This window comes from Heterodontus francisci, chromosome 35, assembly GCF_036365525.1.
Source record: "Heterodontus francisci isolate sHetFra1 chromosome 35, sHetFra1.hap1, whole genome shotgun sequence".
NCBI classification, from domain to species: domain Eukaryota; kingdom Metazoa; phylum Chordata; class Chondrichthyes; order Heterodontiformes; family Heterodontidae; genus Heterodontus; species Heterodontus francisci.
In genome coordinates this window covers 39,820,585-40,096,975 of record NC_090405.1, presented here as the reverse complement: position 1 = coordinate 40,096,975, position 276,391 = coordinate 39,820,585, and the positions used below count along the sequence as shown (strand labels likewise).

The window sequence follows — 276,391 nt, the reverse complement described above, 5'->3', positions numbered from 1 at the left end:
CATTTTACGCTCCATTTTACAGGTGAAGTGTAAAAACAGGCGTTCCGACACGAACCCGCTTCCTTCTCTGGGCGGGTCTGGTTAACATCCGCACTTGAGTCTGTCAAAGGTACAATAGACTAACAGGATTTCAGCATCTGGCTGAACGTTTAAAACCAAGGAAGTATTACAGTCCTCAGTCAATAAAACAAGTTCCACCCACAAGGGGCCATCGGTCTCATCATGAAATAGGTCATCAAGTTAATATTTTGATGATTTTCTCCGCAAGCATTACACCACACTTGGCAACGACGGAAACATCTGTGATTTATTTTAAAACAATGTACGCTACAGACATATGTTTCTTTATAAAACAATCGCATAAATCTCTCAGCATAAAATACATCATCCGAGAGCACGCTGACTATAATTTAACAACTGTATCTCTCCGCACTTCCCAAAATATTGACAAGCAGCTTGCCAAGATCCAAAGATTTTAAAATGTGCAAAGATCTAACATTTAAATGCTACACCAATATGAACACTCTAGTTCAGTGTCAAAGCATTTGAGCTCCTCGGGCTGTTGTATAATTAAACTATCATTTTGTTTGTTCACTTGACTGTTATATAGGGTCGCCCTTCCTGCCAATGATTTGGTGAAGTTCCTTAGAACGAAGAGTTTTTGCATCACGTTCATAAATGACCGGTTAACCTGTTTTGGTTGGGATTGGTTGAGGGATAAATGTTGCATGAACGTTGGGAGATCTCAGGGTTGCAGCATCATACAGCACAGAGTCCATTAGGTTCATTGTACCTGTTCCAGCTCTTTGAATGAGCCACCAATTAGTCCCAACTTTCCCCATAGCCCTGCAAATGCTCCCTTTTCAACTCTATATCTAATTCGCTTTTGAAAGTTACTATTGAATCTGCTTCCATCATCCTTTCAGGCAGTTCAATTCAAATCAGAACAACTTGTTGCATAAAAAAAAAATCTCCTTTTCTCCCGGCTCGTTCTCTTGCTAATTATCTTCTCTGTGTTCTCTCGTTAACAAGATTCCTGCCAGTGAAAATTTTTTCTCCTTGTTCCTATATCAAAACCCCTCAATTTTGAATACCTCAATCAAATCTACCCTTAAGCTTCAATATTATATGATGAAGGGTCACTGACCTGAAACGTTAACTCTGCTTCTCTCTCCACAGATGCTGCCAGACCTGCTGAGTGTTTCCAGCATTTCTTGTTTTTATTTCAGATTTCCAACATCTGCAGTATTTTGCTTTTATCTACCCTTAAGCATCTTTGCTCCATGGAGGGCGATCCCAGTTTCTCCAGTCTCGACACAGAACTGAAGTCCCTCATCCCTGGTACCATTCTAGTCAATCTCCTCCGCACCCTCTCCAAGGCCTTGACATCCATCTTAAAGTGGGGTGCCCAGAACTGGTCCCAATACTCCAGTTGAGGCCTAGCCAGTGATTTCTCCTGTACTTGTTCAAATAGTGCCGTCTGAACAGGTAGATGGGAGCTCAGTTTCACATCTTATCTGAAGATATCTCCCATAGCAGGACGTTGGACTGTCCTGGCCTGGAATAAGCACACAAGCCCTGAAATGGGGCTTGGACTCAACATCTTCTCAGAGGCATGAGTCCCAACTGTCAGTGCAAGCTGACACAATGGGAAAAAGCGAGATAGTGGAGTTAAAAGATTACACCATACTAATACTGCAATGAAAAATGTCCACATTGACTGTGTTCACAGTGATACGACCAGGAGAAACATCTTACTGACTGCGCAGTGTTGGAAATATTAAACACTAAACGAAACTGCTGATGACTGGGCCCGAACCATCTTTTAATTGCTTCAAATATCTGAAAAGATGCTCAATCCTTGCCAGTCTAATAATGTGAATGACGGCATAAACTATCGGGGTTTGAATTAAAATAAGAAAATAAGAAATAGGAGCAGGAGTAGGCCATTCGGCCCATCGAGGCTGCTCTGCCATTCAATAAGATCATGACTGAACTTCTACCTCAGCTCCACTTTCCCGCCCGATACCATATCCCTTAATGTCATTAGTTTATTGATCTCCACCTTGAATATGCTCAATAACTGAGCATCCATGGTCGTCTGGGGTAGAAAATTCCAAAGATTCACAACCTTGGAAGCTTATATTTATTGTTGCTTCTTTAGAGGGCCTGATTTGAAACCACAGGGAAAGAGTCTGAGATAAGTTTGTAACATTATAGCCCCGATTCTCGTACAGGCGATCGCAGTGCGCACATCTCCCCACTGGGAGTACAGAACCATCCCTGTATCTGATGCCAATGTATTGCTTGCCTTAGTTACTGGGAGATGCAACTCAACTTTGTTTCATAAAATGGGTGAAGCTCAGTGATTTGGCACAGTCACCTCATAGATTACATTAAAAAAAAGACTTGCATTTATATAGCACCTTTCACAGCCACAGGATGTCCCAAGGCACGTCACAGCCAATGAAGGACTTTTGAAGTAGTCACTGTTGTACTGCAGAAAACGCAGCAGCTAATTTGCATACAGCAAAGCTTCCACAAACAGCAATGTAATAATGACCAGTTAATCTGCTTTACTGATGTTGACTGAGGGATAAATATTGGTCAGGACACTGGGAAGAGCTCCCCTGCTCTTCTTCGAAATAGTGCCATGGGAACTAAACTTAACTAAACTAAACTTTTACGCCCATCTGAGAAGGGAGACGGGGCTTCGGTTTAACGTCTCATCCAAAAGACAGCACCTCCAATGGTGCAGCACTCCCACAGCGCTGCACTGGAGTGTCAACTTTTATTTTTGTGGTCAAATCCTGAAGTGGGACCTGAACCCACAGCCTTTTAATCTCAGAGAGGAGAGTGCTACCAACCACGCCACAGCTGAAACCTGAGTTTAAAGAATTTACAGAAAAGAAACAGGCCATTCGGCCCAGCTGGTCTGTGCTGGTGTTCATGCTCCACACGAGCCTCCTCCCACCCTACTTCAGCTTAACCCCATCAGCATATCCTTCTTTTCCTTCCTCCCTGAGGCACTTATCCAGCTTCCCCTTAAATGCATTTCTGCTATTTGACTCAACTACTCCTTATGGTAGCAAGTTCCTCATTCTAATGAAACTTGCTACTATGGGAACAGGACTGTGAAAATGGATTAATAAACACACCCGGGACTCCTTCCTGCAATGTACATGTTGGGCAGAGCTTGCTGTCCATAAATACATTTATGCTTCTGGTGCGAGAGAATTGACTTGAAACTGTAAACCTGACACCCAATGTCGACAGTTCGGATCAGGACACGTTTGAGGTCATTTTCACTTTCCTCTGACTGTTACTGAGCACGATCTGCATGGTTGAATCGGTCTCTTTGCTCCCACTCAGGAGCACATAATGTAAGCTGACACTTCAGCGAAGTACTCAGGGAGTGCTGCTCTGGTGGAGGTGCAGTCTTTCAAATGAGATGTTAAACCTGGGCTCCATCTGCCCTTCCAGGAGGATGTAAAAGATCCCATGGTACTTCTCTCCTGGCCCTTACTGCCTCCAGCATGACCTCCAGGGAAGTATCCGAGGCAGGGGGTTTCAGTCTTCCCACATCTTCCTTTCCTTCTGAATGATTCACCAGCAAGAATGCCTGCGGCCATTAGCCATTCAGCCCCTGCTGGCAATCCCTCTGTTCCAATGAGATTGGCAGGGGACTCAGATATATCTTGTGATCAGGAGAATGGGTGTGGGAATGGGAGCATTTTCAGCTCAGATTTCTGGGGCATGGCCACACAGGGAAATCAAGGCCTTAGTTAACTTAGGGCGGCACAGTGGCGCAGTGGTTAGCACCGCAGCCTCATAGCTCCAGGGACCCGGGTTCGATTCCGGGTACTGCCTGTGTGGAGTTTGCAAGTTCTCCCTGTGTCTGCGTGGGTTTTCTCCGGGTGCTCCGGTTTCCTCCCACAAGCCAAAAGACTTGCAGGTTGATAGGTAAATTGGCCATTATAAATTGTCACTAGTATAGGTAGGTGGTAGGGAAATATAGGGACAGGTGGGGATGTTTGGTAGGAATATGGGATTAGTGTAGGATTAGTATAAATGGGTGGTTGATGTTCGGCACAGACTCGGTGGGCCGAAGGGCCTGTTTCAGTGCTGTATCTCTAATCTAAACCCGCACTGCAGTTCCTGACAAACAAGTCCCGGACAGAAATTCGCTCTTTCCAGACTAGAATGGAATAACCTTTAGCTATCAGGTTACTTGCCTCTACCCTTTGCAATTTCTAATTTCGTTCAGGAATTATTATATTTCTCATTCAATTGCCTTTGTCTTTCAAACCTTCATTTGGCAGTTTACCGGCAGGTTTTTCCAATAGCATAAGAATATAAGAAACTGGAGCAGGAGTAGGCCATTCAGCCCCTCGTGCCTGCCCCACTATTCCATAAGATCATGGCTGAACTTTTACATCAGCTCCTTTTTCCCACCCTATCCTCATATCCTTTGCCCCTCTTAGTGACCAAAAGTCTTATCAATCTCAGTCTTGAATATACTCAATGACTGAGCATCTACAATCTACCCCATCTACAAACATTCACTCCCTCCACCACCGATGCACAGTGGCAGCAGTGTGTACCATCTACAAGATGCACTGCAGCAACGCACCAAGGCTCCTTAGACAGCACCTTCCAAACCTGCGACCTCTACCAACTAGAAGGACAAGGGCAGCAGATGCATGGGAACACCAGCACCTGCAAGTTCCCCTCCAAGTCACACACCATCCTGACTTGGAACTGTATCGCCGTTCCTTCACTGTCACTGGGTCAAAATCCTGGAACTCCCTTCCTAACAGCACTGTGAGTGTACCTACCTCACATGGACTGCAGCGTTTCAAGAAGGCAGCTCACCACCACCTTCTCAGGGGCAATTAGGGATGGGCAATAAATGCTGGCCTGGGTCAGCGACACCCACATCTCATGAATGAATTTTTAAAAAATCCTATGGGGTAGAGAATTCCAAAGATTCACAACTCTCTGAGTGAAGACATTTCTCCTCATCTCAGTCCTAAATGTCTGACTCCTTATTCTAACACTATGGTCCTTGGTTCAAGACTCTCCAGCCAGGGGGAACCAGCCTCTCAGCTTCTATCCTGTCAAGACCTATCAGAACTTTATACATTTCAATGAGATCACCTGTCATTCTTCTAAACTCCAGAGAATATCGGCCCATTCTACTCAATCTTTCCTCATACGTAGGGCCCGACCAAATTCACAGCCGTGAAAAATGTGTCACAGACCGTGAAATCTCGGGTCCTCCGTAAGATCAGCCATTTTGCAGACTTTGTGCATTTTATTCATTGACACAAGGCTCAGCTCGTTGATTGGTAGATGAGGGAGGGATTCCGACACAGTTTTGAGAGAAGCAGTTTCAAGTGTTAGCAAACACGTGAGAATGTCAGAATGAGCAAAGTAAAAATGGCCATAACCATTACTGCAATACAGAGTGAAAGAATTTGGAAGCCAAATTCTGCGTGATGGTGGAATACTGTTTTGTACAAGCTGCAATGTTTTGTAGGATCACACATGGACAACAGTTCAGCGTCACTTAGCATCTGAAAGCCATCACAGCAGAGAGAGAGCATCTGACACCGCCCTGCTGGATAACAAACATGCAATAAACAAGCAACGATTTTATCTCTTTTTAAGTCGTCGAAAGAGAGCTCAGAAAATAGTCAGCTGGTTACAAATGGAACTTGTGGATGCTTTTGCAAGTGTCGACATAACCAGTGGGAAAACGTGGATCACCCAAAGCTGCGGGTATTCATTCAACGTAATGTGCAAAATTCTGGTCGCTTGCCAAGTGCAAATAAACGACGAGAGAGCTACCTACTGAAGGTTTTTGCTTTACATTGTGAGGAGCTGAAGTCTCAGGTTAACTCGTGTGAGTCTCCATGCTCACATTCAACCACTAACTTCAGTGAGTAAAGAACGTGACCTGTTTATAGTCAACTTTTTACTTTAGCTTTTGAGTCTACAATAAATGCCATTTGAAACCGGAAACCTCCTTTGTCCTTTTTTTTTTGTTTTCAAAAGATAATTTTCATGGTTTGTTGCGACACTGTGAAATTTGCAATTTAAATACATGAGATCGTGATAGTCACGATTCTTAAAATGCCGTGACTGTGAAACTTGTAAAGTTTGACTATGAATTTGATAGGACAATCCTCTCATCTCAAATATCAATCTAGTGAATCTTCATTGCACCCACTCTAAGGCAACTCTAACCTTCCTTAGATAAGGGGAACAAAACTGTACACAGTACTCTAGCTGTGGTCTTACCAAAGCTCTATATAATTGCAGCAAAACCTCCTTAGTTTTCTACTGCAGCCCCTTTGCAATAAAGACTCACATACTATTTGCTTTCCTAATTGCTTGCTGTATCGACATATTAACCTGCGATGATTTGTGTACAAGAACATGCAAATTCCTTTGAATCCCAATATTTATTAGTCTCTCACCTTTTAAAATATATTCTGCTTTTCCATTCTTAACAAAGTGGATAATTTCACATTACCTCACATTTTACTTCATCTGCCATTTTCTTGCCTATTCACTTAACTGGTCCACACCTCTTTGCAGCCTCCTTATGTCCTCCTGACAGCTTGCTTTCCCACCGAGCTTCGTATCATCAACAAACATGGATATGTTACATTTGGTCACTTCATCTAAGTCATTGATATGGATGGTAAATAGCTGAGGCCCAAGCATTAATCCTTGTGGCACTCCACTAGTTGCAATGTGCCATCCTGAAAATGTCCTACTCTCTGTTTTCTGTCTGTGAACCAATTCTCAATATATGATAATATATTAACCCAATCCCATGAGCCCTAATTTTGTGTAACAACCTCATGTGTGGTACCTTCTGAAAATCCAAATATACTACATCCACCACTTCCCCCTTATCTAACCTGCTAGTTACACCATCAAAAAACTCTAATTGCTTTGCGAACATGATTTCATTTTCATAACACCATGTTGACTCTGCCTAATCATATTGTGATTTTCCAAATGCTGTGTTACCATGTCCCCAATAATAGATTCTAGCATTTTTCCTACAACTGATATCAGGGTAACTGGCTTATAGTTCCCTGTTTTCTCTCTCCCTTCGTTCTTAAACAGCAGGGTTACATTTTCTACCTTCCTATCCAGGGGGACCATTTTAGAATCTAGGAAATTCTGGAAGATCAAAACCAATGCATCTCTTATCTCTGCAATCACCTCTTTTGAAACCTTAGGGGGTAGGTTTGTTGGCTATTAGTCCCATTAATTTCTCCTGTAATTTCTTTACATTCCTCACTCTCATTAGATCCCCACAACCCCGGTATGTTCTTTGTGTTTTCTACTGTGACACAAAACATTTGTTTAATGTCTCTGCCATTTCCTTATTCCCCATTATAATTTCTCCTGTCTATCCTCTCAGAGACCCATGATTACTTTTGCTAATCTCTTCCTTTTTACATATTTGTAAAAGCTTTTACAATCTGTTTTTATATTTCTTGCTAGCTTACGCTCTTGTTCTATTTTGTCCCTCTGTAACACTTCCTTGGTCATTCTTTGCAGATTTTTTAAAACCCTCGTGATCCTCAAGCTTGCTACTTTTTCCCTAGATTTATAAGTTAGCATTTCACTTGCCCCGTAGTTTCTCAAAGGACATTACACGGATCACCTTCCAAACCCACGACCTCTACCAACTAGAAGGACAAGGGCAGAAAATGCATGGGAACACCACCACCTGCAAGTTCTCCTCCAAGTCACACACCATCCTGACTTGGAACTATATCGCTGTTCCTTCACTGATGCTGGGTCAAAATCCTGGAACTCCCTTCCTAACAGCACTGTGGGTGTACCTACCCCACATGGACTGCAGCGGTTCAAGAAGGCAGCTCACCACCACCTTCTCAAGGGCAATTAGGGATGGGCAATAAATGCTGGCCTAGCCAGCGACGCCCCAAATTTTTTTAAAAATTGGGTGTCTTTCTCTTTTTTAAAGTCAATTCCTCTTCAAAAACAAGCAGCAACAGAACTCAACCTCTCATTCAACAATGATTCTTTAATGTAGTGTTTCAGAGCCTCGATATCCTGTACTTTCCTTTATTAACTTTTCTTGCTGCAGTCACTTCTTCATCATGACTAATATCCTTTCCGTATAATGGAAATAAGTCAGGACTGCACCATCAGTCTTGGTGATCCTCGGTTTCTTTCCCATGCAGCTGGTCTTTATCTTGCCACAGAGCATCAACATATTCCCCCCTCTAATTTTCTCTTCCTCTTTCAAAGGCATTGGCCCTTGATGGTTCCAAGGCCACCAGCCAACTTTCTGTTAACTCAGCCAAATTGCCATTCTTTGTGTATGAGCTCAGTCAGTCAATGATGGCAGATTACTCCCATTCAAGGCTTCACACCCAAAACTAAGCCTGTTCTGAACCAGTGTCTATTCTCATGCGACTCCGATCAGAGTTTTCCTGATACTAGGAGCAGGAACGCTGACTGAGTGTTACTGTTATGACTGAGGCGGGAGGAGTGCACTGTTTATTCTAGTCCCACTTCTCCACAGGTCACAACATATAGTTAAATATTCCCACTTACCGATACAGTAAACCATAGACTCTATTTTTACCCCAGAATAAACACACCAATCAGGTTTCTTTAATAAACAACAAAATTATTATAAACCAAGTCTTAACCAATAATGAAGTAAAACATATATGCAAATTGAGATATTAAAGACCCTTATTTATCCTAGCTCTCTCACACACCGGTTAACCAGGGGGAGAAAAGGGATTTTTGTTTACAGCTGTTACAAAGAAATAGAAGGAATAATAAAAAAAACCCCACTTAGGCTGAAAAGAAGGTATGGAAAGATGTCCTTTGATTTAGTTTGGTGTCTCAATACATACACATGTCAATGGGATCTTCTTAGAACAGTTCTTTCTAGGTGATGTTGATGATCAGTTTGGGTAGGCTTTCCAAGAGAAGCAGCTACAGAGGCTCCAAATAGGTCTTACAGCAGGAAATGCAGCAACAAGGTTTCTGTTCCACACATTCGATACAAGATTTCGTCAAACAGGCAGGTTTCTTCAAATAAAGGAGGAAATTGGAATCTGACACATTGGAAATACAGGGTTTCCTTTCAAGACAGAGAGATGAGCTGTCCTCCCCTGGCAGGCAAGAAGCAACTGGCTCTTTATTCGTTCAAACTGAAACTAAAACTTTCCAGAAAGCAAGCCTCCTGACACCCATAAATCTTAGCTTGTCACTTCTTTCTAAACATCTCCCCAAGTCAAAAAAAACCCCTACTGGGTTATTTGAAAACAGGTGCCTTCCAGTAACTGTTTACAGTTCAAATTCAGTCCAAACCTTCTGGTGACCTCCTTTAAAAAAAAACACCCAAAGATCCAGCATTTATGGACTCCTTTTCAGTTTTAAAACACAAATTCTCAAAATATGACAAAAAAATGGAAACGCTCGTAACATTACCTACCTCTTCCAGGGGGAACTAATACCAATCTTACCATAACAACTGCTTATCCAGCTCTCCAGGGCGCAATGCCAATTGCTATTTGCCCATTAAGTCATTAAGGAATTTGCAACAACTTTTATGGTATGAGGAACATATGCTGGAGAACTTTCAAGCAAGTACATTGCATACAGAATACTAATGATATCTTTCCATCTCTGCGGGCATTATTTAGAACTGAAATACAACAGTATAGACTTTAATTTCCAGCATCCTAATTAAAATAATTGGCAAAAGAACCAGAGGGAAGGTGAGGAGAGACATTTCTTATGCAGTGAGTTGTTATAATTTGGAACATGCTACTTGAAAGGGTGGTGGAGGCAGATTCAATCCCAGCTTTCAAAAAGGAATTGGAGATATAATTTAAAAGGAAAGATTTGCGGGGCTATGGGGAAAGGACCAGGAGAGTGGGACTAATTGAATAGCTCTTTCAAAGAGCCAGCACAGCCATGGCAGGCTGAATGGCCTCCTTCAGTGCTGTAGGATGGTATGATTGATTCTGTGGTTGAGCTCTGACTGCATTTATTGTGCGTTGCTCCTGAATTCCATTCATTTAAGCGAACGGATGGAAAATAATGGTCGGCGTGCACCTCATTTTCCAGTGGGCATTCTGAGCAGGCAAATCTTTCCACTGGGACTCCAAAGGCAAAAGTCATCATCAGTTATGATGTCTCCATTTACTGGATACTTGAATTCCTGATGCAGTGAACCTGCTAAACAACTTAGTAAACTGAAATTTTAACATTCAGATGAATACCCTTATGATTCTTCTCCCTTAGTTTTTCAGCAGCATCCTGGAGATTAATCTGCAATTCCTGGAGACTCCAAATTACACTGGAATTCCCTCCAAGCAATGAAACAACCAACTAGCCTCTCAAATAAAATACTTGCCTTTGTTAATCACTTGGGGAGGAAAAATTCCATCAAAACAGGTGCATTGGTTCCACTTCACCACAAGTTCAATCCTCCATTACACTGCAAAGTGTTTAAAACCACAAACCAGGGCCGCTTTCACCTAACAATGCTCCCCACCTTGCTTGTACACATTCGATGAATGGTTTATTAATCATACTGACTAATTAATTTGTTCTCCGTTCTTGATCACTATTGATACCCTGGGTATTCCCTGTACCGACTGCATTACTAGAGGTCTCTCCTCAGTAAAGGTTATCTGTAATTCTTTAGCTATCCATTTATTTTGTCTCAATTCCTCTGGTCATCTAGCCACAAAGCTGTGTGTCATGTGAGTTTGATAATATTGTTCGAAATCTCCTTCACTATTATTCATTAACAGTACAAACAATACTTGGAACTGACACCTGGGAACTCTATTAATCTTTGGTTCCCACCACCGTTTATCATCCATTTTGCAGTATTCATAGCCCTTATTCCTTATTAATTTTTGGCGGATAATTATTCTCTCTACACTTTCTTTCTGTGATGGAGACCAACCATGCAGCTGCCTGTGCTGTTACCTTCAACTTTTCTCTCCTGTTCCATCTGACCTTCTCCTCAGTCACCCACATATCCGAGCTCAAATCCTGCTGCTCTGCAGTTTCCCTCCCATTTCTCCTCTCCCCTCGCTAAGCTCCATGATTTCTATCTCCTTCTCTATTGACCTTCTTTGAAGGCAACTCCTGACCCCTCAACTAACCCTTCTGGCTCTCATGCTTTCTGCCATTATAAGTGACTCCCTTTGCTCAGCTATCATCCCTCTACCTTTCAAATCGTCATCATCTCCTAGCTCCTCACAAAGCCTACCCTCAATCCATTTGTTCCTTGAAATTACTGCTGCATTTCTAATCTTTCCCTCACCGCTAACGTTCTCAAATGTGTCATCACCTCTCAGCTCCGTGCCCATTGCTCTCAAAAACTTGCTCTTCAGCAAAGTCCACATCCCAGAGACTGACAAAAAAAAAAAGAACTGGACAAAGTACTCAAGATGAAAGTCTGCAGGGCACTGCACAGTTTAATCACAGCTTCCTCTTATTGTTCTGGTATTGTTGTTCTACATTGCTGTTCTATATTGGCTGGCAATGTTGAGTCTACCAAGACACCTAGATCTCTCAACATTGTCCGCTATTTCAACACCATTCATGTAGCATGTATGCTGCCCCCTTTTTCTTCCTAGGTGCAATGCTTTGCAATGATCATTCATTAAGACCGCCCCCAGGCAATGTCATGAACGACATCCTCTGTGGCTGTAGACATAAGGCATTATCTTGCCTTGTCCCCTTTAACATCTCTATAACATTCAATATGGTTAATGTATCATCCATCAACTCTCTCCATTTTCCAGCTTTGTGGGACTGCTCTTGTATGGTTCCATACAAACTGAATGAAGCTAATACATCTCCAGCGATCTTTCTGCTGGATGTCATCCCCAATCTCTCTAAACTCCGAGTTGTTCAAGTATGTTGGTCCCTGTTGTCCAATGAAATAAAATTGAAAACTTTATCTCTGTCTTTAAAGCACAGACACACCTCACCCGACCTCTGCACCCTCTTCCAGCCTTCCATCACTTACCCCAACCTTCAATCGCCCGACTCTCCCTTTTTATGCATCTATTGCCCTCACTCCACCTCCGGTGGCAGAGCCTTCAGCCTCCTCAGCGCTGCTCTTGGAAATCCCTCCCTTGACACCCTTCACTCTCCCTCTACCCTCTCCTCCTTCAAAAGACCTTTTCAATACCCAAATTTTCAGCCAAACGTTTACTCACCAATTCCTACCATAGTTCATTGTCTATTTTATTTATGTCCTTCTGGGGACATTATGTACGCTAAAGGTGTCACATAAATGTAAGATGTTGTTGCAGATGTTGTTATGCGTGATTAAATGAGACACCTATTCCTTATAAATAGGCTTATGATTTTATTACACATGGTGCAAAGATAAAATCTTTCGAAGCTTTAACTTGTGATTGTTCAGGTATAGAATCATACAATGGTTACAGCACAGAAGGAGACCATTCGGCCCGTCTTGTCTGTGCCGGCTCTCTGCAAGAGCAACTCACGCAGTCCTACTCCCCCACCTCCTCCCTGCAGCCCTGAAAATTTTTTCTCTTCACATAACTATTCAGTTCTAAACCAAAACTCAACTTTCACAGCCACATCTCCTTCCTCAGCAACTGTCTCCACCTCCGACTTGTTCCACGTGGATTCCAAATAAAATTCCACCTTCGTGTTTCGGATCCACGATTATAGATATCTCCAAGATGATCCTGAGACACACACTTATGTCGTGCACCAGCATATACACTCTCTCTCTCTTCAGCAGCACCGACTCATTCTATCTCAAAGCTGTCCTGGTCCGCAGTTTTGTTTCATCCTTCGTCTCATCTGCCGTGTTAGGCAGAAAAATAATTTTTTGTTTTCAGGTGTGAAGGATCGCAAGCTTCAACCAGTTCTGATGAAACATCTTCGACCTGAAACGTTAACTCCGTTTCTCTCTCCACAGATGCTGCCTGATCTGCTGAGTATTTCTAGCATTTTCTGTTTTTAATTTGAAATCTTTCCATCTTGTGTGTTACAATACTTTCCTTAAGTCTTCTTAAGGTATTGTTAAATCTCCTTAGGCAATCTTGCACTTTTTTGCTATTTCTTACAATCATATTACTTATTTGGGGAGCGTCATCTCGTTTGCTGCCACCGTAGACAAGGAAGTGGACAATAGGCTCTCAAAAGCAAACAGTAGATTCAGCAGACTCTACAAATGTGTGTGGAGCAACTACCACCTCAGAGCACTGACTAAACTCAAAGCGTACAAAGCCATAGTCCTCACCACCTTTCTGTATGGCGCCGAGTCATGGGTCCTAAACCGTGGTCATGTATGCCTTCTAGAGCGCTTCCATCAGTGCTGCCTCCGCAGAATCCTGAAGATCCGCTAGCAGGACCACAACTCTAACATTGAAGTCCTGGAAACAACCAACATCACCAGCATTGAGGCCAGCCGGCTGCAAAGCCAACTGCGTTGGGCGGGTCACGTTGCCCAGATGGACGACAGTCGCCTGCCCAAGACCGTGTTGTATGGAGAGCTGACCATGGGTAAAAGGAACAGAGAAGCCCCATGCAAACGTTTCAAGGATTCCCTGAAGAAGTCCCTCTCTGTGTGCCACATCGACCATCGCCAGAGGGAAGCGCAGGCTAAAGATCGTGATGCCTGGAGATGCTACATCAGCAGGGATACAGACACCTTTGAGGCTGAGTGAAGAACCAGCATGAAGAGAAAAGGAGGAGAATGATAGATCCAATTGGCCCCAGCAGTGACTACACCTTCACTTGTACCCGCTGTGGGAGAATCTGCCGGTCACGGATAGGCCTGACTAGCCACCAGCGGGCCTGCAAGCGATGAGTACAACTTTCCCAAAATCTTCATCGGTGAAGAAATGCCAAGAAGACTACTATATTGTTCTGTCCCCACATTGCTTAAGATAATTTGGCCACGGTTAGTGTTAGCCTGGCTTTGTGGTAGCACTCTCGGGAGTTGGGAGGTGGTGGGCCCAAGCCTCACTCCAGGACTTGAGCACATAATCCAGACAGGCACTTCAATGTAGTATTGAGGGAGTGCTATATTGTCAGAGGAACTGTCTTTTTGGATGAAATATTAAGCTAAGGTCCCATCTGCTTGTTCAGCTGAACAATTTTATTGCACCATATGAACAGTAGGGAAAATTGCCTGGCCAACATTCGTCCCTAAAGCAACATCAATAAAAACGTTCCATTGACTGTCTGAGACTTTGCGTGCAAATTGACTCCTGCAGTTTCCTGCAAAACAACAGTTTCAAAAATAAACTATAATCAGTGAAGCACTTTGAACATCCTGAAGATGGGAAGGGAGATAGATAAATGCAATGTTACCACTAGAATTTTCAAGTACTCACTGCTTGCAAGTTAACTACTATTTCCAGTGTATACTTTAATAATCTAACACGACATCCACCCTAATATCCTACTTCAGATTTTTAAGAAGCAATTATATATATTATCAAAAACAACAGCTTGCAATTATATAGTGCCTTTAAGGTAGGGAAATATACTAAGGTGCTTCACAGGACTGTAATCAGACAAAGATTTGACACCAAGACAAAGAAGGAGATATTAGGACAGCTTGGTCAAAGAGGTAGGTTTTAAGGAGGGTCTTAAAGGAGGAAAAAGAGGTAGCGAGTGGGAGAAGTGTAGGGAGGGAATTCCAGAGCTTAGAGCCTAATAGGCCAGGCCGACAATAGTGGGACAAAGGAAATCAGGGATATGGAAGAGGCCAGAATTAGAGGATCGCAGGGATCAAAGTGGGTTGCAGGGCTGGAGGAGGTTACAGAGACATGAGGATGAGAATATTAAAATTGAGGCTTTACCAGACTGGGAGCCAATGGAGGTCAGAGAGTATATGTGTTATGGGTGAACGGAACTCGGTGCAGGTTAGAATACAGACAGCAGAATGTTTGATGAGCTCATGGAATATGTGAGGCCAGGAGGAGAGTTTTAGAATAGTTAAATAAAAGCAAAATACTGCGGATGCTGGAAATCTGAAATAAAAACAAGAAATGCTGGAATCACTCAGCAGGTCTGGCAGTATCTGTGAAAAGAGAAGCAGAGTTAACGTTTCGGGTCAGTGACCCTTCATCGGAAGGGTCACTGACCCGAAACGTTAACTCTGCTTCTCTTTCCACAGATGCTGCCAGACCTGCTGAGTGATTACCGCATTTCTTGTTTTTATTTTAGAATAGTTAAGTCTGGAGGTACCAAAAACGTGAATGAAGCTGAGGCAGAGGTAGAGATGGGTGATATTTAATGTATATGAAATTCTTTCCATCGTTCTTGAGGATTGTCCTTGACTGTCCATTGTAGTCAAAAGATATTGCGGTTCCTCCCTGTTTGTTTTCTTATTACAGCTTTCATTTACCTTAGCAATCCAATCATTTGCTTTGTGCAAGCAGTCTGTAGTCATGAACAATCTCAACCAAAATTCCCTCTATTGCCTTGCCTTTCATTGTTATTTCTACCCTTGCATTAAGTGCAGTGTCCTCCTTTACTAATAAATGCTGATCTCCTACATAACCGTTTCATTCTATCTCTTGCCCCTCGGCCTGTAGCCTGTTCTATATTAATTAACCATGCACACTTCTTTTTCAAAGAGTTTATTCCTATGGCTCCTGCATCACAAGAACTACTTCAAATCCTTTTTTGTCCTTATTTCAGTTATGACATTCTTTCCTCCTTGAAGTCTCATTTCCCCACATTACATAGGACGTACAGTGAATAACAGGTCATTCCATCCAATTGGTCAATGCTTGTGTTTATGCTCCACATGAATGTTTTGTTTACGCCGGGTTGCTGGATATAGTATGTATGTCTGATTTATCTCAGAGCAGTGCAGATATCACACATGTATTAAATCACCAACTGGTTTATTTACAGCACTTTAAACTGCATAATTTCTTACATGATCTCAGTACAATGTTCGATCATAGCAATGTGTTTTCTTTTTGCAGTAGAACCTTCTAGTTTCAGTTTTAGCTCTTAAGCTCCACCCATAGGCTTAAGCAATCAAACACAGTGAACACGGATAAGTGGACAGACTAATCTAATCAAACCCAGGTCAAACACTACAATGAGCCTCCTCCCACCCTTCTTAGTGTAACTCCATCAACATACCTTTCTATTCCTTTCTCCCTCATGTGCTTATCTAAATTCCACATTCTGACCATTTTCTGGGTAAAGGAGTTTCTCCTGAATTGCTCATTGGATTTATTAGCAACTATCTTATACTTATGACCTCCAGTTTTGAATCCCCCTACAAGTGGAAACATTTTCTCTATGTCTACCCTATCCAACAGCGCCATAATTTTAAAAAACTCTATCAGGGTCATCATGATGCATGTTAATTCAAAGTCACATCAAAGAGAGCTTACTGAATGGGATTATTCATCTCAACACAAGCAGGCAGATTGTAGGAAATCTGAAAATTAAAGTTTAGGATTTCAGGAACAACTTTGAAGGTCCATCAGTACTAAATTAGAAGATTTAAGATTTAATGCATATTGTGAAGACAATAAGTCTGAAATTAATAAATATTTAAATAAACAGACTTGTATAATAGACTTAATCTCGCTACATTTTAAATAACGGAACAGAAATATATTTAATAAATCAAGATGCTGCAAGTAATGATTTAATGAACTTTGAAGTGAAAAATTATTCCATTAATAAGAAATGATTTGCTAAATTATATCTAATGCAATATGGTCCAAAAATTAGCAGAGGAAGGAAGGTCTCAGATGGAGAGGGGGAACTGGAGAGCTTTAGAGGGAATTCCACAGCATGAGACCTATAGGAACGTAAGAACGGGAGGAGGCCATTCAGCCCCTCAAGCTTGTTCTGCCTTTCAATGAGATCATGACTGATACAAGACCTAACTCCATATACTCTGCCCCATATCCCTAAATACCTTTGGTTCACACAAATCTATCAATCTCAGATTTAAAATTAACAATTGATCTAGCATCAATTGCCATGTTTTTGCAGGAGAGCTCTAAACCTCTACCACCCTTTGTGTGAACAAGTATTTCCTAATTTCACTCCTAAAAGGTCTGCCTCTAATTTTTAGACTATCCACACCCCTGCCCCACCCCCCACCCCCCCAGTCCTAGACTCCCCATCCAGCAGAAATACTTTCTCCCACTTCTCCTGGAATGTTTTACTATGTTAAAGATGCTATATAAATGCAAGCTGTTTTTGTTATTATCCCGCTCATTGTAAATCAAGCCCCATCTCAGGTCCGATCTGACCATATTTACATTTTTCCGACTCAAACATATATCCTTCTATTCCTTGCTGAATTGGGAATTCACCCATTTACTTTCTGAATGAATCAATATACTAACTCTTCCGCAAGCCAACAGCTATTAGCGTGAAGGCCCTGGGATTAATTTTTGGTCAGTTGATAGTCTTAATGTTAAATGGAAAGTGAAATTCAAGTCTGCTTTGGACAGTCTCACCAATGATTCATTTTCTCACATATGCTTAACACAAAGATAAAGGTTTTCCACTGGCGAGTTTAAAGCAGTAACAGAAACATTACTATTGATGGATTAGTTTTAGCCATCTGCATTTTGTATAAACTGCACTCACAGGAATGGGGGCTATGTATCCACCTTGGTGACTATTGACTTTTCAGACGTGAAACAGGATAAAACAAGAGAGCGGAGGACTATCAGGAGAAGGCCGCATGTTTGGTCCACATTTTAAGCATGGTCTCGATTTTAAAATTCTGACCCTTGTTTCAAATCCCTCCATGGCCTCGCCCCCTCCAGCCTACAACGCCCCCCCCCCCCCCAACTCTCCGAGATATCTGCTCCCCTCCAATTCTGGCCTCTTGTGCATCCTCATATTTTAATCTCTCCACCATTGACAACTGTGCCTTCAGCTGCCTGGGCCCTAAACTCCCGAATTCGCTCCCTAAACGTCTCCCCCTCGCTTTCTTCCTTTAAGATGTTCCATAAAGCCTACTTCTTTGGAGTCACATTTTATTTTCTAATGCTCCTATGAAGCACCTTGTGATGTTTTATTACATTAAGAGCACCATATAAATGTAAATTATTGTTGTTGTTGTTACAGGGTCAAAGACTCCTAGTTGGATCTAACAGAGGAGCAATGCAGAAGGAAGTTCATACTGTCTAAGGAAGATTTTACAGAACTTAAGACTTATATTCCTATAGCTTCTTTTACGACCTCAGGATGTCTTAAAGCATCTTACAATCAATGACGCTGTTTTGAAGTATAGTTGCTGTTGTAATGTAGGAAATATAGCAGCCAATTTACACACAGCAAGATCCCATGAAGAGCAATGTTGATAATAACCAGATAATCTGTCTTAGTATTGTTGGTTGAGGGATAAATATTGCCCAGGACACTAGGCAGAACTGATAGGCTTGCCTTTGACATAGTGCCATGGGATCCTTTTACATCCACCTGAGAGGATAGAGGGGGCCTTGGTTTAACACCGCATCTGAAAAACACACTTCAGACAGTGCAGCACTCCCTCAGTACCGCACTGGATTGTCAGCTTAGATTTTGAACTCAAGATTCTGGGACTTTTGACTCAGGCAAGGGAGCAACCATCTAAGCCATGGCTGATACAAGTGACTGATGCAAGAATGTTCTCTAACTCCAGATGCTTGGGTTCTGGATGTGAAAGTCAATGTTTCTGAAGTTTTTCATTATAAGGCCATTTCAATCATCTAGTGTCAATACTCAGGTATTAGACACACACTGTAGCCTAGAAATTCCTCTTTGCAAAATTAGCATAATGAAGCTTAACACTTTCATATGACATTCCTCCATCTGTCTTTTAACAACAACTTGTATTTATATTGCATCCTTAATGTAATAAAACATCCCAAGGCGCTTTACAGGAGCATAATGCAACAAAGTATGACACCAAAGGCATAAAAGGCGATATTAGTCAGATGACCAAAAGCTTGATCAAATGATAGGTTTTAAGGAATGTCTTAAAGGAGGAACGCAAGGTGGAGAGGCAGAGAGATGTAGGGAGGGTATTCCAGAGCTTGGAGCCTAGGCAACTGAAGACATGGCCACCAATGATGGAGCAATTAAAATCAGGGATGCACAAGAATACAGAATTCGAGGAGTGCAGACCAGGCTGAAGGAGATTATAGAGACAGGGACTGGCAAGGCCATGGAGGGATTTGAAAACAAGGATGAGAATTTTAAAATCAAGGCTTTACTTGACTGGGAGCCAATGTAGGTCAGCGAGCACAGGGGTGATAGGGGAACGGGACTTGGTCTGAGTTAAGACATGGGCAGCAGTGTTTTGGATGAGTTCAAGTTTACAGAGTGGAATGTGGGAGACCGGCCAGGATGTCTTTGTTACCTCGAGGTTTGACTATTCCATTATTCTCGTAGCTGGCCTCCCATTTTGCACCCTCCATAAACTTGACGTAACCCAAACTTCTCCTACCCAATCCTAACTCGCACTAAGTACCATCTATCACCCCATACATGCTGACCTACACTGGCTCCCAGTCCACCTACGCCTCAATTTTTAAAAGTCTCATCCTTGTTTTCAAACTCCTCCATGACATCACCCCCTCACTATCTCCCTATCTCTAATCTCCTCCAGGCCCACAACCTTCCGAGATATCTGTGCCTCTTGAGTATCCATGATTTTCATCACTTCACCCTTGGTGACCATGTCTACAGCTGTCTAGGCCCTAAGCTCTGGAATCCGCTTCCTTATCCTCTCTATCTTTCTTACCTCTTCTCCCATAAGATGCTTCCTAAAACCTAACTCTTTGATCAAGCTTTTGGCCACCTACCCGACCATCTCCTTATGTGGCTCAGTGTCAAATATTGTCTGACAATTCTCCTGTGAGCACCTGGAGAGGTTTTACTATGTTAAAGGCACTATATAAATGCAAATCGTTGTTGTTGAGGATAATTATAAAGAGGTAATGCTAAACCAATTGAAATCATTGGCCAGAAATTTCCTCCGAGCTGCTCCCACTCTGGTGCCATAATTTTGCTGGATATGAGTCACTTACTGAGGCTTCCGCTAAAGGCCTGCTCGGGTCTGCAAATGATACCCGACCCGAGCCCGATAGAACCACATCCGCCCCGGCCCAAGTCCTTTCATTTTTTTCCCTCACCCGGCCACTGGAATAAAGTTGATTATATTAAAGAGGTTGTGCTCTACCTTGGATGGAATCACTCACTGCAGACTAGTGCGGAGTGTTTCCCGCCTTGACGTCCTGGCTGTTGCTGTGTCCGACCTGAGACCGAATGCCGGACCCAGAAAAGCAATCCGACCTGACCCGAACCCGACACATCGTTGGGTCCCGTTGGATTCGGGTCGGGTGGCTATGCTCTAGCTTCTGCCACATTTATGGTGAAGTTACAGTTGCCAGTGATTAAGCCGCAAATTAACCTGCAATAGATTTCCCCTTGCTGATCGAGGGTAATAAATTCAGAGGAGGTAATATATATATGTAGATTGGCAGATGGAGAGACAGACCTCTCTGTTTCTATTATAAAGGTATGAAGAGCAGCCTGAGGGAAAATATGCAAAGATGCCCAAATTTTCAGCATTGCAAATTTGCCCAACTTTAACGAGTGTTAACCAGAAAACAGAAAAGCAATGAACGCGGATAACAAATCACAGAGAAAAGCAGATCACAAAAGGCTCGAGTTCTAAATAGAGCTTCTTCTGAGACTCCAAACACTGTGGCTCTAACTTGCCTCCATTGCTCTCAAGACCAGCAACTCAAGTTACTTTCAGGTCTTTCTTTCACTATTTGGCTGCTCCCGAGTCTCAGCAGCAATTTCAGTTTCAGCCCCTGTTCCTCCTCTGCTCGATTTCCGCGATCACAAATCTCCTGCCCTAATCTGGGGTCACAGGCCCATTGGCGTCCTGGTTGTTGCTGATTCCCAACCTTGGGCTCCTGTTTGTCCTCTACTTAGTTGGTTTCTACTGCTATTGATCTGTTGATTCTAGACCTGTACCAGCTGTAAACCTCTTGGTGGGACAAATATCCCAGTCTCCAACAAACTTTGTGGGAGTCACCCTGCACTCCCACAGACCTCTGACTGCTGCTGGCTGTCTCATGGCTCTGGGAGCATCTGAACAGAGGACAACACAGAAACCCAATAATACCCTGGGAATAGCTCTCTGGAGTACAGAAAAAAATTACTCTCTCCCATCAGTTTTCTTTTCCTGGCTTCCTGAAGTCCACCTCTCCCCTTCTCTCTGAGCTGAATTCCACTGGCTTTTGACTCTTCCTTTCCACTGTTTAGAGTTTCCAGGCTGATGTCCACTGCCTGAGTTGATTATCATCTTACTGGCTCCTGGTCTTCACTCCACCTGGCTGCAGGTCGACTGGATTCCTAAACTTGCCTCTTGAATTGGGCTTCATTCCTGTGCTGACTTCTTTAACCTTCAACCAGCTCCTCCACTCTTTTTCTTCACATCATTCCCTGGCCCATGGATCAATTCTACTCCCCTTGCTGTACTGGGATGTGCTCCTTCTGCTAGCTCCTGGACTGCCCATTTTTTAGATGCCACTCAGTTCCTGCATGACACTCCGGGATTAACCTCTACTCTTCCACTGGCCTGTTGAACTCGCCTGCATGTCTCAACTTGATCAGTTTCCATCTCCGTGGATCAACTTCGGCATCAAGTTACATTTCTCTATTGGATTCACTTTACCACCACATCCTACATGAAGGTTCCTCACCGTAAACATATAGCTAAACAGGAGAGAGGAGAGAATGAGTGGGGAGGTGGGGGGGGGGGGAGTAAGAATGAATGGGGTAAAGAACCAATGAAAAAAAGAGGGGGAAGAGAAAATAAAGGAGCAACGGACATCCAAAAAAGGGAGGGAAAAGCAGGAAAAGAGACGAGAGAGAGAAAAAAAACATTGAGATAAGTAGAAGGGAAGCAGCAGAGAGTGGAAAAAGAGGAGCTAAGGAGAAATAAACAAACTTAAATAAAGGGAGAATGAAGATAGAGGGGAGAGAGAATCAAAAGTCAGAAACAGAAGATTGAAACAGATACACATGTGCGAGGCATAGGAGAGGGACAGAGGTGCATAAGGGAAGTCACAAAGAAAGACTTGCATTTATATAGCACCTTTCACAATCTCAGGATGTCCCAAAGCACTTTACAGCCAATGAAGTACTGTTGTAATGTAGGAAATGCGGCAGCCAATTTACACAGCAAGCTCCCACAAACAGTAATGGGATAATGACCAGATATTCTGTATTGGTGATGTTGCTTGAAGGATAAATATTGGTCTGGACATCAACGATAACACCACTGCTCTTCTATGAGATAGTGCCAAGGGATCTTTCACACCCACCTAAAAGGGCAGTTGGGGGCCTCAGTTTAGTGCCTCATCTAAAAGATGACACCTCCAACAACACTTCCTCAGTACTGCATTGGAACATCTGCCTTGATTCTTATACTCAGCTTCTGGAGTCGGAGTTGAATCCACAACCTTCATGGGCCAGAAACAAAAGTGTGACCCACTGAGGCACAGTGGACACCCCAGAGAGCAATGCAAGAGTGCTTTGTTATGAAACTGATTTTTTTTTTTTTAAAAGCAAAACAATTGGAAATAATGAATTGGATTATATTATCTCAAGTAAAGTGGACATCCAAAGACCAGAACGTTATGAAATGTGATTCTGGAGAAGGATGGAGCGAGGCTGTTGGAGAGAACACAAGAGCATTGAAGAAGTTCTCAGCATGGTGGAGGATAGATTGTTGGTGAATATCAAAAAAAAAAGGTTGGATTGGCCATCTTCTAAAGCATGAGAACTTGCTGAAGGAGGAAATCGAAGGAAGATTAGAGGGATATAGACCAAGAGAGAGAAAGAGAATGATGACGTTAGACAATTTGAAATTGAAAATGGGAGGCTCCTACGAGAAACTGGAGGAAAGCACGAGGCATGGAGAAACAAGCAGAGGACCCGCCCTTAGGCAGATCACGAAAAACATTACATTAGATTTATTGTTGATCAATCATGAAAATAGGAGATAAATTATTTTGCTCCAAAATTTCAAGACTTCGCTCCTGCCAATTAAATGTCCCCACCCACCTTGTAAATGTCAAAATTATCCATTCCCACCCCTGCAAATGTCCAAATTAAATGTTGCCACCTTTTCAGCTGTCCTGAATTTTTCCTGCTCAAAAGCATGAATGGAGGAAATTTGCATGCATTTGCAAAGGGGAAAATATGGTCCAGAGCAGTTGAGGAATTAGTGTTTAGCTGACCTTACATTGAATCAGTGAGCCTCTGTACCATAACTTGAGAGTTTAACACTTCCAGCATCCAGTCTCTATTATGACAGTCAGTGGCTATTAATTGTAAGATAAAATCATTCTTCTATTGTCAACAGCATCTTGTTGCTAATGTGTATTATCTGTTTGTAGCAGCTACAATTTACAACTTTAATATTTAAATTATTGGTAGCTCTTGCTGAAAAAAAAATAATTTTGGTTTCAAAGTCCGACTGCACAGTCAAAAATACAGTAAGTATCAAGATCAAGTGTTGAGAGGGTTGGGAGTTCCAAGACGAGAATCTTGAAAGGGCGGCCCAGTGGCGCAGTGGCTAGCACCGCAGCCTCACAGCTCCAGCGACCAGGGTTCAATTCTGGGTACTCCCTGTGACTGTGTGGGTTTTCGTCGGGTGCTCCGGTTTCCTCCCACAGCCAAAGACTTGCAGGTTGATAGGCAAATTGGCCATTATAAATTGCCCCTAGTGTAGGTAGGTGGTAGGGAAGTTGGGGATGTGGTAGGAATATGGGATTAATGTAGGATTAGTATAAATGTGTGGTTGATGGTCAGGACAGACTCAGTGGGCCGAAGGGCCTGTTTCAGTGCTGTATCTCTAAATAAATAAATATTCAAAGTCTGTCGATCTGGTGGGGAGGAGGGAGGATTAAAATTTTCAGGGCAGGGAAGTGGGGAAAACACTGTTTATTGGCTGTGGGGATGGCGGGAAGGGGCTGAAGGGCACCTGCGCGGTGGTGCTGGACACCATTGCCAGGGACAAGGCGGCCACCCTCTCTACGTCATCGGGGGCAGCCACTCTGCCCCCTTTATTTAAATCAGTCCCCCCGTGTAATAACAGAGCGCAGCCCACTAATAAAATCCAGCCCAAGACCTTCAGGCTTTGTATAATAGAAAGAAAAGCCCACAATGTAAAATGTGATCTCAAACATGGGCGGCAATCTTGGAACACCGTGTAATGAAACACAATGTAATTTTTTCTTTCATTAAGTAGTGAGCATAGGCAAACGTTTAAACGCTCTGAGGGCTTTGGTTAATGTTGGGGCAGTGTCAGGAGTTTTGAGTTGTTCATCAGCTTTTTTTAAAAATTCATTCATGGGATGTGGGGGATGCTGGCCAGGCCAACATTCATTACCCATCCCTAACTGCCCTTGACAAGGTGGTGGTGAGCTGCCTTCTTGAACCGCTGCAGTCCATTTGGGGTAGGTATACCCACAGTGCTGTTAGGAAGGGAGTTCCAGGATTTTGGCCCAGCGCCAGTGAAGGAATGGTGATATAGTTCCAAGTCAGGATGGTGAGAGACCTGGAGGGAACTTGCAGGTGGTGGTGTGCCCATGTATTTGCTGCCCTTGTCCTTCTAGTTGGTAGAGGTCGGGGGTTTGGAAGGTGCTGTTGAAGGAGCCTTGGTACATTGCTGCAGTGCATCTTGTAGATGGTACACACCGCTGCCACTGTGCGTCAGTGGTGGAGGGAGTGCTAATCAAGCAGGCTGCTTTGTCCTGGATGGTGTCAAGTTTCTTGAGTGTTGTTGGAGCAAGTGGAGAGTATTCCATCACACTCCTGACTTGTGCCTTGTAGATGGTGGGTTTTCTATACCAGCATGCAGGAGTAAAGCTTGTCCTATCAAAATATTTTAAGAATACACAGAGATTACTTGGACTAATATTCAGTAAGAAGCCTGCATCAGAGCTGGCTCAAAAATAGCATATGAATTTATTATTGCGAGACTCTTGGCCCTAGAAAAGATACCGAATTTTTGGGGTAAAGATATTTTTCAGAAACTTCAATTAATTAAACATCTCTTTGTAGAGCAGATTAAGAGCGAGGTCTATGGAAGGAAAACCATTACAAATACTTGGCAACGTACACAGCGATCAAACAACAGCAGCGGTAAAATACGGAGTTAGCTTAACACCATCATGACAAGTCCAAATTTAAACTGATTAGCCATAGTTAAAACAGGCTCTTAGGAAATGCCTGGGTCAAGTCTGGTCTAGATTTTGGTTCAAACATTGGCAAGTAGACATTTATTTGTCTTTAATCGCAGGGATCATTGAAAAGAGTAATGAATGGTGAAAAATAATGGAACTATATAAAAGTGAGTTTAGGAGTGATGGAACATTTCCAGTGATTTGACATTCTTTATGGAATTGTAGGCTAATCCAAAGCATGCCCTTCCTTTTTTTAAATAAATGTAACTTCAATATCATTTTTCCATAACATTGAAAATACATAATGGATAATTTCATTCTTTAGCACTAGACCAATTAAACTAGGTTCCATTTAGTCTTTGCTGAGTTAAATACATTAATGGAGTCAGAAGTGTATGAGTTCAAATCCCGCACCAGCACTTGAGCACACAAAATCAAGGCTGACACTCCAGTTGCAGTTCTGAGGGAGTGCTGCATTGTTGGAGGTGCTGTCATTCAGATGAGATGCTAAACCCAGGCCCCCAGCTGCCCTCTCTGGTGGACATAAAAGATCGCAGGGAATTCTTTTGAAGAACAGAGGAGTTATACCTGGTGTTCTAATCAATATTGCTGTCAGAGGGAGCTTGCTGTGTGCAAATTAGCTGCCAGGTTTGCTACATTACAACAGTGACTATCGTCATGAACACCCGCACCTGCCTAGAATGAGGCATATTAATTTCATGTGAACATTAATTTCAAACTGTTGCTGGAGTGAAGAAATGCCTTTTATTTTTAAATAGAGATCACCAGACATTTTGGCTGGAGGATATTTGCATACTAAGACAGTGTTTGGAGAGACAAAAGCAGCTACTCCCTGGTCCAATTAACCCAAATGGATTTTGATCACCAGACCTTGAAGGTGTAAGGAAGCTCACATTCCAGGGTCTAAGATGATAGAATCCACAAACGCAGGAGTGGTTAAACCAGCTAGTCACATGACTAAGCTGCTGGTCCAGGCTTTGAATGAGACAGGACTGTTTTGTCAGACTGCAGATTGTAACTGGACCTGGAACAAGACAGCCTCTGTCCTGGCTGCCGCTCTCACTTTCTCTCAAACCTCCGGCCCCACTGAAATCACTTAAACCTCGAGAGAAAAGACTCCTACATCGAAACAAATTGTAACGTGTACTGGGCCCCAATGAACAGCAAGACTTACCGGCAATCAAAGACTCCACATTGAACTTAAAAAGAACTGTAAATAACTACCAGATATTGCCTCAAAATTTTCCTTTATTCCTTCTACTTTTTCTGTCTATCTGCGTGTTTATCGCATATGCATGCTCGTGTAGTCGCGTGGCACACGCATAGTTGTTAACCAAATTAGAGTTTAAGATGAATAAACTTCCACCTTTCTTGTTTAAATCTAAGAAAACCTGTCTGATTTCTTTGCCTTACAATTGGAAAGCAGTGAACAAGAAGTCACTGAGGGGGGAGGGAGGGGGGAGCTAAAAACAGTTTTTAAAATTAAACCCTGTAACGGTTAGACCAGGCAAAGGCTGAGAGGGAACCCCTAAACCCCTTTCTCACCTGGTCATAATATACACTAGATAACGTGCCTCGTTGGCTGTTAAGCACTTTGGGACATTCGGAGGTGCTACATAAGAATTTAAACTTTTCTTTCTTTACGTGGCCTCCGTCAGTGAAGCAATTAGGAAGGTCATATCCCGGAGGGTTAAAAGAAGCCAACACTTAAAATCACTGAATGATGATTTGTAGTGCAAGCGTGTTGGGTGAGCAGAGGATTGATCTTTACAGTGTTGCCCCTCCAAATGAAACTGGTTCTACCAGTTCTGATGAAAGGTTACCAACCTAAAACATTAACTCTGCTTCTCTCGCCATTGCATTAGTGCAAGACAGCTGAAGTTCAGTGACATCCTTGGAATCATACCCCAGCAAGCATCAGCACTAGAAGAGGAAAACATATTATTGAAGAATTAAGGAGGCAGAATTGAAGAAAATGGAGGACTAGGAAGTATGCGGATCATTGTAAAAGAAGATTGAGGTCTGTGCACTTTGAGTGAAAAGATCTTAAAATTAAGAAGTGCTTTGGCTACAGGACAAATATTCTGAGGGCGTGAGTGCGACTCGAGCATCATTGAACAATGGTAAAAATTGGACAGGACTAGCACCAAATTAATTCACTGCCTGTATATAAAAAAGGGCAACAGACCTAACCTTAGGAAAGCCAGGCCTTTTTACTGAAGAACAGTGGATAATCTTAGATCTACATTGGTCCACAGTCCAGAAACACCCTCGGTTTTAAAATCCTCATTTTGTTTTAAAATCCCTTCATAGTCTCACTCTTACTCATCTCTTTAATCTCCTCCATCCCTACAAACTTCGGAGATCTCTGTGCTCGTCTAATTCTGGCCTCTTGAACATCCTGGATTTTTTTTTTTGTAAATCCCTGATGACCATACCTTCAGCTGCTGAGGCCCTAAGCTCTGGCATTCCTTCAATGAACCTGTCTGCCTTGCTATCTCTTTCATCCTTTAAAACATTCCTTCAAATCTAACTTTGACCAAGCTTTTGATCATCTGTCCCAGTATCTCATATGGACCAGAGTCACATTTTGTTTGATAAAATGTCCTAAGGCACTTCAGAAAAGCATTAATAGGTTAAAGGTGCATTATGAATACTTTTTGTTTTAAATGTAGATTTAGAAGATCCTGCCTGTCAAAATTCTTGTGGCTTCTAGGAGAAAGTTCCAAAGTCTCCATAATTTAAGATTTCAGAAAGCTTTCAACAAAAGCTCTACATTAAAAAGACTCCCAGTTTAGTTAAATGCAGCAGAAATCCACAGTAGAACATGGGACTGAATCAGAACAAAAAAAAAAATTATGGAGACAGAGAGGAGTATTCATGTGAGGTGGAAGGAGGATTCCAGAGGTCAGTTCGCAAAACATTTTGTTCAGTCTACAATTATGGGGGGTGGGGTGGGGGGGGGGGGGGGGTGGGCGGATATTGCAACTGGATGCAGTTGCGGTAAATATGTTGAACAACAGAGCAATACAAACAGAAAACAGAAGATTTACAATCAGGATTTAGATAGATCACCCAAGGGACAGAACAGTAAACTAAGGGCAAAAGCATGACACATTTTCCAAAAAATGCACAAAAAAAACAGTATTTAAAAGGAATGGTTCAGAATTAAAAGGGCAACTTAAAAATTTGAACGATAGATGACCGTTTTCAAAATATATAAGCATAAAAAAACAATTAAAGATAATTTGAATGCTGGGGTTGATAGAGCAGTACAGTATAACTCTCTAACCTGCATTGGGACTTTATGCTGATCAGACCATATCTGGATATATTTGCCAGAGATTTCCTCACGCTCAATTGCATATCTTTGGCAGAACCACTGTTCACATGTCTAACTAGAGTTCCTGCCAATCTTCTGAAGTTAGAGACCAGTCAGGAGAATGAGCCATTATCCACATGAAGTTTAAGATCATAGCTACAGCTAGGATAGAGAGAATTCTTAACAGAAGATACATACATTTTAATTCCTAGAATCAGAACACAGGAGGAGACGATAATATAATAAAAGCAAAATACTGCAGATGCTGGAAATCTGAAATAAAAACAAGAAATGCTGGAACCACTCAGCAGGTCTGGCAGCATCTGTGGAAAGAGAAGCAGAGTTAACATTTTGGGGCAGTGACCCTTCTTCGGCCCAGCGTACTTTTGCCAGCTCTTTAAATAAGCTAGCCAATTAGTCCCCATCCTTTCCCATAGCCCTACCATACCCACTTTCTCCCCTCTTTTGCCAACCCCCCTCGCCCTGCCCCTCAGTTGTTCCAGTGAATTTACAAACTCAAGCCATTAACACTGGGAGGTTACTCAAATAAGCTCAAGATTGCCATTTTAGTGGACATCGTGGAGTTAAACATTGGATATCTTGAGGTGGTAACAGTCAATAGTCAAACTTTCTTGTATAAGAAAAGGTTTCCCCAATATGAACAGATAACTGCAAGCTGCCAGGAGAAATCATTGCTTGTTTTCTGCTGTTGATGTCTGAGTATTATTGATGAGAAATGCTTGTGTGAAGAAATAAGGTGCAGTAATGACATTATCCAGGAGTGACTAAGATGCAACCAAACCAAGGTAATAAACATCAGGAGAGGGATCGATTAACTATATTGTAGAAATAGTCAACAAAGACCAAGCTTCAAAGGATTCAGGAATAGTTTAGTTGGTAAGGCTAGGAGAGAAGTATCTTTGAAGTAAACAATCATGTATGTTTACATTAGACTGTTCGAAGAATTCAGGAGCAGATACATTATGAGGTCTTATGTGGGACATGTACTTTTGACATAGGTAAACGGAGTACAAAGGAGAATTTACAAAAAAGTTCTTTGGAGAGCTTGAAAGATAAAGAAATGCTTTTAGTTTCTAGTCTTGTCTATGCTATAGTTTGATCACCTGTATTAGATATCAAAAATGGGTGCAGTAGCATAGGAAGATAGGAACAGGAGTAGGCCATTCAGCCCCTCGAGCCTGTCCCGCCATTCAATGAGATCATGGCTGATCTGCAGCCCAATTCCATATACCTGCCTTTTGGCCCATATCCCTTAATATATCTTTGCTCAACAAAAATCTATATCTAGCATAGTGGTTATGTTACTAGACTAGTAATCCAGACTGAGAGATGAGTTCAACATTAAATTTAAAAAATCTGGAATATAAATCTAGCATCAATGACATCTACCCATCAATGTGGAAAATTGCCCAGGTATGTCTTGTCCACAAAAAGTAGGACGAATCCAATCTGGCCAATTACCACCCCATTAGTCTACTCTCGATCATCAGCAAAGTGCTGGAAGGGGTCATTGACAGTGCCATCAAGCACCACTTAAAACAGCAACAACCTGCTCACTAATGCTCGGTTTGGGTTCTGCCAGGGTCACTCAGCTCCAGACTCATTACAGCCTTGGCCCAAACATGGACAAGAGAGCTGAACACAAGAGGTGAGGGCGATTGCCCTTGATATCAAGCAAATTGACAGAATGTGGCATTAAGGAGCCCTAAGCAAACTGAGGTCAATGGGAATCAGGGGGAAAACTCTAGTTGAAGTCATACCTAGAACAAAGGAAGGTTGTGGTTGTTGGAGGCCAATCACCTCTGCCCCAGAGTAGTGTCCTAGGCCCAACCATCTTCAGCTGCTTAATCAATAAACTTCCCTCTAAGTTCAGAAATGGGGATGTTTGTTGATGATTGTACAATGGTCAGTAGCATTTGCAACTCCTCAGATACTGAAGCAGTCAGTGTCCATATGCAGCAAGACCTGGACAACATTCAGGCTTGGGCTGGTAAATGGTGAATAATGTTCATGCAATACAAGGCAATGGCTCTCTCCAACAAGAGAGAATCCAACCATTTCCCCTTGATGTTCAATTGCATTACCATCTCTGAATTCCCCACTAATATTCTGGGGGTTACCATTGACCAGAAACTGAACTGGACCAGCCACATAAATACTGTACCTCCGCCATCGATGCGCAGTGTGCACCATATACAAGATGCACTGCAGCAATTCACTATACTTCCTACGACAGCACCTTCCAAACCAGTGACCTCTTCCACCTAGAAGAGGGCAGCAGATGCGTGGAAACACTATCTGCAAGTTCCCCTCCAAGCCACACACCATCCTGACTTGGAACTATAATCACCGTTCCTTCATTGTTGCTGGATCAAAATTCTGAAACTCCCTCCTGAACAGCACTAGGGTGGACCCGCACCAGATGGACTGCAAGGGTTCAAGAAGGCAGCTCACTATCACATTCAAGTGAATTAGGGATGGACAACAAATGCTGGCCTAGCCAGTGATGCTCACATCCCATTAAACTAAAAAAAAGTGTCCATGAAACTATTGGATTGTTGTAAAAACCCATTTAGATCACTAATATTTTTATGGAAGGAAATCAGACATCCTTACCTGGTCTGACCAGTTTGTGACTCTTAACTGCCCTCTGAAAAAGGCTAAGCAAGTCACACTGCTGTATTCAAGGCAGTGGCTCACTCCCACCTTCAAGGACAACTAGGGAAGGGTACTTAATGCTGTCCTTGCCACATCCTTTGAATAAATAAAATCTGTTCCATATACTTTATCAAGTGTCTACTCAAAGTAAGTAGTTTTTTTAAGCATAGCAAGGAGGAGTTTGACTAAACTGCGAAATCCCACTGTTATTAGTCGGTAAAAGTCCAAGTAAATTTTGGAATAATTCCATCATAGTCACATCTCCATTATCAAAATAGTATTTCATTTGATAAACTGCCTCTTCTATCACTTCTACTGAGAGATCTGGGTTATATATTGAGGGGATGACCACAAAAGGATCGGAATGACCTTGTTCTTGCAAACTACCTACATCAACAACTTATGGAAGGGCACTTAAGATTCTCAGCCCTTGTTATATTAATTTCAGATCAGTTGGCTTAAAGGCTGATTTACACCATTTGCCTGGGGAAAATCACCTGAGTCAAGGTTAAATGCAGGTTGGTAGATAAAGGATTGGGAACCCCAAGCACATTTTATTTTTATTTGTTCATGGGAACAGGGCATTGCTGGCAAGGCCAGCATTTGTTACCCAACCCTAATTGCCCAAGAAGGTGGTGGTGAGCTGCCTCCTTGAACCCCTGCAGTCCAGCTGGTGCAGGTACACACAGTGCTGTTCAGGAGGGAGTTCCAGGATTGTGACCCAGTGAGTGAAGAAATGGCGATACAGTTCCATCAGGAGACCTCTTGGTCAACAGAAGCGAGAGTCCCAGCCTGTTCAAGTCTTGCCTGCTATTTGCAGCCACTCAGTTCTGGCCACTTGCCAGCCCTTCTGCTTGTGCACCTTCAGTTGGATCAGGAAGCTGGGAAACCTAGTATGTCTTTAAAACAATGACAAGGAGCACATTTGCCTTGCAGTTGTGATGAGTGAACAGCACCACTGCACAGACATCTGGTTAACTAAACACATTTTTAGTTACTATCATCTCCTGCAGAAAAGGTAGAGGCTGCAACCAGAATTAAAATGAATAGCAACAAGGCTCAACCGTGGATACAAACAAACTAATTGGGTGAAGCAGGCCACTTGGCCCCTCAAGCCTGCTACACCATTCAAGATCATGGCTGATCGGTCACAAATTCCACACTCCCATCTACCCCCAATAACCATAGATTCCCTTGCCTGACAAGAATCTACCTACCCTTACCTTAAAATTATTCAACGACCCCGCCTCCACCATCTTCTGAGGCAGAGTGTGTTCCAAAGTTGCACAACCCTCAATTTCTCCTCATCTTGGTCCTAAAAGGGCAATCTTTAATTTTAAAGAGTGCCCCCTAGTTCTGGACTCCCCACAAGAGGAAACATCCTTTCCACATCCAACTTGTCAAGACTTTTCAGGATCTTGTATATTTCAAATCAAGTCTCCCTCACTCTCCTAAACTTGTGAAAACAAGCCCAGTTTGTCCAACCTTTCCTCATAAGACAACCTGCTCATTCTAGGTATCAATCTAGTAAACCTCCTCTGAACTGCCTCCAACACATGTACATCCTTCCTTGATTAAAGGGGCTAAAACCACACAGTATTTGAGATGTGATCTCACCAATGCCCCATATAACTGAAGCATAACATCCTTAACTTAAAATTTTCAATTCCTCTCAAATAGTATTCCATTAGCCTTCTTTATTACTTGCTATACCTGCATACTTTGACTCATGCACTACAACACCTAGATCCCAATACATCTTGGAATTCTGCAGTCACTCTGTTTAAGTAATACTTTGCTTTTTTGTTCTTCTTGCCAAAGTGAACAACTTCACATTTTCCCACATTGTACTTAATCTGCCAGATTTCTGTCCACTCACAACCTATCTATAAATTGGTCTGCAACCTCCTGATGTCCTCTTCACACCATACTTCCCTACCTATCATTCATCTGCAAATTTAGCTACCATGCCATTGCTCCTCAGTCAGATATAAATAAAAGGTTGAGGCCCCAACACAGATCCCGGTGGGATTCCACTTGCCACATCCTGCCAATCAGAAAAGGATCCATTTATGCGCACTTTACCAGCCAGCCAATCTTCTATCCATACTAAAAGTTGTTACCCCCTACACCATGAGCACCCCTACTACTTTGCACAATAACCTTGTGGCACCTTGTCAAATGCCTTTTGGAAATCCAAGTACAGTAAGTCACTGGGCTCACCTTTATCCACAGCATATGTTACTCCTTCAAAGAACTCCAATAAATTGGTTAAACAGAGTTAGAGATACAGCATCAAAACAGGCCCTTTGGCCCAACGAGTCTGCACCAACCATCAACCACCCATTTATACTAATCCTACATTAATCCCATTTTTTCCCCCTCATCCCCTTCCCCCAATTCTCCTACCACCTACCTACACTAGGGACAATTTAGTCACAATGGCCAATTTACCTATCCACCCGCAGGTCTTTGGCATGCGGGAGGAAACGCACGCAGTCACGGAGAACTTGCAAACTCCACATAGGCAGTACACAGACGCGAACCTGGGTCGCTGGAGCTGTGAGGCTGTGGTGCTAGCCACTGCGCTGCAGTGATTTCTTTTTCACAAAATGCTATTTCCAATTATGTGGAGTTTTTCCCCAAGTGTCCAGCTATAGCCTCCTTAATGATTGATTCCAGCACCTTCCCCATGACAGATGTCAAGCTAACTACCCTATAGTTACCCATTTTCTGCCTCTCACCCCGCCCCCCCCCCCTTCTTGAAGAGGGGCTTTATTTGCTAATTTCCAGTCTAATGGAACCTTTTCAGAATCTAGCAAATTTTGATAAATTAACACTAAAGCATCTACTACCTCATTAGCCACTTAAGACCCTAGGATTAAGTCAATCAGGACCTGGGGACTTGTCAGCTTGCAGCTCCATCAGTTTGGTCAGTACCACTTCCCTGGTGACTAATTTCACCAAGTTCCTCTCCCTTCCACCTAATTTATAGCTATTACTGGAATGTTTTGTATCCTCTATAGTGAAGACAGAAGCAAAATATTTGTTCATTTCCTTATCTGCTATTAGAACCCCATTCTCACTCTCTGGGAGGACCACTCACTTTTCTAAGTCTCCCTTTTTAAATACCTGTAGAAACTCTTGCTATCTGTTTAATTTCTTTATTAACCTTTTAGCCATTTTCTGCTGTTCTTTATATTCTGACCAATCTGACCTGCCACTCACCTTTGCGCAATTATATGCTTTTTCCTTAAGTTTGATGCTTTCCTCAACTTCAGTTAACCACAGATGGTGGGTCCTCCCCTTAGAACCTTTCTTTCTAGTAGGAATATACTTAGAGTATTCTGAAATATCCCCTTAAATGTCTGCCACTGCTTCTCTATTGATCCATCTCCTAGCCTAGTAACCCAGTTCACTTCAGCAAGCTCAGCTTTCATGCCCACATATTTGCCCTCACTTTACAAATCAGAATATTTGAAGCCTTGAAATCAATAGGATCTAGCCTCGGCCTCCTGTCAAGATGAGGGGAAAAAAAAGTTCTGAAAATAGATTGGAGTGTATGCCACATGGCGATGTAGCCAAAAGATGGCACTCAGACCTAGGCTTCTTGGTGGACTATGATTTGCTCTGCACATATTTAGCAAAGTCAATAGGATGTTCAACAACCTAAACAATGGAATAGTCAGGTGGTAATGATCAAACTGTCGTTCACATGGTCAGATCACAGATCTTTGTCATCTCTGGCTGCCAAGGAAAAGAGCTTTAACAATGAATATGAGGCCACTCCCCAGTCTCTCTAATAGGAGAGATGAAGGGCAATATTAATAAGGAATACAAAACCAAGGGTATGGGAAAGAAAAAAAATTAATGTTGCACAGGCATAAGCCAAATGACTTAATGACTAGTTTAAATTTGAAACTATATAGCCTGGAGTTTACATTTTCTCCCCCAGATTTGCCCAAAATCATCCAAACCAGAGCATTAAAAAAAGGAATTTTAAAGCAAAGAGATTGTTACTTTTGCACCAGTTTATAAAAACTGTGGAAAGTTGGCCCTGCTCACAAAACTGATCATGCCCCAGACTGAGTCAATTACCATGGCGATTTCTAATTGCACAGAATTAAGCTTTTGACAAAAGGCAATAGGCACCTTCTAAAAGCTTTATGAAAAAACCTAATATGCACAATTGTAACTAGTAAGTGGAGTATAATTTAAATTCATTTAAAAATCAGTTTACTCAGATGATTGAAAGTATTTATTCTTTTGATAAACATTTTTAGCTACACAAGATGAAACTGCACAAGTTTATTTATTAGATATAAATTTGCAGTGCTATATGGAAGAGGCAGGGGAGTGGAACTAGCCGAGTTGCCCTTGGGCAGCCAGCCTGGACATGACCAGCTGAATGGTTGCAACACAGAAGGATTCTAGATCAAGCTAGATTTAATGCAAAGTGTTCTAGAATGCTATCCAATTGCACACTCATGGAAGATTGTTTATGATGTATGCAAGTGTTTGAGCAGTAAATAGAAATTTTAAAAAAACACTTCTGGATAAAGTAGCACAATTTGTGCCCACATTACCATTTATACCCAAAGTGAAAACTCTACTAGTTTGAATATACAGGTGTTAAGGACAATTTTTTTTTTATTAGAGTGGATAAGGATTTTTTTCACATGTGAAAAAACCTTGAGACAAGAAGCAAGGTATTATTTAATTAGATGCTACAATAGGATAGCATTAGGGGTGAATATGGATCACTGAATTAAATGCAGACCAAATGGTCTCATCTATAATTAGCAGGTAATTCACAAGAACTGGTTTCCCCACTGAATGCAGATTGTTGGAGGTAAAATGTAGAATGCAACCAGTGCATATACACATGCTGTAAACTGCAGCCAAAAGGACTTGCACATTTCTGGCTTTGAAAGATTGCAACGCAACATTTACAAACATGGGCACTTTCATGAGTAATTTTCATTTGTCCCACGACAGATTATTGGACTCATCGGGCAGCATTCTGCTCCATTTAGAAAGCCAACAGTTTAATTCCCAGAAGCTGTTAACAGGAACAAAAGTACATTTAACTTCTGGAAATATTTCAATGACGACTTGACCTGGAAATTAAAAAGCTTGCAGGCAAATTTAATCAACTTTCAATAAACATCCAACAGTTGTATTAAATATTGCATCGGAAGGCATCAGCTTTCATGACTGGTTAGGCTTCGGTTTCAAGTTACTGCACATTTAACTGGTTTTAAAAAGAAACATTGATTATGCAGTCAGCGTGAAGCATTTTAAAATCTTTAAAATAGAAACTCATTATTCTTCCCATATCAGTTAAGTATACATCTCCAAGAATGTGTTGGAGTCTTGTGTAGAGCCTATAACTGAATGAGTGTGGGGCTGAGCAGCAGATTCATGGGAAACATTCTACAATCAGTAAACCATTGGAAACTTGCGTCAAGGGGAACAAAAGGTAATGAGAAAAATGTAACCCTAAACATGGTAGCCCCAAATTCTTTTTAGCATTACTTGTGACTTATGCATTTAGGTTATCATTTACAAAGGGGGGGGAAAAAAGTTACACTAGTGAACAGGTTACCAACTGACAATTAGAGGTTAACAAGTTTTAGCTTATGCTCTTCTACAATGCATCAATGGACATTGCCCATTCTACCACACCAAAAGTTACAGCAGCGTCGCTAGTCATACTTTTCTCTTATTCAAGTAGTTTATAAGCACCATTAGAATGAGTCAACCACGAATAGTGCAAGAAACCTGCACTTCCAGAGCACCTTTACCAAGAGAATCATACACGACTGCAAAAAGCTATTTAACACTCGGTCTTTTATAATCCCAGTTTCACATTCTAGAAGGATCAGCAATTTACATCTTAAATCTTGCAGTCCTTGTACAAGCATTACAACCACACTCCTAATACTTTAAGTACTTAACACCAAGCAAAAGTAAGCAAAAAAACAATACAATTGCACCTTTTCTTAAACTACCATATGGGCTATAATCAGCATTTCCAAAACACAACTGAACTAACATTTAAGTTATAATACAGATTACAATTTTAATTGCACAAAAATCCTTGATGCATAAATATTCTTCATTACACCAGTACAAAAATACTTGTACTCAATATTGTTCAAAATACTTTTAACAGGAACAGCTGATATTTGGCAAGACAGGTTTTCTCCAGAAGAGACGAGTTAACAAGCCAAGGGCACTAAACAAAAAAAAAAAGGCTGTGGCAACTTCAAAAGTATACTGGTGGACATGCTGAAATATCAGCTGAGAGATTCCTCCAATGGCAATCGAAACTGGTGATTAAAACTTCCTCTCAGAACAGCATCTCTAGTTAGTAATTGCTCAATTCTACTTTGTTGAACCATCTTCCTGAAATGGTCAATCCAGATCTATAGAAAAAAAAAAGGGGGAGTATGGGCAAAGGTCAAACACTAAGACCAGATGGATGCATTTACAAAAGGACAATACACTTGATGTAGCGTTCCATGCCAGTCATTCAACTTCACAGTTCCAATGTCAACCATTAATTTTGAAGTTTCACAGCAGGGGCGCCATTTTACTGTTGGTCCTTGCACCAGATTGATCAGACTGCCAGCTTACAGGTCCTCCCACATGAAAGTTCACCAGTAAAGTTCTTTAATCCACAGTCCTTAGTGACCACTCCCCACGTTTATTGGAAATGAGCCAGTTGTCCAAAATATCCTTCAACATGAACCTGAAAACAAAATCCAGTCTGTCCTTGCACATCCCTCCATGGAGAAACAATGCTTGGATAGGGGCAGTCTAGAAAAGAGAAAGCATTTTAAAAAAGATTAAACAAACCACATTACTCATATGCTCAGCTGCTGTTTGCAACACATTTTCAATGTGAAAAATAATTAGGAGTCCAAAGCAGAGCAAACAAATCAGGTGCATAGTCAAGCACTTGCTACTCTGCACTGGGCTGTTCTTCAAATTTGGGGTCACTACCTAACTTGCAACCTAAAAGGACAAAAAGTAGCAGGTCCATGGAACCAACACCTCCAAGTCACACATCCTGAGCTGGAACTATAATTGCTGTTCCTTCATTGTCACAGGGCCAAAATCCTGGAATTCCCCATCTAACTCTGGGAATGGGCAACTATCACATGGACTGCAGTGGCTTAAACAGGCAGCTGGTCACTGCCTTCAGAGCCAGATGAATAAATGCCAGCCTTGCCCACATCCTGCAAATGAAGTGAACTTTACTACAAATATAGGGAGAAATGAAGTTACTGGCAAGGCTCTAGTTGAGTATATTGTCCGGTTCTGGGCCTCCCGTAGACCCAAGGCCTTGACATCATTCCTATGAGAATGGTACCAGAGATGAGGAACTTCAGTTATCTATAGAGATTGGAGAAGCTAGGGCTGTTCTTAGAGCAGAGATTAGTAAGGTATTCAAAACCAGAGTAAAATGAGAAACAGTTTACAGTGGCAGAAAGGTCAGGAACCAGAGTTGACCGATTTAAAGTGATTGGCAAAAGAACCAAAAACAAGATCAGGATGTTTAAAAAATTTAAATTCAGCAAGTTATGATCTAGAATTCACTGTCAGGGTGGTGGAAGCAGATTAACTGTACAATTCCCTTTTTGAAATTTGAGAAAAAAATTGTAGGGCTATGGGGAAAATGGCAGGGGAGTACTAACAGTAGTTCTTTCAAAGAGATAGCAGAGAAATGACCATGAATGGCCTTCTATGCATTATTTTCATAGAATCAGGAGAATGATTAATGTCTAGACAGTTGACTAATTAGAACAAATTCCCAGCATTGTACTAACTACAAAACACTTAAGAAAACATTTGGACCAATTCCATGGGTGCTTAATTGAGAATTTTTGTATATACAGCTGCCTTTGCAACCTTGAAAGGAACAATCTTTTAGTTTCTATATGCTATATCATTGACAATTTTCCATGATCAGAGGCAAGACAATAAGTGAAGAGGCTTCCTATGGTGGACAAGGAATAGAAAGAAGTTGGCTTTGCATCAACAGTTCCAGCTACTGTAGGTGATCAAGAATTCAATGTCAAGTTTACGCTAGGATGGTCAAAGTTGACTAGGGAATTACTTACTTCAAATGGAGATCATATTCCTAACCTTCCTGCAACCACTGGAAGTAAACTTCAAGAAGGGAAAGAATAGGGTAAGCATGCCAACTGATTTACTTACTAAATACTTAACAAAACTGACGAGACTTCCACCCTTGTGGAGAAGCTTCAGATGGAGGATACCAGCGCATCTGAAACAAAAGAAGCTCAAATCATTGTACTTGCAAAACAAAAATTGATTTGGGGTACAAGGCAGCTCTGGTATCTAGGGTTTCCCCTTCAATTTACAAATTAAAATGTTCTCTACAATGAGACAGTCACTAATTGGTGGACATTTGGCACTCCATTGCATCATTCTCTACATCACCTGGCCTGCAGGTCATTTCAAAGTATATTCCAGATTTAGAGCAGCAGGTACCGGTTACCAAAAGCTGGTCCAAATCTGCTGCCCCTTCTGGTACCTGAAGATAGTTTCATTGAAGTAAGACATTTTACTCATCCCAGCTGGTTATCAAGTACCATTCTCTGCAAAACCAGCAATTTTTTTTTTTTTAAAAACAGTTTACACTCAGTTTGGGTGGCTGCACACATGACAACAACCTCCTGTGGCATTGCTCAAATAACGAGTCCACTGGTTACCAACCCTCAAGGCCATTGCTAAACCCATGTAATTATAGCTGCTTTGAATTCTTGAGGTATTGGTAAATTGATTAATTTCCAGAGTCATACACTACATCAAATTGGAAGTATCTGGCTTTCTCTGGGACTGAGCTGATTAGTGCATGCTGGATAAGAGTGTCTTGTAATAGTGTCTGTTGAAAAAGTTGACATTTTATCCATCCCCATTACATTTGATCCACATTCAAAATTAGTGATCTCTCAATTGATGCATAAATCATTAAGAATGTTTAGTTGCCATGGCCAACTCTGTTTTAAAACAAAGGGGCTGGGGGGAGAGAAATGTACAACATGCTTAATGCACAATTATACCCACAATAACTCTACTCTTGAATACAAGTCAAATTCAAACTGCTCATAAAACAGCCCATCTATACTACAAAGCTAAGACCTTATTCATAGTATTACCTTTGTTACACCCTACAACATTGTGAGTATGGCTTTCAAAGCAAAAAAAAGGTCAGTGATTTCCTGACCCAAGAAGAAGTTGAAATCAAGCATGGGTACATGAAGCTCCAGTTGTCATTTGAAGCCACTCATCCAGTCCAGCTCTCTGCTAGTACATGGGAAACCAGAGCCAGCATAGTCAGTTATTTTAATAACTGAATCTCCACAAAGAATGCAGATTAAGCAGTGAAGCCTTCACATTATAGGATGTTTGAACTTGTTATAGAATCAGACAATTCACAGCTTTGTATAAAAATTTAGAAGGGGAAAATCAGAAGACACCATGGAGGAGCTATCAAGTCACATCTTGCAGTGCCAATAGTGACAGCATGCTCAGCGCTCACCACTATTTAATGTTGAAGGCGCCTCAACTTCCAGGAGTACATACACAATCTAGTCCATGAATCTGAAAGTTGCAGTGAAGTCAACCAACAGTGCTCTTAAGGGTTCACAACATAAAAACGTCAATTATGGAACTGAGGCTAATTGCCCATTAATTCCACTTGTATATTTTACACCAGTTTTCATATGCAAGTGGCCTCCTCAATTAGTGAATACTTGATTGAGGGCGATACCATAGAGATATAATGGATTGATTTAGTATTCGTGAAACTTTTAAAATCCGAAATCTTAAAATAAAAGACTTTAAGCATGCTTTCAGACTTTTAAAATATCAAATGATTTGAACAAAATTGTACCCATTAAAAATGTTTAAATCTTTAAATTTTGTAAAATTGTCTACCAAGTGATTTTCCAATGCTCTTTTTATATATAAACTGCAGCAACTTTTTTTTCCTCCAGTTTGTGGTGCAGGGTCCATCCACCACAGCCACAACTGCCTGCTGTTTCACCCACATGATCCTGGCATTGCTGGGCCTCACTGCAACCCACACCAGGAAGGATTCACCCATCAAAGCAGCTGAAATTCTCACCAGGATCACAGCAGGTTCGTGCAGAGATTTATTCAATGGCAGCAGCAAGACCACAAAATCCAAATAGGAAATCCAGAACATTGGGACAGCGTACCAAGAGAGAGTACGATAGTGTAAAGAGGGAATTTTATGCTGTACTTGAGTAGGATGTACACTCAAATTCCAATATGAAGTCTTTATTCGTGCACTAGATGGGATGGGGAGGAACCAGACACCAACTTGTCGGAAGAAAAATTGGGAAAATTACCCTGGACTAACATTCCGCCTGACCAAGACAATGCTGTCAAAGTGCTCTTCTCGGGAAGCCCTCAGTACAAGATATTAATTTTCACCTCCACCACCACCCCCCCACCCCCAATCCACACCCAACAGCACACTGTGGCCAAAAGTGTAAAGAGTAAAATATTCTCGTAGCTAATGAGGAAAAATGTTCCAGGTCAACCAGGAAACTAATTAAGCACAAATTCACTCACTCAATCTAAATATTTAAAGTTCAGAGTAGCAACTGGTCATAGAAAGCCTTAGGTCAGAGGGCTCAAAAGGACACTAATCTTCTATGTTTGATTAAACAGCACTAATGAATAGGATCATTTGCACATGACCTACAAGACCAAAAGTAGTCTGCTGTAAAGGCTATGGGGAAGGGAATGCAACACATCTAATCGGATTTGTCCTGACGCCATCAGCCATGACTGGTCTGTACTTGCGACCTCAAAATGTCAGACGACACTGTTTGAGAAATGATTTCCAATGCACCAAAGTTGAGAGTTCAATTTCACTGTAGGTTGCAAAATGAAGTGCTATGATACAATGACAAAAATCTTACTACAGGTTTACTCTTCAAACTGAAAGCACCAGTTTTTTTTTTTTTAAATGCACATCTCCAGCTCCATTACTGGTTGAAAAGGTGCAAGAATTGGATTCCAAGTGGAGGCTTTAGTCAACATAAAACAAATCTTGGAAGACTGCAGATTTTCATTAAAAGTGGCAATAAGTGCAACAGATGTTATCCACATTTGGGCCATAAAATGTATTTTTCTTCTAAACTGGAAACCCCCATCCATTCCAGATTTGCATTTAACTTTAGACTACACTGTACTTTTCCTTTTGGGCCTCCTTATCTCGAGAGACAATGGATACGCGCCTGGAGGTGGTCAGTGGTTTGTGAAGCAGCGCCTGGAGTGGCTATAAAGGCCAATTCTGGAGTAACAGGCTCTTCCACAGGTGCTGCAGAGAAATTTGTTTGTTGGGGCTGTTGCACAGTTGGCTCTCCCCTTGCGCCTCTGTCTTTTTTCCTGCCAACTACTAAGTCTCTTCGACTCGCCACAATTTAGCCCTGTCTTTATGGCTGCCCGCCAGCTCTGGCGAATGCTGGCAACTGACTCCCACGACTTGTGATCAATGTCACAGGATTTCATGTCGCGTTTGCAGACGTCTTTATAACGGAGACATGGACGGCCGGTGGGTCTGATACCAGTGGCGAGCTCGCTGTACAATGTGTCTTTGGGGATCCTGCCATCTTCCATGCGGCTCACATGGCCAAGCCATCTCAAGCGCCGCTGACTCAGTAGTGTGTATAAGCTGGGGGTGTTGGCCGCTTCAAGGACTTCTGTGTTGGAGATATAGTCCTGCCACCTGATGCCAAGTATTCTCCGAAGGCAGCGAAGATGGAATGAATTGAGACGTCGCTCTTGGCTGGCATACGTTGTCCAGGCCTCGCTGCCGTAGAGCAAGGTACTGAGGACACAGGCCTGATACACTCGGACTTTTGTGTTCCGTGTCAGTGCGCCATTTTCCCACACTCTCTTGGCTAGTCTGAACATAGCAGTGGAAGCCTTACCCATGCGCTTGTTGATTTCTGCATCTAGAGACAGGTTACTGGTGATAGTTGAGCCTAGGTAGGTGAACTCTTGAACCACTTCCAGAGCGTGGTCGCCAATATTGATGGATGGAGCATTTCTGACATCCTGCCCCATGATGTTCGTTTTCTTGAGGCTGATGGTTAGGCCAAATTCATTGCAGGCAGACGCAAACCTGTCGATGAGACTCTGCAGGCATTCTTCAGTGTGAGATGTTAAAGCAGCATCGTCAGCAAAGAGGAGTTCTCTGATGAGGACTTTCCGTACTTTGGACTTCGCTCTTAGACGGGCAAGGTTGAACAACCTGCCCCCTGATCTTGTGTGGAGGAAAATTCCTTCTTCAGAGGATTTGAACGCATGTGAAAGCAGCAGGGAGAAGAAAATCCCAAAAAGTGTGGGTGCGAGAACACAGCCCTGTTTCACACCACTCAGGATAGGAAAGGGCTCTGATGAGGAGCCACCATGTTGAATTGTGCCTTTCATATTGTCATGGAATGAGGTGATGATACTTAGTAGCTTTGGTGGACATCCGATCTTTTCTAGTAGTCTGAAGAGACCACGTCTGCTGACGAGGTCAAAGGCTTTGGTGAGATCAATGAAAGCAATGTAGAGGGGCATCTGCTGTTCACGGCATTTCTCCTGTATCTGACGAAGGGAGAACAGCATGTCAATAGTCAATCTCTCTGCACGAAAGCCACACTGTGCCTCAGGGTAGACGCGCTCGGCCAGCTTCTGGAGCCTGTTCAGAGCGACTCGAGCAAAGACTTTCCCCACTATGCTGAGCAGGGAGATTCCACGGTAGTTGTTGCAGTCACCGCGGTCACCTTTGTTTTTATAGAGGGTGATGATGTTGGCATCGCGCATGTCCTGGGGTACTGCTCCCTCGTCCCAGCACAGGCATAGCAGTTCATGTAGTGCTGAGAGTATAGCAGGCTTGGCACTCTTGATTATTTCAGGGGTAATGCTGTCCTTCCCAGGGGCTTTTCCGCTGGCTAGGGAATCAATGGCATCACTGAGTTCCGATTTGGTTGGCTGTATGACCAGCTCATCCATGACTGGTAGAGGCTGGGCTGCATTGAGGGCAGTCTCAGTGACAGCATTCTCCCTGGAGTACAGTTCTAGGTAGTGCTCAACCCAGCGGTCCATCTGTTTGCGTTGGTCAGTGATTATGTCCCCCGATTTAGATTTGAGGGGGGTGATCTTCTTGATGGTTGGCCCAAGAGCTCTCTTCATGCCATCATACATTCCTCTGATGTTTCCGGTGTCTGAGGCCAGCTGAATATGACTGCATAGGTGTTGCCAGTAGTCGTTTGCGCAACGCCTAGCTGTTCTTTGTGCAGTACTTCTGGCTGCTTTAAGTGCTGCGGATGTTAAATCGCTGGGGGCTTTCTTGTAGTTCAAAAGTGCAATGCGCTTAGCGGCTATGACAGGTTCCAGCTCTTCATTATGAGATTGAAACCAGTCTGCATTTCTCTTCGCACTTTTGCCGTAGGTGGTCAAAGCTGACTCATAGATGGCGTCTCTGATGTGGGCCCACTTGGTCTCAGCATCCCCTGTGGGAGTGTTTTGTGTACTGGATCAAGTGATTCCCAGGCATGGGATCATCACCTTGCAATGATGTCGATTCCAAATTGGGCAGTGCTAGTTAATTAGCAACTCATTAGTAACCGGAGGACACAGATCAATAAATATAAATGGCAAAAGCATCAGAGGAGAGGTGGAAACGTACTGAGTTACAATCCTGAATGCATTGCCTGAAAAGGACAGTGGAAGCTGATCCAATAGTAACTTTCAAAAGGAAATTGGACGTATTCTTCAAAAGGTGACATTTGCAAGGAAGGAGTGGGGGAAAAGAGCCAGAAATGGGATTAGTGAGGAGCTCAGACAGCAGGAGCATGACGGGTCAAAGTCTCATTTTGTGCAGTATGACTCTACAAGTTTGGGAAGACTGCCTTCATTTAAATTTACTTAAATATGCAGTTGCATTCCAAGTTGAGCAGTTCAGTATCTGTAGCTTCCTACAGATGAAAATTCTCAAACTATTCAAACAACTGTCAAGTGATTTTTGGCTGAAGAGGAGAACAGCATGTTCTGAGAATTTGAAAAATTTTTTTTTTTTTTTTTAAAAAAGAGGTGTGGATAATGGAGAAAAATATTTAAGCCAGAGAACTTTTTTTTCAAATTAGTTCATGGGATGTGGGCATTGCTGGCTAGGCCAGCCTTTATTGCCCATCCCTAATAGCCCTTGGCAGAGTGACTTGCTAGGCCATTTCAGAGTCAACCACACTGCTGTGGATCTGGAGTCACATGTAGGCCAGACCAGATAAGGATGGCAGATTTCCTTCCCTAAAAAGGATATTAGTGAACCAGATGAGTTTTTACAACAATGGTTTTATAGTCACCAGACTAGCTTTTAATTCCAGATTTTTATTAATTGAATTCAAGTTTCACCATCTGCCATGGTGGGATTCAAATACATGCCCCCAGAGCATTAGTCTGGGCCTCTGGATTACTCATCCAGTGACATTACTGTGGCATTAAGATAAAACTGTGGCTTTGACCAATGCAAAAAGCAGGAACCAGATTTAACCTGTATCAGCAAAACTTGGAAACTACAGCATCCAAAATTTGGTTTTAGGAAATCTTCTACCAGACATTAACAGGCTAAAGTCACATTTACAAGTTTGCCAATGACAAAGATACACGGCATTGTAAGCAGTGCAGATGGAGGCAAAAAAATTGACAAATTTTTAAGAGAATGGTCAAAGCTATGGCAAATGGATTTCATTGTAGGCAAATGAGGTCATCCACTTTGGACCATAAAAGGATAAGTCAAGACACTTTCTACATGGTGAAAGCTAGAAACAGTGGCGAGGTCCAAAGAGACTTGGGGCCCCATGTACACAACTACATCAAAACGGCTAATGGAATACTGGCCTTTATGTCTAGCAGACTAGAATGCAACAGGGGAGAAGTCATGCTTCAACTATACAAAGCCCTGGTTAGACCATACCAAGCACTGAGCAGTTCTGGGTACCACATCTCAAATAGGATGTATAGAGTTGGGAGTGCAACATGGAATCCATGTATCATTGAGAAATCTAAGGGCAAAACTAAGAGGAGAGATCACTTGGGTTGTATTCCCTGGAATTTAAGATGCAATTTGATTGCAGTTTAAAAAAGGTGGTTAAAAGGAAACTGGATCGGGTAACTAGAAAGAAACTATTTCCACTAATTGGGGAGTCTGACTAGGGGCATAGCCTAAAAATTAGCAGGCCTTTCAGGAGTCAAGGAAGGAAACATTTCACACCCAAGACTTAAAATTTTGGAACTCCCTTCTGCAAATGGCAGTCGATGCTAGCTCAATGGTTAGATTTAAAATGGAGATCAATAGATATTTTTGGTAACCGAAGGTATGAAGCATGGGGCATAGGTAGCCACTGGAATTAAGTCACAAATCAGTCTAGAGAGACAGGCTTGAGGGGATAAATGCAAGCTATTTTACCTGCAGTCGAGTTGGCCAAATGGACACGAGTGTCAGTGACATGCAATAAAGTTTTCATGTCCAAATACAATGAAGCACACTAGAGCACAAAGTGGAGAAAGGAGATTAGAGGGGAACATCTGTACATTGTACTGGTCAATATCAGCTACAGTTTATATTGTTAACAGCACAGAAGTCAAATGTTCCATTGCTTTGTAATATTTGATCTGAGAACCAAGATGAAAAGCAAGACATGTTCTGACACAGCATCTGGCTCTGTACCTACACTCTAATCTCCATTTGGCTAGAGGCATTGCCTCAATTTCCACCCAAAAGAAGAGAGGTTCTTCAGTAGTGTCAGCTGTGGCTCACTCACCTCAGGTCACAAGCTCCAGATTTTAACTCCCACTCCAGGACTTGAGCACAGAAAAAAGGCCAACACTCAGTGGTGGTGTCTTTTGGATGAAATGTTAAATGGAGGCCCTGTCTGCACTCTCATGGCACCATTTCAAGTAAGAGCAAGGGAACTTATCACTCAAAAATCATCAGAAACAGATTATCTGATCATCACATTGCTGTTTGTAGGAGCTTGCTGTGCACAAATTGGCTGCGTTTCCTACATTGCAATAGTGATTATACTTCAAACAGTACTTCATTGACTGAAGTGTTGAGACATCTGGTGGTCATGAAGAGTACTATATAAATGCAAGTCTTTCTCCTCAACTTTACAAGTTGGCAGTGAGGTGCTGGAGTGAAGCAGCTTGATGAGACTAGAACAGATAGCACTAAAGCCAAGTGGACATTAGCTCCATGATATGGAGTTTTGAAAGACTCTTTCCAGCATTGGTGACAAGACGATTGCTTTCAAAAGGTTAGACTTGGGCAAAATAAAAAACAAGTCAAAGTTGGTCTTAGTCTCTCAAAAAGGCACCATGAAGGATTTGGAGTCAACTTTTAGAAGGAGGTCAACAGCCAAAGAGCAGATAACTGAAAAAGTTTGACAAAATGTCTGGGAGTAGGAAGACTAGAATACCAGGGATTACTGCAATCCGTTCTAGTCACCACACCTCAGGAAGGAGATACTGGCCTTGAAGGACTGCAGTGTAGATTTATACAAACGATACCTGGACTCCAAGTGTTAAATGATTACACCAACTAGGGCCGTATTTCCTGGAATCTGGAAGGGTAAGTGATGATTTGACTCAAGTTTAAGATCAAGGGAAACAGAAGGGTAGGACGATAGACTCCCCAACCAGCTGGAATAGTTTCGCTAAGACTAGGGGGCAGAGTGTAAAAATGAAAACCAGACTTTTCAGGAGTGAAATTAGGCAACATGGACATACAAGACTGGAGACATTTAGAACTCTGAAAATGGGTATGTGTCAACCAAAAAGGTATGAAGGGAAAAATGGAGCAAAGGCAAGTATATGGAGTTGGATCACAGATCAGTCATGATCTCACCGAGTAGCAAAACAAACTTCAAGGGCTAAATGGCCGCCTCCTGTTCAAGGCCCTAATGATTCACTGAGTGGGTGGCAGGGGAAGTTTCATTTGAATATGGAAACAATTGTACATCCGAGTTCAAATTTTGCTGCTACAACCTTTACGGATTTTCTCCACCTTGCCTTTGAATGTAGTTAAGTTTAGAAGCTATTAAAAAAAAGATAGGGATTCACCTACATGACCAACATTGACTGTAGTACCCATGAACGCTATTGGTGAAAGCTCTCCGCTGATTGAAATCCTAGAAGCCCAACAATATAGAACATGCTTCCAACAGTAACACAAGAACGAGAGCAAGTGGGGAGCAACAGATAGCTGAAGCCCAGGGGAGGCAAGTGGAGGTTCAAGATGAGTCTTAACAATTCTGCAGAAAATAAAAAAAATTGCAATCCATAGCACGTCAGAAAAAAAAAAAGTGACTCAAAGCCTATGGATATTGAGCTGGAGAATTCATCCCACGATTTTTGGCAAACATGCTCAATTCATCAGTTGGTTACTGGCCTGTCCCAGGTGGGATACATGTGAAACTGAGCTTTGGGTTGAAGGAAAATAGCTAGATGCTTCAAGAGCGAAGTTTCCTGGACTTATTGAAAGAGACTTGGAGGGACGAATGGGATCTGTATATAAAATTTTGGCCAAACTACTAAATATTTTTCTGGGCCAATTCTGAGAGAACGCTTCTTTGAACTGATTGTTTGCAAAGTGGGGGGGGGGGGGTGGAAGAGAAGGGGAGGGAAAAGAGTGGGTAAAGAGAAAAAAAAAAAAAGGATGAGGGGGGGGAAAAAGGCAGGCTGGACAGGTATGAAAGTATGATCTGCAAGATAAAAATGGAAGACCACTTGTATTGAGATAATGGGGCACTATTTGTACGGGTGAGTGTGTCTGTCAGTCACACAAAAAGTGTCAAAAACCCTATCCCAATCACATGAAATGGTTGCAGAATTGATGTTTATTTCTTTATTTAAAAAGTGGCAGCTGACCATTTTTTCCCCCCTCATCCTTCCATAGAAAAGCTACGTTAAACTCAAGCTTCCACAAGGACCAAACACGACTACTTTTGACAGGTGAAATTTCTCATTTGCTCTGATCAAAACTATTCACAATTTTGTACTGTGATCAAATCTCTTAACCTTCTCTAATCCAAAGAGCAACCTCAGCTTCTTCACATCACTGGTACTATTCTAGCAAAGCTCCTCGGCACCCTCCAAAGCCTACACATCCTTCCCAAAGTGTGGCACCTAAAGTTGAACACAATATTCCAGCAGAGACCAAGCTAGTGTTTTAAACATTTAGCATAACATCCTTGCTTTTGTATTCTTATGGGCTACAGGTTATTATAGCAACCTGGGTCCCGGCAGCATGCCAGAAGGCAGGGGAGACTCTGCTTCAGCTCTCCATCAGACCCCAAAGTCATTTGCCTTTAAGGAAGGCCCTGGCAACAAGGCAGGGGGTTTGGTGAAGATGAAGTGTCTTCCTGGGCTTGGGGAGCGGAGGGTGGGTAGCTGGATTACCCCCAAAAAAGTAGGGATCCTAATTTCAGTTAGGCCACTGCCAGGCTTTACAGTGGCAGGTCCCTTCACCTTCCCCAAAGTGGAGGAGGAAGTGGGAAGAGGCCCTTAAGTGGCCAATGGTCATTTGAGGGTCTCAATTGGCCTGGGGCAGGAAGGCCATCCTTGGCCTCACCAGTCCCTGACATCAGAAATAGTACCCCCTGCCAATTTGTTTGCAAACACCCCCCACCTACCTCCAAGGGCAGAATAAAAGTCAGCCTCATGTTTAAAAAAAAAAGCCAAGAACTTTAAGAAAGGCTTCTCAACTTCTTTTGCCAGCCAAGGTCAGCTTGCATACAGCTAGGTTTTGCTTCTGCATCCCTTTAAAAGTTAAATTGCCAAAATAGAACTAGGAAAGATGCCTCATACTTCTGCCAATAACAGTGAAACCTCTGAAAACAGTTTCAGCTTCAATAGACTTCAAACTAAAAATGAGGCAGAACTAGCTACCAGCTCAGAGGTTTGTCATGATGCTTGAAGCACCTTTATCTGCTAATCCGGTGCTTCTAATCGCTACGGCAACTAGTTTCAATTTGTTTTTGTTTAACTGACGTGCACCTTAATTTTTTTTTTGTTGAAGAGCTTAGGTGTTGCATCTTAGGACAATTAAAGAACTTGGGTCTTGTGAGACACCAAGATAGAGGTTTTAATGAAATTCTGAAAAACGTTGCCAATGAAGTCAGTAGACAAATAAGTTAGAGTCTGAAATTTTATTAGAGTGCAATTTGTTTATGCAAATTGTTCTACAGGATTTATAAGATAGTTCCTTTTGAACAAGAATTTTAAGATCAGTGCATTCCCCATGCACAAGTTAGACTTTGTAACCTTTAATGACATCAGCTTAATTCATGTGCTGCCCCCCACCACCCCCCAAAAAGAATCCCAGGGCCTAGCCAGCTAAAGACATGGCAGCCAGTGGAGGAGATTAAAATAGCAAACACACAAGCGACTAGACTCAGAAGGACTGCAGAGATCTCAGGAGTGTTGTAGGGCTGTTGCCATGGAGGGAGCTAAAAACAAGGATGAGAATTTTAAAATGGAAGGGTAGCTGACCAGGGAGCCAACATTAGGTCAAGAGCAGGGGTCATGGGTGAATGGGATTTAGTGTTACAAGGACAGCAGAGTTTTGAATGCGTTCAAAGTTTGAGGAGGGTGGGAGGATGAGAAGTCAGACAAGAGACCATTAGAATAGCCAAATCTAGAGTTAACAAAAAGGCATGTGGAAGGAAGGGGAAAAAGCGGTTTGAGTAGCAAATTACATTTGCATTCCATAACAGGATTGTTGAATAAATTCAGTTGGCAGGAGCAAGTCTCTTCAATAGGGGCATAGTTGTTCTAGACAAAAATCTTCTTTACCTAAAAGAAATCAATAGTTCAACTGAAGAGTTTCAGTATGCAACTTCTAATTAATGTCCATGTCACTTGAAGACAGACTAGAAAGCATCCATAAATGGGCTATGGTCACTTGACTGGGTTCTTGTAAATAATTTCTGAACACGTCAGTTAAATATCACCAGACGTGAAGCTGATTTATGTAAAACCTCAAAAAACAGCAAAGCATCAACTTGTAAACTGCTTTCACTGCCACCACCCATTCCAAAATACATCACATTTCCCTTTCTTTGACTGTTGCCAGAGTTTAGATTGTCCACCTTCGCAATATACAAAAGCACAATGGAAACAGCAAGATCCCATCTACAACCCACAACTTGTGTTTGTTGATTTCACATGGGCACTCAGATGAGATCTGGGGAGGGCCATGCCAAGTTGTGCAATGTAGTGCAATTTGCTCAGTTTAGCAATGTTCATACTTGATTTTTACAATTACTTAAATGTAAAAGGAATAGCTGCAACCAGAATGCACTATGCAAACAGCCTGGGCAAGACACTAGAATCCCATTTAAGCAAGGCTGAATTTTGGTTTAATGTCTCAAAACGTGAAAGTCAATATTTTCCTCGGAAACTTGGTGACCAATACATAAAAACTTACTTCTGTTCACCTCATGTCCAGATAATTGTCAATAAGCAGCATTTTCTTCACCCTGCAGCCACAGCCCCCACCTCTCTTCCACACTTCTCTTTTCTCCCCTCCCCTGCCCAAAACCAACCATCTGGAACCTAAAAATCAAGCTAATTAATATAACTGACCAACCCCCCCAAGCCAGCAAAATGACCAATATCTAGTGTTCAATGGGGAAAAGTAGCAACATCAACGTTTGGGTCTCTAGTTAGAGAGTACAGGAATTTCAACTAGCTCAAGTCAAGTTGTGGTTCCCTTGCAAATCTTCTTTGGCCTCCTTATCTCGAGAGACAATGGATAAGCGCCTGGAGGTGGTCAGTGGTTTGTGAAGCAGCGCCTGGAGTGGCTATAAAGGCCAATTCTAGAGTGACAGGCTCTTCCACAGATGCTGCAGAGAAATTTGTTTGTCGGGGCTGTTACGCAGTTGGCTCTCCCCTTGCGCCTGTCTTTTTTCCTGCCAACTACTAAGTCTCTTCGATTCGCCACACTTTAGCCCCGTCTTCATGGCTGCCCGCCAGCTCTGGTGAACGCTGGCAACTGACTCCCACGACTTGTGATCAATGTCACAGGATTTCATGTCGCGTTTGCAGACGTCTTTAAAGCGGAGATGTGGACAGCCGATGGGTCTGATACCAGTGTTGAGCTCGCTGTACAATGTGTCTTTGGGGATCCTGCTATCTTCCATGCGGCTCACATGGCCAAGCCATCTCAAGCGCCGCTGACTCAGTAGTGTGTATAAGCTGGGGATGTTGGCCGCCTCAAGGACTTGTGTTGGAGATACGGTCCTGCCACCCAATGCCAAGTATTCTCTGGAGGCAGCGCAGGTGGAATGAATTGAGACGTCGCTCTTGGCTGACATACGTTGTCCAGGCCTCGCTGCCATAGAGCAAGGTATTGACGACACAGGCCTGATACACTCGGACTTGTGTTCAGTGTCAGGGCGCCATTTTCCCACACTCTCTTGCCCAGTCTGTACATAGCAGTGGAAGCCTTTCCCATGCGTTTGTTGATTTCTGCATCTAGGGACAGTTTACTGGTGATAGTTGAGCCTAGGTAGGTGAACTCTTGAACCACTTCCAGAGCGTGGTCGCCAATATTGATGGATGGAGCATTTCTGACGTCCTGCCCCATGATGTTAGTTTTCTTGAGGCTGATGGTTAGGCCAAATGCATTGCAGGCAGCCGCAAACCTGTCGATGAGACTCTGCAGGCATTCTTCAGTGTGAGATGTTAAAGCAGCATCGTCAGCAAAGAAGAGTTCCCTGATGAGGACTTTCCGTACTTTGGACTTCGCTCTTAGACGGGCAAGGTTGAACAACCTGCCCCCTGATCTTGTGTGGAGGAAAATTCCTTCTTCAGAGGACTTGAACTCATGTGAAAGCACCAGTGCTTTAATCATCCAAATGAAGAAAACTAATCACTAAACCTGGCAGTCTTTATAAATGCTAACGATAAACAAACCACCATCTGAAATCAGATGAGGTTGGGCAGCAGAGTAAGGGGGAAGAAAGGAACTGCAGACCTTTAAGACTTACTTAAAAAAAAAACAGCAATTCTTGAGAGCAAGCCAAAGACCTTTAGGTTCGAGACGATTTACAGAGAATGTTTTATAAATTATGGAACTACAATTGGATCAGATACTTTTTTTTCCCCTTTGCAGCTAGACCATAGCCAGTGAACTTGGACGCGTGCAAGATGTAATTTTGTAGGACTCAAATCAAAGCAGACCTTAATTTTAAGCAAAATAAATTTTCCTCAAAAGCCAAGGGCTAATTGAGGGGAAATGAGTCAGTTCAGTCTCCAGGTTGTCCAGTTAATGCTTACAATCTAGAAATTTTAGAATGTTGCTGGTGGGGGTGTTGACAGGAAAGGAAAAAACATGGAGATCTAAAGTTCAGATCTGTAAAGACCAAGCAAATATTGAAACTTACAGGATTAGTGTACTGGATTTGTCCCTCATTTTTCTATTCAAGTCCAGAACACTATCCAAATACATTTACAGTCCATAACAAGCAGATGCTGTCAGAGGCAATGACAACTCTTCATTAGAGGGATTCAAGAGTTTGTTGGCAAATTTACAGACACTAAAGGAATCAAATGGTTGAACTGAAGTGCTTTTCTTTTTAAACTTATTGCCCACCTTCATCTCATGATCTACTACACACAGACTCTGCCACAACCTGAGCAGCAGGAACTTGCTGGAGCTTTTGATGTGAAGAGTTTCTCAAATTATTTAAAAAGCATCAAACAAGAAGCTGGATTGTGTACAAGCTCAAAACAGCCGTCTCTCCTCCCCACCCCTCCCAATTCCAACACAATAGTTGACATCTGCTTTGAAGGAGGATCTTCCAAATTGGATACCCAAATTATATACTGCTCAAAGCAAAGCTTAGGAAAAATGGCAGTGATTAAATGGAACAGAGCAGGTTGATACACAAATTTATAGGATTAACTAGCTCAATTCTTCCCACTTGCTTGCAACGTATCCAGATGTTAGCAAATATTTTTGAAGCAGGAAATTCCTTGCATTTTTAAAAAACATCTAAAGCTAAAAAAAAAAACAAACCTGGAACCAGGACCACCATATTAAGCTAGACTCAAATCATGGAAGTTATGCGAGCTTCAAAAGCAGTCAGATTGTGGAGTTTACTTCTGGATAAAAAGGGTACCATCTTCATGGCCACGTATTTACCAACTGAGGTGGGGAGGAGAAGCAGGGGAGGGGAGGAAAGCAGAAGGCATTGCCATGCATATGGAGTGAAGCCGTGCCCTGGTTATTGTGCTACGCATTTACAAGGACATTACCAGACAAGATTGTACCCTTCAATTCCTAGCCTGTGGACCTGGTTCTCGTTTTAATAGAAAGCATGAGCCATATGTAATCACGGAGAATATAGTTATACCTGATGTTCCTTGGAAAGCACATAAGATACTCACTATTATTCCTCTTTCAAGTGGAAGTTTGCACATTTAGGGATGTTAACCAAGCCATCTTGGTTTTTGCAGTGGTGCACAGACCAAAATCAGAACAGACAATAGAACGATTGGAAAAACATTGTACCAGATATATCTTCTTGCAGAGTTATGATCAGTAGAGCAGCTTTGGCGACCAAGAGACTAGTCAATTCATTACAATTTTGGCCATTTGCCCAAAATTTGCAGCACTAAAGCGTGCCAACATTTCTATTTAAAGGTTTATCTTCTCTCCAACCAGCTCCATTGTAACTTTACAAAGTAGAAATATAAAGTTGACTATTTTGCAACTCAAAAAAAAGGAGCCAAACTAGGCAATATAGTTTTGCTACTGCAAAGCAAGGTGGCTTGAGGGCTCAGCGTAACTTGGAAACACTTACTTCTGGGACACTAGAAAGAGGGAGTCTGAAGTGCAGTCCAACTCACCAGGGCATTTTGTCAGATTAATTTTTAAAAAAAGAAAGCACCTACCTTAGTTTCTGTGCATCCATGTAGAGCAATCTTTCCCTATGTAATAGGTGAAAGTATATGGGGATAAAGTATCCTTACTGTTTAGAGGTAGACTGTTGTGCTCAGGCACTATTCAGTGAAGTGTGCACCTTCATTGAGAATTCAGTGCATCAATCTGGGGCATTGAACATCTTAGGTTGAATTTTTGCCACATAGCAGCTCTCTAGTCTACTTTTCCAAATTGCTAATGCCCCTTTCTAATCAATGGTTGAGAATTAAAAAACAAAAGTCCAACAAAAGCAATGCACTATTGTGCACACCATATGCAAAACAATTAAATACAATGCAGTCACATTTAAAGAAAATCTAGATTTACTTACTGAATTCGTCTAATAATCCATTCTTGCTTGAAGTTATCCTGCACAACCACAAGCCTTTGACCCCTGAAAATAAGGCGTGTCTAGCTCATTCTAGACTAGTTACAGCACCATTTACTGCCCCCTAGATCCAAAATGAAAGTAGTGTGAACCATGCAAATCTGACTTAATGCAGTAAGGGTTGGCGATGCGGCAGTCGATTGGATAGGGCCTGTGTATTAGTAAGAAAACGGTGGTTGATCAGGTACAAAATAAAAAGTTGCTTCGTGAGCAAAATCGGACTCAAAGGAAGAAATCAGGACCTGTGCAGAGAGGTGTTGGAAGTGCTCGGTTGCCGACACAGCTACCATTAGTTACCTGAGCGTGAAGTGCAGCAGCTGCAGCAGCAGCAGCGGGGTAGGTGAACGCAGCATGTGGAATGGCAGGGGTCAATTCTGTTGTGTACAGTGGGTAGGGAGCCCAGGCCTCTGGAGATGCAGGGATCAGTGCTGTTCCTGCAAGATCATCTGAAATATGGAGAACAGATTTACAAGTTTAGCTACCCTCAAAAAAACAAAAAAAAAAGTTAGTAATGCAATATTCAAACACCAACAAAAATTGATTCAATTCCAGGCAACTTGACTTGCTTATATTTGGTCTTTTGTCCCATTGACGGGTGTGGAAAAAGTTTAAAAAAGAGCCACTTGCTGCACGGTCACCTCATCCTTAAATGAGAACAACTTGTCGTATACACATTTATGGAAACCTATATTCAAAAACTATCGATGTGGGTCTCTACTACATAACATGCACCAAAGAAAACGCTGGAGGTAACTAGTACAGGAACTCTTCATACCTAACATCTAATTTATAGTTACACAACATGCCCTCTCTCTCTCTCCACCACCACATTTATGGCCTACATAGTCAAAGTGAAGGCAATCTTTTCCATTATGGTTCAAGCAATAGATGAACATTTCCTTTCCTAGTCCCCAAACCAGTAGCAATTCAGACTGAGAATGCTGCCCAAAGCAGACATGACACATTTAATAGATCACCATAGTGGATTTTGCAGGTTAAGACATCAAGTAAACTGAAGCTTTCTTCAGCATTAAGCTAAAGTTAATTACAATCTTAGTACCAGTTGTCTCCATTATTACAGCAGGTGGTAGATTTTTCAATTCCCTATAAGATTTCCAAGAATTACTGCAAACGTAATGCATTATACATGTTGTGAATTTATACCTAACTTTATTAGTGAGAAAGTTTCAGCTTTAGAAAAAAATGAATTTTTGTTGAGTCAGGAGCATTTCTGGATTCCAACCCTGCAGCTGCAGCCTGATGGCCATGGTTTGTGAGGTGGGGTCTTAGTAGGAAGGAGCACAACCACCCACCCCCCACAAAATCCCACTGAATCCAAAACGGCCCGAAGGAGCGACCACGTGTGGAGACTGGAAGGTCAGCCAGTAGCAGAAAATAGTGGGCCAAGTTTGTGTCAGATTTCCTCCTCCTGCCACTTATTAAAAACCAGACCAATAGAGATAATACACTGAAGGAAATAATTTCAGTCAGGTGCAAGAACGAACATTGACAACTGGGCATTTGGAGACATTACAAAATTTCAATTGGAATCTAGTTTGGAGGAGAGTTTGCTCTTATTGCCCATACATGTGTGCAAAGTTCATCTTTGGGTTGATCAAGAATACAATGAGTTTTTCACTTTTTTGCGACTTAAATCTAATGAGCAATTATACCCTGATCTAAAATAAAAACGATCAGTTTCTGGAAGAACTCAAGATCATTCCAATTAGCAGCAACCCAAAGACCAGAAGTTTCTAGGTTCGAGTCCTGTTCTGCAGAGTTAGAGGCATCTTCCCTGTGGGGAGGGAAAGAAAGTAAAAGCAAAGTTCGAAGGTTCGTGTCCCATTGTTCTAGAAAGTCTTTTTGGAAGGGCACTTATCAACTGTGATACCCCACTATTAAAAATTGCCAACATTTGGATTAAATGATCAATGGCAGCTTAGCCAAGGTACATTGAATGTGGCTTGGGGGGTGGGGGGGGGGGGGGGCTGCCATCTGCTGACGACTTAAGTGTATACCACAGGAGTTAATGGCAGAGGCTGGAGAAAGAAAAATGTAAAAACAATTACTTTATGCTGATCACAGCATTAAGTTATTCCCACAATATAGATCACAAACTTGATGCTTCAGTTACAATATACAATCCAAGAAACAATTCCCAGTCAATGTATTGAGATTGCATTTATGTACCGTTAAGTTACAAGGAATAAACATGCTCGCAAATGAGGAGCGCAGTTACAAATTGTGGCGGCTTCCATTCAAGGACTGGCTGAGGTGGTCATCCGACCTCCGAACAGGTTTCACCACTTTGGCTATTCCGCTAGACGGTACACTGTGGTTGTGCAAAGTGTGCCATCTTGGGACAGGTGTGGGGACGAGAAGAAGTTTAAAAAAAAGAGCACCAGTCCACCACAACAGAAGCGCACCTCTCAGCCACATGTGGGGTGGTACTGACTGGCCTTGGAGAAATCCGTGATCAGCATCCCATCCTAACGGCTGGAGGAAGCATGGTGGTGGGAGGCAGCAGTGGGGACCTAAGGGTGGAAAAAAAGATGAATGCTCCTTAATTTCCTACTTTGATACCAATATTGATGTAATGCATTACTCAGCTTAATGTCACACAAGTTGCTCTCTGCAACTCCTTACAGGAATTGCTAAGGCAGTCATGGTATATGGCCTTTATTTATTGGATTGTGCGATACAAATATTTAAACACTGATCATGACATGAATATTAAACTCAGAAGTAGATACTTACAGGGGTCCCGTGCAATGAAGTGCGCTCCCAAGGCAGGGTGCATATTTGTGGGATTGGGTGTAGCCATCAGCTTGCTTTTGGCCATCTTTGTGTTTGCCTTTGCAAATTCCAACCGGAGAGTTTGAGGATTTTCGGGATCAAATCGAATTCCCTAAGGAGGGAGCAAGTACGCCATCTCAATGAACATCTTAATTCTTAAATGGCAAAATCAAGTCCAAAGAAAAATGTAGGCAGAGTTTAAATGCTGAGACTCAACTGGGAAAAGGGATTCTGACCAAGTTATAAGACTAGACGACATTTGCTTAAAAGGCACAAAGATTCAATTACAAGTAAACCTTACAATGAAACATTCTTTTCTCAAAGATGGAAATGTTAACTGCAGCATTTTAGGCAACATGTTCTAATGTTACTGAAGCAGGTTGGATGGACTACATGGATTATGGAGTAAAGTGGATTAGGGAAGATGCACATTTCACATTTAGATTTGGTGCAGTCTCAGATCAGCATCACAAGTTGGTGTGAAGCCCCAGCAACTGATGTGAAGTAGTCTTGCCATTTCTGGTTAGCGAGAGGTCCCACTCCATTTCTCCATCATGGCAGAGTTGTGAAGCAAAACTGCTTCATACCTATGCTGGTATTTCCAGTGGTTTTCATGAGGGTGCCAATTAGAAACATCCAAATGGATCTTTCCAACAACTTTTATCTAGATTCTGCTTCAAACTAAAGCTGGCAATCATAAAATTTATAGATGGACTTAGCAAAAATAAAAAGTCTGAAATTCAACCAAACCAAGCAATTATCTCCCCATTGAATGCTTGTGAGCATGGATTTTTTTTCCCTACCTAAAATATAGACATTGGAATTGTAGATGTACACAATAGGATGCATGCCAAGCTACTTGCTTGTAATAACTTCAAGTTGGGTCTGCTAGCCCTGGGGAAATGGTTTGGGCGGAGAAATGTCATTTATATGGAAACAGACACTAATCTGGTGCTTCTTATGAAGAAAGACACATTTGCAAGTATTCACTGACTGCTGCCACTCAATCTGAGTAGGGAGGGTATAAGAATACCACTCATCAGGTCTACAGGACCAGTGGGACAAGATTGAATTAAAGAGGCAACCCTATAGCAAAGTACGCAGGCAAACTTTATTCTACATTCTAAAAGGAAACCTACCATGAAAAGATAGTACAACTTGGCAGTATATTTCAGGCACCCTTTCAAGAGCTCTATTAGACTCAAGTTGCACTAAACCCTTCACAGAAAAAAAGTTAAGTGAACACATGGCTGCATTATACAAGCACCCAGTATTAGCCGGAACTCAATGAACATGTGCAAAAATCAGGTACAAGGCAGCTAGAACTTGAACTCTGAGCTGATTACAAGTTGATTCTGTAAAGATGCACATGATCCACCACTAACCTTTGGTTACCAAATTACTACTGAAGATCTCAGAATAATAAAAAAGCGTACAGGCAAAATTCAACAGATTGTCCAAAATTAAAACAGACGTTAGAATAAGAGCATGATGGGGTCAAGATACCAAGCAAAACTATGGATTGATGGCTCCACAGAATTCAGTTCACAGGGCAAGGCCTGGCATTTCCAGATGAGTATGTAAACACATGGCACAGGTAATGCCTCCAAAATGAAGCCAATAGATTATAAACACTGATCGGAAATTAGAAAGATTTTAAAATTAGTTGTGAGGCTTACAAATTTCTACTTTGCATAGAACTTGATGGCAGAGGCCCAACAAAAGCCAAATAATGGGCTAAGGACAGAAAGCCCCATTTTAAGACCAGACTCTGGATTCAGGTAACCTGGGACAGGGAATCTCCTGTTGGCAATAGAGTATGTTTGCCAAGGACTACCACAACCATTTACATAGCACTTTACACAGGAGTATTAATACATTTCACACCAAGCCACAAGTATATTTCACCAAGCATTTGGTCAGCTGGCCCAAGAGGTGAGTTTTAAAAGAGCATCTTGGAGGTAGAGTTGGAGAGGTTCAGGGATGGAATTCCAGAGCTCAAGGCCTTGGCAGATCATACAGCTGCCAATGGCGAGATAAAAGGAGCGTGTAGATATCTTGAAGGAGGTTACAGATGATACGAGGTGGGGTGGGAAGAGGGGCCATGGAAGAATTTTAAAATAATACATTGTTGAATAGCTGTACCAATCCTTCAAGGTATAGAATACACAATAGCATTTATTTGAATTTTCTACTTGACTATAACAGCTGGCAAGGTCAAGTACCAGTACTCCTTTGTTCAGAGGGAGTTGAGCTACTATATTTACTTGGTGTTCATATGCTTTGCACCTAGTTCCTTTAAAAGCCCCCAACTTTAACCAGAATACCAAGAACTTAAATACTAAACCCCTAGCACATGCATGAATTGCTTAAAAAAACCCCCAAGGACAGTCGCGATCTGTGTAACAGAACTAAAATGGTTGTGCATCATGAATCAAATGCCACAGGATATCCTACAGTAGGACTTGAAGATTGAGATTTATTTGGTCTAAATGGACATGGTGACAAGCAGTGCACACTTGTTCCATCCTTAGCAGAAAAGGCACCACACAATGCATTTGTGTTAGTGGTAATCCAATGTAAAAGGGAGGGTGGGGCGGTCACAATGCAAGTGTCAGCTATCATTCCCAAACTGGAATGCCTCAATCATCCAACATGGCTACTATACAGGGATTCGAACAATACTGGCAACAGATTAGCTTACATTCTTCCTCCAGACTTGCCAACATGTCTCCAGTTATGACAATCTCAGAAGTTGCTTACTGGAATTTGCAATGGCTATGAATTTGAAGATTAAGGTCAGGCCATCTGAAAGCAACACATTTTAATGATATCAAGAGAGTTCCATTCCAGGTAAATAGTCTCCATTAAGTGCTCATTTACTTGAGAAACTTTGTCTCTATTGAATGTGGGGCTGACTATATGGAGTGCCCTGCCATAAGGCAGGGTATTGAGACAGATGCACAAAATCTTAAGAGGCCTCCCAAAATATGATCCATTACACTTAGCAAAAAAAAAAACAAATCTTGAAAGCCAAGAAAAAAAGGTCTGTCTTATGGTGCTAGTTGGCATCAGCAGGGTAATGGAATACAGTACTAGATTCCAAGCCTACACAAGGCTTTCAAGTAACTACCGGTAGTACGTTCAAATTTATTCTGTCTTGCATTAGCAACAGCCACTTGGTGCCAAGGTTACAAGCCAGAGACCACGGATATTCAATGTCAACTACAATTAAGATATTCTAGAAACTAGGGTGCTTTGTGCTCCATGCTTTTCTGGTTTACTCCTTAGAATGTTTAAAGGGGAGAGATTTGATGTTTAAAATTATGAATTATGAAGGATTTTGATAGAGTAAATAAGGGAAAACAGTTTCCAGTGGCAGAACGGTTGGTACCAAGATATAGTTTCAAGGCAACTTGTAAAAGATCCAGAGACAACGAGAAATTATGCAGAGTTATGATCTGCAGTGCAGGGAAAAGGATGGGAAGTAGATTCAACTTTAAAAAAGGAAATTGGATAAATACTGAAACTGTGAAGACCAAACGCATATTGGCAACAGATTTGCGGAGTACTTCTATCCAATCCACAAGCGTGACAGAGTTTACAGTTGCCGGTCATTTTAATTCTCCACCTTGCTCTCAGGCTAATCTTTGCCCTCAGCCTCCTGCAGTGTTCCAATGAAGCTCAACACAAACTAGGAACAGCACCTCATCTTTCAATTAGACACTTTACAGCCTTCCGCACTCAAAGTTCATATCAAACAAACTCCTGCCCCCATTTTGTTTCCTTTTCCTTCCTCACAGGTTTCAGCTCAACTCTTGCATTCAGAAAGCAGTTCATCCTGCCATTCACACCTCCTCTAGACATATTTAGCTCCTTTACTTGTGCCATTACCACTTCCTTTGGCCTTGCACGACTATTAAATCTCTCCCATCCTATCACAAACCTTCTGTTCTTTTCCCACCCTCCTCCCTTTCACTGGCATAAAGCCCATTACATTCCTAACTTTTCCCCAGTTCTGATGAAATGTCATTGACTTGAAACATTAACTTTCTCTCCACTGATGCGGTCAGCCCGACTAAGTATTTCCAGCATCCACAGTATTTTGCTTTTGGATAAATACTTGCTGGGCTATAGGGAAAAAGCAGGGGAGTGGAACTAATTGGATAGCTATCAGTTGACACAGGCACAATGGCCAGATGACAATCTTCAGTGCTGTATCATTCTACGATTCGAAGGTCCTCGCAGTAGTTGGGCATTTCTGTAGCATGTTGAGAATTTTCACCATTTCAAAAAGGCAGCCATAATAACCTTGCATATCTTAGTGAATTCAGTTTATTGTAGGTAAATTCAGAAACAGTAAAGCAACAATCAGCACTGCAATCCATTAGTCACACTGGTCCTGGCAAGCAACAAAAGGGCTGGAAGGAAGTCATTTTTCAACTATCACTGCCAATGTCAGTATTACAGTCAATGAACAATGTAAAGCAGGAGTTTGAACGTGGTGATCCGTTCAATTTTTAAACACCTGCTGGATCCTCCGAGAGGCCTCACTACAGCTCAGGGTGATGTTAATTAAACTGGCACTGGACAATATGGGTTATAAACTCATTTAAAAGACATGGACAACAACTGATCTTATATTGCTTGCTTCCATTAGTATTGAGAATGCTCTTATAGGGGTTGTATAGTGATTATGCTTAAGGGGTGGGGAGCAGGCAGAGAAAGTGGAAAATATGGTGGGCACAGTTGATCATAGTTAAAGAATGCGTAACATGCAGATCACGATCCATTTCCTGCTAGACATTCAAAGGCTCACTCCAACCCAGTGAACTTTCCCACATTCTAGATGGGAATACTTTAGCTCTTAAAAAAAAAAGAGAAGTCTTGCCTCATGCATTAGAATGATAGTAGCTTCAAATAGACACCAAGGTGGTCTTCAAACGGGTGACGGAAAGTTGACAACAACCAGCCCCAAGCTTGCAAACTTTTATAAAGATCCCATCAGATATGGAGGCTGTATCAGACATTTAGTCTAACTGCACTCTCAAATGATTGATCGATAATGCCCATGCACCCATACAGAACAGCTAGGTGAACTGTCAGGCAGGCACAATAGCAAGTTATACACAGTTTATGCAAGTATTTCTTTTAACTAAAAGATTAGAGGCAGGTATGCTGAAATGTTTTGCTATATAGATATCAGTTGTTGGTGAGAGGGTAGGTAGAAAGGAGAAACAATAGGAAGGGTAAAAGAAAACTCAAGGCGTTACAGCAACATTCACTTTAGGGAGTGGAATGACACCCAGACAAGTTAATTTGGTTTCCAGCTATGAGGTATTCCAAAAATGGAAGGCAATAAGAATGCAGTGCCTTTCTGCTAGACTGTTCAATGGATTCAAAGATGCATCTTCGTACAAAGAAAATTAGTACTTACATTTAATGCATTCTTTGCTGCTTCTGCTCCAGCTCGACTGTCAAATGTAACAAAACCAACTGGCTGGAAAAGAAAAAGAAAAAAAGTGGTCAGGTAACTTAGTGCTAAAAATTTGAAGTGTTAATTATGTGCCCTAAAAAAGTATTAATGTGGTTTTCAACTTTCACAAATCTGAAATCACTATAGCCAACTGGCTTTATATTCTATAAAGAAAGCAAAATACTGCGGATGCTGGAAATCTGAAATAAAAACAAGAAATGCTGGAACCACTCAGCAGGTCTGGCAGCATGTGAAAAGAGAAGCAGAGTTGACGTTTCGGGTCAGTGACCCTTCATCGGAATGGCTTTATATTGTGTAGTATAATCTGGGCCTCATGTGGTCTGTTTTATAAAGGACTAATCAGCTTTCACCCTATAGTTACAATTAGAATGGTTCATAATGGAAGTCTGATTCCCTGCGTCTTTCAAAATCATGAGCTAGAGTTTTGCAATTTTAGGAAAAGAAATGTACAGTCCTCAATCCCCCTCTAACTGGTGTGCAAGCAGAAGGGAGTGCAGGGGAATTGACAGCACACAACTGAACAGCAAAATACTGTGGCAATCTGAAAGACAAAATTCTGGAGCTACTCAGCAGGTCTGGCAGCATCAGTGGAGAGAGAAGCAGAGTTAACATTTCAGGCCAATATGAAACTTCCGATGAATCAGACTTGAAAAGTTAACTCTTGTTTCTCTCTCTCTACAGATGCTACCATTATTCCAGCATTTTGTTCATTGCACAGTTGGGAGTTAGACTGGCAAGTAATTACATGAGAAGCTTGCACTAAGGATTATATCCAAGAATAGGATTTACCCAAGTTGTGGGCTAATTAGTGACCGAAAACCACAAATTGTATAGTACCCTCTATTCCAGTCAGGGTGGGGGCGTGGAGGGGGGGTGGGGGTGTCAAGAGTCTTCACTTTGTTTATCCTGAAAACTACACTGTAAACAGTTAGTGAATTATCTCCAGTTCATATCTTAAGGCCAAGGACTTCTAGATCATACCATTCTAAGAAGATCAATGTAAAAACAGTACATCCCATCTATAAAACTGGGCAGTCTGCCCATCCATATGGGTGTGTTGGAATATAGGTTGTATTTAGACAGTTAATATAATTAGTTCTTAGGGCTAAAGGGATCAAGGGATACAGGGAGAAAGCAGTAACAGGGTACGGAGTTTGGATGATCAACCATCATATTGAATGGCAGTGCAGGTTTGAAGGGCTGAATGGCCTACTCCTATCTTTCTATTATACCTTTGAGAATTAAAGATTGAATAAATGGTCAGTTTTCAAGACTCAGACATTTCCCTTAAGGAGGGAGTGTTAAAAAAAATCTCTTGCCTGGAGTTTGGAAGATAAACACACATTGAAAATATCCTGTGTGACATCAGTAAAAAGTAGCCATAAATTTAAATTAATGGTATCGGTAAATGAAGGCAGATTGACCCACAAAGAGGGTTCAACCTACCATAAAAACACAATTTATAGATAAAATAAACTGGACTTACAGGAAGGAGGTCAAGTAAAACCAATTATAAACATTTTGGCCAGATAAATGCTCATTACTTCAAGAGCAGGGAATTCCAGTAAAATATTAAGTGGAGATATTTGTTAACGATGCTTTCAAAATCCATATTTGGTAGTAAGAAAAACAAAGGCAACACCAATATGCTAAAAAAGGTTATATGGCACCTTAGAAATAGTATGAACATGAGGCTATCTGAAGTAAAAAAGATTTTTTTTAAGTACTGAATTCCTCAAATACTTCTCACCCCAGTTTACTTTGGGAATTTAAAGGTAAAAGTTTACTTGAAACTTTGGATATTTTGCTGCAACATTAGCAAGGTTAAACTTTTGGATTCTGTTAGAAAGATTATATGTTACATCTTAGTAATAAGATATTTATCCACTTAAGTATATTGCATGTTTTCTTTTATATAAAAGTTTCCAATAAATCATCTCGTAGTATTCCACATACAACTACAAGAACCCCCTCTCTCTGGCCAGAGAGAAACATATTGGAGAGTTTCCCAGACCCTTATATCTGCGATATTTATGACTTGCCATTATTAAAAATAGACTATCCAAAAGACAACATTCTGTTAGTTTTCTTTCTTTGAGGAAAAGAAAGTTTAATTCTTTGGACCCAAATAAGTGTCCAAGAATTTGTCTGATTTGAACTTGGAGATTCATAGGGATGTAGTCCTGATTTGTCCCAGAAGGGACTAAAGTCATAAAATCACTTCATTGGATGGGGAAAGTGAAAAAAAAAGTAAAAATGGATAAGCTAGTTGAATAACCTTGCATCTGTTTGGGATCTTTGAGCTTGATTGCATAATACCTTCCAAAGTAAAAAATCCACACAAAAGAAACTAAAATCAGACATTGGATCTTGTTTATGTTTAGAGATACAGCACTGAAATAGGCCCTTCAGCCCACCGAGTCAGTGCTGACCATCAACCACCCATTTATACTAATCCTACACTAATCCCATATTCCTACCACATCCCCACCTGTCCCTATATTTCCCTACTACCTACCTATACTAGGGGCAATTTATAATGGCCAATTTACCTACCAACCTGCAAGTCTTTTAGCTTGCGGGAGGAAACCGGAGCACCCGGAGGAAACCCACGCAGAACTTGCAAACTCCACACAGGTAGTACCCAGGATTGAACCCGGGTCGCTGGAGCTGTGAGGCTGCAGTGCTAACCACTGCGCCGCCCTCTGATGTGCATGGATCTTTCTAATGCCTCTGAAGTGAAACTAATGTTCTTCAAATACCAACTAGTATGTTCAGTGGTCATTTTACACCAATATTAGACAAGCTGAAGCACATCCATCTTGAAGTGAAGCAAGACTGGTCAAGGTAAAGGTTCCATCTCAAAGTAAAGTTTGACCATCTTGCTGCATTAAGCATCTTAGAGTAGCGAAAAAATTTTACACCGAGTATAGAACATAGAACAGTACAGCACAGGCCCTTCGGCCCACGATGTTGTGCCGAACCTTTAACCTACTCTAAGATCTAAGTAACTACCTACCCTTCATTCTACTATCATCCATGTACCTATTCAAGAGTCGCATACATGCTTTGCATGTATGATTTATAGACAGCCCATAGCTGAGAGAGAATCAAGGCCAAGATGAGTGAAGTGTAAACCTTGCATAAAAAATGTGTTGAATAATCCGAGATTCTGTGGGTCTACATTTAAGCTTTGCTCAAATTAGTGCTTTGTTTTCCTATATTCAGTGTTATGTTTTAGTGATTAAAAAAAGCACCCAAAACCATACTTTAAACATGGGGCTTTTATTTCACAGCAACATAATCCATTCATCGCATCCTTCTGTTTGCACCATTGGCAGCAACTCATTCTTCAGACAACATTTCAAGTTGAAAGCTCCAAGTTCAGTAGTTGCAAGCCAAACACATATTTTCAATATTTTGAACACTTTTGTAGTGTTAAGCTAAAATTTCAGCTTAACTATAGTTCCAGAACCAAGTCTTACTTTATAGACTAAGAACTTCAGTTGAATTTATTAAACTCCCCATCCCAACAATTCTGTTGGTAGCACTTCTCTAGTTCACAATGACCACAACTTACTGACTGGTTCTTGTAAACAAGGCCAATACTTCAGTGCAGTACAGAATAGTGCAGTCTCTTCAATGACAAAGGCTCCAACTGATTACAAAAGATTCATGACACTGTTTTGAAGAGCAGAGTTACCCTGGTAAATCATCTTCACCCGACTCAAATATATTCTTGATGTGTCAGCAAAAATGACAGCACAAGTGACTGCACTTGCATTTAAAGACACTAATTTGTGTTATGTTTTGCAATGGCCTGGGGTCATGCATTTAAGTAAAATGTTTGCACAAGAAGTGTCCTAGAAGAACTTGTATTTGAGCTGAAATCTAGTTTTGGACATGAACAGGGGTTGTACTGCTGTTAAACTGGTATGAAGGCCCACCATAACATGAAGTTCAGATGGAAGCCCATTTTGAATTAAAATCTACCAAGGTAGCAGATAAAGACCATGTACAGAACAGAGTGCTGGGCCTATGCAACTAAAAGCCAAGTAGGCAATGTGGAATGATTTGCACATCCCTGATTTCTAAAGGAACAAAATTGGAGTAAAAGGGCTCTGGACTATTTATAAGGCAGAGAATTTAAGAAAAAAAAAGTTAGGCTAGAGACTACAGGGATGATGGGTAACTAGGACTTGGTGCGAGTTAGGATTTGGGTAGTAGAGTTTGGGATGAGCATAAAGCACGATTGAGACCAGCCAGGAACATATTGGAATAGTCAAGACGAGAGGTAGCAAAGGCATGAACATTTTCAGCCAATAAGCGGAGGCAGAGACAGGTGACATTATGGAGGTGAAAGTAGGCAGTCTGATGGAAATGGAAAGTGGTCAGAAGCTCATCGCCAGGTATTTACTCAACTTGAAATTTGCCGATACAAAAAGCCCCACTGCCCCCTTCATCTGTGCAACACGTTTTAACAACTTTGTATCCTGTGCTTTGTCATCTTAAAGACTAGCATTAATTTGTGCCATTTCTTTTTGGTAATGTGCATCAGTAACCCCAAATCCTCCTGTTCCTCAACCCCATTTAGGCACATCTGCCAAAGATATGGTCACCCTATCCTAACAATAGAATTTTTAAAAACAAAAATCATTGAGTTGTGAACACCACTGGCAAGAACATTTATTGCCCATTTCCAGTTGCCCTAGTGTTAAATTGCCTTCTTGAACAGCTGCCACTGCAGTCTGTGGGGTGAAGGTATTCCACAGCAATTAGGGAGGGACTTTCAGGGTTTTGGCCTAGTGATGAAGAAACAGCAACATATAGTCACTTGGCAGCACAGAACTGGAGTATTGCTGAAAAAAAAAAGACACGCAAATATTTTTGCCTTGCACTCATCAGCACAGATGAAAGAATGCCAAATTTTAAAAGGGAGCAAAAATTTATACTGTTCGAGAAAATGGTATGGATTCACCATGGCAATGCCTTGACCAATGCACCAAAGAACTATAGTCCATGCTTTTTTGTTTAATTCAAAGCTGCAATTCCTGGACATGTTCCTTTTGCCTGTGGAGGACATGTCCCTATATATGACTATGTAGCTCTTCACAAGCACAGGTGAGCCACATCGCAAGCCCGACTGAAGTATTAAATTGATTGTTAGTGTAATTCTTAGCACATTCAGGATTGTTCAGCAAGTGCTGTCCATCATGGGATCACATTTAACATTAGTGTTGTTAGGAGTTTAGCAAGTATGGGCTGGTTAAATACTGCCAATACTCTCCCCCTATTGCAAACAGCCAAAGGGGCACGTGCTGTTTGATGCAATCTGCCAGTTGAGGGGTATGGCCTACGCCCCTGGAATCACACCAGCATTGGAATTCGTATTGTTACTCGTGTGGTAGGCAGATTGTCTTTTTGGCTTGACGGCATGTTAATGGGAAATACCACTTGTTGCTACTGCATAGTAGCAGCATGAAATGGCGAGCTTCACCTATTACTCAAATGTAGTACACTTTACTCTTCTAGGGTAATTTGAGGTATCTAGACACTTCAGGTCCAAAAGGTGGTAACTTTAAGCCCATTCATGGAGTATCAGTGCTACACAGTGAGCAAACTGATGGAGGTAGCTTTTATCCTGCATGATAGCTTTGATGCGTCCCACTTCAACATCAAGCCTGCATGGTGATCATATGGTTCAGGTCCCATTTGAAATTGCCGATAAAGGCCAATATTGTACTGCGCGGAGCTGTAGGAATCCTAAAGCCTATATTGGCTACAGTGAAGGTAGGCTTGTGATAGTTTGACATTTACACAGTATCATGGTAAATCAAGACTGCCATTTTCTGAATCTGCATTCATTGAACTTTCAAACTTAGCTAGCTTGAAATGACACCATATATGGCCAAAGGGATAGTATTGCTATGGGATTCGCTCCAGGCCCAGCTCTCTGATATTTCATCAGTTTCCAATGGAATGGCCCCTAACCTCCTGCCCCTTGCATATTTTATATGTACATGCTAATGTTTGCTATATTTGAATCTGCAGTTGCAGGTTAGAATTTCCTTACACACTTAAATGTGCTCTATCCCACACGCCAATTCACCTTTGAAATGGAGCAGTCTAATGAGCTCCCTTTCCTAGATGTGCTGGTGGAGAAATCTGCTAATGGGTTCTCCACTGTACCACAAGCTTACCTTCACTGTGGCCAATTTATGCATTGGGATTCCTACAGTTCCACATGCTATAAGATTGGCCTCATCAGCAATCTTGTAAATAGGGGCAGAGCCATTTGCTCACTGTGCAAGCTTGATGCTGAAATAGGGCACAAAGCTATCCTGTGGGGTAACAGCTACCCCAATCAGATCATTGCATGTTGTGCATCTCCCATACTCAAATGGGAGAAAGGCTGCCACTTTCAGACCTGAAAAGTGTCCCGTCTACCTCAAGTTACCCTGGAAGGTTAAAAGGTATCTGGAAAATTTGAGCAATAGGTCAAGCAAGCCATTTCACACAGCAACCATGCAGTAAGGAGAGGTATTTTTCACTAATGGAATGCCACCATTATGACAAAAAATGTTCTGCCTACCACACAAATGAATAATGTGGTATATGAATTTATGACAGTGCACTACCAAGTAGGCTGTATGTCCCAACTGGCAGATAGCATTAAACAGCATGTCCCTTCTGCAATTGGTACAGTATTCAACCAGCTCCTACTTGTAAAACAATGTCTAACAGATACAATTCCACGATTATTCAGTAAGGGATGTCGAATCCAGAGAATGTTCAGAATTACACTACCAATTTAAGATGGTCAGGTTTGCAACATGCCTCAACTTGCTAAACGCTACATGTATTCATATTCAGGGACCTGTCCTCCGCAGACAAAAAACATAACATGTCCAGGTGTTGCACCTTTTTGAATTGAAGAAAGCATGGGGGGGGGGGGGGGGGGAAAACTAGTTTCCTGATGCATTCTCCATGGCAGTGCCTAGGCCAGAGTTGACTCGCAAATCAGCATCCTTTTCTGATGGAGTATAAATTGTTGCTCCATTTGAAATTTGGCATTCTTGCATCTGCCCTGATGAGTGCAAGACAAAAAGCTTCGACAGCATGTCTTTTTTTCAGCAACGTATTTCAAAGTCAGGATTGTGTGCGACTTGCAGGTGGTGGTGGTGTTCCCATGTACCTGCTGCCCTTGGCCTTCAAACTTTTACAAACTATTGTGTTTGGAGGTTGTCAGAAGCAGTCTTGGCACATTGTTACAATGCATCTCGTACATAATATACTACAGCCACATTGTGCCAGTCAACTGGGTTTTGGCCTGAATGGGGTTAAGCTAGAGTTGTTGGAGCTGCACTCACCTAGGAAAATGGATTTTTCAATACACTCTTGACTTTTACTTTATAGATGGAAAGACCTGGGAGTCAGGTGGTGAGTCACTTGCCACAGAACATCCAGCTTCTGATCTGCTCTTGTAGCCACAGTATTTGTGGCTGCTCCAGTTAAGTTTCTGGCCATGGTGATTCCCCAGGATGTTAGTGGGAGATTTGGCAATTATAATGCCATTGAATGAGAAGGTGGTTATTAGCCAGATAGTTATTGCTTGGCACTTAAGTGGCAAGTAACATTCATGCCATACTTCATCCCAGTCTTGAATGTTATCCAATGCATGTGGGCAGACTACTTACTTAGTTGAGGAGTTGCAAATGAGACTCAGAACACTGCAATTAGCAAACATCCCCACTTCTGACCTTATGATGAAACAACTGAAGATGGTTGAGTCTAGGATACAGCCACGAGGAACTCCTGCAGTGATTTCTGGCAGCAGTGATGATTGGAGGCCAACCGTAACCATCTTCCTTTGTGGCAAGTACAGCTCCAACCAGTGAAGAGCTTCTTCCCAGCCAGTCACCGATTGCTACTGACTTCAAATTTTACAAATGCTTCTTCGCATTAGGGCAGCATCTGGCAAGAGTGCAGCAAGGGCCGTCACCACTTCTGGAATTCAATTCTTTCGTCCACGATTGAACTAAGGCTCTAATGAGGTTTGTAGCCAAATGGTCCTGGCAGAATTCAGAACATCAGCGATGAGGTTATTGGTAAGTGTTGCTGGATAGCATTGTCAACAACATCGTCCATCATTTCTGATGATAAAGTTTAGACTAATAGGGCAGTAGTTGGCTGGATTGGATTTGCCGTGTGGCCAAGCAATTGCTGGCTAATTTTCCACCGTCAGATACATGCCAGTGTTGTGTTGTAGCTGTACTGGAACAGCTTAGCTTGTAACACAGCTAGTTCTGGAACACAAGTTTTCAATATCTGATCTCAAGGCCCAGAACCTTTGCCATACCCAGTGTGCTCAACCATTTCTTGGTATCACGTACAGTGAATTGAATTGGCTAAAGACTAGCTTCTGTAAGGGTTGGAATCTCAGGAGGTGGCAGAGATAGATCATCCACTCAACACTTCTGGCTGAGGTTTACAAATGCTCCAGCCTCATCTTTTGCACTCATGCTGGGCTGGACCACCATTGAAGATGGAGACATTCATGGAGCCTCCTCCTGCCATTAGTTAACTATCCAACATTCATGACTGGATGTGACAGAACGAGAGCTTCAATCTGATCTGTTGGTTATGTACTTAATCTATGAAGTTTATTTACCCATTACATTCCCATTCTGCAAGTTTATTAATTCCTTCACGTTTTGACAAAAAAAAATCTGTTCATTGCAGTAGACACAAAATTGGGTGTAGTTATGATATTGTACTGCCAACTCTAGATTTCAACCATTTATGCAAATGAAGTGGTCATCACATCAATCCTTGTGGATTCATTTCCCAATCGGAGCAACTACTTTTTAAACTTGCTCTTTTATAGCCAGCTTGTTATCTGTTCTGCTACTTGTCCTGGTTTTAGTCAGGAGTCGGAGATACCTTAGAGAGATTACCTTTACTGTAACTTCAAAAGAATTCAGTTAGAATGTTCAAGCTTGACATGCTCTTTTGGATTCTAGGACGACTATATTTTCAGTTTGGATTTTTTCCATTACCTCTTGGATTAAGGAGATTATCTTTCCTACCACAAATGTTAAGCTAATTGGTCTATAGTCCCCTAGCTCCTTCTGTCTCCCTTTTATTTATACCAGATTACAGTCTTGCCAGTCCTCTGGCACTATTCCCTTTTCCAGAAACATGCTACCTATGCTAAGGTTTTCAACCTTATTGGCCAAAACTTTTACAAATCAAAAGCTTTACTGAAAACTTGAACATCTCCCTGTCCCTTTTGAAGCTCTTTGATGGCCAAATCCCAAAAGGATCCATCAGGCATGATTTCTTCCATAATGCCATGCCAATTCCTCGATGATCCAACATTTGGATCTACAGAACAATCCACCATCAATAGCAGGTTGATTAGTGCGTACTTCTGGTTATTGCTACTCCTATAGAGAGATAGACATCATACTCCTTTTCTCCAATCCTCAGGCAAATCCCATTTCCAAGGATTCTTTAAAAGATGCCTGCTAACATGTCTAATTTCAGCAAGTCATGTCGCATGCAATCCATCTGGACCTGGGGTCAAATTTCATTTGATTCAAATATTTAGGTTAAAGACTAAGTGTTGCAAGTTTAAAAAAAAAGTGACCAGACTCTCCCTCATCCCCTTTTTGAAGGGCACCCTGGTTGGAGTTATCAGCTTTTGACTGCAGTGGAAGTGTGGTGAATAGCACCATCCTCAATCTTAAAACAGAGTCAGCCTTTTAATAGTTCATTCAAACTAGGAACTTTGGGGGGGGGGGGGGGGCAGAAAAAAAAAAAAAAGAGCTTGAAACACATGAGAACACTCACATTTCAGAACAGACATGAGAGAGACAGCCTTGATCTAAATCAAAGTAAAAAGTCCCTTTTCTCTCCCAACTAGGTTATTGTCCAAACAGCTCCCTTCAACCTCCTGTTGGCTCAGTTATATCCCATCTAGCTAGAGATCACCATTGTAGGATACAAAAATGTAGAATGTTTTCTTCTACTAGTCAACACTTCTACTACCCCCTTCCTACCCACCCCCAAACTAAGATTTTAGCAACTACAATGCTTTCAATACCTTCTGTTGAAAGTATAAATGCAACAGTGGAAGTTAATCACCCATAGCTTGTAAAAGTGCAACGTGGTGTCACAAGCATCTTTTTAAATTAATCAGCAGGCAGCTTGAAGCATTCACTATAAAGTTAGTAAACTAATCTAAATCGATGTGTATAGATGTGTTTAGGTATTGCTGTTAGGATTGATATTTTGGAATTAATCTAGTTTGTGCACACTGTCAAAGTATGTATTAGAAAATGTATGCAAACTTGTATTACTCAGACAAAACTAGACTTTCCTCTAACCCGCTCTTGATCTGTTCATTGAAAACTGTCAGCGAGACATCAGCCATCGCAATTTCTCTGCCCCCCTCACGCACTCTAACTGGTCCCCTCTGAACTTGCCACACTCCGTTCTCAGGGCTAATGGAGATCAAACCTGTAGATAACGGTGATGCTGTTGTTATCTGGCATACCAGCCTCTCCCTTGCAGAGGCTCAGCACCAACTTTCATACACTTCTACCTCCCCCTGGACCATGACCCCACCACTGAACATCAAGCTACTGTCCACAAGACAGTCATGGACTTTATCTCCTCGACAGCTTCCAACCTCAGTCCCACAACCCCAGGAGGCTTCTACCTCCTTCCCAAAAATCCATAAACAGGACTGTCCCGGCAGACCCATCGCTTAAGTAGGGTAGGAACAAGCTGAACTTATTTATTCCTATCTTGAAGATCTTTTCTCCGCTGGCCCAGTCTCTCCCCACCTACACCCGGACTCTTCAGTCACCCTACGTCATTGACAATTTCCAGTTTCTGGGCCCCAGCCGCCTCTGTGCTCATGGACGTCCAATCTCTCTACACCTCCATTCCCCACCAGGACATTTTGAGAGCTCTCTGCTTCTTCCTTGAACAGAGGCCCAACCAGTCCCCATCCACCACCACCCTCCACCTGGTTGAACTTGTTCTCATTGAGCAACTTCTTCAACTTCATTCACTTCCTTCAAGAAAAAAAAAGTGTTTATATGGGCACCTGCATGGGCCCTAGTTATGCCTGTCTTTTTGCGAGATAAGTCAAACATACCTTGTTCCAATTCTACTCAGGCACATTGATGACTATTAGTTTTCCAATTCTGAGCAGGAAACGGCACCAATTTTTGCTTCTAATTTCCACCCTTCTCACCTATGTGGTCCACACTTCCCTTCCCTGACTTCTGTCTCCATGTCTGGGGATACTCATAAGCCCAACTCCCAGTTACTTCAACTACACGTCACACCCTGCCTCCTATAAAAAGGACTCCATTCCATTCTCCCAGTTTCTCCGTCTCCGATGCATCTGCTCTGATGCTACCTTCCACGACAGTGCTTTGATAAGTCTTCCTTTTTCCTCAACCAAGGATTCCCTCTTTCCTTCCCCCTACCTGTGGTTGACAGGGCCCTCAACTGTGTCTGGCCCATTTCCTGCACCTCTATCCTCACCTTTTCCCCTCCCAAAACTGACAGGGTTCCCCTGGTCCTCACTTTCCACCCCACCAGCCTCCACATCCAAAGGATCATCCTCTGCGATTTCCACCACCTCCAGCACAATGCCACTATCAAACACATCTTCTCCAGTCAGCATTCCAAAGGGATCATTCCCTCCATGACATCTTAGTCTACTCCATTACCCCCACCACCTCTTCCCCTGAAATCACAGGTGGTGTAATACCTGCCCATTTACCTGCTCTACTCACTATCCAAGGCCCTAAACACTCCTCTCAGGTGAAGCAGCAATTTACTTTTACTTTCAATTTAGTATACTGTATTCGCTGCTCACAATGTGGTGGTCTCTACATTGGGGAGGGGAAGCGCAGACTGGGCGACAGCTTTGCAGAACACCTCCGCTCAGTCTGAAAGCATGACCCCGAGCTTCCGGGTGCGGGCCATTTCAACACCTTCCCCCCCCCCCCTGCTCTCATGCAGACATCTCCATCCTGGAATTGCTGCAGTATTCCAGTGAACATCAACACAAGCTTGAGGAATAGCGCTCCATTTACCAATTAGATATGCTACAGCCTGCCAGACTGAACATTTGAGTTCAATAATTTCACAGCATGATAGGCCCCTTTTATTTTTAAATTTTTTTTTTTAAATTTTAGTTTATTTGGTTTGTTTCTACTGTGCCTACCCACTTTTCTCATGTTTGTGCTTGGAGCCAGGCTGTTCAGGTTTCTGTCCATTAACACCCTCTCTGTACTAACGCTGTCTTTCAGCACACCATTAACATACCATTTGCCTTTGCTGTGACCTTCTGGTCAGCTATTCTGTGACCTTGTCCTATCAATACCTTCTCGTTATCTCTTGCCCCAAACCTTTTACATTTCCAATTTGCCATTCTCACGAAGGGTCACTGACCTGAAATGTCAGTTCTGCTTCTCTCCCCAGACGCAGCCAGACCTGCTGAGTATTACCAGCATTTGTTTTTACTTTTCAGATTTCCAGCAACTGCAGTATTTTGTTTATTACTCATTACACGACCATTTTGTTCAGAGCACATGGTTCTGTACAATTATATATACACTCCACTGAGTCAAACCAAGCCAAGCCATTTACTTAATTTGTAAATGCTGGACTTCAGTTGCAATGTTGCTCAAGAAAGGATTGTTTGGGAATTCCCACTTGATTAGTTTTTGCTGATTTAAGTGTCAATTTACTCAATTGACAGTCATCTTAACTACATGAAGCCAAAAGGATCTTTATTCAGTTACTATTTCACTGATTCCATAGGAAAGCAAAGAGGCCATTTAGTCTGCACTACCACTTAGATTGTGATCTGCATCTCAACTTCCACCAACCTATCTTAGTTCTTTAACCCTCAATAGTCTTGCTGAAAAAAAAAGTGTTTGAAATATTCAATTGACCTAGTCTCAATAGCTTGAATGTTAGATTTCCACTACCAAATACTTCTTGGCATCACCCTGGATGCCTAATTTAAAACAAAGTCCTTTTGTTAATGGATGATTGAAATGGTTCAGTTAACAATTTCATATACATTAAGCAGCAATCTTGATTAGTTGGGATAATTTGAATTTTTCAACAACCCATTTACAATTAGCCACAATCTTCAAAATGCCCCTATTTGGAGCAGTTACTAACCCATAAATTTGAGAGTTTTGGTAGATTTCCAAAGGGCGGATCAACATAGAATTTGAAATGTTAATTTGTCACCTCGTCCATTCACTGAGTGCAAACAGAGTTCATAGCCAGTAAAGAGGTGCTTGGAAAGACCATGTCAATCTTGGCAAATGTTCATGGCAGACAGCAATTCAAAGATGTCTTGTCCATTTATGGACAGCTTTGATGACTGTACTGGGGATATTTGTCACTAATCCTACCAATAGGTAGGGCCTTTAGTGCCGTAGAGTTTTAATCCTCCTTCCTTCCCCTTGGACAGGAGGTGCTTCAATTCCCCTTTCGCTGCCCAGCTAGTAGGTAAAGGTAGGGTTGCCAAATTTAAGAAACCCATGCCAATGGCTTCTCTAACCACTCTACCTCACCATGCTCCAGTCATTGCCTGTCTGATGCAATCGTTGTGAAGCCCCCACTTTCCCCACACCAATTGGAAGGGATACAGACAAGTCAAGGATCATCCCATCACACCCACTTCCAATATATTTGTAACTTTAAAAACCATGACTTTTCTCCTGGGTTATTTTCAGCAGTGTCTGAGATTAATTTCTGTTGGGTTGCAACCCTGGGTAGGAAGTAGTATTGCAAGATAGCGAGGGATCCATACCACAAAAGCAAAATATTTGAGGTTGCAATAACAGAAAATGCTGGAAATACCCAGATCAGGCAGCATCTGCGGAGAGTTAATGGTTTGTTTTTGTCAGTGACCCTTCAAACAGTTCACCAACCTGAAACAAAATGCTGTCTAAAGTAACCATAGACCAGGTTGAAATGGGCAAGAGACTAAAAAGTTAGTGTAAGTCACAGGGTTGGGCAAGTAGAATCTTCCTGTCACCCCAGTGCCAGCATCACAGATGACAATGCAGAGAATTTCCTTCACACTGCCTCCAATATAGCTCAACTTCAACAAAAAAAAAAATCACAAGTACATGCAAAAAAACATCCCACATGCATGATGAGTCAGGAGTACCAAAACAAATTATGTTCATGCCAACAAGGGACCAAAAAAAAACTAAATGCAAAACCCTGAGGGGTAGAAGAGAAATTTTGGTTCAGTGCAGGCTGTATTTTCATCCAGTTGGCAGGAATGAGTCTCAAGTGTGCTCTAGCCAACACCAAAATCATATCTAGATTTACTGAAATACTGACTAGTCAAATAGAGTTACTATCACTATTACAAACTGAGAAGCCCACATGCAATCCAATGCAAATGCAGTTCCAATTCTAAAAAAAATGCCACTGCCAGAACAGCAACTACAGGTATGTGAAGTGGTTTAGTTTCCCCCAGAAAAAAAACCTCTGAAATGTGGCGTCAGCTTGTGTGGTGGTGTAGACTCCCTGCATGTCTTCAAGAGGGAGCTGGGCAAATTCTTGGCTAAAGGCAGATGTCACATAGGAGTAAATATACACATGTTCATAGTGATCTCCTGGACTGGAATGGATTGCCTAAAAAGGGTTGGAGATGAAAGGTTTTTGTTTTCCCTTATTGGTCAAGGTTCTCTCTTTCCCCCCCCCCCACCCCCCACATGGTTGGGGGCACTGAAAGAGGAGAGATTGGGGGAATATCTAGCTTGGGACATGACACCATGAGGGGACCAGTTGGTCTTTACCTGCCCATCATTTTCATATGTTCAGATTTCATTATCCTGGTTAGTTTTAGATATAGGCAAAGCAGAAACTGTATAAATATCTACTATCGTTAGAGATTAGCTAGGATCCAGTGTTCAAAGAACCACTGATGGACAATGAGGTATCAGGTTTTAAAAACCAGCTTTTCCAGTGAATTTAATTCCTTACCATTCAAAAAGGTCACTCATTTCAAAACTGGTAGATGGCACCCAAGCATGGCAGTAAGGTTTGTGAACTGAAACAAATTTTCACTATGGCAGGGCCTCAGAGTCAGAGATACAGCACTGAAACAGGCCCTTCCGCCCACCGAGTCTGTGCCGACCATCAACCACCCATTTATACTAATCCTACATTAATCCCATATTCCCCATCACATACCCACCTTCCCCCAATTCTCCTACCACCTACCTACCCTAGGGGCAATTTACAATGGCCAATTTACCCATCAACCTGCAAGTCTTTGGCTGTGGGAGGAAACCGGAGCACCTGGCAGAAACCCACGCAGTCACAGGGAGAACTTGCAAACTCCACACAGGTAGTACCCAGAACTGAACCCGGGTTGCTGGAGCGGTGAGGCTGCAGTGCGAACCACTGCGCCACCCTCTTACAGATTATTGAATTTTTCTTTTTTAAAAAAATAGGTACATTAGAGGAGATGGTTTGGGGTCAATTCACCTGAAAGCCAAAAGTCACCAGGTTGACTAGATTTCAGTTCTTCAACATGTCTCATCCTAGCTAGGATTGTTCCATTTATAGTAGAATTGCCATGGTTCAATTGATGTAAATGTTAGAAAAATGTGTTAAATTTAAGAAGCTGAGGTTTAGATAGAACAACTTCTGATAAAAGGAGAAAGATGAATACTACAATCTGGTTAAGATAATGGACCCTGGGAAAGGGTTATACAGCTGGGTGAAGGGATGGGGGAAAAAAAAAAAAAAGTGCAAATTTTTAAAAACCATTACCCTAAAATTGGCCCAAGGCCAGAATTCCTTGAGGAGCAATCTGAGTTTAGACTTTCCTAATTTCAATCCTTCCCAGATCACTGCTCTGCCAGTGGACCAGCATTGAGCCACAGCATGGATTTTCTACACTGCTGCCAAGTGTTTGGTGTCAGTAGTAGGGAAAATGTTAGAATCTATTATAGATTCTGTGATAACTAGACACTTAGAATATATGACTGGGCAGAGTCAACATGGACCTACGAAAGGGAAATGATGTTTGAAAAACCTGGAGTTTGAGGTTTCTTGCAGAATAGATTAAAAGAGAACTAGTGGATGTGGTGTATTTGGATTTTCAGAAGGCTATGGATAAAGGTCCCACACAGCAAGTTAGTAAACAAAATTAAAGCACATGGGATTGGGTGTAATATACTGGTATGGATTGAGAATTGATCAACAGACAGAAAAGCAAAGAGTAGGAATAAAATGGGTCATTCTAGGGATGGCAGGCTGTTGCTTGTGGAGGGCCATAAAGGATCAGTGCCAGAGCCACAGCTATTCACAATCTACATAGATGATTTGAATGTGGGAACCAAATGCAATATTTCCAAGTTTGCTGAGGACACAAAACTAGCTGGGAATGCAAGTTATGAGGGGAATGCAAGGAGGCTTCAAGGGGACTTGGACAGACCAAGTGAATGAGCAAGAAAATGGCAGATGGAATATGAGTAGGTGTGCAGTTATCCACTTTGGCAGAAAAAACAGAAAGGCAGAGTATTTCTTAAATGGAGGGGGGTTGGGAAGTGTTGCTATCCAAAAGGGACCTGGGTGTCCTTGTTCACCAGTCACTAAAAGCTAGCATGCAGGTGCAGCAAATGGTATGTTGGCCTTCGTCGCAAGGGGTTGAGTACCAGAGTAAAAGAAGTCTTGCTGCAATTGTATAGACCTTCAGTGACACATGGGAGTATGGTGTAGAGTTTTGGCCTCATCCAAGAGAAGATGTACTTGCAATAGAGGGAGTACAACAGAGGTTCACCTGACTAATCCCTGAAACTGTGGTATTGTCTTACGAGGAGAGATTGAGGAAACTGGGCCTGTGTGAGAGAGAGTTTCAAGAACAAGAGGTGATCTCATTGAAACTTACAAAATTCTTATAGGGTGGATGTAGATAGAATGTTTCCCCTGGCTGGTGAGTTTAGAACCAGGGGAGATAATCTCAACATAAGGGTTAAGCCATAAAAAAAAAAAAGAGGAATTGCTTCACTGAGGGTAGCGAATCTTTAGAATTTTCTACTCCAGAGGGCTGTGAATATGCTCAATGATTTCTGCCTTGAATATGATCAATAGAGATCTGAATACCAATGACAAAGGATAAAGGATAGTGTAGGAAAGTAGCATTCAGGTAAATGATCAGCCATGATCTAAAATGAATGGTGGAGCAAGATTGATGGGCTGAATAGCCTACTCCTACATTCCTAAGTTTCGGTGGGATATGGCAAGGTTGGAATGGGGCAGCGAACTTGAGTTGACGGCAAGTCCCATTACATTTAATAGTCACCATGGCTCAAGGTGATCTATCCTCTCTCCACAAAGCTAGACAGATTACAAGCAAACAATTGTTTAAACACAAGTTTCATTAGAAAAAGCTGCAGGACAAATAAACCCATCCAGAATAAAATGACTAGAATACAACAGTGCAACTTTATTGAAGTAGTGGATGATTGTACAGTGGGTAGAAAATACTTATGGTAGTCAATAGATAATGCAAGTGGACAACTTTGCTTTATGGACAACAGAAAGTTGATGGATTTTGGCTGCAGCTTTGCCCACATTTGCAAATCAGTCACTGTTCACTTGCCAACAGCCATCCAGCAAACCAGCCACTAGCTCAATTCAACAGCTCAAGCATGCAGCCTTGCAGCAACATTTTGTGCCAGGGGGTGCAGGGTTCATTTCAATCTTTATACAGTAGGAGGCACTTGGATCAATTCTGGTTTTGTCACTATGAAAAATGCTGCAATGACATCCATGTGCACACAATGGATTAAATGTATCAGGGCCTAAAGATCAAGTCCAGATCCAGAAGCGAATGGAGTCACCTTTGGCACAATGGTAGTGCGCTTGCCTAAGTTACAAGGGTGTGAGTTCAAATCCAAGAGTTTGGGGCAGAGAGTCCAGACTGACTGTGTGGCTCCAAGGGTGCTGTATAAATACCCTACTCGGAGATTAAAAAGGGTCACCAACAGCAGGAGTGAATTTCAGAGTTATAACATACATGGATTATAAAGAGCTCCATGCAAATGCTCAATCAAAATGTTTCTAAAACCAGACAGCAACAGGGCAGTGAGAAAAGTTCCACTCAATGGTTCAATAAATAATGTTTTTGTTAATTTTAACCCAGAGGCCAAGCACAGATACTTATACTGTGTGCCTAAAATCTGAAAAATCTCAAATCTCCACCAGTTGTTTGGATGAGATGTTAATATTCACTTCAGACTGGACAAGATTTCAAAATGCTATTTAAAGAGCAGGGGAGTTTTCCTTACAACACATCCCTCAACTAACAGATTATGTGGTCATTTATTGCTTTGTGCACAATGGCTGCTGTGTTTCTCCATAAGGATTATTCTTGTAGGTATACGACATACTTGGTAGTTTAATCAAGAACACAGCCAGTTGCTTTTTCAGCATTGAGCAATATTAAGAGACACTATTTCTGGACTAAAGCAGTTAGCTTACTTGTATTAGGGAAAGATAGGAGTAAGCGGTGTACATTTATATCTATAAATTTAACTTTTCTAAATTGCAGGATACAAGTTTATGCAAACTTTTCAATAAACAGCACCTTTAAAGTTAGGCTGCTGGCTCCAGATACTGAAGTTGCAAAAAAATTGTATTTAAAATCTTCAGCTCATTTGATCATCATGATAAATCAAGCCTAAACTCTATTGCCAAGACTGTGCAAAGGTCAAATAAAGCCAAGATTTTACATTTGCTATCTGGCACTCAGCTTGCTCACACTGGAGAAAAATATTTCCTCTTTCAGGAAGTGGTTGGCACAGTTACTGTGCCATCATTTGCATCATACCTTAGATCTTTCAGGCAAAAAAGGGCACATATCTAAATTGAAGAATTTGTACAGTATGAGGCAAGTAGATGGAAGAACCTCTTTCCACTGGCAGAAAAATTGGTAGCCAGTCATTATGCCATTGAGAAAATGCTAGAATTTATTCTAAAAGGATGTGATAAATGGGCACTTGGATAATGAGCTGATTGGGCATAGTCAACATGGATTTATGAATGGGAAATGATGTTTGACCAACCTGAAGTTTGAGGATGTTACGACCAATTGATAAAGGAGAGTTGGTGGACATGGTATACTTGAATTTTCAGAAGGCTTTAGATAAAGCCCCCCACAGGAGGTTGGTTAGCAAAATTAAAGTACATGATAGGAGGCAATGTACTGGCATGGATTAAGGATTGGTTAACAGGCAGAAAGCAGAGACTGGGAATAAACAGGTCATTCTCACATTGGTAGGATGTGACTAGTGGGGTACCACAGGAATCAGTGCTTGAGCCCCAACTGTTCACAATAGACATCAATGATTTGGACGTGGGGACCAAATGTAATATTTCCAAGTTTACAGATGACAAAACTAGGTGGGAGTGTGTTGAGGAAGATACAAAGTGGTTTCAAGGGGATTTGGACAGACTTGGGGAGTGGGCAAGAATGTGGCAGATGGAATAGAATGTTGAAAAATGTGAGGTCATCCAATTTGACAGGAGGAATAGATCTGCAGAGTATTTCTTAAACATTAAGAGATTAGAAAGTGTAAAAGTACAAAAGGGACCTGGGTGTCCTCGTCAGTAAGTCACTGAAAGCTACCATGCAGGTGCAGCAAGCAATTAAGGCGAGCAGTATGTTAGCCTTTAATCGCAAGAAGATTTGAGTACAGGAGTAGTGAAGTCTTGCTTCAATTGTATAGAAGCTTGGTTAGACTACACCTGGAGTACAGTGTGCAGTTTTGGTCCCCTTACCTTGAAGATATTATTGCCAGAGGGAGTGCAACGAATGTTCACCAGACTTGTTCCCACAATGGCGGAACTGTCCTATGGAGAGATTGGGGAAACTGGGCCTGTATTCTCTAGAGTTTTGAAGAATGAGCAGTGACCTCATAGAAACCTACAAAATAAAGGGATAGGCAGGGTAGATGCGGCTAAGACGTTTCTCCTGGTTGGGAAGTATAGAACCAGGGGACAATTTCAAAATAAGGGGGAAGCCACCTAGGACGGAGATGGAGAAATGTCTTTACTCAGAGGGTTGTGAATCTTTGGAATTCTCTATCCCAGAGGGTTGTGGAAGCTCAGTCATCAAGTATGTTTAAAAGCAGAGATTGACAGATTTCTAAATACCAATGACATAAGGAGATGAGAATAGTGTGGGGAAAGGCATTGAAATGGATGATGAGCCATGATTGTATTGAATGTGGGGCAGGCTGGATAGAAACAGGAGTAGGCCATTTAGCCTATGTTTCGAGGCTCCTAGCCAGAACACATTCAAAGCTAGTTGGCAAAAATAAATCCAGGGAGTTATGAATCAGAAATGTTTGACCAGGGTGGTGGAAGCAGATTCAATAGCAACTTTCAAAAGGGAATTGAATATACAGTATGATGGAAAAACGAATAGGGTTATGGGGAAGAGCAGTATCAATTGGATGGTGCTTTCAAAGAACCAACACCACATTATATGATGCTATGATTTCTGCTGCTAAAACAGATAGACCTCTCAGCTTGAGTTTGGCTATATGGGATGACGACTAATGTTAATTTGGGAATTTTAGAAATGGTTCAGAAGATCCCTTGGACAACCTGGGAACTAACTCTCCCTTGGCAGGTTTTAAATTGGTACTAAAATTGCAAATCGAGTGCAACTGGAGTGAGTTTGTCCACAGCTAAGTAGTTTTTAAAATATGCTTCAAAGTGGGAGGTTATTTATACCATTGCTAAAAAAGGTTGCTATAGTCTTGGGAGACATCCATGTCTGCTTTACTGGCTCTGCTCCTTAGAGAAGAGATTGATTGCAAGTAAGGTTGTTTTACCACAATGCTTCCTGCTTAACTATGAGTCACCCATCAGCTGACTGTGCCAGACAGCACCTTGGATGGTTCAGTAAATGGTGTGCTCACTTCACAAGCTGCAGAGAATAGCTCCACCCCCCCCCCCCCCCCCAAAAAGGCAGCTGCTTCTAGATCAAAGTGGAACCCTGGCCATGTGTTAAAGCTGCTAACTGACTCATTTCTAGTGTCTTGCCCCATTGGTAAAATGGAGTACGAAAATGAGACACTCTGGTTTGCAGAAGGGAAAGATTGCTAATTAAACTTCAGGCTCTGATTTCCAATAGTTTGCTGCACACTTCTGTAAATTCTATGCTTGTTGCCAATTAATCTTTGTAACAGACCAATCTTCTGAAGGAACGTAGTGCAATGCTACATAAATTCAACAGAAAAATTTAGAATAAAGAGTTCCTTTCAGAATAAAATCTGAAATGCAGACATGGTCATAGAACCCACATTTGCAGCAAATGAGGGCAATCCCAAATTGCAACCAGGAGCTCTGGGCAAAGATATTGCTAGCAGGCAGATGTTAGCTCTAATCAGCATAAGAGAGAGTCTGGAGCCAAAACCATTGTCCAGAAGTTAGTAGTTACAGCAAGATGACTTTCCCCATCAATTAAGAGGGGCAACAGCTAGGAAATTTCACTGCAGGAACACAGAATGCAACACGACAGTTCCTCAGCAAGAGATAATCAACTGTACCCAGAATTAAGCAATGTATCTAGAATTTTTACAAAAAATCCATTAGGTTTTGAAAGCAAATGCAGCAGCAATCTGCTCAGTACAAGTTTTGTTTCAAACAGATCCTGCAGTTTTGGTGCAAGTGTCACCCAAGTGTGATGCTGGGATCAGACACGAGAGCAAGGATGATGCTCAATTGTTGCAGGAAAAAAAAAATAATGTCAAGGATGAACTTTATTAATAGCTGATCCTGCTGGTCAAAAAGTAGAATTGGAACCAATATTCTGTCACATTAGAATATTTGCTTTAGAGGCAAAAGCAAATATTGCAGAAGTTGAAAGTTGGGAGAACAGAAAATGTTGGAAACTCAGGCAGCTGAGTTAGTGTTTCCAGCATTTTCTGCTTTAAAGATAAGTGTTGCAAAATAAATTCCCATTTGCTTCAGATCAAATCATTGCGGCCTTCATAAATGTGCAAGTAGTGACCAGTGTTACAGTTGAGATTTGAACTAGGACTTCCACATTCTCTTCAGAACAGTTGTACATGTTTCAAGGTGCTTTTCCTCCTTTGGTCAGGAGTCTGAAGTGCTAAGAGCAGTGCTCAGTGGCACTCAATGTAGTGGGTTGACATTGTCATCAAGAGATACTGATAAATTTTAGTTAATGCTACAGTCAGCAGTCAAAGATGGAGACAGAGGGACAGCTAGAAAGTCAGCCCTTAGCTGGTGAAATAGACCATAATTTGCTGCTTATATTCTTCAGGTGGTGTGGGCTAGGAGAAAGGGAGGAAAGAAGCAAAATCCAAAAACAGTTGATACTTGCAAACAAGGCTTAGTTTAGATTCCTTTTCATGAAAAAAGCATAGCATTATACCAAAATGTTGGACAATTCAATATTGCAGCTTGCTTTTAAAATACAAAAATTTTAAACTCCCTCAACAAATGGGAGACATCCAAGTATGATTAAAAACATTACAATATTTAGTTGCTATCAACACAAGGCAAGAATATCCATTTTGGGCATTAATTACACTAGTTTTCAGAAGAACTGTTTACTCAAGTTTCTGCTCACTCACTTGCATATTGCCAAATACATCTTTCATGAACCAGTGCAATTGGGCAATGTTAGAATGTAGTTTAAAAAGTTTTGCATTAAGAAATATTCCTCTATATTCAAGGGTGATAATGTGGTGCAGCTTACCATTGCAGAAAATAGTTGTGACCAGCATTTCTAAATCAGAGTGTCATTGAATATGATTAACCAATTTTAAATAACTGAATATAAAACTCACCACTATACACCAAAGTAAATCATGTGCCTTTTCATATCCTTGCACCACAAAACAGCTCAACTTGGAGGCTCCAAAATGGCCATAATTATAATGGCAATAATTCAATCTGGGGCCATAGCCAGTGTGGGTGGGGCCAGCTTCTAAGATTTAAACACAAAACCTCAAAGTTTTTGCCCTCAAAATCCCTCTACTTTTTGCCTGGGTTTGGCCAAATTGTGGCAGAAACCCCAGGCCGTGAACTCAACTAGGCCAATTACACAAGTTCTGTTCGTAAATGTTTCTGCACTGAAGGCTAGTACAGGTCCAATATGGAGTGTAAACTCCTGAGAAATCATTACCTGATTTAAAACTGGTGTAATTCTATTGCTCAACTGCCCTATTCTCCAGGATTGCAAATGAGGCAGACACCTCCAGCACATTTCTGGGATCAATGGAAGGTTACACACTCTAACTTAGTGCAATACACAGATGCACTAAACCATGTAAATTGGACGCAGGAGTCCAGGTACAGTCCAAATAAATGAGCAATTACTGCCAAGAGATGCTTTCAAAAAGTACTGGGTTGTTGTACATTTGATGAACCATGTTGGATACAAGTATTTGAATTCCATCCTGTGGTCCAGGACTACATGCTGAAGGATGCATTAAAGCTTTGCAGGGGCAGCTGCCACAATGGTCAATGGGGAAGGCCACTGTGCAAGGCAAGGCCCCCCTGCCATAGTATACCCGAGGGGCTGGAACTGGTGTAAATCCCCTCAGGCTGTACACAACAAAAACTTTTTTTTTTTTGGTAAGTAATGCAGATGTACATTGCATATAAAATGGAATGGCAAGAGTTGGGAGGCACCTCATGTTTGGCATTGAAGGAATCTGATCTCGATAACAGTTCAAATTTGACGTTTTGCAAAGTGTAATGTATTTTCAAATTGAGAATATTTTTGGGAAAAAAATTTAAATTCAATCTTGTGGCTAGTTGAATACATTGCCTTTTCACTGTTTGGAAGCAGAGTTGGTAGTTTGACTTGAGAACAAGGGGAGCTTTTAGTTTGGCCACTGGTGAAGTTTTAACTTGAAGCTGATTTTACAAGTGCAATTTATCCCGAACAAGTTTCGTAATAACTTTTTAAAAGCACGCTCAAACATTTATTTGCTTTTCAAATCTCTAAGCTGCAAATTTTAAGAAGTTTTACTCAGTGGACAAATGTTTGCCAAGTGAAATAGTAAACAGTAGAACCTTTTCAAAAATTCCTACATTTGCAAGATTGTCCTCCACTAAGCTACACTGACTTGCAGCCCACCCCATAAACTCACCAATATTATCCCACTTAACCCTCCCCAATTCATCTTTTGTGGAAATGTACACTGAGCTGAAAAATCCTTGGCCATAAACCTCTGCATAAACTTGCCTCACCCCATACCTGCCATCTCCATTAATACTCTGCTGGCAGTTTTAAAATTAGTTAACCCCCACAAATGCTGAAAGGCATCTAGGACCAGTGAAAATCTAAATCATAGGTTCAACTGCCCCTGCAATCTTCCACCACATTCCAAGTGGGGTTGGGGGGGGGAGAAAACTAGCGAGCAATACTGAATATACATTATCAAGTTTTTTTGCAACCAAGGTAGATATTGTTCCTTGTAAAATTTGATGAGGTCATTTAGTTTGGAATGACTGGCTTTACGAGCTATGCTACAATAAAACCCCTGCTTCAAATTGCACTACCTCCCCTAGGAATTTAATATACCTGAGTAGAGTAGCAGCTCAGGTTAGAACCTATAGTGTGATCAGAATACCCCATTTCATACAAAATTTCTCAACTGTCAAAATTGGAGATCTGTGGGCATGCAAAACAGTTCCATATCTGGGTTACTTACAGTAAAGAAAAAAAAAAGTTTACCTGTTTTGATGTTAGCTTGATCAGTGACCCTTCATATCCCTGTGTGATAAAGATAGATTTCAATTATGGAATTTATACAATTGAGATTTAGATTAACATGTTTAAAATTCATTGTGGGATGAGAGTCTCACTTATTGCCCATCCCTAATTGCACTTTAGCTAACTGACTTGCTAGGCTTTTTTTTTTTAAAAATGAAAAATGTCAACCACATTGCTGTGGATCTGGAGTCACATGTAGGCCAGACTAGGGAGGGATGGCAGATTTCCTTCCCTAAAAAAAAACATTAGTGAACCAGATGTTTTATTTTTAAACATCAAATTGAAAATGGTTCCATTAGACTAGCTTTTTAATTCCAGATTAATTGAATTCAAATTTCAGCATCTGCCATGGTGGGATTTGAACCTGTATCCCCAGAGCATTAGTCTGGATCTGATTTACTAGTCCAGTGACATCATGACACTACTGTAAAACTGGTTAAAATTTAACCAGTTCAGTGCCAGTTGAGATTAAATAGGCAGTTTCCAAAACATTGCAATACTAGACTTTCAAAATACAAAACTTTTCAATTTCTATAGCTGAAATTAGATTTGAAAGTGGAAGTATATGGTATGGAACAGATTCCAATCAGCTATCCTAAAATCTAAACAGCCAACTGTACACATTTTAAAACTGAAAACAAAGTTTGACAAGTGCAGACAAATTGCATTTATGGTCTCAAGCTTTTAAAATATTCAAATTTTTGGACAACTCCCTCCCATTGGGTACAACCCAAGACTAATGCAGAGACCCAAAGCAAGTGACATTTACTTCTTCAAGCACATAGTTGCACAGTTGGAGACTTAATGGACCAGTTGATTGCAATAGCTTAGGTTTTACAATAAAGCTCATATAATGTATTAAGGTTGTGCTTATAGGGGCCGTCCTAAACTTCTCTCGTTCTCCCCAATTTTGAGGGGATGGGCAAAGAGGGTTACCAACTGGTCAGCAAATCCTTTCACTAGGATTATTGAAATGGAAATCTGTGGCTCAGTGAGTAGCACTCACTACAACAGTTCAGAGACTGCCGCACAAAAGTCTTGGTGGACATACCAACATCATACTAAGGGAGTGCTGCGCTGTTGGAGGTTTTTTTAGTTGTTTTAGAGATACAGCACTGAAACAGGCCCTTCGGCCCACCGAGTCTGTGCCGACCATCAACCACCCACTTATACTAATCCTACCCTAATTCCATATTCCTACCACATCCCCACCTGTTCCTATATTTCCCTACCACCTAACTATACTAGGGGCAATTTATAATGGCCAATTAACCTATCACCCTGCAAGTCTTTGGCATGTGGGAGGAAACCGGAGCACCCGGAGGAAACCCACAGACACAGGGAGAACTTGCAAACTCCACACAGGCAGTACCCAGATTTGAACCCGGGTCGCTGGAGCTGTGAGGCTGCGGTGCTAACCACTGCGCCGCCCTTTTGAATGAGATATTAAACCAAAGACCTCTCAGGTGAATGTAAAAGATCCTATGACAATTTGAACAGCAAGGGAGAGTTCTGCCTGGTGCCTTGGTCAATGTATCTCAACCAATATAAACAGTATCTGATCACCACCACATTGCTGTTAGTGGGGCCTTGCATGCAAGCTGACTGCCACGTATCCCCAAGTCACATAGGCTATACTTCTAAAACACTTCAAATGGCTGAAGTGCTTTGGGATATCCTTAGGTTGTGAAAGGCACCAAGATCTTTCTTAAAAGAAAAACTTAGTACCACAGTCAAAGAGACCGATAAAAAGGTTCGGTAAGTTAAAGGCAAAATGCAATTTGAAAAGCGCCGATTAATTTAACTGGAACAGAGTTTAGGACACATTGATTATGCTTGCTCTAAAAGTTCATTTTGCTTGGAGAGCCCAGCTGTACATTAAACAATGGGAATTTCCAATCTTGAGCAAGAACATTCATCAAACTGCCCACAAAAGCTGCTTTATCAACCTATTTACACATGCATTGCTGTTGCAGTAATACATCAGACAGATTAATTCAAGGATACATCACAGGTCTTTTATATCAGTCTACCAAACAAGCTTGATGGCCCTGATATTGCAGTCAGTGGTAAAGCAAGAATGCTTGGCAGCAACCTCGAAGAAAGCTATGTTGAAATCTAGCGATGTGGTGAGAGCTCTAACTCTCCACATGCCACCAATTGTAGCATTGCTTAATGGGAATTCCCAGTGAACTGTAGTGATGTCAAGCTGTCCAAATGATCAATCACACAACACAAAAATAGAAGTAGACCATATGGCCCATTGAGCCTGCTCCGCCATTCAATACAATCATGCTGATCTTAGGCTTCAATTCCACTTTCCTACATCACACAAGAATCCTCAGGCAGCCAATCTGGAAATGAAGTGAATAGCTCTAAACAAACCACTTTTTTTTTATATAAAAAAAGAACCAATAAAAATTGGGATGTGCATCTGGGGTTGGTAGATGAAACAAGAGTATTAAAAATGTCACCAGTAATCAAGAATTTTAGCCATGTGAAAAGATTGGATAGGCTAGGGCTGTTTTCTTTGGAAGAGGAAATTGAGGGGAGATTTAATTGAGGGATAATATTGAGGGACCTGGATTGAGTGGATTGGAAGGATCAATTCCCTTTAGCCAAGTCACCAATAACCAGGGGATATAGGTTTTAAGTAATTGGTAGAAGGAAGAGGGTTAGTCGGAGAGTTTTTCACCGAGTAGTTGGGGGTCTGAAACTCACTGCTTGAAAAAGGGCATTAGAGGCAGAATCTCTCATTGCATTTAAACACTTGGATATGCACTGTAAGTGCTGTCACCTGCAGGGATATAACCATTGGCCACAAGCTAGAAAGATTAGGCTGGATTGCTTTTTTTGGCTGGCAGATATGGGCTGAATGGCCTCCTTCTGTTCTGTAAGTTTCCCATGTTATAATTAATCATAATGGAGACATTTAACATTCTGTAAACAAAAATTAGCTTTCAAGGGCCAGCTTGGTTGTTCAGTGGTTAATACATTACTCAGATTGCCATTAAAAATGGTTACAACTCTGAGCAGTTTAGTGTAATGGTGTTTAAGGTGATACATTAGAGCAGAAATTGCCAGATCAATTGATTTCACCGATGACCAGCTCACGGTGGGGGTCCACAACACAGCCGGTGGTGGGGTGGTGAATGAGACAGCCCAATTCAGGATGTGTATTAATCTACACTTGCACTAAATCCTGAAGCTGGGGTCAGATGCAGAGGGGAAAACAAATGGTGCATGCTGAGAGTTTGCAGAAAACCACCCTTACAAATTTTGGGCCATCCTTTTGAAAGGGGTGCACTTAATCCAACAACTGACCTTCAAGATGCCTTAAAATAAAAAGGGACTGAAGTGAGCCTACGCTCCAAGATTTTAAAACTTCAGTGCCAAATACCATAAACTCAAGCAGCGCCCAATTAGTACTCCAAATTATAAATGCGCTCGGAACACAAGCCAAAATATGGTGCAAGATTAACAGTTCATGGGAGGCCATTTGGCCCATCATGTCCAAATCCCACTTTCCAACTCAGTTTGTAGCCTTGTAGGTTTCAGTATTTCAAGTGCATATCAGAGTACACTTTTTTTTTTTTAAAAAGTAAAATGTTGAGGGTTTCTGCCTTTACCACCCTTTCAGGCAGTGAGTTGCTGATCCCCAACACTGAAAAGAATGTCCCCTCAAATCTTCTTGCCCTAAATCTAGGCCACCTGGTTATGGACCCCACACCCAAGGAGAATCAGACTTTCCTATACACTAAGTAGTGCAGTAACCAGAACTGCACAGTATGCCAGCTGTGGTATAACTAGAGTTTTATACAGTTGTTGCATAATCTCCCAGCTCTTGTATTCTATGCTTCATCTAATAAAAATCAAGTATCCCATATGCTTTCATGACCATTTTATCTACTTGGCCAAGCACTTTCAGGGATCTGTGGACATGCACACCAAGGTCCCTCTGTTTGTCTACATGTCTCAGAATTCTACCAGTTATTGTATATTCCCTTGCCTTGTTAGCCTTCCAAGTGCCTTCCCTCACTTCTGTACTGAAGTCCATTTGCCACTGTTCTGCCCACTTGACTAGTCCATACATCTTCCTACAATCTACAGGTTTCTTTACCATCAACCACACAACCAATTTTTGTATCATCTGCAAAACTTCCTACATTCAAGTTCAAGCCATTGATATACACCACAAAAAGCAAGGGACCAAGTACTGAGCCCTGTAGAACTCCACTGGAAACTGCCATCTAGTCACAAAAACACCCTACCATTACCCTTTGCTTCCTGCCACTGAGCCAATTTTAGATCCAAAAGGCTTTAATTTGCAACCAATCTGCCATGTGGGACCTTTTATCAAAAGCCTTGCTTAAATTCACAGACTGCATCAAATGTACTACCCTCATCAACCCAAAAACCTCAAAAACCAAATTCATGTTAGCCAGACACCATCTTCCCTCACTTGACTGTCTGATTAACCCGCATCCAAGATTTATCCCGTCCTTTTAAAATTCCCAATAATTTTTGGTTAGACTGACTGGCCTGTAATTGCTTGTGTATCTTTTTTTTTAAAAAAAGAGTGGTACATTAGCTGTCCTCCAGTCCTCTGGCACCACACTTGGAGCCAGAAGGGATTGAAACAAATGATGGTCTGAGCCTTCACCATTTCTTTTCTTGCTTCCCTTAACATAGGATATATTTCATCCAGGCCTGGGGATTTATCCCCTTTCAAAGATGTTAAACCCCTCAATACTTCCTGTCTCAATATTGTCCACTCTGCCAAGGAAGGCCAATTTCAACGGGTTAAGAATGGAGCTGGGGCAAATAAATTAGAGTCAAAAGCTGGCAGGAAAACTGTAGATTGACAATGGGCTACCTTTAAAGGAGAGTTCAGGCAGAGTCAAGGTATGTTCCTTCAAAGGGGAAAGTAGGGCAAACAAATCCAGAGCTTCCTGGATGACATAAGAGGTAGAGATTAAGATAAAGAAAAAGCATGCTTAGGACAGGTGCCAGAAGATACTATTGAGAACCTGGCTGAATATAGAAGGTCCACTGGGGGAAGTGAAAAAGCAAAGAACATGGAGACTGGCAGCTAACATTAAAAGGAAATCCCAAAGTTTTCTATAGGCAAATAGTAAAAGCCTAGTAAAAAGGAGCAGTGGGGCTGATTATGGACAAGAGAAGGGAACTACACATGGAGGCAGAAGGCATAGCTGAAGTAGTAAGTGAATAGTTTGCATCTGTCTTTATCAAATAAATGATACAACCCAGGCAATGTTGGCAGAGGAGACAAGTCAAGACACTAGACAGGTTTAAAATTGATAAAGAGGAAGTATTAGATATCTGCTTTAAGTACAGCCAGCCTAAGGCACCAGGACCAGATGAGATGCAGCCAAGGATACTGAGGGAAGGTGGTGGAAATCAGAGGCACTGGCCAGAATTTCAGTCTTCCTTAGACTCAGGGGTGGTGCCAGCAGACTGGAGAAATTCAAACGTTACACCCTTGTTCCAAGAAAAAAAAAGGGCGTAAAGGTAAACCCAGCAATTACAAGCCAGTTTAACTTCATGGTGGGAAAACTTCTAGAAAAAAAAAAGTAATTCAGAACAAAAACATTTTTTTTTTTTTTTAAAATCAAGTCACATGGATAAATGCAAGTTAAATTAAGGAAAGCCAGCATGGATTTCTTGAGGGAAAATCATGTTCAACTTGAAGTTTTTTTTTGTTGAGGAAACAGGGTTGATGAGGGCAATGCTGTTGTGGTGTACATGGACTTTCAAAAGACATTTGGCAGTGCAACAAACTTGAGCAAACTTGTAGCTCATGGAATAAAAGGGACGGTAGCAACATTGATACAAAATCGGCTGAGTGACAGGAAACAAGGTAGTGGTTAATGGATGTTCTGTTGTTCGGACTGGAGGAAGGCTTGTACTAAAGTTCCCCAGGGAACAGTGTTGGGACCTTTGCTTTTCCTGATATATTAATGACCTAGACCTTGGTGGACAGGGCACAATTTCAAAGTTTGTGGATGGTACAAAACCTGGAAGCATTGTGAACTGTGAGGAGGATAGTGTAGAACTTCAAAAAAAGGACAGACACGAGTGGTTCCAGGGATGAGGAATTTCAGTTATGAAGATAGATTGGAGAAGTTGGGACTGTTTTGCTTGGAGAAGGCAGAGGGGTGATTTGAAAGAGGCATTCAAAATCATGAGGGGTCTGGACAGAATAGATATAGAGAGAAACTGTTCCCATTCATGAAAGGAGAGAGAACAAGAGGGCACTGATTTAAAGTATGTGTTGAGAAGCAAAAAAAAAAGCGACACAAGGAAAAAGTTTCACGCAGTGAGCAGTTAAGGTCTGGAATGCATTGCCTGAGAAAGTGGTGGAGGCAGGTTCAATTGAAGCATTCAAAAAAAGGGAATTAGACAGTTTATGAAAAAGAATGTGCTGGGTTGGAGAGAAGGCAGGGGAATGGCACTTCGGGAATTGCTCTTTTCGGAGAGCTGGTGTGGACACAATGGGCTGAATAGCCTCCTTCTGCACTGTAACAATTGTGATTGAGGTTCTACCTCCCTGATTGTGCATCACCCCTCGTGTAAATAGACATTGCAGTCGCAAAGTATTCGTTAGCCACTGATCTTTGGGGACCACCACTAAAAACCTTCCTCCAGCCTGAACATCCATTAACCACTACCTTGTTTCCTGTCACTCAGCCAATTTCATATCCATGTTGCTACTGTCCTCTGCCTCCACAGGTTTCCCCTAGGGTGCCAATTAGGCCATACTCTTTAGGTATCCTCTTGCACGGTGTATTTGTTAAAAAATTTGGGTTTGTTGTGTTTTAACCTCAGGTGACTAGTCCACCTCAAGGTGGGATCAGTAACACGAACATGAGTTAATAAGGATGGTTCAGTATGCTAACACAGGTCTTCACTATAGAGTTTCTTCAGACTACCCTTACACCAGAAATCAGTATTACATCACAGCTCTTACACTGCTGTCCATTATAATAACTACACCTCTAACAGGTGTACCACACAGATTCCTCACTTGCCCAACCAATACTCCTTCCACCTACCCAGCTTCATTCTCTAAAATTACATCAAGAAACTACACCCTCTTGTTGGGTGTGCTATGTACTGGCTTAAAAAGTTCTCCTGAATGCATTAAATGCCTTTCACACTAATTCTACCCCAAATTAGGATTGTTGAAATCCCCACCATTTCTGCCCTATTGTTTTGTACTTCACAGCAATTTGCCAACATATTTGCTCGGCTATCTGACTGATTGGGGTCTACAGTACATGCCCAGTAGTGATGAGATTTTTTTTTGTTCTTCAGTTCAACCCATATGGCCTCTGAGGATTCTACCAGATCATCCCTCTTCATAGAGATCATGGTTTCTTTAATATCAATATTGACACCCCCAGCCCCCCCTCCATCTTGCCTGAAAAGCCTGTAACCAGAAATGTGGAGTTTCCTTCAGCCATGTCTCAGTAATAGCTATTTTATAATTCCAAGCATCTACCTGTGCCCTCAACTGATCTACCTTAGTCCCTGGGCTTCTTGCATTAAAGTACATACCACTTAACACTGCCAAACTCCCTTGTTTATTTTCTAGTTTGGAATTCTGAGGAAACAAAGACAAGCTTACCAATATTCTGCCTTCCATTTCCAACTTTTCTTCAGGTTCCCATCACCCTACCAATTAGTTTAAACCTTTCCCAACAGCACTAGCAAATATCCTGTGAGGATATTGGTCCCAGCTCTGGAGGAGCAACCTGTCTGGCTTGTTTAAGTCTCACTTCCTCCAGAAGCAGTCCCGATGCTTCAGGAATCTAAAGCCCTCCTTCCAGCCACATTCACTCTTATCTTCCTATTTCTGTACTCACTAGCATGTAGCAGCCAGAGTAACCTGGAGATTACCACCATGGAGGTAATGTTTTTCCAATCTCCAACTCACTAAACTCTGCCTTCAGGACCGCATCCCTCTTTCTGCCTATGTCATTGGGTGCTAATATGGACCACAACATCATGGTTATTCATCCTCCCCCTTCAATGTCCTGCAGCTGCTCAGTAGCCTTGACCAGGGTCAAGGTAGATGCAGCTGCAGAAGTGCTCATTTCCCCAACTATTGAATCTTACCGCTTGTTTTTCCACTCTCCTTTCCTCCAGTGCAGTAGAGCTACACGTGGTGCTATACACTTGGCTCTGTCTGCACTACCCCCCAGATGAGTTCTCACTAATATTCAGAATTGACCATGTGGGAGTGGGAGCCATGGGATCCCTGCCCTGCCAGGTGCTTGTTTCAGTCATCCATTCCCTCTGGCTGCACATTAAGCTGCACTGTGACCATCTCCAGAAAAATGCTATCTGCAAAGCTTTCAGTCTCAAATGCCCGATGACTTCAACCACTGCGCAAGCTTCAAAACCTTGAGCGACTTCCTGCACACAGGATTTCCCACATGGCACAGGATATGTATTTCATGGGGCTGAGGTTCCCTGCCATGCCTTTACTTTCTAGACTATATGGAAACACTTTACTACTCACTCAGCTCCTTTCCTGGTTGGGACATCACTATAGCTGTTTTGCAGATGTTGCTTTTTTTTTTTTGTTACAATGGCTACCAAATGCTATAGTTCAAGTTAACCAGCAGGATTTCAATATATTAAAAAAACCACCTCTGGCTCAAATTGTTAATTGCTATAATCAAACTGATTAAATTTCAGGTCAATTTAAAAACCTCACATGCTGATCAGCCAAGTGGACTGAAGTTTTACATACGAATTATGTCATTCCCTTGGCAGTGTAACAAGAAACCTTACATAAGCCAGCACCAGTCTTCAAGACCAAGCTCAAGTAGCATCCCATGGAGAAAAGGGAAACAAGTGTGACAGTCAAGTGAAAGGACAGACCACTTTCATTCACCTGGTCATTAAAAACTTTATTCATTCTAATTTTGCTTTGGTAAAGGAAACCATTCCCCTGGCAGGATTTTTAGCATGTAACTTGGTCTTGTCAGTTATCCAATTATTCATATTGCTATTCTGCAGGCTAATTGAATCCAGTTTACCATAATACAAAAATAGATTAGGACCAAAATATGTATGGTTATGTGGTTTAGCAATGCAATATATTAAGTGCAGTTCCATTCCAGTATAACTTATTGTACAGGAGCATACGGAATTCTCCCCTCACCTAAAAAGGAGTGCCAATTCTTGGGTGCAATTTGAAGAACTGGTGGCCAGAGATCCTAGAAAGATGTTAGCATGCAGTTCAACTAGTGAGTGAACAGTAGTACAGCCCATGTCAGATCTTAGACCACACAGGGTAGTGATCAGCCCAAAAACTAGCATGTTCCACCCTTAGCCCAGACAAGAGTAAAGAGTAAAATTAGGTAACTCCAGATGAAATGCCAAGTTCAACATAAGGTGATTAAGTTAGCCAGACTGGGGCAAGACAATTAATAAGTTTGATTTTTTTTTTTTAAATTGTATTTATAATTGTGCCTTTCACAACCACAGCACATCACAAAGTGCTTTACAGCCAGTAAAGTATTTGAATATGTAGTCACTTGTATTATAGGAAGCATGGCAGCCAATGCATGCACAGCAAGCTCCCAATAAACAGTAATGTGGACTCAGGGGTAAGTATTAGCTGGAACACCAGGAAGAACTCCCCTGCTCTTCAAAAATGATGCCATGGAATCTTGTGTCTGAGGGCAAACAGGGTCTCAGTTTATCACCTCCTCTGAAACAAGACACCCCTGACAGTGCAGCCCTCTTGTACTGGAGTGTCAAACCAGATTTTTGTGCTCAAGTCCTGGAGTGGGACTTCAATCCCCAAACTGCCGACTCAGGTGAGAGTGCTACCAACCTGAGCCATGGCTGACAGTTACATCAGCAATTGTTTCAAGCTACAGGACTGCTCTGCTCAAATGCAGAGCCTAGGGAGGCTACCTTTGGATTTCCTAAGCTGGACAGCAGCATGCAATTATGACAAGTCCTTACCTTAAATGGTCGAAAGAGAAGGTATAACTCTCGTGGTTTAATATCCATAGGAAGCCCACTGACAAAAAGTGTACGGACCTAAAGAAAAAAGCAAACCAGTTAAAAATGTTAGTTATAGCCATCATGCAAAGGATTAGGACAAGGTTAACCTCTACCATTTGAATCTAAGAAAACATTGGATTAAAGTGTCATATGCATCTGACCCGGATGTCTAGAGGTCAGAAGACTCATTAGCTAAATTTACTGTGTTCCCATAGCTGTGCACAGGATGTTGGAATCTGGTTCCAGAAAAAAAAAAGGTTAGATGGCTTAGACTGTCTAGGCCAGAAGGAACCCCTCCTTCTGTCTATTTAGGATATTAGAAAGTGGTGTTGGTTGTAATGCACTTTCAAGATGCAGTAACAGCAGAGCCAAAATTTGCCCAAAGTTTCCGCAAACAGGACCAAGAGTCAAGCAGGTATACAATGCAAGTATACCAACTTGAAGTCCTGGCCATCCCAGTCAGCCATATCCAGTAGAATTAAGCTGGTAAGACCAATCTCACTACTGCCTTTGATTTGAGAGTTGTTTAGCAGACTTCAACACGAGAATGGCAATACCAATAACAATCCTTGCAGCTAGCAGAGGATGAACAACTTTGACAGTGAAAGTTAGTTCCATGTGGATGGAGTTACAGTGTAAAGCAGGCCATAATGTACAGGAAGTAGTGGGCTGATGTGGTCTCAATACTGTATCTGGTTGCAACATACTTAGCTGAAAAAATGCTCAAGTCAGACATGTTGCTTAAAACATCCCACTCACTTCTAGGGCAAGTTTAACCTTGTATCATTTCAAGTGAGTGACAGCACATTGGACACCATTCTTCAATAGTACGGTTTCCAAAAGAATACACACTAAATTTGTCTTTTGTCTACACAATACAATTACAACTTGGATTTATTTCCATCCGCTCCTTTAAAAACAGATTATAAAAAAGGAAGCCATATCCAAACAACCTTTCCGATAAAGGCTCAATTCAATGCTCAGCTAAAGTCTGTTTCCTATTTTTACTGTTTTGGATTGCACAGAAACTCAGATTACTTGCCCATCTGTTCAATTGGAATGAATTATCACTAGGAATATTAAAAGCCATATCTTGTGACTACTTTGTCAGTAACATTTTGAGCAGGCTCATCACAGAAATAAGTACAACTGAATCTTTACAGGCAAATGAATGAATACGCAAGTAATTGAGGCATTAATTTAAATGCCAAAAAGGCCAAGTGCGCTCATATCCAGTAACTTACTAACATTGATGCATGCTTTCAAAAGCATGCTAGAAAAAAAATTAGCCAAGACCCAAAATACAAAAAGGTGCACATAGAGTTCCAGTATTAAAATTAATTCACCCTTGTTCAAGACTCAAGATTAACAGCACCAAGTTATAGCAATATTATGCTCTGAGAGAGCTTGGAGATTGCAAGTTTAATATTTGATAACAAGTTGCTGCATATTAAGAAGTTTGTCTGCAGCATTGTATTCATTGGAGATTTCAAATTTGATGTTGCAATCCCATTTGCCATTCAGGAAAAGCTTAGAAGTTTGCAACAATTTAAGGCCACAGTTGCCCCATTTAGAGTCATGCAATGATGCGAAACAAAATGGCCATGTTTGTTAACAATGCAACCACTAGGTGACACGTACCAATACGTGCAAATGCAGCCTCTTCCACGGAAACGTTCCTGTCTGCAACGTCCAGGCAGCTATCAAGATTAAAAGATGGCACTGCTCAATTTGTCACAGAAAAAACAACTTCAACCTGAAAATCTCCAAGGTTGCCATCGCCACCTCCATCCCACCCCCAACAGTCCCCTACTCCTTTCTGTCATTGCTTTATTTGCATCATTTCTTAGAGGTCTCCTGCTCAACTGTTTTGATTTTTTTTTTGGACAGACAGATGATCTCTGGTATGATATGGCCATTGAAACTTGGCATGTAAAAGCAACTTTCTCTGGGATGGCAAAGTCAACAATCCACACTGGCTACAGCCTTGCTGTTTCCACCCCACCCCCTCACTACAGACTTCACTACTGCTTTTCTCCCCCCCCCCCCTCTTCCCCTTCCCTCAACTGACTCGAGTTCCCTGCAGCAGGGAACTCAAACTTCAGTTGACTGACTTCAGGTTCTTTATTAACCAGCTTTGGGTAATTTTACATCCAAAAAAAAAAATCAGTGTTTAATTATATTGAAGGTTATGACTATTGTGCAAAGGCTGATTAGGAATTGGTCTAAATTGATTGCAATAATCACAATTCATTTCCATACTAGTAAGCCACTTGAAATGGCTGAGATGGTTTGAGAATGGTCACCGTTAGTCCTAAAGACTCAAATTGACTGACCAATAGTACTAACAGCAAGTGAACATTGTAGCTCAGGAACCAGCAACCTTTATGGCCAGAATGAACCCAAGGACCATGTTTTTCTAGAGAATGTCATCACCAATGTACCATTGCATGGTACACTATTTAACGGAGATGGAGCACAATAGTGGTGTTTGATCTTAATCAGACCCCATGGAATTGCACCAATTTATAACAGTTGTCTGTTTCTCAGTAGGATAAACAGCGAGCTATAATTACAATAATCAGACTTAAAACAAAAGTTAAAAAAAAAGTCAACCTGAAAGCTTGAATCCAAATGGCTATATGATTACAACACATCAGAAGCAGCAATTTAATCAGCAGTCTTGCCTGACAACAGGGAGGGAGAAAATGAAGGAATATCGAGTCGAGCCAGTCTAACCAAATTTCACCAAGTACTGAGAAAGGTGTATTCACTTGAACTATAGACGATGATTTTTCCAATGCAGCTACAGCTCAGATCCTTGCATATTGCCCCACCTTCCTGCAGAATTGGGAAAAGCTTGATGGCTAGAGTTACTATTTTTTTCCCCTCCTCAAAGCCAGGGAGGTTAAGAGCTGGATAACAATAGACAAAAAAAAAACTGGCTAATGTTTAACTGCACTGTGCAGCAATATTTGAGACCATACTTTTGGCAAAGGAATGAAGGGTGCTGGAAATAGTCTTAAAAACAGAAGCTTCACAAATGCATTGCAGAGTCTGCACATCTAAATGGCAGCGCAGTTTCACTTTACCTAGAAGTTATACTTGCAGGAAAAATGAAGTTTCCCCATCTGTAGTGTGACCGAAGAATTCTACAAGGGATTCAACATCCATGGGGTGAGTTGATGATAAAAGCATGAACTGCCACTTTGCAGAAGGACAAACATAAGTAGTTTATCCACAACATAATTTTGGATACCGATGTATGTATCTCAAATGCCCTTCAATTCCTTTTTTTATTAATCTTTTATGGGATGTGAGCATAGTAGTCAAGGCCAGCACTTGTTACCCATCCCTAATTGCCCTCAATAAAAAGGTGAGACTTGCACATCTCTTCCTGGAAATGTTTCTCACAATGCAATATGCATTTTGCTGCATTAACGTCAGTGCTGATACTTAGTTGGAACACATTTAATCAACATTGATATGATGTCCATTTTGGACAAGAGTTTTCTAGTTAAGCCATTGCAGTGGGTTTTACTTGAGTCAGGCTAAAGCAAGCAGTTTTCACAAGCTCAACTTTGACTGCCTTTGACCAGCACACTCACATTATGCTACAAAACAAATGTACCCTAGGTTCTTACAACAGTGTTTTAAAAAAAAAAGTCGGTCCAGAAGGCAAACATACAATTATAGCTAGCAAAGTGTTAAAGCTTTCCCCCCCCCCCCCCCGCCCCCAGAAAAATATTTGAGAAACAATTTGACTCGGCTCCTCAGGGGAGAAAAACCCTTTCCTTGATCTAGTTGCAACAGATATGTCAACCATGTTGTAATGGTTAAGCTGACTACCAGACAAATGAATCACAAAAGGCTTATTACAAGTATAATGGTGTTAAGCAGTTTACTGCAGTGATGTAAACTCAACTTGAAATCTGGTGTACAGCTCTGGCTTCATTTGGAGCAAGATTCACAACATAAATAGGGCTGTATGATCTACTGCTCCTTCGAGTCTGCTCTGCCATTCAACTTCACTATTCCCCCCACCCCACCCCAATTTCACTCGATATCCCGATTCCCTGAGACACCATAAATCAGTCCATCTCAGCATTAAATATATTCAACAATGGAGCATCCACAACATGGGATAGAGAATCAACCTTTTGCGTGAAGAAATTTCTCATCTCAGTCTTAAATGATCAACTCCTCACCTTGGGACTGTACCATGCTCTACATTACCCCAACAGGGGAAACAGCCTCTGTCCATCCAGTGAAGCCCCTTCAGTATCTTGTATGTTTCAGTGAGATCATCTCATTCTTAGAGAATAGGTCCAATTTGCTCAGCCCATTATAGGGAAACTCTCATCCTCATTGCTAATAGATTTCAAGACTTTCCCAATGACTGATGTCAGGCTGACTGACCTTCAATTCCTGGTTTTCTCTTCCTCACTCCCTTCTTGAATAGCTTCTTTACAAAAATTAATTCAAGTTGAGACAGTTAAACTCCAGTTTAAGAGTATAAAGCCACTTGGTACAGACATTAAACTAGTAGTGGGAACATATCCAGAGAACACAAAGCAACTAGAAATACACAAATATTGTTTGCGGCTGTACAGTTACAGCAGTGCCAATAACAATGTTCAGATTAAGCATCTGCAGGGGCCAAGAGACCATATAATGGGGGTGGGGGGTGCTGCTATTTAACCCAAGAGCTACAGTGATCACACCAAAGATGAACTATGCAGATGCTGCAACACAGTTTGTGTATTCCAAGCAGAGCAGATCAAGTTGGGACATGTAACAAAACAATTTCCAATGAGATAAGCATGTCACATCTTCCCCCCTCATGAAATCTTAAGTCATGTCAAGAAACATTTAGCTAGCTCCAGTTCAGAGCTACAAAAAAAAGTGTTCTAAAAAGATACACTGCAGGTTAACATTTTTAAAACAGTATTGGTACATTGTTGGAGTGAGCATTTCAGAATGCTGTACTTGAGCAGCTAGAGATTGAGCCAAGCCTTCAAGTTTTAATTCAGCTGCACTATAAAATAACAGCTCCTAGATCTGTTATTCCAGATGAAAGTAATGAAGCAATGAAGAAAGGCTGTTTACTTCACTAAAGTGCCAATATTTCTGCAGGAATGAAATTTAGCTTGCTCACATAGCATGCAGCTGTTAAGGGGTCTAGGCACAGCTAGAGATTTAGTCATGAAGACAGAGATATACCTTGGGACAGTAGTAGAATGGACAATGAAGACATGGCTGCAACCTTTAGCTACAACAGCAGGGTTTGTCTCCACCTGCTCTTCCTATTCAAATAGGCTAAAGTAGCATGAAGTCAACGGAATTTGCAACAGTGCTTTGGGAGAAAGGTAAGCACTTCCAAATCAGACAGGCTAACATTTAGCAGGGGACTTTACAACTGGCTACTATACCAGACATTTACCCAATGAGTTAGAGCCCAACACTAGTGTTACCAAAGTCCACTTTCCTTTTGCGAAATGTTTTAAAAGGACTTCTAGTTGAATTATGGACATTGATTCATTCATCTGGAATCTTGGAAATGCTAAACTTTTTTTTTTTCAAAACAAATAAGTCACCAGAAGGTTTCTGGATTTGGCTTGTAAACAAGTTGGAAGGCACTTGTCTGCAGATAATCACCCAGCAAGGGTTGTTTTTAACTTGAAGATGTTTACAAAGTAGTGGTGACAGGTCAGGATTGAGGTCAGGAGGCTTGACTTCTGGAATGTTTTTAAGTTTCAATTTGAATGGTTACAAAAGACAGTTGATTTTTGCCTACCAGCTCATCTCGAAAAAAAACCCTGTATATTTCAGTGTCAGATTTCTATTTCCTCCCTTTTAGAAGAAACTATTGAATGTGTGAAAACTAAAACCATTGTTGCTGCATTTCTGCTGTTAAGACCTATCTGAAGCCTCTGAATCTGCACTTCTTGGAAAGCCTACCCAAACTGATCAACATCACCTGGAAAGAACTGTTCTAGGAAGACCCCAGTGACAGCCATCTATACACATTTGGTATGCCAAACCAAAAGGACACATTTCCATACTTTGTTCCCCCTTCAAGTATAAGTATTCAGCCAGTGTTTCTTCCTGTTTTCTTTGTAATAGTGCTAAACAAAAAATAAAATCCTTTTATTTTTCTGGCTAGCCCGTGTGTATTTGTGTAAGGGGCTAAAAAGGTTAAAAAAAAGCTTTTAATATTTGTGTTTATGCTTTACTTCATTACTGGTTAAGACTTGGTTCATTATAAACCGATAATTTTGTTATTTAAAAGAAACCTGGTTGGTGTGTTTTATTCTGAAAAAAAGTTTATGATTAAATTTTTTCCCACATTGATATGGTCAAATATTGACCTGTGGAGAAGTGCAACTAGAACAGTGCACTCCTCCCACCTCAGTTGCAACATATAATTGGGAGCTCTTTCTGGGATAAACCCAACACTGGCAACATTCAACTGTAAGTGGGGTAATAGGAAAAAGGAAAAACAACCGGGTTTCTTGTGGAATAAAGTCTACATCATTGGAATGACTAACAGTTGTTGCAACTTTTCTGCAGGATGCATCAGAGTGGTTTAAGGTACTTAATCAAGGTTAAGCTAATAGCACTGGTAGCAAAATTGGGGTTAGAGTTAAAATTGGGAGATAAGAAAGCAGACATAATTGAAGTAATACAACATTTACAATAAGAAAGCAAACTAGAGGGTAGTGCACTTTAATTAGCTAAAATTCAGTTACAGATGAAGCAACTTGAGCAGGGAAAAAAAAAATTGACAAAACATTTCAGCTAGAATTGCAAAAGGAAAGGGAAGTTAAAAAGTTGGAACTAAGAGTAAAAGGATGGCAGAGACTTCAAGGAAAATTCTGGTGAGGAAAGATGACTCTAGCCCAAGACCCAGCAGAGAGCTGTTTAAAATTTATACAAGCCCTCCCAAAGTTTGAGGAAAAAAAGGCATTTTTCCTTTCTTTTGAAAAGATAGCCAAACAGATGAAAGTGGCCAAAGGAAAACTGAACACTGCTTATGTAAAGCAAATGGATGGAGAGCTCATGAAGTTTACGCATGTTTTGAGGCTTCTGCAGATTAGGAAATGGTGGGGGGGGTGGGGGGGGGGGGTGGATAAAAGGCTATTCTCATTGCAGGCGAGTCCCTGAAGCTTACTGACAGAAATTCAGAACCTCTGGGAGATTCTCTGGGAAGACAGAATTTGAGAGGGTAAAGCAAATAAATTTTGCTCATTGGATACAGGTGCTAAAAGATGGAAGCCACATATGGGAACCTTAGGGAATTAATTCTTCTAGAATTTAAAAATTCACTCCATCCATTAGTAAGAACCTATGTAGAGAACCAGAGGATTTCAACTGCCAGACAGGCAGTGGAAATTGATGATTGAGTTTGCGTATAAGCCCAAGTCCTTTGCTAATCACCCCCACAAACCAGAAGGATAAAAGGTGGGAGGGTGAAAGGAATTAGGAACAGCTGGGAATGCCTGGGATCTCCAACTCAGGCCAGCAAGGAAGATGCTGAGGGTGGCAGTGAAGTCCACAAGCTTAAGTGTTACCATTGCCAGAAGGTGGAAATCTTTGTGCAGAATGCTGGAAGTTGCAGGGTAAACCCACGGGACTTATTGGGGTATACAAAGCCAATGCAGAGGAAAAAAAAAGGGCCTCGACAATATAGCAGATCAGGCTGTAGCTTTGACTGGTTTATGTATTTCGCCTTACAACTGCAATGAGTGTACCGGGGTTGTGTATATACCCATACCTTGGTAACAGGTGCACCTAGAGTGACCCAACATCGGGAACGGTAACTATAGTTTACCATTAGACAGTTGACCTACTCTTTGGGAATGATTTGGCTGGAGCTAAAAAGTAGTAGCTTCTCTAGTAATCATGGAAAAACCAAGTTAAAAGGGACAAAAAAAAATAAACAGTTACAGGAAAAGGTTCCAGGAATTTTTTCCTTCATGTGTAGCGACCAGAGCAATGGCTAAACAAGCTCCATGGTTGGAGGTAGAATTGGCACCACAAAAGTAGTCGAATATCTGAAACATTGCAGATTTGGATAATCCACAAAGAAATGTTCAGTAAGTCTTCTCTGATCATGGCTCAGCAAGCCGATCCGGAGTTAAATAAAGTGGCACAATCAGCTCTCAAGTGGAGGTAAAGGGAGTTCCAGAAGGCTATTATATTAATGAAATTTTGATGAGAAAGTGGAGAGCTCCTCAGACCTGCCAAAGTATTGCTGGGAACAATTAAGGATAGCCCATGAAATTCCTATAGAGTGACATGTGGGGATCCGGAAGACCCAATCACGTATAGGTTGACATTCTTACTGATCAGGTCTTTCCAAGGAAATAGAAAGTTTAGTAAAATGAGCCAGATTGAGAGAAAACTGCAGCCTGCCATAAAACCGGCACCTCTAATCCCCATACCAGTTTTTGGGAAACTATTAATTAGGGTGTTGATAGACTGTGTAGGACCTTTACCAGAAAAAAAAAAGCAGGACACCAATATATACTCACGATCATGGATATTGCTACTCAGTTCCTAGAGGCCATTGGGAGAACAATTTCTGCTAAGGTAATGGTAGAGGGGTTACCCAGTTCTTCACTAGATATAGATTATCAATCAATTGAGATTCAGTCAGATCAAGGTTCCAATTTTATGTCTAAAATTTTTCAGTAAGTTAAGAGTATTTGGGTAGAACAGTCTTCAACTTAACATCCACAGACACGGAGCTTTAGAAAGGTACCATCAGACTCAAAACAATGATCAGGGCATAGAGTCATGAATATCCCTATGATTGGGATAAAGGGCTAGAATTTTTGTTTGCCAATAGGGATTCACCTAATGAGTTTACAGGTTTTAGTCCTTTGGAATTAGTTTATGGACGAGATAACCACTCCTCAAACTAATTAAAGACAGGTTTTTAAAAAAACAGGACAAATTTTCTGTACTAGATTGTGTATCCATGTTCTGGGAACAGCTCATGAGAGCTTGCAAAGTGGCTCATATCTTCATAAACAACCAAGAAATGGGAAACCAAGCTTGCTAAGACCTGAACATTTCAACCAGGGGATGAGGTGTTGGTATTACTACCTTTACAGGGTGAACTGTTGAAAGCACAGTTCAGGTGGTCTAATTAAGTGGTCAAGAGAATTGGTAAAGTCAGTTATTTGACTGACATCCCAGATCACAAGAATCAGCTGCATCAATATGTTAAAACAATTTTACTGGGAGAAGGATAAGCAAGCACAGGTCTGTCAGGTATCAGGGGGTGTGAAGGATAAAAGGGATGGAGAGGATGAGGCAGAAGGTGGCCTAGACAAGTCTCAATTTCAACTTCCTACTATCCGGTTAGCCAATACTGAATTGTTAGGGAGATTGGAGACTATGCTTTCATATTTAGGAGCGAGAGCGAGAGCCCTAACAAGGCTACTCAACATTTAAAAAGAAGTCTGTAGGGCTAAGCCAGTATGTACAACTTTGGCTATACATGTGGATGTAGGGGAACCCTTTCCAATAAAACAGCACCCTTACTGCTTAAGTCCAGAGAAACAGGTCCAGGTAAAAGCAGAAACCCAACAGATGCTGGACCACCTAACAGAACCCAGTCAAAGCAGCTGGAATTCCCTAGTATTAGTGCTGAAGCCTGACTGTTCAGTTAGACTTTGCATAGACTACAGAAAGGTTATTGCAGCAAAAGAAAGAGGCAGGCACCTACCCAATCCCTTGCTTGGAGGACTATTGACATGTTTCTTATAAAAGTAGATTTGTTAAAGGGATACTGACAAGTTCCATTAACACCTCAAGCTAAAGAAAGATCAGCTTTCATCACACGGGACAGTCTTTTCCAATGCAGAGTGATGGCATTCGGGCCCCAGCAACCTTTCAGACTAATGAACCAAGTGGTAGCCAGTGTTCCCAACTGTAGTTTACCTTGATGTGTTGGTATAGTGACACTTGGAAGGACCACTCGAAACTAAAAAGATGTTTAACAAAATCGGCTGATTTAGTAATAAACCTTGCCAAAAGTAAATTCGCAAGAGAGTGACTTACCTCAGGCACATAGTAGGGCAAGGACAAGTATTGCCAGGAACTGCAAAAGTACAAGCATTGATGGAGCTCCCTACCTCCAAGACTAAGTGAGAAATCATGAGGTTTTTGGGGGATGTGCAGTTTCTCGGATACAGATTTTTAATTAGTAATGAGTTGAAGGGTTATGGAGAATGGGCAGGAAAAGTAGAGATGGGCAGAGATGAGATCAGCCATGATCATATTGAATGGTGGGGCAGGCTTGAGGGGCTGAATTGCCTACTCTTGCTCCTAGTTCTTACGTTCTATCGCAAGTTTGTACCAAATTTCAGCATCATAGCTGCTCCACCGAAATTTGCTACAGAAAAAGAAAACCAAGATAGTGTGGTCAGGGGAGTGCCAAGCATCTAGAGAGGCTGAAAGCCATTTTGATTAATGAACCAGTGTTAGCTGCTCTAAATTTCACCAAGCCCTTCAAGGTAGCAATTGATGAGAGTGACCTGGGGGGTTAGTGCAGTCCTGTTAGACGATGAATCAGGCATAGAAAAGGCCAGTGGGATACTTCTCAAAAAATAGACACCAAAAAAAAAAGATATTCAACAGCAGAAAAAGAAACCCAAGGTCTATTATTGGCTCTTAAGCATTTTGAAGACTGCCTGCTATGACTACAGAGACACTGGTATATACTGACCATAACCCCCCGGCCTTTATGCAAAGATTTAAAAACCAGAATGACAGACTATTCCATTACAGCCCCATCACTTAAAGACGATCTACATTGTGGGCAAAAATAAACGTTACTGCAGATGCTTTGGGAATCTAACTTTGTTTTGAGTTATCTGAATGCAAAAGATGGTACAAAGCAAAATTTGTATTAACTGCAGATAAAGAGTGAATGGGGAGGAGTGTGAAAAGGTTTTAAAATGTTTTCATTATTTTTCACTTTGTAATGAAACATTTCACCAAGGGTGGAGGTGTTACGAGAATGCTTTTTTGTAAAATGCTTTAAAAAGGACTTCTAGTTGAAATATGGACATTGATTCATTCATCTGGAATCTTGGAGATGCTGAACTTAGATTTTCCTTTAAAAAAAAGTCACCAGGAGGTTCCTGGATTTGGTTTGTAACAGTCTTACTGGATGGCACCTGTCTGTGGATAGTCACCCAGCAAGGGTTGTTTTTGACTTGGGGAGGATGTTTAAGTAGTGACAGGTCAGAACTTTTTTTTTTAAATTAAAAGGAGGTGAGGAGGCTTGACTTCTGGAATGTTTGTAGTTTCAATTTGAACTGTTACAAAAGACAGTTGATTTTTACCTGCCATGAAAGATCCAGCTCAACTCTGAAAAGGAAACCCTGTATATTTCAGGGTCAGATTTCTATTTCCTCCCTTTTGCAAGAAACTATTGAATGTGTGGGAACTAAAACCCTTGTTGCTGCATTTCTGCAGTTAAGACCTCTGAAGCAGCTCGAACTGCATTTCTTGGAAAGCCAAACTGATTTTCACCTGGAAGAACAACTGTTCTAGGAAGATCCCAGTGACAGCTATCTATACACATTTGGGATGCCAAACCAAAATAAAGGTCAGCTTTCCATACTTTTTTCCTTCGACTATGAACAAGTATTCAGCCCAAGTGGAATTTTTTTTCCTTTTTTTGTAACAGCACTAAAAAAAAAAACAACTCACTTTTCAGGTTAATCGATTTTGTACGCGTGTGAGGGGCTCAGGTTGAAAAACCATCTTTAATATTAGTCTGTTTATGCTTGACTTAATTACTAGTTATGACTTGGTTTATAATAAACTGAATTTTGTTGTTGTTTAAATGAAGAAACCTGGTTGGTGTGTTTTATTCTGGGATAAAAAGAGTCCATCAGTAAATGGGGGGGGGGGGGGGGAAGTTTAAATATACATTGTGACCCATGCAGAAGTGGAACTAGAACAAAGTGCACTCCTCCCACCCTCGGTCGTAACACTAGAAGTATGGTCACTTTCGTCTTAAAGCAGGAGTCTCATTTTGATGAGATGACAGACTAGTTCGAGGCAAATCGGCTAGACACATTTAAGGGAGAAGGGAAGAGAGGAGGAAGCTAGAAAAGGGGCATAAATGCCAACATGGGTTGGTTGGACTTTATGGCCCATTTCTATCAAGAAATTATACTACTTTTTAAATAAAGCATTCTTTGATTTGATGTCGAGCCTTAAATGTTTGGCAACTCTAGCCTCTGGTGCCTTCCTTTGCCTCACCATTGGCAGCTACCCCTTCAACATCCAAGACCACACACACACACAAATACAATTAAAGACAAGATTGATGCATGAGGTCTAGGACATACTTGTCACACAAATTAGGTTTACAATACAATAAATCTGCCTAATCATCACTTTAATTGTTAAAGAGCTGAAGGGAAGGTTCAACTGTTACCATATCTAAACTCTTGCCTATAGTTCAAAGGCACACTATCCCAGCCAGAGCTAATTCAGAGACATTACAAACAACTTGACTTCGGTCGCAGGCCTCCTTCTCCAACCTTAACTCCCCACCTGACAACCTAGTTAGGAATACTCCTCTCCCTGTTTGAACTCACTTTCAATTATCATCCATACCATCCCAGACCCTTCTCCATGCATTTTGCCCTTTTCCTTCCTTCACATTCTCCCTTCCTCCATTAATCACTTTCTCACCCCTTGGCATTAATTTCCCTGCCAAGGCCAATTAATACATTGACTATACCCCACTGATTCAGACCAGCATTTTTTTTTTTTTTTTTTAAGTGGAGGTGGGCACTCCTGGTTTCAGTTCCCAACATAGAGCTATTGGGGTCATTAGCACCAACAGAATGGATTTGGCCACTAAACTTGGAAGGACCAAATGAGGGGTTAGTTATGCCAATTGGACCAGCTGACCATAAGCATGAAATGTTTCCAGTTGCTATGGCTAAATTTCTGAAACAAACATGCCAACTTTGCACACATTTCAGTAAACAAAGTTTGCATTTGTGGAATGTTTGAAAAAAAAAATGTGGCTCCAAGGGACATGAATATAGGATAAAAAGATAAAGATTTTACAGAAGCCAAGACTTAAAATTTTGAAGGAATGCTTTTACATCTAAAACATTTTCATTTCATTGGCATCTTCAATGCCCTGCAAGTTATGCATACATAATGCTCTCTGGAAAAGCTGCAATTAAAATGACTTTTTTAGTCATCAAGCAGTTGGGTGCAGAACTAAGCTTTGATGCTGCTGAAAGTAGAGACATGTTGAAGCTTCTCGTCTTGCACTCATCAGGACAATCCACAAGAATAACCAATGCAAGGGAAAACAACGTTATGCTGTATGAGAACACAGAGTGCTGATTAGTAGAGGCGTTTTTCTTTATTTGTTCATGGGATGTGGGCGTCACTAGCTATGCCAGCATTTATTGCCCATCCCCAATTGTCCTTGAGAAGGTGGTGGTGATCTGCCTTCTTGAACCGCTGCAGTCCATTTGGGGTAGGTAGACTCACAGTGCTGTTAGGAAGGGAATTCCAGGATTTTGACCCAGCGACAGTGAAGAAATGGCGATATAGTTCCAAGTCAGGGTGGTGTGACTTGGAGGGGAACTTGCAAGTGGTGGTGTTCCCATGCATTTTCTGCCCTTGTCCTTATAGTTGGTCGAGGTTGCAGGTTTGGAAGGTGCTGTCTAAGGAGCCTTGGTGCATTGCATCTTGTAGATGGTACACACTGCTGCTACTGTGCGTCGGTGGTGGAGGGAGTGAATGTTTGTAGATGGGGTGCCAATCAAGCAGGCTGCTTTGTCCTGGATGGTGTCGAACTTCTTGTGTTGTTGAAGCTGCACCCATCCAGGCAAGTGGAGTGTATTCCATCACACTCCTAACTTGTGTTTTGTAGATGGACAGGCTTTGGGAGTCAGGTGGTGAGTTACTCGCCTCAGGATTCCGAGCCTCTGACCTGCTCTTGTAGCCACTGTATTTATATGGCTACTCCAGTTCAGTTTCTGGTCAATGGTAGCCCCTAGGATGTTGATAGTGGGGGATTCAGCAGTGGTAATGCTGTTGCCATGGAGAATGCACCAGTTTACAGTGACTGACAATTAACTGCCAAACTTTGTTTGAAATTTAAACCAGGCAACTTGGCTCTGGTCAAGGCATTGCCCGGAGGAATGAACCAGAAAATGGCTGTCAAAGGCAATACCAATTGGACAGTTGACCTTAAGCATGAAATTCTTGGATTGGCTTGAGTGCAAGATAAAAAGCTTCGACAACATGTCTCCATTTTCAGCAATACTCAAGTTCTGTACTAAAATGACTAAGTTTTGATAAACACTTTACATATCTTCTGTACTTTGAGTCTTAGTACAGTACTTGCCAAACTGTCTCGAAACAGTGTCAGACCACTGAATGGCATTTAATTCTTTTCTCCCCTTTCCCTTCACAACCACCCCACTCCTTCCAACAAAAAAGGCACAGGAGCAAAATCAGCTCCTTCTTGTCCTCTTCCACAAAAGAGAAGAGCAAGGGGAATTGCTGTCACAATATCAGCTACATCATTTAAAAACCCCAAAGCCCATTCAGAAAAATTGCTTGCAGACAAGGCAAACAAGGCACCAGTCCATACAAGTTAGTCACACAACAGCCACTCAGTCCCTTGAGCCTGCTCCACCATTCAATAAGTTCATGGCTGACCTGATTACTCCACATTTCCACCAACCCCCAATAAGCAAGGGGCTGAAAAGGTAATCAAGAATCGGTCTACCTCAGCCTTAAATATATTGAAAGAAAGACTTCCTCAAAAGGCAGCGGAAGCAGAGAGTTCCAAAGACTCTTGACCCTCAAAAAAAATTTCTCATCTGTCTTAAATGGGCGACCCCTGGTTCTAGATTCTCCCACAAGGTGAAACATCCTTTCCACATCCACCCTGTTATCAAGACCCCTCGGGTTCTTATGTTTCAATCAAATCAGCTCTTATTTTAAATTCCAGCAGATACTTGTAACTAGAAGTGTCTTTTGCTCAGACGCCTGGTAAATTGTCTGAAGGATAACAGGAAATATTCATCTACACCATGTTCAGGTAGGCTGCTCAAAAGGCACTAACTGTGCCAAAAGTTTTTTGGAGCATCCATTAGTTCCATCAAACCACGTTAAATCTTTATATTCAAACCTTCACTTGTTAGCACCAACTCTAAGCCCATCTGCATGGTAGCGCCTTTTATTTCAGGCATTTTCACCTTTGCCTGCACTTTCCACAGAAGTAGAACAACTTACACGAGAATTTTTTTTTTTTTTTAAAGTATCAAAACGGAAAACAGCTCACTAAGACATTTGGAATGGCTGCACTACCAAAAACCATTTTCTCCTTGGTGCTAACTACACAACCTAAAATGCTATTGGATCTTAAGGCAGCTTCTGCATTTGAGTGATTAATCCCCTGATCATTACCCTTAAATGGACATCCCTGCATTCTATTAAAAAAAGGCTAGAGTTTTTCCAGCGCCTAATATATATTGCTATTTAAGGCAAACACAAAAGTATTACCATATCAGGCCCATTCTCCCAAGTTGTCTTCAACAGCCTGAAACTTTTAGTCCAAGTTACTCAATCCTGTTCACTTCTCACTGTCAGAACATTTAAGCCCTCACCTCAATCATTTAAAAAAAAAAGAGTTAGGGCCATATTGGAATGTGTAGTGGCATTTTAAAGCCACCAAGCAGAAGACATGCATCTTTAAAAACCAACTTTCACTCTATATAAGCAGTGATCTTAATATACATTATTAGATTTATACCTCACTTTTAAATCAAGTACTTAGATTACTTCCACATTTATTCAGAAGTATTCATTCTTGAAATCAGTTCAATACAATATTATTGAATGGAGTCAAATGAAAAGATGTTCATAGTTAAGAGGATATTAGTTAGTTCTCAATGCCTCTTTCAATGAAAAAGTGTAAGACACTCACTCAATAGCATTTTTCAAAACATAAATCAAGTTTGGAGAGCATTTTGCATTACTTGTATAATGTAAGTAGTTGAGTGCACTTATGGATTAAGTCCACATTCCTCCAGTAATCAGCTTGTGTAGCTGCTACATCATTGTCCCAGGCCTAACTCCCTGCTTTGTGTTGTACCAGAGGAAATATTACACTTTACAGGGATGATGAAAGGGGATTGAAATAATAAAACTCAGGATTGCTAACATGTGACTAGTCAACAGCCTCTGGTGGAAATTTATGGTAATCTGTCTTCAACTATGCAAGTGCCACTTGAATGACATACCTGAAGGGTTACTGACATGGAATTGCAAGAGGTGAGGAATGACTTAATACGGTAAGAGGGGAGGAAAAAGAAAAAGGCAATTTAAACTGGATACTAGAATTAGACCCTCTTCTAGGCTAAGAACCCAAATGGGACTGAACTATGTCCTATATTTAGAAAGGTTTTCTGAAACATTCCATCCAATAACTGAACAATTCATTTCCTGTTTTAGGTATTTGCCTCACTGACCAATTAACAAGCTCATTAAATAGAGCGTGACTATAGAGCCCATTTTAGATTTTAAGAACCTGTAAGTATTTTACTCAAGATTAAGAAACAGTTACCATTTAAGTCAAGATTTGCTACATTTTGTGGATTCCCAATTAAACTCTTCCAGTCAGATAATTGGGGGAGGGCAGCAGTGGTGAAACATTTCAGTTGTTGTCTTAACTATATAGGTGTTTTACTTACACTAACTCCTGTTGTAAACTAGGCCAACTTGTGTATCAAGTGCACAAAAATCAGTACATTAGGAACTCGAGGCTACTTTTAATCTTTGACAAGTTTGTCTATAGCTATTTACTCATGATTAGGTAAAAGCTTCTGAAGCTATAGGCTGAATCTTAAATAGTTTGACAAGCTAGTTACCATTAGGATTCAGCTCCCCAGAGTATTTTTATACAGCTTAAGCATCTCCTAATTGTGTAAAATTTACCCAGATACACAATAGTTCTGTTTCAGAAAGAGATCAAGTAATTGTTCAGAGAAATCAACTGAAAGAACAGCTTTGATAAAAGCTAACCATGTTAGCCAGAGTATAATTCATCCTTCAATATTATTGGATACTCTGTCTATCCAGTTACTGTACCATATGGTGCAGTTCAGAAATCGTAATAACAAAGTTTAGCGTGTTGTCAACCAACTCACCCAGGTCCTTACACAACGAATGTTTAGTAAGCTTTCCTGCCCCTCAAGTCAATATCAGTTCAGCAGGATGCATTAAGTATCTAAACAGAACTGTGGGAATCTCTGCACCAACACAAACTGGCAATTCTACAGGACCAAGAGTGAATAATGATATCCTTTTCAATTCCAAAATAACTACAACATATGACAATGCAGCCATTCTAGGAGTTGCTGCTAAATTGGCAGCAACTGAATGATCCAGACTAGGTGACAGTTTACAGACTGATCTGTCCTGCATTACAAAATGCTGTAGAATTACTCCAATCAGGTAGTCCAGATCTTTTAGTGAGATTCTATACCTCCTGTTTTATGTTCTAAATAAAAGGTTTAGACTAAAAATCTACAACTCTGTCCAGAGGCACCTTAAGGCATTCTCTTATTGGAATGGGAAAAGCTGCATTGTGATGGGCACAGCCAGATTCAGACTTTGCTGAATTTGAAACACTAGCTAAGGGAGTTGTCAATGAATGCAGAGGAGTTACCAGAAATGGAAATGTGAGGCAGTGGCGTAGTGGTATTGTCATTGGACTAGTAACCCAGAGTATTGATCTGGAGACATGGGTTCGAATCCCACCACAGCAGAAGGTGCAATTTGAATTTAATTAATAAATCTGGAATTAAAAGCTAGTCTAATGATGGCCATGAAACCATTGTCGATTGTTGTAAAAATCTAAATGGTTCACCAATGTCCTTTAGGGAAGGAAATCTGCTGTCCTTACCTAGTCTGGCCTACATGTGACTCCAGACCCACAGCAATGTGGTTAACTCTTACATGCCCTCTGAAATGGCCTAACAAGCCACTCAGTTGTACCTAATAGTTATGAAGTCAATAAAAAATGAGACAGACCCACCCGGCATCGACCTAGGCACTGGAAACGACAATGGCAAACCAAGCCTGGTGGACCCTGCAAAGTCCTCCTTACTAACATCTGGGGGTTTGTGGCAAAGTTGGGAGAGCTGTCCCACAGACTAGTCAAGCAACAGCCTGACAGTCATACCTTACAGACAAGGTCCCAGACACTGTAATCACTATCCCTGGGTATGTCCTGTCCCACTGGCAGGATGGTGGTCTACAGTAGGGAGGGAGTTGCCAACATTGACTCTGGACCCCATGAAGTCTCATGGCATCAGATCAAACATGGGCAAGGTAACTTCCTACTGATTACCACTTACCGCCCTCCCTCAGCTGATGAGTCAGTACTCCATGTTGAACACCATGGAGGAAGCACAGAGGGTGGCAAGGGCACAAAATGTACTCTGGGTGGGGGACTTCAATGTCCATCACCAGGAGTGGCTCAGTAGCACCACTACTGACCGAGCACTAAAGGACATAGCTGCTAGACTGGGTCTGTGGCAGGTGGGGGGGAACCAACATGAGGGCAAAACATACTTTACCTTACCGATCTGCCTGCCACAGATGCTTCTGTCCATGACTCTATTGGTAGGAGTGACCACCGCACAGTCCTTGTGGAGACGAAGTCCTGCCTTCACATTGAGGATACCCTCCATTGTGTTGTGTGGCACTACCACCATGCTAAATGGGATAGATTTCGAACAGATCTAGCAGTGCAAAACTGGGCATCCATGAAGCACTGTGGGCCAGCAGCAGAATTGTACTCAACCACAATCAGTAACCTCATGCCCAGCATATCCCCCACTCTACCATTACCATCAAGCCAGGGATCCAACCCTGATTCAAAGAGTGGAGGGCATGCCAGGAACAGCACCAGGCATACCTCAAAATGAGGAGTCAACCTGGTGAAGCTACAACCCAGTACTACTAGCATGCCAAGCTACATAAGCAGCATACAACAGACAGAGCTAAGCGATCCCATAACCAATGGATCAGATCTAAGCTCTGCAGTCCTGCCACATCCAGTCGTGAATGGTGATGGACAATTAAACAACTAACAGGAGGAGGTGGCTCCACAAATATCCCCATCCTCAATGATGGGGGAGCCCAGCACAGTGCTAAAGATAAGGCTGAAGCATTTGCAACAATCTTCAGACAGAAGTGCCACGTTGATCCATCTCGGCCCCCTCCTGAAGTCCACAGCAATACAGATGCCAGACTTCAGCCAATTCGATTCACTCCGCGTGATATCAAGAAATGACCGAAGGCACTGGATGCTGCAAAGGCTATGGGTCTTGACAATATTCTAGCAATAGTACTGAAGGCCTGTGCTCCAGGACTTGCCGCACCCCTAGCCAAGCTGTTCCAGTATAGCTACAACACTGACATCTACCAAGCAAAGTGGAAAATTGCCCAGGTCTGTCCTGTACACAAAAAGCAGGACTAGTCCAACCCAGCCAATTACCACCCCATCAGTCTACACTCGATCAGTAAAGTGATGGAAGGTGTCAACAGTGCCATCAAGCAGCTCTTGCTTAGCAACAAGCTGCTCAGTGACGCTCAGTTTGGGTCCCACCAGGGCCACTCAGCTCCTGACCTCATTACAGCCTTGGTTCAAACATGGACAAAAGAGCTGAACTCAAGGGTGAGGAGAGAGTGACTGCCCTGGACATCAAGGCAGCATCGGACAGAGTATGGCATGAAGGAGCCCTAGCAAAACTGGAGTCAATGGGAATCAGGATGGTGTGGCTTGGACGGGAACTTGTCCTCCTAGATGGTAGGGGGTCAAGTTTGGAAGGTGCTGTCTAAAGGAGCCTTGGTGCATTGCATCTTGTAGATGGTACACATTGCTACCATTGTATTGGCAGTGGAGAGTGAGTGCTTGTGGATAGGGTGCCAATCAAGCAGGCTGCTTTGGCCCAGATGGTGTCAAGCTTCCTGTGCTGTTGCAGCCGCACCCATCCAGGCAAGTGGAGTATTCCATTACACTCCAGACTTGTTTTGCAAAGTTATCACCCAAGCAGGTAGTGGAATCAGAACAAGCAGCTGGGAAAAGTTAGAATGTGTTGGATAAAATGTGCAAGTGGGTAGAACAATGGCAGATGGAATTTAATTGATCTTTGGAAAGACTAGATGAAAATAGTTTACTATAAAAGGAAGAATCCACAATGACATTTGTTGGGACATAATTTACATAGAAGGCACAGCATAGAAACAAGTTACTCAGCCCAACTCACTCCTACTCCACCTCAGCTTACTCTTCAATTCCCTTCTCCCTCATGTGTTTATCTAGCTTCCTCTTAAATACATTTAAGCTATATATTTTTCTGGTCAATATTCAGTCAACCACATTCACCAGGTTATCTTACTAGTCATACTGCTATTTGTGCTCAAATTGGTTACCGTTTCCTACACTAACAGGTGACTGCACTTTGATTTCAGCTTCCAGACACTATATATGCTCAAACACCCATATCCACCATGAAGCTCAGTTATATGCTATTCTCCTGCATAACCACTTCAACTTAAAAAACCAAACACTAAGCCACTATGGATTTCACCCAAAGAAATGTTATTTCATTGAATGTACAAGTGTTTAGATTAATACAACAGTTCAAAAAGCTGTTAAGACTTGCAAGTCAATTTATGGAAGTTCTGATCCAAAAATAGCATTTTTGGCAGAGTAGCTTAAATCTCCTGTGAATCATCTGTAGCAGTCTTATTCTGCTTGATAAGCAGACAGCCCAATCCCAGCCAAGTTTACAGGCACATTAGATATAGCCATGTATGGATATTTTAGTTATACAAGGAGGTTTGGTAGATAAGGTTTTAAAGACCCAAAAACATGACCAGTTATGGTAGTACTGGCATCAAAATCTACATCTTGTAGACTAGCTATATTCTAAAAAAAAACAAGGTAACAAATGCTCTGTATGCAATCTTAACCTGTTCAGTGCATTTCTGGGAAAAGGATGAACAAATTTTTTTTCAATGGAAGGTCATTCAGCACAAACTAATACAGCCTCATTCTGTGCTGCGAACTGGCTATCTGGTCCACTGCATACTAACTCTTGACTACAACAATCCAAAACTTCTAGTTTTTCTTTGATAGTTAACCAATTAAAAACAAAATTCAATTTCTGCACCAGAGATCAGCTCCCATGTGACCAGCCTGCATTACACTAGGTTGAAGTGTCAGCTGACTAGAGCAAGAGCTCACCTTTGGAACATACCCACAACTCCCTTGACCTTCTCAGCTGACCTTTTCAGTCACATGCTACAGAATCCAGCTACTGAAGTGGAAACTTAATGTAGCAGAGTGCATCAAGGATGTTGTTCAATTCTGAATTAATGGCTTAGTTACCTCCAGACTTGACTATTACCAGTCCACTCCTGGCTGGTCTCCCTTATTCTACTCCCCATATACCAGTCATCCAAAACTCTGCTGCCCATGTCTTAACTCTCAAGTCCTGTTCCCCTATCACTCGTGCTCACTGACCTACATTGGCTCCCAGTCAGGCAACGTCTATTTTAAAATTTGCATCCTAGTTTTTAAAATCCCTCCACAACCTCGCCGTTCTTGATCTGTAAATTCCTCCAGCCCCACAATTTTATAACTTCATAATTCTGATGATTTTAATTGCTCCACCATTGGTGGCCACATCTTCAGTTGCCTAGACCCCAAACTTTGGAATACCTCCTTGCATCTCCACCTTACTTTCCTCCTTTAAGGCACTCTTTAAAACCTACGTCTGACCAAATGGCTGGTCATCTGACCCAATATCTCCTTTTGTGGCTTGGTGTCATTTTGTTCTATAATGCTCCTATGAAGCACCTGGGGAGGTTTTATTACATTAAAAGGTGCTATCTAAATGCAAGTTGTTTTCAGTACATGTCCTCCAATCAATTCAGATGTTATGACTAGTTAGCAGTTTTATCGCTAGAACTTCTAATGGGGAAAAAGAAAAACCGAGTTAACCAAGCACTAATGAGAATGTCAACCAGCTAGTTGGTAGACAATTAGGGAATCATCTTCAGATGCAAACATTTTGAAAAATGACTGAAAACAGATATAATTTCTGATAAAGTTTCAGGTTTTTGACCTCATTCCACAGATGCTGCACCAGCATTGTTTTTATTTGATAAAACTTAATTTTTATAGCACCTTTATCATTCCAATGAATTGCCTTAGAATTTTTTTTTTTTTTTTTAAAAAAGAAAAATTCTAACACCAAGACAAAGATATTAGGACAAGTGGCCAAAACGATGTAGTTTAAAAAAAGGAGCATCTTAAAGAGGAGAGCTTCAGGCCTAGGTAGATGAAGGCATGGTCACCAATGTGGAGCAAGGAAAATTCAGGAATGTGCAACAGACCAGAATTGGAGTACAGAGATTGTGGAGGGCTGGAGGTGGTGAGACAAATAGGGACAGGTGCAGACACAAATGATTTGGACATGAAAATTTCAAAGACTGAAGGGTTGTCAGACTAGGAACCAATGTAGGTCAGGAAGCACAGGGGTGATCGGGGAACTGGACTTGAGAGAGCTAGGACAAGGACAGCAAGGTTTCAGATGAGTTTAAGGAAGGTGCTGAAGCAATGAGATTGCAGTTTTTAAAATTCTCATTGAAGAATGCATGAGAAAAAGAACTAAGTGAATGCTTCAAAAGACATTAAAGTCTCATCAGTTTCCAGTGAACACATTTTACAGCAATCTCAGTATGAATTGGCAGTCTGGGGCCATAAGATGGGCTAGGGTGCTCATTAGCACAAGTATTTACTTCAGGGAACAAAATCTAGTGCAAATGAAGGCACTGGACAAGAATTAAATGCTGAAATTTGAAGTTATGCTCCATCCAGTATAAAGGGAATGATTTTGACCCAACACACTGGGAGTGAAGCCCATGGGATTGGGTGGAATGCTGGTTTTTAAGCCCTGCCCAAAATGACACTTAATTGACTTCAAGAGTCTAAAAATCAGGCAGGGTTTAAAAAGCAGCATTGCCCCAATCCAGTCAGTTTTCTGATGGTCAGATTGCCCGAAAAAGTGTTTGCGTGATCATGAAATTTAGAGTGTCAGCTTTAGGTAGAAAAGGAAATAGGTCATTTATACCGGATGCAGAATCTCCCACCAAAAAGTGGCCTTTAAAACTCCCTTTCCCACTCTGGAAAGGTGAAAGTCCCTTGATATTAAACCCCCATCACTGCTAAATTCCTGGCCAAAGATATTCTGTGATTTCTAGCATCCGCAGTATTTTGTTTTTGCATATTAATGATTGTGTTTCCACAGTTAGTCAGCATTCCTTTTAATTGCCTTTTACAGATAGCAGCTAATGCACATATACATGATTAACACAGCAAATGCTGGGACCACTTGACAAGTTTGCCTCGATTATAGGCTTTACAGCAACTTGCTGACCAAGTTATATTAAATTGTAAATGAGCAAGTACATTTAATGCAGCAAACAGCTTTCAGCCAGTGAAAATTTAAAACTTGACAGAAGTTAACAGTGTGTCAGAGCACAGCACAATCTTGGCTTGGAATCATTATTTAGATGGACAGTTGTAAATTGGCTGGATGGTGAGAGAGCACCTTAAAAAAATAGTGGCAAGTCACACTGCTTTAAGTGATCAGTTTAAAATTCCAATGACGAGAAGCATTGGACTTTAAGTTTCTTGTTGACAAAGGAAACTGTCCCATTAGCTTCTTGCCAAGAATAAAAATGTAATCAGCATCTGATGTTGATGTGACGAGTTCTGCACATACATGCATGTCGAGCTGAGTTTTGCTGGAGTAAACTATAGTGCCAAATCCACAATCATCCAAGTCTGCCAGCTGTCACAGCAAGTGATTTCAAAATATTGCTAGCCATTAATGAGACAATAGATTCAGTAATCTATTACAAAGTATCAGTCTGACTGGAAATCCATATATGCATCTAGGGGGTGTTAATACTGAGCAATACACGATTGCTGCAGAAAAACTACTCAAGTCATTTGGTCACATTTGACCAAGAAAAAAAAAATTTGATAAGGTGCCGCAAAGGTTATTGCAAAAAAATAAAAGCTCATGGTGTAAGGGGTAAAGATAGATCACATCTGGAGTACTGTGTACAGTACTGGTCTCCTCATTTAAGGATGTAAATGCATTGGAAGCAGTTCAGAGAAGGTTTACTAGACTAATACCTGGAATGGGCGGGTTGTCTTATTAGGAAAGGTTGGACAGGCGAGGCTTGTATCCACTGGAATTAAGAGTGAGAGGCAACTAGAGTGAAACAAGATCCGAGGGGTCTTGACAGGGTGGATGTGGAAAGGATATTTCCTCTAGTGGGAGAATCTAGAACTAGGGATCACTGTTTACAAATAAGGAGTCGCCCATTTAAGACAGATGAGGAGAATTTATTTCTGAGGGTTGAGTGTCTTTGGAATTCTCTTCCTCAAAAGGCAGTGAAAGCAGAGTCTTTGAATATTTTTAAGGCAGAGATTCTTGATAAGCAAGGGGTGAAAGGTCATCGGAGTAGGCAGGAGTGTGGAGTAATCAGTTCAGTCATGAACTCATTGAATGGCAAAGCAGGCTTGAAGGGGTCAAGTGACCTACTCCCAATTCTTATGTTCAAAAGATTTGTGGAATCTCTTCAATAAAGTGTATTGAAGTGTGTATTTCAAACTTTCAACTTGGGCTGCGCAGTGGTTAGCACCGCAGCCTCACAGCTCCAAGGACCCGGGTTCGATTCTGGGTACTGCCTGTGCGGAGTTTGCAAGTTCTCCCTGTGTCTGCGTGGGTTTTCGCCGGGTGCTCCGGTTTCCTCCCACATCCAAAGACTTACAGGTGATAGGTAAATTGGCCGTAGTAAATTGCCCCTAGTGTAGGGAGGTGATAGGGAATATGGGATTACTGTAGGGTTAGTATAAATGGGTGGTTGTTGGTCGGCACAGACTCGGTGGGCCGAAGGGCCTGTTTCAGTGCTGTATCTCTAAACAAACAGTGGGGTATTTGCAGATATTTATGGTTAATGGACTAATTTTTTTTTCAGTGGATTGGTAGACAGCTCTTTAGGGGAAATCCCATACCAGTTGAGCTGGTGGCATACCAAACTGAGGCCACTTGGTGTTTAAAGGGGTACACTCAGATTTCCAGTAGTCAAGTATGTGCAGAGGCCGGAGAAAGGGACCTGACAAACTGGAAGGAGACTGAAGTGTTCTGCAGTCTCTGAGCTTCTATTCCAGAGGACAAGCAACTTGTGTTAAATAGTTGATGCTGCGACAAAGCTTGTAACTGTATCATCTTATCACATCACCTCAAGTGTTCAGGGAGAAGAATTAGGTTTGTGTTAAGTAGCATCCATCACAGATGCTTTCCTGATGGCCTCGATAAGCCTCTAGCTAAAGACGAGAGAGATCAGGTGAAACAAAGTAGGAAAAAATGCCAGAACATAAATGAGGATGGGAACAAAAATAAAATAGTCAACCATGAGGCCCACTGGACTTCAGTTTAGGCCTTTTTCACTCTGGTAATGTGTCCCAGGCTCCAAATATTAATACTAATTAAAGATTGCCACTTAAATGTTAACTTTCAGATGCAGACTCGTGTGTAATCCCAAGATTTTGTTGCGACTCATTTCCAATAGTAAGCAGCAACTTTGAATGCGGAAATCGAGTGATTAAGTCAAGGCTTTACCTTGTGCCCCAGGTATTCATTTACGTTCAGATCAATTCGAATCATTCCTTCGAGGAACTGGGATAGTTCTGAAAGCTGGGACTGGGACCGCCCGCCCAAGGAGTTACTTATGTAGTAAAAACAGACCTGCACTAACGCTTAATGAATTGCTTCCTGCTAGTTCAGGCAGGTTGGAACGCTTCCAGTTCAACACCGCCCCCAAAACGCAACTAGATTGCTGGAATTCCTCAAGTCAGTGACACTTCAATCAAGGCAGGTTCTTCCTTTGCTCTGGCCAGGAAAAAAAAAAGATATAACCTCTCCAGGGCCGAGTTGAAACTCCTCTCTGCTATTATCAACTTAAATCTCGCAAAGTCGACTACATTCACTTGGAGTGCAGGTCGCTCCAACCCCGCGTCATTGCGAGTGTTGTTGTTGGAGACGGCTTTGCGTTTCCAACACATTGTCTGAACAGTCCGGTCACTGACACGTGGAATTAATTATACTCTGCAGGTTATATCAAAACCCTTAGCAATTCCAGGGGGTTGCGATAGATGGTCAACAGCCCTGTGCACAGGAGACTTACTGTAAAAGTCAGCCAAGGATAATACAGCTAGTATATCACTGCATATATTGGTGATTAGAAAACAAAACTAGAATATTATTGAGGCCTCCAGAGAAGGGGCTAGGACAGTATTAGCAGCATTTTTAAGTGCGGACGTTAGAGGGCCATCTGCAGAGGCAGTCATTGAAAGAGATTCTCCAGGGAATGACAAGTCTGGCAAGTTCCCATCCCAGTGTTACTGTTACAAAGCAGCTGCAGTTACACCAGGAGTTACTCAGAGATGCAAGGTCCAATTGAAGAGAAATCTTCAATACCTGCCCTGGGAACAATAGGAGGAGTCTGTCCGGAGACGATTGTATTCCCAGATCTATTACTGAACCATTCTGGAATCCACTGCCGTCAAGAATCTTGCTTTCTGAACGGCTGCAGATTCCATTTACCTTGGTAACCGCCAAGTCAGGGTTAAACATGGGACAGGAAAGGAAACAGCTAGTCGGGATAAACATGCAGCGGGAGGTACAGTTTTTGGTTTGCTCAACGTCCTCAGTTAGATAGGGATGGTCCTTGCCCTTTCCCTGCTGTGCAAGAGCAGCTCTGAGTAACTGGTTGCAATGGAGGGAAAGAAAAAGCCCCGAGTTGGTGACATCAAGTGAAACCTTGAAATTAAATTGGATCTAAATGTTTGCTAACTCGTCCAAGCTAGCTATGCCGTGAACAATTGGCCGGGCAACATAATTCACTGTCCCTGCAGACCCCTTTTCTCAGATCAAGGAAAGAGGAAGTAGTTTAAAGAGGAAGTAGTTTAAAGATTTCAATCTAGATTTAGTTTCTATCAATCCAAATGGAAATTAGCGGTCGGCCATCATTCGGTCCCCAGATTAAAACTAATTGGGATAGCTTGGACACAGGCAGAACATACAAGTTGCTTTTCTAAAAGAAAGGGTATAGTATTTTAAGAGGCATTAGCCAGAAGCAATTGGAGAACCAATAATTTGGTTAGAGCAAATAGAGGAATCTCCCCAATGGAGACATGGCCACAGAATAGATTCTATATAATTGACAAAAAACAGAAAACGTTTTTGCACGACATTGTGGAATGCACTGGCTAGAAGGGTGATGGAAGCAGGTTCAATGGTAATGCTCAAAAAGGGAATTGGATAAATACTTAAAAAGAGAAATGTGAAGGGCTGGGGGGGTGGGGGGGGAGAAAGCAAAACTAATTGGGATAGCTTTCAAAGAGCCAGCACCGACACGATGGGCTGAATGGCCTCTTGAATTCGCAAACTGGGAGTTTTAATCCAAGTTGTGTCCCAGTCGTTGGAGCCACCTAGGCCATTCCTTCCCCCCACCCCGCCCAGGGGGAGATACCAGCCCAGCGTTTTTTTACTCCCATATTATGGAGATAACATGAGATAATGGCAGATTCCTGGAGATAGGACCGGAGGCTGTGTTTCAGCCACAAATCCCCCAGCTGTGAAGATAAACCGTACAAGTGGTTAACATTTTGCAGCTTCTCGCAAAAGCTGCTATCGAGATAACCAGGCTCCCATCCCTTCCCACATGGATTGTCCCTATTCGAGTTGAATTCCAACTAGGATAGAGGCACGGCTGCTTTGGCCCGGGTTACGCGGTTCGCCCGATCAAGTTGTGCAGCACTTCCTAAACATGGGCAGGAATTCTAAACGGCGACAAAATCGGATTAGTGCCCGCACTACAGCGCGGCTGAGATGCCAAACTCCCAGTGTCCGACATCTGGGTTAGAGAATCACTGCTTTAAGTCGGTGTCCAGTGCTCCGAGAGGGAACAAATTCAGGACCTCAGTAGAACTTGGAGATATTAGGAACAGTGAACATGGCGAGGAAGCGATTAGCAATGAATGTTTGACCAGGGAATCAGACTATCCGGGACAATCTCGCTTTAAGAGACAGTCTCACTGCGGGAGAGTGTGACAGAGTGTTAATTGGACAAAAACATAAAAATGTACCTTTTGTGCATGCTTAATGAGACACCACGAGTATCTAATCGCAGCTTTAATTACCTGGCAAGTCACATTTAACTGTTGCATTTATAAATAAATATACGCAAGTCAGACATCCTCCCCCCGCATTGTTGAGACAAGCACCCGTATAAAATGGGCCAGAATATTTTTAATTATAGGACGAGATTTAGAAAATAATTCCTCATCAGGAATTGAATGGGGGCTTTAAAGTGAAACTTCTTAAGAAGTGTAGCTCAGATTCCACCTCCCCCCCCCCCCCCCCACCCACCCCCAAAAAATTTCAGATCTTCTGAAGAATTCCAGCAGTTTACAGAGACGAACAACAACTGTCTACAAACTTTTAGGAGCATTGCATTTCAGAGAGCTGAAACCGACACAGGGCCTGTGGAATACAGCCAGCCTCCACTGGTCTCCCGAGTCCTTACCTCCTCCTCATTGTTGTTATTCGGCTCGTCACTCTTCGTACTCATGGCTTTGCTGCCCCTTAGTTCTGGAAGCGGCTCTTGTTCCCCACGAAAGTGCGAATACAAAAGGTCAGATCTGGTGCCAAGGTAAAGCAGGAGGTGTAGGTCGTGCCGTATTCTGGTGAAGCTGGTGCTTGAACAGAGAGAGGGGAATATGTTGTCCTTTTTTTAAAAAAAAAACCCATAAAAATAAAAAAAAAACTAAAGGTGTTTCAAGTGCATGGAGGTGCGCTGTGAAGGTGAGAGTGAAAAGAGCAGTCCGCTTTATTCCCCGTGCTTTTCACATCAATCTTGTTCACGTGTTTCGCAGTTAGAAGGGGGGGGGGGGGGGCAAACCGGGCACTTGCTGCTTTAGACAGGGAGGCGATCAAGCTCTGATCCCGCCGAAGCTCGTCTCCAATTTGATCATCAATTAGGAAGAGAGCAGGATTTTAATGTAACAATCTACTCCAGCTGGGAGGCAATCCAAAACCGCCTGCGTCATGGTCTCCATTGGAAACCCGGCGCCAATCAGACCGCGTCCTGGCCCTCTTTTAAAAGTTAACTTTTGATGTGCTTTCGAATTGAACTTTTTTTTTTCTCCCCTCTGTCCCTCTGCTCGGGGAAACTTGTACAAGAGATTCTGCTCAAATGCTCAACGATTCAACCTTCACTCAAACAAGTGAGGCTGACCTTCGAATATTAAGGGTTTAACTCGTTGGTTGCCGACGCTGTGCTCGCTCTCCCTTGTCCCGCTGTAAACATTCCCCTCCCCTCGCACATGTTAACTCGTCTCAATGTTGCATTCACTGGACGAGAGCATGAGGCACAGCCTTGTTAGGGAAAAGACCAGAATGGCAGTTTCTGGCTGCCATCAAGGTAACCCTGGAGGCAATCCTCCGTGTATTGTTAATGCCACGGAAAGTGCTTTTGGGTGAAAATGATTTTAAAAGGATGGAATATAACCCTTCAAATGGCCCTCTGTGCATCCCAATCGAAGCCTGTCATGGTGATTATAATAAGCAGGGGGCATTTCTGTATAGGCATATGACATTATATTGTACTTTTGCAAAGATATCCGCAACCAGTACTGTCTCCCTTATGAGTACCAATCTGTCAATGGTTTGAATCTCAGAGCTTTAAACAACCTTAGATATATAACACGAGGTACTTATAAAGATAAAGCGTCCCCTGCCATTGAAGTATATACAGTTTAGGGGAAATTACATGAAGTGCTCAAATGTAACTAATTCACTGAAAGATATATATATATATATATATATATATATAAAATGGTGATCGTACAATTGTCACTTTAAAAAATATTTCCCAAATACCTTGCAGACACTTATCTTTAGGGGAAACGCCATATACGCACTCAATAGAGCCCCGGGTCAAATGAATCGTTTAAAAAGGGGATCAGCTTGCAAGATGTCATTGTTGCTATAAAGCCAATTTAAAATCACTACTGTGGAGCTCGATAAAGTTTAGACAAAAATGAGTGTCATCTTCAAACTTGGTGCGAACTTTTCATTTTAACCCGAGGTTGTGGTTTGATAATGATTCACAGGCACTGACTGCTTTTTTTACTTGTCTCTCTCTGACCTTGGAGTCAGTTCATAATGCGTGAAAAAAAAAAACTTGGTCATGTAAAATCTGCTGGTTAAATGTTTGGATTTCTGCGTAATTTTTCATCCCTCAGCGAAGACGAAAAAGTGCGTTGGAAGTTTTGGGTGGGTGGGGGAATGAAGTTGCCAAGCCAGTGTTTGGGCAACGCGTGATTGATTAAGCGTTAAATTCAGTCTCAAAGTCCATATATAGGTGTAATTAAACCTCTGAGTGTGAGAGCTCATTGTTCCTGGTTGGATTACTCCCAGGAGAGTAATCGCAACACACAGTAAGACAAATATAGGCATTTTTGTTTGGAATTGGGATGGGAGGGAGGAGCGGTGGGAGAACAGGAGAGAAACAATACAACAGGAAAATTGGGGGAAGGAAGGGATGGAAAATATGGTGACCCACCAAACACGAGCAATAAACCATACTGTAAATAACAGCAGACAGACCTACATCAGCTACATTGGAGAGAGAGAAAGCGTCAATTTAAAAGGAAAGAGGACGCAAATAATTTGTCTCATTTCGTAGTTTGAAATTGCAAACATCTTTATCGTGTGTCAGATAGTAGGCGACTTCTTGGTTCGTTTAGTCTTAGGCAACCGCTGAAGAATACAGCTTGTGCACTTTAAATTACTGGAAGCTCTTCAAAGATCCCTTTATCTCTTAGATCAAGATGAATCAACGGAATGTTGCTCTTTCTGGCAAAAAAAAAACCCAACGCTAACTTCAGTTCCAAACGTCTAATATTGAAGTAAAAGATTGTGTGTTTCTGGGAGTGGGAAAGAGAATAACAGAAAATAAAATAGAAAGTGGAAAGAGTAGAAATTAAGAGCGTTGTGAATTAGTATTGAACAGGCAGAGAAGCTTACTTCTCGTGTATGTTTTATATATGTATGTACAAATCTAGATAGGAATTCAATATGTTCAGTTCATGTTAATTTTGCTCTCAGTTTGAATTTAACTTCTTACAATCATATAATCAATCTATTACTCGGAGAGGGACGGTAAAGTCCGGAGGGTTGGTAGAAAGCGTGTCAATATCACTCTACACAAGGTCCCACCTTCTGATATTCTAGACAGGTTGTTTAATTGTAATGGAACAACCATCGGGAACTGAGACATGGGGGTTTGCACCATTGGAAGTTTTCCTTTGGTTTCTGGACGGGATCAATTATTGGGCCAGTGAAATGAGGAGACTTGATTGATTCTGGATGGGAAGGCTCGCTGTCAGGTAAATTCTGGGCTGAGGTATTACAGGGGAACGAGTCCACACGTTTGTAGTCCTTTTTTTGCATCTCATCATAATATTTTTTTAAAATATCGTCGACTCTATAATATTCTACATTAATTCCTGCGGATTTAAGAATATAGAGTTATAAGACACGCCGATCGTTTCCCTGCTAATGCGAACACAACGGGACAGACTTTTCGAAATTAACCAGGGAAATTATTGGATTGTTATTTTTCTTTCAATTTCCGTAAACTCTGGATTTTCTATTATTCAGTGAAAATTCCAGATTGTCCGGGGGGGGGGGGTGGGGGGATCTCTCAAGGACTCAGATGCAAAGATTCCGAACGAAATAAATTGTTTCTAGTTAATATTTCATATTTATCGAAAATCGTCCAAAAGTTATCTCTGGTCGAGTTGCTCCTTCACTTATTTTGTCATGTGTTTTAAGATGATGCATCTGTGCACTGGGTCCTTGTGCAATCGCTGACGGTACAGTGCACCGCACAAGTGTATACCTAAGTGTACATCCCACTTAAATGTATAAATATTTAATTGACAAAAAAAAAAATCACCCCACATGTTTCCTTTCTATGGAAACCTGTTTTGTTGACCGTGCGTGGGTACCTGCCCAAGGAGAGATCATTAACCACTGAAAGCCCAAAGTCTGCTGACTTCACTGAACTGGAACACTGTTCCACACAGGATATTTACTGGCAGTGGATTTTATTTTTCTGGTTGCAAGGTCGTCATCCAATTAAAGGGAGTTCCGATAATGTCCTAAATCACCAGAGTGATGTATTTTGTCACTTCTTTTCCCCACAGGTACCGGGATAACCAAGTTATTCTGGTCGATGACTGACAGAAGGGATCATCATTTTGTGGCAATATTATTCAAGTACGACCTGTCTATTAGGATTGGCCTATCTGTGTTACACGGTGGAGTGTATGAAACGGCAGGCCATAATAAGTTTAAATGTCCCCATTAATTAATGCAGTCATGTATTTTTTTTTTCTGTTCATCTCTGCCCATCACACTTCAAGTGTCACGTTTATATTTTAGTTTCAGGCTTCAGAATTTAAGCATTAAGCAACAGAGCCGGTATATCTGTAACCTTCCAACGACTGTCACACTTCCAAAAAAGAACAAGTGGGGATGTGAGGGGCAAGATGAAGAATAATTAACCTCAAACCTCATTCTCTGTAATCTCCTCCAGCTATACAACCCGTCTGAGAACTCTTCATTCTTCCAACTCTGGTCTCTTGTTCACCCCCAATTCCTGTGTCCCAATATTGATGTCCATGCTTTCTGCTGCCCAGGATAAGCTATAAAATTCCTCTTCCCCAGTCTTTTGACATCTTAAAACCTGCCCCTGGTCTTTCAATCACCTGTCCTAATATCTCCTTATGTGGCTCAGTATCAATTTTTTAAAATCTGATTACCCTCCTGTGAAGAGAAGTTTTACTATGTTAAAGGCACTATATAAATGCAAGATTCGTTTTGTTTACTCACCATTAGTTGGACTTTTATGGCCTGAGCTGTGAGTTCAGTTGGTAACATTCACCCCTGAGCCAGAGCATTATGCGTTCAAGTCCCACTCCAGAGATTAAGCACAAAAATCAAGGCTGGCACTTTCGTGCAGTGCAGAGGGAGTGCTGCACTGTCGGAGGAATTGGTTTTTGGATGAGACATTAAACCAAGGCCCCATCTGCCTTCTCAGGTGGATGTAAAAGATCCCACGGCACTAGGTGGGCCGAAGGGCCTGTTTCAGTGCTGTATCTCTCTATGACTATGACTCTATGACTCTATGACTACTTTGAGGAAGGGCAGGGAAGTTATCCCTGGTATCCTGGCCAATATTTATCCTTCAATTCTTATCACAAAAACAAATTATCTGGTCATTATCACATTGTTGTTTGTGGGAGCTTGCTGTGTACAAATTGGCTGCCACATTTCCTACATTACATCAGTGACTATTTTCACACACAGAAGAAGTACGATGATACAACAATCATGAACAAAATCTGAAGAGTTATAAAAACTGACGTCTTTTTTTAAAAATGAACTTTTGTCCTGGATGGTGTCGAGCTTCTTGAGTGTTGTTAGAGCTGCACCCATCCAGGCAAGTGGAGAGCCTTTGTGTATTCAAACTGTCTAACAAGGACAAAATACAAATTTTCAAAACTAAGAGGTGTCAATTGAACTCATCCTACATCAATCCTAAAACATTCCTGAATTGAATGTCCTCTTCTGAAATAGAGAAGGTGTGAAGTAGCCATGTCATAGAGAAATACAGCCTTCAGCCCACTGAGTCTGTGCTGACCATCAACCACCCATTTATACTAATCCTACATTAATCCCATATTCCCTACTATATCCCCACAATTCTGCTACCACCTAACTACACTAAAGGCAATTTACAATGGCCAATTTACCTATCAGCCTGCAAGTCTTTGGCTGTGGGAGGAAACCAGAACACCCAACGGAAACCCACGTGGTCACAGGGAGAACTTGCAAACTTGGCACAGGTAGTACCCAGAACTGAACCTGGGTCATTGGAGCTGTGGGGTTGCAGTGCTAACCACTGTGCTGCCCTACATCCTGGGCCATTGTGTGATAACCATGGGGAGGAGACCAGAATGTCTCCTAACAGAGGTGAGACGTAACACAGCTTTACCTTAAAAAAAGACAACCTAGAGAGAGAGAGAGAGCATCCAGAGATAGGGCGGCACTGTGGCGCAGTGGTTAGCACTGCAGCCTCACAGCTCCAGTGACCCAGGTTCAGTTCTGGGTACTGCCTGTGCAGAGTTTGCAAGTTCTCCCTGTGACTGTGTGGGTTTCTGCCGGGCGCTCTGGTTTCCTCCCACAGCCAAAGACTTGCAGGTTGATAGGTAAATTGGCCATTGTAAATTGCCTCTAGTGTAGGTAGGTAGGTAGGTGGTAGGAGAATGGTGGGGATGTGGTAGGGAATATAGGATTAGTATAAAATGGGTGGTTGTTGGTCAGTACAGACTCAGTGGGCCAAAGGGCCTGTTTCAGTGCTGTATCTCTAAACATTTAGTCCATGTTGCCTCTCCCTATCACTTATGCCAAAATGCATCACCTCACACGTCTGCCACTTCTCTTCCCATTCTGCTAGCCTATCTGTGCCCTGTTGCTGTCAATTTGTATCATCCTCACTGTCTGCCACACCTCTAAGTTTGGTATCATAGGCAAATTTTGAAATTTAAATCTGTATTCCAATATCCAAGCCATTTAATATGCATGAGAAAAGCAGTGGTCCCAGCACTGACCCTTGGGGAACACCAAGGTAAGAAAGTAAGGACCCATGGGATCCAGGGCAATTTGGCAAATTGGATCCAAAATTGGTTTAGTGGTAAGAGGCAGAGGGTAATGGTCGAGGGTTGTTTCTGCGAGTGGAAGCCTGTGACAAGTGGTGTACCGCAGGGATCGGTGTTGGGACCCTCGCTATTTGTACTGTACATTAATGATTTAGACATGAATGTAGGAGGTATGATCAGTATGTTCGCGTATGACATGAAAATTGGTGCTGTCGTAAATAGTGAGGAAGAAAGCCTTAGATTACAGGACGATATAGATGGGTTGGTAAGATGGGCGGAGCAGTGGCAAATGGAATTTAATCCTGAGAAGTGTGAGGTAATGCATTTTGGGAGGACTAACAAGGCAGGGGAATATACAATGGATGGTAGGACCCTAGGAAGTACAGAGGGTCAGAGGGACCTTGGTGTACTTGTCCATATTTCACGGAAGGCAGCAGCACAAGTAGATAAGGTGGTTTTAACTCCCCCTATATTGACCGGGACTCACTTAGTGCTAGGGGCTTCGATGGGGCAGAATTTGTAAGGAGCATCCAGGAGGGCTTCTTGAAACAATGCGTAGATAGTCCAACTAGGGATGGAGCCGTACTGGACCTGGTATTGGGGAATGAGCACGGCCAGGTGGTCGAAGTTTCAGTAGGGGAGCATTTCGGGAACAGTGACCATAATTCCATAAGTTTTAAGGTACTTGTGGATAAGGATAAGAGTAGTCCTCAGGTGAAGGTGCTAAATTGGGGGAAGGCTAATTATAACAATATTAGGCAGGAACTGAAGAATTTAGATTGGGGGCGGCTGTTTGGGGGTAAATCAACATCTGACATGTGGGAGTCTTTCAAACGTCAGTTGATTAGAATCCATGACCAGCATGTTCCTGTGAGGATGAAGGATAAGTTTGGCAAGTTTCAGGAACCTTGGATAACGCGGGATATTGTGAGCCTCGTCAAAAAGAAAAAGGAAGCATTCATAAGGGCTGGAAGGCTAGGAACAGGCAAATCCCTTGAGGAATATAAAGACAGTAGGAAGGAACTTAAGCAAGGAGTCAGGAGGGCTAAAAGGGGTTATGAGAAGTCATTGGCAAACAGGATTAAGGATAATCCCAAGGCGTTTTATACGTATATAAAGAGCAAGAGGGAAACCAGGGAAAGGGTTGGCCCACTCAAGGACAGAGAAGGGAATCTATGTGTGGAGCCAGAGGAAATGGGCGAGGTACTAAATGAGTACTTTGCATCAGTATTCACCAAAGCGAAGGACTTGGTGGATGATGAGCCTAGGGAAGGGAGTGTAGATAGTCTCAGTCATCTCATTATCAAAAAGGAGGTGGTGTTGGGTGTCTTGCAAAGCATTAAGGTAGATAAGTCCCCAGAGCCTGATGGGATCTACCCCAGAATACTGAGGGAGGCAAGGGAAGAAATTGCTGGGGCCTTGACAGAAATCTTTGCATCCTCATTGGCTACAGGTGAGGTCCCAGAGGACTGGAGAATAGCCAATGTTGTTCCTTTGTTTAAGAAGGGTAGCAAGGATAATCCAGGAAATTATAGGCCGGTGAGCCTTACGTCAGTGGTAGGGAAATTATTAGAGAGGATTCTTCGGGACAGGATTTACTCCCATTTGGAAACAAATGGACTTATTAGCGAGAGGCAGCATGGTTTTGTGAAGGGGAGGTCGTGTCTCACTAATTTGATTGAGTTTTTTGAGAAAGTGACAAAGATGATTGATGAGGGAAGGGCGGTGGATGTTCTCTATATGGACTTCAGTAAAGCCTTTGACAAGGTCCCTCATGGCAGATTGGTACAAAAGGTGAAGTCACACAGGATCAGAGGTGAGCTGGCAAGATGGATACAGAACTGGCTCGGTTATAGAAGACAGAGGGTATCAGTGGAAGGGTGCTTTTCTGAATGGAGGGATGTGACTAGTGGTGTTCCGCAGGGATCAGTGCTGGGACCTTTGCTGTTTGTAGTATATATAAATGATTTGGAGGAAAATGGAGCTGGTCTGATTAGTAAGTTTGCGGACGACACAAAGGTTGGTGGAGTTGCGGACAGTGATGAGGATTGTCAGAGGATACAGCAGGATATAGATCGGTTGGAGACTTGGGCGGAGAAATGGCAGATGGAGTTTAATCTGGACAAATGTGAGGTAATGCATTTTGGAAGGTCTAATGCAGATGGGAAGTATACAGTAAATGGGAGAACCCTTAGGAGTATTGACAGGCAGAGAGATCTGGGCATACAGGTCCACAGGTCACTGAAAGTGGCAACGCAGGTGGATAAGGTAGTCAAGAAGGCATACGGCATGCTTGCCTTCATCGGTCGGGGCATAGAGTATAAAAATTGGCAAGTCATGCTGCCAGTTACTAGGGGACATAGGTTTAAGGTGAGAGGGGAAACGTTTAGAGGGGATGTGCGAGGCAAGTTCTTTACACAGAGGGTGGTGAGTGCCTGGAACTTGTTGCCGGGGAGGTGGTGGAAGCAGGTACCATAGAGACGTTTAAGAGGCAGCTTGACAAATACATGAATAGGATGGGAATAGAGGGATGCGGACCCGGGAAGTGCAGAAGGTTTTAGTTTAGGCAGGCATCAAGTTCGGCGCAGGCTTGGAGGACCAAATGGCCTGTTCCTGTGCTGTACTGTTCTTTGTTCTTTGTTTAGGAAGGCATATGGGATACTTGCCTTTATTAGCTGAGGCATAGAATATAAGAGCAGGGAGGTTATGATGGAGCTGTATAAAATGCTAGTTAGGTCACAGCTGGAGTACTGTGTACAGTTCTGGGCACCACACTATAGGAAGGATGTGATTGCACTGGAGAGGGTGCAGAGGAGATTCACCAGGATGTTGCCTGGGCTGGAGCATTTCAGCTATGAAGAGAGACTGGATAGGCTACGGTTGTTTTCCTTAGAGCAGAGAAGGCTGAGGGGGGGAGCCTAATTGAGGTGTACGAAATTATGAGGGGCACAGATAGGGTAGATAGGAAGAGACTTTTTTCCCTTAGCGGAGAGGTCAATAACCAGCGGGCATAGATTTAAGGTAAGGGGCAGGAGGTTTAGCGAGGATTTGAGGAAAAACTTTTTCACCCAGAGGGTAGTTGGAATCCGGAACGCACTGCCTGAAGAGGTGGTTGAGGCAGGAACCCTCACAACATTTAAGAAGTATCTGGATGAGCACTTGACAAGCAATAGGATACAAGGCCAAGCGCTAGAAATTGGGATTAGAATAGGTAGGTGCTTGATGGCCGGCACAGGCATGATGGACCGAAGGGCCTGTTTCTGTGCTGTATGACTCTATGACTCTATAACCACTGTCTGCCATCCTCCAGTCTGAAAAACAACCATTTACCACGACTCACAATTTTCTGTCCTTAAGCCAATTTTTTATCCAAGCTGACACTGACCCTCCTATTTACAGGTTTTTCAAGAAGCAATTCTGAAAAAAAAGCTTTTTCTACATTAACTTGTCCTAAACTTGCCCTGTATTGCTATACATTATACAGTGCAACTTTAACGGTATGGTCATATACTGGGTCCGAGAACAGCACTCCTGAGTAAGATGAATATAAGTCAATGGGGTTTCCTCTATAAATCTGTGTAGTGTTGTGTGTTGAAGTCAGCGTACAAGTTTGGTTAGTAATTCCACATGTGTACAAAAGTCAGCGGTTTATAAAATCATGTACATTATGATAAGCCATATTTTGAAACTGATTGGACAACATTGTTTTGCTCAGACGTCACCTTTCGATTGAATAGAAGCATTGGACGCTCTCCAGGACGTGTGTTTTGAACCACATGGAGTCAATTCGGAGGATGCTAGAGAGGATTATAGTGTTCACTTATGAGCATCATGAGGGCTATTGTATTACTTGTAAATTTCAGGCAGTACATTAGGAAAAAATGCATTAAATGACTGGCTTTCCTTTTTATTAAAGAAGAAAGGAAGACTTTTCGACCTCATGACGTCCCAAAGCACTTTACAGCCAATGAAGTGCTTTTGAAGTGTAGTCACTGTTGTGATTTAGGAAACACAGCAGCCAATTTGCACACAGCAAGCTCCCACAAACAGCAAAGTGATAATGACAAAACAATTTGTTTAGTGATGCTGTTTGAGGAATAAATGTTGGCCAGGAATCCAGGGAGGACTCTCCCACTCTTCTTCGAAATGATGCTATGGAATCCTTTATATCCACTTGTGAGGGTAGATGGGGGCCTCAGCTTATCTGAATTCAAAAGATTATTTTGTGTCTATAACACAGTGTGACTGTTTAAAGTATGTTGTCTCGAGTGTGATTTAAACAAATTAGATTTACGTATATACATTTGCTGATCTGTCATGGTAAGTTGGATAATACACTATTTTATATGATTATTGACTTTTTTTATGGGTCAAAGCCTTGACACCAGTGTGAAAATAACCTATTTCAGAGCTTTGTACGGTGGTATATGAAGTCATGTCCTCAAAGTTAAACTACGAGCTGAATACTTTACTCTAGTTCTACAGGGGGGTGGATAATAAATAAACAAACAAATGCCTATGCATTGAGACTGGGGTACAGTGGCATTCTGGTTATGCTAGTGGACTAGTAAGGAGATGTGCACACAAATCCCACCATTGCAGATGGTGAATTTAAATCCAGTTAATTAAAATTAATCTGATATTAAAAAGCTAGTATCAGTAATGGTGACTATGTAACTACTGGATAATTGTAAAAACCCATCTCGTTCACTAATGTCCTTTAGGGAAGGAAATCTGCCATCCTTACCCAGCCTGGCCTACACTGACTCCAGACCCACAGCCATGTGGTTGACTCTTATCTGTCCTCTGAAATGGCCTGGCAAGCCACTCCGTTCTATTTCAGTAGGTGTTACCTCATCACCTTCTCAAAGGTAATTAGGCATGAGCAATAAATATTGGCCTTACCAGTGACACTCACATCCCATAAAGGAATAATAATAAAAAAATTGAACTTCTATTTATTTACTAGTATTTAAATGGCCAGAAGTGTTGTAAGCAGGATCATTTTGGTGAAGAATAAATCTTGCTTTTTTTTTAAAAAGCTGACATTTTTAACTGAGACAATCTCCTGAAGGTAGATGAAATTAAAATGGATACCTTAATCAAAAGGATTCATCCCTTCATTTTTTATTTTAAAAAATTTTGCATTTCCATTATAAATGCGCTTAAATTCAACTTCTGCCAGCGGTCTCTCCAATTTCTCAGCGTTGGATATGGTGATAGTTACAACAGCATGCCAATTTTCCCTGTCTCTTGACAATATATTGCCTTAGAAGTGGATTCGGATAGGAGCCAGTCAGCAACACTCAAATCCAGTTCTTTTACTGACTCCAGTTTCTTTATAAAGTGGACTTTTCCTGTTTTTTCAACATTTTATTTCTTCCCCAGTGCTGGCAAGTGAAGGATTTTCACTTTCTTTCTATTTCTGCAAACATGCTCCCTTTCTCTGCTTGTCTGAAATCATTGGCTGCAATTTTCCAGGCCCTTTGGCGAAGGGTTGGGAGCCAAGAAGACTGGCAAAATGGTGCAGGAAGGTGGCGGACACATAAAATTCAGCTCATGAAAACAGATAGTAAGACTTTCTATAGATATTTAAAAAAGAAAAAATTAACAAAGTGAATGTTGGTCCAATAGAAAGTGAGTCTGGGGAATTAATAATGGATAATAAGGAGATGGCAGATGAATTGAACAGACATTTTGCATCGGTCTTCACTATACAGGATACAAGTAACATCCCAGTATTAGCTGTAAATCAGGAAATGGGAGGGAGGGAGAAACTCAAGAAAATTACAATCACCAGGGAAGTGGTACTGAGCAAATTGTTGGAGTTGTCAGCTGACAAGTCCCCGGGTCCTGATGGACATCAACCTAGGGTCATAAAAGAAGTGGCTAGTGAGGTAGTCGATGCATTTGTTTTAATTTTCTGAAATTCCCTAGATTCGGGGAAGGTTCAATGAGATTGGGAAATAGTGAATGTAACTCCTTTATTCAAACAGGGAAGGAGACAGAAAGCAGAAAACTACAGGCTAGTTAGCTCTGCATCTGTCTCAGGGAAAATGTTCGAAGCTATTATTAAGGACACTTAGAAAAATTCAAGGTAATCAGGCAGAGTCAACATGGTTTTGTGAAAAAGAAATCGTGTTTAGTCAATTTGTTGGAGTTCTTTGAAGAAGTAACATGTGCCAAGGATAAAGGGGAACCGGTTGGTGGACTGTACTTAGATTTCGAGAAGGCATTTGATAAGGTGCCACATCAAAGGTTATTGCAGAAAACAGAAGCTTGTGGTGTAGGGGGTAACATATTGGCATGGATAGAAGATTGTCTAGCTAACAGGAAACAGAGAGTAGGCATAAATGTGTCATTTTCTGGTTGGCAAGATTTAATGAGTGGTGTGCCGCAAGGATCAGTGCTGGGGCCTTAACTTTTTACAATTTATATAAATGACTTAAATGAAGGGACCGAAGGTATGGTTGCTAAATTTGCTGATGACACAAAGATAGGTAGGAAAGTAAATTGTGAAGAGGACATAAGGAGGCTACAGAGGGATATAGATAGGTTAAGTGAGTGGGCAAAGATCTGGCAAATGGAGTATAATGTGGGAAAACGGGAAATTGTCTACTTTGGCAAAAGAATAAAAAAGAAGCATATTATCTAAATGGTGATAGATTGCAGAGCTCTGAGATGCAGAGGGATCTGGGTGTCTTAGTGCATGAATCGCAAAAGGTTAGTATGCAAGTTCAGCAAGTAATTAGGAAAGCTAATTGAATGTTATCATTTATTGCATGGGGAATTGAATACAAAAATAGGGAGGTTATGCTTCAGCTATACAGGGCATTGGTGAGACCACATCTGGAGTACTGTGTACAGTACTGGTCTCCTTATTTAAGGAAGGATGTAAATGCATTCAAAGCAGTTCAGAGAAGGTTTACTAGATTAATACCTGGAATGGGCGGGTTGTCTTATGAGGAAGGATTGGACAGGCTAGGCTTGTATCCGCAGGAGTTTAGAAGAATTAGAGGCGACTTGATTGAAACATATAAGATTCTGAGGGGTCTGACAGGGTGGATGTGGAAAGGATGTTTCCCCTTGTGGGAGAATTTAGAACTAGGGGTCACTGTTTAAAATTAAGGTGTCGCCCATTTAAGACAGAGATGAGGAGAAATTTTTTCTCTCAGAGGGTTGAGTATTCGGAACTCTCTTCCTCAAAAGGCAGTGGAAGCAGAGTGTTTGAATATTTTTAAGGCAGAGGTAGATAGATTCTTGATAAGCAAGGGGGTGGAAGGTTATTGGGGGTAGTCTGGAATCGAGGTTACAATCAGATCAGCAATGAATGGCAAAGCAGGCTCAATGGACCGAATGGCCTACTCCTGCTCCTAATTCGTATGATCGTATGTATATTCAACCTTTCTGGACACATTCCTGATAAATTCTTAAAATGCAAATGATCCTTTCTGTGGTGATGGATGCTTTTCTCCAACTGATTAGGTTGATAACACTGTTGCAGACTTTTGGACTCCAAACTCAAATTCCAAAAAAATAAGTGTGAAAAGCTCTACTTTATCAAGGTGAGATGAGGATGAATGACACCCAGACTCTATTGTCTAACAATGTACTCACCATCAGAAACCAATTATGAGGGCCGTGGAAAGAGAAAGTATGGTCACATGACAGAAACTACATTTCTGATAAGGAGCTTTAATAAAGGTATTTCTGGGCAGACAAAGGAGATCCATCTTTGCCATCGAAGAGAAAGGACCCTGCCTGAGGCTACCAGCTCTGAACTACATGTAAGCAGTGACTGGTGTTTAGCCTTGAACTCCCTACCTAAGAAATCATACCAGAACTTTGCCAGTGACCTTTGGCTGGAATATAACAAGAGCAGTCTGCAACACAGGACATGCGCGATGCCAATATCATCACCCTCTATAAGAACAAGGGTGACCGCGGTGACTGCAACAACTACCGTGGAATCTCCCTGCTCAGCATAGTGGGGAAAGTCTTCGCTCGAGTCGCTTTAAACAGGCTCCAGAAGCTGGCTGAGCGTGTCTACCCTGAGGCACAGTGTGGCTTTCGAGCAGAGAGATCCACCATTAACATGCTGTTCTCCCTTCGACAGCTACAGGAGAAATGCCACGAACAACAGATGCCCCTCTACATTGCTTTCACAGATCTCACCAAAGCCTTTGATCTCGTCAGCAGTTGTGGTCTCTTCAGACTGCTAGAAAAGATCGGATGTCCACCAAAGCTACTAAGTATCATCACCTCATTCCATGACAATATGAAAGGCACAATTCAGCATAGCGGCGCCTCATCAGACCCCTTTCCTATCCTGAGTGGCGTGAAACAGGGCTGTGTTCTCGCACCTACACTGTTTGGGATCTTCTTCTGCCTGCTGCTCTCACATGCGTTCAAGTCTTCAGAAGAAGGAATTTTCCTCCACACAAGATCAGGTGGCAGGTTGTTCAACCTTGCCCGTCTAAGAGTGAAGACCAAAGTACGGAAAGTCCTCATCAGGGAACTCCTCTTTGCTGACGATGCTGCATTAACATCTCACACTGAAGAGCGTCTGCCGAGTCTCATCGATAGGATTGTGGCTACCTGCAACGAATTTGGCCTAACCATCAGCCTCAAGAAAACAAACATCATGGGACAGGACGTCAGAAATGCCCCATCCATCAATATCGCGACCACGCTCTGGAAGTGGTTCAAGAGTTCACCTACCTAGGCTCAACTATCACCAGTAACCTGTCTCTCGATGCAGAAATCAACAAGTGTATGGGAAAGGCTTCCACTGCTATGTCCAGACTAACCAAGAGAGTGTGGGAAAATGGCGCACTGACACGGAACACAAAAGTCCAAGTGTATCAAGCCTGTGTCCTCAGTACCTTGCTCGACGGCAGTGAGGCCTGGACAACGTATGTCAGCCAAGAGCGACGTCTCAATTCATTCCATCTTCGCTGCCTCCTGAGAATCCTTGTCATCAGGTGGCAGGACCATATCTCCAACACAGAAGTCCTCGAGGTGGCTAACATCCCCAGCATATACACCCTACTGAGCCAGCGACACTTGAGATGACTTGGCCATGTGAGCCACATGGAAGATGGTAGGATCCACAAGGACACATTGTACAGCGAGCTTGACACTGGTATCAGACCCACCGGCCGTCCATGTCTCCACTTTAAAGACATCTGCAAACGCGACATGAAATCCTGTGACATTGATCACAAGTCGTGGGAGTCAGTTGCCAGTGATCGCCAGAGCTGGTGGGCAGCCATAAAGGCGGGCTAAAGTGTGGCGAGTGGAAGAGACTTAGCAGTTGGCAGGAAAAAAGACAGAAGCGCAAGGAGAGAGCCAACTGTGTAACAGCCCCGACAACCAATTTTATCTGCAGCACCTGTGGAAGAGTCTGTCACTCTAGAATTGGCCTTTGTAGCCACTCCAGGCGCTGCTTCACAAACCACTGACCACCTCCAAGCGCTTACCCATTGTCTCTCGAGACAAGGAGGCCAAAGAAGTCTGCAACATTGCATCCATCTTCCTGAACCTCACAAGTCTTTCTTCAGTGAACAAGGGAAAAGATTACAGCCCTGCGCCGTTTCGTCTTCACCTTGGGGAAAAGCAAATTTAACAGAGAATTCTTTAAAATCATCAGACCTAACATGCATTATCTTTATAATCTCAATTTTTCTTGTGTGTGTGTATCTGTATGATTGTGAGAGTGGGTGTTGTTGTGCATATTTCGGCTATTGCTTAATAAACATTTATCTTTCTTTTAAACTTATGAGAAAAACTGTCATTTGTCTGTTCTTGACAATTAAAGCACTCAGGGATTAAAAACACAATTTAAAAAAAAATGCTGTCTTCGGTCGTCGGGAGGTGAAAAGGGGAACCACCCCTATCATCTCTCACCTATCTATGACAATAGCAAGCTCCCACAGACACCAGTATGTGACAGATCCTTTGTTTTAAGTTTTTGCTTTAGTTTTAAGTTGTTTTAAGTCACAGGACAGCTGTCCCATCCCAGGAATCAATCTAGTACTGAACAGGATATCCTGTAAGCCTGTTTAATGTGATTATATTTACATGTAGTCAGCCCTCTAAAAGCAATTTAATTGATTAAATTAAACTAATTAATGCAGGCCCTTACCGCAGCTCTCCCAGTCTGCACCGAAAACCCACTGCTGCAAAATTTCACAGACCCGAGTGAAATACAGAGAGAAGGAAGAACGACCTGCATTTCTGTAGCGCCTTTCACCACCCCAGAATGTCTCGCTGTGCTTTGCAGCCAATAAAGCATTTCAAAGTGTAGTCACTGTTGTAATGCAGGAAACACAGCGGGCAATGGCAAGAAAATCTGTTTTTAGTCATGTTGGGTGAGGAATAAATGTTGACTAGGCCTCGAGGCAAATTGCCTTACTGTTCTCCAGACAGTTTGTGTGAGCTTTTATGTCCACCTGACAAGGACTCAGTTTAAGATCTTACCTGAAGGATAACATCTCCCTTGGTGCTGCATGGAAGTGTTAACCTAGATGATGTGCCCAATGCCCTGGATGGGGCTTGAACCCACAACCCTCTAACTCATATGGGGGAAATGCTACCACAGAGCCAATGCTCCCACCTCACAGCATCAGTGTGATATTTTTCCATTTCCTGCACCAGCTGTCATTGTTGCCTTTCTTTTTGGCACTTTGATTTGGTTCATGTTAGTGCCAAATTGTGTTGCTGTGGACTCCTACCTTCCTGACTGTTTTGACTTTGTCAAAACTCATTTCAGTTTCTGCTGGACTGAAACCTTTTATTTTTGGTCAGCCATATATCCGAATCACTTGGAAATTTATTACCACGCTGAAGAGCTTCCCAACTAAACTACTTGGCAATCCACATAAGAGTTCCTGTTTAGCTATAGGAACATAACTGGAGACTATAAATTATAAATCTGGAGACTATAGATACAATAATATAAAAGCAAAATACTGCAGATGCTGGAAATCTGAAATAAAAACAAAAAGTGCTGGAAATATTCAGCAGGTTTTAAGCATGTGAAGGGAGGCGAGTGGGGGAGAGAACAAAGGGGAAAGTGTTTGATTGGGCGGAGGGCAGGAGAGATTAAATAACAAAGCTGTCCTGGGACAAAGGCAAAGAATGCGTTAATGCTTGTGGTGAAAGACAAAGCATTAGTCCAGGAAGACTGCAGGCCTGCTTTTCATGTAGTCAGAGCTGCTCATTATTCTGCTATTAACACTCTCTCTGCCCTATCAAACACCTTCCACTTTGTTCTCTCCCCCACCCTCCTCTCCTTCACTTGCTTAAAACCTAATTCTTTTCTAACCTTTGCCAATTCTGATGAAAGGCCACAGACCTGAAACGTTAACTTTGCTTCTCTCTCCACAGATGCTGCCAGACCTGCTGACTATAGATATAAGTTGGCTATGACCCAGACTTAGGGATCCTCAAGTGCACAAAGTGAGCTTAGCTGATTAAAATTGCACAACTTAGTATATAAAACATTAGTAAGTCTCCACTGCTTGTCCAACTAAGACTATCTGATTGTAAGGGCATTGGCTTGCATTATTATCTGGAGACAAGTGGGAAGAACAACAGCTCCCAGTAACAGGTGTAACCCTCCAGGATCTTTTAACAAGCTGGACTTGGTGGTCAATGGTTGGGAGCCTTTGTTGGCTCAGATATTGGCTAATCAAATGCATGAAGTCCCGGTAACTCCAGGGATATTTAAGATGTTTGAATTTTTCCATAGGTTGGGAATTCTTAGCAGAATTCTTTAAAGTTTTAAAATACCTTTCACAACCTCAGGACTCCTAAAGACCTTTACAGTCAATGAAGTACTTTTGAAGCATTGTCACTCTTGTAATGTAAGAAACACAGCAGCCAATTTACGCATAGCAAGCTCCCACAAACAGCAATGTGATAATGACCATATAATCAGACTTGAACTTGTGAACGTCTGATTCAGAAGCACGAGTGCTACGTATCACTGAGACAGGCTGATACCCACTGTACGAAAAAATATTTAGGCATTAGATTGTGATTTTCATTATTTTAATTTTAAACTAATGACAAGATTTTCTACTCTAAATTTGTAATACATTACCGTCAGATATTTACTCATTTATCTTTTGTCAAATAAATTTGCTTCATATTGAAACAAGGTCTGAAGCTTTGATGCTCTGTTGCTTATCAAAGACATGAAAGAGATGCAACAGAGTCATAACATAATTCCAGTGACTGAAAAGTAATAAAGAAAAAAGTTCATTATCTTTTGACATTGTACTGAAAACTTGCCCAGACCTCAAAATTAGTGAAGACATTCACAACGATGCAGGGAGTTCAAATTCTACTATGAGAGTGATCCAGTAGTTGAAAGTAAGAAGGTTAAAAAAAAGACCCAAAAATCTAACAGAGCCACTATCCCTAATCCTTACTGCTGACTTAGCTATCGATGGAGTTCAGATAGAAGGTGACGGAACACAAAGTGTCACCACAAGCCAATGTGTTCTGCTGTATGTAACCAACTTCAGCATCTTCCTCCCCAACAGTTTCTCATTAATTCATTGAAGACTTTGAATGACAGGATACAGTGGGAAGATTACCAGATTAACTCCATGAAATTTTGCGACATTCCATCATTGGTGGATATCAGATACAATAATTATTATTACATTGGCACACCTTTGTATTCATGTTTATTTAACAGAACGGTGACATGGTGAATTGGAGCTTCAGCGTACTGCAGCAGACTTCCGTCCCCCTTTAAAGGAGAGCGTTCTTCTCATTTTGTAAATTGAATTCCTACTTGTGAAGACTTAGGTTCTGTAATTACAAACAAACCAATGTTTCACAAGAGTGATTGCATTTCATTGACACGTAAGACAAGCCTAGTCAATCAATGTTTCCAACGAGTAAAACAAAGTACAGACAAGTTTGCATTCCTGGATGTTGATTGTTAAGTCCCAGCTCACTTCCAAAACTAGCGTGAGCCAAGTTTTTTTTGTGTTCACAACTCCCTAATAACAAACCTTGGCTGATATACTATTTGTAATCTCCCCTAGCCCTATAACCCTCGAAGATCTGTGTGCTCTTCCAATTTTGGCCTTTTGCATATCCCTGATTTTAATCGCTCCACCATTGGCATCCGTGCCTTCAGCTGCCTGGGCCCTAAGCTCTGGAGTTTCCTCCCTAAATTTCTCTACAGCTCTACTTCATTCTCTGCCTTTAAGACAGTCCTTAAAACCCTACCTTTTTGACCAAGATTTCAGTCTCCTGTCCTAATATTTCCTTGTGTGGCTCACGTGTTAAATTTTGTTTGACAAGGCTGCTGTGAAGCGCTTTGGGATGTTAAAGGTTCTATGCAAATGTCAGTTGTTGTTGTAACCCATTAACATCCTGCTCCCTGGAAATGTGCTCGTACTCAAGTGTTTTGTTTTTGTTCAATGGGTGACAGAATGTCCAAACAAATATTACGCTTCCATACTTTATATTTATATTATACGATTAAAAATTCACACCAGATCCTTGGCCCACTGAAACAGCGTTAACACAATTGTTCCCAGGACTTACATGGCCCATTTTATTGCAACACATTTTCCAATTACTTGGAACTAGTGCCCAGTGACTATTCATAATCTTCCGTGATTTCATAATCCTGCGACAATAAGGTTGCATATTACAAAGTATGTTCCTTATTCAGTGTCCACAAGTAAGTGATATTTCCCACGTCTGTAGTCATTCATATTTCTCACTTCAATGAATAATTACTGAGTCATTGAATAAAGCAATGATCATAGGCTATTGGTATGAATACAGTTGAGTTTCTCTGATGATTGCATAAAACCACAACAATTAAGTTCAAGCACTTCACAAGCATTAGTAAGGCTGTGAGATTGAATGACTGTCTCAACTAACCATCAGGCGCTTTTTATTTCACATGAGGGTGAACTCAATAAGGTTCAACCCTGAACCAGAGCCTCTCCATATTCAAGCATGGGCCATAGAATTAGGTTATAGTGCCATAGCCTAATCTCTGATTTGTACTCCTGTCTAGTGTGGGTCTACTCCTGGTGCACCTCTCTCTTTCTCCGTCTCTGTCTCTATCATACAGTTGATCGAAAATAATTTATTCTTATTACTCTTGACTCAGTGGTGGTAACGATGTCAAAACTATCAGTGCTCGCTATCGTTACTGAAGTTGACAGTAACTTCTGGAGTCCGCACATGTGCAGATTAAACGTGGAAATCCAGCATAAATTTTTGATAATTGGACAATGGCACTGATGAAAGTCACAGATGAATCTACACAGCCTGGCCTAGAGTTTCCATTAGAAATCACCCAAAATCAGCTAAATCGGTGCAAAAGGTTGAGAAATTTCCAGCGCAAAAATTACTTCTAACTCAAATAGAGTTTTTGTAGTTTTATTGTGCTACTTTAAAAAATGTCAGGTTAGAAGCCAGCCCCACTGACAAAACTTGACACATTCCCAGTCAAATTAATCCCCACTGTGAGTTTCTAATTGTTCCCATTTGCAGGTCTTTGAGGAGGCTTTTAAAATTTAGTTCTTTTTGGAGCAAGGACACCAATAGGCATGTTTTAAAAGTTTTTGAATATTTTTTAATTTACTAAGAAACTGTACACCGATATAATTAGCAAATGGCTCTGTATATTGTTTCAAAGCCGCTTTCAGTTATTTAAAATCAGGGTACTCACAGGTGGTAGACGAGACACTCCGATTAAAAATGCTTATTTTTTTTGTCATTAAGCCATTTTCAGCTGTATTAATCAAACTGCACCAAATTATCTTTCTTAAATGTATCAAGGAATATTTTTTAAAGCAAACATGTTTGAAAAAGAACATTATGACTGGGAATTTGTGAGCCCCCCCGCCCCCCCCCCCCCCCCCCCGAGGCGTGATTGGAGGCGGAGGGGCATGGAGTTTCACAAAGGGTGGCGGGGGGGTGTGGTGGGTCTGTTATCTCCCCATCGCCCAGTGACCTTCCCGGGGGTGGGATAGACCGACGATGGCTTTCCTGCCCATAGGCCAATTGAGGCCCTTAAGTGGTCTATTAATGGCCAATTAAGGACCTCTTCCTGCTGCTGCTGAGATCTTACCAGCTGTGGAGGAAGGGCCTCCTCCGCGTGGGGAGAACACCTTGTAAAATGAGGCAGCCTCCTTGCGGGGTTGGGTGGGGGTTCCCCCTTCATGGGCAATTTGTGGCCCACAGAAGAACCCCATTGGGAACAACTTTACCCCCACTTCCCGGGACCCCCTCCCCCTGGACTGCATGACTACTACCCCCCCTCCCCCTCCCCCACCCTCACCGGGGTCTTCCAGACTGACCCTGGCAACCCTGCCTCACCTACCTCTGTTCTGGGATTGCACTGCTGGCCCTGAGTCCGAGGCCTCTGCAGTACAGGCAGTGATCCCTGCTCCCGGTGGTGCTGCCGATACCGCTGAACTGCCCACCCTCTGATTGGCTGGCAGCTCTTGGAAGCGGGATCCTCGTCCCTTTAAAAAAGTCTTTAAAGGGATGGGGATCCCACCTCCTAAAATTTTGAATCAAAAAGACTGGAGGATCACTCTGTGGGGCGGGGGGAGACCCGAAAAGGCAGAGGCAGGGTTCACCCCTCCTTTTGGCCTGGCACTGAGAGTCCTGCCTCCAGCACAAAATCCAGCCCTGTGTTTTAAAATGATAACCAATTGTGCTAGTTCATGGTAAATTTTGCATTAGCGATATGCACCGCAGGGAAAATTAACAATTCTCAAAAGTAGCCAGATTTTGGGCACCATTTGGGCCCAGATTATTGATTGCATCCAAAGTGGAAACTGTCCCTCAATATGCCTAACCTCATGGCTTGAGGCGAAGAGATAGAGAGAGATATAGTGAAGTTAAGCAATCAAAATAAAAGGTGATGAAGGAAGTTATCAGTCTTTTTAGGCCTCGCGATAGCTTCAAATTTAGTTTTAGTCCTGCATCGGGTCTCAAATTCTAGCCTTTAGCATCTTTTGAAAAGTCTTTTGGCCTATTGTGAGTCTGACCTTTTGTTCCCAAATTTAAGTTGTAGAAAAGTTAATCAAAAGTTTAGTTTTATCTTTGTATAGTTTTAGTTTCTCTATGTCAAAGTTTAGTCTTCGTAAGAAATCTCATGCTAATTTTACTTCACATTCAAATGCTTTAGTGCAACTATTTTCCTCATTTTCATCGATGAACTCAATGCTGGAAACAACATACATATGATATATGTTATATGTGCATCATCAAATACTATTAGATATTGGAGGCAAATGTCCAGTTCCTTCAATAAAAGTGTGATTTAAAAAGTAGGATAATTAACTGCATACCTAAATATTACAATATGTTTGGAACTTTATGTTTTTAACTGAATGGCTTTCCTGTGGTCACTTCATGATCTGTTAAATGAATTGGCTCTATTTCAGCCAATGCATATTTCACTTGGAATGTTGTGTGATGTAATGAGAAACACATTTGTATCTGTTACAAAATGATGAATGCATTTACAGAAATATACATTGAATGCTTGACCAGGAGCATGGACATAGCTGTTGTCAAAGTGCATGTAGTAGTTTTTGGATTACCAAGGATCTTAGGAGGGAAACTGAGAGATGTCACAGTAATAGAACAGGTCAAAATCTCAAAAAAACAAATTAAGCCATGTTTTTACATATAATTTGTACATTTTTTTTAAATAACCAAAATCTTTAAAAACATTTATTCCTTCAGACATTATGACATACATTTTGATTTCTTCCTTTCTATTTTAGGTTTTGCGACTTGGAATTTTTTTCCCCGTACGTATCGCATTACATGACCACCCATGGCACTGCTCCTGGTTAATCTGGGGTTTGGGGCACAGTTGTGAAGTTTTAGCGCCTAAGCCAAAACTATGTTTACCCTGGCTGACCCCTTTAAGGTCACTGCTTAATACTCCCTGTGGTGTAAATGGACTAAAATACTAGGTTTATTAGAGGGTAATTATTAAGTGATTTTTCTGGACATGCTTTAAATACATAGCTGTGTTTAAATCCCTGCTTTAATTCTTGGCTAAAGGCAGTTTAACAAGGTCAGTTACTGTCTCTTCTTTCTTTTTTAATAGTTTTGACCCTTTGAAGTAGCACACCAGCATGTTAAAGGCAAGACTTTCTTACTCAGGCATCTTCTGTGACAATGCTAATGGTAAATTAGATGATATGTGTTTTACAGTGACTTGATTATGAGATGCAGTACATTGTCAATGTAAGTTAATAATTATTCTGGCGTTAAGGGAAAATCTTAAATGCAGCTTCACTTAGGTAAGTGCAGCCTGAGGTAATTCAAACATAATTATTGCTTGGCGAGGGAACTTTGCAAATTGGAATCAGAAACCTAGCATGTTTTAAGATCGTTCTTCATCCGTAACAAAGTATGAAGCCTGGAATGTGCTGTCTGCGTGTGTCGATGTACCATTTTCAATACATTATTAGTAGATTTCCCAAGGTGATACACCAAGTATGTAGAATTACTCATTGGCATTGATAACCAGTAAGTCCCGCTTTGCTGCTGCAACCGTGACAGAGCGAGACTTCCATTCAACGGAACCATGCATCCTAACCCTGCCCAAATTCCTGGGGTCAGTGGCGTTCAAATAAAGTGGACTGGTACTTGTAATGGAATAGCTGGTGCACCTGGGAGCTAGGAGGAATTTAGGGGCACAGAACAGCCGTGCCCTCCCCCCATAACCCTGAAATCTGGCTCTTTCCTAATAAGGCTTCCAAACAGCAGCCATAAAGATATTGGACCCTATTTGCCCCAGGCACTGCCGGCCCCTCCCTATCTCTGTAGCATCTTCCAGCTCGACAATCCTTCAAGATCTCTGTGCTCTTCCAATTCTGGCCTCTTGTACATTCCTGATTTTCATTGCACAATCTGTGCCATCAGCTGGTTAAGCCCTAAGCTCTAGAATTCCCTTGCTAAACCTCCCCGTCTCTCTCTTTCCCCCTTTAAATTGCTTGTTAAAGCCCACCTCTGTGACTGAACCTCTGGTCACCTCTCCCAATATTTCCTTGGTATCAAATATTGTCTGATAAAGTGGACTGGTACTTGTAATGGGATAGCTGGTGCACCTGGGAGCTAGGAGGAACTTAGAGGCACAGAACAGCCACACCCTCCCCCCATAACCCCGAAATAAAGTGGAATAAACCCCTATAAAGTGTCTTGAGATGTTTTACGATGTTAAAGGCAAATGTAAGTTGTTGTTGTTGCACTATGTGCTTGCTTTATGAAAAACTCCACATTCTGTTGGAGGAAATGGGAGTGGAACAGGCAGGAATTTCATAGAGTCATACTGTTAGACAGCACAGAAACAGTCCCTTTGGCCCACCGTGTCCGTGCCGGCCATCAAACTATCTATTCTAATCCCATTTTCCACCACTTGCCCCACAGCTTTGTATGCTATAGCATTTCAAGTGCTCATCTAAATACTTCTTAAATGTTGTGAGGGTTCCTGCCTCTACTACCCCTTCAGGCAGTGTGTTCCAGATTCCAACCACCTTCTGGGTGAAAACATTTTTCCTCAAATCCCCTCTAAAGCTCCTGCCCCTTGCCTTAAATCTATGCCCCCTGGTTATTGACACCTCCGCTAAGAGAAAAAGTTTCTTCCTATCTACCCTATCAATGCCCCTCATAATTTTGTATACCTCAATCAGGTCCCCCCTCAGCCTTCTCTGCTCTAAGGAAAACAACCGTAGCCTATCCAGTCTCTCTTCGTGGCTGAAATGCTCCAGCTCAGGTAACATCCTAGTGACTCTCCTCTGCACTCTCTCCAGTGCAATCACATTCTTCCTAAAGTGTGCCAGATTTGTACACAGTACTCCAGCTGTGGCCTAACTAGCATTTAATACAGCTCCATCATAACCTCCCTGCTCGTATATTCTATGCTTCGGCTAATAAAGGCAAGTATCCCATATGCCTTCCTACCACCTTATCTACCTGTGCTGCTGCCTTCAGTGATCTATGGACAAGTACACCAAGATCCGTCTGACCCTCTGTACTTCCTAGGGTTCCCTTGCCTTGTTAGTCCTCCCAAAATGCATCACCTCACACTTCTCAGGATTAAATTCCATTTGCTACTGCTCCACCCATCTTACCAGCCCACCTATATAGTCCTGTAATCTAAGGCTTTCCTCCTCACTATTTAAGACACCACCATTTTTTGTGTTATCTGCGAACTAACTGATCATACCTCCTATATTCACGTCTAAATCATTAATGTACACTACAAACAGTAAGGGTCCCAGCACCGATCCCTGTAGTACACCACTTGTCACAGGCTTCCAATTGCAAAAACAACCCTCAACCATCACCCTCTGCCTCCTGCAACTAAACCAAGTTTTGGATCCAATTTGCCAAATTGTCCTGGATCCCATGGGCTCTTACCCTCTTGACCAATCTCCCATGCGGGACCATATGAAAAGCCTTACTGAAGTCCATGTCGACTACATTAACTTCAATCAAATTTGTTAGACATGATCTCCCCCTGACAAAGCCATGCTGACTATCCATGATTAATCCATGCCTCTATAAGTGGAGCTTAATCCTGTCCCTCAGAATTTTTTCCAATAGTTTCCCTACCACTGATGTTAGACTCACTGGCCTGTAATTACCTGGTTTATCCCTACTACCCTTCTTGAATAATGGTACCACATTCACTGTCCTCCAGTCCCCTGGCAATTCTCCTGTGGCCAGAGAGGATTTGAAAATTTGTGTCAGAGCCCCTGTGATCTCCTCCCTTGCCTCACGTAGCAGCCTGGGATACATCTCATCTGGGCCTGAGGATTTATCCACTTTTAAGCCCGCTAAAACCACTAATAGCTCCTCACTTTCAATGCTAATTTGTTCAAGTATATCACAATTCCCCTCCCTGATCTCTACACCTACAATGTCCTTCTCCATAGTGAATACAGATGAAAAGTAATCATTTAAAACCTCACCTACGTCCTCTGGCTCCACACACAGTTTGCCACTTTGGTCCGTAATGGGCCTTACTCTTTCCCTGGTTATCCTCTTACTCTTAATATACTTATAAAATGCCTTGGGATTTTCCTTTATTTTGCCCGCCAGTGTTTTTTCATGCCCCTCTTCGCTCTCCTAATTACTTTTTTAAGTACCCCCCTACACTTTCTATACTCCTTGAGGGCCTCTGCTGTTTTCTTCCCTCTGAATCTGCCATAAGCCTTCTTTTTTTTCCTGATCCAATCCTCTATATCCCTTGACATCCAGGGTTCCCTGGACTTGTTGGTCCTACCCTTCACCTTTATGGGAACATGTTGGCCCCGAGCTCTCAATATTTCCTTTTTGAATGACTCCCACTGGTCTATTGTAGACTTTCCTACAAGTAGCTGCTCCCAGTCCACTTTGCCCAGCTCCTGTTTTATCATATTGAAATCGGTCTTATTTCTGGTCCATCTTTGTCCTTTTCCATAACTACCTTAAATCTTACAGAGTTATTGTCACTATCCCCGAAATGCTCCCCCACTGACACTTCTACCACTTGTCATTTCATTGCCTAAGATTACGTCCAGTACTGTCCCTTCTCTTGTCGGACTATCTATGTACTGGCTCAAAAAGCTCTCCTGTATGTATTTTAAGAATTCCGCCCCCTTTAAGCCTTTGCACTAAGATTATCCCAGTTAATATTGGGGAAGTTGAAATCCCCTGCTATTATTACCCTATTATTTTTACACCTGTCTGAGATTTTCCTACATATCTGCTCCTCTACCACTGCCTGACTGTTTGGAGGCCTGTAGTACACTCCCAGCCAAGTGATTGCCCCCTTTTTGTTTTAAAGTTCTACCCATATGGCCTCATTTGAGAAACTTTCTAAGATATCATCCCTCCTTACTGCACTAATTGACTCCTTGATCAACAGTGCAATGCCACCTCCTCTTTTACATCCCCCCCCCCCCGTCACACCTGAAGATTCTATGCCCTGGAATATTAAGCTGCCAGTCCTGCCCTTCCCTCAACCATGTCTCTGTGATAGCAACAATATCATATTCCCATGTGCTAATCAATGCCCTCAATTCATCTGCCTTACTAGTAAGACTCCTTGCGTTAAAATAGATACAATCCAGCCTTGCATTATTCGCTTGTGCCTTAACAGGTCTATATTTGCTCTGCCTTCCAGACTGACTCAGTTTCTCTTCTATATTTGGCTGTGCATCATCCCCTACTGTACCTCCACTCTGTATCTCATCCCCCTGCCAAATTAGTTTAAACTCCCCCCCAACAGCACTAGCAAACCTCCCAGAGAGGATGTTGGTCCCGTTTCGGTTCAGGTGCAACCTGTCCGACTTGTACAGATCCCACCTTCGCCAGAAACAGACCCAGTGATCCAGGAAACTAAAGCCCTCCCTCCTGCACCATCTCTTCAGCCACACATTCATCTGCTCTATCCTCCTATTCCTATACTCACTAGCACGTGGCACCGGGAGTAATCCAGAGATTACAACCTTTGAGGTCCTGCTTTTTGTTTTGAAAAAAAAGTCAGCACCCGCTGGAAAACCCTGAGTCTGTGGGAAATGGCTGTTCCTGATGTCAGCAGCTATCAGCTGTGAAACTGACGGCAATCTTTTTTAAAAGATCTGCTGAGCATTCCACTCTACAACTGTGAGAGAGAGAGAGGGGGGAGAGAGGGAGTGAGACAGAGAGGGGGCGGTGGAACAGTGAGAGAGAGAGGAGAGAGAGAGAGAGGGGACAGAGAGAGAAAAAGGGGGAGAGAGAGAGAGAGAGCAAAAGGCAGAGAGAAGGGTGAACAGAGAGAGGGGGGACAGAGAAATGGGGGAACAGGGGGAGCAGAGTACACTGGAGATACGGCGGGGGGGGGGGGAGAGATAGAGGGGGGAGAAGGAGACCGAAAGACAAGCAGACAGACAGAGACAGGGGTGAGAGGGAGACCGAGAGACAGGCAGACAGACAGAGACAGGGGTGAGAGGGAGACAAAGAGACAGGCAGACAGACAGAGACAGGGGTGAGAGGGAGACCGAGAGACAGGCAGACAGACAGAGACAGGGGTGAGAGGGAGACCAAGAGACAGGCAGACAGACAGAGACAGGGGTGAAAGGGAGACCGAGAGACAGACAGAGAGGGGGAGAGAGAGAGAGACAGAGAGGGGAGAGAGAGTCAAGAGTCATTTACTTACAGCACAGAAGGAGGCCATTCTGTCCATCAATCCCATGCCAGCTCTCCACAGAGCTATGCAGTCAGTCCCATTCCCTGACTCGATCCCCATAGCTCTGCGAGTCTATTTCTCTCAGGTGGTCATCCAACTTCCTCTTGAAGTCATTGATCATCTCCGCTTCCACCACCCTTGTGAGCAGTGAGTTCCAGGTCATTACCACCTGCTGCGTAAAAAAGTGCTTCCTCATATTCCCCCTGCATCTTTTACACGAAACTTTCAATCTGTGTCCCCTAGTCCTGGACGGGGGTGGGGTGGGGGGTGGGGGGTTGCGAGAGAGAATGAGACCCACACACAGAGCGCGGGGAGACGGGTGAGAGAGATCAAAGTCTCTCCTGACAGATGGACATCTATCCAGAATACTCTGCATCACTACATCAAGTGTGCGGGCAGAGATTGACTACTTATGCAAGCAAAAACAATGCCAGGTATGTCACTAAATCAGTTTTCAATATAGTGATGAGAAAGTAAGTTAACAAATTAGTCTTCTCAATTAAAAGCTTCTTTGCAAAAATGCACATTTGTTGTTGTTTTTATGAGTCAGATAAATTTTTAGCGAATTTTTCTTTTGAAATTTGCTCACCGGGCCCCTGGGCCGAGCAAAAATCATGATGTGGCCCTCCACCCGAAAAAGTTGGACAACCCTGTTGTAGATGATACACACTGCTGCCACTGTGCGTCGGTGGAGGAGGGAGTGAATATATAAGGTATTCAGGCAAGTAATCTTGAACAAATAGGGATTCTTTCCTTTAGAAAATAATAAGGCATGGAGGTGACTTGGTAGAGGTCATTAAAATTATGAATGAGTCGGACAGAGTAGATGTGGAGAGAATGTTTCCACTTGTGGGAGAATCCAAAACTAGGGATCATAAATACAAGAATGTTACTAATAAATCCAATTGGAAAATTAGGAGGCAGTTCTTTACTCAAAGGATGATTAGCATGTGGAACTCATGACCATAGGAAGTGGTTGAGGCAAATAGCTCAGATGCTTTCAAAAGAAATTAAACGAGTGAATGAGATAAAAGGGAATAGAAAGATATGCTAACAGATTGAGATTAGAAAAATGGAAAGGGAGGAGACTTGTGTGTAATGTAAACACTAGCACAGACAAATTGGGCTGAATAGCCTGTTTCTATGCTGTGTAATCTATATAATCAGAACACTGGATATGTTTGCTTTTTCCTCAGTGTAATTGGCAAGATCAATTAAGAGGCGGCAGACATTTCAACTTTGGTACTTTCTGTTCCGAGAGAATGTCTCTGTACATTCCGCTTTTTACTAGGAGTTAGTGTGTGACACTTGAAAGTGTGATGGAGAAGTGTGAAGAGCAGGATATAGAGCAATGCGACAAACAGGAAATGTGTTCCAGATGTATCTTGTATATTATATAGATGTGTTAGCCTTGGCGCAGATGTTAGCATTCCTGTCTCCGAGTCAGAAAGCCAAGCCCCAATATTATGATTTGTGTACATAATCTGGGCTGCCACTTCAGTGCAATACTGAGAGAGTTCTGCATTGTTGGAGGTGCCGTCTTTCTTATGAGATGTTAGACCAGGCCCTGTGAGCCCTCTCAGGCGGTTGATCTCCTGGCACCATTTGAAATCGAGCCCTGGCCAATATTTGTCCATCTAAGCCAATACCACTAGTTAGCTCAGATTCCTACTGTTTCTGTTTGTGGGATCTTGCTGTGCACAGTTGTGGCAGCAGCATTTGCCTGTAAAATAATAATTACTTCTGAGCAGTTCTGATACTTTTGTCCTGCACTGTGACACTCACAGTTATTTGTCCTCAACCCTTTAATGTTTCACTTGCATTTAATTGGTGTATCCCTTACACTTATTTTGGGTCTGCTACCTGCAACTGTGAATAAGGCTGGAAAGGGGCCGACACAGAAATTTTCGGTGCTAATAGCACATAACCATTGAAGTGGGATTAAAGTCAGTTCTTGCACCAGTTGAGGGCAAACAGCATCTACTGATTCAAAACACAGATGGTCTGAGCCTCAACTAAAACTGAAACAGGATGTAACTCTTTGTGTTTCTGATCGGAGTGACCCAGTCTTAAAATTGCTTGATTTTACTCTTTATTCAAGTCAACGGAGTGTAACATCTGGCAAGGTGTAAAACTGGCATTTCACCAGATCCTGTAAGTTCCTAAACAGCAAGTTAGGCTTAAAATCACCCCCTATAATATTATGGAGTCTACTCCTATTGATTCAGTTCCTTAATTCAAAATTACTGGACGGTTGGAATTAGAATTGTGCTTTATTGCCGTTGCTTAATTCAGATTACTGGATAATCCAAATTTTATCTGTGCAAAAGTTAGTTGACCAAATTATCAAGTATAGAAATGGTACAGCTGACTAGAGGCCAAGACTTTGTTGGATTGGTGCACCTCATTAGAATCTGAGCCAAAGGAGAACTGAGAACTGCACAGAGGAGTACAATCAGTGCCGAAATGTCTATAAAACTCCAGTTTTATTCATGACAATGGCAAAACCTAAATCTCCATCTGTGTTGGCTGCATGACGCCTGTCATCTCTTTTTTACATTTTTATTCACGCAGTTCAAGATTCACATCATTTTAATTCTGGTTTGGCTTGCAGCAAATTCTTAGCACCAACATCTGAAAAGAACATTGGAAAGCTAAACACACCAACAACTTGCATTTTTATGGGGCCTTTAGTGTCGTCAAGGCATGTCAAGATGCTTCACAGAGCATTATCAGGCAAAATTCGACATCGAGTCACATAAGGAGCTGTTAGGACAAATGACCAAAAGCTTGGTCAAGGAGATAGGTCTTAAGGAGTTACTTAACTAAGGAGAGAGAGGTAGAGTGACGAAGAGGTTTAGGGAGGGTATTCCAGAGGTTAGGGCCCAGGCCGTTGAAAGCTTGGTCGCTAATGGTGGGGGAATTAAGATCAGAGATGCTCTAGGGGCCAGAATTGGAGGAGCTCAGATATCTCAAAGGATATCTGGAGGAGATCGCAGAGATAGGGAGGGGTGAGGCCATGGAGAGATTTAAGCAGATGAGAATTTAAAAATGTCTGCGTTTGCTGACAACACCACCACTAGGCAGCGCATGTGCAAATTGAGGCATTCCTGGAGCGGGAGCCAATGTAGGCCAGTGAGCACAGATTTGATAGGTGAATGGGACCTGGTGCTATTTGAGAATTATCTATCCCTCTCTCTTCATGTAGTGAAATCATTATCTCCAGGGTGTTGCTATTTTCAGGCTGGTGAAAATTGGCACAGACCAACTCAGTTAGCCTTGGACCTCATGAAAATGGGTTAATTTGTCCAAAGTACAGCTATCTATGATCTATCCTACACCAAGTCCTGCTCACTCACCACCACCTGTCTTTCTGACCTAAATTGACTTCCTGTCTTCCAGCTTAGTAAATGGAAACTCCTCCTTGTTCTCTTCAGATTTTTCGATAGCCTTACACCACCCTATTTCTGCAACCCTTTCCAGCATTGCGTTCCATATCACACCCTTCAGCCCTGTGACTCTGAGCTGTTGACCATCCCATTGCTTTGGTACCAGAGTCATCAGGCAGCGATTGTCCAGAACTACCTTCCTCCCTAAACCTTCCCCATTCTCTTTACGCTTCTGCCTCACTCTTTAAAAACCTTCCTGATGCCAATCTTTTGAACCATGTTTCTTGTCACCTGACCTAATCTGACCGTGCATAGCTCAGGTTTGACTCTATATATTTACATTTGTGAAGTCGCTTGAGATATTTTTACAGGTGCTATATAAATGGAAGTTATTGCAGTTGTTGGTACCCATTAATATAATCTATACTTAAACTTTACTGTCACATGTACTGCCATGGCAATATGTGTGTAATATTAAAATTCATATATAAGTGTGCTATGTGAGGCACCGTGCTGATAGTTTAAAAGAAAATTAATTAATCTTCAACAAAGAATGACAGGGAAAAGAAGTGTGCAGTCTATGAGAAGTGAATTAACAATGTGAGTGAAATAGCTTGAAAAGCCAAATGTAGACAGCTCGGTTTCTGGCAGTAATGCTTTCCTTGTGTTAGCTTGGCTTTAGTGGAAGTATACCTGTCTCTGAATGTAAAGATTGTGGGCTCAAGTCCCACTGCAGGTGGTGAACATATAATCTAGGCTAACATTTTATTGCAGTTGTGAGGGAGTGCTGCATTGTCAGACATGCCACTTTCTCGCTGGACATTAAACAAAGGCACTATCAGCATGTTCTGGAGCTATCAAAAATCCAACTGTGTTATTCAACAAATAAGAGGGACTTTTCCTGGTCAACATTTATCCCTCAACCAATATGGCTGTAAAACAGGTAAAGTGGTCATTTATTTAGGACTATTTGTGGAAGCTGCTGTGTGAAAATTTGCTGATGTGCAAGCCTATAGACAGCAAAGGCTGAATAACCAAGTAATTAATAGGCTATGAAGTGCTTTGACATATCCTGAGGATATGAAAGGCACTGCATCAATGAGAGTTCTTTCCTTCCTCTGCCTATAATTTAATTGAAGAAGCAGTGGCTGACACTGGCTTATTGTTTGTTATTGGAATTCTTGGTTCAGTGTTATTGGGATTCCTGGTTCAGTGTTTGTTATTGGGATATTGGTTCAGTGTTATTGGGATTCCCGGTTCAGTGTTTGTTATTGGGATTCCTGTTCCAGTGTTATTGGGATTCTTGGTTCACTGTTATTAGGATTCCTGTTTCAGTGTTTTTGGGATTATTGGTTCAGTATTATTGGGATTCCTGTTTCAGTGTTATTGGGATTATTGGTTCAGTATTATTGGAATTATTGGTTCAGTGTTATTGGATTCCTGTTTCAGTGTTATTGGGATTCCTGTTTCAGTGTTATTGGGATTATTGGTTCAGTATTATTGGGATTCCTGTTTCAGTATTATTGGAATTATTGGTTCAGTGTTATTGGATTCCTGTTTCAGTGTTATTGGGATTCCTGTTTCAGTGTTATTGGGATTATTGGTTCAGTATTATTGGATTCCTGTTTCAGTATTATTGGAAATATTGGTTCAGTGTTATTGGATTCCTGTTTCAGTGTTATTGGGATTCCTGTTTCAGTGTTATTGGGATTATTGGTTCAGTATTATTGGGATTCCTGTTTCAGTATTATTGGAATTATTGGTTCAGTGTTATTGGATTCCTGTTTCAGTGTTATTGGGATTCCTGTTTCAGTGTTATTGGGATTATTGGTTCAGTATTATTGGAATTATTGGTTCAGTGTTATTGGATTCCTGTTTCAGTGTTATTGGGATTCCTGTTTCAGTGTTATTGGGATTATTGGTTCAGTATTATTGGGATTCCTGTTTCAGTATTATTGGAATTATTGGTTCAGTGTTATTGGGATTCCTGTTTCAGTATTATTGGAATTATTGGTTCAGTATTATTGGGATTCCTGTTTCAGTGTTATTGGGATTATTGGTTCAGTGTTATTGGATTCCTGTTTCAGTGTTATTGGGATTATTGGTTCAGTATTATTGGGATTCCTGTTTCAGTATTATTGGAATTATTGGTTCAGTGTTATTGGGATTCCTGTTTCAGTATTATTGGGATTCCTGTTTCAGTGTTATTGGATTCCTGTTTCAGTGTTATTGGGATTATTGGTTCAGTATTATTGGGATTCCTGTTTCAGTGTTATTGGGATTATTGGTTCAGCATTATTGGGATTCCTGTTTCAGTGTTATTGGATTCCTGTTTCAGTGTTATTGGGATTATTGGTTCAGTATTATTGGGATTCCTGTTTCAGTGTTATTGGGATTATTGGTTCAGTGTTATTGGGAATCCTGTTTCAGTAATATTGGGATTCCTGTTTCAGTGTTATTGCATTCCTGTTTCAGTGTTATTGGGATTATTGGTTCAGCATTATTGGGATTCCTGTTTCAGTGTTATTGGATTCCTGTTTCAGTGTTATTGGGATTATTGGTTCAGTATTATTGGGATTCCTGTTTCAGTGTTATTGGGATTCCTGTTTCAGTGTTATTGGGATTATTGGTTCAGTATTATTGGGATTCCTGTTTCAGTGTTATTGGGATTATCGGTTCAGTGTTATTGGGATTCCTGGTTCAGTGTTATTGGGATTCCTGTTTCAGTGTTATTGGAAAATCCTGTTTCTGTGTTATTGGGATTCTTGGTTCAGTGTTTGTTATTGAGATTCCTGATTCAGTGTTATTGGAAATCCTGTTTCTGTGTTATTGGGATTCTTGGTTCAGTGTTATTGGGATTTTTGGTTCAGTGTTATTGGGATTCCTGGTTCAGTGTTATTGGGATTCTTAGTTCAGTGTTATTGGGATTCCTGGTTCAGTGTTATTGGGATTCCTGTTTCGGTGTTATTGGAAATCCTGTTTCTGTGTTATTGGGATTCTTGGTTCAGTGTTTGTTATTGGGATTCCTGATTCAGTGTTATTGGAAATCCTGATTCAGTGTTATTGGGATTCCTGTTTCAGTGTTATTGGGATTCTTGGTTCAGTGTTTGTTATTGGGATTCCTGATTCAGTGTTATTGGAAATCCTGATTCTGTGTTATTGGGATTCTTGGTTCAGTGTTTGTTATTGGGATTCCTGATTCAGTGTTATTGGAAATCCTGATTCAGTGTTATTGGGATTCCTGTTTCTGTGTTATTGGGATTCTTGGTTCAGTGTTTGTTATTGGGATTCCTGTTTCAGTGTTATTGGAAATCCTGATTCAGTGTTATTGGAAATCCTGTTTCAGTGTTATTGGGATTCTTGGTTCAGTGTTTGTTATTGGGATTCCTGATTCAGTGTTATTGGGATTCTTGGTTCAGTGTTTGTTATTGGGATTCCTGATTCAGTGTTATTGGAAATCCTGATTCAGTGTTATTGGGATTCTTGGTTCAGTGTTATTGGGATTCTTGGTTCAGTGTTATTGGGATTCATGGTTCAGTGTTATTGGGATTCTTAGTTCAGTGTTATTGGGATTCTTGGTTCAGTGTTATTGGGATTCATGGTTCAGTGTTATTGGGATTCTTAGTTCAGTGTTATTGGGATTCTTGGTTCAGTGTTATTGGGATTCCTGGTTCAGTGTTATTGGGATTCCTGGTTCAGTGTTATTGGGATTATTGGTTCAGTATTATTGGGATTCCTGTTTCAGTGTTATTGGGATTCCTGGTTCAGTGTTATTGGGATTCCTGTTTCAGTGTTATTGGGATTCCCGGTTCAGTGTTTGTTATTGGGATTCTTGGTTCAGTGTTATTGGGATTCCTGGTTCAGTGTTTGTTATTGGGATTCTTGGTTCAGTGTTTGTTATTGGGATTCCTGTTCCAGTGTTATTGGGATTCTTGGTTCACTGTTATTAGGATTCCTGTTTCAGTGTTTTTGGGATTATTGGTTCAGTATTATTGGGATTCCTGTTTCAGTGTTATTGGGATTATTGGTTCAGTATTATTGGAATTATTGGTTCAGTGTTATTGGATTCCTGTTTCAGTGTTATTGGGATTCCTGTTTCAGTGTTATTGGGATTATTGGTTCAGTATTATTGGGATTCCTGTTTCAGTATTATTGGGATTCCTGTTTCAGTGTTATTGGGATTATTGGTTCAGTATTATTGGGATTCCTGTTTCAGTATTATTGGAATTATTGGTTCAGTGTTATTGGATTCCTGTTTCAGTGTTATTGGGATTCCTGTTTCAGTGTTATTGGGATTATTGGTTCAGTATTATTGGGATTCCTGTTTCAGTATTATTGGAATTATTGGTTCAGTGTTATTGGGATTCCTGTTTCAGTATTATTGGAATTATTGGTTCAGTATTATTGGGATTCCTGTTTCAATGTTATTGGGATTATTGGTTCAGTGTTATTGGAATTATTGGTTCAGTATTATTGGGATTCCTGTTTCAGTGTTATTGGGATTATTGGTTCAGCATTATTGGGATTATTGGTTCAGTGTTATTGGATTCCTGTTTCAGTGTTATTAGGATTATTGGTTCAGTATTATTGGGATTCCTGTTTCAGTATTATTGGAATTATTGGTTCAGTGTTATTGGGATTCCTGTTTCAGTATTATTGGAATTATTGGTTCAGTATTATTGGGATTCCTGTTTCAGTATTATTGGAATTATTGGTTCAGTATTATTGGGATTCCTGTTTCAGTGTTATTGGAATTATTGGTTCAGTGTTATTGGGATTCCTGTTTCAGTATTATTGGAATTATTGGTTCAGTATTATTGGGATTCCTGTTTCAGTGTTATTGGAATTATTGGTTCAGTATTATTGGGATTCCTGTTTCAGTGTTATTGGGATTATTGGTTCAGCATTATTGGGATTCCTGTTTCAGTGTTATTGGATTCCTGTTTCAGTGTTATTGGGATTATTGGTTCAGTGTTATTGGATTCCTGTTTCAGTGTTATTAGGATTATTGGTTCAGTATTATTGGGATTCCTGTTTCAGTATTATTGGAATTATTGGTTCAGTGTTATTGGGATTCCTGTTTCAGTATTATTGGGATTCCTGTTTCAGTGTTATTGGATTCCTGTTTCAGTGTTATTGGGATTATTGGTTCAGTATTATTGGGATTCCTGTTTCAGTGTTATTGGGATTATTGGTTCAGCATTATTGGGATTCCTGTTTCAGTGTTATTGGATTCCTGTTTCAGTGTTATTGGGATTATTGGTTCAGTATTATTGGGATTCCTGTTTCAGTGTTATTGGGATTATTGGTTCAGTGTTATTGGGAATCCTGTTTCAGTATTATTGGGATTCCTGTTTCAGTGTTATTGGATTCCTGTTTCAGTGTTATTGGGATTATTGGTTCAGTATTATTGGGATTCCTGTTTCAGTGTTATTGGGATTATTGGTTCAGCATTATTGGGATTCCTGTTTCAGTGTTATTGCATTCCTGTTTCAGTGTTATTGGGATTATTGGTTCAGCATTATTGGGATTCCTGTTTCAGTGTTATTGGGATTATTGGTTCAGTGTTATTGGGAATCCTGTTTCAGTATTATTGGGATTCCTGTTTCAGTGTTATTGGATTCCTGTTTCAGTGTTATTGGGATTATTGGTTCAGTATTATTGGGATTCCTGTTTCAGTGTTATTGGGATTATTGGTTCAGCATTATTGGGATTCCTGTTTCAGTGTTATTGGATTCCTGTTTCAGTGTTATTGGGATTATTGGTTCAGTGTTATTGGATTCCTGTTTCAGTGTTATTAGGATTATTGGTTCAGTATTATTGGGATTCCTGTTTCAGTATTATTGGAATTATTGGTTCAGTGTTATTGGGATTCCTGTTTCAGTATTATTGGAATTATTGGTTCAGTATTATTGGGATTCCTGTTTCAGTATTATTGGAATTATTGGTTCAGTATTATTGGGATTCCTGTTTCAGTGTTATTGGAATTATTGGTTCAGTGTTATTGGGATTCCTGTTTCAGTATTATTGGAATTATTGGTTCAGTATTATTGGGATTCCTGTTTCAGTGTTATTGGAATTATTGGTTCAGTATTATTGGGATTCCTGTTTCAGTGTTATTGGGATTATTGGTTCAGCATTATTGGGATTCCTGTTTCAGTGTTATTGGATTCCTGTTTCAGTGTTATTGGGATTATTGGTTCAGTGTTATTGGATTCCTGTTTCAGTGTTATTAGGATTATTGGTTCAGTATTATTGGGATTCCTGTTTCAGTATTATTGGAATTATTGGTTCAGTGTTATTGGGATTCCTGTTTCAGTATTATTGGGATTCCTGTTTCAGTGTTATTGGATTCCTGTTTCAGTGTTATTGGGATTATTGGTTCAGTATTATTGGGATTCCTGTTTCAGTGTTATTGGGATTATTGGTTCAGCATTATTGGGATTCCTGTTTCAGTGTTATTGGATTCCTGTTTCAGTGTTATTGGGATTATTGGTTCAGTATTATTGGGATTCCTGTTTCAGTGTTATTGGGATTATTGGTTCAGTGTTATTGGGAATCCTGTTTCAGTATTATTGGGATTCCTGTTTCAGTGTTATTGGATTCCTGTTTCAGTGTTATTGGGATTATTGGTTCAGTATTATTGGGATTCCTGTTTCAGTGTTATTGGGATTATTGGTTCAGCATTATTGGGATTCCTGTTTCAGTGTTATTGCATTCCTGTTTCAGTGTTATTGGGATTATTGGTTCAGTATTATTGGGATTCCTGTTTCAGTGTTATTGGGATTATTGGTTCAGTGTTATTGGGAATCCTGTTTCAGTATTATTGGGATTCCTGTTTCAGTGTTATTGGATTCCTGTTTCAGTGTTATTGGGATTATTGGTTCAGTATTATTGGGATTCCTGTTTCAGTGTTATTGGGATTATTGGTTCAGCATTATTGGGATTCCTGTTTCAGTGTTATTGCATTCCTGTTTCAGTGTTATTGGGATTATTGGTTCAGCATTATTGGGATTCCTGTTTCAGTGTTATTGGATTCCTGTTTCAGTGTTATTGGGATTATTGGTTCAGTATTATTGGGATTCCTGTTTCAGTGTTATTGGGATTATTGGTTCAGCATTATTGGGATTCCTGTTTCAGTGTTATTGGATTCCTGTTTCAGTGTTATTGGGATTATTGGTTCAGTATCATTGGGATTCCTGTTTCAGTGTTATTGGGATTCCTGTTTCAGTGTTATTGGGATTATTGGTTCAGTATTATTGGGATTCCTGTTTCAGTGTTATTGGGATTATTGGTTCAGTATTATTGGGATTCCTGTTTCAGTATTATTGGGATTATCGGTTCAGTGTTATTGGAAATCCTGATTCAGTGTTATTGGGATTCCTGATTCAGTGTTATTGGAAATCCTGATTCAGTGTTATTGGGATTCTTGGTTCAGTGTTTGTTATTGGGATTCCTGATTCAGTGTTATTGGAAATCCTGTTTCAGTGTTATTGGGATTCTTGGTTCAGTGTTTGTTATTGGGATTCCTGTTTCAGTGTTATTGGGATTCTTGGTTCAGTGTTATTGGGATTTTTGGTTCAGTGTTTGTTATTGGGATTCCTGATTCAGTGTTATTGGAAATCCTGATTCAGTGTTATTGGGATTCTTGGTTCAGTGTTATTGGGATTCTTGGTTCAGTGTTTGTTATTGGGATTCCTGATTCAGTGTTATTGGAAATCCTGATTCAGTGTTATTGGAAATCCTGTTTCAGTGTTATTGGGATTATTGGTTCAGCATTATTGGGATTCCTGTTTCAGTGTTATTGGATTCCTGTTTCAGTGTTATTGGGATTATTGGTTCAGTATTATTGGGATTCCTGTTTCAGTGTTATTGGGATTATTGGTTCAGCATTATTGGGATTCCTGTTTCAGTGTTATTGGATTCCTGTTTCAGTGTTATTGGGATTATTGGTTCAGTATCATTGGGATTCCTGTTTCAGTGTTATTGGGATTCCTGTTTCAGTGTTATTGGGATTATTGGTTCAGTATTATTGGGATTCCTGTTTCAGTGTTATTGGGATTATTGGTTCAGTATTATTGGGATTCCTGTTTCAGTATTATTGGGATTATCGGTTCAGTGTTATTGGGATTCCTGGTTCAGTGTTATTGGGATTCCTGTTTCAGTGTTATTGGAAAATCCTGTTTCTGTGTTATTGGGATTCTTGGTTCAGTGTTTGTTATTGAGATTCCTGATTCAGTGTTATTGGAAATCCTGTTTCTGTGTTATTGGGATTCTTGGTTCAGTGTTATTGGGATTTTTGGTTCAGTGTTATTGGGATTCCTGGTTCAGTGTTATTGGGATTCTTAGTTCAGTGTTATTGGGATTCCTGGTTCAGTGTTATTGGGATTCCTGTTTCGGTGTTATTGGAAATCCTGTTTCTGTGTTATTGGGATTCTTGGTTCAGTGTTTGTTATTGGGATTCCTGATTCAGTGTTATTGGAAATCCTGATTCAGTGTTATTGGGATTCCTGTTTCAGTGTTATTGGGATTCTTGGTTCAGTGTTTGTTATTGGGATTCCTGATTCAGTGTTATTGGAAATCCTGATTCTGTGTTATTGGGATTCTTGGTTCAGTGTTTGTTATTGGGATTCCTGATTCAGTGTTATTGGAAATCCTGATTCAGTGTTATTGGGATTCCTGTTTCTGTGTTATTGGGATTCTTGGTTCAGTGTTTGTTATTGGGATTCCTGTTTCAGTGTTATTGGAAATCCTGATTCAGTGTTATTGGAAATCCTGTTTCAGTGTTATTGGGATTCTTGGTTCAGTGTTTGTTATTGGGATTCCTGATTCAGTGTTATTGGGATTCTTGGTTCAGTGTTTGTTATTGGGATTCCTGATTCAGTGTTATTGGAAATCCTGATTCAGTGTTATTGGGATTCTTGGTTCAGTGTTATTGGGATTCTTGGTTCAGTGTTATTGGGATTCATGGTTCAGTGTTATTGGGATTCTTAGTTCAGTGTTATTGGGATTCTTGGTTCAGTGTTATTGGGATTCATGTTTCAGTGTTATTGGGATTCTTAGTTCAGTGTTATTGGGATTCTTGGTTCAGTGTTATTGGGATTCCTGGTTCAGTGTTATTGGGATTCCTGGTTCAGTGTTATTGGGATTATTGGTTCAGTATTATTGGGATTCCTGTTTCAGTGTTATTGGCATTCCTGGTTCAGTGTTATTGGGATTCCTGTTTCAGTGTTATTGGGATTCCTGGTTCAGTGTTATTGGGATTCCTGTTTCAGTGTTATTGGGATTCCCGGTTCAGTGTTTGTTATTGGGATTCTTGGTTCAGTGTTATTGGGATTCCTGGTTCAGTGTTTGTTATTGGGATTCTTGGTTCAGTGTTTGTTATTGGGATTCCTGTTCCAGTGTTATTGGGATTCTTGGTTCACTGTTATTAGGATTCCTGTTTCAGTGTTTTTGGGATTCTTTTGGGCCTCCTTATCTCGAGAGACAATGGATACGCGCCTGGAGGTGGTCAGTGGTTTGTGAAGCAGCGCCTGGAGTGGCTATAAAGGCCAATTCTGGAGTGACAGGCTCTTCCACAGGTGCTGCAGAGAAATTTGTTTGTTGGGGCTGTTGCACAGTTGGCTCTCCCCTTTCGCCTCTGTCTTTTTTCCTGCCAACTACTAAGTCTCTTCGACTCGCCACAATTTAGCCCTGTCTTTATGGCTGCCCGCCAGCTCTGGCGAATGCTGGCAACTGACTCCCACGACTTGTGATCAATGTCACACGATTTCATGTCGCGTTTGCAGACGTCTTTATAACGGAGACATGGACGGCCGGTGGGTCTGATACCAGTGGCGAGCTCGCTGTACAATGTGTCTTTGGGGATCCTGCCATCTTCCATGCGGCTCACATGGCCAAGCCATCTCAAGCGCCGCTGACTCAGTAGTGTGTATAAGCTGGGGATGTTGGCCGCTTCAAGGACTTCTGTGTTGGAGATATAGTCCTGCCACCTGATGCCAAGTATTCTCCGAAGGCAGCGAAGATGGAATGAATTGAGACGTCGCTCTTGGCTGGCATACGTTGTCCAGGCCTCGCTGCCGTAGAGCAAGGTACTGAGGACACAGGCCTGATACACTCGGACTTTTGTGTTCCGTGTCAGTGCGCCATTTTCCCACACTCTCTTGGCCAGTCTGAACATAGCAGTGGAAGCCTTACCCATGCGCTTGTTGATTTCTGCATCTAGAGACAGGTTACTGGTGATAGTTGAGCCTAGGTAGGTGAACTCTTGAACCACTTCCAGAGCGTGGTCGCCAATATTGATGGATGGAGCATTTCTGACATCCTGCCCCATGATGTTCGTTTTCTTGAGGCTGATGGTTAGGCCAAATTCATTGCAGGCAGACGCAAACCTGTCGATGAGACTCTGCAGGCATTCTTCAGTGTGAGATGTTAAAGCAGCATCGTCAGCAAAGAGGAGTTCTCTGATGAGGACTTTCCGTACTTTGGACTTCGCTCTTAGACGGGCAAGGTTGAACAACCTGCCCCCTGATCTTGTGTGGAGGAAAATTCCTTCTTCAGAGGATTTGAACGCATGTGAAAGCAGCAGGGAGAAGAAAATCCCAAAAAGTGTGGGTGCGAGAACACAGCCCTGTTTCACACCACTCAGGATAGGAAAGGGCTCTGATGAGGAGCCACCATGTTGAATTGTGCCTTTCATATTGTCATGGAATGAGGTGATGATACTTAGTAGCTTTGGTGGACATCCGATCTTTTCTAGTAGTCTGAAGAGACCACGTCTGCTGACGAGGTCAAAGGCTTTGGTGAGATCAATGAAAGCAATGTAGAGGGGCATCTGTTGTTCACGGCATTTCTCCTGTATCTGACGAAGGGAGAACAGCATGTCAATAGTCGATCTCTCTGCACGAAAGCCACACTGTGCCTCAGGGTAGACGCGCTCGGCCAGCTTCTGAAGCCTGTTCAGAGCGACTCGAGCAAAGACTTTCCCCACTATGCTGAGCAGGGAGATTCCACGGTAGTTGTTGCAGTCACCGCGGTCACCTTTGTTTTTATAGAGGGTGATGATGTTGGCATCGCGCATGTCCTGGGGTACTGCTCCCTCGTCCCAGCACAGGCATAGCAGTTCATGTAGTGCTGAGAGTATAGCAGGCTTGGCACTCTTGATTATTTCAGGGGTAATGCTGTCCTTCCCAGGGGCTTTTCCGCTGGCTAGGGAATCAATGGCATCACTGAGTTCCGATTTGGTTGGCTGTATGTCCAGCTCATCCATGACTGGTAGAGGCTGGGCTGCATTGAGGGCAGTCTCAGTGACAGCATTCTCCCTGGAGTACAGTTCTAGGTAGTGCTCAACCCAGCGGTCCATCTGTTTGCGTTGGTCAGTGATTATGTCCCCCGATTTAGATTTGAGGGGGGTGATCTTCTTGATGGTTGGCCCAAGAGCTCTCTTCATGCCATCATACATTCCTCTGATGTTTCCGGTGTCTGAGGCCAGCTGAATATGGCTGCATAGGTGTTGCCAGTAGTCGTTTGCGCAACGCCTAGCTGTTCTTTGTGCAGTACTTCTGGCTGCTTTAAGTGCTGCGGATGTTAAATCGCTGGGGGCTTTCTTGTAGTTCAAAAGTGCAATGCGCTTAGCGGCTATGACAGGTTCCAGCTCTTCATTATGAGATTGAAACCAGTCTGCATTTCTCTTCGCACTTTTGCCGTAGGTGGTCAAAGCTGACTCATAGATGGCGTCTCTGATGTGGGCCCACTTGGTCTCAGCATCCCCTGTGGGAGTGTTTTGAAGGGCTGTTACAAGTGAATTTAGAAATTTTTGTAACAGCTGTGGGTGAGAAATTCTGCTCGTGTTGATGCGCGGGTGGCCCTTCTGCTTGGAATGATGCAACTTCTTTGGTCTGAGTCTAACCTTGCTGCACACCAGGGAGTGGTCGGTGTCGCAGTCCGCACTGTGGAAGCTGCGTGTGATTTGAACACTGTTTAAGGCGGCTCGCCTTGTGACAATGAGGTCTAGCTGGTGCCAACGACGTGATCTTGGGTGCCTCCATGAAACCTGGTGACAGGGTTTAGTGTGAAAGAACGAGTTGGTGATGCAGAGGTTATGATAGGTACACAACTCAAGCAGTCTCTGCCCGTTCTCATTCATCTTTCCAACGCCATAGCGCCCAAGGCAGGAGGGCCATGAGTCATGGTCGGCCCCAACCCTGGCATTAAAGTCCCCCAGCAGGAATAGGTGTTCGGTGTTGGGGATGCTGCTAATGATGTCATGGAGTTGTTCATAGAACTGGTCTTTAGCTTCAGGTGCGGAACAGAGTGTTGGAGCATAGATGCTGAGTAGGTGTACTGGACCAGAGGTGGTGAGCAGTCGGATGGACAGTATGCGTTCCGAGCCATTTGAGGGAGGCTCTATCATGCTGAGCAAGGAGTTTCTGATGGCGAAGCCCACTCCATGCTGTCTTGGTTCTTCAGGATCCCTGCCCTGCCAGAAGAAGGTGTAGTCTTGCTCTGCTAGAGAGCCACTCGCGGGGAGGCGAGTCTCCTGAAGTGCTGCAATGTCCACATTGAGTCTACTGAGCTCGTTGTTAATGATGGCGGTCTTCCGAGAATCGTTGATTTGTGTAAGGTCTTCCGACAGGCCAGGACACATAGTTCTGACGTTCCAGCTTGCAAAGCGAAGGGCTGGTACCTTCTTTCCTTTTTTCATGTTGTTTGGTGCGGTGTATCAGTCCACCTTTCGGACAATGACCCTGAGCTCCAAGCACCCATTGAAGCAGGCAGACTGTGGCGGGACAGAACCTTATTGACCGGGGGCTGCCCGGTTTGAGGCGGGCGGTAGCTGTCCAGTGAGGTGCAATGACCTCTCCCACCGACAAAGGCAACCCGTGGCGCCCAGTTTCTACGCCAATTTATCTGGACTTATAACCCGTAACTGCTGCCTTCCGTGTTGTTTCAGTCGCTGTGAGGCAACTATGGAGTGACCTCTCCATGGCGCATGCCTGGGCAAATTTATGGAGGTTGAGAGTTGCCCAGTCGTCAAAACCCCCCTCTCGGCCTTTCTGGTGGGGTCCAAAGGAGTGCAGGACACGACGTTTGGCACCAGTATGGCTGCAGGAACTGCCGGAAACATGCCAAAGGTGACACATGACCGCCTACGGGGTTCCGCTCCGGATTTTCTGTTAGGGTTTACTCCCTTAGCCTTGGTCTCTCCCGAGACGCCCACAAGGCAGTGGGGTTGTTGGGGCCCCTACACAGGTGTAGGATGGTGCCGGTGGGAGGAGGGGATGCAAGGGGGAGGGGTAGAGGGAGGGGGTGGGGGGGGGTGCAGGGGAAGGGGGTGCGGGGTGAAGATGGTGCGGGGGGGGGGCGGGCTGGGACGGGGTTGTGAGGGGGTGAGCTGAGAGGGTGGAGCAGGGAAGGGGACGGGGGTGGGGGGGGGTGGAAGGGGGGTAAAGGGGGGGGGGGGGGAGGGGGGGTGGAATCTGGTGCAGGTAATAAGCCATTTCCTCAGTGCCCACCATCGACGTCCGGAAAGTTCATCTACGTCCTTCGGGAGGTGAAGCATCATTTGGCAGACTTAGAGGTGATTACATTTGCTAAGGGTTTTTTTTTTTTGCAGTGGTTTAAATAAAGGCATGCAGCATTGCCGACAGTGCGCTGCAGATGCTCTCCGAGCCATCTCCCGCGGGCGCTTTGAAGTTGCGGCCGGGGGGGCCGCTCGTGGATGTTTTGGGTGTTCGGGGCACCTTTTCACAGGACTTCTCTCGGGTCCCGCAGCTCCTTTTCACCTCAATGGACTTACCGCATGCCGTGGCTGCAGACACTCTGGACTGTGAAGACAGCAGGATCGGAGATTAAAGTATCGGCAGCTGTTCTCGTCAGTTTCATCCGGATCAATTTCATTGAGAAAACAAAGAGCAGGTGTGGCTGGGGGAGGGCAGTGGGCCCAGGTAACATACACTAAAACTAACTGTTAACTTTTAGATAGGGCTAAAATGAACTGATTTAAAGAGCCAGGGGAATTTAAACAGTTTAAGAGGGCAGATTGGGGGAGAAAACGTTAGGGATGGGAGCAGATGGCCATGGATAGAGTTGAACAGCAAGGGAGCTTTTTATTGGTTCAGTATTATTGGGATTCCTGTTTCAGTGTTATTGGGATTATTGGTTCAGTATTATTGGAATTATTGGTTCAGTGTTATTGGATTCCTGTTTCAGTGTTATTGGGATTCCTGTTTCAGTGTTATTGGGATTATTGGTTCAGTATTATTGGGATTCCTGTTTCAGTATTATTGGAATTATTGGTTCAGTGTTATTGGGATTCCTGTTTCAGTATTATTGGAATTATTGGTTCAGTATTATTGGGATTCCTGTTTCAATGTTATTGGGATTATTGGTTCAGTGTTATTGGATTCCTGTTTCAGTGTTATTGGGATTATTGGTTCAGTGTTATTGGATTCCTGTTTCAGTGTTATTAGGATTATTGGTTCAGTATTATTGGGATTCCTGTTTCAGTATTATTGGAATTATTGGTTCAGTGTTATTGGGATTCCTGTTTCAGTATTATTGGGATTCCTGTTTCAGTGTTATTGGATTCCTGTTTCAGTGTTATTGGGATTATTGGTTCAGTATTATTGGGATTCCTGTTTCAGTGTTATTGGGATTATTGGTTCAGCATTATTGGGATTCCTGTTTCAGTGTTATTGGATTCCTGTTTCAGTGTTATTGGGATTATTGGTTCAGTATTATTGGGATTCCTGTTTCAGTGTTATTGGGATTATTGGTTCAGTGTTATTGGGAATCCTGTTTCAGTATTATTGGGATTCCTGTTTCAGTGTTATTGGATTCCTGTTTCAGTGTTATTGGGATTATTGGTTCAGTATTATTGGGATTCCTGTTTCAGTGTTATTGGGATTATTGGTTCAGCATTATTGGGATTCCTGTTTCAGTGTTATTGCATTCCTGTTTCAGTGTTATTGGGATTATTGGTTCAGCATTATTGGGATTCCTGTTTCAGTGTTATTGGATTCCTGTTTCAGTGTTATTGGGATTATTGGTTCAGTATTATTGGGATTCCTGTTTCAGTGTTATTGGGATTATTGGTTCAGCATTATTGGGATTCCTGTTTCAGTGTTATTGGATTCCTGTTTCAGTGTTATTGGGATTATTGGTTCAGTATCATTGGGATTCCTGTTTCAGTGTTATTGGGATTCCTGTTTCAGTGTTATTGGGGTTATTGGTTCAGTATTATTGGGATTCCTGTTTCAGTGTTATTGGGATTATTGGTTCAGTATTATTGGGATTCCTGTTTCAGTATTATTGGGATTATCGGTTCAGTGTTATTGGAAATCCTGATTCAGTGTTATTGGGATTCCTGATTCAGTGTTATTGGAAATCCTGATTCAGTGTTATTGGGATTCTTGGTTCAGTGTTTGCTATTGGGATTCCTGATTCAGTGTTATTGGAAATCCTGTTTCAGTGTTATTGGGATTCTTGGTTCAGTGTTTGTTATTGGGATTCCTGTTTCAGTGTTATTGGGATTCTTGGTTCAGTGTTATTGGGATTCTTGGTTCAGTGTTTGTTATTGGGATTCCTGATTCAGTGTTATTGGAAATCCTGATTCAGTGTTATTGGGATTCTTGGTTCAGTGTTATTGGGATTCTTGGTTCAGTGTTTGTTATTGGGATTCCTGATTCAGTGTTATTGGAAATCCTGATTCAGTGTTATTGGGATTCTTGGTTCAGTGTTTGTTATTGGGATTCTTGGTTCAGTGTTATTGGGATTCTTGGTTCAGTGTTTGTTATTGGGATTCCTGATTCAGTGTTATTGGGATTCCTGATTCAGTGTTATTGGAAATCCTGATTCAGTGTTATTGGGATTCTTGGTTCAGTGTTATTGGGATTCTTGGTTCAGTGTTTGTTATTGGGATTCCTGATTCAGTGTTATTGGAAATCCTGTTTCAGTGTTATTGGGATTCTTGGTTCAGTGTTTGTTATTGGGATTCCTGATTCAGTGTTATTGGGATTCTTGGTTCAGTGTTTGTTATTGGGATTCCTGATTCAGTGTTATTGGGATTCTTGGTTCAGTGTTATTGGGATTCTTAGTTCAGTGTTATTGGGATTCCTGGTTCAGTGTTATTGGGATTCTTGGTTCAGTGTTTGTTATTGGGATTCCTGATTCAGTGTTATTGGGATTCTTGGTTCAGTGTTATTGGAAATCCTGTTTCAGTGTTATTGGGATTCTTGGTTCAGTGTTATTGGGATTCCTGTTTCAGTGTTATTGGGATTCTTAGTTCAGTGTTATTGGGATTCTTGGTTCAGTGTTATTGGGATTCCTGGTTCAGTGTTATTGGGATTCATGGTTCAGTGTTATTGGGATTCTTAGTTCAGTGTTATTGGGATTCTTGGTTCAGTGTTATTGGGATTCCTGGTTCAGTGTTATTGGGATTCCTGGTTCAGTGTTATTGGGATTATTGGTTCAGTATTATTGGGATTCCTGTTTCAGTGTTATTGGGATTCCTGGTTCAGTGTTATTGGGATTCCCGGTTCAGTGTTTGTTATTGGGATTCCTGTTTCAGTGTTATTGGGATTCCTGGTTCAGTGTTATTGGGATTCCCGGTTCAGTGTTTGTTATTGGGATTCCTGGTTCAGTGTTATTGGGATTCCTGGTTCAGTGTTATTGGGATTCTTGGTTCAGTGTTATTGGGATTCCTGTTTCAGTGTTATTGGGATTCCTGTTTCAGTGTTATTGGGATTCCCGGTTCAGTGTTTGTTATTGGGATTCCTGGTTCAGTGTTATTGGGATTCCTGTTTCAGTGTTATTGGGATTCCTGGTTCAGTGTTATTGGGATTCCTGTTTCAGTATTATTGGGATTCCTGTTTCAGTGTTATTGGGATTCCTGGTTCAGTGTTATTGGGATTCTTGGTTCAATGTTTGTTATTGGGAATACTGTTTGAGTGTTATTGGGATTCCTTTTTCAGTGTTATTGGGATTCTTGGTTCAGTGTTATTGGGATTCTTGGTTCAGTGTTTGTTATAGGGATTCCTGTTTCAGTGTTATTGGGATTCTTGGTTCAGTGTTATTGAGATTTCTGGTTCAGTGTTATTGGGATTCCTGTTTCAGTGTTTGTTATTGGGATTCCTGTTTCAGTGTTATAGGGATTCCTGTTTCAGTGTTATTGGGATTCTTGGTTCAGTGTTATTGGGATTCTTGGTTCAGTGTTATTGGGATTCCTGTTTCAGTGTTATTGGGATTCTTGGTTAAGTGTTATTGGGATTCTTGGTTCAGTGTTTGTTATTGGGATTCCTGTTTCAGTGTTATAGGGATTCCTGTTTCAGTGTTATTGGGATTCTTGATTCAGTGTTTGTTATTGGGATTCTTGGTTCCATGTTTGTTGTTGGGATTCTTGGTTTAGTTTTACTAATATTCTTTGTTCAGTGTTTTTGGGGATTCTTGATTCAGTGTTGCTGAAAATCTGGGTTCACTTTATTATTGGGATTCTTGGGTTACTCTTGACTGAGAGAGTTGAGTGCTTACTCTGAGTCAAACCTAGTACAATATTCTCAATTCACAGCTTAATATTCCATTAATTAATTGCTTTTATTGTAAGGTTTATGTTTCTGACTTGTTGGGAAATTGCAACCCACCCAACCACAGACTTCCAGGATCCTGGAGGTTTTGCAATAAGCTGGAGACTTTTGGAATGGTAATCTTTTGTTTTTTCTGATGCAATAGCAAACCAGGAAGTTTTATTGGCAGTTTTGCAATGTGTAAGTTAAGTTCTTTCGGCTGATTTCTGGGTGGAGATATGTTTTCAGTCAGCTTTGCAATGCTTCATAGCCATGTAAGACTGGGATATTTGTTTCATAATTTAGGCCAATGGATCTCCTGTAGGATTGCAGTAAATGAGTCATATGGCTTTTAAAATGTTATTTTGATCAATGACAGGTGCAATACAATGTAATATTCTGCTGCTAAGGTGTAGCTGTGTATAATCTGACCTCCATGGCTGCAAAGTCCAATTGCTTTGCTTAGATCCTCTGAAGTCAATGAGAGGTTAATTGCTGTTAGGAAGATAGGATAGTAAGATAGGAATGTAGGAGCAGGAGTAGGCCATTCAGCCCTTCGAGCCAACGCCGCCATTTGATAAGATCATGGCTGATCTGATTGTGGTCTCAACTCCACTTTCCTGTATGCCCCCCATAACCCTTGGTTCCTTTATTGATCAAAAATCTATCCAACTCAGCCATAAATAAATTCAATGATCCAGCTTCTACTGCTGTCTGGGGAAGAGAAGTCCACAGACTAACTACCCTCTGAGAGAAAAAAAATTCTCCTCATCTCCATCTTAAAAGGGCGACCCTTTATTTTTAAACTGTGTCCCCTACTTCTAGTCTCCCCCACAAGAGGAAACATCCTCCTAGTATCCACCCTATCAAGCCCCCTCAGGATCTTATATGTTTCAATAAGATCACCTCTCATTCTTCTAAACTCCAATGGGTATAGGCCCAACTGGTTCAACCTTTCTTCATATGATGAGTCCTTGATCCCGGGAATGAGTCGAGCGAACATTCTCTGAACTGCATCTAATGCAATTATATCTTTTTTTGAATAAGGAGACCAAAACTGTAACATTACTCCAGATGTGGTCTCACCAAGGTCCTGTACAGCTGCAGTAAAACCTCCCTACTTTTATACTCGATTCCCTTTGCAATAAACGCCAACATTCCATTTGCTGGGAGAAGGAAGGCACATTAGTAGGTGACAGCTGGAGATAGCAGACGCCACTCATGATGGGGGCGTCAGTTTAAAACAAGGGTTAGGATTTTGCCCGTGGGATTTGGAACCCTGTCGCCATGGTCAAACGTGGGGGCGGGGGAGGCTGTGATTCTTTTCCCCGATTTAGCCAATTAGTGGCCAACAGGAGGCTCTCCAGCACGAATGAGCAGCAAGCTGCCCTAGTAAGTGAGAGAGAAGGCAACCCAAGATGGAGGCACCCTCTCTCCAACTTTTTTAACTTTGAATTAAAAAATGGCCCCAGCAGCTGGGCCAACAGTGTGAGGGGGAATCCTCTAAGCCTCGACGGAGTGCTGGAAACCACCCGCCATCCCCACGCCCCTCCATGTCTCCACACCCCTTCACCCCTGGCCTGCCATCAGGAGGCAGCTACACCATTCCCCAACTCCTCTGGGAACCAGGAGGCCAACTGGAGGTTTCCAGTTGGCCTCCAACAATAGGCCTCAATAGGCCTTTAGCGAGGTCAGTTGGCCACCCACCATTTGTGGGCAGGCAGCCTTGCCGCATCCTGCCTCTCCCATTAATCCTGCCTCCAGGATAATGGTCAGGGAGGTGAGATGGAGCCATGGAACCAACATGCCAGCGGCGCGGATTTACGCACCCAACCGCCTTTGTGTATGCCGTCATCAGGGCGTAAAAATTAAGCTCAAGATTTCTTTATTTTACTGTGTAGGTTTTCAACTTATAAATAGGAAATGAAACGTAGGCATTAATTAACTATGTGGTGGAACCATACCTAGGGTACAGTGAAGGGGGTGGGGAGGGCGTTGGTATATAATTGCTGTTTTTCACTTCAGAATTTTAATTCCTTCACGAGGGCAGTTTACTATAATTTGCACATAATCACCAGGAATGCCCTACAGTCAGTCCCCGAAGATAGGCTGCAGCTGGCAGATTTATAATCAAATTTTAATATCCATCTACCTCTTTATATTTCAGTCTTGGTGTTAGTTTTGCACAAGGGAATGCTTTGGGACTTCTTGTTTCACAGATGCTGCAGCAATTACATGATACACAGGGCTCGCCCTGTTTTCAGTGACCCACAGAAGTCATGCTGAGGCTTAATGTAGTTGGGAGGAAGTTGCTGTAACAATGAACAGAGGGAATTCATGTCTTATTGGTGATAAGAAAGAACTTTTCATCCCCCATTTACTCTGACCATCAAATGTGATTGAAGTTCAATTCAATCTGTCCAGTATTTATATCAGAAGATGTTTTCAAACTACTTCACTGATGGATTGCGTAAAAACACACACCATAGGAAATAGGAGCAGGAGTAGGCCATTCAGCCCATCGAGGCTGCTTTGACATTCAAACACTAGCCAGTATAACACTAAGAATGGAGGTGAGCTGAGGAAGAGTTGTAAAAGATGTATTTATAACACAACCTGACTTAGATGGTGGCTCATAGTCGCACTGGGTAAATTTGCAATTAATCACCTCATAGTGATGTTTGGAGATGAGCTTAAACCGGAGGTTACTTCTGCTCATGACCCTACCCATAGACAGGAGAAAGGGTTTAAATAAGACCTTACACCATCTAAGCTCATTTCAATCATACATACACACTGGTGCAAGTAAGAGCCTGAGAAATTTTCCTCTAAGGTAAAGGTACATTAAGTTTGATGTCACATTCTTATCCACAGTTCATTTGTAGAGTATGGAATGCACGGCCATAAAGAGCAGTTAAGATGAATAGCATAAATGTGTTAAAGGGGAAGCTAGACAAACACATGAGAGAGAAAGGAATTAAAGGATATGCTGGTAGAGTGAGATGAATAGGAGTGTGAGGAGGCTTCTGTGAAGTAGAGACGAACTGGCCCCAATGGCCTGTTCTTCTGCTGTACATTCCATAGGCTGGATTTTATTTTCCTGCCGCCTGGAGGAGCGAAAAAAGATGGCAGCCAACACCGCCATGTCGCCAAGGTCTTCCTCGCAGCGGCCCAGGATAATGAGCCAGTTGGGCTGCCCCTCCACTCCGCCCAATCACATGGAGGGTTCGGGCTCTCTGACGCCGACAATGGCGTCAGCTGCCTGTGCGTAGGCGTGATGCCATTTTTAAAGGGCAGCCAGTCCTGCCAAGTCATTTAAATTTTAAAGGGCTACCCGCCCCCCCACATGTACCGCTGAAAAATCTATCGCCCCTTTCTCCCCCCAATAACAAATAAATTCAATATTTGCACTCTTCCCCCCGCCCCCCCCCCCCCCGCCACCCCAAACACTTACATTCAGCACTTGGGCTTTCCCTTCCCCAACTGATCAAAGTGCAGAGGTCACCCCTTCCCACACTAGTCATTGACATTTGACCCCGTTCCCTCCCCTCCTCCTACTGCACTTGAAATCATAAGCTCCTCCCTACCCCACCACGGTGACGCCTGCTTTCCCTGGATGGGAAAGTGAAGGCGATTGAGTTCCAGCCACCGCTCAGAAGATTGTGACCCGAGGGTAAGATTGATCTGTATAGTATGCAAATTTATTCACTTAATTAATTTAAATAGGGAAATCAAGGTCCCGTCACCTAGTGGCGGTGGGGAGCCACCACGGAGCCTCGCCGCTGCCGGGAAGATCGGGCCTGGCATTCCCAGCATCGGAATCTGTGGTGGGCCCCTGCCAGCATTATCTTCCGCCACATAACCCCGCCTCTCCCAACACTGTGCCCGATGTCCAGAGCTCAGAAAATCCCGGCCTTTGTAATTGGCCTGCCTCTCACAGCTATCCTATCTTGTAAATCTGTATTTTCTCCGCTGGGAGAACAGAAGATTCCAACTTGCCAACCTCTCCACAGCCACTATCTACTGTACACTGGCTGCCTGACAATAAGTATACACCTGGAGATCTCTTATTTATTCCCTGCTCGCCCTCTACGATTGTACATTTCCACTGGACAAAAAAAATGATTGAAGCGTAACATAATCCAGCTTTTTAAAACATTGAAGGGAACAGTAGATGCAAGCTAATTATTTATGTTGGACTATGAACATGGAGATGGAGGCGTGAGTATTGAATGTAAAAGCTTTAAGCACAAATTGAGATTCAATATTGGACTAAAATTGCTTAGAAATGAGATTTAGCATGATAAAGAACTAAGTAGGTGTTATAGGGTGCCTACTGCTCCCCACCACCAACAAACCTCTCAACTGCATTGCTCTGCAGCAATTCTGTGAGTTGGGAGCTGGTAATCTAGGTTTCAAATGGGTCAGATAAAATTCATGATAGAATGCCTTGTACATAACCAATGAAAGGATTGGGCTTCACACACTCAATTGGCTTTTCTTTTGTCCGCATATCATCAGTGAGTCCACTTCAAGCGTAATTTGTGGGATATAAAGAAAGAAAAGAGAGATTTGTATTTATATAGTGCCATTCACAACCTCCGAATATGCCAAAGCGTTACAGCCAATGGAGTACTTTGGGAATATAGTCAGTGTTGGGATGTGGGGCAGATACTTGTAAAGTAGTTTGTAATGTTCTCAGGTTGTGCTAAGATACTATGGGGATGAAATACAGCTGTGGCGGACACAAAACCCGCAGAATTGGATCGGCCCACTTACTGTAAACCCCGCCAGATTTCCAGAAAAATTGGGCAAGGTGTTTAACAGGCAGGCAATCTGCTATCACCATTCAGTGCCCCTTCTAAAGTTGAATTTCGCCCTCTACCAAAGTACAACGGTCATTTCTGCCTTTCGTCCCTGTGTGACTACACTTTATCTAGCAACCCAGTTAAAGACATGGTGGGGAGGGCAAAGCACAGTTGCTGTTAGCTGGGGATTGGACTTGAGACCTTCTGGCTAAACAGTGCATTTTAATCGTTAACAGCGGTCAGTTTTTGAGGAAATCTCGCTTGCTGAGCACGTGGATGTGGCTGCGGCAACTTCACTAGAGGAAATTCAATTAGGTGTTGAGGTTTCGAGGATCAAGGCCGCTAGGATTCAGTCACAAAGTGAGTCAGTTCCCAAGTCATAAGGCGGTAACACGTGTTAGTAAAGTTGCCCGGGGTAGGGTGGGGTTGTGTGGGGGGTATATATTTTCTCCTGTTAACATCCTCGGTGTAAAGGTAGCGATGGATATACAATCCCTCACTTTATATTTGATAAAGTTAATGGGCTGAATTTTATAGGGACCTTGACATCAGCATCCGTGGCGGGGGGCGGGAATTGAAGATTGCCCCGGATGAGGCCCGCCATGGATCTCGATGCTGGCAGGGCCCGTCCCGACTTTGACAGTGGTGGTGAGGCCTCGTGGTAGCACCCCCCCCCACCCCACCTCTCAACGACGGGACCTCAATTTAAATATTTAAATACATTAATTTGCCTGCATTAATGACGTTCCCATTGCCCTGATGAGCCGCCACAATCCTCATCCCAGTGGCCGGCACTACCGTGCCTTCGAATCCTTGCCGGGGAAACGAGGCCCGACACCTGTGGGGAGGGGGGAGGAGGTCATTTTCTCAGTGTGGGAGGGGGGGGGACTGGGGTCAAACTCTTTGGATTGGTTGGGGGGATGGTGGGAAGAGGTTGAGGGTTAGAGTTTGTGAACTTTGTTGGGGGGGGGTGGGGTGAAGGTCACCTAGTCAAGGTATGTATTTTTGAGGGTGAGTGGCAAGGAATTAAATGTAAGGCTATTGGGGGGATGGGAGAGGGGATGGAAAGATTTATTTAATGATTTCTTATACTTTTAAATGCAACGTGTCTTTAAGATTCCAAACTGTCACCTAAGGCTCGAAGCCCTTTGAAAATGGCGCTGGCGCCTGCACAGTGGCTCCGGACACCGTTGCCGGGGATGACTCGCCTGCCCCCTCCACGTCATTGGAGGGGACGGTCCGCACCAGCCATGTTAATGAGCCGCCGCGTATAAAATCACAGCAGCTCCGCTGGGTGAAACCCGTGCGTGCGGTCCACCATCTTTTACGGCTGCTGCCCAGCATAGAATCCAGCCCAATGAGTGCAGGGGGAGTATATAGGCCCATGTGACCAAACTCCAGACCTCACTTGAATGCAATGGAGCTTCTTGTTACCTTGGCAGACATTGTTTTAGGAGTGCAGTTAGTGAAGACAAACTTCTTTCTGGAAAAAGCAAGAAAAAAAAAACTACCATTCCAAAAATCGGAAGTCCATATGGGGGGAAATTACATTTTCCCAAATGACTGGTTTTGGATCAGTTTGGACTTTCAGTTTGGCTTGGTCTTCATCCCAAACAATTGACAGTGGTCATGTGGTGATTCTTAGAATCTTAACAGGATGGTTTGTTTGTGTGTGAATAGGCCCAGCCAAACATTTTGTTTTCGCTTTGTTCTTCTGTGAAGTTTTTTTTGGCATTTTCTCCCTCTTTTATATTTCTTTCCAGTTATACCTGCTGGACGGGTGATTTATGCCAACTGGGGAGCTCTGGCCTCTGATCATAAATGCTGTTAATACCACTCTCGCTTCAGATGCTCGGCTGCACTGTTGCGGGTTGCCATCATTCTGTTTTGTATCCTTTAACCCAACCTCCTTGGTTTCATCTATTTCCTATGAGGGCCATTGAACCAACTAGTGTACAAAAACTGCAGGGGACTCAGTTTGGTCAGAGGCCTTCACTTAATCTTGGATTCTTGACCATCATTCAGAAGTAAATAACAAAGTTGATTGACTATGTTCTATGATCTATTATATAAATGTTAATTTTAAAGCAAAATCGCCTTAAAACAAATCGAGTGTCTTCTTGTTTACATACTTCTGGCATAATCATTTTGTCCTTTCCATGTGGCTTTGTCATATTCATTCATTTGCCTTTTTGATCCCTACCAGAATAAAAGGGTCTTCACGAAAACAAACCTTTTCACTGCTAATTACTGATTCCGGACATTGTCTACTTTCAGGTGATCTCTCTCCGTGTCAGCTGCAGTTCGCGGATCAGTCAGAACGTTGTGGGTTCCATCTGGCTGCAGAAACCAGAGCAAATATTCTAGGCTGACAACCCAGTGCAGTACTGAGGGAGTGCTGTGCTGTCTCTTGGATAAAATGCTAAACTAAGACCCTGTCTTGCCTTTCAGGTGGACGTGAAAAGCATCAGATGGCACTCTTGGGATTTCTCCCAATATTTATGCCTTCAACCTCACTAAGAAACAGATTATTTGGTCATTATCACATAACTGTTTGTGGGATCTTGCTGTGCACAGATTGATTGCCGTGTTTCCTACATTACAGCAGTGACCACACTTCAAAAGTACTTCATTGGCTATAAAATGGCTTTGGGATGTTGTGAGGTCATTGTAAAACACTATATAAATGCAAGTTCGGTGTTTACTCAGAATCCTGTAACAGAACGATGTAATCATCATGTCACTTGCCCATGACCTTGTCATACTGAATCACTTGCCTTTCTACCTTATGAAAAGAAATTCTTCATGAAAGCTAACAATGTGAATTGCAGCACTGATTTCCAAATATTAGGGGGAAAAAACCCTGAGGAATCGATCTTTCTTTTGCAAAAATCTCACTTCTTTAAACCAAAAACCTTCCACTCCAATCGGATTGTAAATGCCTTCGCTGTCTTCACTCAAAAAAAATTGCTCCCTCCAATGAGCTGGCCTTGACAATTCTGTGATTTGCACATAGATTTTGCAGCTTATTTAAAGTACATTGAATTACATGGAAATTATAGCACAGGAACAGGCCATTCGGCCCCTTCTCTCCAACTATACCTTCATCCCAAGCTTCATTGACCTCCTTGTTCCCACCTCTTTCCCCATTCAGTAAAGTGCCCCAAGACAACTCTTCTTTGTGTGAGGGTGCTTTAAGTAGTTTTTTCAGTGCCTAAATAAAACATTTGTACCTTTGATAAAATTAGTCACAAGCCAGTCATTTATGTCTCCTTCCACGGACACTGAGAGTAATTGACGCTGCCGGCTAACATAACAGTGCAATTGTTGGTTTGATGCAGAGAAGGTACCAGCCAGTATCACATGTTCAGTGTGAAGCAGTTTGTTAAAAGTCTAAAGTGTACAAATGTGTCCCCCAAGTGGCCTTGCTAGCGATTTCCATGTTCCTACTTGTTCCAGGTAATGTGAGCTCATCACAAAGCAATTCTGGCCCCGATATTTATGTGGTGGGGGTGGGGAGTGGAGAAATGGGGTTTGGGCTGTGGTACCTAGGAAATTCTGAGTAAGCGGAGGTTCTGCCGAATTTAACGGCAGGCCCTCATTATCATTTTCTTCTTCTATTTCCCACCTCAGTCGGATTGACATTAAACAGCCACCTTAGATTTTACAGACAATGACATGTAGTCACCTGAGCTCAGCAAGATCCCATAAAATATGGCAATGACAAGGTCATCTGTTTTAGTGATGTTGGTTGAGGGTCTGGAGTTGAATATATTGAAGACTGAGATCCATAGCTTCTTGGGCACTAAGGGACATCGGGAAAGTGCGGGAGGATGGGGTTGAGGTAGACAATCAGCCATGATCTTATTGACTGGTGGAGCAGGCTTGAAGGGCTGAATGGCCTACTCCTGCTCCGAAGAATAAGACATCAGGGAGCACTCATTTGCTCTTCTTTAAACAGTGCCATGTGATCTTTTACGTCCACCTGAGAGGGCACACGAGGCCTCGGTTGAGCATCTTATGAAAATAACAGCACAGCACTCTCCTATTACTGCACTGACATGTCAGCCCACACTGTGCACTTAAGTCTTATTGAGCAGGACTTGAACTCTCGACCTTCTAACTCAGAGACAAGAGGGGGGTACCACTGCACCACACCTGAGGCCCCCCTTTTAGCATGCTTTTGTCAGTGAGAAATCCGTGACCTTTCGGAAAAGCCTGTTCAAACCTTGGCATATATCACCTGTTTAAAAGAAAAGCACAAAATACCTGTTAATGGATTTACGAACAGGAAATCAGGCAAACTTCACTCAGGGACAAGGGCTTCCTTTGAACACTTTTATTACGCTCATAAAAGTCAAGGACGTGGCTGGAGAGTGGCAGAACCAACACATGGATTGGTCTGTAAATTCCAATGTACCTAAACTGGCCCCAAGAGGAATAGATATCAGGGTAATCAGTAACTTTTAGCAACTCTTGCACCTGCAGTGTAGACTGTCTGGAGATCTGAGTCACCCTGGATTAATCTGTTGGCTGTCACCTCTTCTCTGAAAGTTTTTTTAGTCATTCATGGGATGTGGGCGTCGCTGGCTAGGACAGCATTTATTGTCCATCCCTAATTGCCCTTGAGAAGGTGATGGTGAGCTGCCTTCTTGAACCGCTGCAGTCTTTGGTGTGTAGGTACACCCACAGTGCTGTTAGGAAGGGAGTTCCAGGATTTTGACCCAATGACAGTAAAGGAATGGCGATATAGTTCCAAGTCAGGATGGTGTGTGGCTTGGAGGGGAACTTGCAGGTGGTGGTGTTCCCAGGCATCTGCTGCCCTTGTCCTTCTAGGTGGTAGACGTTGTGGGTTTGGAAAGTGCTGTAGAAGGAGGCTTGGTGAGTTGCTGCAGTACATCTTGTAGATGGTAAACACTGCTGCCACTGTGCATTAGTGGTGGAGGGAGTGAAAGTTTAAGGTGGTGGATGGGGTGCCAATCAAGCAGGCTGCCTTGTCCTGGATGGTGTCGAGCTTCTTTAGTATTGTTGGAGCTGTATCCATCCAGGCAAGTGGAGAGTATTCCATCACACTCCTAACTTGTGCCTTGTAGATGATGGACAGGCTTTGGGGAGTCAGGAGGTGAGTTACTCGTCACAGAATTCCCAACTTCGGACCTGCTCTTGAAGCCACAGCATTTATGTGGCTGGTGCAGTTTAGTTTCTGGTCAATGGTGACTCCCAGGATGTTGATAGTGGGGGATTCAGCGATGGTAATGCCATTGAACATCAAGGGGGGGATAGTTAGATTCTCTCGTGTTTGAGATGGTCATTGCCTGGCACTTGTGTGGCGCAAATGTTGCTTGCCACTTATCAGCCCAACACTGGATGTTGCTGCATGTCTTGCTGCATGTGGACACGGGCTGCTTCATTATCTGAGGAGTTGCGAATGGTGCTGAAAATTGTGTAATCATCAGCGAACATCCCCACTTCTGACCTTATGATGGAGGGAAGGTCATTGATGAAGCAGCTGTACCATCTACTCGGTACTTCTGGCTGAAGATGGCTGCCAATGCTGCAGCCTTGTCTTTTGCACTGATGTGCTGGGCTCCCCCATCATTGAGGATGGGGATATTGGTGGAGCCTCCTCCTCCAGTTAGTTGTTTAATTGTCCACCACCATTCATGACTGGATGTGGCAGGACTGCAGAGCTTAGATCTGATCCATTGATTGTGGGATTGCTTATCCCTGTCGATTGCATGCTGCTTCTGATGTTTGGCATGCAAATAGTGCTGTTTTGTAGCTTCACCAGGTTGGCTCCTCATTTTTAGGTATACCTACCTGGTGCTGCTCCTGGCATGCTCTCCTGCGCTCCTCATTGAACCAGGGTTGATCCCCTGGCTTGATGGTAATGGTAGACTAAGGGATATACCAGGCCATGGGATTACAGACTGTGGTTGAATACAATTCTGCTGCTAATGGCCCACAGCGCCTCATGGATGCCCAGTTTTGAGCTGCTAGATCTGTTCTGAATCTATCCCATTTAGCACGGTGGTAGTGCCACACAACACAATGGTCGATACCCTCAGTGTGAAGTCGGGTCTTTGACTTCACAAGGACTGTGTGGTGGTCACCTACCAATACTGTCATGAACAGATACATCTGCGACATGTAGATAGGGGAGGGCAAGGTCAAATAGGTTTTTCCCTCTTGTTGGTTCCCTCACCACCTGCTGCAGACGCAGTCTAGCAGCTATGTCCTTTAGGCCTCGACCCACTTGGTCAGTAGTGGTGCTCCGAGCCACTCTTGGTGAAGGACATTGGAGTCCCCCACCCAGAGTACATTCTGTGCCCTTGCCCCCCTCAGTCCTTCCTCCAAGTGGTGTTCAACATGGAGGAGTGCTGATTCATCAGCTGAGGTGGGGGGCAGGTTGGGGGCGGTATGTGGTAATCAGCAGGAGGTTTCCTTGCACCTGTTTGGCCTGATGCCATTCGACTTTATGGGGTCTGGAGTCAATGTTGAGGACTCCCAGGGCAACTCCCTCCCAACTGTATGCCACTGTACCGCCAGCTATGATGGGTCTGTCCTGAGATAGGACATACCCAGGGATGGTGATGGCAGTGTCTGGGACATTATCTGTAAGGTATGATTCGGTGAGTATGACTATGTCAATTGTTGCTTCTCTAGTCTGTGGGACAGCTCTCCCAATTTTGGCACAAGTCCCCTGAAGTTAGTAAGGAGGGCTTTGCAGGGTCTGCTGGGTAGGGGGTGTTATTGTCATTTCTGGTGTGTAGGTTGATGCCAGGAGGTCCGTCCGGTTTCATTGTTTTTTGTCTTTTCTGTGGCGGTTCGATACAACTGAGTGGCTTATTGATTCATTTCAGAGAACAGTTAAGAGTCAACCACATTGCTGTGGTTCTGGAGTGTTGGCCAGACTGGGTAAGGACAGCAGATTTCCTTCCCAAAGGGACATTATTGAACCAGATGTGTTTTTGCCACAATCTGGTAGTTAGATGGTCACTATGCTGAGACCAACCTTTTTTAAAAATTCCTGATTTATTAAGTAATTGAATTTAAATTCCACCAGCTAACGTGGTGGACCACTTCCTGACGTCCCCAGCATCACATATGCCAGTCTTCAGCCATTCCGATTCACTCCACGTGATATCAAGGATTGGCTGAAGGCACCGGATACTGCAAAGGCTATGGGTCCTGACAACATTCTGGCAATAGTACTGAAGACCTGTGCTCCAGAGCTGGCCATGCCCCTAGCCAAGCTGTTCCAGTACAACTCCAACACTGGCAACTACCCAGAAATGTGAAACATTGCCCAGGGATGTCCTGTCCACAAAAAGCTGGACAAATTTAATCTGGCCAATTACCACCCCAATCTCAATCATCAGCAACGTGATGGCAAGTGTCGTTGACAGTGCTATCAAGCGGCATTTACACAGCAGTAACCTGCTCACCGACGCTCAGTTTGCATTTTGCCAGGGACTCAGCTCTTGACTTCATTACAGCCTTGGTCCAAACATGGACTGAACGACTGAATTCCAGAGGTGAGGTGAGAGTGACGATCGTTATCATCAAGGCAGCATTTGACCGAGCTTGGCATCAAGGAGCCCTCGTAAAATTGATTTTAATGGGAATCGGGGTAAAACTCTCTGCTGGTTGGAGTCATACCTAGGGCAAAGGAAGATGTTTGTGGTTTTTGTCGGCCAAACATCTCAGCTCCAGGGCATCACTGGAGGAATTCCTCAGGGTAGTGTCCTAGGCCCAACCATCTTCAGCTGCTTCATCAATGACCGTCCCTCCATCATAAGGTCAGAAGTGGGGATGTTTGCTGATGATTGCACAGTATTCAGTACCATTCGCAACTCCTCAGATACAGAAGCAGTCTTTGTCCACATGCAGCAAGACCTGGACAACAGTCAGGCTTGGACTGATAAGTAGCAAATAACATTTAAGAAAATAAGAACATAAGAAATAGGAGCAGGAGTAGGCCATTCAGCCTCTCAAGCCTGCCCCGCCATTCAATAAGATCATGGCTGATCTGTCCCAGGCCTCAACTCCTCTTTCGGGCCTGCTCCACATAACCATCAACTCCCTGAGATTTCAAAAATCTATCTACCTCCTCCTTAAATACATTTAGTGACCTAGCCTCCACAACTCTGAGAGGTAGAGAATTCCAGAGATTCACCACCCTCTGAGAGAAGAAATTCCTTCGCATCTCTGTTTTAAATGTGTGCCCCCTTATTCTGTAACTATGTCCCCTAGTTCAAGATTCCTCCACCAGTGGAAACATATTCTTAACATCTACCCTGTCAAGCCCCCTTAAAATCTTATATGTTTCAATAAGATCACCTCTCATTCTTCTAAACTCCAATGAATAAAGGCCTAACCTGTTTAGCCGTTCTTGATAAGTCAACCCCTTCATCCCAGGAATCAGCCTAGTGAACCTTTTCTGAACTGCCTCCAATGCCAGTATATCCTTCCTTAAATACGGAGACCAAAACTGTACACAGTACTCCAGGTGTGGCCTCACCAACACCCTGTACAGTTGTAACAAAACTTCCCTATTTTTAAACTCTAACCCCCTCGCAATAAAGGCCAAAATTCCATTTGCCTTCCTAATTACTTGCTGCACCTGAATGCTAACATTTTGTGTTTCATGTACAAGAACACCCAGATCCCTCTGTGCTGCAGTATTTTGTAGTCTTTCTCCATCTAAATAATAATTTGCCTTTTTATTCTTCCTACCAAAGTGGATGACCTCACACTTTCCTACATTGAACTCCATCTGCCAAGATTTTGCCGACTCACTCAACCTATCTATATCCCTTTGCAGATTCTTTGTGTCCTCATCACAACATGCCCTCCCACCTATTTTTGTATCATCAGCAAATTTGGATACTCTACACTCTGTCCCTTCCTCCAAGTCATTAATATAGATAGTAAATAGTTGAGGCCCTAGGACCGATCCTTGTGGTACCCCACTAGTTACGGCTTTCCAACCTGAAAAAGACCCATTGATCCCGACTCTCTGCCTTCTGTGTGTTGGCCAATCCTCAATCCATGCCAACACATTACCCCCAATACCCTGAGCTCTTATTTTGTGCAATAACCTTTTATGTGGCACCTTATCGAACGCCTTCTGAAAATCCAAATACACTACATCTACCGGTTCCCCTTTATCCACTCTGCTTGTTATAGAACGCTAACAAATTTGTCAAACATGATTTCCCTTTCACAAAACCATGTTGACTGTGTTTGATTGCATTTATGTTTTTCTAAATGTCCTGCTATTTCTTCCTTAATAATGAACTCTAGCATTTCCCCAATGACAGATGTTAAGCTAACTGGTCTATAGTTTCCTGCTTTCTGTCTCCCTCCTTTCTTGAATATGGGTGCCACATTAGCGGTTTTCCAATCCGCTGGTACCCTACCGGAATCTAGTGAGTTTTGGTATATTATGAACAATGCCTCCACTATCTCTGCAGCCACTTCTTTTAAAACCCATGGATGCAGGCCATTCGGTCCTGGCGACTTGTCTGCCTTTAGTCCCATCAGTTTGTCCAGCACCTTTTCCCTCATGATAGAGATTGTTACAAGTTCCTCCCTCCCATTTACACCTTGCTCATCTATTATTGTTGGGATCTTTATAGTGTCCTCCACTGTGAAGACCGGTGAAAAATATTGGTTTAAATTATCTGCCATTTCCCTGTTCCCTGTTATTAATTCCCCAGTCTCATCCTCTAAGGGTCCCACACTTACTTTAGCTACTCTCTTCCTTTTTATATACCAGTAGAAGCTCTTACTGTTTGTTTTTATATTTCTTGCCAATTTACTCTCAATCAATTTTCTCCCTCTTTATTAGTTTATTTAGTCATCGCTGCTGGTTTCTAAAAAATTCCCAATCCTCCGGCCTACCACTAGCTTTCGCCGCTTTGTACACCTTTGTTTTTGATTTGATACTCTCCTTAACTTCCTTTGTTATCCATGGGTGGTTCATCATTCTCTTCGAGTCCTTCCTTCTGACTGGAATAAATGTTTGCTGAGTGTTATGAAATATCTGCTTAAAAGTCTGCCACTGCTCATACTGACTTCCCCTGTAGCCTATTTTCCCAGCCCGCTTTAGACAACTCTTTCTTCATAATAAATAATCTAAAAGCAAAATACTGCAGATGCTGGAAATCTGAAATAAAAACAAGAAATGCTGGAAATACTCAGCAAGTCTGGCAGCATCTGTGGAGAGAGAAGCAGAGTTAACATTTCAGGTCAGTGACCCTTCATCAGAACTGACAAATATTAGAAATGTAAAAGGTTTTCAGCAAGTAAAGTGGGGCAAGAGATAACATAAGAGAAGGTGTTGATAGGACAAGATCACAGAGAATAACTGACCAGAAGGTCACAGAACAAAGGCAAACGGTATGTTAATGGTGTGTTGAAAGTCAACGCGTTAGTGCAGAGAGGGTGTGAATTGACTGTAAAGCGCAAAGCACTCCAAGCACAAACATTAAAAAAAATAGAAACAGTGGGTACGTACAGTAGAAACAAACTAAAAAAACCAAAATAAAATAACCAAAGAAAAAATAAAAAATAACTAAGCATAAAAAGGGGGGACCCATCATTCTCTGAAATTATTGAACTCAGTGTTCAGTCCAGCAGGCTGTAGTGTGCCTAATCGGTAAATGAGATGCTGTCCCTCGAGCTTGCGTTGATGTTCGCTGGAACACTACAGCAATCCCAGGACAGAGATGTGAGCATGAGAGCAGGGGTGGGTGTTGAAATGGCAAGGATTTGGGACGGCACAGTGGCGCAGTGGTTAGCACCGCAGCCTCACAGCTCGAGCAACCCGGGTTCAATTCTGGGTACTGCCTGTGTGGAGTTTGCAAGTTCTCCCTGTGTCTGCGTGGGTTTCCTCCGGGTGCTCCGGTTTCCTCCCATATGCCAAAGACTTGCAGGTTGATAGGTAAATTGGCCATTAGCAATTGCCCCTAGTATAGGTAGGTGGTAGGGAAATATAGGGAGAGGTGGGGATGTGGTAGGAATATGGAATTAGTGTAGGATTAGTATAAATGGGTGGTTGATGGTCGGCACAGACTTGGTGGGCCGAAGGGCCTGTTTCAGTGCTGTATCTCTAAAAAAAAAGCAACCGGAAGCTTGGGGTCCTGCTTACAGACTGAGCGGTCTGAGCAAAGCGGTCACCCAGTCTGCGTTTGGTCTTCCCAATGTAGAGGAGACCACATTGTGAGCAGCGAATACAGTATACTAAATTGAAAGAAGTACAAGTAAATCGTTGCTTCACCTGAAAGGAGTGTTTGGAGCCTTGGATAGTGAGGAGAGAGGAGGTAAATGGGCAGGTATTACACCTCCTGCGATTGCAGGGGAAGGTGCCATGGGAAGGGGACGAGGTGGAGGGGGTAATGGAGGAGTGGACAAGGGTGTCACAGAGGGAACGATCCTATCAGAATGCTGACAGGGGAAGGGAGAGGAAGATGCATTTGGTAGTAGCATCACGCTGGATGTGGCAGAAGTGGCGGAGGCTGATCCTTTGGATCTGGAGGCTGGTGGGGGGAAAGTAAGGACAAGGGGAACCCTGTTGCAGTTCTGGGAGGGAGGGGAAGGGGTGAGGGTAGAGGTGCGGAAATGGGCCGGACACGGTTGAGGGCCCTGTCAACCAAAGTGGAGGGGAATCCTCGGTTGAGGGAAAAGGAAGACATATCAGAAATGCTGTCATGGAAGGTAGCATCATCAGAGCAGATGCGTTGGAGACGGAGAAACTGGGAGAATGGAATGGAGTCCTTACAGGAGGCAGGGTGTGAAGAAGTGTAGTCGAGGTAGCTGTGGGAGTCGGTGGGCTTATAATGGATATTAGTGGACAGCCTGTCACCAGAGATGGAGATAGAGAATTCGAGGAAGGGAAGGGAAGTGTCGGAGGTGGACCATGTAAAGGTGAGAGAAGGGTGGAAATTAGAAGCAAAGTTGATAAAGTTTTCCAGTTCTGGGCGGGGCAGGAAACGGCACCGATACAGTCATCAATGTACCGGAAAAAGAGTTTGGGGAGGGAGCCTGAGTAGGACTGGAGCAAGGAATGTTCGACATATCCCACAAAAAGATAGGCATAACTAGGGCCCATGCGAGTACCCATAGTGACACCTTTTACTTGAAGGAAGTGAGTGGAGTTGAAGGAGAAGTTGTTCAATGGGAGAACAAGTTCAGCCAGGCGGAGGAGGGTGGCGGTGGATGGGGACTGGTTGGGCCTCTGCTCAAGGAAGAAGCGGTGGGCCCTCAAACCATCCTGGTGGGGGATGGAGGTGTCGAGAGATTGGACGTCCATAGTGAAGAGGAGGCGGTTAGAGCCAGGAAACTGGAAATTGTCAAAATGACCTGGGGCATTAGAAGAGTCACGGATGTAGATAGGAAGAGACTGGACCAGCGGAGAAAAGATAGAGTCAAGATAGGAAGAAATAAGTTCAGTGGGGCAGGAACAGGATCAAAGGGGTAAATTTTTCACACAAAAAATAGTGGGTACCTGGAATGAGCTGCCAGAGGAGGTGGTGGAGGCAGGAACAGTAACAACATTTAAGAGACATCTGGACAGGTACTTGAATGAGCAAGGCATAGAAGGATATGGAATTAATGCAGGCAGGTGGGATTAGGATAGATAGGCATTATGGTCGGCATGGACACGGTGGGCCGAAGGGCCTGTTTCTATGCTGTACAACTCTATGACTCTATGACTCTATAACAGGTTGAAACAATAGGTTTGCCGGGACGGTCCTGTTTGTGGATTTTGGGAAGGAGGTAGAAGCAGGCTGTCCTGGGTTGTGGGACTATGAGGTTGGAAGCTGTAGAGGGAAGATCTCCAGAGGAGATGAGATCAGTGACAGATCATACCTCTGTAATTGCCCTTGTTTAAGTTGTAGGCACTGGTTTGAGACCCGAGTTGCTCACCCTCAAACTGAATTTGAAAATCTACCATGTTATGATCGCTTCCCCCAGAGGATCCTTAACGACGAGATCTCTTATTAATCCTACCTCATTACACATTCTTTTGGGCCTCCTTATCTCGAGAGACAATGGATACGCGCCTGGAGGTGGTCAGTGGTTTGTGAAGCAGCGCCTGGAGTGGCTATAAAGGCCAATTCTGGAGTGACAGGCTCTTCCACAGGTGCTGCAGAGAAATTTGTTTGTTGGGGCTGTTGCACAGTTGGCTCTCCCCTTGCGCCTCTGTCTTTTTTCCTGCCAACTACTAAGTCTCTTCGACTCGCCACAATTTAGCCCTGTCTTTATGGCTGCCCGCCAGCTCTGGCGAATGCTGGCAACTGACTCCCACGACTTGTGATCAATGTCACACGATTTCATGTCGCGTTTGCAGACGTCTTTATAACGGAGACATGGACGGCCGGTGGGTCTGATACCAGTGGCGAGCTCGCTGTACAATGTGTCTTTGGGGATCCTGCCATCTTCCATGCGGCTCACATGGCCAAGCCATCTCAAGCGCCGCTGACTCAGTAGTGTGTATAAGCTGGGGATGTTGGCCGCTTCAAGGACTTCTGTGTTGGAGATATAGTCCTGCCACCTGATGCCAAGTATTCTCCGAAGGCAGCGAAGATGGAATGAATTGAGACGTCGCTCTTGGCTGGCATACGTTGTCCAGGCCTCGCTGCCGTAGAGCAAGGTACTGAGGACACAGGCCTGATACACTCGGACTTTTGTGTTCCGTGTCAGTGCACCATTTTCCCACACTCTCTTGGCCAGTCTGAACATAGCAGTGGAAGCCTTACCCATGCGCTTGTTGATTTCTGCATCTAGAGACAGGTTACTGGTGATAGTTGAGCCTAGGTAGGTGAACTCTTGAACCACTTCCAGAGCGTGGTCGCCAATATTGATGGATGGAGCATTTCTGACATCCTGCCCCATGATGTTCGTTTTCTTGAGGCTGATGGTTAGGCCAAATTCATTGCAGGCAGACGCAAACCTGTCGATGAGACTCTGCAGGCATTCTTCAGTGTGAGATGTTAAAGCAGCATCGTCAGCAAAGAGGAGTTCTCTGATGAGGACTTTCCGTACTTTGGACTTCGCTCTTAGACGGGCAAGGTTGAACAACCTGCCCCCTGATCTTGTGTGGAGGAAAATTCCTTCTTCAGAGGATTTGAACGCATGTGAAAGCAGCAGGGAGAAGAAAATCCCAAAAAGTGTGGGTGCGAGAACACAGCCCTGTTTCACACCACTCAGGATAGGAAAGGGCTCTGATGAGGAGCCACCATGTTGAATTGTGCCTTTCATATTGTCATGGAATGAGGTGATGATACTTAGTAGCTTTGGTGGACATCCGATCTTTTCTAGTAGTCTGAAGAGACCACGTCTGCTGACGAGGTCAAAGGCTTTGGTGAGATCAATGAAAGCAATGTAGAGGTACCAAATCTAAAATAGCCTGTTCCTGGGTAGGTTCTGCAATGTATTGTTCTAAGAAGGAATTCCTGATGCACTCTACAAATTCGTCTTCCATGCTACCCTTGCCAATTTGATTTGTCCAGTCTATATGCAGATTAAAATCACCCATGATAATTGCACTGCACTTCTTACACGCCTCCATTATTTCCTGATTAATATTTTGTCCTACAGAGAGGCAACTCCTCGGGGGCCTATAGACCACTCCCACCTGTGATTTCTTTCCCTTGCTATTCCTTATTTCCACCCAAACTGATTCTACATCCTGATCTATTACACCTATATCATTACTCACAACTTCACTGATCCCTTCTTTTAATAACAAAGCTATCCCCCCTCCTTTTCCTTTCTGCCTATTCTTCCAGAATGTCGAATATCCTTGAACATTGAAATTCCAGTCCTAGTCATCCTGCAACCACGTGTCAGTGATAGCTATCAAATCATATTCATTTATTTCTATCTGTGCCGTCAGCTCATCTGTCTTGTTACAAATGCTATGTGCATTCAGATAAAGAGCCTTAAGCTTTGACTTTTTACCATTTTTACCTACTCTGGTTCTAATTTCTGCTGTACTCTTATGCTTGTATCCTCTGTCCCTTCCTGTCACACTCTGATTAATGCACACCCCTTCACTACCCTGCACCTCTGCTGTCTCGTTACTTTTTGACTTTTTAAACTTACATAGAACATTACAGCGCAGTACAGGCCCTTCGGCCCTCGATGTTGCACCGACCTGTGAAACCATCTGACCTACACTATTCCATTTTCATCCATATGTCTATCCAATGACCACTTAAATGCCCTTAAAGTTGGCGAGTCTACTACTGTTGCAGGCAGGGCGTTCCACGCCCCTACTACTCTCTGAGTAAAGAAACTACCTCTGACATCTGTCCTATATCTATCACCCCTCAACTTAAAGCTATGTCCCCTCGTGTTTGCCATCACCATCCGAGGAAAAAGACTCTCACTATCCACCCTATCTAACCCTCTGATTATCTTATATGTCTCTATTAAGTCACCTCTCCTCCTCCTTCTCTCTAACGAAAACAACCTCAAGTCCCTCAGCCTTTCCTCATAAGACCTTCCCTCCATACCAGGCAACATCCTAGTAAATCTCCTCTGCACCCTTTCCAAAGCTTCCACATCCACCCCCCCCCCCCCCCCCCCTCACTATTTAGTTTAAAGCCTTATCTACAACCCTAGTTATACGATTCGCCAGGACACTTGTCCCAGCATGGTTCAAGTGCAGCCCATTCCAACGGAACAGCTCTCTCCTGGTGCCAGTGTCCCATGAATCGGAACCCACACCATTCTTTGAGCCACGCATTTACCTCCTAATCTTATTTATTTGTGCCACACAAGTAGTGCCAGGCAATGACAATCTCCAATAAGAGAGAATCTAACCATTTCCCCTTGATGTTCAATGGCACTACCATCGCTGAGCCTCCAACCACCAAAATCCTGGGTGTTACCATTGACCAGAAACTGAACTGGACCAGCCATATAAATATGGTAGCTACAAGAGTAGGTCAGAGGCTGGGAATTCTGCGGTGAGTAACTCACCTCCTGACTCCCCAGATCCTGTCCACCCATCTACAAGGCACAAGTCAGGAGTGTGATGGAACAGTCTCCACTGAATGAGTGGATGGGTAGCTGCAACAACACTGAAGAAGCTCAACACCATCCAGCAAAAAGCAGCCTGCTTGATCAGCACCCCATCCACCACCGTACACATTCACTCCCTCCACCAGTGATACACAGTGTCAGCAGTGTGGATGATCTACAAGATGCACTGCAACAACTCGCCAAACCTCCTTCAACAACACCTTCCAAACCTGCAACCTCTACCACCTAGAAGGACAAGGACAGCAAATGCATGGGAACACCTCCACCTGCAAGTTCCTCCCCAAGACACACACCATCCTGAGTTGGAACTATTTCGCCGTTCCTTCACTGTCGCTGGATCAAAATCGTGGAACTCCCTTCCTAAGAGCACTGTGGGTGTACCTACACCACGTGGACTGCAGCGGTTCAAGAGGATGGCTCACCACCACCTTCTAAAGGGCAATTATGGATGGGCAACCAATACTGGCCTAGCCAGTGATGCTCATATCCCAGGAAAGCATATAAAAAATTGTTGCTGGATGTTTGAAGAGGACTATTAAGACTAATCGGGAGACTTTAAGATTCCACCAACACTCTATCAACATTTATTCCAAAATTTCTCCAAGGGCTTCACTTAAAAAGAGTAAGAGTTGTGCTACTCCACCTTATTGGACACCTTACAGGAGTCAGCAGGAGAAAGAAAGTGCTTGGTCATCAGCATTTTGCTAGGGGTTCTCCCTTGGTCACGAGGAGGAATGGGAGGAGATAAGGCCAGGCAGAGAAGCACCAGCTGCTGCAGGAGAGAGGGACAGGAGTGCGAGGTGGCGTCCTTCCCCCTTGTGGGCACAGGACATCCCTCCTCCTCTGAACCTCCTCCACCAGGACCTCCAGTACTGCAATCAAGAACCTGTGTGCCCTCTCCCTCGTTCACTGAGCCATCCTGCGGGTCAGCCGGCACACATCGGACATTCAATGAAACTGGGTGCTGGGAGGCTACAAAAACTGCTCCGCAAAACTTGCTTCTAAACAATGCTTGCGTGCTAAACCTGCAGGTGTTTGTTTTATCACCTCCAGGCATTTTAAATCATGGTAATCATCAATTATTCCCAAAATTGTGGACTAAAAGCAGACTTTTAAACAGGCATGTCTTATTAATACAACGCCCATTTAGTGCCTGTTTTCACACTCTCACCTAAATAACCTCCAAAGATTCTATGAACTACAACAATACAAGATTGATCCAAGGTATTTTTTGGTGCCTTGTTCCAATTGAATTCATCAACGTTTTCAGGATCATGGTCAAGGTCATTGATTTGCTACTTTTGTGGAATAATGGACGGAGTCCAGGGAGTATGATCTTCAAAGCAAAGGTAATAATAGCTTCTATATAAGTTACTCTGGCCTGCATCGGTCATACTCCAGATGTGGTGCCCCAGAGGTCGCACCTCGACGTGCTGCATTTTGTAAAGGGTGAAAAGCAATCTCAGAGAAGTGGAAGGAAAGCCTGGAATCCAAAATTTCCAAACAGTCACGACTGTCCCTTGACTGACCTCAACAATTTAGAAATAGCAGCAATTAAGATGAATTTTCCTATTTAGAGCAGTGACCTTAAAGAACAGACCAGGTTCACAGGTAACTGCCATAACCCACGTGCATTCCTACCGCAGATCCTTTAGTGTCATAAGAACAGGGTCGCTGATTCATGCTGACAAAATACGTCAAGCTCTAATTATAAACAGATGGAATGCAATTCCCAAAATGCTAGTAAAAGTCCTGGAATCCCAGGTAATAAAAAATAGAATTCGCCTTATTCAGTTGTTGTAAATTGCTATCCGGGGCCATGTGGTGCTTTATCCAGTTACAAATTACTTGCAGATATATTGAGGTGTTTATATTGAGACTCTTACCTAGTTATCTTTGCTTGAGGAGCTTGAGAAGTGATGTGACTGGGGCATTTTCATGACAGAAGGTTTAGGTTGGTGAAGAGTGGTGGATCAATGGGTTTGCTAGGCATTGGGTCAATTTTGAATAGTGTGTGTAGGGGTATTTAGGTAGGTAGCACAGAGCTAGGGCCATCCCATGTTTTTTGTTTGGTTATGGGGGGGTGGAAAGGGAGTCCATGGGAGTGGAGAGCTGGGGTAGAGTGGAGTGGGCCTACACTCAGGCCTTATACCTTCCTGATGCTTCCCAGTTCTAAGCACACCTTATGCATCACTTACTTAGCAAGCTGACCACATGTTTTAATTTAAAATTGTGTTTCAGGTGCTTACATCATTAGGATGTGTAGATAAGGGTTACTGCAAGAGTTTCCCAAGAGGTAGGAGAAGTGCACTTTAGTGGTATGGCTATTCAGGATATTATATGGCTTTATCTAATGATTTTGGTGCCGATTTTAGCCAGTTTTCTGTACTAAATTTACAATGTTGCTTTTTAATGTTTAAAAGGTATCAATAGAGTAAAACTGGGTGCTAATACTATGCTGAACATTGTTTTCCATCACTAACTGAGCAAACTCGGTGAAGTCACCAAGGGCAACCATTTGACAGATATGAACACCCTCTATAATAAACATTATTATTTACATAGGTTTTAAGCAGCAGCTTGAATTCTATCTCTTCGGCCAAGGTTTTGGTCACCTGTCCTAATATGTGTCAAATTTTAATCTTATAATGCTCCTGTGGGATGTTTTGTTATATTAAAGGTGCTATTTAAATGTCAGAAGTGCACATTTGTTAAATCTGCCCAAATAAGTCATCATTACAAAGTTTTCAGGTCGCCTTCTGTAAACTCCTCATCTGCTGGACTGCATTGAATTTAATGCAAGGGTGTCCCAGTCTGGTGTCAATCAAATTGCTTGCTCTATGACCTTAAGATACTTCAAGAAGCTTTATAACTGGGCAAATTTAATGCAGTAACTTTGATCATTTTGTTCTAAATTTTATCCCTGAGCTTCTGGCAGGCCCTGTTGATAAGAGCTTCCTTGGTTGTTTCACTTGGCTCTGAATGAAGTGTCTCTGTTGGCAATGAAGTAACAGACACTTCTGCAGTGGAGACTAATTGTTGGTTGAGATAGCAAGCAATAACATTTTTATCGGAGACTATCTGTGGTGATCAATTAGTGTCACTAAACGCTCGAGTGCTTCAAAGAATTTTCATGCATGTATGAAAGTAAACATTCCTGCAGGAGATTCACGACTGCATTCCCTCAAACGTGTTTCCATTGACCTCCAATTCAAAACAAAATTGTCTTTGAAGATGTTAAGAATACTGTTGGATGTCCACACCAGAGATTGCAGCACATAATCTAGGCTGATACCACAGCACTGGGAGAGTGCAGCACTGTCAGAGGCGTGGCTTTCGGATGAGGTGTTAAACCGAGGCCCCATCTGCTGTCTCAGGTGAACATAGAAGTTTGCATGGGAGCACTTCGAAGAAGAGAAGGGAAGTTATCCCCGGTATCCTAGCAACTATTTATCCTTCAATCAATGTCACTAAAAACTGATTATCACATTGCTGTTTGTGGGAGCTTGCTGTGTGTAAATTGGCTGTTACGTTTCCCGCATTAAAACAGTGACCACACTTCATTGATTTTAAAACACTTTGGGGCATCCTGAGATCATGAAAGGTGCTATATAAAGGCAGGTCTTCCTTTCTTCTAGTTTGTTTTGTGATGCACTCATTATTGACCCAGTCCATCACTGTATGTAACAGCTTTTCAGTGCAGCTAGCTGGGTGCAAGTGTGTGAGTAGGCCCGGCTGTACATAATGCAGATGCTTACACTGAGAGTGGCTTATAGCTCAGTGCTGAGCTGTATAGTATTGTTGGTTATTGGACACAATGGGGGAGGAATCGGTCAAGGGCGGGGTCTGAAATGGGCTGTCAGTTCACTATTATCCATATTGTGCTATTGCCCAAAATCAATTTTACTGCCTCTGTTTATTCACAGTGCACATTTTTTTCAGGCCTGATGAAAATGGGATTCATTTGTTCTAATTTTGCAGCATGCCTGACAATTGGCTTCGATTTGGCTCGTAGATTTGAAATTGTGCACATTCCTTCCAATTGATGAGGAACCCCCAAAACAGGTGGGTTTGGGTCAGATTGGAGGTAAAAAATTTTTAAGTCTCAAACCCAAACCCAATTCACCTCCAAGCTGCCCATTTCTGGTTTTAATGGAGGCAGGATAGGCTGAGGGGGGGTGGGGGCTGGGGGAAAGCAATCTGCTGTCAGGAGGCAAGTTGTTCTTTTAAATATTTTAATGAGGATGCATGCTTAAGATTTTATCTTCCATTTTAAATTTAGCTATGGTTGGTTGAGTTTCCCAGCCCTCGGGAAACTCCATGGCAAAGACTGCTGGATCCAGCCTTTACAGCACTGCTTGTGGGCCAAGAGGAGCAAGAGAGTTTCCTCCCCTGGCCCAATAAGGAAGCCTGCTTTGCCCACCTTCCTGCGATTGGCTGCCCCTCCCCCCGTGATGGGATCCCCATGTGATCATTGACAACCCCATCTCCCGCTATTGGAAACCATTCCTCCCCTGATCACTGACCGCCCCCCCACCCCACCCCGGCAACTCCCCATCTCTGCCCCCTATCTACCTCTGATCCTCAGTGATCACCCCCGACGCTACCAGCCACTCTGTACGCATCCCCATGCCCATCCCTCGTGATCTCTAAGCTGCAGAACCTTACCTGGGCTAAGGCCTCTGGTGCAGTGCTCCCAACCGACAGGGAGGAAAGCCAGTCAATTAGGCTGGCTTCCAGGCAGGTATCCTTGTACGCTGTGGAGACAAAACACATTTGGGGAAACCTGGACCAGACCTCCTCTTCCGACTGTCATTTGGAAACCTGCCCGGATAAATATCAGGACCCTTGGGAACATTTAGAGCTAAATTTAGTGAACCCGTCACAGACTCTGGTGGTGGACCTAGAGGTGGGCACTGTCACTGCTCATCACGTGTGTGGCCAATTATCATAATGGAGGTGCGGGGCCCGTCCAATTTCTCAATGGGGGCGGGCTCCGAGGTGCTGATTATGGTATCAGATGACTCCGGAGCAGGTGCTGTCACCATATTTAAAGCCCTGCCAGCCCAGCTTGCATGGCTGTCTTTGAGAGATTTACTGTTTATCGATTGCAGCTGAAACCGATGTGATAGTGACTCCTGGACCCCCACCCCTGGAGAAGGACCCCGCAGTATGGCAGAGGCAAGACACCGTGTGGCCTGATGCCTCCCTGGAGATTCTCCTCCAGGCTGCAAGGGAAAGGTGGGAGATCCTCTTCCCAAGCAATGGCAAGAAGAGGTCCAGCCCAAGCAAGCCTGGATGGAGATAGCTGAGGAGGTCAGCACCTGTGGGGTCACCTCCCGAGCATGGGTGCAGCGCAGGAAGAGAGTCAATGACTTCCTTCATTCGGCCAAGGTGAGTGCTCCACACCGCTCTTCTCTTTGGGGTTTGAATGTGGCCACGCGGGAGGCAGTGGGACATGGGGAGGGAGGCACCACAGGGGCACTGGCAAAGGGGGTTAGGCATCACCGCATCCTGGCAGATGCATGGCTCGGTGCCGCCACCACCTTTCAATGGCCTGGGATCTGAGGGAACATGAAGGCCGTCCGTCATCTACCTAATTCCAAGGCCCCCATTGAATCGCTATCAATTACATGCAAATGTATTATAACTACATGTCCTATAATTTAAATTGCACTCACGTCATGTCGGGGCAGTATCACCACCTTGGAGCTTTCCCGCCACTGACTAAATTCAGAACCAGTGTCACGGTGTCGGATTTCTGTGTGGACGCATCCAATGCTATTCTCTGCTCCCTCTTGCCCCGCCCCGCCATGCCTTCATTCCCACTCCAAATGGCCTCACTAAATCCAACCCTTAGAATTTTGTTTTACAAATGGTGCATTCTGATCAATTTCAAGATACTTTCTTTGTTTCATAGTTGAGAGATTTTAATTGAACCAATAAAGAGCTTCTGAAGTGTAATCACTATTGTAATGTCGGAAACACGGCAGCCAATTTCTGCCCAGCTAGGTCCCACAGACAGCAAGGCGATAGCGACCAGCACAGACTAGTTGGGCTGAATGGCCTGTTTCTGTGCTATGCAATTTTTTCTCCTGCAAGTATTTATCCAATTCTCTTCTGAAGGCTACTGTTGAATCTGTGTCTGTGCATTCCAAATCCTAATTACTCGCTGCAGAAAAAGGTTTTTCCTCATATCGTCTCTAGTTCTTTTGCCAGTCATGTTAAATCTGTGCCCTCTGGTTATCATCCCTTCAGCTACTGGTAACAGTTTCTCTTTATTTACTCTATCTAAACCCTTGATGATTTCAAACACCTCTATCAAATCTCCTCTCAGCCTTCTCTACTCTAAGAGCAACAACCCCAGCTTCTCCAGTCTACCCAGGTGACTGTAATCCCTCATTCCTGGAACCATTCTCCTAAATCTCACTGTGCCCTCTCCAAAGTCTTCATGTCCTTCCAACAGAATTGGATGTAATACTCACTGGAGCTGAACTATTATTTTCTATAGTTGTAGCACAACTTCCTGGCTTTTGTACTCTATGTGTCTTATAAAGCCTAGGATTCCATATGTTTTGTTAACTGCATTGTTAACCTGTTCAAAGGTTTGTGCACAAGTGCTCCCAGGTCTATCTGTTCTGGCACCCTGCTTTAAAATGGTACCATTTTGTATGTATGGTCTCTCCCCATTCTTCCTACCAAAATGTATCACCTCACACCTCTCTGCTCTCTGCATTGAATTTCATTTGCTATGTTTCCGCCCATTCCGACAGCCCGTTTATGTCCTTGTGAAGTCTATTACCACCCTCCTCGTCGCTTACTTTTTGTGTCATCTGTACATTTTGAAATTGTGCCCTGTACCCCTAAATCCAAGTTATTAATGTGTATTAAAAACAGCAGTGGTCCAATACTGAAACCAGGGGAAATCTCCCTCCCTCCAGCCTGAAAAACAGCCATTCACCACAACTCTCTTTTCTATCCCTTCACCAATTTTCTATCCACGCTGCTACTGATCCTTTTATCCCATGGGCTTCGATTTAGCTAAGAAGCCTAATATGTGGTACTTTATCAAATGACTTTTGAAAGTCCACATACACACCATCAACTCCAGTATCCTCATCCGTCATCTCTGTAACCGCTTCAGAAAAACTCAATCAAGTTAGTAAAACACTATTTGTCCTTAACAAGTCCATGTTGTCTCTCCATTATTAGTCCATGCTTGTCCAAGTGGCTGTTAATTTTCTCCTGGATTATTGTTTCTGAAAGCTTCCCCACTACCAATGTTGAGCTGACTTGTCTGTAATTACCAGGTTTATCAGTCTCCCTTTTTTTAATTAAGGGTGTAACATTTGTAATTCTCCAGTCCAGTCCACCGGCACCACCTTTGTATCTAAGGAGGATTTGAAGATTATGGCTAGTGCCTCCACCGTTTCTACCTTACTTCCCTCAGCATCCTCTCGTGCGTTCCATCTGGACAGGGTGACTGAAGTTTCACAGAACACACTCACAGAATTAGACAGGCTCATAAGTAGGCTGGTAAAGGATATACACATCTCCCTAATGACATCACAGATACAGGTAAGAAGCTGGGGGCTTGGGGCCACCAAAATTGGAGATTCAAATCTCTTCCGCAGTCGTTATCTATGTAATGATCAGTTTTAGTGATGTTGTTTGATGGATAAATAATAGCCAGGCCATTGGGGAGCTCTTCCCTGAACTTGTGCCCAGGGTCTTTTCTGTTCTCCTGAGAGGATAAACAGGGCCTCGGTTTGACGTCTCATCCAAAAGACGGCACCTTTGACAGTACAGCACTCCCTCAGCACTGCCCAGCCTAGATTTTGTGCTGAGGAATCGAGTACAAACCAACAAGGCAATGTGAATGTACAGCTAAACTTAGACACCACATATTGGGTGTGTGTAGCTCACCAAAAAAGTGCCAACTACGAACAAATGCAGCTAGGCCAGGTCCTCACAAGTGGCACTCGCTAGACATGATTGAGTCAGCGACAGTCCAAAACAGTGAATTTATTCTTAAATTCCAATTTGAGTAAATAGCTCGAGGATGGAGAAAATCAGTCAGAAATATAGTCGACCCTCCCCAACAAGTTGGCTTTTGTAGTCACAGAGACGCTTTTACATGTTACTTTATAAATAAGTAAGCCAGAATCAATGTGTGATATGTCTGATGCCATAGTGCATTAATTAGTGATGGCCCCTGTCATACGTAATCTAGTTTACATGGAGCTAATGCAAGGACAAACGCTCCATCTGGGCAAAACCTAAGGCCAAGTAAAAGCCGACCTGGATTCCGCGGCGGAGTGGAATACAAGTGACGCATAAGCACTCGCTCCTCCATGGATTCCAGGCCAGCTCTTCCTTGGCTAAAGTTTTGTGTAAGCGAGATTACATATGACAGGGGATATCACTAATTAATATGCTGTGACATCTGACATAACACACATTGATTCTGGCTTTCTTATTAATTGAGTACCATAGAAACATGGTTCTGCGGCTGCTGAAGACAATTTAATGGAAGCGTGAGCTGTATTTTTTCATCCTCAGGCTGCTGAATTTTACTGGACTATAGCTACACAATACAAGCAGGCTTCTTGTATCTCATTCTTTACAGATGGTCCAAGACACTGACTGGTGACAGGCCTTCCATATTGGGGAGGGATCACCATCACAGCCTAGTCTAACTCTGTTGTCAACTGATTCCCCCACACATGTACCTTCCAACAGGGAACAGCGCAGAGTAAACAAGGCCTCAAATTTTACAGGTGGGGGGTGGTGTGTGGGAAGGCTGCAAGGGAACCTGGTAGTGACCAAAGAACAAACAAGGCCAGGGATGATAACATAGTGCTTATGTCACTGGGTTTGTAGTAATCCCAAGGCTTGAACTAATGATCTGGAGACATGAGTTCAAATCCCATCACAGCAGTTGGGGAATTTAAATTCAATTAATTTAATAAATCTGGAATTGAGAGGAAAGGTGACCATGAAACTATTGCATCGTCATAAAAAAAACTCTCTGGTTCACTAATGCACTTTAGGGAAGGAAATCTGCTGTGCTTACCTGGTCTGGCCTATGTGTGACTCTGCACCCACAGCAATGTAGTTGACTCTTAACTGCCCTCCGAGATGGACGAGGAAGCCACTCAGTTATATCAAAACCGCTATGGGAAACTATAATCTACATGGACTGCAGTGGTTCAAGAAAGTGGCAATAAGGGATGGGCAATAAGTGCTGGTCTTGCGATGCCCACATCTTGTGAATGAATTTTTTTAAAAGCTGATCTTAATGGCAGGGCCTCATTCGAATAAATAATGGCAGCATCCTACCTGATGAACTCGCTGCCGACGAGGGTGGTGGAAGCAGAGATAATCATTGATTTCAAAAGGAAATTGGATGGGCACTTGAGAGAAATAAACTTGCAAGACATTGGGACTGACTGGATTGCTCCACAGAGAGCTGGCACGGACACGATGGGCAGAATGGCCTGCTTCTGTGCTGGAATGATTCGCTACCTGGCTGGCCAGTGACATGTGTGGGAGTCTGGCAGCAGGAGGCTGTAATCAGGGACCTGTGGGAAAGGTGCCCGACAGTCAGTGGGTGGAGGAGATTCCCTGGCATTGTGTTAGGGGGAGGGGTTAGGCCAGGGATTCCTGTCTGATGGACGATTGTGGGGATTTTGGAATTGGGTAGGCCCAAGGCTTCCTTGAGGGGCCTGGGGGGAACACTCCTGCTCCTCTGTCTGTTGCCGGGCAGCAGACAGCACAGGACTCTTTCCGCATGTACCTTAGAATTATCGCTACACTGATGACATAATCAAACAGTGATTTTTGAATCTCAAGTAGGCCTCTGCTTTAAGTGGCAGCCTCCTGCAGGCCTGAGTCATAGAGTGATACAGCACTGAAACAGGCCCTTTGGCCCACCAAGTCTGTGCCAACCAACAACCACCTATTTATACTAATCCTACATTAATCCCATATTCCCTACCACATCCCCACCATTCTCCTACCACCTATCTACACTAGGGGCAATTTACTATGGCCAATTTACCTATCAACCTACAAGTCTTTGGCTGTGAGAGAAAACCGGAGCACCTGGCGGAAACCCACACGGTCACAGGAAGAACTTGCAAACTCCGCACAGGCAGTACCCAGAACCAAACCCAGGCCACTGGAGTTGTGAGGCTGCAGTGCTAACCACTGCACCACTGTGCCATCCTACTCGCTGGCCTAAAGATTATAGTGGCTGGGAATGTGGTGGCTTGGAGGCGGGATCTCGATTTTTAGGATTTTAATCCATCCTTTGACACTTTCCAGCCTGTCTGGGAGGGTGGGGAGTGAAGGAATGTTAAAAACTAAATGCAAGAGTTGGAGGTCTTTCTGATTTCCTCAACTCAGAATAACTGTAAACAGTTATAGTGTTACACACCGGGTATTGTACTGAACAATCAGGGAAGTCTTAATGTTTCCTTGTTCCACTTACAGGGCAGAATTTTGTTTTCCGCCTCTGGAAGTGATGGCGGTGGGCAAAAATAATGGCAGCCCCCAAGCCCTTTTTAAAGGGCTGCCAGCTCTGCTCAGTGACTGCAGAGTTGAACCCCGTACACACCCCGCACTACACTAAAAAAATAAACGTTTGCCCCATTTCCCCCCCATACACCGACTTTGCAGGGTTGACCCCCTTCTCCCCCCCCCCCCCCCACTGCACAAAGTGCAGAGTTGACCCCTGTCCCCCATCAAACTGAACAAAGTGCAAAGGTCACCCCTTGTTCCCCCACACGAAGATGCAGAGTTGCACCCGCCCCCCCCCCCCCACCACAACAATACACGAAGAATCCTGCTATCCCCCCTTCTCCACCTCGGTGGCGCCAGCTTTCCTGGATGGGAAAGTGAAGGTGTGTGAGTGCCGCCTGTCACACGGACGATCCGGACCCGATGCTAAGATCACGGGGAATTGTATTTCAATGTATTCATAACATTTATTTAAATATTTAAAGTTGGATCCCATCACTAAGCGGCGGACCTCCTTGAAGCCTTGCCACCACCGGGAAGATTGGGCCCAGCAATCCCGGAGTCATGCTCTGTGGTGGGCTGCTGCCTGTCCGATCTTCCAGCCCCTCCCCGCTCCACAGAGCCCGACGTCGGGAGCTGATGTTAGGGTATTTTGGAGAAGCCTTCAGTTTCTTCTGTTGAATTGAATTCTTGCTGATAGTTTCAGCCGCAAAGTGTTTCATTTTCAAAATACTGGGGACTTGGTGGCTGCTACATTTCAAGGACAAACCAGTCGTGTCGTGTCAGGTACCTGCCCCCTTCACACTGCCTTGGGACTTGTGGGGATCCCCTGAATTTGGGATGAAGGGCGATACCCCAAATGGGAGTGCAAGCCGGGTAATGAGGCCGGATGGAACATTCTGGACACTTCCTCCTCAGTTTTATCTCTGATTGGCAGGCAGCTCCCCGTTTGGAGGTGTCTTGAGAACTCTTAGAGTCATTAGGGCACAGAAGGAGGTCACTCGGCCTATCGAGTCCATGCCAGCTCTCTGTAGAGCAATCCAGTCAGTCGCATTCCCTCGCTCTATCCCGGTAGCCCTGCAAGTTTATTTCTCTCAGGCGCTCATCCTTTCAAGATGATAGATCGTCTCTGCTTCCACCATCTTCGTAGGAAGTAAGTTCCTGTCATTACCACTCACTGCGTAAAAAGGTTCTGCTCAAAATCTTAAATCTGCATTTCTTAGACCTTGTATCATCAGCTAATGGGAACATCTTTTCTTTGTCTACCTTATCTAAACCTGTTATAATCTTGTACACCTCAATTAAATCTCCCCTCAATCTCCTTTGCTCCAAGGAGAACAACCAGCTTCTCCAACCTAACGTTGTAACTACAATCCCTCATCCCTGGAACCATTCTGGTAAATCTCCTCTGCACCCTCTCAAGGCCCCTCACACCCTTCCTAAAGTGTGGTGACCAGAACTAGATTCAGTACTCTAGTTGTGGCCTAACCAGTGCTCTTTAAAAGGTTTAGCATAACTTCCCTGCTTTTGTAGAGGGTATTAGTCACTCCAGTCATCCCTGCTCAGGTTAGAGGGTCTATGTGGGCCCTGGGTGTTAGCTCAGGGAGCCCACCAGAAGGTAAGTTAATTCTTCTGCAAGTTTCCCAAGAAGATCTTTGGATGTGGAGGCTTTTTCCTCAACAGTAGCCAGAGGTCAAATGGTCATTGTTGCTGGTCCCTGCTAGGGGATTCCTTTTTTACCAAGTAATATGTTGATGACCTGAATCTGCAAATAGAGGACGGTTCAGGTCATTGCAGGCAGAACATATCCCCGCAGGTGTGGAGGGAGAGCGGAGGTGGGGGGGGGGGGGCGGGGGGGGAGACAATTGGTCACTGTGCCAATGTTGTGCCATGTGTACTGGGAACCGGAACCTTGCTCTGTGCATTTGAAGATAGCAGCAAGCATGCTTCAGCTTTAATTAATTTGATACAGCTTAAAATCCTTGTCTCTATAAACTTGAATAAGTCAATCCCGTCCCTTGAAGAGCACCATCGACTATACAATTATGTATTTCCATTTTGCAAGCCATCAATCCTCATGATCTAAGCAAGTTCAATCCATTACAGCGCCAATTAGTGTCAAACAAACGGCAGCTTTTATGCTGTAGACTTGTTTCCTCTGGGAGCTTGATCGAAACTTCCAGATTAATTTCAGACCCTTAACAACTATCAGACAGAGGAGATTATCATCCTGTCTGCCTTAGCTGCATTTGAACAAGTCCGAGAGATTTAAGAACAGCATTCCACTACACCGCACAGCCTCTGTCACCTGGAAGTTTTGTAAAAATACTTCCATTTTTTGGTGGGGCCAGAAAATTGCTTATTTTCAATTAATGCCTTCTTCCAATCACAACTGTAAGAACCTTCATGTCACCAAATTAGGCCATAAAATAATTGGTAATATAAGTTTTATTTATCTTATGAGAGTTGCTCACAGTCACAAGTCTCCTTCGGTTGACAAAATGGGCAAGACTTGACTCTTGGCTATTTCCATTGTTGACATTTCAATGGGACAAGGACATGGGAACAAACTCGGAGTTGGATCATGAACAAACCGAAGACCTCTCATGTATCACACATAAATCATAGCCCAGTACGCCACAGAAGGAGGCTATTCGGCCCATCGAGTCTGTGCCAGCTCTTTCGAAAAGCGATCCAGTTCGTCCCACTCCCCCTGCTCTTTCCCCATGCCCCTGAATATTTTCTCTAATTCCTTTTTGAAGGATGCTATTGAATCTGTATCCACCACACTATCAGACAGTACATTCCCAAATCCTAACCACTCGTTGCATAATGAAGCTTTTCCTTTGTGCTCTCTGGTTGTTGGCCCTTCAGCTGTTGGAAACAGTTTCTCTTTATTTGCTCTATCTAAACTCTTCATGATTTTAAACACCTCTATCAAATCTCCTCTTAGCCTTCTCTTGGGCTATCCAGTCTCTTTGAGCTCTCTTATTGGCCGATCCAAATTGGGCTCCTCAACCCTTGGAGAGTCAGCAACATCACTCAACAAGAAAAGCTTTTTTTACAAGAACCAACAGGAAGAACTATTTTTAGAGGGAAAGAAATACAGGCAGTGGCTTGCACCAGAGTCTACAGATAACCCAAGACACAGCACCAACGCAGTCTGGCAATACTGAGATAGCGTGGTGTTCATTATTAAATGCGGTCTAGCAACTCTGCTCTGGCAGATAACAAGATGAGGAATGAGAGGCTAAAAATGGTTGAGGTCATGTGGTAACGGCTCTTTATTTAGATGTTTTGACATTGCTAAATGCTCGTATTAAAAAATAATTGACTGGTAAGACTGAGCAGTTCCTGAGTCAAAGTCTGCTTAGAGCAGACACAGTCGCTGTGCCCTCTGGGTTCTTGCTATCGTGTAGCTGAGTGGGCAGCACACTTGCCACTGAGTCAAAGGTTGTGAGTTCAATATTCCAGGGTCTTAAGTGCAAAATCTAGACGGACACTTCAGTTGCAGTACTGAGGAAGTACTGCACTGACAGAGGTGTGTCTTCCAGATGGAACATTAAACCAGGGCCCTGTCTTCCCTCTCAAGAGGATGTAAAAGATGTCGATGTACTATTTCAAAGAACAGGGGAGTTCTCCCTCGTGTCCTGCCCATTATTATCCACCAAATAACACCACCAATACAGATTATCTGATTAGTATTGCTGTTCGTGGGGCCTTGCTGTGCGCATATTGGCTGCCACATTACCTATATTACAACAGCGATTACACTTCATTGGCTGTAAAGCACTTTGGAATGTCTTGAGGTTGTGAACGGCAGTATCGAAATGCAAGGTCTGGTTTGAGAATTGTTTAACAGACAGAAAACAGAGAATAGGAATAAGTGGGTCATTTTCGGGTTGGCAGGCTGTGAGTAGTGGGGTACCGCAAGGCTCAGTGCTTGGGCCCCAGCTATTCATAATCTATGTCAATGATTTGGTTGTGAGGATTAAAGGTAATATTTTCAAATTTGCAGACGACACAAAACCAGGTGGAAGTGTGAGTTGTGAGGAAGATGCACAGACACTTCAAGGGGATTTGGAGAGGCTAAATGAGTGGGCAAAAATTTGGCAGATGGAATACAATGTGGAGAAATGTGAGGTTTTCCACTTTGGTGGGAAAAACAGAAATATAGGCCGGAATTATACAGCCCCACAATGAGCAGGCTGGTGGTGGGGTGGGCTGAAAGGTTGAGTGGGAGGCAGGGGTTGCTGTTCCCGACGCCTTCCCACCTCCGCTGCAACGTTACATGGGGCGGCGGCAGCGGGAAACGGCCTGCCCACCCCAGGCCATCAAAACCCATAAGCGGCCAATTAACTGCCACGTAAGGGCCTCCTCCTGCCGCCGCAGGTATTTTACCCGCGGCGGGTGGATGACAAAGGCCCTTGATCGGGCACCCTGTGCCCCAAGGAGGGCCATCCCCGAATTCCCAACCACCCCCAACACCCCCCCCACCCCACAACCGACCTCCTTGCCTCACCGGGGCTTGGCCGATTGTCCTCGGTGAGCCCCAAAATCTTAGCTGAGTTCCGGGGCTGTCCTTCCTCTTCCTCCTGAAGTTGGGTATGGTCCCAGCAGTGGCCACCACTCCCGGTGGTTCTGCTGGGACTAACAGCTGCCGGCCTGGTAATTGACCAGCAGCTCCATTAGGCGGGATTTCCTGCGTCAAGGAGGTGGAAGTCCCGTCCAAGGCCAATTAAAGGCCTGGGGAACGCAAAATCCCGGCGTGGCTCCCCAGACCCAGCGGAGGCAGGCTCGCCACTGACTTTTCGGCCAGTGGGTGGGGCCTCCCGCCCGTGTTAAATTCCAGCCATCGAGTATTTCTTAAATGGTGGGAGGCTGGGAAATATTGAACTTCATAGGGACTTGGGTCCTTGTTCATGTGTCACTGAAAGCTAACATGCAAGTACAGCAAGTAATTAAGAACGCAAATGGTATGTTGGCCTTCATTACAAAAGGATTTGAGTATAGAAGTAAAGATGTCTTTACTGCAATTGTATAGTTCCTTGATGAGATCGTACCTGGAGTATTGTGTGCAGTTTTGGTCTCCTTACCTAAGGAAAGATATACTTGCAATAGAGGAAGTGCAACGAAGATTCACCAAACTAATTTGTGGCTCAGAGGTATTGTCCTATGAAAAAAGATTAAATAGATTGGCCTTTATTCTCTGGAGTTCAGAAGAATGAGAGGTGAACTCATTCAAACATACAACATTCTTACTGGACTCCACAGAGTAGATGCAGGAAGGATGCTTCCCCTGCTTGGGGAGTCTAGAACCAGGGGACACAGTCTCAGAATAAGGGGTAGGCCATTTAAGACTGAGATGAGGCTGAACTTCTTCACTCAGAGGGTGGTGAATCTTTGGAATTCTCTGCCCCAGAGGGCGGTGGAGGCTCAGTCGTTGAGTACGTTCAAGACTGAGATCGATAAATTTTTACATATTAAAAACATCAAGGGATATGGGGATAGTGCAGGAAAATGGTCTTGAAGTAGAAGATCGGCCATGATCTCATTGAGTGGCGGAGCAGGTTCGAAGGGCTGAATGGTCAACTCCTGCTCCTATTTCTTATGTTCTTACATCCTTATGTTCTCTTTGAGAGCAGAAGCTGGGACAATCAGAGACATGGGCTTCTGCATGGTGACCTCTTCACAGCCAGTCACCAGAAAGTTGCTAACACTCTTGGATTGTCCAGGAGTCTTCCAGAATGGAAAATGAATCTCCAGGCCTCTGCTGCTGCGAGGAACTCAGGGAGAAAGTAGCGTTTACACTTTGCATCCACAGTTCACACCTTTGTATTTTTGTCACCTACTCTTGGGCAGCCTCCTGGTGCTCAGAACATTTTGTAAAAACTTCTTCTCGGGGTACAGGCATTTATTTACTTGTTTGTTACCCATCCCTAGTTATCCTTCACTAGGTGCTGGTAACGGGCCTTCTTCTTGAAGCACTGCAGTCTGTGTGGTGAAGGTGCTCTTTACAATACTGTTGGATAAGGAGTTCCAGGGTTTTGAACATCTCGCATGACAACTGCTGACACAAAACGGTGAGTAACGATACAGGAATACAGGGGGATGCAACTTTACAAGACACAGGCAATTACATTTACGCAGTGTGAGATGCGCCAGCCTCCGAATTGCAGGCTCAAGCAAAAATTCCATTGCGTAGACCTTAGTTGGTCAATGAGTGAGTCCTTTTAAAAAAACACATCAACTGTGGGTTGCCCCGTTTTCCAGTGTGAATGGGAAGGATGCTTGTTGAAATATACCCTCATATTCTACTTGGGAGCCTCAATCGTGATTGCTGTAGGTTTAACGTAGCTTTTTTGCTTTCATAACTTTATTTGCCAATTGATAAAAGCCTAGAAAATTATTGACCCATGCAGCACTTGTCCTCCTTGTACAAATGTCAGTATTTGGATCCCTTTCTGCTCTTCTACTCCTGTTTAATCTTTGGCTATTTAGTGCATATCCTTTCCTGATGTACTCTCCCAAAGCATATCACTGCTGTGCGTCCGACATCCATCTCCCGAATCCGATGTAACTGGAGGGCTCCAGGTGCGTTTCTGGATTCTGCTTAAATTTACCCAAACAGCCGATTTTTGCATCAAGTTGAGCTTTTCCCATAAATAGTCTGCATAGAATCATAGAATGGTTACAGCACAGAAGGAGGCCATTCGGCCCATCGCGTCCATGCCAGCGCTCTCATTCCCCCACCCTTTCCCCGTAGCCCTGCAAAATCTTTCTCTTCAGATAATTATCGAATTCTCTTTTGAGAGCCAAGATGAAATCTGCCTCCACCACACTCTCAGGCAGCACATGTTGCTGTTGATTCTTTTGCCAATCACCTTAAATCGGTGTCCTCTGGTTCTTGACCCTTCTGCCAACAGGAACAGTTTCTCCCTATCTGCTCTGTTCAGACCCCCCGTGATTTTGAACACCTCTATCAAATCTCCTCTTAATCTTCTCTTATCTAAGGAGAACAGCCCCAGCCTGCGTGCTGGAAGTCTCCAGCTAATATGTGCACTCTCAGGTGTAGCGTTCCTTTAAGCGACCACAGAGAGAATCACTGGAGTGTGCAAGTCCATCATGGAACTAATCCAGCGCTGCCTGTTTTGTTCAAATGACAATTTGTGACTAGTGGGCAGAACCGAAGACTGTATGAATAATGCAGAAATGCTACAACAATAGCATGATGCAAGTCAATACAACGTGAGAGGAAGTTTCAGAGGCTGTATAGCTGCGTGCATGAGTGTGCATGGTGCGATTGAGGTGAATGTAATTTTTAAGCTTTTAAATTTGCTTTAAGTTGCCTCAATTTGCACTTCCTTTGTGATCTGGAGTATGTAAACTGCTCCACAATGCTTTTGAGAAAAGAAATGTTCATTTTAATACCCTCTTATCCCTCTCTAGAAGTTGATACCACTTTACGCATTGAACCAAGTTTCAGTACTGTTTAACTAACGCTGGTTCCTAAGCAATGTATTCATAATAAATCCTCGGAAGATTTATCGCTGTCTATCTCCACTTGACATTTGTTTCACTATTAACCAAAGGCTCTGCCATTTGTTTGGAACTTCAAGAAATTTGATTGCCATAAAAGGCAAATGTTTTTGCAGAACTGGAACATGTCTGAAATAGTATTGTATTAATTACAATTGTTCCATATTTCACTGCAAGGTTTCTGTATAAATATAATTTTTCCTCCAGTCAACTGAAATGTATCTTATCTGATCTTCGTGATCCTGAACAGAGGCCCAGGTTGATTCTGCTAATACTGTTCTGTGCTGTCTATTAACATCGTCAGGTTATGTTGTAATTATTTAAAAATATACTGCACCCCTTAGCAAGACTCTGGTATATGTAAGGCATATTTTGTTGCTGCACTGTGTCTCCCTTCAGTTTTTTGCTTCACTGAGGGCACCGAGTTACATCAAGATTTGGTTCCACAGGCACCCGACACCATCTGGTATTGTGCCACAACAGGCTATTGTGCACCTGATGTCAACCATGGCTAAGTTGGTCGTACTCTTGCCTTTCAGTTCTAAGGTTCTGGGTTCAATTCTCGCTTTGAGCCCATAATCAAAGGCTGGTACTTCTGTGCAGCACTGTTGGAGGTGTGATCTTTTGCTTGAGAGGTTACATTGAAGCCCTATCAGGTGGACATATAAGATCCCATGGCACGATTGGAAGAATTGCAGGACAGTTTTCCCTGGCATTCCGGCCAAAATCTAAAATAAATTGTCTGTTCATTTATCTCCTTTCTGCTTGTGGGAGCTTGCTGTGCACATTTTTGGCCACTGCGTTTCCTACATTACAACAGTGACTACACTTCAAAAGGTCCTTCATTGGCTATAAAGTGCTTTGGGACATCCCGAGGTTGTGAAAGATGCTATATAAATGCAAGTTTTTAAGTCTTTTTTTCCCGAGGTTGTGAAAGATGCTATATAAATGCAAGTTTTTAAGTCTTTTTTTGGGGGGGACATTTGTTCTGAATATAATTGCTTTTATTCTGACTGAATTGAAGTGCCTACCAGGGATCTAAAAGTAGGCAAAAAAGTCACATGTTTGTCACACCTACGCAGTCATCTTCAAGGAATATAGTTTGGCTCCATTCGTCAGATTGGAGTCTTTGTCATCTATCATTGCCAATCCAGGCATGAATATATGGGGATTGTTTTCGGGCCTCACTAAACTCCGGTCCCTAGCTATCCACTCTATCCCTCTCCCTGGCAACTGTCTGAGATTAAACCAGTCCATCTACAACCTTGGCACCCCAAAATGATCCATCACTAAGACCGCCTATTTTCATCTCCATAACATTGCCCGACTTCACCTCTATCTTAGCTCATCTGCTGCTGAAACCCTCATTCATGCCTTCATTACCGCTAGCCTTGACTATTCCAACTCACCCCTGGCTGGCCTCCCACATTCTACCCTCTGTAAACCTGAGGCCATCCAAAAGTCTGCTGCCCATGTTTTAACTCGCACCAGGAGGTGTATTGACAGAGTGGGCAGTGCCACGTTTCTTACAAAAATAGATTTGGTAAAGGGATACTGGCAGGTTCCGTTAACACCCCAAAAACAACAGGACTGATGATTATATCTTGTAAAACCACAACCAATTGTCGCTGACCTACTTTGTCTCTCGGTCAAGCAACATCTTGATTTTAAAATTCTCATTCTTGTCTTCAAATCCCTCCACTGCCTTGCCCCTCCTTATATTTCCCTCCAGTCCCACAACCCTCCAAGATATCTGAACTCATCTAATTCTGGCCTCTTGAGCATCCCTGATTTTAATCGCTCCACCATTGGTGGCCGTGCCTTCAGTCGCCTAGGCCCTAAGCTCTGGAATTCCCTCCCTACACCTCTCTGCCTCTTCACCTTACTTTCATCCATTTTAAGACACTCCTTAAAACTTGTCTCTTTGACCAAGCTTTTGGTCACATGACCTAATATCTCCTTATGTGGCTCAATGTTATATTTTGTTTTATAATGCTCCTGTGAAGCACCTTGGGATGTTTTATTACATTAAAGGTGCTATATAAATATAAGTTGTTATTATTGATAGTGGAGTAATTCCAAGTATGGGGTTCTGATGAAAGGTCACAGACCTGAAACGTTAACTTTGTTTCCCTCTCCACAGATGCTGGCAAACCTGCTGAGTATTTTGAGCACTTTTTGTTTTTATTTTACATTTTTATTAGTTGGCTTTAGAGTATGCTTCAAGTTCAGATATTTTTAAGATGCCACTTTTCCAGGTGATAAGTGACTATATTTATCTCACCAACAGCTTGCATTTATATAGCGCCTTTAATGTAGTAAAACAACCCAAGTTGCTTCACAGGAGTATTATTTAGCAAAATTTGACATTGAGCTATATAAGGAGATATTGAGACAGATGATCAAAAGCTTGGTCAAAGAGGTAGTTTTCAAAGAGTGACTTGAAGGAGGAGGGAATGGCAGAGAGGTGTAGGGAACAAATAAGGAACATCCTACAGGAGATATGTAAAGCCCTCCTAAATAATGCTGATTCACATATTGCAGAGTAAATAATCAAAGTTGCTATGATTATTTTTGACTGTTGGTAGAAATGTCATTGATAGCTCTTATCACTTAGCATCTGAAAAGTCTGGAACTCAGAATGGTGCACACTTTTGGAAACTTTCCTTTCTGCCAAAATCAGCCTTCCTTCTGGAAACATTTAACCTTTGTTGCCCATCAGGCAAATATTTCTGTTTGTGCTACTGTAAGTATAACAACAGATTTCAAATGATGAGTACATTTCCTACAGTGCTCCATACCATAGTAGACTTCACAAACGTTGGAAGTTATAGGTATAAATGTCGACTTCTGTTTTAGACAATTGGTTGTGGTTTTACAAGATATAATCATTATTCCTGTTGTTTTTGGGGTGTTAACGGAACCTGCCAGTATCCCTTTAACAAATCTATTTTTGTAAGAAACATGGCACTGCCCACTCTGTCAATACAGTCTTCCAAGCGAGGAATTGGGTAGGAATATGCCTTTGTTACTGCATTAATCTTTCTGAAGTCTATACAGAATCTAGTTGAACCATCAAGTTTCGGCTGAAAACACCACTGGGGAACTCCAGCTGCTTTGACTGCGTTCAATTGGGTGGTTTCCCAACATGTATTGGATTTCTGCTTTTACCTGGGCCTGTTTCTCCAGACTTAAGTGATAAGGATGCTGCTTTATAGCAAAGGATTCCCCTACATCCACATCATGTGAACTAAGGGTGTACATCCTGGTTTGTCCCTCCAGACTCCTTTAAATGTTGTGAGTAGCGTTGTTAGGTTTTCTCATTGTTCTACATCTAAATATGAAAGCATAGTGTGCAATCTCCCTAAAAATTCAGTGTTAGCTAATCGGATAGTAGGAAGTTGAATTTGAGAATTGTCCAGACCTCCTTCTGCCTCATCCTCGCTATCCCTTTCATCCTTCCATGTCCTTACTACCTGATATATCTGCGCTTGCTTATCCTCCTCCAGGCAATTATATTGTTTCAACAAATTGATATGACACAGCCGATTCTTTTTCTGGCAATCTGGGGTGTCAATCAAATAATTTGCTTTACCAATTCTTTTAACCACTTTATATGGACCACTGAACCATACTTTCAGTGGGCATCAATACTAACACCTCATCCCCTGGTTGAAATGTTCAGGTCTTGGCATGCTTGTCTGCCCATTTCTTCATGGTTGTTTGGGAAACTTTCAGGTGTTCCTGTGTCACTTTGCAGGCTCTTGTGAGCTGCTCCCAGAACACAGATACATAATCTAGCACAGAAGATTTTTTTTTTAAAGATACAGTACTGAAACAGGCCCTTCGGCCCACCGAGTCTGTGCCGACCAACAACCACCCATTTATACTAACACTACAGTAATCCCATATTCCCTACCACCTACCTACACTAGGGGCAATTTACAACAGCCAATTTACCTATCACCTGCAAATCTTTGGCTGTGGGAGGAAACCGGAGCACCCGGCGAAAACCCACGCGGTCACAGGGAGAACTTGCAAACTCCGCACAGGCAGTGCCCAGAATCGAACCCAGGTCGCTGGAGCTGTGAGGCTGCGGTTACTCTGTTCTAAAAACTTTTCTTTGACTAATTTTAGAGGACCTCATCTCATGCCCATAAACTAATTCGAAAGGACTAAAACCAGTAGGCTAATTAGGTGAATCCTTAGTGGCAAACGAAAGAAATTCTAGCCCTTTCTCCCAAGCATGTAATATTCATGACAGTATGCCATGATCATTGTTTTGAAGGTCTGATGGTACCTTTCTAAAGTCTCTTGTGTCTGTGGGTGGTATGCTGAGGACTTTAACTGTGTTATACCCAAATTACCCATAACTTCCTGAAAAGTTTTAGACATAAAATTGGAATCTTGATCTGACTGAATCTCAATCGGTAATCCATATCTAGTGAAGAACTGGGTTAACTTCTCTATCACTACCTTAGCAGAAATTGTTCTCAAGAGAATGGCATCTGGGAACCGAGTAGCCATATCCATGATCGTGAGTATATATTGGTGTCCCGCTTTTGTTTTCGGTAAAGGTCCTATCTCATCTACCAACACCCTACTAAATGGTTTCCCAAAAACTTGAATGGGAATTAGAGGTGCTGGTTTTATGGCAGGTTGTGGTTTTCCCATAATCTGGCTCCTTTTGCAAAACTGCACTACGTCCTTGGAAAGACCTGGCCAGTAAAAATGTTGACGTATATGTGATTGGGTCTTCCAGATCCCCACATGTCACGCGATAGGAAATTCATGAGCTATCCTTAATATTTCCCGGCGATACTTGGGCAGTACCACTATCTGGTGAACAACCGTCCGTTCTTTGTCCGCAGGTCTGTGAGAAGGTCTCCACTTCCTCATCAGAATTCCATTTTTAATATAGTAGCCTTCCAGAGCTCCCTTTGCCTCAGCTTCAGTTAGAGCTGAATGTGCACTTTATTTAAATCTGGATTGGCTTGCTGAGCCTTGATCAGAGAAGACTTACTGAACATTTCCTTTGGATTATCCAAATCCCCAAAGAGAGTTTCAGATATTCGGCTCTCTGTCAGTGGTGCCAATTTGACCTCCAACAATGAAACATGTTTAGCTATTGCTCGGGTCACTACATATGAAGGAAGAATTCCTGGAACCTTTTCCTGCAACTGTTCTGTCTCTTTGACTTCACTTAGTCTTTCCGTGACTACTGGAGAAGCTACTACCTTTGCTCCAGCCAAATCATTCCCAGTAGTAGGTCAACTCTGTCTACAGGCAAACTATGGCCAACATCTACAGTTACCATTCCAGACATTAGGTCATACTCCAGGTGCACCCGATACAAAGGTAAGGGTATATACTCCCTGGTGATACCATTCACTAAAACCTTGGCATTCAATGTGCTCTGTGGTGGAAAAGTTATGCCTTTCTCCAGCAAAAGAGTCTGGGCAGCTTCTGTATCCCTAAGTATAACTATAGGTTTACCTGCCTCACTTGAGGGATAAGGAGTTACTTTTTCTTTTGACAAGAATTCCCTATAACTCTCAGGTATCTTGTTCATGTCCCCACACACAGCAGTTTTTATACTTGGCCTTACAGCTGCTGTCAGAGCTACATCCTGATCTGTCGTATTCTTTACATTGGCCTTGTACACCCCAATAAATCCCATGGGTTTACCCCACAACTTCCAGCGTTCTGCACAAAGGTGTCCCACTTTGTGGCAATGGTAACCAGACCTCACTTCAACCCTCAGCATCTTCCTTTCTGGCCTGAGGAGGAGAGCCCGGGGCATTCCCAGCTGTCCCTTCTTGTCCCAGGCGACTTGCCTTCTTTTCACCCTCCCACCTTCTATCCTTCTCAGGTTTGTGGGGGTGATAGACAAAGGGTTTGGGCTGGAAAACAAGCTCATAATCATTAGCAATCTCAGCTGCCTGTCTGGCTGCTGAAACCTTCCGGTTCTCTAAGTGGACGAGAGTGAATTTTTAAATTCTTCCAGGAGAATTATTTCCCTAGTGTTCTCATACGTGGCCTTTACCTTTGGTGCCCACATCCAACGATCAAAATTAATTTGCTTTACCCTCTCAAATTCTCTGTAAGTCTGCCCAGGCTGTCTCTGGAGGTTCCAGAATTTCTACCTATAAGCTTCAGGGACCAACTCATAAGCAGTGAGAACAGTCTTTTTTTCTGTCTCATAATCTGCAGAAGCCTCCTCAGAAAGCACAGCATAAACTTCATGAGCTTTGCCCATCAACCTGCTTTGCATAAGCAGTGTCCAGCTTTCCATCGGCCACTTCATCTGTCTGGTTATCATTTCAAAAGAAATGAAAAATGCTTCTACATCCCTTTCCTCAAACTTCGGGAGGACATGCACAAATTTAAACAGCTCTCCACTGGGTCCTGGCCTGGAGTCAGATCTTTCCTCCCAGAATTTTCCTTGGAGTCAAGGCCACTCTTTTGACTTAGTTCCAGCTTTATAAATTCAAATTCCCTTTCTTCTTTTTCTCTTTGAAATGCTGTCTCTTTTGCCCTTTCCTCTTCTTCAAGTTTGTTTCTTCATTGCCAATTCTCTTTCCTGGTCAAGCTCAAGTCTTTTCATTTCCATTTCTTTTTCTTTTTCAAGCTGCTTCATCTGCAACAAAAATATCTAGAGGGTTCATTGATGCTACATTTTGAGCCATGTCTGACATCTTACATTTCTCTCTCCACAGATGCTGCCTGATCTGCTGAGTGTTTACAGCATTTTCCCTTTCAGTTTCAAATTTGCAGCTTCTACGGTTTGTGATTTTTCATGCCTTTTATTGAGCCATCTTAGCTACAGAAATAAAATTCTTGCACCAGAGGTGTGAACTAATTTATTTTTTTTCCATCAATAAGGCTTCAGTGCAACATGATGTATGTACTTTAGCCAATTGATAGTTTATAGTGATAAACTTTCTGAAGTGGCAAGAACTTCTCCTGTCAGCCACCAGAGGTGCCATAGTTTGAGCAGCTAAATAATTCTATTCTGGTCTCATTGAAAAAATCCTGATTGCATGCACCTCAAATCTCCCCAGTTTAAAGGGGAAATATCGTCATGAAAAGGCAACCACTTTTGTAGAGATGTAGGAGCATCACGGAATGGCAAATCTTAGTTAATTTACAAACATTGTGCCAAAATGTTTCCACTTGTGGGGAAGACCAAAACTAGCGGCAATAAAGATAAGGCAGTTGCTAACAAATCCAATAAGGAATTCAGGAGAAAGCTATTTACCCAGAGAGTGGTGAGAATGTGGAACTCACTACCACATACAGTAGCTGAGGCCGATAACACAGGTGGATTTAAGGGGAAGCTAGACAAGCACATGCGGGAGAAAGGAATAGAAGGTTTTGCTGATAGGGTTAGATGAAGAGGGGTGGGGGAGGCTTGGGTGGAGCATAAACACTGGATGGGCTGAATGGTCTGTTTCTGTGCTGTAGATTCTATGTAATGCAATGCATCATTGAATCACTCACATGTTACCCCAAGCTGTTCAAGCCATTATCCTTCCCTCAGTGGGGAAGAAAACTATTTGTTATTTGATGACAACTGAAGACAAGGAGTTCATATCCTGTATTGGCCACTGGTGATGACACATTCCAAATTATACGAGTAGCTTTTGGCATCTAACCTTCTAAGGAGCATTAAGAACATTGAATCATAGAATGATACAACACTGAAGGGGGCCATTCGGCCCATCGTGCCTGTGCCAGCTCTTTGGTAGAGCTGTCCAATTAGTCCCACTCCCCACGGCACATTGGCGCAGTGGTTAGCACCGCAGCCTCACAGCTCCAGTGACCCGGGTTCAATTCTGGGTACTGCCTGTGTGGAGTTTGCAAGTTCTCCCTGTGTCTGCGTGGGTTTCCTCCGGGTGCTCCGGTTTCCTCCCACATGCCAAAGACTTGCAGGTTGATAGGTAAATTGGCCATTATAAATTGCCCCTAGTATCGGTAGGTGGTAGGGGAATATCGGGACAGGTGGGGATGTGGTAGGAATATGGAATTAGTGTAGGATTAGTATAAATGGGTGGTTGATGGTCGGTACAGACTCGGTGGGCCGAAGGGCCTGTTTCAGTGCTGTATCTCTAAACTAAACATATCTTAACTCTTTCAAAAAGGAACTGGATTAAGTTCTGTTTAAGAATTGAGTTAAAGGTTATACGATAAGTATAGATTGACAGTACAGTTATACTGCACCTACTGGTCTCCGAATGATCTAAGACCAACAGTTGCAGATCTGAGCGACACCACAGCAGAGATTTGAGCATATAATCTAGACTAGCATTTCACTGCAGTACTGAGGGAGTGCCGCACTGTGGGAGGTGCCATCTTCCAGATGAGCTGTCACTGCACACTCAGCTGGATGCAAATGATCCCGTGGCATTAACAGAGGAGTTCTAGCCAACATTTATCCATCAACAAATACCACTAAAACAGATTATCTGGTCACTTAAAGCACTGCTGATTGAGGAAGCTTGCTGTGTGTAATTTGGCTGCCATGTTTCAGTGCATTGCAACAGTGACTACACTTCAAATGTGCTTCATTTGGTTGTGAAGTGCTATGGGATGTCTTGAGGCTGTGAAAGGTGCTATATAAATGCAAGTTCTTTCTTCCTTTCTTTGCTCTGTGTTTTGTGCTGAGTTTAGTGCCAGTGAGCTGAAATGAGATTGCTGGTTATTAGGAGTTAATTTTTGATATTAGAAGAACACAGGCATGGCCATTTACTTTCCCCTAATAGTAAACGCAAATTAAAAACATCTTCATAAGTTGCTAGTCAACTCAATAGGCCATCTATTCACATTTGAATGGTGACCTTGCATCAAGCTGGAGTTATACTGTATACAGTGTAGACTCCAACTGGTGTGAGTCTATTTACTGGAGGTGGTCTCACATCTCTCGCTGCAGTGCAGTTTGGGTTCTGGTTGGCAACCCCATCCTTCCAAGTTAACCCGACATTTTAAAAAATTAAATGTGTCCCCAAAACTGATTTGAACTAATGCAAATAATTGATGCACGTAATGTTATGTACATTAATGATTTAGATGTGAATATAGGAGGTATGATCAGTAAGTTCGCAGATGACACGAAAATTGGTGGTGTAAATAGTGAGGAAGAAATCCTTAGATTACAGGACAATATAGATGGGCTGGTAAGATGGACGGAGCAGTGGCAAATGGAGTTTAATCCTGAGAAATGTGAGGTAATGCACTTTGGAAGGACTGACAAGGCAAGGGAATATACAATGGATGGTAGGACCCTAGGTAGCACAGAGGGTCAGAGGGACCATGGGGTCCATAGATCACTGAAGGTAGCAGCACAGGTAGATAAGGTGGTTAGGAAGGCATATGGGATACTTGCCTTTATTAGCTGAGGCATAGAGTTTAAGAGCAGGGAGGTTCTGATGGAGCTGTATAAAAAGCTGGTTAGCCCACAGCTGGAGTACTGTGTACAGTTCTGGGCACCCCAGGAAGGATGTGATTGCACTGGAGAGGGTGCAGAGGAGATTCACCAGGATGTTGCCTGGGCTGGAGAATTTCAGCTATGAAGAGAGACTGAAAAGACTCGGGTTGTTTTCCTTGGAGCAGAGAAGGCTAAGGGAGACCTGACTGAGGTACACAAAGTTATGAGAGGCATTGATAGGATAGATAGGAAGAAACATTTTCCCTTGGTGGAGAGGTCAGTAACCAGGGGGCATAAATTTAAAGTAAGGGTCAGGAGGTTTAGAGGGGATTTGAGGAAAAGATTTTTCACCCAGAGGGTGGTTGGAATCTGGAACACACTGCCTGAGGGGGTGGTAGAGGCAGGAACCCTCACAACATTTAAGAAGTAACTTGAAATGCCATAGCATACACGGCTACAGGCCAAGTGTGGAAAAATGGGAGTAGATTGGATGGGTGCTTGAAGGTCGGCGCAGACGCATTGGGCCAAAGGGCCTGTTTCTGTGCTGTATAACTCTATGACTCTAAAAGCAGCAGTATGACTGTACCTGGAGACTGTCAAGTAGTCTGGTATGATTCTGTGCTGCTGGGGAGGAAGGATGAGGTTTGTCCTCATTCTGCGAGAGCTGACTATTAGAGACGACAATTTGGGTAGATAGTCACCGAGAAAATGAAATATGTGGGTAGAGTCCATGACAGGGTAGGCTTTGCATGTCCTATGGAGGAAGCAGTTTGTCTGCTTAGCCTTTTCTGATTCATGCTTTCTTCTGTGTCTGCCGTAGCTCTATTGTTAGTGCTATTTTTCCTTGAAGCTAGAGGGTTGTGGGTTCAAGTCTCCCTCCAAAGACTTGTGCCTAAAATGTAGGCTGACATCCATTGTCAGTACTGAGGGAGCATTGCACCGTCAGAGGTGCCATCGTCAGGTGGAATGTAAACCTGAGGCCCTATCTGCCCTCTCAGTTGGATGTAAAAGATCCCAAAGCCCCATTTCAAAGAGAAGCTGAGGAGTTCTGCACGGGGGCGCAATGGTTAACACCGCAGCCTCACAGCTCCAGCGACCCGGGTTCAATTCTGGGTACAGCCTGTGTGGAGTTTGCAAGTTCTCCCTGTGTCTGCGTGGGTTTCCTCCGGGTGCTCCGGTTTCCTCCCACATGCCAAAGACTTGCAGGTTGATAGGTAAATTGGCCATTAGCAATTGCCCCTAGTATAGGTAGGTGGTAGGGAAATATAGGGACAGGTGGGGATGAGGTAGGAATATGGAATTAGTGTAGGGTTAGTATAAATGGGTGGTTGATGGTCGGCACAGACTCGGTGGGCCGAAGGGCCTGTTTCAGTGCTGTATTACTAAACTAAACTAAACTAATATTTGACCCTCAGCAAAAATAAGTTTAAAAAAAAACAGATTGGGCTGAATTTTCACTTTGGAAACAGGAGTCAGGACTGTTTCCAGGTCCCAAATGTGCCCCCTGAGAGGAAACAGTTGTTCATTGGGACTATGACAGTGATGCCCCATTAATTGGCATTAAGACAGGTCCCCTGTCCAATGAAGATGGGGGAGTGGGGGGGGGGGGGGGGGGGGGGGTGGACAGGCTCCGAAGCTGGAGGGCCAATCAGAGGCTGCAGTAAAGGGTAAGTAACTGAGAGGGTGCTTCAACATGGAAGTGCCTTCTCACCAACAATTTTTAAATATAAAGTAAAAAATGGAAAAAGCAGCCAGACCACCATTGTTGGGGGGTGGCGGGGTGCAGAAAGGTGGTGGGGGGGGGCAGGTGTTGGCAATGCAGGGGGAATTCCTCTACAGGACAGTCTTTAGTTGCACCCATACTCAGACAGGCAAGCAGTCTTAACAAGGCTCTTATGGGGGTGGGTCATGCTGTCGGCCCCGAAACTGCCTCGGCAAAAATGGCCGCACCAGGAATGAAATTTCTGTTTGTGGGAACTTGTTGTGTGCAAATTAGCTGCCACATTTCCTACATTGCAACACTTCTGAAGTACTTCATTGGCTGTGCAACACTCTGAGACATCCTGAGGGCTTGAAAGGCGCTGTATAAATGCAAGCCTTTCTTTCTTTAAATAGAACACCAGTGTTAGACACACGATGGCAGGAAACGATGAGGCTTCACTGCCAAGAACAACCCTCGTTATTATGAATGTTGGATGAGGAACAAGATTATCTCCAACCCACACTTCCCAATAGAAGCAATGTTTTTTTTCAAACAATGCTTCTGGAGCCTCTCTGAAGAAACAGCTGAAAAGGTTAAATATTCCAGAATGACAGACTGACAGCGTCCGGACAAACAGTTTGCTTTTGCCAGAATAAAATGGTTTAATTGCTTCAGCTGTTTTATTGATTTAGTACAAGTCAGCTCCATTGATGCAGCTAACCCTCTGTAGTGGGCACTGTAATCCAATACCGGAGCCAGTCAGATCCTCGGTACTCCAGAGCTCTGTTGATGGTGGACTAATAGGGTCTGGAGAGGTAGCCCTGCCTCTGGGACCTGGTGTCCCTCTCAATTGGCTCCTCATAACCCTGACCACTGATAACCGAATGAGTAGACGTATCCTGGCTGAACACACTTGAAGGATAGAACAGGCTGGTGTTCTTTTCCCCAGAAAAGAGAAGACTGACGGTGACGATGGAAGTCTTTAAGATTATGGGCCGGATTTTGTGCAGGAGTCAGGCGGAAAAGTTGGGGGTAACCCCGCCTCTGCATTTTTTCAGACGCCCGAAGCGGTCCTCCGGTCTTTTGGGGTCAAAGTTTAAGGAGGCGTGATCCTTGTCCCTTTAAAGTTTTATCGGGATGGGGATCCCGCCTACAAGAGCTGCCGGGCAAACACAGGGCATTGGCAATGCCACTGGGAGCGGTGGCCACTGCCGGTCCCCCAGACACATCAGTGAGTTCACACAGGAGAGAGACCATTCACCTGCATTGAATGTGGGGCAGGGATTCACTACTTTATCCAACTCGCTGAAACACCAGCGTATTCACACAGATCAGAGACCTGTTAAATGTTCTGACTGTGAGAAGAGCTTTAAAAGCAGAAATGAACTGCTGACACACCAATGCACTCACGCTGGGGAGAGGCTGTTTACCTGCTCCGTGTGTGGGAAGGGATTCACTCGATCATTCACCCTGCTGAAACACCAGCGATCGCATATATGACTACATGGGTTGGATTCTGCTGTTGTTGTTGCTGTTAATCAGAGCCTGGAATGAATCATACTCATTCTGTCAGTTATATGAGCATACAAACAGGAGTAGCCCATTGGCTCATGCAAAGGAGGGTCAGTGTCCAATTGGATAAAAAATTGGCTTTTCGAGAGAAAACAGCGAGTCGTAGTAAACGGTTGCTTTTCAGACCGGAGGATGGTAGACAGTGGTGTTCCCCAAGGGTCAGTGCTGGGACCGCTGCTTTTTTTGCTATAGATAAAGGACTTGGATCTTGGAATTAAAGAGTAGAATCTCAAAATTTGTGGATGGCACCGAACTTGGAGGTGTGGCAAACAGTGAGGATGATCTGAATCACCTGCAACAGGACACAGATAGGCTAGCAGAATGGGCAGACAGGTGGCAGATGGAATTTAATACAGACAAGTGTGAGGTGATGCAATTTCGCAGAAGGAATAGGGAGAGGCAATATAGACTTAATGGCACAGTTCTAAAGAGTGTGCAGGAACAGAGGGACCTGGGGGTGCGAGTGCATAGATTTTTGAAGGTGGCAGGACATACTGAGAGTAGTTCGTAAAGCATATGGGATCTGGGGCTTCATGGATGGAGGCATTGAGTACAAAAGTAGGGAGGTTATGCTGACCTTTTACAAAGCTCTGGTTAGGCCCCAACTGATGTATTGCGTCCAGTTCTGGTTACCACACTTCAGGAAGGATATGGGAGTCCTTGAGAGGGTGAAGAAAGATTTATCAGGATGGTTTCAGGGATGGGGGATTTTAATTACAAGATTAGGTTGGAAAACTGAGTTTGTTCTCCTTAGAACAAAGGAGATTGAGGGGAGATTTAATTGAAGTGTACAAGATTATGGCAGGCTTAGATAATTTAGACAAGGAAAAGCTGTTCCCACTAACAAATGGTACAAGAACTAGGGGACACAGATTGAAAATTTGGTGCAAAAGATGCAGGGGGAATATGAAGAAGCACTTTTTACACAGCGGGTGGTAATGACCTGGAACTCGTTGCCCACAAGTTGGAAGTGGAGACGATCAATGACTTCAAGAAGAAGTTGGATGGCCACCTGAGAGAAATAGACTTGCAGGGCTATGGGGTTCGAGTGGGGGGTGGGACTGACTGGATAGCTCTGTGAAGAGCCGGCATGGACTCAATGGGCCGAATGGCATCCTTCTGTGCTCTAAATGACTCTATTGCTCGATGCAGAAACCTTGGACCTAGGCCCAGCACTGGAACCCGAGAGAAGAGGTAGGTGAAGCGGGGTGGTCGGGAACAGTCCAGAAGGCCCCAGCGAGGACGGGTGGGGGTGGGGGGGTTGGATGTTCAGTCCAGGGGGAGACTGGTCCTGGGGGCTACAGTTGTTCTCGGTGGGGGTCCTCCATGTGCCACAAATTGCCCATGAAGGAAGGATCCCCCCGAGCCTGCAGGGAGGGAGCCCAGTTTTCCAGGGTGTCCTCCCTCCGTGGCGGAGACCCCCCCTCCCCCCACCGCTGCTGGTAAGATCCCAGCAAGGGCAGGAAGAGACCAGAGAGACCTCTGGATGGGAAGATCGTCATTGGCCTATCCCGCCCCCGGGAGAATCGGAATCGGGATTCCCAGCATCGGGTTCTGTGGCAGGCAATCCTGCCCCAATTCTCCGGTTCCCCTCCCGCCACAAAACCCACCGTCGGGATGAGAATAAAAACCAGTCCAATGAAAGGGTTTGATCCATGTTTGGGAGAGATCAAAACAAGGAGCCATAAATATAAGATAGTCACTAATAAATCCAAAGGGGAATTCAGGACAAATGTCTTTACCCAGAGAGTGGTTGGAATGTGGAACTCAATACCACATGGAAATAATTAAGATGAATAGCATGCGTGATTTTAAGGGGAAGCTAGATAAGTACATGAATGAAAAAGGGATAGAGGGATCTGCTGCTGGGGTGAGATGAAGTAGAGTGGGAAGAGCATCAACACTGGTATAGATGAATTGGGCCGAATGGCCTGTTTCTGTGCTGTGAATTCTATGAAATTCCATGTAATATCACCAGGCTCTGAGGGCTGTAGATGATTTCCATGAAGAGATAGGGATGGAAATTTACCAGAAACACAGGTCAGGCAGCAGCTAAGGAGAAAAGACAAGTTGACAGTTCAGGTGCGAAAGATAAGCCGGCAATTTAGGGAAAAGGGCGAGGAAAAGTGGAGTGGGGGAGGAACAGCAGAAACACCAATTACAGAGTGGGAGTTAATAGGTTGAATGACTATGGTGAAGCTCTACAAGATAATTGCATTAGATGAGATTTTAAAAGGGTAAGGACGGCAGCATACAGCTTCAATTGCAGTGAAGTAGAATGAAGAGCTATTTGTTTAAATCTAATGTCTAGCATTGTCCTGCTACCTCATGGGAACTAGTCCCTTTATGTTGGGTGGAGGACCCCTGTAGTTGCTGAGTCTCTAATCAGTCACATGCTCCTGCCAGAGGACAGCAGATTTGTTTCAGGGGAATCGGCATGTTGATTAGATGCTGGGCTGAAGCAGTGTACTTGTGTTTCCATTCGGATAGGTAAAGGGTCAGAGATTCAGTGAGGGAGGGTGGTGCACCCCACTGGCTCCGCAACATAAGTTCAAGAGGGGACAGAAAACCTCGAAGGAACATCCACAAAGGTAGGGCTTTGGTTTGCTGAGTGTGAACTGTGGAGGACACTCTCTCCCAAGATGGACACGCCACACACAAATGGGTGGGCATCAGCCAAGGCCTAGGGACCCTGAGGTATATTTAGGGTTTCTCCTGGGATTTAACCAGTTGCAATTAGTAGTGCACAGCTCTGGTAAGCTTCACACAGAATTACTTAGAATGTACAGCACAGGAACAGGCCATTTAGCCCAACTGGTCTATGCCGGTGTTTATGCTCCACGCAAGCCTGCTCCCACCACTCCTTGTCTAACCCGATCAGCATATCCTTCTAATCCTTTCTCCTTCATGCGTTTATTTGTCAAATAGCAGCCAAAAACTCCCAGGCTTCGAATGGAGGTTGGGAAAGAAATGGGTGGGCCTACGTTTTTAGGCCTCACCATGCTGTCTACTCAACTGAGATTCTCCTATCTGAGGAGCAGGAGAGATGTGAGGTTCCTGCTGCAAGGCCAAAGCCAATGATTTTGGGCACTCATGCACCTGGTCACCCTTCTAGTGGATCTTGAGGACAGTCAGGTAGGAGGCCTGTAAAGACTGTGCTCTAGGCGCAGGCTGTTGAGTGAATGGCCTCCAAGACAACAGGGGATGGTGGAGACACACATGCCAGGTCTCTGATCCTATCTTCTAGGCCTTGTGCCCAGGAAATAAATTCCCCCGGGGCAAAGCACTAGAACATTGGCCCCAGCACACCTTCCAAAAATAAACTGTAATTCACCTGGACTATTCTTAAATGCAAATTTCCTCTGCCTGCTTGTTTACTGTAAAAGATGCTTTGTAATTAAAACCCACTTTTTGTGACGTTTGGCGGGCAGCCATAAAGGCGGGGCTAAAGTGTGGCGAGTCGAAGAGACTTAGCAGTTGGCAGGAAAAAAGACAGAGGCACAAGGGGAGAGCCAACTGTGTAACAGCCCCGACAAACAAATTTTTCTGCAGCACCTGTGGAAGAGCCTGTCACTCTAGAATTGGCCTTTATAGCCACTCTGGGCGCTGCTCCACACACCACTGACCACCTCCAGGCGCTTACCCATTGTCTCTCGAGATAAGGAGGCCAAAGAAGAAGGGTCACTGAAAAGTTTTTTTGGGAATTTTTGGGGGGAACCAAAGATTTTTTTATTAATCTAAAAAATGGAAAAATAATAGCTTGGCCACAGGAGCAGAGAGTCTTACATGAGACTGAAGCTTGTGAAAGGAAATGGTATGCGACGCTGTGGTGGGTTGTGGGGACTACAGTCTGAAGATACTAAAAGCACAGGACGAGCCTGATTAATGAACCTTTTAGCTGCAATCCAGCTTTGTAGGCACATAAAAAAAAAATGCTTAAAGTGGAACTACACTGATTGTTCAGGCAATTTTTATTTAATTTATTCTCGGGATGTGGGCAGTACTGGCAAGGCCAGCATTTATTGATCGTAGGAGCTTGCTGTGCACAAAATGGCGGCTGAATTTCCTTACCAAGTCACACAGACTAGGCATCGAAAAGTAATTGCATGCCGATGAGTATCCTGAGGATGGGAAAGTCACTATATAAAGGAAAGTCCTTCCTTCCTTTCCTTGATTGTTTCTTCCTGTCCTCTCCTTCCTTCATTGTCACTGAGTAGCCAGTTTAACATCTCTAAAAGGCAACAGCGGTTCACTCACACGTAACACATGTAAGATCAATAAACATCTGGATGAAGTAGCAGAGTTATCTCCAAAAGTAGCTGGTGTTTGGGAGAGGAGAGATAAAGGATGAGAGAAAGGGCTAACAGTGAGTACAGAAAATGCATTGAAATATAAATGTATTTTCTGTGTTTGGTGGAAACATCTCTGATCAAAATAGTTGAAGGGGGGGGGGGGGGGGGTGGAATTTAGCTTTTATAATAATAATCCCCTTAAACAAGTGTATTAGGTACACCATTAAATGGACTGGTGTATTAATAAACTGCTTGATCTGATCTACTTACTCAACTGCCATTTTTGGGAAAATGTCCTTGACTACAAAGAGATAATATCACAGCACATCAAAATTGCCAGGAATTCAGTCATTATTGCCTTGCACTCTGTACAGCTGCATGATTTACACTAGATCATGCAAACCATTGTGAACAGCAGTAAATCACCCATATAAGGCTGCAGTTATTCTGGGATGACTGTGTTCCTTTTAGTGATAGCCCACGCAATGACGGTTGAAGACAATAACTTTTAAAAATAAGCATTCAATATTGTTTGGGTTGGCCATTATTCTATTTCTCCACAATTGTTCGACTGAAACACTTCTGGTAAACACGTCAAGTCCAATAGCTCATTCGTGTCAAGGAATTATCCAGGGTTATTTGGAAGTACCTCTACGGGACCACACGCAACTTCACTTTGATGGGCACGTTATCTGCTCACAGGACGAAGAGCTCCTTTTCCATTGAATTTAGATGAGGCAAACAATTGGTTTGAATGATGAAAGAACTTGCATTCATATAGCAACTTTCATGACCTAAGGGCAGCCCAAAGCGCTTTATAGCAAATGAAGTACTTTTTGAAGTGCAGTCACTAATATAATGTAGGAAACACAGCAGCCGATTTGTACACAGTAAGCTCCCACAATGGGATAATGACCAGATAATCTGATTTTGTGATGGTGATTGAGGGATAAATATTGGACACTGTGGAGGATTCCCCTGCTCTTTTTCAAAAACAGTGCCATGGCGATCTTTAACTTATGTCCACCCGAGAGGCCAGTTGGTTTAACCTCTCATCCGAAAGACGACACCTCAGGCCGTGCAGCACCCCCTCAGCACTACACTAGATTATGTGTTCAAGCCCCCGTGATATTCAGTTCTTCACTGAGTAGGCAATGGTTTATAAAAAGCAACGACGACTTGTGGCAGTGACTGTTTTAACAGAGGCTACACTACGAAAGCTAGGAGTCTAATTCCGACTGATGTGTTGGTACCAGAATGAATTATTTCCTCGAGGTGCATAAATGACTTGCTACTTCGGTGCTTTCGTAAGTATAGGCAGTCAGGTGACTCATTCCCAAGGTGGGCACCTCAGTAAGTTTTGGGATTGATATTTGAGGGGTCAGTAGTCTCGTGTTGTAATAGTTATATTCGCAGTTTTGATGTCACGGCAGTGGGAACCCAAACAATCAATGAGATCAAATGAGAGGTTTTCAGTGCTCGGGTAATTAATAAAATCTTGTTTACTTTCTAATTTGTGAGTAGAATAGGGTTTTTTTGACTAGTAATTTTTATGTTTCTGAGAGGCAACACTAAATCAACAGAGCACAGAAAGGGTTAGCTTCAGGTGGGAAATATTGGAGTGTACCATTACCAATTGAGGATGGAGTCAATAAAAAGACTTGAGTTTAAATGTGGTATGTAAGCAAGAGCATAAGTACAATTGCAGAGAGGTTTGATGAAGAAGGAAACTGCACTTGGGTTTACTATTTTCTTAGGTTTTGGGCTTTTCGGTCCTCAACTACAAACCCACCCCTCAGACCAATAGATGAATTTGCTTCCACCCAATCACACGACATTAGGGTAGCTGTTTTATGTATGGCAACATTGTTGTCATCATGCAGTGCTCAGCCAATGCATAGGTGCTGCAAGTCAAATTACAGCAGCTTAAAAATGATGAGGCTGTGAATTTACCCTTCGTTTTACAAATGAATGGTCAAAATGATCAATGAGGAAAAGATGGCACTACACAGCTATGTTTACTTCTTTATTCAGTGATTTGTACTTCATGCTGCTGGACAGGGTTATGGACTTGAATTCCAATCGTCACAATCATTATTAAAGGGACATTATCTTCAAGAGAAAATAGCTGGCAAACTTTCCTTCATTTGCAAACATGTGCCGTGGAAATGCCATATTGTGCACCCAAAGTCATATTGTCACAACTGAAGCATGCTACTTCCTTCCCTAATAAAAAAAGAAGCTCTGCCACCAACAACTTGCATTTATATAGTGCCTTTAACATAGTAAAGGATTTCAGAGAGCCGAAAAGGTTTAGGGAGGGAATTCCCGATCTTAGGACTAAGACAGCTGAAGACATGGCCACCAATGGAGGAGTGATGAAAATTGGGGATATGCAAAAGCCTGAATTGGAGGAGTGCAGAGATCTCAGAGGCTTGTCGGATGGAGGGAGATTAAAGAGATGGAGAGGGACAAGGCTGTGGAGGCATTTGAAAAAAAGAATGAGAATTTTAAAATTGAGGTGTTGCTGGGACAGACCACATTTTCATGATAACTGTCTGTCTTTAACAGCATGGGAGAAAGTTTTATCAATACTTCTACATATTATTTAGCACCTTATGTAAGGCTTGCACTTCCTGCCTAAAAACTTTACTTCCTGTTGACACAAACTCTTGTCATGCTTTAGTCTCAACAGTTATAATTGTAAATTATGATGTCAACATTCCCTATTCAATTTTTCAGTGTCAGCTGTCATAATGTAATTGCAGGCTCTGGCCAGTAAATGGCTCTGTAGAGGGAGTTTCTGACATCCCCTACCTGAACTCCACGCTATCTTGCATATAAATTAATACATCAATGGACTGTGGGTAATGCCACAGGTAATTTGCTGGTACGTTACAAAATTATTTTGTATGTTACAAAATTATAACCTGCCCATCAGGAAACTGACAGGATTGAGTGCAATGCTGGTTTTACCCTGTGCCTGATTTTGGTTTCCATTGAAGTCAACAGAGACCTATATTGGGCGAGATGTAAAACTGACATTTCACCTGATCCCATGGGTTTCTTGATGGGCGTTTTGGGTTAACATTTCTCCCATGAACTCCTTTATAAAGAATGGGTTTATGAATTGATTGCACATAGCAACATAAAAAAATCCCCTTTACAGTTATATAGATTTAAATTCATGAAAAGAATACTCAATTATAGGATTTCAATAATACGCTTCCATCTTTGGCCAGCATTGTTCTATGAACTTGCACAATGCTTTCTCTCCTTATTTTATCAGGTGCAGCACAGCAGGTAGGTTGGAAGTTTGAAGCAGTGTTTTGCGAGTATGTGGGAGTTAACATCTCTCTGATTGTGGCTAGTCTGTGGATTTAAACAAAAAAAAAATGCCTTATTTAAAAAAGCTGATCTATATATCTAAATGGAGGGCATTAAACTGTAAGTATGTTAAACCAACTTGGGAAGGACTAAAAGATCCCACAGCACTTTTCAAAGAAAAACAGTTGAGTTCTTCCAGGGGTCCTGATCAATATTCACCTCCTTAATAATATCACTAACTAAAGATAATCTCACCATTTATATCATTACTGTTTTTGGGACCTTGCTGTGAATAAACGGGCTGTCGTGTCTCCTACAATTGCAACACTTCTAAATGAAACCAGAGCTAGCTAAGTTAAATCATGAGGACAATTTGCATACACTAGGCTTGTATTCTGTTGAGTATAGAAGATTGAGAGATGATCTGATTGAGCTGTTAGAAGTATTTGATAGGGTGGATACAGTTTAAACTATTTCTTGGGTATAGCTGAAAATAGAAACATTTTGTCGAAGCTTTTTGTCTTGCACTCATCAGGACAATTCACAAGAATACCAATGTAAGGGAAACAACAAACTTATGCTGCATGAGAAGAGAGTGCTGATTGGTTGGCAAGTGGACTCTGATTGGTAGAGGCGTTGCCATGGTGAATGCACCAATTTGTGGTGACTGACAGGTAACTGCCAAGCTTTGTTTGAAATTTAAACCAGGCAACTTGACTCTGATTGGTCAAGGCATTGCCCTGAGGAGTGAACCAGCGAATAGCTGTCACTATCTCCTCGGGTGAGAGAATCAAGAATGAGGAGGCATAATCTTAAAATTAGAAGTAGGCCATTCATGAGCGAAATCAGGGAGAACTTTTTCCACACAAAGTGTAACAGAAATCTGGTGCTCCCTCCCTCATAGAATCATGAGAATGGTCACAGCACAGAAGGAGGCCATTCAGCCTGTCGTGTCTGTGTCGTGACGTAGTGAATGCTGGTACTATCAGAGCTTTCAAAACTGAGATGAGTAATTTTTGTTTGAAAAGGATATTGAGGGATTTGGAGCAATGGGGTTGAGATGCAAATCAGCCATGATCAAACTGAATGGTGGAGCAGGCTCGAGGGGCTGAATGGCCTCCTCCTTTCCCTAATTCTGTTATGTTACTAAAATTCATCCTTGCCTGTGAACCACTTTGTAATGTCCTGAATACATTTTAGGTCTTATGTACATGCAAGTGATTTCTTGCCCATGAACGGGTTAAAATTAGCTCAGGAGCTAAACAGAAGGAATGTTGTGGCTCTAATGGTTAGCAGTGACTACTCTGTTTTCACCATTGGATCTCACAGTTATTTGAGTCCCAGCTCTTAAGTGTATGGACCTGTTCATCCATATCAGTACAACATTTTCCATTCAGTCCAATCTTAAGCTCTACTGTAGTTTTAGTCTCGGTAGATAAAATATTAAATACAATATAAAGCAATTTTATGTTCAGAACTGGAGCACACAGTTAAATATTTCAAAAGCTACCGTGTTCTTGAAAATGTTCTTTGATCAATTTTTTTTTGAATAAAAATAAAATCCCCCAACCACATAATTGAAACAATTCAAAACATTGTTTTTTGAAATCCACATAAATTAAAAAAAAGACGCCTTCTTTTAATTACGGCCTTCAGAACAATTTTGTGCTGTGTTTTAAAGATTCAGCATGCTAAAATAAATAGCATTAAGTGGTTTTAGCATCAACAGTGCCATTAACAAATATATAAGTAGGAGTCGCAAATCTGATTCAGTTTCAAATTCAATGTGAACTGAATCGTATGTGGCTCAGTATCAAGTTTTGCAAAGCACCTTGGGACATTTTACTATGTTGCAGGTGCTACATAAATGTAAGTTGTTGTTGCGTTATTTGGTGTGTGTGTGCACCACCACACGGGCTCGATAATAGTCCGAAGGATGGGACGTAGCTGGGGGTGGGGTGAGAGAGCTGTTTTGAGGGATGGAAAACCTGGAAGCACAGGTTTTCTGAATGTCCTAAGGTTTTTAACTGCAGGACGTCTTGAAGAATTTTGCTGTCGGTGCAGGAAATCCTATTCCATGAGGCTACAGCTGAGCTGGGCTGACAGCAGGCAGGTCTGGTGGGGGTGGGGTGGGGGACAAATCATCAAGGGGGGGTGTCTAATCCCTGACCCCAGGGAGAGTCCGATTCCAGGGGACTTTGTAAGGGGATTGGGTCTGAAGGAAGAGCTTGCAGGGCTGGGGAAAAGGGAAAAACCCCTTCTCCTCCTGGCCCACAAGCAGTGCTGTAAAGGCACTTACCTTCTGCCTGAAATTGTCCCCGTCTCCCTTCAGTTGCCAGGTTTCCCAAGGCCTGGGAAACTCGGTCGGTCACTGTAAATCCTGCAAATCAGCTCAAGTCAGAAGGTACCCACCTCGTTAAAATATTTAGGTCACCAGCCTGCCTCCTGGGAATGGTTGGCTGCTCACCCCTTGTCCCGCCTCCATTAAAACTGGAAGTGGGGTCATGCTTGAGATTTTTTTTTAAATTTTAACCTCTGACCCGACCCTAACTCACCTGTTTTTGTGTGGTAAAGTTCACCCTGGTGTGTGTCTGCATGCCGTCGTGTGTGTGTGGCCGTGTGTGTAATGCATGAATACTATGGATATGAGCCTGGGGGAAGTGATATGAAAAGCTTCCCTGCTAGAATTCCATACAAAGTTCCCACATCAACAGAGAATGCTGAGGTGCTGCTCCAGACATACAGGAGCAGCTTGCACTTGTATAGAAGATGGAATCTGCTGCAGAGTAAACAGTATAGCTCCTGACCTGAGACCAGTATTTGCCAGCTGCGACAAAGCAGAGTGCAGCCCCTGGTTATAATGGAGACCAATCCCAGTCTGATTGGCAGTGAGAATTGAGTTCCGCCCATCGATGCACGGATGCATGTTCAGAGCCCCCCTCGCTGGATATCTTACAATGTCAGCGGAGATTGAGGAAGAGGTCAACTTGGCATTTTTAAAATGTAACATTAAAAGGTGGAGTTATACTGCAGGTGGTACGAATTCAGACCAATGTAAGATGGCCTGATAAGATGAGACCCCATACCACTTGACTTCAATGGGCTCGGGTGTGATGTGCCAGTCGTGTGACCACTCCTCATGTAAAAACGCAAACGACACTGCATTGCCTCGACAGTGCGTTTCCATTTAAGGACGGGATTGTCTAATTGTACTATTTTGGCTGCCTCTTTGCTAGCATTGCGCGATTTCATACTCCAAGTCTGTTTATCAACAAAAGATATGACACTGGTGCCTCGGCAGCTCAAGTAGCTGAACAGAATTCCCACCCACAAACTTCTGAACTCAGTCACACCAATGTCAGGTTACCTCATTTGGGCAATGGTCTATCTGCTCTCAGCCGACTGCGAAGAGAACAGAGAGCTGTTTCATCTTGTGAGAGAGAGGATTGTGCCAGCTGATTTCAGAGCACTGTTAGTCATAGTCTGTATCCCCAAAATAGTATTATCTGAGAAAAATCAATCCAATTTGTATGTAACAGATCAATGCCATCTGCTTTCACTGCCTCCGTCGGGAAGCTGTTCCATAGGTTGACTCATTGAAATAAAAGGGGTGATTTTAACTTAACCTGCTGGAAACCTATGAGATCAGGTGAATTGGCAATTTTACACCTCGCCCAATATGACTGTCCACTGGTTTCAATGTCACAGAGTCTAGGGCTTCAAAAACCAGTGTTGCACCCGATCCTGTCAGTCTCCCGACTGGCAGGATAGACTTCAATTATCCACATCGCTGCAGGTTAATTTTGAATTTTACTCCCCTTTGAGTGAGGGCTGCAGCCTCTGGTTTTCATGGTGTGCACGATTTACATATCGTTGGCATAAGCCCGTCTTCGGCCACTGGGCACTTGGAAATGAGGGGTGGCGCAAAGGAGCCCCCATCCAACTGAGATCCAGCGATATTTGGTGGAGGGTTGGGCCGGACAACAGAGAGCTGGCAAACAGAGAGCTGTCAGGAAAACCCTGAAACTGTAAAGAGAGAGAAAAAGATTACGTTGAAATCAATGTATGTCCTCTATCAGTCGAATGTGAAGGCTGCACAATGGGTTGAAGTGATTCACCTTGGTACCAGCTTTTTTAAAGTTTTAAGGCAAGTCTTCAAGGAGGAGAGGGAAGGGGAGAGGTGGAGGAGAGGGAAGGGGAGAGGTGGAGGAGAGGGAGGGGGAGAGGTGGAGGAGAGGGAAGGGGAGAGGTGGAGGAGAGGGAGGGGGGAGGTGGAGGGGATTTAGGCAGGAAGTTCCAGAGCATGGGGCATAGGTAGCTGCCAAAGGTGGGGTGAAGGAAGGAAAATTGTATTAGGGATCAGAGTCAGAACAACGGAAGGAATGAAAGTTGGTTATAGTATTGGGAGAGGAGGTACAGAGATAGGGAGGGTCAAGGATATCGAGGGGGGTCTGAACAAATGGATAAGAATTTGAAATTTGAGATGTTGACAGTCAATGTAGGTCAACAATGACAAGGGTGATGGGTAAGCAGAGCTTGGTATGGCATAAGGTACAGACAGCTGAGTTTTGGATGAGGGTGGAAGATGGGAGACTCTGAGTGTATCAAGTGTGGATGTAACAAAGGTAGGGTTGAGAATTCTAGAGGTAGAATGGGCTGGGATAGTGGCGGAGGCGGGCGATGCGATGGAGATGGAAGTAAATGGTCTTCGTGATGGAGAGGATATGGAGTCAGAAGCTCAGCGTAAGGGTTAAGAAGGATCTGTAAATGCACCGGGTCCGAAAGTGAAAGAGGAAAATTAATCAGAAAAATGGAGAGGAACATTATTGGAATATGTGGCAAAATTTTCCCGGCCCCGGGGTGGCGGGCTTGGAGGATGGGAGGAGTCAGGAAAATAGGGTGGAGCCATTTCTGGGTGGCTCCCTTATCCCACCACAGGGGGGAGATGGATTGGCTGCCCATGCCATGGAGGAGGTCAACTAATTAGCATATTTCAGGCCCCAATTGGGGGCGATGTAGAGGGCCCGCCAGTTCCGTGGAGGCGGCCTCCAGAGAGACCATCGGAACCGGGGGTTCTCATTCCCCAAAGAGGGAGCTGCGGGCAGAAATAGCAGCCCCTGTGGCCCCAACGAGCCATCCAAAGGGGTTTCCCTGCTTCGATCTGAGGGGCCCGTCTGCTTGGCCCCTCTGAGATTTTATTTCACCCTTAGCACTCCGGGCCGCCTCAATTTGGAGGTGCCCTCTCGATCCTCGACCTGCCTCAGCAGCGCCCATCGCTCCCCAGTGAGACTGCTGAGGCTTCAGAGCTGCCAGCCTTCTGATTGGACCGGCAGCACCGGCAGCCCTTAAGTGGATGGCGAGCTCAGAGGTGGCCAATTAGGAGGCCGCCTCCAGGGGTATCCCTGTGCCGTTCGAATTGCCAGCAAGCACAGGCTTGGGACCCCCATTTGGTGACAGCGTCGGGGTCCCGAAGTCTGAGGGAAATTTCAGCCCATTATCTGCACATTTTGTTGTGGAATTAAAAGTTTCAGAAATAGGCCTCATGTCTCTCATGGGTGAGGGATTTGGAAAAGCGTAAACATTCTTAGTCCAGAAGCTCAGATCCAAACTGAATCCAGATACAATGAAAGTTTGTTCCACATTGGACAGCACTATACTTCTTGGGTCTTCCCATAATCTGTATTTACTCCGAATGAACACTGTGTGTTTGACAGAGCTTTATTGGAATTCTTTCCACCTAAACAGTGCACTTGAAGGAGAAAGGTCTTGGTAAGTTCAGATCCTGATATGAGCTTCAGTGACTGATCGGATGGCTGAAAACTCCTCCTGGCAGTTAGTTCGAGCTCCACACCCTTCCCGCTGATCACCAGCATCCCATAACATAGCTGAAATTCTCTTTGGTAGAGTCATGGAGATCAACAGTCTATTAAATGTCATGGAACACCAATTTTGTCCAGCATGTTTCAGCCTTTTATAGGTATCAGAATAGTGTCGAGCCTTCTCTCAATTTGCCAGTCAAAGCTATGATGTTAAACAGGCTGTGACATTCTGAGTTCTGCACCACTGTATGCAAACCCATGATAGGAGGAAAGCAAAGGTTCTGGTTGGGTCTAGTGATACCATTGCAATAACTGAGTGCTGGAATACAATTTCTACGCTGATCTACTAATCTTAGTGTGAAGAGTGCAGGGGTAATTGCCAATGAGCACTAATCCTGTGTAGTTTGTGAAGGGGACACTTCAAGATCAGCATTAGCAGAGGTCTCTGAACTAGGGTTGCCAGCTCTGGTCGGACATATTTCTGGAGGTTTCATCACATGACCTCTTGTCGCCAGCTGCCCCGCCCCCATGCTCCTCCCATTGGTGGCTTGACTTGTCCATCCTCGTGGTGCCTTGTCTTCCCACAGCCAATCAGAACTCAAACAGACTCTTCATTCCTTGATTGGATGACTCTTGACTGTCAGTCAAGCAGCTTTGTTTCCCCCAAGTCCAATTTTTTTTTTGTCATGAGCAAACAAAAGTGCTGGACAAAATTTTTCGAAAGGCACGATTTGTGACGCCTCGCCAATGATTTTTCTCCTGGGTTTGCTCGCAGCAGTGTGCTGGAGATTAGTCTTTTAATGCCTGGCGACTCCAGGGCAATCCGAGAGAGTTTGCAACCTGAAAAATGAACAGGTCAACTGACCTTTCTCTCATTTGGAGTTTAGTCCACTGGAAGGCAAGGGAGTGAGACTAGCTGAGTAGCACTAACAGTGAGTTGGCATGGACACGATGGGCCAAATGGCTTCCCTCTGCTCTGTAACTATTCTATGGTTCTACGACTAGCAGCAGGACAAGAACGGGCTTGATTCTTACTATCTGGACAAAAATGGACGCACAGAATGCAGACGCGGGCTGCCCTGCTCCTCTCCACCCAACGTCAGTCAAGAAGCCTCCCAACTGCATGAGAAAATAAGACCACTACAGATGGCTGCTTCCCTGGTAATCACAGAAGGCCATTCAGCCCATCGTACTTGTGCCAGCTCTTTAGTAGTGTTATCCAATTAATGCCACACCCTGTTCTTTGGCCTAGTAAGACTTCCCCTTTAAGTATTTCCCCAATTTCCTTTTGAAAGTTACTATTGACTCTACTACCACCACACTTTCAGGCAGCGCATTCCAGATCTCAACAATTTCCTGCGTAAAAACATGTTTCACCATATTCTCTCTGGTTCTTTTGCCAATCACCTTAAATCTGTGACCTCTAGTTACTGACCCTCCTGCTACTGGAAGTGGTTGCTCCTTATTTACTCTATCATGATTTTGAACACCTCTTTCAAATATCTCCTTAGTCTCTCTGCTCCGAGCAGAACAACCCCAGTTTCTTCAGTCTGTCCTAATAACACAAGGCCCTTATTCTTGGTACTACACATGGTCATCACCCTGGCAATCAGACATGAACTATTCAATATGGCTTTAGTCACAGATACCAGTCATTTACCTCTCGCAGTGCATCGACCCAAAATAATTCAAATTAGGCACAATTGAGGGCTTCACAAAATGAATGTGAACCAGTGAGGTTCAGATCACCCTATCACAGACCTTCCCTTTTGATCTTTGTCCCACCTTCCCGCCTGTTACTAGCTCAAAACCTATTACATTTCAATTATTTTTCGGTTCTGCTGAAGGGTCACAGACCTGAAACGTGAACTCTGTTTCTCTCTCCACAGATGCTGCCCGACCTGCTGAGCGTTTCCAGCATTTGTGGATTTTATTTCAGATTTCCAACATCTGCAGTATTTTGCCTTTGTGTCAGATCATTGCGGACTATTTTTCCTTTCTGAAACAACGGTGATAATCTTGCCTTTTTTTGTTGTTGTTTATTTCAGCAATGGAATGCTGATTACTTCACTTTTCTGCTGGGTGGCTTTGGTTCTGTGAGAGGTTGTTGGGCTTTATGAGTAGAAACCCACTCAATCGGAATTCGCCTGCAATAATGCTCATTTTGTTCATCTCAAGCGGCTTAACAGCCAATTAAACCAGTCTAGTGACATTAAGTGCAGAGGATGTTGATTCAGCTCCAGAGAGATTAGATTAGATTAGAGATACAGCACTGAAACAGGCCCTTCGGCCCACCGAGTCTGTGCCGAACATCAACCACCCATTTATACTAATCCTACACTAATCCCATATTCCTACCAAACATCCCCACCTGTCCCTATATTTCCCTACCACCTACCTATACTAGTGACAATTTATAATGGCCAATTTACCTATCAACCTGCAAGTCTTTTGGCTTGTGGGAGGAAACCGGAGCACCCGGAGAAAACCCACGCAGACACAGGGAGAACTTGCAAACTCCACACAGACAGTACCCGGAATCGAACCCAGGTCCCTGGAGCTGTGAGGCTGCGGTGCTAACCACTGCGCCACTGTGCCGCCCTGGGACCTGTTGGAATGTAGACTGAACAGTCAATCTGTAGAGGCCCAATTCACTCACATCGCCATTCCTGGATGTTGAAAGCTTAATTTATAGACTCATGGAATTAGAAAGAAAGTATTTTCTCTTATGTGCAGTCAAACAATAGGTTTTGTGATCAGAAACAAGATCTTTAGAACGTTTAGGATGGAATTTAATGCTCTCCCCCACAGCGAGTTTGGAGGCGGGGGAGAGCATAAAACCGTGCGGGCTGCTTCCCCCCCGGGGTGGGGGAGTCCCTCATTCAAAGGCACTTAGTGCCTGGACGAGGGACCTGGCATCGGGAAAGGGGGGGCCCGCTGAGGGCCAACACCCCCCACCCTTGCAGCCAATCCCCCTCCCACCCCATGCGACCCCCACCCTGCGTGACTCCTCCCACCCTGACCTACCGCCAGTAGGTGCAGCTACAGCAATTAGCTCTCGAATGTAGATTTTGGTTGGATGGCTTGAGGCAGGAACAGTCATTATTTCCATCACATCCTCCGTAGATCATGATAGAAATGGGAATCATGAACTGATACCTCTGTGGAATGGTTAGATCCCAGGTACTAATCAGATGGACACCAAGTTTCGAAGACAAAAATGGGTCAGAAATTCGCACATTCCACACGCCTGATTGGTGAGGCCTTAGGCTCCCTAGAAATTGGGTCTGAGACCTCACTATGATGGAGATGCCGCAGCAATTTAAAACCACTGGCGAAGAGGACTGTAAGGTCAGGCCGCTGCTAGCATTGTAGGGAGGCGCTCAGGTAATTGTGTCCAGAGGTTGGGTTTGGAACCAAGGCCAGGGGCCAGAGACTGGGGGTCAGAGTCAGGGATCAGAACAGGGAGCGTCTTCAAGAATCTCAAACAGGAGTCAGGGAAGTAGGAATCTTAAGTATAAGAAACGTCAAAGAAAGGGGCAGGTGTATGCCACACATCCCTTAATATTCTTGGTTTGGTCTCATAGGACTGGATTTTACAAGCTCCTCGGGGACAGGCTAGGAGGTTGTAAAGCTGCCAAGATGGCGCGGGAAGGCGGTGTTTGGCACGCCCATCATCTTTCGACTGCCATGTCATCTTGCCAGTGGTGGGAAAGGTGGCGGACAGCCCTATTGACCCAGAGCCCTATTGACCCACTTAAGTGGCCAATTAGCAGCCTTTTCATGCCTCCACTGGCATTTAACCAGTGGCGAGGAGGGGGGCCCTCTGCTGCATGGGGAGACCACCAGGCAAACCCTGGCAGCCTCCCAGTGGGCTCCACGGGGCGGGGAGCCCTCCTTTTTTGGCACTCTTCGGTCCAGAGAGGGCCTCCCCAACCCAGCAATGGTGCAATGGTGCCGCCTGCCCTCACCAACCATACATTCAACGCACCTCCGCCCCTTCGCTGGGGCCTGCCTGACTGGCCCCGGTGCACCCCCAGACCCCAATTACCTGGTTGTGAGGGCGTACGTCCATCAATGCTCCCTCCTCCTCCAGTGCAGCCTCAGCAGTGGCTACTGCTCCCGATGGCGCTGCTGAGGCTGTTGAGCTGATTGGCCAGCGGCTCTTGGGCACAAGGGACGGACAACCTAGTGACAGCCAATTGATTGGCTGCCAATGATAAGATGCAGCCCGTGGTCCCGCCGACCGCTAAAGCCACTTTCAGACCCAGCTGCTGGACGCCTGCCACTATAGTATTTCACAATCGTCATTTAATAAGATCATGGCTGATCTTCTACTTCAACTCCACTTCCCTGTCCTATTCCCATATCCCTTAATTCCCTTCGTGTCCAAAACATCTATCAATCTCAGCCTCGACTATACTCAATGACTGAGCATCCACAGCCCTCTGGGCTAGAGAATCCCAAAGTTTCATAACTCTCTGAGTGAAGAAATTTCTCCTCATCTTAGTCCTAAATGACCAACCCCATATCCTGAGACTAGGACCCCTCATTCTAGACTCTCCAGCCAGTGAAAAGAGCCTCTCAGCATCTAATTGCAGCAAGACTTCCTTACTCTTATACACCAGCCCCCATACAATGAAGGCTTCCTTCCCAATTGCTTGCTGTTAGGAGGGTGAAGGGGCAACGATGGGGCTGGGGGTGAGGCAGGTGTGTGGCAGCAATCTGTTCCATTAATATCGGATCAGGAGGCGCACTCCTGCTCTTCCTGGTTCCGGATTCAGGTCAGTTCTGATGAAGGGTCATTGGCCTGAAATATTAACTGTTTCTCCCTCCACAGATGCTACCAGACCTGCTGACTATTTCCAGCACTTTCTGTTTTTATTTCAGATTTCCAGCATCTGCAGTATTTTTCTTTTGTATTGTTGTTTTGTTGAAGTTACTTACCTTCTTAGTTGGGCCTAGGCAATCCCTGGTTTCCATGGTTTTGACACTGGTATTGGCTGCCTCAGAGCAAACTACTCTAAGAGAGGAGGCCTCCAGTAGGCTTTAAGACCCATATCTGCCTCTGCAAAGGGCTTAATGCCTCATTCAGGAGTGGGTAGTGGATGGATTTATTTTTGTTACCCAATATAGCAGGTACCGCACTTTGGTTGGAAATATGCCCATGTTTCCTTTCTGCCATATTGGGCCCTTAGTTGTCTGATTAGTGCCCAAATAACAGAGTGGACCAATTTCTAGGCCAAAGCATCTTGTGGCTAAGATGACATTGCTAAGATATTCTTGGTTTGGGCTCATAGTAATTCACGTTATCTGAAGTCTTTAATCCATCGATACCTTGGAAACCTCCTGTCTATGTGATACTACTATTCTATGTACGACATATCTAAAACTCCATTATCATATATAAATTTTATTGAACATTGTAAAAACAGAGTGTTGCCTAAAGTTGCTGCTAGTTGCTGTTTCTACCAAAGAGAAGCCTGGAAGAACTGTACATTACCGCGATTTTCCCAGAAGGGAGAACTGGGAAGAGCCATACTTGCTGAGAGAGCATCTTATTCACATTTAGGAAGCCAGGATGACAAAAGGTCACCATGTCCATGTGTGGTCACACCCAAGGTATGGCCAATGTTATTCCTGTGAACAAATTGTCCCTTCATCCACTTCCTGGAAAATGCAAAAAAAAAAGAACTTTACCAGTTCAGGAGTCACCATATTAAAATCTGCTCTTCCCAACCCACCTGGGTGACCAAGAAAGCCCCGGGAGTGTCCAGATAAAGGTGGCAACTGACTGACCTCAGTAATACCAGAAATGCCTGCCAACCCCCACGCACACATGCATTTGCACACATTTTTATTAAAATTCATTATTCATAATAATTATTGATTCAAACTTTTCACTCAAACAAGTGAGAACACCGTTCATAATGAATCCAGTGGCCGGAATTTTACTTTGGGCGGGAGGCCCCACCCACTGGCCAAAAAGTCGGGGGTGAGCCTACCTCCGCCTGGCCTGGGGAACCATACTGGGATTTTACACTCCCCAGGCCCTTAATTGGCCTTGGGCAGGACTTCCACCACTCTGAGGCAGGAAGTGCCACCTAATGGAGCTGCCGGCCAATCAGCGGGCCGGCAGCTCTCAATCCCAACAGTGCCACCAGGAGCAGTGGCCACTGCCGGGACCGCACCCGGCCAACGGCAGCAAGAGGGATGATGGCCCCGCAAAGAAGATAAGTCTTTGGGGCCTCAAGGGGACAATCAGCCAGGCCCCAGCGGGGAAAGGCGGGTCAGTTGAGGGGGGGAGTGTTGTGCAGTGGGAGCCGGTGGGCCATGGGGGGGGGGCCCTCCATGGGGCACAGGGGCACCACCTGCCTCCCACTCAATTTTATGACACCCCCCTCCACCCCACCACCAGCCTGCTCCTGTGTGGGGTGGGGGGGGGGGGAACGTAAAATTCTGACCAGTGTCTTATAGTGAGCTGAACCTGGGGAGCTTGTACATTTGCAGCTTATAATGATCGTTGGAGGAGCCAAAGCAGGTTTAAAAAAAGAGTGATGCTTTTAATCTGGAACTGTGTGTACAAGTGTTGAGACTGAATAGTAACCCGATACATTTTATGCGCAGTAATATCCAGGTTGAGAATAGGAGCAAGGCACAGACAGATATGGAGGGTTTTTAACCAGACTGATGTTGCATCTCTCCTCACTGCAGCTACTCAAGAGCAGTGTGTGTGCATCAGTGCGGCTCTAAGTCTACGTTAATCAGCATAGTGTGAGGGTGTCATAAGGATGCACACACGGATCGGCCCAATCGGATCTTTGTGAGCCTTGACGATGACCCTGGGCTGGGCATTCAAAGCACCAATTGAAACAATAATTTTGATTTTAAATGCTTCCCTAGAGCCTGGGGGCTTCAAAATAAAAATATTGGACAGTAAGGTATACGGTTCAAATCAGACAGGGGACAGAACATCTGAAGATCAGACTGTCTGGTATAAAATTGGACAAATGGCCTTCCAGATCCATGCACTATATTCCAGAAACTTTGGAAATCATAGCCGCAAAGGCATTCTAAATGCCAAAGATCAGTATGATCCGGGGCTTAGAGAGTGAAATTATGAGGACAGGTTGCATGAACTTGTATTCCCTTGAGTTTAGAAGGTTGCAGAGTGATGTGATGGAGGTGTTTAAAATGTTAAAGTATGTAGACTCAGAGAAACTGTTTTCTCTGCCGAGGGAACCATGAACATGGAGGATATAATCTTAAAATTAGAGCCAGGCTGTTCAGGAGTGAAATCAGCAAGCACTTTTTCACACAAAGGGGGGAGTTTTATGCTGGTGGTGGGGGTCTCGACATCGGGGGAAACTGATGCTGAGATCCCCCCATCGCTGCTTCTACAGAAGGCCCACTGAACTTAGCGCCAATCAGGCACTTAACTGGACAGCAGTGGGCCTTCCATAGGATTAGGACCCCGTTGACGGAAGTTCCAGCCTTTCAGAGCTGCCGGCCAATCAGAGGTGTTGGCTGCTGCTGGAGCTGCAGTGACCAGACAATGAGGTGTAGCGTTGAAACCAGGCTCAAGGTAGACCAGAGTGGGAGGGATTTCACAGGGTGGAGGTCACGGAGAGTCGGGGGAGGGGGATCAGCCGCAAGGGCAGGGGTGTGGCGATCAGCAGCTACCCACCCCCCCCCCCCCGCCTTCCCAATGCTGGGTCCCTCATTCAGGCACTAAGTGCCTTTGGATGAGGAACTCCCCCAACCCCCCACCCCTTCCCCCGATGCTGGGAAGCAGCTATTTCATGCCGTGCTTCCCTTGCAGTGACAGGGCCGCCCACCGCATGGGTAATTGAGGCTGAGGTGGGAAGAGGACCTTAATTAGAAGTTAATTACCCAGTTAAGGGCCTCAATTGGCAGTGGGGCGTGAAGGCCTGTGAACTAAATTTCGGCGGTGGCAGGGTTTCCCCCACCCCATCGCCACCATCCCACCCGATTTTATGCTCTTCCTGACTCCAAACCTGCCACAGGGGACAGCATAAAATTCCACCAAAAGGGTAGTTCGAATCCGGAATGCTCTCACCCAATATGGATGTTGAGTTGATTGGAGCGTTCAAGACTGAAATAGGGATTTTTATTGGGTAAGGTGATCAAGGGATATGGAGCAAAGGCAGGTAGATGGAGTTAAGGTGCAGATTAGTCATGATCTAATTGAATAGACTTCTGGGCTAATTGCTCTCCACATGTTCCTGTATCCCTATGACATTATCGTGCCATATGCCTATCATATTTGTCTACAGTCATCTTCATAGTGTTAGTGAACAATGATACTTCTTTAAATTTTTCAACCTTGCAAATAGATTGTTTGCAGAAGTTCTGTGTTTATTTTTTCCCAAAAGAGCTTATTCCAACCGCAGAGATGACAGAAATCGGGAATATGTGATCTTCGCTGTGAAAAAAGACAGTTCTGATCTTCTCAATGCGCAAAGCCCTGGCTTTATTTACCACAGACTGCGTGTGAGCCACACAGCAACAAATACTGCTAGGATCTGAGAATCAAACAATAAAACATTGAAATTACAAATTCTTTTCTTTTTCTGTGGAACTATTTTGGCAAGGGCTCGGTTGCGAATTGGATGGGAATGCAAGTTTTTGATTTCCAGGACAGAAAGTAAATTTAAATATTCATTGATTAAGGGCTCATAAAGGTCACTCGTGGGTGCATATTTAAACAGGGTATCTGTGTCAAAATCTTCCAGATTGCCTAAAAATGTGTCATATGCTAGAAATCTTAGAAAGATCTTACTCACTTAATTATCATAACTGAAAATCCATTTGAAATTCTGTTGTTTAGTTAATAAAGTTCTCTCTTTCAGATTGAAATACCAAGCTAGCTTTTTACAACATAGCGAAGAGTGTAAATGATATTAACAGTGAACTGTCTGGCACACACTGCAACTTTGGCAACGTCCTCTGTCCCCAGGCCAAGATATTCCTTCTGGATTGGATCCAATACTTGCATCCTGGAGTAATACAGGAAAATCTTGTTATACGTAAATTCATGCGGCATGTTAAAGAAATCGAACTCCTGCCATGTCCCTGAGCAGAGACGCAGTGAGTTATTCGTTTTTTGCAATTGGCTATGTTATAATGCAGACGTAATGTCAATAAATCAGAGAGCTTACAGCAAATGGCAAAGACAGAACAGGTGGGAGCCTTTTTGCTTCAGAAAAGAGAGACATGGAGGTGACTTGATAGAGGGCTTTAAAATTATGAATGAGTTGGAAACTGTAGATGTGGAGAGAATGTTTACACTTGTGGGGGGAATCCAAAAGTAAGAACGATTCAGTTTAGTGTACTGTATTTGCTGCTCGCAATGTGGTCTCCTCTACACTGGGGAGACCAAACGCAGACTGGGTGACCCCTTTGGGGAACACCTCCGCTCAGTCTGAAAGCATAACCCCCAGCTTCCGGTTGCTTGCCATTTCAACACACCTCCCTGCTCTCATGCCCACTTATCTGTCCTGGGCTTGCTGCAGTGTTCCAGTGAACATCAACGCAAGTTCAAGGAACAGCATCTCATTTACCGATTAGGCGCGCTACAGCCTGCCAGACTGAACATTGACTTCAATCATTTCAGAGCATGACGGGCCCCCCTTTTTATTTTTAAAGTTATTTTTTATTTGTTTATTTTATTTCAGTTTGTTTCATCATTCATTTTTTTTTTACCATGTGCCTGCCCATTGTTTTTTTTCATGTTTGTGCTTTGGGCCGGGGCTGTTCATTTTTCTGTCAGTTAACACCCTCTCTGCACTAACACTTTGTCTTTCAGCACACCATTAACATACTGTTTGCCTTTGCTCCATGGCGTTCTGGTCAGTTATTCTCTATGATCTTGTCCTATCAACATCTTCACTTTTGTTATCTCTTGCCCCACCCCCGCTTTATTTGCTTAAAACCTATTACATTTCTAACCTTTGCCAGTTCTGTGGAAAGGTCACTGACCTGAAACGTTAACTCTGCTTCTCTCTCCACAGATCCTGCCAGACCTGCTGTGTATTTCCAGCATTTCTTGTTTTTATTATAGACCATAAATACAGGATAGTTACTAATAAGTGCAAGTGGGAAATAAGGAGAATTTTTAAAAACTCAGTAAGTGGTTAGAATGTGGAAGTCGCAACCACAGGAAATGGTTGAGGCAAATAGCTTCCAAAAGAAAACTAGACAATGAAAGGTAACTGACTTGACCTGAAACGTTAACTCTGCTTCTTTCTCCACAGATGCTGCCAGACTTGTTGAGTATTTCCAGCACTATTTGTTTTTATTATGGAAGAGTACATGAGTGGAAAGGGAATAGAAAGATATGCTGAAAGGCTGAAAGGAGGTGCATGGAATGGGAGGAGACTCATGCGGAGTGTGAAAACCAGCATAGACTAGTAGGGCCGAATGGCCTGTTTCTGTGCTTCATATGTAATTCTATGTAATGATAATCTTGTGTCATTGAATTACTTTCAGGCATAAATGTGACCTGCGCCCCGTACTGGAAAAGGCAATATGGTTTTATTTTGGAGTATGCAGGCATGTGATACAAATAGAGACTTTGATATGGGAAAAGTGGGATATTGTAAATAAACAAAGTGGGAAGCGCAAACTCACTCTTCCAAATATCATGGTGCATTTTGTCTCATATTCCGACCATTGAACGGTTTCAATGGACAAAACTATCGAAATTTACATATCACATAAAACAATCCTATTTCTAGGCAGCACACATTAACCAATAGAGCGGTTAGCCTGTGGAACTCGCTACCACATAGCATTGAGGTGAATAGCATAGATACATTTAAGGGAAGCCAGATAAACACATGAGGGAGAAAGGAATCGAAGAACATGCTGATAGGATTAGTTGCAATTCAGTGTGAGGAGCCTTGTATCTATTATGGGGCTATGGCCTGCTTCTATGCTCTGAATTCTATATTATTCTATGTAATTGGTATTTCTCAGCATTACAAACTTCCTGGGACCATTAAATGGGTCTCTGATAATCATTTGTTTCAGGTTCAGAGTTCAATGTGATGATTTTAATTTGATGCCACTGATGTTTTGCTGAAGTCAAGTTACCTCTTATTGTTAGATGGTTTGTGATATATGTATAGAGTGATGTACATAAGGAGTAATTAGCAATCTGGCTTTGCCCCCACATTTTCAGCCTTTCTATAACCATTAAATCCTGGTATAATTTTTGTGAATCTTCGAAGCTTCCTTTCCGTGGCTCTAACATCCCTCCTCTAATGAGGTGTCCAGAACTGCACGCAATACTCCAACTGCGAATTCTGCATCACTAACAACTCTGAGTCTAGCAAGCAATGTAGTCCTGCACCTGACACATACTACTTGCCAAGCCTGGCTTTGGCCAGCATATTCCTCGTGTTAAGCAACAAATACCATCCAGTAGTCTAGATTTCCAGCCCCTTAAGAATTTTGTATTTTTCAATGAGATCACCTCTCATTCTTCTAAATTCCATGGAATTATAGGCCAGTCGTGTTAATAGCTCCTCATAGGACAATCCCCTCAGACCAGGAATCAATGTAGTGAATATTCATTGAACTCCCACCGAGGCAGGTATATCCTTCAAGTAAAAGGTGTCGCTATGGGTACCCGCAGGGGTCCTAGTTATGCCTGTCTTTTTGTGGGATATGTCGAGCATTCTTTGTTCCAGTCCTACTCAGGCCCCCTCCCCCAACTCTTTTTCCGGTACATTGATGACTGTATCGGTGCCGTTTCCTGCTCCCGCCCCGAACTGGAAAACTTTATCAACTTTGCTTCCAATTTCCACCCTTCTCCCACCTTTACATGGTCCATCTCTGACACTTCCCTTCCCTTCCTCGACTTCTCTGTCTCCATCTCTGGGGATAGGTTGTCTACTAATATCCATTATAAGCCCACCGACTCCCACAGCTACCACGACTACACTTCTTCACACCCTACCTCCTGCAAGGACTCCATTCCATTCTCCCAGTTTCTCCGTCTCCGACGCATCTGCTCTGATGATGCTACCTTCCATGACGGTGCTTCTGATATGACCTCCTTTTTCCTCAACCGAGGATTTCCCCCCACAGTGGTTGACAGGGCCCTCAACCGTGTCCGGCCCATTCCCCGCACCTCTACCCTCACCCCTTCCCCTCCCTCCCAGAACCGTGACAGGGTTCCCCTTGTCCTCACTTTTCACCCCATCAGCCTCCATATCCAAAGGATCATCCTCCGCCATTTCCGCCACCTCCAGCGTGATGCCACTACCAGTCGCATCTTCCCCTCCCTTCCCCTGTCAGCATTCTGAAGGGATCGTTCCCTCCGCGACACCCTGGTCCACTCCTCCATTACCCCCACCACCTCGTCCCCGTCCCATGGCACCTTCCCCTGCAATCGCAGGAGGTGTAATACCTGCCCATTTACCTCCTCTCTCCTCACTATCCCAGGCCCCAAACACTCCTTTCAGGTGAAGCAGCGATTTACTTGTACTTCTTTCAATGTAGTATACTGTATTCGCTGCTCACAGTGTGGTCTCCTCTACATTGGGGAGACCAAGCGCAGACTGGGTGACCGCTTTGCGGAACATGTCCGCTCAGTCCGCAAGCAGGACCCTGAGCTTCCGGTTGCTTGCCATTTCAACACTCCCCCCTGCTCTCATGCTCACATCTCTGTCCTGGGATTGCTGCAGTGTTCCAGTGAACATCAACGCAAGCTTGAGGAACAGCATCTCATCTACCGATTAGGCACACTACAGCCTGCCGGACTGAACATTGAGTTCAATAATTTCAGAGCATGACAGCCCCCCATTTTACTTTCATTTTTAGTTATTTTTTCTTCCTTTTTTTTTCCACATTCTTTTTTTTACATTTTTTACAATCTTTTTTTTGCATTTATTTCATTTCATCTTAGTTTGTTCAGTTTGCTTACCCACTGTTTTTTTTTCAGGTTTGCACTTGCTGCTGTTCAATATTCAGTGTATTAACACCTAATCTGTACTAATGCTTTGTCTTTCAACACACCATTAACATATTGTTTGCCTTTGCTCCGTGACCTTTTGGTCAGCTATGTGGCCTGGTCCAATCTCGACCTCCTTTGTTATCTCTTGCCCCACCCCCACCTCACCTACTTATAACCTGTGACTTTTCTAATATTTGTCAGTTCCGAAGAAGGGTCACTGACCCGAAACGCTAACTCTGCTTCTCTTTTCACAGATGCTGCCAGACCTGCTGAGTGATTCCAGCATTTCTTGTTTTTATTTCAGGTATATCCTTCCTTTGGTAAAGAGACCAAACCTGTACACAGTACTCTTGGTGTGGTCTCCCCAAGACCCTGTATAACTGCAGTAAAACGTCTTCACTCTTACATTCTAATCCCTTCGTAATAAAGGCTAATATGCCTGGTGATAGTGCAGGATTAAATAAGAGTGCAGTACAAATCAGAAAGGAAACCACCAAGAGCAAATAACTAAAGTCGCTGTGCATTCTGGCAATGTTTTTGTAGATAATAGGAATGCCAGGTGACAGAACAGCAAAGAATGCAGGCTTCACTTTGTTCTAAATGATATTTCATCAATATTACATGTGTAGTTTGTGGGCAGAAAGGTCTTGTTTCCAACTTCTTGATACGTTTTGAAAAGAAAAATTACATCTACCATTTTTATTTTAAGTTTTTTGGTTCTTTGTCGTATATTTTGCCTGCTTTTTGTGGTGACGCATTCAGAGTGAGTTCACTTCTGTTATGCGAAGACTTTTTCTCCATTACATCAATCTCCCAGTGGTCTGATGGGCTTCTATCCATGGCATCTATTTCTGTTGCTTCTGTTGCTCCACGTCCATTGTGGTTACAAAGACTGATTACATTTGTAGCAGCCCAACCCAACTTTAACATCCTGCTCCATGCAACTACCAGGCAAAAAAAAAAACCCATCGCAAACATCCCAAAAGACCATATCAACCACCCCATAAAAGCATAGCAAATTTCCCAAAAAAAACATAGCAAACAAACCCATAAAGCCATAGCAACCATCCCAAAAACCATAGCAAGCAGCCCAAATAACCATAGCAACCATCTCAAAAACCATAGCGACCATCCCAAAAGACCACAGCAACCACCCCAAAAACCATAGCCCATGCCACAGAATTCCATAGCAAACACCTCATGCAAAGGGATAAATAATGTACAAAAGCAGAGTTTAAATGGTGGCTTTTCAACATGCGTGGTTCCATTGCAGGGCCTCATCTGTTGGGAGGCACATATTTGAAAATTGTACTCGTGATCTTCCTTCCATTGAAAATTAAACTGTAAGCCAGCATGCAAATGGGCATTTTACTCTTGAAATGTAATGAGCCTGAGTAAATTGGAAGGGTTTTTTTTTAACGTAGAGACTGCCTGCCCTTCTTCAGCGGCTATGTCGGCTCCCAGGTGTCCCTGGAGAAAGAGCATGTTGTGACCGCTGTTATACTTGAGGTGTCCCAAGCCCGCTGGGCATCAGAAGGACTGGAGGGCATTGTGAACACCAGGAACAACAGTTTGCTTTCCTTTGTTAAGTTGCCTTTAAGCTTGCGATATATTTTTAAGGAGTGACTTAAAGGAGGAAAGAGAGGTAGAGAGGGGAAGAGGCATTCCAGAGCTTAGGGTCCAAACAGTTGAAGGTACAGCCACCAATGGCAGAGCGATTACATTCTGGAATGCACAAGAGGCCAGAATTGGAGCAACACAAAGGTCTTGGGGGGGTTATAGGTCTGGCTGGAGGAGGCTGGAGAGATAGGGAGGGGGTGAGGGATTTGAACACAAGGCTGAGAATTGCTAGGCTGAGATATGCAGAACCTTTGAAAGTTACTCAGCTCTCTCTTTCTTTGGAGAACACATTTTCCTTTCATTGACTTGATCTCCCAAGTTTTGGAAAGATCTCTTCCCAAATTTCGCTGTAAAAGTGGTTTAAATCATGATTGCAAAGGAGTCCTATTTTTGAGAATGATTTTCACATTAACAATGTCACTTGAAATTATGTTTTATTTCAAACTCAGAAACCTCTCGATTGAATCCAATGATAAAGGGGACAATCATTTTACCTGCAGTGCACAAACAGCATTGACCTGGACTTGAAAGAAAGGGCCATGTACACTTCTGAAATCTGGTTCAGTAAATTTAGAAGCACCAACAGCACTTTATTTCCCAGCTTTACAACAGCTTTATTTACATTAAAGCTGCAAATCTGGAGGTGATCAGAATTCAGTTTTGATGATGCCAGTGGCAGTGAACAATGGAAAAAAAATTTTGGACATGAATCATAGAGAGAAAAAGTATCCAGCAGAAAACATTCCGAGCGGGGGCAGGAATCACCTGGGAGCCTCTGCCCAGCTCTCTTGACCCCACCTCGTGTCCCGATCAGATCTAAATTACTGGATAAATATGCCAAGCTATGCTGGCAATGTACCTTCTTGTAATTGTACATTCAAGATATGCAACAGGACCATATCTGTGTGAGAATGTGAACCAGTTCCGTATTAATGGGGGTACACAGACCAGCATTACAAACAGTGTGAAATATAAGCTCGCACTACATTGCTGTTAGAATTATTTAATTTCTTTAAACATTGAGGAGTCCGAACTCACAATCAAGGGGCTTGTGATTTTTGTCACAATGGTGTATGGTGCAAATATGTGCTGCCATATGCTTTAACTCGCCTGTATTATTTCAACAAACTAACTAAATGATTCTGACAGAGAATCTCCAACAGAAATGTCTTGTTCCAAACACTGCAGTTCCTGGCTCGTATTTACTGCTTTTCAGAAACAGCGAGAAAATGGTTTGACTGGCACTTTTTCGGAAAGGTGGCTATCTTAGGAGACGTGATGATATAGGCAGATAGAAAAATCAGCTATAATGCAGCCAAATGCAGTCACTGCAGGGAGAGAAGACACAATATGCATGGTTAAGCTCCACTTGCATTATGGGGACACTTAGTGGAGGGGATGGGACCTAATCTATTCTCTTACTGGTGACACTCCACAAAACATAGCAGGAAAGTGAAAAACTAAATTGAGATAGAGTGCCTTAAATCATCTGGGTACAGAATACTGAAACAGCATTAATGCAATTATGCACATAAGGCTGTGTATGACATTTATGTTTCTGGACAGCAAACCCATTGAATGGAAAGAGGAAGTGGAATCCGACTGGAAACTGGGCTGAAAGATTATGGATGGAATTATTCCAACTGAGGCAGCACATGAGGACTATTTGGTACGGGGGTCCACATTCTTCACAAACTCTGCAGGAAATCGGACAAGTGACTCCCCATTTTGGCTTTTACAGTATGGTGGCATAGTAGTACTGTCACTGGACTAGTAATCGAGAGGTAAAAACAAGAAATGCTGGAACCACTCAGCAGGTCTGGCAGCACCTGTGGAAAGAGAAGCAGAGTTAACGTTTCAGGTCAGTGACCCTTCTTCGGAACTGGTAATCGAGAGGAACAGGCTAATACCCTGGGGACAGGCATTCAAATCCCACTATGGCAGCTGGCGGAATTCAAATTCAATTAATTAATAAATTCAATTAATAAAACTCTGGAATTAAAAGCTCGTCTCAGTAATGATGCCAGGAAACTATCAACTGTTGTAAAATCCCATCTGGTTCACTAATGTCCTTTAGGGAAGGAAATCTGCCGCCCTTACCTTGTCTGGACAACATGTGACTCCAGATCCATAGCAATGTGGTTGACTCTTAACTGCCCTATCAAATGGCCTAACGAGCCACTCAGTTATCAAAGGCAAATAAGGATGGGCAACAAATGCTGGCCTTTCCAGGGATGCCCATATCCCATGAAAGAATAGAAAAAATAGACTAGAGCCCTGACAATTGTGCTATGGGATTGCATGCTAGTACCTCACAGTGCAACATCAACTCTTGTCTGTCAGAGCGAGGCAGAGGGTGTTATCAAATTGGTTAACGGGATCTGAATAGTTTTTCACCAAAAGGCGCAAGAGGGGTATAAGAGATGTAGCTGGATGAAATTGGTGTTCGCCAGAAGTGCAAGATGGCATCAATGAGGGCGGTGTAAAACAAGTGGCAGATTTGCTACCAACTTGCTCCATACTATTGGTGAAGAGCAATTCCTCTACTTTAAATTGCAAAATTAATAGTTGAGAGTTATCTACAAGCACATGGTTAACATGCTCGTGTGGTGTTCCTCTGGGCTACACTTCAGTGTGTGGAGTAACTTATTTAAAATAAATGGATTTAACAACCCTGTTAAAATCATAGAACATCTTACGCCTCACCCCCTAATACCTCCAACAATCACTGGTAGGCTATGATCGCTCAGTTGGTAGCACTCACGTGTCTGAGCTAAAATATCATGGGTTCAAGGTGCAATCCAGAGATTTGAGCACCAGTTCTAGGCTGATACTCCAATGCTGCACTGGAACTGGTGCCATCTTTTGGATGAGATGTTAAACTAAGGCTTTGTCTGCCCTCCCATGTGGAAGTAAAAGATCCCAAGGCACAGTTTTGAAGAAGATGTGGTGGAGGGGGGGTTCTCCCCATTGTCCTGGCCAATGTTCATCCCTCAACTAACACCTACATAACCTACAAAGATGATCTGGTCATTGACATATTTGTGGGAGCTTGCTGTGCACAAATTGGCAGCCATGTTTCTTACATTACAACAGTGATCACACTTCAAAAAGTACCTCTTGGCTAGGAAAGCACTTTGCAACATTATTTTGTTGAAAGTTGGTACTGACTCTATGGACTGTAACAATCATCTCCAGCCTTGTGTGTATTCCTAAACTTCCATGGAGAATGCCCAACATCTGTCCCGAACTCCTCAAATTTCCACTCTCTTCTGCAGTACCAATGAAGATGTTGGGGAAATTTGCTATCCGACCTGTTTGAGTTTCAATTACTCATTGAAACTGTGTTAATGAAATCAAGGAGTAGATGGGATTTTGATGCATGGTTTCCACCCCACAGAGTCACAAACCTGCAGCAAAGCTGGATGCCAGGGAGGCACAGACTGCACTTCCACAAAGTGTTCCAAGAGTATAATCCATTGGAAATATGGCTTCTGCCTCCTATCGCAATCCGCCCACCTGTATGTCACTTCCAGTGGGAAGTAGTATCGACGGGCATTGAGTCACTTCCACTGTGCCAGCATAATGAGACAGGTAATTCAGGTCCCCATATCTCTAACTTCTGCAATTGTGTGGATTTTACATTAACTGATGTATCCCATAAGTGCACGACTCCTCTCTTTGGGATGAAGGAAGATCTCTGCAGAGATCTGCTGCTCTAGTGCTTTCAGAACTTTCCAAATAAACAGGAAGTCACGTGACAAAGAGGATAAACTCCCCCATTGAAGCCTGCAACCACCCAGAGAAGGCTAGAGTTGTACAGCACAGAAGGAGGCTGTTCAACCCATTGCACCTGTGCTAGCTCTCTGAGATCTATTCACTTATCCCCATTTCCCCTTCCTCTTTCTCCCTAACCTTTTAATTGTTTTTCTTTTCCAAATGTTTACCCAATTCCCTTTTAAAAACCATTTTGGATTCTGCTTCCAGCGCTGTTTCTGATCCGACATTCCATGTTCCAATGTCCCCTCTGCATCAAATAGAAAAATATTCCTTTCATTCTTTTCAAGATGCCCTTAAATTTAAGGTCAAATTCAATGCCAACATTCCAAACCATCTGGTTCAACCTCAGGCAATTGAAGTGTTGCCAAAAACTAGGCAGCTGACATCTTGAATACGCAACTATAAGTGGCTTGAGGAGAAAGTTGTTTCCAAGGGCTCTCGCAGATGGAAGTGGAGTTGAAATAGGGTGGTGGGTGGGTAGGAGGTAGCCAGAGATGGCTCTTTCTGCTACTGAGATCATGGGAGTAGAGAGACATTGTGAGATGCCAAGGTCTAGGGAGCAGCCATGAGCAGCTAGGAGACTTTACATGGAGGAAGAGATTTGGGGGGACAGGAGGGCAGTGGCATCAGAGGGGAGAGGCCAAAATGACCTGTGATGGAGGTTGAAATCGTGGAGGAATCACTCAAAGGTGAGGGAGGGCAAATTGGGGAGATACTTGGGATGGGGTTTGTGTGTGTGCGAGTGTATGTGTGAGGGGTGCTGCAGTAGAGAACACTGGTGATCTGGTTTGGATTTCTTTAGTTTGAATACCTCAATGATATGTTGATCCTCCTGCTTTCACTTAGCGTTTGATTCCTGTCGAGTAAACACTCCAGAAGGCCTGGAGACTGAATCTGTGTCTGAATGCTGTACTTCATCATGGATTCAACCCAAGCTATGTATTGAAGTCTCGTGTGAGATCTGATTCAGTGAAGCATGGTTCGAGGGTAAGAGAATGATGCAATAGATTGGCAAACATTTAACCTTAGTCTTTGGTTCGAGTCCTACCTAGACTGATAAAATAAATTGGCTCTGAACATTGGTATGTTAAACTCATTGAGTATATTCAATACTGAGATTGTTAGATTTTTGGGGAGTTGATGTAGAGGACCAGCCATGATCTTATTGAATGGCGAGCAACTCAAGGGGCCGTCTGGTCTACTCCTGCTCCTATTTCTTATGTTATTCAATGTACTCCACCCTGCAGACAGTTCCCTGTGTAGTGTTCAGTGGACAAGGTGTGTTGCATTTCACATCAGAGTTACATGGCTTTGTGGATTAGCTGTTTTCTTCTGATTGAGGTCTGTCCCATCACTTGAAGTCAGTAGCATTGTAATGTTGGAGTTACTGTAGTTTCTTAAAATGACCATCTAGCAGCATAGAATCATTGAATCATGCAGCACAGAAGGAGGCCATTCGACCCACTGTGCCTGTGCCAGCTCTCTAAAAGAGCTATCCAATGAGTCCCACTTCCCTATAGCCCTGCAGATTTTAATGATTTTTATGATTTATTAACAATCACAATTCACACGAATGTACAGAATATGGAGGACAGGATTAGACCTATTGGTCCATCTAGGCCATGGTTGTCCAACACAATGCCCGCAGGCAAGACTCCAGCTCTCCAAATGTTTCCATCCAGCCCGCGATGTAAATTGCCAGAATGTCAGACACCTCGGCTGGCAGCAATAGGTTTGTTCGGACCCGGCTCCCATACAACATGGCTGCACCCAGTGCAGAGGCAGCGTTCACAGCCTGCCTCTATTATCCTCATTTATGGTGAGTGTGCGGACGGAACAGAGGGAGTGGAAAGAGTGGGGAGCAGAGGAAGTGGGGAGCAGAGGGAGTAGAGAGCATGGGAGTGGAGAGCAGAGAGCAGGGATTGGAGGGAGGGAGTGGAGGGAGTGGAGAGTGGGAAGCAGAGCGAGTAGAGAGCGCGGGAGCGGAGAGCAGACAGCAGGGATTGGAGGGAGTGGAAAGTGGGGTGTGGAGGGAGTGGACAGTGGAGGGAGTGGAGAGTGGACAGTGGGCAAAGGGAGAGAGACAGACAGACAGAGAGCATGGGGGGAGGGGGAGAGAAAGAGAGAAACAAAGAGAATAGGGGGTGACAGAGAGAGCAGGGGGGAGAGAGAGAGGCAGAGAGGGAGAGGGGGAGAGAGAAGAGAAAGAGATCAAAATCACTCCAGCCAGATGGGCATCTATTCGGAATACTAATCGTTATATCACGTGTGCAGGCAGAGATTGAGTACTTATGCAAACAAAACAATGCCAGCTATGTCGCTAAGTCAGTGTTCAACATAGTGATGAGAAAGTAAGTCAATAAATTAGACTCCTCACTTAAAGCTTTCTCACAAAAATGCACATTTTTTGTTGTTTTGATTAATAGTAAAATAAATTTTTAATGCTTTCATCTTTCTGAAATTTTTTCACCAACCCCTATGTAGGTCAAAAATTGTAATGTGGACCCCACACAAAAAGGTTGGGCAGCCCTGATATAGCCTATCCCACAGAACTGTGATGTCTTGTGCAACCCGATATATGCAGTCTCCACTCCACTAGCCATGCGATCTTCTAGGAGGGACACAATTAGCAGGGGGAGAAAATCCAGAAAGTTGCTCTCTGAGCCCCTCAGGTGATTTAAACTTGTCCTGGAGACCACTGTGACTCTGATTAATGTTATACCTCTTGTACCAGGTTATATCTTCCCCAATAATGACAATGCTGTGTTCAAGATCTTCCTGTGCTAATAAGGTACGGATCAGCCAAGATCTAATAGGATGGCAGAACAGGCTCGAGGGGCTGAATAGCCTTCTCACGTTCCTGTGTAACTTTCACAGATTGACCAGACCTCATATGCTTGCCAAGTAAATTAATTGGTAAATTTTTACATAATCATTGACAGTACTGGGGACATAATATACATTATAACAAACTAGCTTGATAGAAACATGAGTTGTGTTAGACTTTGGTCAGGTTTGTAAAACAGCATGGATTCAATTCTCTGGGACCGTCATCAGTCATCTGGTTTACATTAGAAAAAAACTCTTTTCAATTGTAAGCACGTTCAGTGTAGCAAAAAGCAGATCTGGTCAATCAAATGAGAGTGTTAGCTACTGTATACATCATGTAAGTTTTTGTAATGTATACACTTGCCTGTTTTGTAATCAGGATTGTCCATACACAGAATGCCCCAAAGGAAGTTGTGAGCTGAACTGAAAAATGAGATGTGGAGCTGATTAACAACAGATTGGCCCCACCATCATATCCTTAGACCTAAGCCATGGCTTTCCCAACTCATTCCCAATCCTATGTGCAAAGAGCTAGGATCAGGTCAGCAGTCTTCTCTATGAGGATAATCTGTTTCTGGGCATTTGGCCCACTTTCTGTGGCCTTGACTTGAGGGGTATAGTTGCCAATCACCCTGTACCGTTGGCCCAATTCACTTTGGAGGTGACACTCAACGCCCTTTGAAATCTTCTTTCAGGCAAGCCATACTCTTGTGGACAACATGTTTCACTTTAAATCTGCAATGATCTTTCCTCGTGTCTCCCAGCAGTTTATTGGCCTCTCTGTTTTAGTCTCTCCTTACCATTGCTCACTGTTTTCTCCTTTCTACACAGGTCCACCCAAGTCGATCATTGCGTGCATGCAATTGTTTGCAAATCATTAATATTAACCTAACAGGATTTGCATTTCAGTTTTGAATGTTGTCAGCAATATTTCACTTGCATAGGTTTTGCATTTGTGTAGGGGTAAGTAACTGAACTGCATTGTAGCAAACAGTTTAGGTTACAGGGCAACCCCAGGTCTAATTATTTTACTTTAAACTAAATAAGTCAGGTATTTATTGCTTTGATAACATGGACAGTATGGCGTTGTGAAATATGCAGGTCATTCTTCTCTTGAAGAAGGCCTTCATAACTAACTTGGAGCTCAGTCACTTGGAGGTTTTGAAAGCACCCCCAAAGCCCTCCTCACCCCCATCAGCTGTAAGGCAAGGGCAGCAGGTGCTAGGGACCACCACCACCTCCAAGTTCCCCTCCAAGTCACACAGCATCCTGACATATACTGTTTCTTCATCATCCTAGAACTCACTACCTAATAGCACTATGGCAGTTAGTCCAGCACACGGACTGCAGGAGTTCAAGAAGAAAGCCCACTAGTGCCTTCTCAGGGGAAATTGGGAATTGACAGAAATGCTGGCCTTGTCAGCAACATCCATATCCCAAGAATAAATCTTTTCAAAGTTTGTAGCTTTTCCTCTCAGGAAATTCAGATGAAATTCAAAGGCCCTCACATTCCGTGGGAGAGTTCTACCAGTCTCCTGCCAAAGCATTGGGTCCCATATCCTATCCATCAAGTCACAACTGGGTGAGGAAGGGGCCTCCAGCTCCCCTCTGGCCCCTTTCCTGGTTTGGCTGTAACTTTTAAAACACAGGGTTTTAGCTTCACCTCAGTGAGTCCTTATTCACTGCTCTCTAATTGTAATTGTAAATGAGCCAATCAGACAGGCTTTCTTAGGTTTAAACAAGAAAGATGTAAGTTTATTAGCCTTAACACTCTAACTCAGTTAAAATTACTAATAAAATACGCAACACAACCACACTAGCATGCATATGAGATAAGCACACACATAAGTAGATACAGAGGAGGATAAAGAAGTAAAGAGGGAGGGTTTTGGAGTAGTAGATGGAGTTCAGTTACCGTCTTTGGTTTGGATGTAACGATCTTGATTGGAGTTAAGTCTTGCAGTTCTCATTGGGGCCCAGTGCACACTTTCAAACTTGTTTCACTGGTACCAGAAGGCTGAAGAAGTCCTCTGTCTTGAGACTTAAGCTGCCTCTGTGGGTCCCTGGAACTTTGCTGGATAGAGAGACAGGGAGAGAGCGATGCTTTCTTCTTGAAGTCAGTTGCAGTCTGCCCTTTCTGTGAGGCACAAATAAAACAGCTCCCAGGTTGACCAGCAGGTTCGTCATGTGACCAGCTCTTTATTTGAAACAGCATCATCTGCGAGGTTTGTTGATTTCAAAAGTTCTCCAGTCACGCTCAATGGGAGGGTGGAGTGCTGGCTCTTACACAACAATGGCTCTCAATGTCTTTTGATCAAAACCTATCTCGCTATTTGAAGCAGGGAGCATTCCCATTGTCGCTATATGCAACTGTCTGTCAGAATGCAAATGTGCAGTCATGTTTTCAGCTGTTGAGCTCTGTGGTCTTTTTAAACAAGCTATGTTCAATGTCCAGTAAAAATTCTAATAATGTTCCATATGACAAAATTAATATGGTTCCATTTGGCAGGTGTGATTTCCGTCAAGATCACAAAATCCAATTCAACCAGCACCCCTGTGCTTGCTGACATACATTTTTTCTCCATTCCCCAGTGCCTTAAATTTAAAATTCTTATTTCCATGTTTAAAGCCCTTCACAGTCTTACCCCTTGTTATCTCTACAACCTCCTCCTGTCATCTTAAGGTATATCTGATGTTCTATTTCGGCTGTTTTTGAAGACTTATAGTCGTGCATCCTGAAATTATGCCTTGGAATACCAGCTTAATGGGTTATGCATTTGCCTGAAATTCCTCTCTCCCCTACTATAGTGAGAGCATTAAGCCATCTCAGTGAAATAGGTTAACAGAAAGGAATTTCAGAAAAATGTGTTCAAGTTTCTATGATGGTGTCCCACAGCATCTTTTCTGTGCCAGTCATGGTAGCACTCTCACCTCTAAATCCTAAGATTCAGGTTCAAGTTGCACTCCAGGACTTGAGTTTAAAAATTAAGGCTGACACTCGAGTGCTGCCTTTCGGATGAGACATGAAACCGAGGCCCAGTCTGCCCTCTCAGGTGGAAGTCAAAGATCCCATGGTATTATTTCTAAGAAGACAGGGGAGTTCTCCCAGGTGTCCTGGCCAATATTTATCCCTCAATCATCATCACAAAGACAAATTATCTGGTCATTATCACCTTACTGTTTATGGGAGCTTGCTGTGTGCAAATTAGCTGCCACGTTTCCTACATTACAACGGTATTTACACTTCAAAAGCACGTCATTGTCTGTGAAGTGCTCTGGTGATTGTGTAAAGCACTATATAAATGCAATTCTTCCGTTTTCTTTCTAGGAATTATACCGCACTTAGTTATACCGCGACCAAGCTGATAGTTTATAAGGCCTTATTCTCAGCACCTTGCTGTATGGCTGTGAGACATGGCCGACTTACAGCTACCAGGAAAAGAAGCTCAATAATTTCCATCTTTGCTGTCTGTGGTGCATTCTGGGTGCACCCTGGCAGGACAAAATCACAAATGCAGCAGTCCTCTCAAAGGCAGAGCTCCCAAGTGTGTTGGCATTAACCAAACAGAGGCGGTTTCGGTGGATCAGACACGTCCACAGGATGGAAGATGGTTGCAAACCCAAGGACATTCTGTATGGTGAGGTAGCCGGAGCCAGATGACCAGCAGGGGTGGTTGGGGGGGGGTGGTGGTGGGCGCCCAAAGCTTCACTTCAAGGATGCTTGCAAGCATGACATGAAAGCCCTAAATGTCACTGATCGCACTTGGGAGTCACTAGCTGGTGAAAGAGGGAAATGCCGAAACATCCTGTGGACTGGTGTGCACTGCCACGATAACCAGTTGCTACAGCAGCTTGGCAACAGGCGGCAACATCAAAAACAACAACTCACGGCACCGCTTGGCAGATCCACATGCAGCACCTGTGGCAGAACCTGCCTCTCAAGGATTGGCCTTCACAGCCATCAGCAAAAGTGCACCAAGAGAAGACACCCCACCGAAATAGATTGTTTGCTGCGTGTCCATCATCCTTCGTAGATGGAAGGATGCAAACCAGAGATTCTGTCACATCAGGGCTGTTTTCATCCGACAAGAAGTACCAAAGTCAATTCTCAAAGGTAAATAAAATCGTATTTTACCTTGCTACAAAGCAACTGCAGGAAAGATCTTGCAACTAAGGGTACATTTGTGGTTCCATAATCCTGGTAGGGAGACAAGCCTGACAGGAGAGTGGGGTCAGAGAATCATCCCTCAACATTGCAGCACTGTCTCTGACATATACTCCTGTTGATTAAGGCCCCTGCTGTGAGCATGGAATCATTGAATTTACTCTGTGGTGTCACAATGCATTCCCTACCACTTGGTCAATAATATAAGAACCTAAGGAAGTAGGGAGCCAGAATATCTGATTTGTTATGGATTCAGCCCCAACGCAACTCTATTTTCTTGGTGAAAAGCAATCAATGCAACTGTGAAGGAGATATAACATCTCTCCAACCCTTTAAGTAGGCCCGAATAAAAACTTCAGGGTATCGATCCAACCATAAAATCCAGCTTGTTCAATATTGACTAGTTGCATTTCAAAATGGCATTTGTTATTATCCAAGCAGCAGCAGTAACAGCAACAACAAGGCTGCATTTATATAGCCCCTTTAAGCAGAAAAATATCCCAAGGTGTTTCACGGAGGCGTAAGTGGATGTGAAAGAATGAAGTGTTGTGTTCAGTGGAGCATTTGGCCAGCTGTGATGTCCTTAATACAAAAGGATAGTCCCTTTGATAAAGAACAAAGAACAGTACAGCACAGGAACAGGCCATTCGGCCCTCCAAGCCTGCGCCGATCTTGATGCCTGCCTAAACCTTCTGCACTTCCGGGGACCGTACCCTCTATTCCCATCCTATTCATTTTAAAAAATGCATCCATTCCCATTCATACTCATTCAGCCAAGATTTAGAAAAGTTAATACCATTAACTGCTTTCAGTGGGAGTCTATTCCACATATTCACTATCTGTTGGAGGAACAATTGCTTTCCGACGCTGTTTGAGGCTTGTAAGTACTTCCACAAGTACAGTCTGAATGATCTGCTAACATTGGTAGTACCTATGCCTTTTATGTTGAAAATCTGAGTCATGTGTTCTAGGCTTAAATCTGTGCTCTCAGTGGGGAGGCTTCACTTGAAGAGAATGTGGGTCAGAGATAGGGCTACATCATCATTGAATTCGCCCTACAGTGGGATGACAATATCAAATGCTGCCTTTTACAGCTCTCTGAGCGTGCAAGTAGAGACATGCATTAACGACTGATTTAATCAACCAAATAAAACATGGATAGGCGAAACCTGGTGACAACACCGCCCCCCCCCCCCCCCACCCCACCAGTTCCCAGAGCAAACAGGGAGAGATCACCTAGACAGCTGTGTAAATGCGTTGATACTCTACTAAACTGCAAAGGAAATGTTTGCTTCCGGTTATGGGCTCTATAGACCACTATTAATCAGACGAATTGGACAGATTCGTCAAAATAAAATAAAAACTTCTCTTTTGTAAAACTTCATTATTCTCGGGAAATGGGCGCCACTGGCAAGCCAGCCTTCATTGCCCATCCCGAGGTGGCCTGAGAGAGTGCTGGTGGGCCTGCTTGAATGGCTGGTTTCTTCAGAGGCAATCAAGAGTCAACCACGTCAGTGTGGGACTGGAGTCAGACACAGGCTGGGTGAAGACAGCAGGTTTCCTTCCCTAAAGGACGTTAGTGAACCCGTTGGGTTTTTACGACAATCCGACAACTTCATGGCCACTTTTAACTCACCAGTATTTTAGTTCCAGATCTTTTTTTTAAAAAGAACTCAAATTCTCAAACTGCCATGGTGGGATTGAAACTCAATTAGTCAAGGCTTCGGGATAATTAGTCCAGTAAGATAACAACTCCACCATCTACCTGCTAATAACTGTTTGCATCTATCTAGAATTATTGATAAAATAAATAATCCCAAGTCCCCCAAAGAAGAAGAAGGGGCACTGAGCAATCAGGAGAGGAGACTGAAGCTATATTTGTAAAGATAAGTTATGAGAGGGCTCTTAAGGCCAATGCATGAACTAACAAATTGGTGGGGCTTAGGAAGGAAGCTCCAGAGAAATGGCCTTTTCACCAATAATGGAGGAGTTTATAAATGCCGTTGAGGATTTTGAAACCAATGCATTGAATGATTGGGCATACCAAAATTAGAAGATAAGAAATGTGGAGGTACTCATGAGAAAATGGCTGCACATATAGGCGGGTATAGACAAAGGACTGAATATTTTCCAGCATTGCTATTGTTTTGGGAGCATTTCCCGCAGCAAACAGACAGCATAACATTCTCAACTTTGCTGCAGCTCTGGAGAACAAAATTACATTGGCTATTCCAAACCTAAACTTACATTCTCATTTGGAAATCCATTTGAAGCCTTTTGCTGTGCTGACATCAGGACATTCCAAGCATTAAATCCGGCCACATTTTCAATGTATCCCTATCTAAATCCTTTCTCGGGGGTACGGACATGATTAGCTGTAGATTTGTGAAAGCCTAGCACAAACATCTAACAATATTCTCAAGACTGATCTCAAAATTGGATCTCTTTTGAAGTTCTGTCTGTCGCTTCTATGCCAATGAACTTATAGCTTTACGCAGTTCAACATTTATAGGCGGGAAATCCACTCAGCTCATCATAACTCAACCAGTCTGAAAGAGCCCAGGATATCCCCATCACAGTATTCAATGATTCATTCATGGGATTTAATCTCCATTACTTTACACAAATGTGAAGTCACTATTTAGGAGTAATTTTAATTTTGGGTGATAGTAAAATGGTGATATTAAATTGTCCGTCTGTTATATGCCCCACCTGATTTCCCTTTCTATTGACTCTTATGGAAGGAAAATCAGGCACAGTGTACAATAGACAGACATTAAGATTTTGCCCATTTTACACTTACCAGCCCAAGTTAAAATGAACCCCATTTGTGTACAGAACATCCTGACATCTGGCCTAAACTTGCCTTTTTCCAGATTTGATCCAGAGTCCCCTTGCCATAATCTCGTGGTTTAGGCTGAGGTAGTTTCCTGAATCTACCTTTTCCATCTGATTAAGATCCTTATATATCTCCGTAAACTCAACTCCTCTCAAGGGTGGAAGAGCAATCGTTCCTCATAACACTGTTCTCTGGCACTGGGGCTTAGCGTTGTGGCTCTTTTTTGAACTGCCTGCAGGTTTTGAATGATTGCCTTGTGACACAGCAACCAGAACTGGACATAGTACTCAAGGAATGGTCAGAGCACTGTACAGTTAGAGTCTGACTTGAAGTATCTAGCACTCTTGCCTCTCAGCGAAAAGGTCATGGGTTAAAGTTCTTGAGTAATAAATCTAGGCTGACACTACCGGAGGTATTGTCTTTTAGATGAGATATTAAGTCGAGGCCCTGTTAACCGGTATAAATCATATTCTGTAAAAAAGAGCAGGGGTGTTCACCCAGTGTTCTATTCAACGTTTATCCTTCAACCAACATCAATAAATCAGATCTTATTGATCTTTTATTGCTGTTTGTGGGAGCTTGCTGTGCATAGATTAATTACAGCATTCTCCTACATTACAACAGTGTCTGCACTTCAAATGTATTTCATTAGCTGCAAAGCACTTGTAGGATGTCCTGAGGATGTGAGGCTATATAAAATATAATTTTCTACTTCTTCACTGTTTTGCATATATAGTTCAGTGTTCTCTTTGTTTTGTTGGAAATATCCTAACTTCCTTAAGTCCCATTCATCCATCAGCCCTGTGCTCACTGATCTGCATTGGCTCCCGGTCCAGTAACGCCTCCATTTTAGAATTCTCATCCTTGTTTACAAATCCCTCCAAGTCGTCTCCCCTCTCTCTCTCTCTCTGTAACCTCCTCCAGCCCAACAACCCTCCAAGATCTCTGCACTCCTCCAATTCTGGCTTCTTGTGCATCCCAATTTTAATCATTCCACCATTGGCGGCCATGCCTTCAGCTGCTTGGGCTCTAAGCTCTGGATTTCCTCCCTAAATCTCTCAACTTCTCTACCCCTCTTTCCTCCTTTAAGATGCTCCTTAAAACTTACCTCTTTGGCCAAGCTTTTCGACACCTGTCCTAATATTTCCTATGTGGCTTGGTGGTCATATTATGTTTGATAACAGACCTGTGAAGCACCTTGGAACATTTTACCATGTTAAAGGCACTATATAAATGCAATTGTTAATTGTAGCTTTCTCGTGGTAGGGCCATCTATGAAAGAGACCAAGATAGCCAATGGGGTAAAGTCTGATGCATGAAGAGACGGTGGCGTGGTGGTAATGTCACTGGAACTAATAATTCAGAGGCCCAGGCTAATGTCCTGTGGACACGGGTTCAAATCCCACCCTGGCAGTTGGAATTTAAATTCAAATAATTAATAAAAATCCAGAATTGAAAGCTAGTCTCAGTAATGGTGCCATGAAAGTATCATCAATCGTCATAAAAATCCATCTGGTTCACTAATGTCCTTTGAGGGCAGAAAATCTGCCGTCCTTACCTGGTCTGGCCTACTTATGACTCCAGACCCATAGCAATGTGGTTGATTCTTACTTGCCCTCTGAAATGGCTTAACAAGCCATTCAGTTGTCAAGGGCAATTAGGGATGGGCAACAAATTGTGGCCTTGCCCACATCCCATGAAAGAATAAAAAAAGCAGCAGCAGCACAGGTTCAATCCCCATACTGGTTGTGACATTTCATGAAGGCCTGCCTTCTTGCCTTGCTCCAAGCTTGAGGTGGTGCCCCTCAAGCTATACATTACCAACTGTCTCTCTCTAGTGGAGCAAAATGCCTATGCTCCTTTGGGACTGTGGCTAGAACAACAACACGCAAAAGGACACAGACACGGGAGATGCTACTGACAAGTCACAATCGGCCAAACAGATGAAAAACAGACTCTAAATGTCTCCTAAATGGAGCCTGTCAACTCTGAATAGTTTCAACTTTTTTTATTTTGCTGTTAAAGTTAAGCAGTGATTCCAATATAAACTAATGTCCTATCACTCACTCTAATGTAATGCTGTTTCTACAACATGTTATGGAGGCCCCTAAGTCTATCCAATTGGCTTAATCTACAGTGAAACTTTACTGCTCAGCTCTGGATTGACGTGGTTTAATGCAGCCATATAAGCTGAAATATTCTTTACGGTTTAGATCTTTAGGCAACTGAAGGATATAACTGGAAGAGCGAATGAAAAACAATAATTCAAAGGCAAAAGGTCAGAGACAACATTCTGCAGACAATTTGTCGACAACTTCCTTTTATGGGAATGTTGTCAAAACCACAAATAACAATTTAGTTCCATAAAAATAACAAAACATGTGGGATGTAGATGAGCCCAATTGTGTCCTTCTCATTTTGACATTTACCAGTGCTGTTACCCTATCCTGAATATTGCAGAGAATGTTCCCCTTGGCACAGCTGCCCCATGAGTACAGCCTCGAGTTCTATGTTTGGTTTTTAATACACATATAACTATATACAATTTTTCCCATTCCTTGTACAAGCACAAAACCACTTCCACTGCCTAAATGGGTAAGATTGCTTTAAATTTATGAGCCTACGCTTTTCAAACCCCCTGCCCCTTTCGCCCCCACCGTCCATGTTTGATTGAGGTATATCTCCAGGGTGGGGGAAGGGGAGGAGGGGAGAGAGCTTCACGTGACAAGGAGGTGTCCTCCAAGCCCCAGTCAATTGCCCAGCCCAGGAGTCCTTTGCAAAGGGGAGACAGGCTCCCCAACCTACAGCAGGGAGTCCCACCAATGGGAGGGTGAGCTCTGAGGCTTCAGGCTGTGTTTAAACCTCCCGGGGTAGAAATTCATCTTGGTCGTGCAAATCAGGTGGTAATGGCTCAGCCGCCTGTTATTCTGTTCCATTATGACGGTGACTACACTTCACTACTTCATTGGCCGTAGAGCATTTTTGGACGTAGAGGTCATGAAAGGCCCTATAGAATGCAAATCTTTCTTTGTTATGGTTAATTGAAGTGATTATCAAGCACTGCAATCTGATATTGTCTGTTCTGCGGCACCATGCAAGACCAATTTCCACCGCTGCCTCTGGAAAGCCACTGCTCAGGTATCTTTTGTGGGGAAATGGTATTAAATAGGCACATCAGGAAGTCAATCAAAGGATAATTGTTGCTTGTAAATCCATGGCTGCTGCCAGGTTATCAGGTGAGAAAAATCAGCAGGAAATGACTGGTTCTTCTTTATACCTCTATTTTTGATATCCTGAAGTGTGATCTCTGCTACGTGACACCTAAGATGTGAGGGATGCATACTAGATACAGACCCTTTGTATTTACTAGCTGAACCCTATGGCATTGCACACAACGAATCAAAGGTTTTATAAGGACTGGGATGTTATGTAAATTAGTGCTGTCAGGGACACTGATTTATCAGCATTGGAGCACCCTTCTAATCTGGGAGTTCTCAGGAGAATGTCCAAGAACTGGAAGCAGTTGGATGGAGTCTTACTGTCTAGCAGCTATTGGAGGGGAGGTTAGGAGCACAACAGAGTGTGATCCCAGCCAGGATTAAATCACTCAGAGAAAAGCAAATGGAAAATGCCATTCAATTTTTCCACTGAGAAGATAAACAAGCTTAATTTTACTTTCTAAATGTCAGGAAGGAAAACCCTGAGTGTTGCCCAAGTGTGAAATTAAGATTGGTCAGCTCATAATAAAAATGAACAGCGTGTTAATGTTCTGAATGTGAATCTGTCAACTTGGGGAGTTTCTAGGAGTCATGCATGAGATTAAGTTGAAGATTTCTTTTAATAAATCTGCTTTTATGGTTAAAGGTTCCATTTGATGCTTAACTCTGCAGCCTAATTGAGATAGGGAACTCACATTGGGAAGAATTTTCCCTGGAAAGTCTCATCCAATTATTCGATGAGATTTGTTTTCTTTTAACAAACTTTACAAAAGGGGAGAACTTTGTGCTAAAACTAATCCATGGGGATTAGTACTCCCTTTGAGGGATTACAGCCAATAACAGTAAGACTTCTTTCCAAAGGCTTTGAAGATATATTTTTGAATTGTGTTTAGGTTTCTTTATAAGTTCAAAGAACATCAACTTCCAAGTCAAGAAGGTAGTGCATCAACACTTCTTGCTCATTGCTTGATCCTACAATTAGAAAGTGCACAAGAGATGGCTGAGCGATCCTGCTCAGTCACTCTCATTCTGCTTAACTGTACAGCTTCCATTTGGTGACTTACCCGGAAAATGTAGCCGAGATAGGGAACTCACGTTTTGGTTCAAAGTTGATCACATGATTCCTCGGCATAATGTAGTGCAGCACAAATGCTCCATGCCACATTATCGGCTGAAATAAGTTTCATCAGTTCTTGGAGGGACTACCAGGTGGGCTGCCTCACAATTACAAAAGCTTATGTTAATAGGAGGTATCATATCAATGAGCTATATTAAATAGACCTCATTTACTCATAATAATTAGGTTAATTAGGAAATAGACTTTCCTAATTACTCGAAAACCATAAGTCTTATTTTCATGAAACTTGAAAAGTGTAATTATTGCACCATTAGGGATAACATATGAAGAGACTTAATTAGCACGTGCTAATTTAGTTAATTACATAATAGACAATACAACCCTCACATAGATATCTGTGTCTAGGTTCTCTTCACAATCCATCTACTCAAATGTATTGGTTGACACCTGTGATGTCCATTGTTGGTTCCTGGAAGATATAAAAGTTGAGATCACTATGACCTTCAATGCCATCAGGAGTGTAGATAGGTTGTCCTCCCTGCAGGTCTTCATGGACAAGGGTAATGAGCTTGAGCCGCAGCCTTCATGCTCAGGTAGCTGATTCTGTATGGTCGAGCTGCTGTCTGCTGTTGCTTGCTTTGCAAGTCATGTGTCTCCTTCATTCTCTTCGACCTTTCTGCAGCCTATGACTAAAAAGGGATGATGGTGTAAGGCAGAAGAAGCAAGAAGAGAAAGAAAAGATGAATGCAGAGGAGGGTTAATGGTTACTGCAGAAAAAAACAGGGGGAGGGAAGCATTGAAAATCTGGCACAGGAACAGTCTCCCCTGTCCTGGGAATACAGGGGGATGGGGGGTGGGGGGGCTGCATTAGTTAGTTACTCATAAGAAGTAGGAACAGGAATAGGCGATACAGCCCCTCGAGCTGGCTCCACCATTCAATACGATCATGGCTGATCTTCTACATCAACTCCACTTGCCTTCCCAATCTCAATATCCCCTGAACGAGGGTTTTCTACACTTTATATCACCAATAATATGTTGTAAAGAACATTCACGCTATGAGAAAGAACTAAGCTGACTCCTGATGATGTAAATAAGATGGCCAGGACACGTAGGGGTGAGTCATCTGACTGCACTCTTGCAGGGATGAGCCTAATCTGCCACCAGTGGCTATCAGCATAGGTGTAGACTGTGGCTCAGTTTGTAGCACTCTTGCCTCTGCGTAGGTTGTGGGTTCAAATCCTCCCTCCAGAGACTTAAGCACAAAATCTAGGCTGGCACTCCAGTGTAGTACTGAGTGAGTGCTGCATGATTGGGTGTGGCATCTTTCAGTTGAGAGGCCCAGTCTTCTCTCTCAGGTGGACCTAAAAGATACTACAGCACTATTTTGAAGAAAAGAGCAGTAAAGCTCTACCCAATGGCCCAGCCAATAATTATCTCTCAATCAACATCACTAAAAGCAGATTATCTGGTCATTATCACATTGTTGTTTGTGAGTTCATGCTGTGCACAAATCGGCTGCTGCACTTCAATCGCACTTCATTGCTTCTAAAGTCTTTCTTTCTTTAAATCCATGTCAGCCAGAGAGCATTGTCTTTTTAGCTGGTCGTTGAAGCAGTCGTAAGGTGCACCTTGATCTCACTTAAATCTAACGGATGGAAAATCACTGGCAATGAGGCTGCGATGTTCAGATATATTCTGGTGGCAAGTGCGGCAACTT

General features: G+C 43.0%; 1 protein-coding gene and 1 long non-coding RNA gene across 4 annotated transcripts; one reads left to right on the top strand and one right to left on the bottom strand.

The window, feature by feature from the left end:
* Nucleotides 1–37,141: 37,141 nt before the first annotated feature.
* LOC137350635 (RNA-binding protein with multiple splicing 2) lies at nucleotides 37,142–128,163 on the bottom strand. Of its 3 annotated transcripts, XR_010969466.1 has the most exons (10): nucleotides 127,694–128,163; nucleotides 98,891–98,968; nucleotides 88,844–88,882; nucleotides 63,979–64,041; nucleotides 58,503–58,653; nucleotides 58,172–58,279; nucleotides 56,043–56,191; nucleotides 55,689–55,896; nucleotides 39,535–39,604; nucleotides 37,142–38,130 (listed from the first exon to the last, which is right to left on the bottom strand). XR_010969466.1 is itself a non-coding variant. In XM_068015401.1 (9 exons), the coding sequence occupies exons 1-8, from the start codon at nucleotides 127,736–127,738 to the stop codon at nucleotides 39,542–39,544; spliced, it is 696 nt and encodes a 231-aa protein (XP_067871502.1). In that variant the 5' UTR covers nucleotides 127,739–128,160; the 3' UTR covers nucleotides 37,142–38,130; nucleotides 39,535–39,541. The 3 variants fall into 3 exon arrangements, 2 of the variants coding, with proteins under 2 accessions (XP_067871502.1, XP_067871503.1); XM_068015401.1 differs by lacking the exon at nucleotides 55,689–55,896 and having other exon boundaries at nucleotides 127,694–128,160; XM_068015402.1 differs by lacking the exons at nucleotides 55,689–55,896; nucleotides 58,172–58,279 and having other exon boundaries at nucleotides 127,694–128,154.
* A 2,230-nt stretch (nucleotides 128,164–130,393) lies between these two features.
* Nucleotides 130,394–227,754, top strand: LOC137350482 (uncharacterized). The gene is made up of 3 exons (XR_010969438.1): nucleotides 130,394–130,559; nucleotides 222,738–222,803; nucleotides 227,561–227,754. It is a non-coding gene; the product is annotated as an uncharacterized lncRNA (long non-coding RNA).
* Nucleotides 227,755–276,391: the final 48,637 nt, after the last annotated feature.

What these genes read in the sequence shown, in the direction of transcription:
- LOC137350635 (XM_068015401.1), bottom strand. Translation starts at nt 127,738, where the DNA reads ATGAGTACGAAGAGTGACGAGCCGAATAACAACAATGAGGAGGAG. An exon ending in TCAAGCTAACATCAAAACAG is followed by an intron (nt 64,042 to 88,843) that starts GTAAACTTTTTT and finishes TTTCTTTTCCAG; the next exon opens with CCAGTTGGTTTTGTTACATT. An exon ending in CTTCATTGCACGGGACCCCT is followed by an intron (nt 58,280 to 58,502) that starts GTAAGTATCTAC and finishes TTCCACCCTTAG; the next exon opens with GTCCCCACTGCTGCCTCCCA.